General features: G+C 44.2%; 5 protein-coding genes across 11 annotated transcripts; 3 read left to right on the forward strand and 2 right to left on the reverse strand.

Annotated features, from left to right (window-relative positions):
• Positions 1 to 11,527: 11,527 nt before the first annotated feature.
• On the reverse strand, positions 11,528 to 85,929 carry ZNF609 (zinc finger protein 609). Of its 4 annotated transcripts, none has more exons than XM_066592422.1 (10): positions 85,833 to 85,929; positions 70,885 to 71,788; positions 32,126 to 32,351; positions 25,531 to 25,618; positions 22,852 to 25,279; positions 19,345 to 19,720; positions 18,646 to 18,815; positions 15,814 to 16,084; positions 14,977 to 15,055; positions 11,528 to 13,801 (listed from the first exon to the last, which is right to left on the reverse strand). In XM_066592422.1, the coding sequence occupies exons 2-9, from the start codon at positions 71,614 to 71,616 to the stop codon at positions 14,982 to 14,984; spliced, it is 4,365 nt and encodes a 1,454-aa protein (XP_066448519.1). In that variant the 5' UTR covers positions 71,617 to 71,788; positions 85,833 to 85,929; the 3' UTR covers positions 11,528 to 13,801; positions 14,977 to 14,981. The 4 variants fall into 4 exon arrangements, with proteins under 4 accessions (XP_066448519.1, XP_066448521.1, XP_066448518.1 ...); XM_066592424.1 differs by having other exon boundaries at positions 22,852 to 25,204; positions 85,724 to 85,929; XM_066592421.1 differs by having other exon boundaries at positions 85,724 to 85,929.
• Positions 85,930 to 108,155: 22,226 nt separating this feature from the next.
• On the reverse strand, positions 108,156 to 138,101 carry TRIP4 (thyroid hormone receptor interactor 4). Its single transcript, XM_066592430.1, has 13 exons — positions 137,962 to 138,101; positions 136,559 to 136,725; positions 132,323 to 132,468; positions 129,844 to 130,071; positions 128,955 to 129,033; positions 125,535 to 125,649; positions 125,159 to 125,374; positions 124,789 to 124,909; positions 122,362 to 122,534; positions 119,623 to 119,747; positions 116,326 to 116,417; positions 111,624 to 111,726; positions 108,156 to 108,367 (listed from the first exon to the last, which is right to left on the reverse strand). Exons 1-13 carry the CDS (start codon positions 138,039 to 138,041, stop codon positions 108,264 to 108,266), a joined length of 1,749 nt encoding a protein of 582 aa, XP_066448527.1. The 5' UTR covers positions 138,042 to 138,101; the 3' UTR covers positions 108,156 to 108,263.
• Positions 138,102 to 144,535: 6,434 nt separating this feature from the next.
• Positions 144,536 to 157,493, forward strand: PCLAF (PCNA clamp associated factor). The gene is made up of 4 exons (XM_066592425.1): positions 144,536 to 144,679; positions 147,027 to 147,110; positions 148,524 to 148,698; positions 157,289 to 157,493. The coding sequence occupies exons 1-4, from the start codon at positions 144,625 to 144,627 to the stop codon at positions 157,329 to 157,331; spliced, it is 357 nt and encodes a 118-aa protein (XP_066448522.1). The 5' UTR covers positions 144,536 to 144,624; the 3' UTR covers positions 157,332 to 157,493.
• An 18,555-nt stretch (positions 157,494 to 176,048) lies between these two features.
• CSNK1G1 (casein kinase 1 gamma 1) lies at positions 176,049 to 233,991 on the forward strand. 4 transcript variants are annotated; one of them, XM_066592426.1, is made up of 14 exons: positions 176,049 to 176,440; positions 181,621 to 181,697; positions 196,119 to 196,507; positions 198,622 to 198,662; positions 203,355 to 203,433; positions 206,786 to 206,937; positions 208,943 to 209,177; positions 214,739 to 214,824; positions 217,401 to 217,485; positions 219,101 to 219,249; positions 220,561 to 220,668; positions 224,124 to 224,234; positions 226,664 to 226,770; positions 231,957 to 233,991. In XM_066592426.1, the coding sequence occupies exons 3-14, from the start codon at positions 196,327 to 196,329 to the stop codon at positions 232,012 to 232,014; spliced, it is 1,392 nt and encodes a 463-aa protein (XP_066448523.1). In that variant the 5' UTR covers positions 176,049 to 176,440; positions 181,621 to 181,697; positions 196,119 to 196,326; the 3' UTR covers positions 232,015 to 233,991. The 4 variants fall into 4 exon arrangements, with proteins under 4 accessions (XP_066448523.1, XP_066448524.1, XP_066448525.1 ...); XM_066592427.1 differs by having other exon boundaries at positions 203,355 to 203,424; XM_066592428.1 differs by lacking the exon at positions 224,124 to 224,234 and having other exon boundaries at positions 176,050 to 176,440.
• A 9,703-nt stretch (positions 233,992 to 243,694) lies between these two features.
• Positions 243,695 to 259,983, forward strand: STOML1 (stomatin like 1). Its single transcript, XM_066592431.1, has 7 exons — positions 243,695 to 243,897; positions 245,353 to 245,459; positions 248,328 to 248,477; positions 254,646 to 254,849; positions 255,291 to 255,501; positions 257,844 to 257,984; positions 258,086 to 259,983. Exons 1-7 carry the CDS (start codon positions 243,828 to 243,830, stop codon positions 258,283 to 258,285), a joined length of 1,083 nt encoding a protein of 360 aa, XP_066448528.1. The 5' UTR covers positions 243,695 to 243,827; the 3' UTR covers positions 258,286 to 259,983.
• Positions 259,984 to 263,320: the final 3,337 nt, after the last annotated feature.

Raw genomic sequence — 263,320 nt, forward strand, 5'->3', positions numbered from 1 at the left:
TAACAAAAAGGGTTGCAGTGGGAAGGGGTTACAGTGTTAACGAGGACCTGGCAATTTTAGAAGAGTAACCCCCAGATGTTAGCTGTTAAATTTCCATTCTGTTTCACAAGATTACCTTCTACTAAATAACATTTGTCTCATTGGAGTTGTAGTAATAAACTCAATGCTGAAAATGTGATTGTTCTCAATAAGAGAAACAAAATAATTTGGTAGATATGATACCTTCTAATGGCTGACAAAAGAAAAGCCTTTGAGACTACTTAGATCTCTTCATCAGCTGTGACCTAACAAAAAGCTGAAGAAACACATATATAGACAGTTGCAATCAAATTCTTCAACCTCCATTACAAATTAGATTTGCTACAGTTACAACCTTTGGAGCTGTTAGCAAAAAAAAACAAACTAGAACAATTTAAATAGCTCAACACAACTAATATAGCAAATGGTGTATCCAAATTCAACACAAAATGCCACTTTTAGGTCTCCTTTACACGAGTGATGCATCTTCACGCTGGCCGAATGGCCACCGAAAATCGCATGAATGAAGAATAGATTGAAGAATGATTTCTGCAGTCTTGGAATTAATCGACACCCTAAAAAAAGCCTATCAAAAGAGCACATATTTGAACATTAGGTGTTGTCTTAAGTAGTGACTTCGACTAAGGGTATCTGTCACAAATGTTGGGGCACAGCTGTCCCACTGATTACTCCTCCTGTGCTTTTACACAGGAGCGATGATCCCTCACTGAATGGAGGTGGAGCACGCCATTACAACTCTTCCAGCCATCTATGAATGTATTGTATGTCTTTCATGCTTGAAAAAGGCGAAACTTACGCTCCAAGACGCGTTGCAGGGTTCTATGAACAAGTTTGATATGATTGTCTAGTTTGATTTTAATTTTCCAAAATAATAATAAAAACTAAGTTTTTTTGAGAACTGTGTTGGACTTTCTGTGTCACCTCATATGGAGATATAAACCCTTGCAAGCTCAGAGAAAAATCTTTTTTTTTTCTTTACTTTTACACGAGCTGACAGTCACTTGTAAGCCCTCTTTTGAGCGATTACTGAGAGGACCATCCGTGCGTGTAAAAGTACCAGAATTGCTAGGAGTTTATGACTTGAAACATGTAAGTGTTAATATTTATCTTCTACTCTCCACTGTGTTGCTTTTTAAGAAAATGCTATGTTTTATTTATGAAAGTGCTGGACGCCCTGCTTTACCAATATCCTGCTGGTCCCCTGATCCATATGAAGACTGATTGAATTCTATGGTGAAAAGCTGGTTCTATTTGTTTGGGTACTCTCAAGCACAGCTGATGCAACTAATCAAGGACTTCGTTAGTTGCATCAGGTATAGTTGAGACAAAACACATCAAATACCTCGACTGACCAGGGCTTTGTAGACAGTGACATTTAATTACATGTTAGAAAGATGACTAATTCAAGACAGTGGTCCAAAAAGTCAAGAAAAAGATACAAAAAAATAGCAAAGGCATTAAATGTTCCTAGAGATACAGTTGAAAGCATAGTTCACAAAGTCAAAGGAACAATGGCTACTTTACCAACAGTTGGCACCAGATTCCTGAGGAGGCAGATGGCCAAGTACCCTTGAGTGACTGCAAAAGACCTGCAGCAAGATTTGGTGGCAGCAGGCACTGAGGTTTCCATTTGCACAGTAAGGCCTCCCTCACACAGGGCGTTTTATACAGCGTTTAGCGCTGCCTTTTCAGCCCAGCGCTAAACGCTGTACAACACTCCCATTCATTTCAATGGGGCTGCTCACACAGGGCTGAAAACGCAGCGCCTTCCAACGCTGCGCTTTGACAGCGATGCAAGTTCTATTTTGGGGCGTTTTCAGTCCTGCGTCGCCCATTAAAATGAATGGGCAGCGGTTTTAGCACTGCTGAAAACGCGGCAACACTTGGTGCCGCGTTTTTGGCAGCGTTAACCGCTCGCCGATTTTCGGGGTGAGGGCTTGCAATAGAAGCCCTACCCCGAAAATCTGCCCCAGCTAGGTAGAGAGAAAAAAGGAAAGTTAATACTCACCTAGCTGCTGCAGTCCGGGTCGCGGCCGCTGGTCTCTGCCGCTGATCCGGGCTTCCCCTGCAAGCTCTGATTGGCTGAGACATTCAATGAAGGGCTGTGACTGGGCATCGAGCAAGCGCCGACAACCAATCACAGCACTCTATTGCCGGAGGCGGGGTTCTCAAACCTGGCCTCCGGCAATAGACTTGGGAGTGCTGAGGAAGCCCGGATCAGCGCAGAGACCAGCGGCCGCGACCCGGACTGCAGCCGCTAGGTGAGTATTGCTTTTTTTTTTCTTATCAGCATTCTTGGCTGCGTTTTCAGCCGAGCTGAAAACGCAGCCAAAACGCTGGCATAATGTATGCCAGCGCTGCTGAAACGGGGCAGAATCTGCAGTAATGCAGCGTTGAAAAACACTGCGTTTCTGCAAACGCCCTGTGTGAGGGAGGCCTAAGGCATATACTAAACGCTGAAAGTCTTCATGCCCAAACACCAAGATGTACACCTATACTGAACCCAAAAGCACAAGAAAAGTCAGCTCAAATATGTCCAAAACCATATAAATAAGCAACAGAAGTTTGAGGAATCTATTCTGTGGAGCAATTAAACAAAACTGGAACCTTTGGGGCATGTATATTTGGAGGCGGAAGAATGAAGCATACTCTAAAAAAAACCACCTGGCCTACAGTGAAGCATGGTGGCTCGGTGATGCTTTAGGGCTGCATTGCTTCCTCTGGCACTTAAAGGGGTTGTCCCGCGAAACAAAGTTGGGGTATACACTTCTGTATGGCCATATTAATGCACTTTGTAATATACATCGTGCATTAAATATGAGCCATACAGAAGTTATTCACTTACCTGTTCCGTCCTCGTCTCCATGGTGCCGTCTAATTTTCAGCGTCTAATCGCCCGATTAGACGCGCTTGCGCAGTCCGGTCTTCTCCGTGTTGAATGGGGCTGCTCGTGCTGGAGAGCTGCTCCTCGTAGCTCCGCCCCGTCACGTGTGCCGATTCCAGCCAATCAGGAGGCTGGAATCGGCAATGGACCGCACAGAAGACCTGCGGTCCACCGAAGGTGAAGAGCCCAGCGGCCATCTTCGCAAGGTAAGTAAGAAGTCACCGGAGCACGGGGATTCGGGTAAGTACTATCCGGTTTTTCTTTTCAACACATGCATCGGGTTTATCTCGCGCCGAACGGGGGGGCTATTGAAAAAAAAAAAAAACCCGTTTCGGCACGGGACAACCCCTTTAAAACTTGCAGCGTATAACTTTAATAGGTGGAAAGGAGTCTCCTTGTCCTGGTTTGGAAGGATTAGCACAGTAAAAATGAATGCCCTCTCGAGGTTTCTTTACATCCTCCAGACAGTCCCAGTCGCCCTACCGGGCTCTTTTCTGGCACGGGTTAGGAAGGTGATCATGGGCTTCATATGGGGAGGGGCCAAACCTAGGCGCAGGTGGAAAGCCCTAACCAGCCTAAGAGAATCAGGCGGCATGGGGGTCCCGAATATAGCTCTATACTACAGAGCGACGCTGTCCAAACGAATTCTTGATCTCCTTCACGGCAGATCACAGAAGCTATGGGTTGAGACGGAGCAGGACATGACACATTTCCAGGGCAAGGGGATCATATGGCTACCAGGCAAAGGGAAACACAGAGGGATGGGACTATCCCCATTCATAGAAGACATGGTGACAGCTTGGATAGGCCCTGCGACTAAGACGGGCTTGATTCACAGGCCGGGCCCACTGACACCCTTGGTAGGAAACCCTGATGCCCCCTCCTTCCCACGGGGCTCCGCGTTGACCAACATGATCACAAACACAATCCCAAGAGTACGGGACACGATCTCTGATACCGGTATTAAACCGCTACACGAGATCATAGAGGAGCAGCGGCCCCATCCCGGAGCGTGGTTTCAGTACCTGCAATTACGCCACTATGTTGGTTCGTTAGGGGATATACATCAGCTGAGGCGCCCCATCACTCCCTTCGAAAACCTATGCATGACAACACCCACAGACCACCACAAAATCTCAAACCTATATCGTATGCTCTTGGTCGAAGATACACAACACTGTAATGAGGCGTTGGAGCGGGAATGGGGGAGAGAGCTGAACACTATGCCCTCAGAGGAGTCATGGGCAAAGGCCTATACTTTGACTCACAAAATAAATACATCCAGCAAGTCACAGGAATTCAATTATAAAATCTTAACTAGATGGTATCAGACACCAGCAAGATTGGCGAGGATGTTCCCCCAGTATCCGGATACCTGCTGGAGATGCATGACGGGAACTGGAACATTTATACATATTTGGTGGGACTGTCCACTGATCTGTCCCCTCTGGCGGGAGATAAACTCCCTCTACACCGCAGTTAGCAGAAACCAAATACAACTAACCCCCGAGATCGCATTACTGTCAATGTTCCCGGGCCCGCTGGCACAATCAAAAAGCTCCCTGTTAAGATTCTTCGTCCTGGCAATGCGCCAGATAATCCCTAAGAAATGGAAATCACCAACCCCCCCCTCCAGACTAATGTGGCTAGAGGAGTTAGACCACATAAAATATATGGAGGAGCTATGTGCCAGGGACGAGATGAGATTCGACAAGTATCAGACCACCTGGATGTCGTGGAATCAGTTTCGCCTCTCCCGCGATCTCGACCTCTGGCTAGAAAGGGGGTTACCCCCTAATACGAACACAGTCAGCAACCCCTTCTGACCCCATTAGACCTTGAAACCGTAACCCCCACCTCAAGGCGTAAGATGTCGCCCCCCCCCCAACCTTCTCTCCCCCCCTTTATTCTTAATACCTTAACCCTCTTAACTTCACTCTCTACTTCCAAAGTTATCTTCATAGGAAGTCATCACATTAGAATTGTTCAGCTTTTCTTCGTTTGTTTTATTCAATCAGTAACTGAATCCAGAGACTTAAGACCTCAACGTGAGAGTTACAAATTACAAATGTTGATAGCATCACGGTTAATGTTATAATTTAGATAGTCTGTTTTAAGGAACAAGAAAGTAGGCCAGTTAAGGAAAGACAAGCTCTGTTACCGTAAAAATGTTTATTTGATGAAAATGACACTACCATTTTGTAATCCTCATAACTATAAAACAGACAAAATAAAAAACTTTTGAACCATAAAACTTGCAGCGTATAGAGGGAAAGATGGATTCAATCAAGTATCAGGAAATCCTAGGAGAAAACATCATGACTTCTGTAAGGAAGCTAAAACTTTAGCATCATTGGACTTTCCAACAAGACAATGATCCTAAGCATACTCCCAAAGTCCACAAGACCGTGGTTTCACAAGAAATCCAGGAAGATTCTGGAGTGGCTGTCACAGTCACCTGACTCAAACCCCATAGAAAATCTTTGATGAGATTTGAAGAAGGTGGTTGCAGCACACAAACTCAATATTAGTGAACTGGAGGCCATTGGCCATGGAGAATGGGTTAAGATTCCTTAGAAACACTGTTAGAAGCTGGTGTCTGGCAATACATCACATCTGCAGCAGAACATAACAATAGGGTCTCTACTAAGTACTAAAAATGTTTGACATGAAGGGCTTGACCAATCTGCAAACTGCAGTAGCCATTAAACGTGGCATTGTGTGTTGAATGTGGAGAAACAACTTGTTATATTGTGTTGAGATATTTACATTATTCTTTATTTGTCAAATTTACAAACTTTCAAGCTGTTTGCAAAAGAAAACAACTAAATTTGCAATAAAGGCCGAATAACTTTGATTGCAACTCCATGTCTTTTTTCAACCTTACGAACTATGTTAGTATGCTGTTTCTGTAACTCCTGTAGAAGTGAATGGGAGTTATGGAAACCATGTAGCACAACAAACTATATTGTTTCTGTAACTGTCGAGATACAGAAACAGCATAGCTTGCCTTATCTCTCTAGGCCTCATAGCCACACGGGGCAAATTGAAAAATTGAATTGCTTTGCTTGTCACCAACGCGGGCAATCCACTGCTCAATGGAATCCGTGCGTGCCGTGTGCATAAGGCCTTCCACGTCTATGAGAGTTATGTAAACCGTATAGAACAGCTAACTTGGTTATTTTGGTAACCCTATCCACATCAGACAGCAGAGTTGAGACAAGATGGGGGACCCCCATTCTAAGGAAAGGTGTAGGTCCTGGAGTTGGGAGAGGCAGGTATCAGGCATCTATAGCATATCCTTTGATCATATCATAAAAAGTCTGAAGAAAGGAATATCTCTTTAACCCCTTAATGACCGCCATACACCTTTCAATGGTGACCATTAAGGAGCTTTATTCTGATGCAATCGCCTTTTGATGGCACTGAATAATACTGCTATTAAAGGACTGAATAATTTTCACAGTGACAGAAATAAGCAACTGTAACACTACTGCCACCCTGTGGCCATTCAATTCTATGCAGTTGAACCAACAATGCGGATTGTTTGCTTATTACAATAGGTTTATAAGGGTCATGAATCTTGTGGCCTGTGAAAATGTTATGCGTCAATTCATGCATTTATGGCACACTGCAGTGAAGGGAATCCACTATTTTTAGTAGAACTAAGATTAGGTTCATTGCAATACTACCAGCTTCCTTTTTGGCAGCATACAAGGACCTGGTATATGCTAGATCCCATTCACTATAATGGGTGTCCGCCTGGGCCCTGGCATATTATCTGGTATTTTCTCAGCCAAAATAACGCAGCACACGGCAACTGCTACATGTGACTGTGCCCTTAGGGGAACGTCACATTGTGAACATTCCTCTATTTAAATTGTATCACAATGGGGCTTTGTTTTTTACTGCTTTTCTTTGTGTGTGCTGTAATAAAAGTGCTATTTTAGTATCCATGCTGTAATTATCTGGAGGCATTGTACACGTCTTCTGTTAGGTACCTGTTGTATAGAGTGTGTGGCGCCCTCCCAATAATTATTAACGATGGTGCCAGCCTGTCCTTTATTAAACTATTGTCTGTTACAAAGTTACACTGTTAATAGCCCATCTAATCAACCCCAATCATCATCTTCTCCGTTTTCAGGCAATATAAAGGGTTTAGGGGTGCACTTACTTTTCACCTTAATTTTTACCTTATTTTGTAATTTATGCTTTATTTGTACATGTAAAAATTGGCCTTAGCTACTGAAGGCCAAACATGTCCAAAACCACTGGCAGCAAAGGGGTTAAAGGGGTTTCTCCACAGACAATCCCTACTCGTTACCTGGCAATAAGTATTCTAATAGGGAGTAAGCATAAGGGCTTATTCAAATGACCGAATATCGGCCGGGTATTCACGTCCAGCCAATATACAGTGTCCCACTCTGCAGGTGGACGAGGGGGGAGGAGGCTGGAAGAGCCAGAAGCAGTGCACTGAGCTCCCACCCCCTCTCTGCCCCTCACCACTATTTGCAATGAGGGGGCGGGACGGGATGGAGCTAAGTTCCAGGACTTAGCTCCACCCAATCCCGCCCCTCCCCTTGCATATAGTGCCGAAGGGGTGGAGAGGAGGCGGAGAGGGGGGCGGGAGCTCAGAACACTGCTCCTGGCTCTTCCAGCCTCCTCCCCCTGCAAAGTGGGACACCGTATATCGGCTGGGTGTGAATACCAGGCCGATATACAGTCGTCTGAATAAGCCCTAAAGGTGCATTTACAGGGGTAAGAGCAAGCCGCAGCCGACATTCTTGGACACAACTTGCACACGGACACTCCTTCCATGTGCTGTACGACAGACCGCACATCTGCATGTTCTATTCTCGTATGAGACCCACACAAAAATAGAATATGCTGCGATATCTGTGTCACAGTGTTGCTGCAAGAGAAAAATTACACATGTAAATACAACCACTTTAAAATAATGGGTATTTTTGTCCGCATCTTGCAAAGCACAAAACTGGCACAATTTTCTTGCCCGTGCGAATGCACGCTAATACTATTTTGCGGTTGGCCTCTGCAGCTAAAAGTGCTGTCAAATCCTATCATGGCAATGTAGGAAATGATTTTCTATTTAAGGGCCTGTACACTGACATTTTCACGTACATTTTATGTAAGAAATGTACATGAAAACCGTAAAAAATACATGCGCTTATGTTTTTAAATTGTTTATGATCTGAAAAAGCTTTCACTGTAAACTTTTTTCTTAAGGTTTTGCAGCACAACATTTTAAGGCATTTGATCACAAAATACATCTACATTAAACATGTGGAAATATACAGCCGTACATTCCCATGCATTTTTCATTGACAACAATGTAAAAAAAAAATCCAGTGGGACAGAGAAGCATAGTAGGCTTAAAAAAAACAAAACACTGAAATATATGCCTTGCTAAACGTATGTATTGTTTGACTATGACGGATGATCATGTAACCGTGTGGATGGGTGCTTGTTCTTTCTCCAGCTTCAGCCTCATCTTTCCTCGTGTCGATCCTACTTTGCTAGTGATTAGTGAACATATAATATAGGGTATATACATATATATGGGTATAGACATTTTTCTGGGAGAGGCTCAATTCCAAGGGTGACATTCCAATATGTACAGGAGGCATATATCTATACTACTCCCCAAATGAACACCATTCGCAACCTGATTGGTTGTTTGGATTTACTCATTCCCGGTGATTGGTTATTAGGTTTGGCTGATTCCCGGTGATTGGTTATTAGGTTTGGCTGGTTCACGGTGATTGGTTGTTTAGGTTGGCTCGTGTACAAGTGAGGAGTAATAGGCTAATATGCGTACAGGAGTGCTAGCTCCCCTTTCCCACAATCTCCCTGCAGTGAATCAGCATACTTTCCTGCACTGGCAGGATTCTGAAGACTTTCAATTGTGTAACTTTATGACCGACCTACCTCTATGGTTCTTCACCTCACTCCGAGCGGCTTACCCTAACTTTAAACTTTCGTGGATGGAATATTTACAACTAGCCTCTTTCTTAAAGGCCAGTTCTGAGACCAACCAATTTCACTCCTTACTAGAGATGAGCGAGCGTACTCGTTAAGGGAAATTACTCGAGCAAGTATCGCCATTTTCGAGTACATGCCTGCTTGCCCGAAAAGATTTGGTGGCTGGCAGGGGTGAACGGGGGGTGGGGGGGGGGGGGTGAGATCGATCTCTCTCTCTCTCTCTCTCCCCCTCTCCCCCTTGACACTCACTGCTCACCCCCGCCGGCTCCCAAATCTTTTCGGACAAGCAGGCATGTACTCGAAAATGGCAATACTCGCTCGAGTAATTTGCTCTAACGAGTACGCTCGCTCATCTCTACTCCTTACCTTACCAATCCCAATTGAAGATATATTTCTACAAAAAAAATTACAGGTTACTCACTAGGTAGTACAGGTGTCCAGACCTCATCCATCACAACTATCCAACAATATCAGGCTCCTGCTCGCGGTGTGGTTCTTACAGAGGTACTATTGCTTCACATGTGCTGGGAGTGCCAATCCTTCGGCCTTTCCGGGATGTGGATTTTCATATATATAAACAAGTGACACACAGCTTGGTTGGCGTGTCTCCTAACTTCGCTTTACTTTCCAATATTCTAGGCAACTTTGCCCAAGTAACGAGGGTCCTACTACGTCCCTTTTTGACAGAAGCAAACAGTCATTCAACCTTCACTGGTGAAGTCCCCGCCTTCTGTAGTAGAGTTTATTCAAAAACATAACTTCTTAATGCATATGTAGGAGGTGGTAGTAGCGGATACCCCTGATCCATGTAGAAACCGACTCATGGAGGTTATGGATCTCCTATCAGAATACCTGATTTCCTAAACTTACTGGTGTGAACGGATAAAGACAATTGAGTTTCCCTCCCCCTTACCCAGCTCTCCCTTATTCCCTCCTATTCCTCCCCCTCCTTGCTTTCATTCTTTTTTTCTATCTTGTCTTTCCCTTTTCTCTTCAATTCCTCGGTTGTCTATGTGCTATCCTTAAAGGGAGTTTTGTCATTAGAAAAAAGAAAAAAAAAAAAATCAATACTTACCTATTCCTCCCCAGGCAGTCTTCTTACAGCATCTTCACGTCACCAATCTTCTCCTGGCTCCTCCAGTCTCCCAGGTCATATCATCTCCAGCCAAACGGATCCTCTTCTTTCCATTTTGGAGTATGCATTAGCTGCAGTTCACTTCCTGAAGGTCAGTGTACGCCACGAGTGATGTAGCGTTCACTGCCTAGCAAGGAATACAAAAACATCGGCAGCCTGCTTTAACGCGCATGCGCAATATCTCGCTGCTAGTGTTTCATATAGTATGTGTAGTGGCAAGACCCGGCGCATGCACGCTAAAGCAATCTGCTGAGGATTCCGCATTCTGCACTAGTGACATAGCATACATTGCCCTGCAGGAAGCTGAATGTCGGCAATGTATGCTTCGTCACAAGAACAAAAGGATCTGACCGCTTGGAGATAACATGACCTGGGGGACTGGAGAAGCCAGGAGAAGATCGGTGAGGTGAAAATCTGATAAGGAGACTGCCTGGGGAGGAATATCTAAGTATAGATTCTTCTTTTTTTTTTTTTTTTTTTTTAACGACAGAACCCCTTTAATTACATTACTGGTTTGATAGTGATGTTATATATTGGTTAACAGTCTTGATAATGAGGAGTCATATGTTCAAGTACCCTCTTTTATATATTGACTTAAGGCTCATTTACACGCACAGATGATTGCTCAAAATTCGTTCAAAAGATAGGGAGATAGGGAGATTGAGAGTTTTAATGATCGTTTTGCATAAGCGCTAATTACCTTCATTTACATGTAAACGAGCCCCTGGGAGCTGTTTCGAGAGAACAGCAGGTGGTCTGTTCTCTGCATACAGCTCCTTTGTTTCTTTGTTGGGGCTGCAAGCTGAATACAATGTAAGCAGCACTCCCGTGGAGAACACAATATGCGGTCCCTGCTATCAGCTCTCCAGCTGAATGATAGATTTTATGCTCACCTAAAAATCATCGTTCGTCCAAAAAGTAAACAATGGTAGCACTTACACGCAACAATTATCGCTCAAAATACATAATTTGACCGATAGTCGTTGCATGTAAATCAGCCTTTAATCTCTACGTCGTATTGCTATGCAAGTAGCCACACATGCGACCTCAACTGCAACTTGGACTGTATGCATATGCTTTCATTTTGCTGTTGAGATCCTATTGGACTTTAAGGGACCTTTACTCAGCACATTCATCGATGTACTCCTCATGACATTGTTTTATTTGGTTTTTCGTAATCTTTCTAATTGTTTTCATGTTATAGCTTTAAAAACTCAATAAACAGATTAAACATATAAATATGGAAATGCCATTGTTTCAGAGATCGTCATGGTTTATAAAACGGCAATTCATAATTTATATGTGTTTGCTCACTTTACAGTCAACATTAAAAAAAGAAATCCATTTTAAAGTTGACTGCTGCTTATTCAACTTCATGCTTACTACTACCACAAACTTGATTTGTAAAAAAACAAAAAAGGACAAGTTTTATATTCTGTGCTGCAAAACATTCAGACCACCACCAGAAATCTGATAAAACAAAACTTGTGTATATTTTTAAACTGTGGGGGGAAAAAAATTCAACTGTACCACAAAGAGACTTTAAATTGGATTGAAAAACAAAACAAAAAAAAACACTACATAACAAAAATAATTTTACATCTTTATACAGATAGGCGAGGATTGAAAAGGGGAGCGTGAGCTCTCCATCCACCTCAAAATAAATGAAGGTGGGGTAACGTTTATTCCATATACAATAACTTCTGTTTACAACCAAGCAATACAAAAGAACTTTATTGGAAAACTTCCAGAAAGGGTTAAATACATATTTTTTTTAATTATTTTTAACGAAATTCCTTCAGGTCACCTCTTGGGGTAGAAGAGATGCAACTAGCAGAGAGTGAATATCTTATTTTAAAAAAAAAAATAATAATAAAATAAAAAGGTTTCCACATCAGCATACATTGTGCATCTTTATAGGGAATCGTAAATTTAAACCAACTCTGGATGAGAACCCCAAGAAAGAAAAAAAAAATTGGCAAGAACATGTGAAGGTTGTACAGTGGGGAAGAGAAGAAAAAAAAAAAAAACCTAAATCAAAAGACCCAAGCATCAGTGAGACACAGTCGTTGGCAAACGTAAAGTATACTTGAGACCATAAGGGGTACAGTACCAGCAACCTGTTGGAAAATAGCAGCAGTCTTAATGATTCCATAATGATCATGTGACATCTGACACTGCAAGAATTAAATTCTCCTTTGTGAATATTTTCAAACCAACTTTCTTACACCTAAGCACAATGGGGGTGGGGGTGGGGGTGGGTTAAATGCAATAAAAACATTATGACTGTAAAAAATATTGAAGTGGCATGCTCAGTAATGAAGTGTATGACAAGATATTCTCCACATCCAGAGGGCCGTTCTATTGTTAATAGGTTTCTGTTGGTTAGACGTGACAATTCATCTCTATGACGTGTACCTGTATAACTAAGTCCACCACTGGACAAAGTGCATTTTTGTAAACAGGGACACAACCCTTACAGATTTTCCTATTCTCCGATATGAGAACACTACATTCCTGCAGTCACAGGTGTCCATAATGTACGTCGCATGCTTTAACATAAAAATAAGTTGAAAGACAAGGTACTGAAAAGAGTAAAACAGAAACGGAGTTGGACTTGTAATGCTAAACCCTTGAGGGCGCTAAACATTTAGTGGTTAAACAGATTTAAAATGCATATGTGAAATTCCTCTCCAATTTTAACATTAGTGCCTTATAAAAGAACCTTTTCCAGGTCTATATACATTATACACAGCCAGGTTGTGTCCGTGAGAGTCCAGCATTACTATTGCCACATCACTCATTTATAATAAAACCCCCAATATTTTTTTTTTCTAAAAGTGGATTATCAAAGATACGGGCTCTGTGGTCAGAGGAAAAAGGGGGCTGCTTGACGAATCAAAAACATACATGGCAATAAGGTGACGCTGCTTTGCAGAAGATCTGACAGGGCAAATTTACAACAAAATAATGCCATTTGAGTAATAAAAGGTATCCTCTTCTTCGCCATTTGTTCCGCTCAGACACATAGCATAAATCTTGGTCTGGCAATCTCCATGATAAAACAGGTATATCATCAGAAGAGAGACATGAGGAAATATTAAGATTAAAAACGGTGCCCACAGTCACTCCCAGGTAATGTGACGAAACACAATCTCTGCTTCTTGTACACAAATTTGTGTTAACATTTAAGAAGCTACGCCGTCCCTTGGCTCCTGGAACACATGAAATTCAGACGCCTGAGCATGTGTAGTCGATAAAATCCATAAACTGAATAGCCACGACTGATGGAGTGTATCAAAGGACAAAAACAAATTAATCAGCTTTCAACTTCAAAATAACAGTTAACCAGAAGTGCAAGCATAGGATGCACAATCCTGACCCAAAATGTCTTATTACATGAATGAGGTGTTCAATGTTGAGCATGGTATTTCCTTCAAACAGTGAGAAAAGAAATCCCATGTCTTCTGATGGCCCAGTCCACTGGGGATGCACTGAATAAATTACAGTCCCATTCTGCAAAACCGGATCTCCCAAAGACAGGAAGGAGAAAATCAAGCTTGTGGGAGGGGCAAAAGGATCGGGCCTGTGTGTCCTGGATCAGAATGATACTTCAGAAGCCCTTTATGGAAAACTCTGGCTGAAGAAACACCATTCAACTGATGCATTGACTCACTCCAGATGCGTCCTGTGATCCAGTCACATGACTTTGCGTAGACAGGGCCCCCGAACTCTGAAGTTTCCTGTCGAGAATAAATGTTGAGAAAAATAAGAAAGTGAAAACCAAAAACTTAATATGCTCTTAATTTCATGACTACAAACCAGATTGTCTTAAAGGGGTTGTCCCGCGCCGCAACGGGTTTTTTTTTTTTCCAACCCCCCCCCCCCCCCCCCCCCCCCGTTCGGCGCGAGACAACCCCGATGCAGGGGTTAAAAAAGATCACCGGACAGCGCTTACCTGAATCCCCGCGCTCCGGTGACTTCTTACTTACCGGTTGAAGATGGCCGCCGGCATCTTCTCCCTCGGTGGACCGCAGGGCTTCTGTGCGGTCCATTGCCGATTCCAGCCTCCTGATTGGCTGGAATCGGCACGTGACGGGGCGGAGCTACACGGAGCCCCATTGAGAAAAGCAGAAGACCCGGACTGCGCAAGCGCGTCTAATTTGGCCATTAGACGGCGAAAATTAGACGCCAACCATGGAGACGAGGACGCCAGCAACGGAACAGGTAAGTGAATAACTTTTGATAACTTCTGTATGGCTCATAATTAATGCACAATGTACATTACAAAGTGCATTAATATGGCCATACAGAAGTGTATAGACCCACTTGCTGCCGCGGGACAACCCCTTTAAGTACTAGAGATGAGCGAGCATATTTGCTAAGGCTAACTACTCGAGCGAGTAGTGCCTTAGTCGAGTATCTGCCCGCTCGTCTCTAAAGATTCGGATGCCAGCGCGGGTGAGCCATGAGTTGCGGGAGTGAGCAGGGGGGAGGGGAGAGGGAGAGAGAGATCTCCCCTCCGTTGCTCCCCGCTCTCCCCACCGCTCCCCGCCCGCCGCTGGCAGCCGAGTCTTTAGAGACGAGCGGGCAGATACTCGACTAAGGCACTACTCGCTTGAGTAGTTAGTCTTAGCGAGTATACTAGCTCATCTCTATTAAGTATCAATGCAAAATACTGCAATGTTAAAGCTGCCTTAAACCAACATTCCTAGCCATGGCTACCTGTGAGATTACAGATGCAGCCAGCGTGATTTGTAAATTAAATAAAATGTATTTTTAAAAAATGAACACGTCTTCAACTGCAATTATTTTAATCTGTCTTGCATTGCATGTTTGGTGCACAAGTATATATAATGATTGTGAATCTAACAGCAAGTATGACAATTATGGAAATGTAGATTACATGCTAACTTACCGGTTTCACCTCCTCGGGGGTGGGTACAGAGATGGGGCTGAGCCCTGCTGACTTGCTACAATTGCTGTAGAAGACAAACCTAGAAATAAAAATTGTATTTTAAATATCTTTTGCCATATAAAATTCATTCAAGATAAAGCAAAATCAATTAAAAAGAATCTTTCACTATCTTTTTGCAGCCCTCTCCAAGAGCAGGAAAAGATAGTGACAGACATGCTGATGACAACAATAGGTCTGCTGAGTGTATCTGTGCAGTAGTTTGGGAGAAACTTTCTCCCAAAAGCAGCCAGAGACAGAGTACTATGGGAAGTAGTTCTCAATATTAATGAGCTGCAGTTAGCCCCATCCACCCCACCCTCCAGACACCGATTGACTGCTGTCTGCCCATTACTGTGCATAGAGATATGGCTGTCAATCAGTGGCTGGAGGGCGGGATGGGTGGTTGTGGCCAGCCTGCAGCCTATAAGAGGCAAATCTCTTCCAAACTACTGCAGAGATAAATATAGCAGATATATCCCTGCAATCAGTGAGCCTATGACTACTTTATGCTGGTCTAAGTGAGGGCTGCAAAAAGTTGCTAACAGATTCCCTTAGGAGGCAAGGAACAACATAGCTTGAGAGAACCATGCTGAATTCAAAGGCCTAAGGCTATATACTTTATACAAGTAGGAGTATTAAAAGTTGCCAATAAACCCAACAGTCACATCCAAATTCATTTACCATCCATGTAACTTTAGTGCTTACAGCTAAACATACATTAATTTCAGTTTAGTTCATCATAGGGAAAAACAATTCTCTTCTATTGAACACTTTGCCCTGAATGTGCAGACAACGTACCTGTGGTATATGGCAGTTGGTACTGGCCAGGCAGCAAAGAATAACCCAGATGATGATGGTGATGATGTGTGGACATTAAGCGCTGTGAAGGGGAAGTACGTGGCCTTTCAGAATTCCTGTCACCTACTCCTCGGTCTGGCGCTCCCATACTACTACAGCCACCAGCACCTCCTGCAGAGCTTCCAGGCACGCTGCAACCCCCTCGGTCTCGCTCCTGTGGAGATTTGTCTGTGATCTGCACATAGAGGTAATTAATATCACAATGATGCCCCTTTAAAAAAAATCAAGAGTATTAAGGTTGTTTCTTGGTCTACAATGGGAAACCGTTTATCCCTTAACACGTATATTAAAATTACTCTGTCTACCAGACGTAGATGGCTTCATTGTAAAGGCTTCCAATAAAGAGATTCACATCCTTGCAAGACGGCCAATGCCATAAAATATACACTGGGCGACCACCTTATTAGAGATACCTGCCCTTTTACCACTGGAGCTTCCCGGTATGGAAATTACATACATGACCCTGTAGTGGAGTATAATATTAAGCGCTTAGAATGGAAAAACTGAACGATCTGAGAGACCTCCAACAAGGCATAATCATCTGTGCTGTACTAAATGGGGCCAGTATTTCAAAACCTGGCAGCCTTGTAGGTTTTCTCATGCAACACTGGGGAGTTTATACCGAAAATGGTGTGATGAAGAAAAAACATTCAGAGAAAGGAGACCCTGTGGGCGTCAGCAACTTAACAAAAGGGGGTCAGAAGAGGCTCTCAAAACTCATTCTGACAACACTGGTGCCTCAACCAACGTGTCTGAATGCATAACTTATCATCCCTTAGCACAGATGGACTAGAATAGCAGAAAATCAGTTCCAGTGCCATTGCTATCTAAGAGAACCAGAAAAGCAAAACTACAGTGGGCAAAACAGCGCAAAAAAAGGATCACTGAGGAGTGGAAAAATATCACTTTCTCAGATTAATCCAGATTTCTGCTGCACCATGCTGATGGAAGGGTCAGAATTTGGCACAACTAGCATGAACTGATAAACTCCTTCTGTCAGGTGTCAATGGTCCAGACTGGTGGAGGTGGGAGTATTGATGTGGGGAATATTTTCTTGACACTCTTTGGGTCCCTGTGGATGGACACTATGACGAATTAATACAGTTCTGAAGGACATAAAAGGTCAAACGGTCTACTAGATAGGGGTTTCTAATAAAGTAGCCATTCAGTGTATATTGGGTGCAAAATTAGGAAATTAATAGTTCACATATTAAAAACATAGAAGTGACATCTCAAACCTCCAAATACAGTATTTTAAATGCTACTCGTCACTTTATCTCAACATAATAACTCTATCAAATCATGTAAAGTAAACCCGTCACATTAGAACAGCACGTAAACTAAGGTATGCCGCTATTTCTGTAGGTGACGGGGAGTCGGGTTGTAATTTTTATCCCCAACCGTTCTCAGGTTCCCACATTGTCCACTGGTGAAGATGGCGCTGGGCACAAAGATATGACACTTTTCTGAGTCATGTGCGTCTGCTTTCCCATAAACTTGTATTGGAGAGCGTGCGCACAAGACTCAGAGAACAGCCATATCTTCATGCCTAACGCAATCTTCACCAGCGGACACCAGATTCCCTGTCATCTACAGGAACAGCACCATAACTCAGTTTATAGTGCCGTTCCGACACAACAGGTTCTCTTTAAGGAGATGATGCACTCACTTAAGTAGGGAAGTGTATCAGATCCTAGGCTCCTGTGGGATTACATCTTCCGATTGAACAATAAATGGGTTTTATCATGTAACCTTTCTTAAAGTATTCTATTTGGTACAGTTTATGGAACTTTGTACTGTAACCTTATGAGACTGTACCTTGCTTACAGTTCTGCCTTTTTATTTAAGTGTCACCGATACTCTGCATTGAAGATTCTTTATGTTCAATTACAAGACTACATGATTACATGCGATTGGAGCAAAACTAATGCACGAATGAATATTCATGAACTAGACATGTGATCTGCTTATGTGAATGAACCCCAACTAATGGCCAAGTGAAAATTCATGCACTAACCTGCGAGCCGGTCATGTGGCCTTAACAAATGACCATTCATGGACACATGATCTACTCATGTACTTATTGTATTTGAGGTTTTTAACCTGTCTACAATTCACTTTAATTAGGTGGTGGGTTATTTAGTTTCCTTGTTATGACCAAGAGTGTGTGACTTGCTCAAAATGTGTAGGTAGCAAAGTGCACTTCTTTGGCTTTTCAAGTGGATTTTTATTACATTTCACTAAAGATTGGATTGGTTTTCACCTGTGAGCTGGATCAAGTATGGTTTGTGTACTAGAAAAAAAAAAGGTCTGCATTTTTCCAGAAACAGAACCCCTCTAGTCTAGGAGCGGAGTCTGGTATTGCAGCTCAGTCGCACTGATATGAATGGGGCTGAGCTAAAGTATCAAACATAGCGCATAAACAAGCAGAGCCTGTTTTCTAATACTAGAAAACCCCATTAAGAAAAACAAGTCAGCGGATTTCCCTACAGTCACTGTGAAAAGGCATACCCAGCATGTCATCCTGCTCAGGCGATTGCAGAACATAGCAGCATACATAGCACTTTGCAAGCTAAAAAGCAAGATCATTTATTGGCGTGTCTCTCGGTAGACATCGAACAGGTGTTCTAGAAGCTAAAAGCGCCTGCCTGTACTGTTGACATATTACTTTTAATTGCACAAATCAGAATTCCACATTACAAGTGGTTAGATGTCATTTAATTGGTGCTTTCAACAACACTCAACAGATGGACTTTGACCAAGTATACTCACTGTGGGGGACTTGCTCTTGTAATGGCTTGCATGTTGCTGTAATATATCAAGGGCTTTAGACTCAGTGGTGGGTTTGCAGCTTGGACTGGCTCGTGACTTCTCAGACTCGTCACTGCCAGCAACCTTGTTGCCATACGGTGAGAATGAATAACTGGAAGGGAGATAGGAACCTAAACAACAAAATGACAGAAGATGACAATACATCAATATACTTCAGTCAGTAAATAACAGCTTATCACTTTTCCTTTTGATATTAAACTGCCACCAATGGGTATCCACAACTTTGTCTATAAGGTTTATTTGGCACTAATGTGCACCACATTTACCATCCTCAACCTCCGAATTGAGTCTTATCTACACTTTTTAAACGTTGTAACCTACTACTACAATTTAGATCAAATGTATCAAATATTTTAGACTGGAAGTTTGTCAACAGGGCCCTCTACCCTAACGTGATTAGGTGGCATTGTATCTGACTGTAATTATATGTGTATGTGCCTTATAACATATTGTATAGCAGTGCAGAACATGTTGATGCTTTATAAATTAATGTAATTATTATTATTGCCTTCATCTATCCAGATTTATAAGGTTAATTAGACTAGGTTTATATAGATATGTTCCTTACAGACCAAGACTAAACAGAATGATTACAAGTCTGATTCTTTACTAGGTATACATAACAACTGTATTAAATACCTGGGTAATTCTGCATCATGACTGCTGGCATCCCACGGTAGCTTGGATGGCTGGGGTCATAAGCTTGGCTGTAAGTGTAACCATGCATATATGGGATATAGGACTGATGCTGTGTAAGTGGTGATGAAACTGGCACATGAGTACTTGTGCGTGGGTCCTTAGGCAGCCCACGAGGATCTTCAGTTTGTTGGGGTCCCTTAACTTCTACATTAATTGCCTCTTTGCTATCCTCCTTAGAAGAGGCTTCTTTGCTCCGGCTTCGCTCCTCTTTGACTTTCCGATCTCGCTCTTCTTTCCACCTTTCATCATCAGCTTTTAGTGCATCGGTGTACTTTGGATAAACGTAGGACCACATGCGTGACTCTGCTTCTTGTTGCTTTAAGTACATATTGTAAAAAAAAAAATATTTGGGTTAAACAGAGTTTATACCTTAAAGAGGTTTTCCAGCTCTGAAAAATTGATGACCTATTCTCAGAACTGGTTATCAACAGCTGATCAGTAGGGCCATCACCTAGTACCTTGACTGATCAGCTGTCTTCTGGATACAGGTGGGAGCTGTGCCTGCAATACCATGCCCAGTCACTGACAATGTACAGAGCTATATGCTTCCTACTCCATACACTGTAACAACAGACCCCACAATCAATTACTGATGACCTATCCTGAGGACAAGCCATCAATTTTTTTTTAGAGCTGGAAAACTCCTCTAAATGTTTGAATAGCAATTTACATTCTAATTATTCTTTTACATAAAATGTTGAGAAACTTGGACCTATAGCCAAAGTCAAGGCGGACTTATTGAGGATGGTGATACTGGCGACTAGGATGTCTGTCCCTGGGCTGTGGAGATCCACGACCCCTCCCACTAGAATAGTTTGGGCTGAGAAACTGAACCTCCTTATGAGGTATGAAGAGGAGGGGGCTGATTGCGAGCAGGAACGACTGTACTTCCACGATTTCTGGAGCCCTTGGATCGCAATGAGAGACTTAGACCAATTCAAAAAATGGCTGGAAACAGGTCGGTTAGGTTGATAACAACCTTTAGGAGCGGGTAAGCGAGGGTGATATTTTTCCCGTACCCCCCCTTCCCCTACCCCCGATTCACCTCTCCCCTCATCCCCCCCCCTCTCACCCCCCCAGTTATGTTCATGATTTGTTATAATCTTACATTGCATAGTTCCCAATTTCTGATACGAGACACAAGAGATTAAGCTATACAATCTAGTTTATGCCATAAGTATTATGAAACCAAGATATGCTGCTTGTTGTGCTTATACGGACACATGTTGATACCAACGATGTTTTGCAATGTCTATATAATACTTTTCTTTGAAAACCAATAAAAACGATTGAACCAAAAATGTTGAGAAACTTGCAAAAGCATTATGACTCCTGCAATGTTTCTGAGCTACAGTCCGTAGTGTAATCTGATGCTGTATTCAAATTCTGCAGTATTCACAGCTAACATTTCCCAAAATGCCTTGTAAGCTCAGTGTACAGAACTTACCCTGATGATTTGCATTCTGGGAACTGTATAATTTAGACTATGCACTATAGAGTAGATCTTGCAACACGCATGTAATTATTGACACTCTAGAATCTCGATAACACAACAGAAACTGGACAAGACGACTCTGTTCAGAGCCTTCACCGGCGATTCGCTTACATTTAACAGGAAGAACAATTGCTGCATACATTTCTATTTTTCCAAGAAAACAACAAACCCCCCCCGTTGGAACTCCAACGTTGTCAATGGGTCTCCAAATGAGACCATTTGGGTCTCCACTGATCCTGCCACCCTGCATTATAGTGATCGGGAGATACCAGCAGAGTATGCCCACTGGTTTTGTATCTCCTTAAGGCTCCAGTGGAGTGTGACTGTGCATGTATAAACAGGGGGCACAGAGTAATTAATTTAATGTGCGAGTTGAGCCAGTCGTCATATTTATATGGTAGGTTGAGTACTGCTAAACTAATCAACCTTTGATTTGTAGATTAGTGTGTAGATTTGCTTTAATATGGTTGGCCAGTTTTCAATAAATGGCACTCAGTTATCATAAATTATAATTATCAAGTTATTCCATATCAACTTATTATATATTCTGACTAATAATTATCAAGTTATAATTATCAACTTATTATCAAGTTATTCCATACTAAAACTATGTCTGCTTTACTTCTACCTAGTATTCCCAATTTGTATAAGGAGCCGTGGAGCGGGGCCACATTTAAAGATTGTCCATTCCATAACAGAAGTGGCAATCACGTGATATACTCACATGGTCTAAAGTTTCCTCTGTTGTTACATGTGCATACATGTAGAAATGGTCACTGGACCTGATACACACTTGCATTTCTAGATATATGTGCATGCATGAGCAGAGGTGTTTCGAATAACATGGCCACCTTAAAATCACTTCAAAATCGAGCAACAGGTGACCTTTAGCACTGTTCATATGTGGCAATGCTCCACAAAGTCATAGACAAATGAGAAGGATTAGCAAAAATTAAAGCAGGCATTGTATTAGTAAGTGGAATGATTTGTTGTTTCAACCAACTGACTGAAACTTAAAAAGCCGTGAGAGCATATTCAAGATGCATAGAACATGCACCTAAAATATGTGACTGATGGATGTGACATCAGAAACCAATTAAGAAGCCACAGCTCTTACTGAAGCACTGCAGCCTCTTCAAATAGACCCAGCAATCAGCTGATCAGCAGGAATCCCGAGTAGAGGACAATAGAAGACCACCACGATCAACTACTGATGACCTATCCTAGGGAAAAGTCATCACTAGTAAGCAGCCTAGATAATCCCTTTAGCACAAGAGGTCTTAAAGTACAGTGAACATTTAAAGGGGTTGTCTCGCGAAAGCAAGTGGGGGTATACACTTCTGTATGGCCATATTAATGCATTTTTTAATATATATCGCGCATTAAATATGAGCCATACAGAAGTTATTCACTTACCTGCTCCGTTGCTAGCGTCCCCATCGCCATGGTTCCGTCTAATTTCGGTGTCTTCTTGCTTTTTTAGACGCGCTTGCGCAGATGGGTCTTCTCCCTTCGGCTCCGCTCGGCACCATCTGCTTTTTGGCTCCGCCCCCTTGCACGCATCATCGCGTAGCTCCGCCTCATGACGTGTGCCGGTTCCAGCCTCCTGATTGGCTGGAATTGGCACGTGGTGGGGGCGGAGCTACGCGATGACGCATACAAGGGGGCGGAGCCAAAAAGCAGATGGTGCCGAGCGGAGCCGAAGGGAGAAGACCCATCTGCGCAAGCGCGTCTAAAAAAGCAAGAAGACACCCAAATTAGACGGAACCATGGCGATGGGGACGCTAGCAACGGAGCAGGTAAGTGAATAACTTCTGTATGGCTCATATTTAATGCACGATGTATATTACAAAGTGCATTAATATGGCCATACAGAAGTGTATAACCCCACTTGATTTCGCGAGACAACCCCTTTAAGGGATTCACTACTGTAATAATCATTTAGTTCTTACCTGTCTGTACCATAATACAGGGTCCAGTCCACCTTGTCTATTGCACTCTCCCACTGGTTTTGAAGGTTCTCCACTTTCTTTTGCCGTATGACCACTTCCTTCAGATACTTTTGCCTTTAAACCCTCTGTTTGCTGTACTGGAATCTTGGAGTCCTCTGGTTTGGGGATAATCACAGATTTACTTGAGTCTGGTCCAGGAACTAGCTCCTTAGGTTTGCTAGGACCTGACTTCCCCAGGTCAGTTAGACTTGGTGCCTTTGTAAGTGTTGGAGGTACTGAAGACTTGTGCTTCCATTCTTCTTTGAGAGTAGCCTCTCTATCTCTCATGGCCATCTCTGCCTTCTTTTCAATGTTGCGCTGCTGCTGTTGTTGTTGCTGCTGCTGTTCCAGATTTTGTCTTTGTTTCTGGTGCTCCTCATATTGTTGTCTATATGTTGGGTTAGTGCTCAGCAGATGAGCATGATACCCTTGGTCACTATAGCCATAAGGAGGCACATAGGCATACTGATTATAATAGAGAGACTGCATGTACATATTTGGGCGCTGTTGAATAACTGAGGGCTGTTGGCTAGTGCTGCTAAGCTCCGGCTTTTTATCCTCAGGTGGCTCAACTTTCATCTTAACTTCCGTTACCTCCAGATCTTCTTCTTTCTTGACTTTCAGTGGCTGACTTTCTGGCGTAGTCTGACTAGTGGGATTCATGGCACCTGGACTGGAATGTGCATAGTTAGGTGAGTAGTATGTTTCAAAGGTCTGATAGTATGGGGATTCTTTGCTTTGAGGTTGTGGTGGAAAAAGGGACTTTTTGGCACTTTCCTTCACCATTTGCTCTGGATCTTTGGCCTTTGTGCCTTCTAATTTACCTTCTCCATCTTCACCTGCATCTGAAATGTCAGAGTAAGCTGGGCTGTTTGTTTTAGCAGAAGTTCCTTCTGCACCATTTTGAGTCACAACATGTAACGGGGTCATGGGCTGACCAGGACTGGGATTTTCCATTCGGTTTGAACTACTACCTCCTCCTCCTATGGAAGGACTGGGTGCATTGTCTGTGAAGCTATAGATTTTGTCAGCCTCCGCCTTTATGCTGGCCAGCCTACTCTGATGAGCATCAGAGCCATTAATAAGTCCATCACCTTTGTTTGCCGCATCGCTTACTGCTTCCCCAAAGGGACTTTTTCCATCTTCTGGACGTCCTACTTTTATAGAGCTTCCAGGACTTTCATCCTCTCTTTGTTCTTTCTTCTTTTTATCCTTTTTCTTCTTATCCCTTGATGGAGTTAAGGCTGGATTAATACTAGATGGCTCTCCCATGACTGTTGGTTTAGGCTGGATAGGTTTAAGCTGTGGGCTGGTAGGCATAGCTTGGACTACTGTGGTAGTAAGACCAGTTGAGGAACCAGGGCTCCCAGCAGTGAAGGTAGTAGTTTGAATGGTGTACATTTGCTGGGGTACAATTGCAGGTGCAATAGGCCGAGCAGACTTCACACTTTTAGATGAAGCCAACTTGTCAGGCTTACTGCTCCCATTGCCCTTTTTAGCTGCATCCTTTTCAGTCAATCTCTTTTCCTGTGATTCAAAACCATCATTGCTTGTGTCATCGGCTGCCATGGGACCATCATCTGATCCATCATTTGAAAGTGCTCCTGGATCTGTATCTCCTTCGGTACCAATTTTTTTCTTGCATACAACCTTACCTCCAAATTTAGAGCTGAGCGTAGGACTGTGTGGTTCAGTCAAACGAGCTTTAGGAGTTGCGGATCGTGCTGGTGAAAGGGAACCTTTTTGAGTTGGAAAGCTACCATTACAGCTACCTATGTCCAGATGAAGGTGTGGCTCCTCACCGCATTCACTGTCTCCATCTGCCTCTGGTTTACTGTCATCATCTGTGTGTGCATGAGCCTGATGGTACTTCAGGCCATTAATGTGCTTGTATTTCTTGTTGCAATTAGGGTGAGGACAGTCTATTAATATGGGAGAGGAACAATTACGGTCCAATGTAGTTGGTTCCACCTTTATAGTGCTTAATGGCACTGTTAAAGGTAAAGAAACAGACACTGGGGCAGATGAGGAACCCATGGAGTTCGTGCGGGCACGCTTACTTCCCTTAGAGTCTTCAGAGCTGGAGGTCAGTTCCATGTCAGAAGGAGGTTTACTTTTGCGCTTGCTGGCAGAGGATGGGCTAGCTTTTATATCTTCTGCTGGATTGCAGGGGGGCAGACGATGCTCGCTTGAATTCTGGCTTCCACGTCTCCCTTTATTGTTAGCGCCAGCTCGTGTCTTGCTGCTACTGCTGCTACTACTGCTTGCACCTTTATTATCAGGGGCTGGTGTACCATCTGCAATAGGAGCATTACTACTTGGCCGCATGCGTTTACCCCTCCCCCGTCCGTTCCGCATCTCCAAGTCACTTGTGGGAGAGTCGCAGAATCTGGAGGGGAAAGGGGAGAAAATGAAGAGGGTGAGCGTATTAATTTAATGATCCTATACGGATTAAAAAATATATATTATAATTAAGCGGTTTAGGTTACAACTTCAACTAAGGCCACGATACAGCCGCATGGCCAGCTAAAATGAGCAGCACTGTTTCAGAAAAGCAGACTTAAAATCTCACATAATCTCTTCTAACAACCAAAAGAAGATAATTGAAAATAGACAGTAGTTGAAAATGTACAAACTCACCTAGGTGGAGCCCAGTCATGCCGCGTGCAATCTAAAAGGGTGCCTACATATGTCTTGTTTCTCCATGTCACATTGACTACCAACATACCTGTGAAAGGAAGGAGATTAAAAGATAAATTATAGGCAAAAGACAGTTATATTGCTTCAGGTGAGACAAGACAGCAGTGGATGTTTACCACAGTATGGGTACGGATTGTTTCGAGACTAAGTTTTTAAAAGTAACTTTTCACCTGTCCAAAAGTTAAGTGATAAGTATCTGGCTGATGGAGTACAAGCCCATAACCATAGGTACGTTTAGACAGAACGATGATCCTTCTAAAAATCATTCACATGAAAGTGAATGATAATCATTCAGTTTAAATGAGAGCCGACGAATGAAAGAATCGCGCATTTCTCATTCGTCGTTCAATTTCATCTGGCATAAAAATTGTTGGCTTGTTGGCACTTTTAAACACTAATCGATAAGTGAACAAATTCCATCGATGATTTGTCCATCTGAAGAGACTGCTTGAGCGCAAACAAGCTGAGGAGGACATCGCCAGCTCATTCGCTCAGGCAAACGAGAATCGTGAGGTTCTTGATAGGTGTTAAAAGAGTATACATCTGGCAGTCCCATAAAAGATGAATGGAGCAGTAGTGTACATGCGTGATCACCCCTCCATTTGTTCAGGGATAGGGATGAGCGAGTATACTCGCTAAGGCACTACTCGCTCGAGTAATGTGCCTTAGACGAGTATCTCCCTGCTCATCTCTGAAGATTCGGGGGGCGGCGCGGGGCGGGGAGCTGCGGGGGAGAGTGGGGAGGAACGGAGGGGAGATCTCTCTCTCCCGCCCGCTTCCCCCCCGCAACTCACCTGTCAGCTGCGGCTGCTCCCGAATCTTCAGGGACAAGCAGGGAGATACTCGGCTAAGGCACATTACTCGAACGAGTAGTGCTTTAGCAAGTATACTCGCTCATCCCTATTCAGGGACTCTCAGGACCCATATTATCATGATCAGTGGGGAATCCCGATGGTTGAACCCCCCACTACTCAGATACTTATCCTGGGATTGGTGATAAGATTCGTGCAACAATCCCTTTAAGGAACTTGACCAAATTGTAGCTACTGACTCTTTCAGGCTAGTTTTTGTTTTCTTTTTAGTCAAGCTGTTTATCAAGCCAAGTCTGAAATATGTTCTCCACTTATCCACTCTGATTCAAGATCGAATACCATTCATGCAGCAGTATATTCATAATCAGTTTTTGCAGTGTAAGGCTGGGTTCACACGGGGCGGATTTGCGCTGTGGCAAATCCGCCTGTGGCCGCTAATCCCGGGATTAGCCAGCCATGTGGATGAGATTTGCCAAAAATCTCATCCACACGGGACAGCAAATCCGCAGCGGTAAAGCCGGCGATGTGGAGCGGATTCCTGGGACACAGCCTGTCCATTCTTTTTCTTCTTCTTCTGCTGTGGCTGCGCTCTCCTCTATGGGAGAGCCGGCCACAATGGAAAAGCATGAGGCGAAGCCCCTCTAAAACCCGCAGGTTTTGAAGCTGCACTTTCTTGGCGGAAATCTCGCAAGATTTCCACCAAGAATACGACCGGCGTGTCCCCAGTCTTAGGCCTCACTCACATAGAGGTTTGCAGAAATGCAGCGTTTACTGCGGTTTCAGCAGCGTTTTCAGCACAGCTGAAGGATGCTGAAAAAGAAAAAAAAAAAAGAATCAATACCTCACCTAGCTGGCACTGTCCAGGTCTTGCCGCTGTTCTCCAGAGCTCCCGGCACTTGTCATCGCCGAGAGAGGATCTTGAATTCAATGAATGGCTGTGATTGGTGCCTCCAGCACTGGCTCTGATTGGCGGAGCCGGTGCTTCTTTACCGACCAGAGAAATCTCTTGCAAGGATTTCAATCCCAATCACTAGCAATAGATCCTTTTATCGGCTTGACAAGTGCCCGGCAGCCTGCCTGGAGCTCTGGAGAACAGAAGCGGGAACTCCAGCGGTGCCAGCTATGTAAGTAGCCCCCCCTTTTTTTTTTAAAGGTAGTGCAGCTAGCGCTTGCGTTTAGCGATGCCAAAAATCTGATACCGAGTTGTGCCACTTTTTTTGTATAGCGTTTAGCGCTGCTGAAACCGCTGCCCATTCATTTCAATGGGCGTGCAGCGCTAAACGCTATACAAAAAAAGTCTGTGTGAGGGAGGCCTAAGGCTAAGGCCACATGTAGCGGGAAATACACAGCAGATTTTGGTGTAGGTCAGTATCTGATTTAAAATCTGCATGTAACTTGAATTTTGACCCAAATTTGACACCTAATTTGAAGAAGTGAAATTAGTGCTGAAAATCTGCACGATATTTCAAATCCACACAATTTTTTTCTGCAACATGAGGATAAGATTTGCTGAAGTCTCCTCAACATGGCTTGCAATGTAATTCTACAGAAAATCCACAGCAACTACACTACACCTTTTATACCCGTCCGCTCTTGGATCCCCTGGTGCCCGCTGCTGAAGTCTGCGCTGCGCATGAAATCTGACTCTATTCAGAGTCCCATGCACGTGCTCTTCTTATGGACTTGCATGGGTCAACCAGTCTACCTCTTTTTTAGAATTGCCACCAAATCTGACCCCTACACCATCTAATCACATCAGACTAGACCCAACAACTATCCAGACCACAAATGTCCACAGCCCTTTAAGATAAAAAGTGGAAGCTGGGGAACAAACGGGAGAGAAAAACAAATGATAAAAGAATACAAAGGAAAAAAAAAATTAAACCAGCCCCAAATGCAACAAAACAACCAAACCCCAGGAACAGTAAAAATGTCAACCTTTCTAGCTACACACCCCACAGCCGATAAACTCTCACTTCTTGAAAAAGCTCTGTACTTTTGCCTGACATTTATAAAGGGGCCACAGGTCCACCTTCTACCCAATCCACCACAAAGGCAATTCTATAGATACGTTCCACTACCTAGTAGCATTAGAATTCAATGTAATAAAACACAAAAAGGAAACACCAATCCAATCCAACAAAAGAAGAGAAATTATCTATCAAGTCCCTAACTGAGAACAACGATTTGATTATTAGAAATACAGATAAAGGTGGAATCAGTCTACACGACTGTAGTACGTACATCAGCAAAGCCCTCCGTATTCTCTCAGATGCTAATTATTAATCTATAGTGATCCGTCAACCAAAAATTTGAAAACCTAATTGTGGGAACCTATGAAGAAAGTATCATCTCCGAAAATGAAAAACAATTTCCCATTATTGAGAATCCCAATCTGCCAATCTTCTATCACCTTCCAAAAATCCATAGACACATCCTCACCCCCCAGTTAGACCCACTATATCCAGAATTAATTCTATCACTTGCAACCCATAACATTATATTGACGCTCTCGTGTACAAATATGTCCTTGCCCTAGATGCCTTTTTAAAAGATCAGATTAGATTACCTAAAAATTACCCCTGAAAACCTTCATACAAATGGTCGACGCAGAACTTCTCTATAGTCAAACATGCCCCACAGTCAAGGAACAGCAGTAATATCTTCTTTCCTGGATACAGACCCAACTATGCCAAAAACACTAAAAGGGATTTAATCCTAGATAGCATTCACTTTACTCTGAAAAACAATTACTTGGCCTTTGATTCCCAGCTGCAACTACAAACACTGGGCCCAGCGATGGGGACACGAGTCGCACCCAGTTTAGCGGATTTGTACATGGGAGCGTTTGATTCTAAAGTTCATAAAGTCAGACCACTCTTGGCTTCAAAACAGTAATTTCTACAAACTGTATATCGACAAACTAATCTTTATATGGGACAGCTCAACAAAAGAATTTGAAGAATTCACATAATTTCTCAATAAAAAGTGGAATCTGACATTTACAGGAAAAGGTCTGAAACATTCATAGAACACCTGTATTTATCGCTGAACCAAGAAGATGGAACAATACGCACCAAAACATTTTTTAAAAGATAGACAACTACCCTTTAAAATTACAAAAACAATTGGCTCACTAACATTCTGCATAGCTGGTTCCATCGGATGAGATGCAATCGCACTAAAAACAGTGATTTCATCTGCAAAGCAAGATCTTAAGAAGTAGGCTCGTGAAGGGGCTATGCCAAAGCTCTGATAAAACACACAAAAAGCATGCTGAAACCTCCAAACTACAGAGCAAAACCACTGACAATCTAATTTATTACCACCCATAACCACTCTCACTTTAGTCATCGGAAGGATCCTCAAGAAACACTGGCCAATGTTGCTGCATGACGCCCTTGTGGCCAATCAATTAAACAAATGGAAACAAAAACCAATAATCACCTTTAAGAGAGCCAAGACTCTCAAAAACGTACTGGCACCAAGTAGGCTTTAAAAAAAGGCCAAAAAGAGTTATTATGGGTTATTAGGCTAACTCTCAGGCAGCCAGAAACTGTGCAAGTGTTGCAAAAATATCACAGAGAAATTATTTCAGAGCAACGATACAGGTGAAAGTTTTAAAATAAAGAAAAGAAATACTTTTCATCCAGTTATGGGATTTATTTGCTTGAATGCCCCTACAAGCTACAGTACTAGGTCGGACAATACAATCTTTACACAGCAGGATCAATAAACACCAATCACACGTCACCAACAGGTTCCTGACGCGCGGCACTTCCTGACGCGCAGCCATTTCTCTCAACCGTGAGTGCACACATAATATGTGCCAAAATGGACCAGACCTTTTTTTGTTTTTTGGTGTGGATTTTGTGTGTCGTGTGTAAAAGGCACCGCCAAACGTCATGTAAAATTAGTTACACATATTATGTGCTCAAAACCCGTGTGTATAACCACCTGTGTAAAAAAGCCCTTAGGCTGGGTTTACACAAAGTGAGGAATTTCGCTGCGGCAAGTCCGCCTGCGGCCGCCAATCCCGGGATTAGCCAGCTATGTGGACGAGATTTGTCAAAAATCTCGTGCACACTGGACGGCAAAGCCGCCGATGCGGCGCGTATTCCCCGTGCCGAAGCATTGTTTTTCCTTTTTTTCTGTTGCTGCCACGCTGCTCTCTATGGGAGCGCCGGCCGCAATGGAAAAGCCGCTCCAAAACCCGCAGCTGAGTGCCACGGGTTTTGAAGCTGTGCTTTCCCGGCGGGAATCTCGCAGTTTTTCGCTGCGGCACAACCGCAAGATTTCTGGTGGGATTCTGCCCTGTGAGAACCCAGCCTTAGTGTTGCTATAATTGTAATGACCCATAGAAGAGAGAAAACCTAATATTTATACCAAATGATGGATGCTGTAAAAATAAATACCCCCAATAAAAGTAGAAATAGCTTTTTATTTCCCTTGCCCCACAACAAAAAGTTATTAAAGGCTATTCAATACTTTATACGAGAAAAGAAGCAGGAATCTCCTTCTTGTAGGTGGGGGTTACTAGGTGAATGTCCACGGAACCTTTCTGAGGCAGCATGGCAGCCAACGTTGTTGGGAAAGGTTGCGTTCGGCTCCAGTGATTTTATTTTTCAACTAGTTGTTCTGATTTTCGCCTATTTTGTGATGGCCGATTCATACAATCAATGTGCAGCTGTGAAAGTTTTTTTTGCACTTAAAAGCACTCATACAAAAAATACATTGTGAGATGACAGGGAGCCGGGTACTTTACTTTTTGTACTCGCCGGCTTCTTGGTTCCCGCTGAAAATCTGACTCTTTTCAGAGTCCCGTACGATCTCCTATACAAGCCTATGGGAGAGCATGTGCACGGATCTCCGAAGAGAGTCAGATTGTTGTCTGATTTTCACGACTTCAGTGGTGGACACGTTTTACACATACGGTCATGGGAGCTCGGCCTTAAAGGGGTTGTCCCGCGAAAGCAAGTGGGGGTATACACTTCTGTATGGCCATATTAATGCACTTTGTAATATACATCGTGCATTAAATATGAGCCAAACAGAAGTTATTCACTTACCTGCTCCGTTGCTAGCGTCCCCGTCGCCATGGTGCCGTCTAATCTCCCGATTAGACGCGCTTGCGCAGTCCGGTCTTCTCCCTTCTGAATGGGGCCGCTCGTGCCGGAGAGCTGCTCCTCGTAGCTCTGCCCCGTCACGTGTGCCGATTCCAGCCAATCAGGAGGCTGGAATCGGCAATGGACCGCACAGAGCCCATGGTGCACCATGGGAGAAGACCTGCGGTCCACCGTGGGTGAAGATCCCGGCGGCCATCTTCGCAAGGTAAGTAAGAAGTCACCGAAGCGCGGGGATTCGGGTAAGTACTATCCGTTTGTTTTTTTTTAAACCCCTGCATCGGGTTTGTCTCGCGCCGAACGGGGGGGGGGGCTATTGAAAAAAAAACAAAAAACGTTTCGGCGCGGGACAACCCCTTTAACATGACTTCTATCCCAAATATATTTACATGAGACATAAATTGAAAATCTACAATTAAAAAAAAAAAAAAAAAAAGATATTTTCAGGAAAGATTTTTGCAATTTTAATGTGACTATTAGGAGGGTAAAATGTGTCGATTAGTTTTCGACTTATAGCCCATTTTTCTGGGCCTCCAGACAGTGAGACACTGCGTATCAGTGCAAGATAGTCAATGCTTAGAAGAAACATGCTTCGCTTACCATCCTCTGTCTCCTGCCACACGATGCCTTCTAAATTTACACTGGTGCCTGGTTCACAAGGTCCAAGACATTCAGGCTCCGTGGCAAGAGCCACATCACTGGTGTTGACACCCACAGATCTTGTTCGCACCATGATCTGCTCGCAGGGAGACGATATGTCACTGTTGACCATCGGGACAAGTAGATGAAGAGGTAGCCCAGAAGATGCACACACTGTGGATTCCATCTAGAGAGAATAGTTCAAGAAACAATGTCAGTTCAAGCAAAATAGTACAAAACCTACAGCCAAAGTCACTCTTCTCAAAAATGTCATTTTATACATGCATTTTATAACTGCATTTATGAAATAATTTCTAAATCAACTGTCTGATTGGCTGCAGTGCTCAGGTGAACACCACTGTCACTTCACTGCGTACCAAGCATAGCGCTGTACATTTCATAGTGGCTGTGCTTGGTATTGCAGCTCATGTTTCATTCACCTACACTTAGGCCATGTGACCGATGATTGGGACATCACAGGCCTGAAAAGCAGCAGAGCACAGAAGCCTCTTCAATCAGCTAGTCAGCAGGGGTCTTGAGCAGTAGACCCTCACTGATCTGAAAATAGATCATCAAACTGTTAGGGCTCTCTCACACGGGACGACTGTCGCACAATCATTGCACAGTGAATGAAGGTGGAACATCCGAGAATCATTCCGACCGTCCATCCCAATTCATAGTAAACAGGCAGTCATTCATGGATGAACTGCCTCAGACATGGGTGCAAAAAGATGGTGACAGATTCCCTTTAAGCCTTCATTTTGACCCCAAGGTTAAATACTAGTATTGAGAAATGTGTCAACAACTTTCTGGAACATTAAAATACAGAAGTTTCAATATTTTTTGCCATATGTTTAACACATAGGCGGTGGGAGCTTTTCCTGGCATACGTATATGATGGCCATAAGGGGTTCTAACGCAGTGTGCACAGAGCCAAGTGATCCGGTGGAGGACCAGAAATGTATTTTTAGGGCATTTCTGATCTGTATTCCAGAGATGTAGTTAAAAGACAGGGAATTCCTCTTGGCAAAAACAAGTTCATTACCAGGTCACATGGGGGGAAGAAATGACTGGTTGTGGAGCAGACACACAGGACCTACCAGCTAGAACACAATGAGACTAATTACAGCAGGTCTGCTAATTAGCCAGCAGTCACAGTGTTAATTCGCACAGCGCACAGAATAATTACCAGAGCTATTCACTACAATAATAGCCGTTTTGTGGGACAGGAATAAAAAGTTTTCATGAGACAGCAAACGTGATGCCTTGTGTTATTTTCCAGATCGGATCTAATGGTAGATTTATTCTACTTTCTGTACATAATTATGGAGCTGGCCATCTTGCCTGATTCAGAGAGATGCTTTACAGCAGCTACATGGACATCAGAACAGAGTCTTGATGTGACTGATTTACTTCTATGGGAGAGTGTCCATATACATTGGATTATAGTTAAAGGGGTTGTCTCGCGAAAGCAAGTGGGGTTATACACTTCTGTATGGCCATATTAATGCACTTTGTAATATACATCGTGCATTAAATATGAGCCATACAGAAGTTATTCACTTACCTGCTCCGTTGCTAGCGTCCCCGTCTCCATGGCTCCGTCTAATTTCGCTGGCTTCTTGCTTTTTTAGACACGCTTGTGCTGTGCGGACTTCTGGCTGGTGAATGGGGCCGCTCGTGCCGGAGAGCTGCTCACCGCGTCGTCATCGTAGCTCCGCCCCGTCACGTGTGCCGATTCCAGCCAATCAGGAGGCTGGAATCGGCAATGGAACGGCCATCTTAGGGAGAAGATTTTTTAAAGTCCTTATTTCGTCGGATGGGTGAGTAGCAAGCGGTTTAAAAACCGCTTTAAATTGCTATTTTATGCCAGGGGGGGGTGACAGGGGGAATGAGGGAATGTAAAATTTTGAGGTTTGCCGCGAGACAACCCCTTTAATGAAAATCAACTTCAACCAAAATGATAGTCAGACATGACAGCTCTTAGAAAGATCGATCGGCCATCACTTGATTACACTGAACATGGATATACAGTTTGCACAACTGTAACGGCCAATATGGTCTAAATGTATATGGCTAGGTCTGCAAAACAATCAGTCCCTGGGTGTCTAACCATAAGCTCCTTCTATCTAATGCGTATGGCCACCTATAGCTATGCTCTGTGACCAGTGCAAGGAAAGTAGGCGAGCTGTGACCATCATTTATTGTTAACCAATCCCATCTGTGATGTTAATTAGATAACTACTAAAAAAGTCAACTAAAGGCCCATTTACACGCATTTATACATAGATAATCTTTCAAGTGACTGAAAGATTTTGCGATCTATTTGCATAAAGTGTTAATGGGCATTAACACTTTATCATTTTCATTTGCATGTAAAGGGGCCTTCAAGAGCTGTTTGCAGAGCCCAGCGTGTGCTTAATCACACACCTAGCTGTGCACACAGCTGCATTGTTCTACTCGCAGTTGCTGGCAAATTACAATGTTATTTGCTGACTCTGGTGAAGATAACAGCAAGCAGTAAACTGAAAAACACTATCTTTCAGTGTCTGAACGATGGATTTTAAGTTGCTCTTAAAATCATTGTTTAAACGAAAAGTGCATGATGCCCGTGTTTACATGTAACAATTTTTGCTCATTTTCGGTCGTTTAAACAAATTTTGAGCGATAATTGTTACATGTAAATGAGCCTTTATGCATGAAACCACATGGAGCGACTGACCGTATGTGGCCAAACCACACCCACCTGCACTGGTCAATAGCCACACAACTGAAAGTAAATTGTGCTGCAATACCCCAGTGCATGTAGGTTAGGCTTGTCTGCATGCATCCAGTCACACCATATGGTCTAACTCTTACACAACAGCCAAGGTGGCAGTCAGTACAGTTTCCTGTACCATCAAAAGGGACTTGGAAACTGGAGAAAACTCTGACAGGAAGAGGTCTGGCAGATCAAAGGTCACCACAAAAGAAGATAAATTTTTGAGATTCAACAGTTTGCGTGACGGGGCCTCAGCACAAAATATCCAGGTACAGCTTAAGTGCAGCAAAAAAATAAACATTTCATCTGTGAAGAGAAGACTTCTCTCTGCAGGTTTGACAAGTAGAGTATCAGTGAGAAAGCCACTGCTAAGAAGGGAAAATAAATAAAAAGACTGGGCTAAGCAACACCTCCAGTGTACTACTGAAGAGAGGAAGGCGGTCTTATCGACTGATGAACCAAAGTTTAACATCTTTGGTCCATCACACAGGGTTTAGTGTCGAGTAGGTGAAAGAATGGTTCCTGAGTGTGACACCAACTGTCAAACATGGAGGAGGAAGTGTGATGCCTGGGGCTCTTTTGTTGCATCCAGAGTTGGCGACTTGCATAGGGTGACTGGCACAGTGGACGAAAAAAGGCTACCAAAGTATTTTGATATGCCATGCAATACCCACTGGTGTACACCTAGTTAGTCAGCAGTTCATATTACAGTAAGACAATGATACAAAACATACTTCTAGTCTACAACAGAACTACTTAAAGGGGTTGTCTCACGAAAGCAAGTGGGGTTATACACTTCTGTATGGCCATATTAATGCACTTTGTAATATACATCGTGCATTAAATATGAGCCATACAGAAGTTATTCACTTACCTGCTCCGTTGCTGGCGTCCCCGTCTCCATGGCTCCGTCTAATTTCGGGGTCTTCTTGCTTTTTTAGACGCGCTTGCGCAGAAGGGTCTTCTCCTTCTGGTCGGTCCGGGCACGAGCGGCATTCTGGCTCCGCCCCCTTCTACGCGTCATCGCGTAGCTCCGCCCCGTCACGTGTGCCGATTCCAGCCAATCAGGAGGCTGGAATCGGCAATGGAACGCACAGAGCCCATGGTGCACCATGGGAGAAGACCCGCGGTGCACCACGGGAGAAAACGGCAGTGCATCCCTGGGAAAGGACCGGCGGCCATCTTGGGAGAAGAATTTTATAAGTTCATCTTTCATCACATCGGTGAGTAGCAAGCGGTTTAAAAACCGCTTTAAAATGCTATTTTATGCCGGGGGGGTGACAGGGGGAATGCGCTAATTTAAAATTTTGATGTTTTGCCTCGGGACAACCCCTTTAAGAAGAAGGCTTCAAAGAATGCAATGGGCTGCATTAAGTCCAGACTTAAACCCCATTGAGCTTGTCTGGGATAAATTGGACAAAGGGGTGAAAGCAAAGCAGCCTACAAGAGCAGCACATTTGTGGGAACTTCTGCAACAATGGTTGGAAGAAATTTATAAACAGTATCAGAACGCAACTGTAGAATGAAGCCTTGATTGTATCAAGCTACATCAGCTAGAGGGGGCTACTTTGAAGAGTCAAAAATCGACATTTAATTTGGTGAAACACAGTTAATCCATTATTTTTATTCATCTAAACTTGCTATGCTTTCATTACAGAATACATGAGACAGTAAACTGTGTAAACATCAATAAAAGCTGAAAACATTGAAGTATTTACACTTCAACTACTACCAGTAGTGTAAACAATAGGCCATTTTGTAATGACACAATCCCTTTAGGCATCCTGCATATGGGCGTATTTGCATTGCGGAGTCCGGGGTGGGCGTTCGCCTCCAGACTCCACAGCGAATACTGCCCATAGCTCTCAATGGCAAAACGCCATTTCATCTCCACAAGCGGAAATCAATTGCGATTTTCCACTCGCGCAGAATAAATCGCAGCATGCTGAGAATTTGTGCGGGATACGCATGGCCAGCTTCCACTGAAGTCAATGAAAGCCGTCCGTCCCGCGGCACACTCCGCAGTGATCACTGCGAAGTATCATGGGATACATGTCACCCTCCAGCACCGGCGGCTACTGCGCATGCGCAACGGAGTGCTGGCGGGCACATCCGCAGCGCTCGCAGAAGACACCCGACAGGTAAGCTGGGGTCACCAGCCGGGCACCGGAACAAACTCTGCTGCAGGAATACCGCATGCGGGGTCCGTCCCGTCTGTTTGCAGGAGGTGTAAAAGACGTTTTCATATCAGGCATTTATGGCATATTGATGGCAGCACAGTAGGGGTAGCACTTTTTCAATATCTACCGTAGCGCCTTTTTATAAGGAATGATTATCATTCAGTTGATTGGTGAACTGTACAAAACTGATCAATAATTGTTCAGTGTGAACACTGCCAGAGACCGAACATATTTTGACCAAGAATCAGTTGCGTATCAGTTGCTGATTTTAGTAGCTACATCGCTCCTCCTTAACTGCCATGTACACACAAGTGCAATTCGAGGTTTCATTTCCCAATCCTTCGACATGGCTGAAAGCCACACCAGAAGATTGTTACTTTAGTGAAGTGATGGGAAGGGTTTTTGCCATAAAACCGCATGTTGGTGAGCACAATATCACGCTTGCCCAAGTGTGGGCAGCCTTAAATATTCCTTTTTATCTGAAACTGCTGACCGACGCCTCCTCCTCAGATGGTCATGTGATCTAAATTCTGACCAGTGCAGATTTACTTAAGACCCATTTACACGGAGCGATGATCGCTCAAAAACCGCTAAAAAGTGATCGCTTGAGCAATAATCGTTGCGTCTAAACGCACACCCATCGTGCACTTTTTGTGCACTGCTAGCTGATCGTTAAGTTCAGGCCAAACTAAAAATCGTCCTTCAGCCTTATCAGCAGTTCTCCACGTGGAGTGCTGATAGCATTGTTTCCTAACAGAGAACAAAGGAACTGAAAGCTGATAAGAGCCCTCAGGCTATTAACTGTATTCAGCTAAGGCTTCATTTGCACGCTAATAAGCTATTAAGTAGCTGAGTAGCTCCTTAATAGTTTATGCAAAATGATCGCTTAAAGTTATCACTCCAACCCTTGTTTGAGCGATCTTTGAGCGATCATCGCTCCGTGCAAATGGACCTTTAGTTTTCTTTGTTCTCAAACTAGTCAGCTTTGTAGTCTGCATAGTCCCTCTGATGGGTTTTACCTCACATGCTCTGCAGAGGGGGAACACAGACACTCCTGTCATAGTTGCTGATGAGGATCACACAACTCCTGTCATACAGCTATAATAGAGAAGATCACAGCTTATCCTCCTGACTGTATACTTATGCTATATAGCTGATTTAGTTGAATATACAATGTAATGGTAGTGTTGCAGAGATGGTACAGGCTCATATGATGTGCCTGATAAGCATTAAACAGGAGGCTAGGCTGCACGGAAGCGACTACAATATACAGAGACCTCCAGAGTGTAACAGGCAATCAGGTGAGCTGGACAGGGATAGAAAAATGTGTTTTATCCATAGTGGCCCTTTAAGCCAAACCCAGAAGAGATTCCTGAAGAAAAGACACGAAAAAAGTGAAGACTAGGGTTGGAAACATCTTTTCGGTGCAGTTTTTTGAGGCAAAGTCAGAAGTGGATCCAGGAGGAGACAGTAAAAGACCTTCTTTTAGATTTCCCATTCCTCTTGAATCCTCTCCTAGCTTTGGCTCAAAAAACTCAGACGTTCATCTGTCCAATGGCCCTCTCATCGACCATCGTTATGCCTCTTCTAGTTTCTACGTTAGGAGCAGAAATTACTTGCAAAAAAAAAAGTATTGGATGGGTTAAACTCCAACCAGCATAAAAAGTTTGTTCAAAAAGCAGATATCAGGAGTGGTCTGCTGGTCACCATAAATGTAAAATGGATCGAGCTGAAATTACTGCGATCTGCTAACAAAAATATTGGTCAACTCTGGGCTCAACTCTTGAGAAGGTAAAGGGGATTGTCCAAGACTTTTTTTTTTTTTTTTTAAACACGTCCCCCATGCCCAACTCTGACTACCATTTAAATACAATTGTAGCCCAATTTCAACTATTGTGGGAACTGCTTACATGATGAACTATAGCATTACGGTTGCTGCATAACTATATACAACAAACGTGAATAGACTAAACGGAAAATTGCTGAAATTATGCAGTTTTGAAAACAAACTTGGACTGGACATCCTCTCAATATGACAAACTGATTTTCTTGAATCAATAAAACACTTTCAATTTGCCATTAGGAATAGATTTGTGAAGCACCAAAGAGAAGGCCTTCAGTAAAGGATCTTTTACACAGGACGACTCTTGTATGCTTAAGCCCCCGACAGTCGTCCCAAAGATCATCGCTCCTCTGCTTTCAAAGAGTAGTGATAACTGCTCACTAAATGGAGACAGAGCGCGCCGAACCAACTTCTGGCCACCCAACTCCCGAGTTAAGAGAAAGTTGTTTGTAGATGGACTACCTGGATACTGATGTATCTTGTCTCCACGACAGTAATGGGTGGAGACATTGGCTGGGCTGCCGGAAGTAGAGGGAATCCGGATTGGTTGGCGGAGACACACACCTGCACTGGAGGCCGCTGCTGTAAGTGTCCCACTGGCATCTCCCAACTCCCGACCCCGCTGCTGTCACTGTTCGGAGCGTGCTGTCCGGCGCCCTCACCCAGCTCCTAACGCCGCTGTGGTCAGCTGGCCTGGCAGCTCCGCTGTAACGGTAGTTCCTGGTGGCCTCACATCTCCTGCTAGAAGCCACACTGTCACAGTCCCCGGGGGTTGTTATGTGTCCATGCACAGGCCAGCACAGTCTCCCTACTGGCCTCTCCTCTGCAATTGGTATGATGTCCCCTGCCGGGTCACAGCTGCTGCTCTGTTTTGTCAGCCGCGGTCTTCTTCTGCTGCTGGATGTACCCCACCTCTGTCGCCACCTGGTGACAGGTGGACAGAGAACACAGCATGGGGGACGTTGGTACTGAGAGCAGCAGAGATAGCAGGCAGAGTCCGGAGGGGAGAAGATGGAAGTGGAGAACCTGGAGATGATGGCTGGCAGGGCAGCGGAGACAGCCAGCCAATCAGCAGCTGTAGGCGTCCCCTGCATCCTAACACAGCTCACCCATCTCTCCACCCCTTGCTTCCCAGTGGTGACAAGATACAACAGCACCAACTACCTGTTTATACAAACTCATCATAGTCAGGTTTTTATGCCTGCATGAAAATGAATGGCGAACAATGTCACTGGCCGCGTTTACACTGAGCAATCATTATTCAGTTTCGCCCAATCCAACTATTACCTTAACAACAATCACTCTGTGTAAAAAAAAAAGCTCTTAGATCTGAATTAAAAGGAACTGTGGTAGGCTTCTTTAAAGTGGACCTGTCTGCTCTCGTAAAATGTCCGTTTTAGTAAATAATTGTATTCCCCGTAAAACAACTCCAGTAAATCCTTTCTTTATACTTTACATTGTCCTATTCCTCTTAGAATGTATGAATAAATTGACAACTGCGTATTACCACTTGGAGGAGTCCTACAGTTTGACACAGTCCAATCAATGCTATCAAGTGTGGATACATTTTCTCTATTAAAAGGGTTGCAACACCCAGTTGTCAATTTATTCTTAAATGTCTAGGAGGAATAACGGAGGAACAGCACAACACAGAGCGCTAAGAGAAGATGTTCCAGAATGACTGTTTTGTGGGGAATATAATGATTTACTAAGACACGTCAGGACAGGTGACAGGTGGTCTTTAAGAGAACAAGCCCCCCACGGTACACTAGTATTTCCCCATAGATCCTTGGACTGAATGCCTTTAATTTGCAGAGAAGCTGCCTTACATTTGAACGTTTCCTCTGGGTTTTCACGTGGACTTGGGTGTGCAGCCACCTGACAGGCATAAAAGCAGAGCGCTCTTGTAGACGGCGGTAGGCGCTTCAGACGGGGGTCGCACAGCACTCACCTCGTAAGCCTGCTAGTGTCTTTTGACAGGTTTGCTGTGAATGCTTATTTCCATGTGAATGTCAAGTGGCGTACACTTGATGTGAATTCTGCTACTCAGAAGCTGCGCCTGCCCTGCGGCTGGGAAGAGGTTAACCTGATTTAACGCACGTCAGTAGTCTCAAGCAGCAAGGCGTTTAATGAACCAAGAGAGGTAGTAATGGAGGTGGCGATGGGGAAGAGTGAATAGTGGGAGGTGGGAGTGCGAAGAGACGATGGCACAATTATAGAATGCCTTTTATAATCAGGATCAGAAAGAAAAAAAAGCAGCTCGGGAGGATTTGAGCGCCACATTGCCACAATTATTTACATCCACGCACATTATCTGCATACAAATAAACATATATTAATGACAAAAATTAGCATAGTAACACGTGCAGAGGAGCCGCACACACAGACATGTACTCACCTGACTACTCCCCCCTCCTCCACCCCAGTACTACCAACCTCACACAGAAGCAGGAGCTCCCCGGCACAAGGACACGGCAGGGAGAGCCACCAACTCTTTATTTTACCATTACATGAGGCTTGGGAGGAGACGGCGTGTGCCTAGAGTCTGGGGAAGGAAGGGGTGGCTAGTAGCCCCTTATCAACACCTACAATTAGAGAGGTCTTGGGAGCAATACCACTGAGATGAAAATGAGGAATGAGAGAAACAAAGGAGGAAGGGAAAAAAACGAGTGCCGGAGTGAAGCAGAAAAAAACTGCTCTTGTTGATGCACACAACCAAGAACAAAACCTCCTGCAGACAATATACCTGACTTCTGCCATTGTCATCGGCACGGCAACCATTTGTCTTGTGCTCATGGATGAGAAAGGTACAAATTGGCTTTTAAAGGTTTCTACCGGGAGGATCTTTCTCCTCAATCATTCTCCTCATAGGAATGCGTCACTTCCAAGTCTTACCGAATCCTTCAGAAATTAGGAAATAAAAACTATATTTACAAACACTGGAAGTTTCTGCACCCGGCATACACTGGCCATAAGTGGAGGGACTAGTTCACTACTGATACCAGCTAGTCAGGGGGCTGCAATACCAATTCTGGAGACTCCCAGAAAATGTCATCTGTAAGCACATAATGAGGAGGACAGCAGCTGGTTACTTTACACAAGAATGTCATGTTCACACAGAAAACACCAGATGTCACATGTAACACATGGAATTAAGGAATCCCCGTCCCACGTGAGGAGGAGCGCTCAACATGTTTTACCTGCCACTTATTCTATTATAACTGTAGCAATCCCTTTTCCAGCATTTTTCTGTTTCCATGGACTTTACCCTGGCACCACATTCTTATAAAAGCGGTCCATAGAAAATATGTGTTGCCCATAGCAACCAATCACCAGCTTTCATTTCACCTCAGCAGTATAAGTGGCAACCAATCACAGCACAGCTTTCATTTTACCTAAGCAGTAGAAGAAATGAAAGCTGAGCTCTAGTAACCAATCACAGCGCAGCTTTCATTTTACCTCAGCAGTGTAATAAGTGGCAACCAATCACAGTGCAGCTTTCATTTTAGTTCAGCAGTATAAGAACTAAAAGCTGCACTGTGATTGGTTGCTATGGGCTGTCTTTTAGTGTGGTGTTGGGCTACTCCTCCATCTATAATAAATTTGAGTTGCCCATAGCAACCATATGGCTTCCTTGATGCTTTAGAAAACTGAAAACAGAAAATCAGACTGGTTGCTATGGGCAACAATAACCAGGCCTGCAGTGGAGTAGGCCCCATCATTGTAGAAGTGCTCGTCTCATGGTGCGGGGAATATGGATGAAAAGAAAGCGTTGATGATGCTGTTGTGCGCTGTATGACAATCACACACGTGTAAGTCGCACATAGCCGTGTCCTCAGTGACCGCATACAGTGTGTATAGCAACAAGCGTACAGCCGCGGTCACAAGGCAATCCCTGGCAGTTTCTGAGCGCGGGCGCTCACGGCTGGGATCACGCATAGAAGCCGGTTTAACAGGTTCTGTTAACAACAAGGTAAATGCAGGATACTGTCTGTAACTGCAGGACAAGCACTGTGCTCACTATACCCAGGGGGGTACTAATGTTACAGGGGGGCTGACACCTCCAGGGAGCTGCCAAAACTGCCCTTGGTCCAGTGGTGTTGTGGTTTACATTTATAGTTATTTGAATAGGAATATCCCATATTTTACAAGTTAGTGCTGAGACAATGCACACAATCCCTGCCCAATTTACTTTGGGGTTCTTTACACTCAGCGATTGCCAGAATGCTCTCTGTAAACAGCGAGTTTGGTTGATTACCGTCCCGTGTACACGAGGCTGCCGACAGAGCGCCAAGCGAGAAATCGATCACTTGTCGGGGGCGCATGGTTTTAGCAAAACTAAAGAGCAAGCAACCTTTGGGCAGTGTAAACAGGAGCTGCTCAGTCTAGAAGCGACTCCTGCTAATTGTGAATGTAGGCTGGCTGTGGCGATCCCTGCCAATCCGCCACCATTCACTTGAACGGCTGTCATTCCTATGTGAAGCACAGAAGTGATAGTCAGGCAGCCGCCCGGGGGACGGTCGTTGGGTGCTCACGCACCCAGCAGTCGTCCTGTGAAAAGGGACCATTACTTGTGACGGGTACTGTAAAATGTGTGTACTCTACAGACTGCATCCATATACATCCCCGAGTACAGCTTTACAAAACCACAGACAATATTAATGCTCATACAGGTGGGAATGCCCCAACATGGCACTCCGTCCCACCTGAGGAGAAGCACTACCAGTAACGTCAGGCAGCAGCATACCCCCTCTTTGAATAGGATAGTGGATAATTTTCAGCTCAGTGGTGGTCCAATTTTGATTCTGACAACTTCTTGTAGAAACAATGTTTCTATGTGTGATTGTAACGTTGATAGAAGTGATTACAATATCCGAGCAATAGGATAATTTATTGCAGAAAATTGAACACTTGAAGAGAGCTCTAGTACCCTGTTGTACCACCTCTAGCTTGGATACATGATCTGATATGGGTGGCATGGAGGCTCGAGTACCCGGTTGTACTAACTCTATATTAGATACAAGATGTGATACGGGGGGCAAGGAGGCTCTAGTACCCTGTTCTGCCTCTAGCTTCCATACAAAATGTGATATGGGTGGCATGGAGGCTCTAGTACCCTGTTGTACCACCTCTAGCTTGGATACAAGAGGTGATATGGGTGGCATGGAGGCTCTAGTACCCTGTTGTACCACCTCTAGCTTGGATACAAGATGTGATATGGGTGGCATGGAGGCTCTAGTACCCTGTTGTATCCAAGCTAAAGGTGGTACAAGATGTGATATGGGTGGCATAGAGGCTCTAGTACCCTGTTGTACCGCCGCTAGCTTGGATATCAGATGTGATATGGGTAGTATGGAGGCTCTAGTACCCTGCTGTACTGCCTCTAGATTGGATATAATGTAACACAAAAACAGAAAAGGATATTTTGCGCTCATAGGGAGAAAAGATAAAGTTTAACAATTGAATATAATTTATTATATTATCATTACCAGAGCTCTGTTGTTCTGCCTCTAGCTTGCATACAAAATCTGATATGGGCGGGCATAGAGGCTCTAGTACCCTGTTGTACCGCCAGTATTAGTGTATCTTGACACCACCGGAAGCTAGGGGTGTGACAGAAGGAACGCCCTTCTCACACTCCTAGCTCCCGATAAATGCGTAAGGTCCTAGCAGCACACTGTGGATTGATTTGAGCGTGCACGGCATGCCCAAATGAATCCACAGTGTGCTGCTGCCTGGCTGTCATATCTGCCTTGACACCCTTGTGTGTGCGGCTGAGCATTATTTTGCTAGAAAATGCCTTTTGGAAGCCGCCATGAAAGGAACACATGTGGCTGCAGGATGTCCTGAACATATTGCTGAGCCGTCATTGTCCCTCGTACCACTACTAGGGGTGTCCAACTGTCATATGTGATGACCTTCACACCAACAGTGGGGGCAGTGTGCTGCTCCATAGCAAATGCAGGATTGAGGTGTTCACACCCAGGTCTCCAGACATGAACCTGGATTTGCTGATGAAGACAACTCCGTTGCACTCCGTAGCAGTCCAGTTTAGTCGTTCATGGCACGACTGCAAAAACAGAGTGGTGGGTGGGTGTTAAAGGCAGTACGTGTTATGGGCATCGTGAGATCAAATGTCCTTCAGCTTAGCGCCTCAAAATGGTTCTGAAAGACACAGAGGCCTGTGAAGATGGTGCCACCTGTCTCTGGGTGATGGATAACTGAACAGTTGGAGCTGCTTGAACTTGTCAGATGATCCTCTCTCCTGGTAGTCTGTCGAGGGAGTTCTGACCTGGTCGCCTTGTGTGCCCTCACGCATCCACTGTTACCAACACCTCCTAACAGTCTGGTCAGAACGGCCCACGAGGTGGGCAATATGTCGATACAACAATCCAGCTTCTCACATTCCAATAATGCCCCCTCTCAGACTCTGTTAACTGGGCAAAATCTCTTCAATTGCATCTAGTCAACAAGCTCTACTACAGAGCGGGAGCGTGGGAAGAAGGTCACTACACACAAGGAGCCTCTGAGAGCCTTTTTATAGACCAGGGAGGGAACCACTTTAAGGGCCTCAGGTGGCAAGACTGTTCATCTAAATCACACCATAACTAATCATTTGCATATCTGCCTGAGATGTTACCGCATGTTGAGTTGAGTTTTGCAGCAAAACGACAACTCCTAGGTGCCTCATTTTTTTAAAAGCCAGGCTCACACAAGCGTAATTTCATTGCGTATTATGTGAATGGAGACAATGCAAGTACATTGATTTTCATTGATCCATTTAGATTTGTGTAAATTAAGCACATAAAAAAATAAGCACACAGCAGGTTTTATTTTACAGCGTGTTACGAGCGTACAGTTTTATACGGGTCCGTTCAGAACGCAGAGCATACGCAATTACATTGCACATGTATGGCGAATTTCTTTTAACGCAAGTTGCTAGGAAACATCTGAAGAGCAGAAACCAACAAGACAGCGCATGGCAGCGTGTAAACCATGCACACGACAATTCGCAGGGGTAAGCTGTGATTTTTACGCAGCGTTTTACCATACTCTCATGTGAGCCCGGTGTGGAAGTGTACATGCAATATGCCATGTAAGACTGGAATCATTTCATATGCTTATGTTGGCCTAGAAAGAAAAAAAATATTTTAAAAACAAAAACAAGTGTCGAAAAAAAAAAAAAAAAGTGGAAAAAGCAGCCAGTTAAACGAAGCTCACATCCGATAGCGGCTTTATTTAGCAAATTGGCAGAGTAATTTTTTGACGTGTGTTTTTAATTCCCGACATCTCCGCCTGTGCTTCTAACGTCTCCTTGTTGCTCGGTCTCAGAACGGGGTTAGTACGACATTCTGCCAGCTCAGGGCTCAGGCGGCCAACAACAATAAATCGACAGATTAAAAAAGCATTAGGGCTGCATTCCAGGGAGGATCAGCTCAGGACCTGGATGTGCTCCCACAGACTATTGCAAAACTGGGACTGTGAAAGCCGAAGGACGCCTGGAAGTTAGCAGCCGCGGCCACATACTGCTCAAGTGTCCCAACATGTACAGAAGAGCAGTCACCCAACAGGAAACAGTTGGCAGGGGCCCTGCAAGAGCGGCCTTCTGGCTTACATTTGGCAGGTTTGCATCAGGATACATTTTTCTATGTGCTAAATAGTACTGCCTGTTATACTTTAAATTAACCCTTCATACCAGACAGTTTCGGGGTTTTCCTTGTCACCTTTCAAGGATAATATTTTATTTTTCCATCCATAAAGCCATGTGCTTGTTTTTTTTTATGGTACAGTTGAACGCACCATATGGCTGAATGCACACGGGCGGAAATTCTGCAGTGAGATTTCACGCGGAATTTTCGCCGTTTCAAGCTGCCATAGGATTGCATGGTTTTATGCAATCCTACGCAGACAGCCACGATTTTCATTGCGGCTAACAAAATCGCGGCCTGTCCTTTTTCAGTCCGAGCCTCGCTCACGCGTCTGCTCTGCATTGAGCCTGTGCGTCAGCTGGCACATCCGCAGAGCGAAGATACCAGACAGGTAAGCCGCGGATCACTGCAGGGGCACAGTTCGCATCCCATTGCGAGAATCTCGCAGTCGGAACCCGACCGTCTGCATTCACCCTTCAACGTATTAAAAGGCAATGTGACAATTCTGGCATTTTTCATTTTATTCCTGTAAATCATCATCTACCCTTTTACGTAAATGATGCAATACTTATAAACTTTGGCCTTCTACTATGTTGCCATACCAATTATGTTGCTAAATGGTTTACATTTTTGTGGGGAATAACTAGAAAAAGGGTTTATTAACTTAAGCTTTATTTTCTTTCTACTTTTTAAAACTTAAAGGGGTTGTCCCGCGCCGAAACGGGTTTTGTTTTTTTTCAACCCCCCCCCCCCGGTCGGCGCGAGACAACCCCGATGCAGGGAGGTAAAGAAAGCTTACCGGAGCGCTTACCTTAATCCCCGCGCTCCGGTGACTTCAATACTTACCGCTGAAGATGGCCGCCGGGATCCTCTGTCTCCGTGGACCGCAGCTCTTCTGTGCGGTCCATTGCCGATTCCAGCCTCCTGATTGGCTGGAATCGGCACGTGACGGGGCGGAGCTACACGGAGCCTGCATTCTGCACGAGCGGCTCCATAGAAGACTGCAGAAGACCCGGACTGCGCAAGCGCGGCTAATTTGGCCATCGGAGGGCGAAAATTAGTCGGCACCATGGAGACGAGGACGCTAGCAACGGAGCAGGTAAGTAAAAAACTTTTTATAACTTCTGTATGGCTCATAATTAATGCACAATGTATATTACAAAGTGCATTATTATGGCCATACAGAAGTGTATAGACCCACTTGCTGCCGCGGGACAACCCCTTTAATCTTAGGCCGTCTGGGAGCAGCGGCGTCCGGGCTACCTGTTACTTTCACGTTTCTTCTGTACTGTGGATGCTCCGCACAGCGAGCTGTCGGAAATACGCACTACAGTTTTCCTTTTAAACTCCTGCTTTTTCCGATGACGCGGAATGCGCAACCTTTCCGCGATTGCAGAAGGGCCACGGATCGTCCGTCTTCCATTGACTTTAATGGAAGCAGTCAGTGTGGAATCTGCACAAAAATGGAGCATGCTGCAATTTTTCCTCTGCTTGCAGAAACTGCAATTGGTTTCCGCAAGTGTGCAGGAAGAATCGATTTTCCATAGCATGCTATGGGCGCTACTTGCTGCAGATCTACGGTGCGGACACCTGCCGCAGTAGTAAACATCCGTCCTTAAAGGCGTATTCCTGTTATAAAGCAAATTTTCAAAAATTCCAGAGCCCCATGTTTATGCATCTCTGTTTATGGGTATATATCACGCAGCCCGTACCTTCGTATCATGTCCTCCATTTCCGATGTTGTCCCACAGCACTACTTTCCAAGATGGCTGCCGCATCACTGCTGACATGCAGCAGGAAACTACATTTCACACAATTCCCCACTCTGTACATGCTTCCAGTGTATGTCCCCACTATGTGCGGCCCTGCTATTGGTCAGGGATCAGGTTTCAAAAGCTGAAAAGAAAAAAGACGTCCCTGGGTGTTCCTAATGAGCAACCCGGACCTGCTGCGCTGGACTGCCTACTGGTCGTATCCAGGGGCAACCAGTGAATAAACACTTCCGAAGCACCATAAGGTGGGGATGGTTATTACAGCTACAGATACACAATGCAAAGCAGAACCATGTTGCAAAGTTTATTAACATTTAATTAGTATTAATTTGACAGCAACTTTCTATAACCGGAATACCCCTTTAATTTTATTTTAGTTCTCATAGGGGAGTTTTTGATCACTTCTACAATATACTGCAATATCACAGTATTATAGTATATTGTAATTTTAACACCAGCCTAATAAAAGGCTTATCTACTTATAAAACATTAATGACTTATCCTCAGCATAGGTCATCACTGCTTAGCATGCCTTCACCACTTGGGACTCCCAGCGATCAGCTGTCCGGTGGGCCACTACAGTGGCAGAAGCAGACCGTTTCATACACACTGTAGCAGCCGGGTTGGTATTGCACATACTTGTCCCACTGAATTCAATGGGAACCATGCCTGTAATACCAATCCAGGCCAATGCCAAGCATAGAGAGCCGTCAGCTTCCGGCTCCAAACACACTGCCCTCTCCCCCCCCCCCCCCCCCCCCGCTCCCTCCTGCTGACTGCCACTACTCACCGCTCCCCTGCGCCGGCACCCGAACCTGCAGTCTCGAGCGGGGAGATACTCGCTAAAGGCAATGCTCGCTCGAGCAATTGTCTTTAGCGAGTATACTCGCTCATCTTTAATCATGAGTCCAAAACCCTACATCTGCTAGCGCTGTCCACATGAGAAGTGCTGGCCAGCCAGGCAGCATGTAGTATCTTACAGTGTTCTTCACATGGAACGAAAATGCTGCGGAATTTCCACTGTGGCAAATTCCGCAGTTTTCCTGCATTAAAACCTGCTTAAAAATCCCCAGCTAAATCTTAATAGCTGCATCATTCCCCCTCACCTCGGAATACACAAAGCTGTCAGCGCACCGCGACACAGGCCCCTCAGCAGCCTCTGGTGATCCGGTTTAGAAAAGTCGTGAAGCATATGAACAACAGTTGTGCGTTTAAGCGGAGGCCATATTGTTCCTTAATGGTTCACAGAAGGGACTACATACCAATTTGTCTGCAAGTGGCTCAAGTCCGAACTGTAACTTTACACCAGACAACTTTTGATAAACAAGCGACTATTTCATAGGCCCCCTGCGTACGGGCGGAAATTTTGCAGCAGGATTTCCTGCAAAACTTCTGCCTGTGGCCGCTGCAATAGGATTGCATTAGAAAACGCAATTCTATGCAGACGGCTGCGATTTGTCCGTGTGAAATCACATGCAGAAAACAAATCTCGGCATGTTCTATTTCTGTGCGAGACCCGCACAGAAATGTCAGTGGTGAAGGGCCGGCTCCTCTCTGTGCATGCGCCGGCTGGCAGCGGGCACATAGCAGAGAATGTAGACACCGGGAGCAGGTGAGCCGCGCTGGTCCCTGCAGGGGCATGGGTCTGCATTCCACTGCGAGAATTCTAGCAGTAGGATCCGACCCGGCCGTCTGCAGGCGGCCTTACGTGAGTGGAAATAAATGCCTTTTGGTGGCTGTGTTAACAAGGAATGACTATTGTCGGCTTTCGGTCTTTCAAGCAATTATTTGGACAATAGTTCTCCTGTATAAAGGTATTCTTACATGGGACAACTATAGGGTGCAGAAACGCCTGACAGTTGTTCCAGCGATGTGCTTTTACACAGGAGGAGGCATCGCTCAGTGAGTGTAGGTGGAGGCAGCCGGAGAGCCTTCTGACTGCCCACTGCCATCCACAGTAAACAGGCAGTCATTCATAGATGAACACAGAGGCGTAACTTGAAGCTCCTGGTCCCCAATGCAAAATCTGTAACAGGGCCTCCAACTATAATGCTTTATTTATAGTACTGGGTTCCCTATGTGGAGAAGAGAGGCCTTATGGGCCCCCTAAGGCTCCTGGGCCCGAGTGCAACCGCATCCCCTATAGTTACACCAGTGGATGAATCAGGCCGCCTGCAGACAGCTGGGTCGGATCCGGCTGCGAGAATTCTCGCAGCGGGACCCGACCCAAGCGTCTGCAGAGAGCAGCGCGTCACTCACCTGCTCCCGCGGCCCCGGCTCTTTCATGTGCCGGCAGTCGGCGCATGCGCAGAGCAGAGCTGGCGGACGGTGAGTGACGTTTCTGTGCGGGGCTCTGGGAGCCCCACACAGAAATAGAGCGTGCCGCAATTTGTTTGCTGCGGCCAAATCGCGGCTGTCTGTCTAGGATTGCGTTTATTAACGCAATCCTATGGCAGCTTCTAGGGGCGGAAATTCCGCGGGAAATCCCGCAGCAGAATTTCCGCCCGTCTGCAGGCGGCCTAACGGTCTGTTTACACAAGCCCATCTACGTTTTAGGTTTATGCCCGCACAAGCACTAAAAAAAAAAACACATACAATTGAAATTATATCCACACTTCTTTGTTCTACTGTTAGGCCAGGCTCACAGACGCGTATTTCCCAGCGTCCTGGCTGCAAGAAATACACATAAGCATGCAGCCAGTACGCAATGACATTGTGTACCAGAAGCGTGCTGCCCATCACCATGTACTATCTTGGCGTATATGCGCACATAATACGTGCCAAGATACAACATGCTGCAATTTTTCTTGTGTGCAGTAACATGGCCGCCTATGGGAGACTGGTACAGTATGTTACGCAAGCAAAACCCACACGTGTAATACACTGTCACCACACGCTCGACCTTAATGTTATTGTCTGTAAATTTTTCCTGACAGTCAAAATCTAAGCACAAATTTGGAATCTGCACCCAAAACTCTTAAACACAGAAAGTTTGTCCAGAAAAAACTAATATCAATCATTGTTCAGACCCTGCAGGCATTTACACTTTACGGTTATGGTCTAGATTCCCACAATCTGAACGATAATCATTCGGTGTAAAAGCCCTTTTCAAACAACTGAAAGATTTAGCGTTTTATTTGCATAAAGTGTTAATGCCCATTAACATCCTCATTTATAAGTAAAAGGACCTCCAGGAGTTGTTTGCAGAGCCCAGCATGTGTTTAAACACACTCCCAGCTGTGCAAGCAGTTGCCTGCAGATTGCATTGTTCTCCTCGTGGTTAGTGTAAACATGCCATGACGAGAACACCCTGCAGTCTATTGAAACAGGCGTGAAATACATTCAAATGGAATGTATTTGCTAAGACTGTCAGAGGTGCGAACAATGGGTTTTAAGTGAAGCAAAATCCATTGTTCAAATAAAAACGGCACAATGCCCGAGTTTACATGCAACTATTATCGCTCATTTTCGGCCGTTTGGACGAATTTTGAGCGATACCCATTGCGTGTAAAAGGGCCTTAAGAGGATCCTTAACCACTTGTCTTATCAATCCCCTGTGGTTCCCGTGTTGATGCTTCCAGGGTTTCCCCTCTGTGTCTGCTCACCACTGGGACTACTGCTGCAGATAATCACTGTCCCCACTGGTGACCAGAGAAAGATAAGAGAACCGGGAAGAGCTAGAATATATACCACAAGCTCTTCGCAGAAGAAAAAAAGTCATGGGGCTGAACAATCCCTTTAAGAGAAATAAGTAAAGATAGGTGCCTGGCAAAATACTGACAAATTAATGTGCAGTCTATTAATACCATTTAATCTCATCTAAATAGGATCAAAATTAATCGTATAAATATGTATAAACAGCAATATGGGAGCCTATGGCAGATTGGTACAGCGTATTACATGCGTAATATGCTGTCACCATACGCCCGTCTGATGGAGCGAGTATGTAGTAGGGCCCCTATGCTGCCCCTTAGCAATGTTAATTTTGAAATTAGCACCTCAGGAAAATGAGTGACTGATTGGTAAAATACAACTATGCCTCCTTTCAAGAACAGATGGGGTGCCACCAAGCACAGAGTGTTGATCCAGTTCAGATTTTGGAATCAAGGCCCAATGTCCATGGGCGGATTTGAATAGCGGGCACCCGCACGGAAGAGCCACAGTTCAAGCAGCCCATAGGGGAACCATGGGCGTCCACAATTGACATTGCGGACAGGCCCATGGATTCTGCGGGAATGCACACATCCGCAGTACAGAAAAAAAAGACGACCCAGAAAGGTATGCAGAGTCGCCAGCTGTGGGCAAAGTCGAATTCTGCTGTGGGCTCCTGCATACGGAATCTGACCCGCCGGTGGACATGAGGCCTAACAAATATTATTAGATACTAGACAGTGACCCATCAGTGAACAAAACATTTAGGCTTCCTGCACACGGCAAAGCCGGAATCCGCAAGCGCAGTCCGGCTATGGAAGCAGCGATGTCCGCGCTTACCTGCTCTGTTGCAGTCTTTCTGTACTGCGGATGGACCCTGTGGCACGCCGTTGCACATGCGCAGTATAGTTTTAAATTATTTTTTCACGTGGAATCCTGGCGGACGGCTTCCATTGACTTGAAAATGGAGCATGCTACAATTTTTCCTCCACGAGTGGAAATCACGATTGATTTCCGCTCGTGTAGGAAGCAGCGGATCTCCATATGAAGTAACGGGCGGTATTTGCTGCGGATTCGCGGTGCGGACGCCGACCACGGATTACGCAGCAAATATTCGCTCATGTGCAGGAGGCCTTAGTGTATGTTCACACGACAAAATTCCACCTGAAAAAACTGCATCAAAATCAGCCGTTCTTTTTTAGCGGACACCCAGCTTGTCTTCTGCATCCTCCGCTCGGAGCGCCCAGCTGTATAACAGCCTGGCGCTCCGAGTGGGAAACAGCTGGATGCAGAAGACAAGCGGATACACCCCGCTTGTATTCTGCATCCTGCGCTCGGAGCGCCCGGCTGTTATACAGCTGGGAGCTCCAAGCAGAGAACAGCTGGATGCAGTAGACAAGGGAGGCCACCCCGCTTGTCTTCTGCATCCTCCGCCTGGAGCGCAAGGTGATCGCTGAACGTTTGAGCGATCACCTTGCGCTGTAAAGAACACAACAATTATCGCTCAAAAGATTTTTTGGGTGATAATCGTTGTCTCTAAACCAGGCTTAACACTGAATACTGGATGGCCATCACAAGAGATAACCATCCTGCCTCAAAAACAACTCATAAAAACAGTAAACAGTAAAGTGTAATGTGTCCTCAAATGCTGAACAAAGGATTTAGCGGCATCCACAGTAGATCAAAATCTGAAAATATAAAGGAATATTATGCTACATATCAAAAAACTACAATGGGCAAAGCTTAAGGTCCATTTACACGTAAATGTGAAAAAAAATTGCCCAGTATTCATTCACGGTTGTTTATCGGTAATTTTCAGTCAGCAAAAAACCCATGTCTGGATCGCGGACTTCTCATTGCGTGTAAACTCTCCCTGCTCAGCGCGTCACATAGAAGGTGAAGCATTGAGCGAGAAGCCTGTGATGTCTTTCGATCTAAACACTCTGCACAAGCGCTGACTACCTTAGCGGTGACGTGCAGTCGCTTACTCAACTGTTGGCCTGTGTAAAAGGGCATTTACATCAACCCTCCCGAATCAACAGTCACAGAATACAGCTATCTACACAGGGTGATGTCCATAGTAAGCGGGCAGGGGAGGCGAGGGATAAACACGCCACGTGTATCACCAGCACACTAAATAGGTAAGGCTTCCTCAAAGCTTGCCCAAAAAATAGAAAAGAAGAATCGCCCATCTAAATACACCCATTGTAAACATGGGGTTGTTTTTTTAAGGGGGTTTTGTGCATCTCGCACAATAAAAACGCCCATGTGAAAGCACCCTAAAACGTGTCCATAGGAGACCATTAACAAAGGCCACAAGAATGTCCTTTTGGCCCCCACTGACTGGTTTCAATCAGGGATACCTTGTTTTCCAACTAGTAGTGTAGTCTACTATACAGTGGGATATTACGCTAGGGGTATATTTCCGGCGCCTTCCGACATGTACCTCCAAAGTAAGAAAGGCCTTAAAGTTACCTGTCTACAATGTGGGATTTAACTTAACATGCAATTTCCTACTTGTGGAGAATGTAAGAATACATCAGAGACCAGAGATCATGAAGATGTTACTAGTCCCCCTACATTGAGGTCTGTGGTCAGAGCCTCACTAATTCAGTGAGAAAAGTCTCTGTCCAGAAGACCGGAAGGGTTTTCTTTTTTAAAGCGTAATATGGATGCAAACCGAGAAAAGAAGAATGGGATCAGTCAGTGCAACGCGTTTCACTGCTGAACCTGCAGCTTTACCTGGCCATTTCAAGGCGATTACAGAAAACTTAAAAACCGCAGACAAAGTGGTGGTGATGTCACTGGGGTCTTGTGATGTAATCACGTGTCACTTGGGAACCCCATATTCCTGAGTGACATGTTGGCTGAACTCGTTAAGACATACAACACAGCAATGACGCTAATTACAAAATACCAAATGAAGTGGCTGACAGAACAGTAAAAGGTCTAATTCAGCGGGTAATCCCCATCTTCTCTCAGGCTGGTTAATTGTACATGGAGACCACCACTACCCCGTTCAGAGGGGCTGCTGCACATATTGCAGTTCTACTGTAGCTAATCATGATATCCCGCCGATCTTTACTTTAGTATAATCCCTTATCGGAAGCGGTCAGTTCGGAGTATTAGCCCCGCGGCTGGCCAGGATGTGCAGCCATAACCTGGGCACATAAATGCACCTGTATTCTGCTCATGTTAAACCGGTCTAAGATGAATATAGCATATGACCTATATGTCACAAACACAGAACAGCAGACGTGCAGGAGCCGCCGGCACCACAGTGACAGGAAGAAGATTAATCAGAGAGGATCCAGGAAAGTCAGAGATTATATGAGTTCTGCAGAGAACAGATTATAGATTTTTTTTTCCAAAGGAGATGAAAGGAGAAATCTATTTCACAATTACAATCGATCAGGAAGATATATACGTTTCGTGGAGAAGTAATGTTCTAAGTGTTACCCAACAGCCTTTTAACCCCTTAACAACTACATACTGTCTTGAGTCCTGCAGCAGCGTCTTCTAAGGATTACCTAGTATAAAATATTGTTTATTTTCCATACATTATGTGAAAACTAAAAAAAAACACCCATGAGGAACATGAGGAATTAAGGAATTAATGCAAGGTGAACAGCAAAAGCATTTTCTTTAATATATTCAAATTGAAATAACTATTCCAAAAATGACACCGTAATTTCTACATTTCTCAAACACTGCCAAAAAACATATATACAATTTCTCCTGTATAAAACGAGGCCTCATTCAGTCACGGTAATGAGAAAATAAAAGCTATGGCTGTCGCAAATCAGAGGCAAAAACAATAAGAATTAGCTGGTCATTAAGTGTAGAGCCAATGGGCTCCAATGCCCAGAAAGCGAAGTCTAGGTATGCCCTATGGGAAGCCGGGGCAGGCACATACATACAGAAGCACTGTGAACTCCGGGTGATCTTTTGTACCATTTGTTTAAACCCACCCTACATTCCTACATGATGACACATGAACATAACTTTCATTCTACACTTCTGGACCTCAAATGTCATCATAAATCCCGAAAAGGGTCTAGTAGAAACTAAAGGAAACTTCCAGGATGTCCTACATATGGTAACTAACGCCAATGGATAGTTGCAAGGGGAAAAGAAAGTAAATGAACCTTTTGGAATGACTTGGATTTCAGCATTGACTACTAATAAAGCGTAGTCCGATTTACCTAAAGGTTGCCGTACAAATCACATAGAAGTGCCGAAAGTTCCCAACATGGCCGACTTCTTTCCAGAAAATGGCAATCTGTCTTCAGCTGGCTAAAACAAAAACTTTGCTTGTACAATGGCCCTTTTTCTATTGACACAATCTTTAGGCTGCCTGTCCACGGGTGTTTTAGCATTGCGCTCCCCGCAGCGATAATCCGGCCGAGGGGAACACAATGCATGCTTTCCATAGCGTTCCATAGCATTGCTATGGAAAGCACCCCCTCACCCCCCCCCCCCCCACCCACGAGTAGAGAATCAAAGTGATTCTCTGCTTGCAGCCAGCAATTTGCAGCATGCTGCAAATTGCCGCGATTCTCCGCGGTCAGCCTATCTGTCAGATAGGCTGGCCACAGAGATCCGTCTGCCGGCCCTGCTCCCGCGGCGGAGATCCACCGCGCGATACCGCAACGTCCATGAAAAGGCAGCCTAAGGCAACTCTCACACAGGCGTTAATTAAAAAAAAAAAAAAAAGCCGTGTTTTCAATCGTGGTCGACAGCAGTTTTAATGGGTGCTGGGTGATGATGTGCAATGGGTGATGATGTGAGTTGGAAAAAAAAATTGCTGGAACGCACTGTGGAATTTTCACAGCAGAGAGTTTGGCTACATTTTCGCATCCAAAATGGAGAAAAAAATCTGCACTATCAGTGCGGATTTTGACTCGAAATCAGCTACCTTGCTGCAGTCGATTTCAGAAGATATCAGCGCTACTCCTCACCTCTGAAGTGTTTGGGCTGGCAGCACATCCCAGCAGCTGGAGGCCTGTAGTTAGTGAGCGTCGCATTGCTGGTCAGATGATGGCACTTCCGCATGACCTTACCAGCGGCGCTCACTACAGACCGTTAGGTTAAAGGATGTGCTGATAGCGACGAGACTTCGGGGATGAGGAGCAGCACTGTTAGGCTGGGTTCTCACTGGGCGGATTCCCGACAGAAATCCCACGGTTTGGCCGCAGCGAAAAACCATGAGATTTCTGCTGGGAGAACCGCTGCTTCAAAACCCGCAGTGGTTTTGAAGCAGCCCAGCCGTTTGCTCTTCCGCTGCGGCCGGCGCTCCCATAGAGGAGAGAGCGGCCGCAGAGGGGGAAAAAAATTACCATGCTGCGGTCGGCAAATCCACGCCGCAGCGGCGGCTTCTGCCGGCTTAGCCACAGCGGATTTGCTGTCCCGTGTGGACAAGATTTCTGAGAAATCTCGTCCACATGGCTGGCTAATCCCGGGAATAGCGGCCGCATGCGGATTAGCCGCTGCGAAATTCCGCACGGAATTTCCGCGGCAAATCCGCCCCGTGTGAACCCAGCCTTATCTTCTGAAATCAGCTGCAAATATGCAGCTAATGTAGAGTCAGAATTTATACCAGTAGTGTGGATTTGACTTTGTTTTGGATGCAAAAATGCTGCAGAAAATGTGTAAAATGTTGCGCTGCAGAAATTCCACAGCATTTCCGTCCCGTGGGAACGTACCCTAAATGTTTCGTTATAGCTTAGAAACCATTCTCCTGTGAAGGATATGGTCACACGTGGCAGATTTGTTGCAGAGACTTTTGCACTTGTGGATGGGGATAGTTCTGCTCAGGTTTAACATATACAGAGCAGTCCAGTCACAAATGTCTGCCGAGCGTGAGGATATCCTGAAGAGAGATGCCTCGTGGGGTTCATTCACACTTGCACTATGGACTCCGCTTTACTGCTCTGTTATGGGAGCATATAAACAAAATCCCCAAGCCGATCAGAAGACTATAATGGGGTCTGTTTGGTTTCCGTGTTGGACCGCAGCAGTAAAACATATGCTAACCCTGTGTATTACCAACTGACTTACATCAATTAGGTATTATACAGTCACTTGCTACCTTGACTACATAACATTTTCAAGCATGCTGATAGAATGACCAGTTCTAATAAAAACAAAAAAATGAAAAGAAAGATATACTAAACATTAACTTCACATCTGTTAAAAGCCTTAGTTGTTATAGGCAAAAAATAAACGTCCCCCGCTGTTTATTACGCAATATATTATTAAATATGCTAACAAAAAGCTAAATAAAAAGGCAGCTAGATGCCATAATGATATGAAGTGCCAGTATATGAAGAATTCCCTGAAAACACTAGCTGGAACTGACACAATGTATTCCTCTAAGGCATTCCCCCCACCAGCGGTATAACTATGGTGTCTAGGACTATATATATCTATCCCAGCATACACGTTTTACCTGCAGGTCTCCTGAGTTCTGCACTTGCAGTAACATCTGTTTGGATCCTCCGCACCGCACGACACAGCGTCTCCAAGTAGCTTCATCCGGTTTTCTTAAACTGTTACTACCTCAAATAAGTCGCTGGCACACATCCACCTTTCTGCCTACAGGACACCGGTGTTTAAACAAACCCTCTCCTTCATTATGTGCTCCCTAGGAAAGCTTTTTCCAGACAGTTGCTTGACAGCAATGTTACCAATAGCCACAAAAGTCTGAGTAGAGCATTATTATTAATCATCTTTACAAACACTGGGAATATAACGTGTTTAAAGGGACCCGTCAGCAGAATTCTGGAGCATAAGCTGCTACCAAACGCCATCGCTAACATGTAACGTACAACCAGACATATGTCTTATGAAACAGAAGACCGCTCGTCGGCGCAAAACATTTATATTGTGACGCCGCGTACACAAATTAACCTGCCCTGAGTCACGGAGGTGGACTGCTGCAGGCCCAAGTCACAGCGTCATCTCAATCACCCCTCCCTCCCCCGTATGGTCATCTAACCCTGCCCCAAGTCACTGTGAAATCCCACAGAAGATCTAATTAAAATCTCCATTTTTATTTAAAAACATGGATGAAAAGGCATGTGGCGAACGCCAAGGAGAAAAAAAAACAACGCGTTTCTGGAAAACGTTTCTGTGATTGACAGCGCTATGGTGTTAGCTTAGGCTCCGAAATTCAGATGCCAGATTCCCTTTTAAGTGGATTCCCACCAACAGTAAAAGGTTGGGATTAAATTCAGATATTGTCCAGTCACTCTGCAACATAACAACTAAAGCCTTCAGTGAGTAATGGTCAAAGTCTGTACCAACAGAGAATTGCAGAAGCAGCATTTCCCTGATATGCTTTTCTACATTGCTGCCGTGTTAAAGGTGAGGAAATCAGATGCCCTCCATTGACCTGCAAAGCCATCAGCAGAATAGATGATAACTTTTAGCGTCTTGTCACATGGCCGAATTCGCTGCGGAATGCAATTCTCTGGTGGTACACACTTTGAATAGTCCACCTAAAAACCACGTCAAAATCTGACTTTTTGGGGGGGATGCAATCTGCAGTCAATGTCAGCCAAGACTCCTGCTAAACAGCCGTTTGCTGGTCTGATGCACTTGTGCTCTGAGCTGAATGATAGACTTGGAAGGGACCTTCAGGGTCATCTGGTCCAACCCCCTGCTCAGTGCAGGACTCACAATCATCCCAAACAGATATTTGTCCAGCCTTTGTTTGAACACTTCCATTGAAGGAGAACTCACCACCTCCCGTGGCAACCTGTTCCACTCAGTGATCACCCTCACTGTCAGAAAGTTATTTCAAATATCTAATCTGTGTCTCCTCCCTTTCAGTTTCATCCCATTGCTTCTAGTCTTTCCTTGTACAAATGAGAATAGGGCTGATCCCTCTGCACTGTGACAACCCTTCAGATATTTGTAGACCGCTATTAAGCCTCCTCTCAGCCTTCTCTTCTGCAAGCTAAACATTCCCAGATCCTTTAACCCTTCATCATAAGGTAAACCATCAATAGTTCATAACTAGACAACCCCTTTAGCCACATATTTTTATAGAATATATAATACACGGCAAAATCGGAGGGAAAAAAGCAATAAGTGCATGACATAATGCGTAAAAGCTCCTGTGTAAAAAAGCATAAGACTGTAACAATCTGCTAAAGTGAGCTGATGGCCGAGTCAGTTCTGTTTAGAAACCCTTCTTTGCTCCCTGAGGGATCTTTAGCAGAGAAGCGAGCTGTCTTACACCTTTATTAGTCGGACTACATGACAGTGGCTGACATCTGCCAGGAGCTGCCACCTCTCATCTAACATCTGTCCCTCCTGCTCCTTGCAGCTGCTGACAAGTTCTAGGTTCTCTGGCAGTGGAAATCCCCCTTTCACTCGGACTCCTTTTGTACCATATTCCCCCTTCTTGTTCTGTGTGAGAGAAGCAGCAGGAAAAGACCATGACGTTGGACTCCATCCAGAGGTCTGTCAGCTGCTGCCAAGTGTGAAGGCAGTCACTGGCACCTTAGAAGCCATCACCTTCTGGCACAGTTTACCACTTGTGTGAATGTGTATTCATGGCCCTGCCCAAAGTCTATGGACACGTTTGAGGAGAGGGGGGGAATTTTAACTGAAATGCATGTATTTGGGGCTGAAAAAATGTTTTTCAATAGGGTTTAATTAAAAACCCTATTCTGCACTACTTTTCTTCTGCAGCTTCTACACATCAATGTATATAAAATAAAAACACTGCAGTCTAAGGCTGGCTTTACACGGCCGTGACGGGCTCCGCTGCAGAATTCCGCGGCGGAGCCCGTCACGGCGCCCCCCAGAGACTCCAATACTTACCTCCGGATCCGGCGTCCTACATCCCGCATGACGCTTCGACGCGCATGCGCAATAGAGCGCGTGACGCACCGGCCGCGTCATATGGCGCGGCTGGCGGTAGGCGGGGAAGCGGTTTCACGCTATCTTCCGCTGTGCTACAGCGGAAGATAGCGTGACGGATGGCTTCCATTGATCGCAATGGCAGCCGTCCGCGCATGCAGCCGCAGCAAATAGAGCATGCCGCGGGTGAGGACGGGTGATTTTACAGTGCGGAATTCCGCACCGTAAGTATTATACTATTAGGTTCAGTAGAACCTAATAGCTGCGGACAACGCGGCGGAAATCCGTCTGTGGGAAGGAGCCCTAACAGTAGATCTGTCAGTGAGGCTGGGCTGACTGCTTTGTTTTCAGCCCTTATCTCTCCTCTCCTGCACTTTTAATCAGCTAAGGGTACCTTTACATGGGGTGATTCTTGCTCAAATTGCCGCCAGAAACTGTGAATTTTGGTGATAATCGTCCTACATACATGCGGCCACCAATACGGCACTGACAGCTGAGCAACTTCCCGCCCAGAGTCTTACGCTTTTAGAAAAACTAAAATCAAAGTGACAACCAGGCCGTGTAAACAGGAGCCACTCAACGTTCGAGCAACTCCTGTTTACTGTGAATGGAGGGTGGTCAGAATGATCCCGGGAGCTTCAGCATCTACTTGAATGACTATCGCTCCTGTGTAAAGCCGGGCAGTAGCCTGTGGTACAGCTGTCAGGTGGTTATGCACCGAACCCTCGTCCCATGTAAAGGTGTCCTTGGGTCCTAGACATAAGCTTAAGTCCCAGGTGTTGTTCTATGGAACCCAAACAAATTTAGAAAGGGTACAGAAGAGCTGTTTGAAAACACGTGAGCGCTGCAGCTAATGAGGCAGACCACATTCTTGAGCCCCTGGCATCGAGGCTCTCAGGATGTAAGTGCTGATGCCAGGGGAACAGGAAGTGACGCTGCAATGATCGCCTGATTTCCTGTGACCCTATCTGTTACACGATCACAGTGGGCTGCAGCGCTGGGTCCTGGCAACTTTAGAGGGGCAAGTATCTCTCTGTTTATAGTTTTCACACTGGGGGTCCTATTAAAAAGGAGGTACACAGTAATTGGACAACCCATTTAAGTTTGTAGAGCTGAGATAGGCAAGATGGTATCTGAGCACCAAGCAGTGAGAGCACCTAGGGAAAGGAAGGATTATTTAAAAGGGATGTCCAAGCTTAGAAAGACAGCCATGCTTTTCTAAGCATATCAACCCCTTTAGGCCCCCTGTCCACAGCTGTGACGGAATATCGCTAGCAATGTTCCACCGCGGAGGAGCAGGGGGAAAACTGACAGGTCGCTGCCAAGAGCCTATCTGATGAATAGGCTCACCGGGGAGAATCGCGGCAAATCGCAGTATACAATGATTTAAATTGCGCAAGCAGAGAATCGCTATAATTCTGTACTCCTGGACGTCGGGCTGCGCTTTCCATAGTTAGGTCTATGGAAATAGTTTACTGCGTTACACACAGATGGATTATCGGCATGGATAACGCAGTGACATATCGCCCGTGGACAGGAGGCCGTAAGGGAAGCAACCTTTAAGTTTGGAAGAAAAATATTTTAAATTTTAGTTTTGGTGAGGCTTAGCTTGAAGTTACTAAAACACTGTACTTTGTGAACTCAAGATAGAGCGAAGGGAAACTCTGGGATTGGTGATAAGAGGGCGTCTGCATAGGGAGAGGCTTTATACTCCTTGTTTTCGACTACTTGATCCTTAATATCAGGATTATTGCGTATAGCAGTCACTGGATGCTCCATAACCAGAGCATATAATAGGGGAGAGAGAGGCAAGGTTTGCCTGGTCCCATCAGAGATATTAAATGGGGGGGGAAAGGGTCTAATCAGTACTTTCACGGTAGGTTCACAGTAGGACCATAGTACAAATCCATGATTTTGTTTAATTTAGAGGAAACTAGATCAATTTGGGATAAAGTGCCAGCAGAAATGACTAATGGCCCGGTGGAAAACCTTTTTTGGCGTTCATCAAAAAGATACAAGTTGGGCTTTTTAGGGATTTCGCTTTGGAAATTAGCAGTAGAGTTTTTAATTGTATTACCCCAGAATTCTCTGCCTGGTACAAAGCCAACCTACCTGATCATTTCAATTCCAAACTGTAAGGTACAGGGCTAGTACAACGCTATGGAAAGCGTGCACTGCGTTACTCGCGGCCGGATTATTGCTGCGAGTAACGCAATGCACGATCGTCTGTGGACAGGAGCCCTAAGGGCTCGTTGTCTACGGCCATATGCATAAAATGCAATGGGTCCCCTGCAGCGTTTTACACATTACAGCCCATACGCACTGCAGGCAGAGACCGTGTATGGGCTGAGTATGGCACTGTGCAGAACATGCACAGTGTGATTTCTTTTCCCACTTCAGTAGAAGAGGGACTGGCCTCAAATCAGTCGCCGTCATTAAAGTATAAAAATTGTCCTTTTACACGAAACGAGCTGCCAGGCAAATGATGCCCGACAGCGGTGCTCACTGCTGTGCCGTTACACAAGAGCGAGTATCGTTGGCCTCTCTCACAGCGCTGCCAGCAGGGAGAGTAAACAGGGGTCATTCAAAAGTGAATGACTGCTGTTTACACTGAACGGCAAGAGGTTCAGTTTCTGCATGCAGAAACTGAATGACTGAATAATTCTCATTCAGCCGCTACATGCGTTTACACGGGACGACTATTGTTGCGCTGGAATCTGAATACTTGTGAATGATGATCATCCCATGTAAAAGGCCATAACTGCTTTTTTAAAACTTTTGACATACGATATGAAGTTTTGATAGCTGGTGATCAGGCTGCCAATACCTGCACCGATCGCTAGAACAAGCCATCCAAAGTGTTCGTACGAGTGCTGTCACTGCGAACTAGCTGAAGACGGGCTCAATAAAAAGTCTATGGGGTTGTCTTCTGCCTGCAAGCAGTGACAGCCTTCGGACGAGCGCATCAGCTGGTTCATTCGAGCGATCTGTGCAGGTCCCAACAGTCAGATTTAGAGCCAATAAGATCAAGACTTACTTGAGTACCCCCTTACTAATGCCCCATTTACAGAGGACGACTGTCGGCTAAACGACTGCACAAGCAGGTGACGTCTCTGCTAGTTAGCACTTGAACAGAGTGGTAAGACAGGCAGATCATGGGTGAAGTATCACTCACTTCTCGCTCAGCGCTTCACATCCTATATGAAGCGGGGAGCGTTTACACGCAGTGAGAAGGGAGCGAACCAGCAATGATTTTTATGCAGGCTGAAAGTGAGCGACAAACGAAAAGTAAACAAATAGTAAATGATGGCGTTGGATTTAGACATAATGATTAGCGCATTTTCGTATTTTACATTATGTCTGCATAAAAAGACGAACAAAAAGTGAATGATTATCGTTCACTGTCGCTCGTTTGAACGCTAATCGTCCCATCTATAAGGGCCTTAAGCCATCAGTCCAGCTTTACTGAAGGATCTATTGACACTTACATTGAGTCTATATACAGTGCCTTCTGCAGCTTCTACATATCCAATAATGCAAAATTTTCAATTAAACTGTACTGAAAAAACTATTTTTAGCCCAAAATGCATGCATTTAAAGGGATTTTTCTAAACATTAAAAAAAACTATAAACACTTACACAGTTTATTTAGTTACAATAAATACTGATTGAACACTCACCTATCTTTGGTGCTTCCCATCCAGCGCTACAGCCCCAATACCTAGTACACAGAGCCCAGAAGAAGCGGTGGCGGTCATATGCCGTACATTGTGTACATAGCGGCTTGTGGCTTCTGCAGAGTTCTGTATGGGAGCCATAGCGCTGGACGGGGAGCACCCAGGGTAGGCGCGTATTTATTTTAACACGAACATCTGTCAGGCGCAGATCGTCCCGTGTAAAAGGGCCTTAGGCCTCATGTCCACGGGAAAAATCAGGCCTGCCGCGGATTCTCCATGCAGAATCCCGCAGAGGGTCCCTCCTTTCCCGCGGACATGAGGCTAAAAAAAAAAAAAAAAAAAAAAGATACCTGTCCGGACACTGAGGATCTTCTTTCTTAGGCCCGGCGAATGTTCTAGGCACGCCGGCAGCGTGCCGCATGCATGCGCCGGGCACTCCACTTTATTTTTTAACTCCTGCTCTCTAGCACTGGAGAGCAGAAATTCAGGTACGGGTGTTCCGCAAATCCGGATGGCTTCCATAGGCTTCAATAGAAGCCTGCGGGAGCCGTCCCCGCGGGGGACCCGCACTAAAAATGGAGCATACCACAGGTGTTTTCCCAGAGACGCAATCCGCGCCTCAGGGGAAAATGACATCCGCAGGTATTTAATTAATGCTGCGGATATTTAATCTTATTTTACCAGTGGACATGAGGCCTTATTCTGTAAAAGTAGAATTACATTCATGTGGGAAAACATAAAATACTGCACCAGTCAGCGGTAAACTAATAGGGAATTAAGAACGTGTATTGACGAGCAGCTGTAGTCTACGCCACATTTGGAGGACCTGTTGCTGTCACCCCTTTCAGTACATTCCCCCTCTCGCTGTACTGGCGAGAGGTTTTCCTTATTGACATGGAAAGATGCAAAGCTTTGCAGCATGAGTATTATTTCACATGATAACGGTTGGTTGAGGTAACCTCTCATAAACCCTATAACCAGGAGCCTGTAATGCTGGCCATACGCTGATCACTGCCAGCCAAATGCAACAGTCCTAGAAGCATTAATATTGGGCTGACCCTCTTACATGTCACTTCAGACCCCTGGGACACATCAGCGGACATTCATGCTGCACGGCAGATTGTTGCCTTGGCTTAGGCAGGCATAAAAATCCAGCGATGATCGGTCTGTACGCAGGCAATCATTCAGGTATGAAAGACTGCCCATTGAATGGAGGTAGGTGGCCGGAAGAGATCTCCAGCACGGTCTGCCTCTACTAAGGCCGCCTGCACACGAGCGGGTCGGATCCGGCAGCGAGAATTCTCGCCGCGGGACCCGACCCGAGAGCCTGCAGGGACGAGCGCGTACTCACCCGCGCCTGGCGGCCCCAGCTCTTTCATGTGCCGGCTGCCGCGCAGACCGGAGCTTGAGTGCATGCCCCGCACAAAAATAGGACACGCCGCAGTTTGTTTGCCGCGCGAGATTTCGCGCGGCCAAACCGCGGCCGTCTGCATAGGAGTACGTATTGTAATGCACTTCTATGCAGACTTTCAGCGGCGGAAATCCTGCGGGTAATCCCGCCGCGGGATTTCCGCCCGTGTGCAGGCGGCCTAACTGAGCAATCCTCGCCCCTGTGTAAAAGAACAAGAGTAAATCGCTGGAACAACTGTCGGGTGCTTAACGGGTTGCTCAACATGGTTGCTTGCTTCCAGCACCACCCTTATTCGTGGCTTGTGTCTGCTATTGCAGCTCGGCTCCCATTCATTACAACAGAGCCGAGCTGCAATACCACACACAACCTTATGGACAAGGGTGGCGCTGAGTTTGAAAGAAAGCCATGTTTTTCTAACTCTGGCAACCCCTTTAAGTGCCCAGCAATCACCCGTGTAAAAAGGGCCGTAAAAAATCTGTTTCCCAAACAATAATCAGTTAACCCTTATCTTACAGACGGCACATAGAGCGGTTCGCACTGTCCATTACTATCACAATGTGCTGCTTCTAATGAGAATGTGCTACTGTAAAATAAAATACGGATACTGCAGCAAGATCTGAAAAGGTGGTCATAGACATCAGATAGCGGTCAGTCAAATGATTGTTCAGGCGCCAGCTACTCCTCCCGACATCCCGCGCACATTCAGAAGACGCTGGCAGAAACCTCTGGTGGCGGCTTATCTCTTGTGAGAATAAAGAACTGGTTATGTCAAAATCAAACCTGCCTAACCCTTCTTTCTTTCCCCAGATATCTGCTATTGGGGGAAGTCAGGAAGACCCCTTACACGTTAGTTGGCGGCTTCAGCCAACGTTCATGTAATGGGTTTGTAAAGGAGCTATACCACAATCATGTTACCCCCTTATCCACAATGTAGGGGATAACTTGACAATCAGTGGGGGTCTCATTGCTCGGCTGAGACCCCCACCACCACCACCGATCTTAAGAACCGGCGATCCGTTCCCCCCACCCCTCCCCGCCTCTGCATATCACTTTATTTCCTGCAGTGATGTCAGGTTCAATGAAGCACTGGCCGAGCATGCATGGCTGCCACTCGGCTATCTCCAGAAAGTGAGTGGAGTGGCAACACGCTGCGTGAAGTGCAGCAAGCCTGTACTAAGAAGATGAGGGACCCCCATTCTCAGGATTGACGGGGGTCTCAGTGGCGAGACGTGTATCGATCACAAGTTATCCCCTATCCGGTGGATAACCTGTGATCCTGGTACAACCCTGTTACATTTTGCTACATGGCATCACAAGGCAATAGGGTTTCTAGCGGCAGCCATAAGTGACCACATCCCAACCAGCTGTGATGTTTGCGAGGATGGAAACGGCCATCCAATCCAGAGGGGCAAATTTGTTTTTTTTTAGCAGATTGTAAATTGTACATAAAACTGTTCCACTAAATGTAAAATAAAACAATCACTGCAAATGAAAATGGTGAGAAAACATTTAAATGCACAAATACTGCAAGGAATATCACCAGCATAAGGTGGCAATTACAAGTGATTAACTCTTTACCACCTTATTTCCTTTGGACGGGACAGAAGGTCAGTGCGCTCCCTAGGTAAGTGACAGACGTCTCCCTAGATAAGCCAGTGTTATATAGGTCGGCTACACAGTTCAATGAAATTAGAAGACTACATGTATCACTGTGGTGATCAACCGCAGCCAACACAAAGGGAAGCATACCAATGGGGGAAAGGATAAGGAAGGGGTTTCCTGACAAAGCATTACATGCAGATTCTGCAGCACACTGGGCTGGGCATTGCAAGGGGTGAAATCAGGTACAACAGTTCTTGGCATAATCCGCTTGATATGGGTTGGAAGATACATAGTATGATCAACCTACATGTTAATGGGTATAAAACACTATTGCTGACTGTAGGAGCGAAATCTACACAGAAAATCCTCCACAATCAGTCACCTGTGGACATGGCCTAGTTCTACGCCGCGAGGCACGTCCAACAGAATCATCACAGCTAAATGATTTGTGTATTTGCTCAAAATAGAAGAGACTTGGTGTAATGATATTTCGCAGGGGTGTAATACACATACAGAAGTGGTCTTTAATAATAGGGGACCATTCACTTGGGTGTATTTTTTGTCCATATTTTTATGAATATAAGGGCTCATTCACACAGGCAACTAAGTCGTGTGATTTTCACACATTGCTGCAATGCTACAAATCGCATGTTTGTGAAGCCCATGCCTTCCTATGGGTTCCATCACATTTGCGATGTTTTGTAGTAGGCTACATTGGGAGTCAAAAACCTTGCGGGTTTCGCAATATGCACGTGACTCATGAGGTTTTGTAGCCCATGTTTCTCTATGGAGCCTTCCTCCCTGTTGCATGGCACAAAAATGATCCTAGTAAATCCTGAAAGCACTGTCCGGCTCCTTTACATCTTTTTCCTGGCCCCTGGCACTGCTCTGCATCATGTTTTCTGGACGGGGATTGAAAAATCCCCACCTCCTGGAAGAGCTGAAGCGATGAATCAATGAAGGGCTGTGATTGGTTTATCAAGCGCTGGCTTTGATTGGCTAAGCATCACAGTGCTCAGCCAATCAGAGGCAGCGCTTCAAGAAGGTGGGGATTTTTCAATCCCCAGCCAGAAGAGATGCTAAAGACCAGTGCCGGGAACAAGATGCAGCGGATCCGGACAGCGCTTCTAAGGTGATGTATTCTTTTGTTTTTTTACCTGCAGTTAGGGCTTCTTTTCGGGATAGGTCTTATATTTCAAGCCTCCACACCCTGAAAATCCTCACAAGTGGTGCTACAAAATCGCAGTGTTGCCGCAAGAAAATGAAGTGATAGCGCACAGACCGACGATTTGTACTGATCTATTTAGATGAACTTTTTTTTTTTTTTTTTTAATGGAACGATCGTTCCCATAAAAAATGCGGCATGTCCTATTTTTGTTGGTATTTAAGGACGAAAATCACCTTTTAAAGTCTATGAGGTTGTGTAAAAATACAGCAACTGCACAGTTGCATTCATTTTCACTGCAGGGTTTGTTTTTTTAAGCATGTTCCCAGGAGACAGTGAAAAGAAAAGTGACATTAATTGCTTTTTTTCCCTTTTATGTGCATTTGCAAAATGCAATGGAGGCAATACAGACATAAAAAAAAGCGCACATGCATCAAAAACGTGTACAACATACACACGGTGAAAGCGATGCACTCTTTACGGACCAAAACTGCATACACCCATGTGATTGCACCCTGATGTCCATAAATTAGAATTGGCTACATACATTTGTGATATTTCTAAAGAAACAGAAATCACAGAGGTGAGGGGGAAAAAACAAACACATTATTCACAGAAAAAGCCAAAAATACAATACCTGAAGGTCTGCAAAGCAGACACGGTCGCCATAGGCACGATCGCCATAAGGCAGGCACAATCGCCACCGGCACAATCGCCGTAGGGCAGGCGCAATGGCCATATCTAGCTAACTGCATATCTTCAGGGCTTATGGCCATTGCGCCTGCCCTACGGCGATTGTGCCGGTGGCGATTGTGCCTGCCTTATGGCACCGTGTCTGCTTTGCAGACCTTCAGGTATTGTATTTTTGGCTTTTTCTGTGAAATTCTAAAGAAACAGAGATCCTCTCAAGGCTAATTGGATCAAATTGAATAGGAAACCCCAAAAGAACAATGAAATCAGACAATAGTGTAACTATAATATACTATACATTTTTGTGGATTTACACTGAATGATTATAGCTCAAATTTGTTCATTTGAACGAATTTTGAGCAAAAATCGTTACGTGTAAATGGGCCTTAACATTGCCCACGTCCTTATATTTACAATGGAATTACACATTTTTATATTTAAAAGGGGTATTTCCCTTTTTGGCATATATGCCACAGGGGACAACATATATGATAGGGGTGGGGTCTCACAGGTTGGATATCATGTCCATTAGAAGAATGGAGAGAGAGAGACAGCTATACATATGTAAAGCCAACGCTCCATTCATAACCCCTTTTATCAGCAGGGTGGGGCTACACCTATCAGACAATTATGGTATATTTGCAAGATTTGCCATAAATATCTGACATAGAAATATCCAACTCTCATCATCCTAAAGAGAGCCTGGTATCACTGGAATAAACATTGTGGAGTGACTAGGCTTGTGAAATCCATGTTTCTACACCCCAAGTTGCCTCAACAGGTCAAAACCTGATAATATCCTATAGAAAGAACACCTTTAGCTATTACTGAAGCAATGGCCATAACTATATCCTCTGTGCAATACTAAGGAAATCCTGAAAACATGACCTGCTGGATTGGAATTGAGAAAAGGTGCCCGCCCATAGTGCTATTCTCTGCCAGTCTCTGCTGAGTGGCATCAGGTCAAAACAACGCCAAGTCCTGGTGCTGGCTGGTAATCAGCGGAGAACCGTCTGCAGTCACAACAGCCATATGCACTCTGTACGGGGCACCCAAACACTATTTTAAAATGGTAAAGGGTTTTCGCATTAAACATTCCACCAAGGATGGCATTACACAAGCACCATTAACACTCAGGTGCCAATTACCAGGATGCATCTAAATCTGCAGGTTCAGCCCGGCAATTGTCGGGGAAACATGAGCGCTAGCAGCAGCCACTAGTGTAATAGTCCTCAAAGAGGGATTGGAGCCACAAGCTTTTTCCTGGTGACCAAGAAAATGATGTTTGCAGAGAAGAGTCCACTTCCACTTGTCCTGTGCAGCTTTCCAGTGAATGACACATAACCAAATCATCATGTAAAGTAAAGAGAGACTTCTTTGTTCTAGTTGAATCCTGCACACAACATGCATCACATACTTCAGCATATAATATATCACACACTCACCATTTCAGCTTTGACCTTTTTCAATCCTCGGTTATCCAGCTCAGGATCCTCATTTTCAGATTTTATAACATTCAACGCATTCCCACTGTCCGTTGCCATTCCCCCACCCATCTGTTCTACTGCAGTTCCCATAGTGTCTTGAACAGAGTTTCCACGACCCCCAACTCCAGGGGGCGGCTGTAGAACTCCAATGGGCTCTTTGTCCCCACTTGCCCCAGGTACCTCACTCTTGTCCTTTTTGGCCTTTCCGCTTTCTTTTTTAGAACTAGATGAGCTGCGGGCTGCCTTACCAGACTTCTCTCCTCCCTTGGAAGGAGTTGCTGTGGAAGAGGGAACTCCCGAGGTACCCCCATTATCTGCAGAACGTCCCGACACTTCCTTCTTACTTGCTTCTCCAGGTGGGAAAAGTCCAGAGGAGGTCTGACTACTCCTACCTCCATCTTTGCTACTTTTGCTCCTCTTCGATTTGGATTTTGACTCTTTACTTTGACCACTAGGTACAGGTGTCACAAACTTAATGTTATCAGGGAGAGTGGCCACAGCATTGGGGGCTGGCAGGCCCACCTCTTTAGATCCTGACATTTCAAGCTTCTGCTGGTCTTTCTCTAGATCCGCATCCAAGTCAATAATCAGATTGCCCACTCCGATATCCCATTCATCACCACTGTCATAGGTCTCCACAGGGTTTGTGTCCAAACCTTTCCCTCCTGGTGCGCCACTGCTCAAGGACATCTTAAGTGTGCGCACCCTCCTGAGGCCTTAAGTTTTTCCAGGTCGGGGATGCCTTGATAGCCTCTCTCCTCTCCAGCCTGGAACCGGTACACGTTCACTACGTACAGAAACAGATCAACAGGAGTCCGAGGTTACAGAATGACGCTGGATCTTGGAAGAGACGGCATTGTAACTGCAATTCAGAGAAAAGGATAGTTACTAGAAGTCATTAATATCCTTATACTAAGCAGAAGATGCAGAGAGTAAAGAAAAGGCATATAAAGTTGTTAGAGAAAAATATTAAAGTACTTGCACAAAGCACATTTGTATAAACATGAAAGAGCCAATACAAGGACTGATATTTGCTGCGGTATTTGCTGCGGAATCTGCGGCGGGGGATCCGCAGCAAATAACGTCCATAGCATGCTATGGGAAATCAATTCTTCCTGCACACTAGTAGAAACCAAAAGCGGAGGGGAAAAAAATTTTTAAAAAAATCGCAGCATGCTCTATTTTTGTGCGGACTCCACACTGATGGCTTCCATTAAAGTCAATGGAAGCCATTCGATCCGCGGCCCTTCTGCAATCACATTGCGGAAAGGTTGCGGATTCCACATCATCGCTAGGTGATGACGCAGGAAAATCAGGACTTTAACAGTAAATAAATCTGTACTGCGCAAGTCTGACAGCGAGCCCTGCGGACCATCTGCAGCACAGATGAAAATGAAAGTCAGCAGGTAGGGGCGGCGGGCTCTGCCGTGTGCAGGGGGCCTAACTTTAACTTGGATACATAAAAACAAAAAAGTAGTTTTCAAATTGTTGGGGGTCGTTTTCCTTTTGTTATAGGGATATTTTCCCTTTATAAAGTGATGGGATAATGCTATGCCAGCAGGGTACTTGTGGGTTATCGCTCACCACTTCTCAAATTAATTTCACAAATGTTTCACCAATACATATGCTTAAAACAAATATATACATATTTTTTAAACTCTTTATTTCTCCAAAACATAAATATTTATAATATTATTCAGGTGGTATATACTGCGTGGTATATACACTGTCACAGAGGCAGAATTGTCTAATAGCCAATTTGAAAGCCCTTCACAGTTTAGACAAAATAAAATTAAAATCAGTAAACTTTATTTGTTATATTTAAAACCAGAAAACACAAATAGGGCACTACAAGAAAACCTCTACGTATAGAGAGGTGTACGAGTCTCATATAGAAGAGACTACTACCACTTCTTGTCAATATCAGATAGTCCCCAGTTAAAGTACGGGCACTGATAGAGTGGTAGAGAAAAAGGGAAAGAGGGAACGCAGGAACTAATAATAGAAAAAAATCCCTTTCTTAGTTAACCTTCCCCATCCTTCTATTATTCTTCTGAACATGTTAGTGTGTGGTAAGGCTATTTCACTGGGATAGACTGAGTGTCACCGTTAGTACCCCAGTGTCTATTTTACTTCATGCTCCAGAAGAATCTAGTTGGGGGACAGGTATATCATCCCTTTATTCTGGGATTATGGGAGTATATACACTGTGTTTCCCCCGAAAATAAGACACTGTCTTATATTAATTTTTCCCCAAAAGAGGCACAGTGTCTTATAATACTCACCTAGTGGACGGCGTTCGGGGTCTGCCGCGCTGGTTTCTGGCGCTGCTGCAGGCTTCTGTGTACTCCTGAACACCAACAGAGCATTTCTTCCTGAAGGTGGAGCTTAAATACCCCGCCTCCAGCAAGCAATTGCTCGAATTGGTTCATTGAGAGCCAGCGCTCGATTAACCAACCACAGCCATTCATTGAATGACATTATCGAATGGCTGTGATTGGTTAATTGAGCGCCGACTGTGATTCGGTTATTAAGTGCCGCGTCAGCCAGTCAGAGCAATCGCTTTCTGGAGGCGGGGTATTCATACCCTGCTACCAGGAAGAAATACTCTGTCAGCGTTCAGGAGTACACGGAAGCCTGCAGTCCAACGCAAGGGACCCAAAGGCCGTCTACTACGTGAGTATTGCCTTTTTTTTCATGTATTGTAGCTAGGGCTTATTATTGGGGTATGCCTTATTATTGGGGAACACGGTATTAAAAAAGTGGTAACTCACAAGTAACGCCATCACTTTATAATCATTGGGTCTGACCTCTGGAACCCCCAGTGGGCCTGAAGATGAAAAGGCTGCCGCAGCACTACATCACTTATACAGTGAATGACTGAACACTTTCTCGTTTGAACGAGCCAACGATGTATCTTCCTGTATAAAAAGGCTGCCCAAGCCATCTCTGACATTGTTCGCTCGTTCAAACGAGAAATCGGCAGGTTTAAATGGACCCTAAATCATCATTGTGGGCCCTTAATTGTCAGGAACACTGGGGTAGGACCACCACGATCCCCAAGTAATGACATAACCTAGTAAAAGGCCAGCACTGTATGATGTGGGAATACAATGCTCAGCGCAGACGTTATGGTCACATGCATGGAAAAATAAATAAAAACACATTGTCAACGCATTACCATCTGTTGTCACACGCTGAATTACAGCAGCTAGGCTAAACATGTAAGTATAGCTTACCTACCCCAGACTGGCCCCATGGAGACTATTTAGGACCCTTGTAGTCCACCCTCCCACGGGACACTTTTTACAGCAATCAGCGTGGCATCCCGAATGCCGCATTAACCGAGGTACAATGCTGCCATTGCTTCCAACACCGTGGTTTTTGAGCGCTGTCCGCTCTATTCTCACGTGTTCTGGCGGTTTTTAACGCACCTCATCACCCATCACAGTGATAGGGTGCATTAAAAAGCGTTGTCAATTGCTGCAACATGCATTTGAAAATGCAGCCTGAAAACGCGGTAAAATTCTGCGGTTATGCGCACCGTTTTCTGAATGCATGTGTGACAGCAGCCTTATACAACATGATCTACACAGCGATAGATTATACACACATACATGACATGTAGTTATAATACACTATTAGGGCCCCTATTTTCTGTCCATATTTTTAACGACTGAATAAAGGACGGCTCACGCAATTCGGACCCATTGAAGTAAATTGGTGGATTCATAAATGCATTTTTTTTTCATGCAGACCGATGTTGAGCAGAAATTATTTTTTTTTTTAAATGACAAGCAAGCACACATTACCGCAAGTTTACTGTAGTTGTTTTTTTAATGTACAGGTTGGCCGACAAAAAAGTAACCTCTGATCCCGCCACCACACTCTTATAAAAGCAGTCTAAAAGAAAACCTGTCTCTGTTGCCTATAGCAACCAGTCACAGCGCAGCTTTCATTTTACCTCAGCTGTATAGAGACCAATCACAGCGCACCTTTCATTTTACCTCAGCTGTATAGCAACCAATCACAGCGCAGCTTTCATTTTACCTCAGCTGTATAGCAACCAATCACAGCGCAGCTTTCATTTTACCTCAGCTGTATAGCAACCAATCACAGCGCAACTTTCATTTTACCTCAGCTGTATAGCAACCAATCACAGCGCAGCTTTCATTTTACCTCAGCTGTATAGCAACCAATCACAGCGCAGCTTTCATTTTACCTCAGCTGTATAGCAACCAATCACAGCGCAGCTTTCATTTTACCTCAGCTGTATAGCAACCAATCACAGCACAGCCTTCATTTTACCTCAGCTGTATAGCAACCAATCACAGCGCAGCTTTCATTTTACCTCAGCAGTATACTTTGGTCCACCCTGGTAACAACAAACGGTGAAAGAGGAACCAGAAACGGTTTCTGTGATTCTTCACGGTGATGTGGCACAAACCATAAATGAATCCCCTACCTCTCCAGCTTCCTACTCATACAGCACTTAGTACCAGCACTCACAGTGTTAACTCCAGGGATGCTTTACAAGGCAGATGGTTAGTTGCTTTTGTGACCCGGTGGCCCGCTTCCTACTTCCAGAAGGGCGATTAGGGGGTCACACCAATAAAGAGACATGGCAGACAGGGCCTGGCCTACTTGGTCAGACGTGTACTGTGTAACAGCAGCATCTTTGGTACAAGACAAGCAGTGTAATTACAATGTCAGCTCCTCGTGACCTTGGGGAAAGCCTTCTCTGCGTCTGAAGCAATCAGGACATATTCCTTCCTGAAGACATCTTTCTTTATCAGTCATGCAGACAGCGTGCGCCCCTACACACGCTGGTTTTATATTGCTCCTAGTCGGCCAGATTCCTTATTGGCGACTTGTGAAGTTCAAGACGTTGTGCTAGGTGCCTCTGTGAGACCCGCACAGAAATAGAACATGCCGCCATTTGTTTGCCGCGTGTTTTAACGCAGACACATCGCAGCCGTGTGCATAGGATTGTGTTTTGCAATGCAATCCTATGCAGGCGGGCACGGGCGGAAATTCTGCGGGAAATCTCGTGTGCAGGAGGCCTTACAAAGATATGGCAGACACTAGGACAGACCAGAGCTCTTTGTCAGGAGGATCAGCTCAGCACAGAGAGGTGCCATTCATATAAGGGCACATTGGGCTGAAGATACAATTGTTACACCATCAGGATTCTAGAGGTCTAGCCACAATGTTTCCACACATTCACCCCGTTAGTGCTGCAGAAGTATAAACGCCGCCGACCAGAAGATATGTCTAGGGTCCTTTTAGATAAGCCGATCCTCATTTGAAGGAGTGACTGCTGTTGCCGCTAACCCGTTCGCACTCGTGCCGTCAGCTCAGACAGGAAGAGGCATCATTGCCTGATCAAATGACAAGCGTTCAGTATGAGCGAATACTGAAGGTTTACGTCCTGACTGCAAGGTACTTAACGCAAAAGGAAATAAACATACGTCTTGTAGATGGCGTGGGCTCAGAAGCGGAGCCCGTACCATCCCGCAATGAGAAGTGACTGATAGATCGCGGCATGAAAAGGGTTCACAAAAAGAGTGCAGCCCCTCTGTGACATCATTGGCCTTCCGCCAAGTAATCATGGAGGGCCAATGGGTTGCCGCCGAATGCCAGATACTGGTGTCCCAGCTTGCATGTAAAAGGTAATAACACAACTCCCACTTTTTCGTGCACTTTCCCCATTTGTAAAAAAAAAAAAAAAATAAAAAAGAAGACTAAAAAAAATTTAAATCCCACATATTTGGTATCATCGTATCCAATTTATTGTACAGGTCATCTTGGACACACTTTAAACTGTAAAAAAAATGGAGGCAAAAAACCTATTTTGTTCATTTTACCACCCAAAAAGGCCTCCCTCACAGGTGTTTGCAGTAAATGTAGCGTTTTTCAATGCTGCGTTTACTACGATTTCAGCAGCGCTGGCACGCGTTATGCCAGCCTTTTGGCTGTGTTTTCAGCACTGCTAATAACGCAGCCAAGGAAGCTGAAAAAAATAAATAAATAAAATACTCATCTAGCAGGCGCCATCCGCCGTCCCTGCAGGCTTCCAGGCACCTGTCTGTGCCTGCAGAGCATTTCTTGCTGGTAACGGGTTTCAAGACCACGCCTCCAGCAAGAGATTTCTCTGATTGGCTGAGCCGTGAACCATTCATTTATTGAATAGCTGTGATTGGTAAATCGTCACTAGCAAGTGATCCTCTGACAAGTGCCAAAGCCCTAAAAAGCAGCAGCAGGGACCAGACAGCAACAGCATCGGTGAGTATAACTTTTTTTTTTTGTTAGTGCAGCTAGCGATGCATTTAGCGCTGCCCGAAACACAGCACCAAGTTTTGCCACGCTTTCAGCAGCGCTGCTAACACTGGCCATTCATTTCAATTGGCGACGCAGGGCTGAAAATGGCCAAAGATAGGACATGCATCGCTGTTAAAGCGCAGCGTTTTGACGCTTGTGTTGAAGCCCTATTGAAATGAATGGGAGCGTTGTACAGCGTTTAGCGCTGCAATGAAAGGGCGCTAAATGCTGTAAAAAATGTCTGTGTGAGAGAGGCCTGAAAGTGATCAAAAACCCTATGGATCCCAAAATGGTACCAATAAAAACTACAGTTCATCATGCAAAAAACAACCCCCCCCCCCCCCCCCACACACACACACACAGAAATACAACCATGGAAAAGTAAAAAATGCAACAATGTAGAAGAAAATAAAAATGAAAAAAAAAAGGCTTTTTATCGTACAAAAGCGGAAAAATCTAAAATGATTATAATTTTGGTATTGTTGTAATCATACTGACTCGCACAAAAAAAAAAATCATCATGTCATGTACGCTGCATAATTAACAAAACAATGGCAGAATAGCTATTTTTTCTCTTTGTGTCCTCAAAAAATGATAAAGCTTTACAATACATTAAATGAAAACTAGTTTGCCCCGCAAAAAGCAAGCCCTCGTACGGCTGTGTCGTCAAAAAAATAAATAAGTTATGGCCCTGGAAAAGTGGAGATGAAAAACTGCAAAAAAAACAAAAACAAACATGGCGTCCTTTGGGGCAAAATAGGCCATGCCCTTGAGGGGTTAAACCAAATGATAAGCGAATGAGCCAACAATGATTTTTATGCCTGCAGAAACTGAATGCTGAACAAAAAGCGCATGATTCGCGGTCGTTGTTCAGTCGGCTCGCGTTTAGTCCGAGCGATTATTGTTCACGTTTGTTTAAGGCTGGGCTCACACAGGGCGGATTTGCCGCGCGGAATTTCGCCGCGGCAAATCCGCCTGCTAATCTCGGAATTAGCCAGCCATGTGGATGAGATTTCTCAGAAATCTCGTCCACACGGGACGACCAATCCGCTGCGGTAAGTCCGGCTGAAACCGCGGCTGCGGCCGCCGTGGTTTCAGAAGATGCAGCATGTCTAGTTACTTTTCTTTTTTGTTTATTATCGTCGCGGCCACGCTCTCCTCTATGGAGCGCCGGCCGCAACGGAAAAGCGAACGGTTGGGCCACTTCAAAGCCGCGGCGGCGGTTCTCCCAGCGGAAATCTCGCAGTTTTTGCTGCGGCCAAACCGCGGGATTTCCGACGGGCCTACGCCCCGTGTGAACCCAGCCAAAACGATTCTTTGAACATTAATCGTTCTGTTTAAACGCAGCATATGGGCTCTTTCACACGACCGTAATTTTGGCGCATATTATTCATGTGGTGAATGGAGTCAAAGTACGCGGATTTTCATTGATACATTCATATGTACAAAAGCGTGTGAAAAAGAACGCAGCATGCTCTATTTCACCGCCTATCACGCAGCGTGAACCATATACTTTTGTGTGGGTAGCGAATGCGACGAGGCCTATATGCAACACATTGCATATGGGTAACGATACATACGCAACGCACTAGGAGACAGAGCGGGGAATAACATTTTTTAAAAAGGCAAAACGTCACACTGTGCATGGCAGCGGGTGCGAGATACACGGTCATGTGCAGCACACTCGCTGCCATACATGGAGATGTGGCCAGCTCACTGTTAAGAAAATTGTAGATCAATGTATCAGTTAATTGTTCTTTTATTGAATTGTAGACTAGAAAGATATAGCATGATGCTAATATAAGTAGTGAAAGGGTTAAACGAAACCTTTTCTATACCAGTATGGGTAGACAGACAAGATAAGAGTCTCCAGACTGCCTCCCTTGCATTCCTTTTCACTGAATTCATAACAGTTTCATTGTATGTTATAGTCACACCGTAAAAGGTGTAACACATGTCAAACATTTTAGTTTCAGCCTATCATGTATTATTATTAATCTTGGAGGTATGTACTTTTCCTGTGATGTCATTTATAGTATATAAACAACACATACCTTAGAATAAATTAGAAATCATCTGATACAGCACAGGCTGGTGTGATATGTATTTCTCCTGCGTCCAGACTTCTACACAAGATCTGGGAGTGTCTTCATTTTGATAAACACATAAATTCTCCCTACACTCACACACTGCGGGACCCTCACAGCCTTTTACGCATAAGGTTGTGTGAATGAGCCCCAGCTGTCTGCAGACAACGGTGTATCACAATATGTTTTGCCCAGTTCGGTTGCTGTTGAGGTGTGGGCAGCACTAGAGGAGACATCGGACCGGCCTCCGGAGGTTGCTGTGGTGTAGTCATCACAACACTGTATGATCCACTCCTTGTTGTCAGGACGACATATGAACTGATTTTTTTCAACACTTTGGACAGAAAAAGAGTCACTCGGTCTGACCGATCCTACAAAGTGGCAAATTGTACTTTATATAAAACACTACCAATCTCATCACTATCATCATCCTTAGGCCGCTTTCACACAGGCACCAAAATTGCGTGACTTTCTCGTGATGCGACAGCGCTACAAATCGTGTGCATGTGAAGCCCATTTTTTCCTATGGGTTCCTTCACATTAGTGATGTTTTGTAGGCTGCTACATTGCGAGAAAAAAAATTGCAGCATTCTGAATATTGCCGTGATTTGCGCTGTTTCGTAGCCCATGTTCCCTGACTTTGTGTTGTATCGCATGAAAACACAGATTTCTTGCGCTGCGATGCAACTTTTACAGTAGGAAGTCCTACTGTTTGTCCCTAAAATAAGCCCTAGTTGCATACAAAAAAAAAAAATCAATATATTACCTAAACAGGCTCTGCACTTCTCCTCTCTGGCCCACGGGAAGCGTGCGTAACATAATCTGTCCTGCGCAGTCCAAAATCGCTGCCATACGCAGCCCAACGCCGGCTTCCACAGCAGTAAAACGCTGCGTTTTACACAAAGGCTCGTGTGAGCCCGGCCTTAAGGTGTGTTAACATGTAGCCGATTTGTGGCGGATTTTTGGTGCAGCGGATTTCAGCGCTTTAATCTGAAGTCAGTTAAAAGGGTTTCTGCCGCAAGTCCGCAACAAATCAGCTAACGTACCCTTAGGCCTTATTCACACTGGTGAGCCTGTTTATAGTCTGTAAGCCCTCCGATTCTCACAAATGTCTAAAGGCTCATTCACAGGAGCATAATTTCAGCACTTATTGCGCGTGCGGTGTACATGCGCATTATATGCGGTGAATGCAGTCAATAAACATACATTGATTCAGTCACACTTGCGTATTTATATAGCGTATCATATGCGCATTAAAAAAAAAACATGGCATTTCTACCGCGCATTACGCACAATAGAGCCGCATACAAAACACTGTACATACCCAATTACATAGCATATATGCAGCGTTTATACGCAATGTCGTTATGCAACAGAGAGAGAAATGTTTAAAAATGTAAAGAAAGACAGGAGAACTGTGCGCATATCCAAAATCGCTGCCATACGCCGGTCACGCAGCGGTTAGCCGCATCCTTGTGTGAATAAGCCCTTCATGTTAAATGGGCCATTCAGGTTTGTGAAAACTAACCAGAGCAGTGAATGCTGCGATTATTGTGAAAAGGGCATGTGCGAATACGGGTTGGTGCCCAGTGCACTGGACATAAGGACAACACACGAGACATGAATCACGGCGCCGGAATACCCGTGGCATCGCCGTACAAGGTGCATCTGCTTATTGACGGCTTCCAGCGCTGAAGTCAGCAAATAACCTTCAGATTTTCCAGAAGAACCCATGTAGTCTCGCTGAGAGTACAAAGAAAAGGATTTTCCAGACATTATTGCAGTGTGTAACTGGGGGGATAAACACCCACCCTACGATTTATGACCCAACAATGCAAGGGTTAAAAGTGGCCAAGTGCACAGGGGCTGGCGAGCATGTTAGTCATCTCCAGTGTAAACAGTGCAGCCCCACACAAAGATGTAGTGCATGCATCCAGCATTAGCTAATGGCCCCCGCACACAGCCCTACAGAACGCTTACACCCCAGACAGAGAGGACCCTACGTCATAATGTTATTTTATATCACAGAGGATGAAGGCAGGGTCAACAGCGGGCACAATGCAAACACCAGGCGCAGAACAAAAGACTATTCTACCCCCTTCTACCCAGGCCTGGTGCACACAAAGAAGCCTGGCACGGCTCTAAACATGCTGCAGTCGCTCCTGTCCTTGAATCACCCACTTCCAGCACATAAAACACGGCTCCATAAATATAGGCTGGAGCGTGCTGACAAACAGAGAGAGGGCTGTGTGCTGAGGCAGAGCAGAGGGGGAGGCCATGGAGGACGAGGTGGGAAGAAAGGAGAAACCCAGAATGGGGGACACGAAGAAAGGAAGCCAGCGCCGGGTGAGGGGGCTGGGGCAGCTGCAGCCTCTTTGATAGCAGAATTATTGTTGTAACTCAATCTAGTACTGCAGATGCTTAGGATGAAAGAGGAGAGACAATCAGGAGTGGGGGATGGATGGGGGGCCGGCATTCCCACGTTTAATCCCTGATAGTGAGGGACGGCTCCCAAGCTTACAGGTTACATGCCCGAAAACAAGACAACTAGCAGGCATTCGCCCAGTGCCCACACAGCGCAGGCAAGCCCAGACCTGGCGGAAAGGAAATGACTCACACCAAACCAAAACTTTCATTTTTGTGTTTACCAACAAATAAGTCATTGGCGATGGCCGATCGTGCGGTCCAGACGAGTGAAGGCATTACTACGCTTCATCTTACGCCTTCCACCTCCACCCTACAGAAGCCCTACTTACACAGCGTCCTGTATTCACCATCATGGGCCTATAGTACCAATCTACATGCCCACACCATACTACATGCAGCTGCATTGTCACACGCGGTACCAATCTACATGCCCACACCATACTACATGCAGCTGCATTGTCACACGCGGTACCAATCTACATGCCCACACCATACTACATGCAGCTGCATTGTCACACGCGGTACCAATATACATGCCCACACCATACTACATGCAGCTGCATTGTCACACGCGGTACCAATCTACATGCCCACACCATACTACATGCAGCTGCATTGTCACACGCGGTACCCATCTACATGCCCACACCATACTACATGCAGCTGCATTGTCACACGCGGTACCAATATACATGCCCACACCATACTACATGCAGCTGCATTGTCACACGCGATCTCTGTATGTTGTGAGACGCACATATATTACACAGGCATATAACCTATTATTTGCTACAGGCTCATCTACACAAACGCTACTTCACTCCCAGTGATGGTGCAAGATGAAAAGTAGCAGCATGTCCTATTTGGGGCGATTCTGATGAAGAATCCGTTATTACCCTATGGGTGCCTGAAAACAATTGCATCACACTGGCATGCCGTGCGATTAGGATGCGACTGCGAGGGGTTTATTTCTATTTTATTTTTTAAGTAGGTGTGTGAACATCGCACGTCCATCTGAAGGCAAACCAAGCAACACACACCTGAAAACTGCCTGACAAACACGTGTTAGTTACCTCCGAGTCTCTCAGACCTATATCGGATCCACTTGTGTAAATATGGCTGAATGAACATTTAGGGGCCAATATGGGACGGAGCAGGGCATCCACCACAAACCGACACTACCTGCAAATATTATATATTGTTGTGTTGGTACACGCTCTATTTAGGCCGGGCTCACACGAGGGTATGCGTAAGATGCGGTGCAGAGAACGCAGCATTGTACCACTGTGTGACCCGGTGTGTCACTGTGTAGGGCAGCGATTCTGGACTGTGTATGGCAGCGTATCTCATGCACGCTGTCATGCGCGGTTTCTTTCTTTTTTTAAAAAATTTCCTGCTCTGTTGCTTAGTGATGTATAAACCCCACATATAGGCAATGTAATGGCGCATGCACAGCGTTTATTACACACCTATAGGGAACACTAGAGCTCTACCGTGCGTAATACTCTGCAAAATAGAACGAGCTACGTTAAGGTTACGCACGTATTATACACAATGAATGGATCAATGAAAATCAATGCGCTGTCATTGGATCCATTTACCGCGTAATACGTGATTAGATTACGCTGGTGTGAGCCCGCTCTTATTAGTAGACACGTTGGTTACATTTATATGTTTCCTGCACTGTAGATAAAGTGCGATACACAACACTGACCGCCACCGAGTGCTCTGGATGTGCATGTAACGGGCACGGCACCCCTGAACCAGTAATGGTAACAATGTTAGACACATGCAGGTTATGTCGAAAGAGTTATTTACAAACACCCCAAACTGGTCCAGCCTCCCGGCACCATGAAATATCACAGGCGGACGGCCATGGAAGTGGGAAGATAAACTAAGCGAAACACTTACAATAAATAAAAAAAATAGTAACTCCACCGTCAGACCGAGAAAGGTCCCGTCTGCCGGTTATACCGCAATATCCACCATGACACCGAGAGCGAGGAACATCCTCATCATTTCCAATCATTACCACACATTGCTTTTCCCATTAGGTTCTAGAAAATTGAGCCTCCAGTGTTCACACTGTACTCCTCACAGCGGAGATGAGGGACCGGCACGGTTTGGCTAGAGACTCCGTGTACGGCTCATACACGACCGAGATGTCAGCTAGATGATTCACTGCGAAGTGGCTTCACGTTTAGTTCCACCATATCAGAGGATAGTGCGCACTAAGTGCAGCCAGAATGCTTCAGGTTGTAAATCGTTCCATTTACTGACCCGGCAGCCGATGCTTCCCCATCATCATCATCATAGAGGTAGGTGGCTGCGGCAGACTCACACTGTAACATGTAGGCTGTCAACCAGCACTAAACCAACACACATTCTGCTGCCGCTTTTGGTGCGGAGATTACTACAGACTCTCCTCCTGGCAGAGAACTGAATGAAAGTCACAGCGGATACAATACGCTGCAGATCTGAAGGCCCGCACTGGATATATCCCGCTGGGAGGATGTTACGGCCGGCTCGCTAGTTTTGTACCGGACTTAGATGCAGAATTTCAGTGCCGACTCCACAGCCAAAATTCTGTAACTAGTACCAATGTCTGAAATGAAGAGGCGTTGGTCACTTCTGAAGGGATGTCTAGAGGGCAGCGGCAGGATATTCCTGCCGGACGTATTCTGTGTGTACTAGGGACCACAAGGCCAAACAACAACTACTCTTCTGGAAACAGCAGACCTTGTCCGTTTGTACTATTGAGGGCCGCTCACACCGGCGGATGTTGTCTGTATTTCTTACTGATTACACACGGAGAGAACACGGACCTTCAAGTGAACTGCTGCATTCATTATGTAGCACAGATAACACTCTGGCCTGGTGACCCCCTAACACTAATTCAGGGACCATAAAACCTTCACATCTTTATCAGTGGGCTATTTAAGTAGTTATTTCTCTACTCATCCTTTCAAGTGCAAAATAATCCCACCATGTCTGTGCCTTGTCAAAAGTGTGTGTATGTATATATATATATATATATATATACACATACACATACACACACACACACACAAACACCTCTTCTATTTCAATATGCCTGAGGGGTTGGAAAGCTTGCTGTACCATAGTGTATTTTTTGTTAGCCACTAACAGCTCTCACATCCACAGGATTACTTGTTTTCTCCCGCCGGGTACGCTCACACCTCGCTGTATGTAGCCGGTCGTTGCTGCAGTTTTGGGGGCTTTGCGCGCCCGTCCTGTTTTTGGCCATATTCACAGCCCAAAGTCGCTTATGAAGTGTAAGAAAATGCAGCAAACACGGATCCTACACGCATGTGCACTGCGGTTTTTACATGTTACCAGGATATAGTGAAAACAAAAGTGGCATCGGCCAGGCCTCCTCGCACGTACATAAAAACTGGGCGACACGCGGGCATAAAACATACATAAGCAACAAAGCCCCGTGTGACACACGTGTATACATGCAGGGGAGTCACTCGGCTGCTTACAGACCGGACCGGCACCCGCTGTGTGACTGTACCCAGCGCCAACATGCCACCAACCCCCGGGCTCCCCCATACGGGGGCTATTATGTCTGACGCTATTGCTGCCGTATTTGTCCTATAACTACTGCGGCTGCCAGCCGTGCCAGGGCTTCCTGTTGGGCACCAACCAGCACCCTGTACCCCTCACTGATCAGCAGTGCCAGGCTGCCCTTAGTGCAGAGCCCAGACTAGTAGATGCTAATGCTGCTGGCACACACTGATGCCCTCCATGCTGGCAGGGACTGCAGTGTGTGCCAGCCTCCTATACATGGCAGTCTGGGCACCATGGCAACTCCTGCACAATAATCCCATGGAGGGAGGCACAAGCAGCCGCCCGCCGGGACTACACGGACGGGAGGCCGGCAGCCGCACACACATCCCGCATACAGCACGGACTCCTGCCCCAAGGATCGCACTCACCCCGCTCCGGCCTCAAGTGTCCTCCATCTTGTCCTAGCCCGCACACTGCCCCGGGGACGGGTCACACAGGGCCCCGGCTCCCCCCCATCCCGTGTCCCTCCCCCCGCACCGTATCCGGGCAGCCTCTACTCCAGCTCCAGGCTTCACCGTCCGCACAGGCCGCAAGCAGATTCGGACCGAGAGGAGGACTGCGCTTCCGGCGCGGCCGGAGACACGCCCACTGATCCGACCTGAGTGCCCGCCCCTTCCCGCGATACCTTACCCGGCCCGCCCAGGGGAGGGCGCTAACAGTAGACGTCATCTGCAAGGATGGGAGCCTAGTAGTGCGCGCTGCACGGCTGCTAGGAGTGTGCAGCCTCTCCGGCATGGCAGACTGGAAGGTGTGATGTGTGAGGATGTCCCCGCCGGGTAATGGTGTGCGGGCACAACCGGCCTCGTGTCGCTGTGTCAGCGGCTCCCATGCATTGCAGGGCGCTGTCACAGACTACGGTAACCATGGCAGCAGATTTCCCAAACTGAGATAGGAATAGCCCTTTAAGGTGCCACCTATTTCTAGCCTGTGAGGCTTCCAGGACATAAATGAACAGCATTGAGCGGCTTGTCCCTGTAATGGCCAGGATCAGATGAAACTCTGATCCCAGTCCTTTAACTCCCTGGATGCCGTGGTCAGTAGTGACCGCAGCATCTGGGTGGTGAGACAGTTAGTTATTTTTTCTTCTGTCCCCATAAGCTCACTGCAAATCCAATCACAGGATGCCAGTGGGTAGCCATGGCAGCCGGAGGCCTAGGAGAGACCTCCATGTGCCACAGCCGTAGGACTGATAGGTGGTGCTTCAGAGCCGCCTCATGGATTGATATTTTTTAAACTTTTTCACCTTGTTAGGCCAGGCTCCCACGAGCGTGCGGTAAAACGCTGCATGTATAAATAACCGCTGTGTGGGCTGGCATACCGCCACACCATTATCACATAATTATCAATCCTAACATTGTATAAGGGCTAAATAATACCCCAGACTGTGAGCACATAATATCACCAAAATGATGAAAGAAAAAACTGTAGAAAGATAATTACTACTCCCATATAGCCGTATATACCAGCTCTGAAGATTGCATGAGTGATTACAGGTGACGTTGTCACTGATTGGAGCTTTCACTTTCCCTTTTCTTCTCCATCCAGCCCTCATGTCATGATGTCTTCTCTCAATTGCAGCTTGTGTGCAAAACTTGACACACAGACCTCTTTGATTCCTCAATTTTTCAGCCACCTGGCTTTATTTTACAAACCTCTACATAGTGCCACACTCCATAATAATGCGCATCACTGCCTAAATACAATACTAAGGCCTTCATTACCTCCATTTAGAACTAATGCCCTCATGGTCTCCAACTAGCAAAACTGCTGCTTGTGGCCTCCAATTAGTAATAATACCCCTTATGGCCTAAATTAAATACCAATGCTCCTTGTGCCCTCCACTTTACAATAATGCTCATTACACATTAAAATAGAAAACAGCTATTCTCACCTGTAGCACTTTTGGCATATTATATCTGTGCTGCTCTGCTCACCCGCTGGTAGAGTGTGGTCGGGAGGAGAGCGCAGCATGGATTGAAGAGGCCAGGAGCCGGAGGAGTGGCTACAGGTAAGTATAGCTGGTTTTATGTTGGTGTACTTCCCCGGTTTAACTTAAAAAATAAAATAAAAAAAGGTGGCCCCAAGACCTGACCGGCGACAAGGATTTTCCGCAATGAGTTAAATGGCCAGTCTGCGCCTGCTTATGTAGGATTGTTAGACGGTTCAGTTTGCTCCATTAGTAGCTGTTTTAACACTTTCCCACTATAACCCTTTTTTTTTTTCACTTTCATTTTTCTTCCCCCTTTCAAAAAATCATAACTTTTTTATTTTTCAGTGGTACTGTTTAATAAGGCATATAACATATTGGAAAACTTGAAATGATTTCTAAGACAAAATTAATGCACGCAGCTGTTTGTTTTTTGCTGTTTTTGGGGGGGGGGGGGGTTAAGGCATTTATATTTGTTTGTTTTTTTTGTCCTGCAGTTATGCATAAGGAATTAAAACTTCTTTTCTGTTACCATCTTTGGACTCCTATGTTTTTTTTTCTCTAATAATGCATATATGACTCTTTGGGCTAATTCTGACGACCGGATATCGACTGTGTTTTCACGCCCGACCGATATACAGCATCCCTCTCTGCAGGGGGAGGAGGCTGGAAGAGTAGGGAGCAGTGCTCTGAGCTCCCGCCCCCTCTCTGCCTCCTCTCCACCCCTCTGCACTATTTGCAATGGGAGGGGTGGGATGGGGGCGGAGTTAAGTGAATACCCGACCGATATACGGTCGTCTGAATAAGCCCTTTGATTGCTTTTTATTCAGGTTTTTTCAGAGACGGAATGACCAAAAAAGTTGAATTCTGGCATTGCTTGTTTTTTTCCTGACAGTATTCACTATTTGGAATTATAATGCAATATGTCCCTCCCACTTCCATTGCTGGCTATAGACAAGGGGCGGGAGCTTAAGTCTACCCCAGTCCCGCCCCCTCCCACTGCAAACTGCTCGGAGGGGAGGAGAGAGGCAGGGAGCCGGGGAGAGGGTACTGCTCAGATGGAAGCATGTATCAGCCGCCCATGAAAATGCCGGCCGATATACGCTCGTGTAAATAAGCTCTAAGGCACATCTTAATAGCCAATTATTCATGGCAGCCCTGGGGTTGTTCAGAAGGTCCCACGGTGCCATGACACCTGGACTGCAACCCACACTGTACACTTGACACCTAGTATGCACTGTACTTGTACAGTGGATGCTGGGAAGGGGTTAAACATGGGAGAGACTACAATTAGTTTTCTTCAATGGAATTGCTATTTGATGTCCAAATCCACCTGATCAGGAGTGTAGCTATAGTCTGTCAAGGGCTGGAGTAGCACTGTGGGACAAAGATCTTGTGTATTTATTGGAGAAGGTGTGCCAGTTCTTAAATTCAAAATGCCATCACTTTTTGATTAGAAGGGGTCTCGCAGCCAAGAACCTACCCACTTCTCTTAAAAATGACGTTTTTTGCAAAATGACATTCTTGACCGCTCTCTGGGACTAGAACCACTCCCCATTTTAATATCCCCATGCAGGCTCAGCCAGGCACTTGTGGAAGCAACTTCTCTCCCCAACAACAAAATGATATCTGGCATTGGAGAGAGTCAAGAGGCCCCCATACAAATTAGCTGATTGTTCAGACCCACTGAGATTGGTGGGATTAGCTAATGTATATCTAACATGTATGTAAACACCTAGGGGGATCGTTGTGGATTTTCCGCTGCAAGAAGTTTGCAACAAACTGTGGATTTTGCTGCAGATTTTGGTGCCCGTCTATACCAAGACCTGCCATGACACCAAGGCTGGCTTCACATTGGTGTAAGCGCATTTGCACGATGGGTGTTTAATCAGTGCTGTTTTGATGCACAATAAGCACAAAAATATAACATGCAGTGTATTTTTTTTTTCTTGTGTGAACAAAATTTGTGTACAAAATACACTAATGTGAATGAAACCATTGAAATCAATGGGTTCTATTCCCTGCACATTGCATGTGCAAATACATGTGTGTGAATTAGGCCCCCTGTCCGCGTCAGTTTATTCGCGGGCGAATCCCGCCGACCGACGCTTCCCAGAGCATTGCTATGGAAAGCGCCGGCACCTGTCCATGAGCGGAGAATCATTGCGATTCTCCGCTCGCAGCGGGCAATTCGCAGTATGCTGTGAATTGCCCTGATTCTCCACGGTCAGCTTATCTATTAGATAGGGCTGACCGGGGGAGATCCGCCACGGGCTACCGCATCGCCTGTGGACAGCCGGCCTAAGTCTTTAGGCTCCATTTAGGTGCTAATATTCAGGTCTGTATTCTGCATTAGTAAGTGAAAACCAGGAGTGAGTCCAAGATAGGGAACAGGTGCCAATCTTAACATTATACTTTATCTCTAGAGGTGCCACTCCAGCCTTTTTTTTTTTTTTTACAACTACTGACTAGAACACTTGTGTGAATGGGGCCTAAGGCTTTCTAAATATCTGCATGGAGATTTTTGCTTAAACCAGAAACCACACCGCAGTGCCAGGTTTGTTATGGTTCTCATGGAAAGAATATTGCTGCATGGAGTGATGTTCTTGTCTAATCTACAACAGATTTGTCGTGTGTAGTGCCAATCTATTCGCAGATCACAGTAAAGACCTACTTGCATGTCTTAATTCGTAGGACTCTCCTCCCAAATTCCAGGTGTTCTAGCCACACTCATTGCAAACAAGTACACAGAATAAAGCACAATCATGTAATCTCCAAAGGCAATCATTGGTAGTATCTGTTCTAATGAAGAGCTCATTGACTTTAAACATGACACTATTATAGGGTCCCACAAGTCACTTCATAAAATCCCTGATGGGCTACATCTGCCTTGGTTCCTTTAACATGAACAGATTAGTTCAATTATTATTTTATTGACATTTTCAAATAATAACCAACAGCTTTACAATAATGTATATCAAACTGAGGGGATTTTGCATTAAAAGTATAGATGTTGCTCATTACTGGTGATCTATTGGAATTCTGATTTACCCCACCATGCCACTCACAATATCCAAAATCAAAATTAAACAAAATAATAGGAATAGAAAAAAAAACACAACAATATTCAGTAACATGAGAACAGAACAAACCTGGGGGGTGGAAGGCTAGGAAAGAGTGGCAAGGGAGAGGGTAGGGGTGGGGATGGGGGTTACGACCTTGCTCAAGTGATGTGATGAGCTCACTAATAGTCCAGTCGACCCGTTTCAAGCCAAACTTTGAAAGCGTCTGAAGCCCTCATGGCTATCCAGGGGCTCCAAAGCTCGTAGGAGCCGATTCGTTCCTGTTCGTCCCCAGTACTCTCCTCCTCATATCTCATGAGCAGATTCAATTTCTCTGTCCATATGATCATTGATGGGGAGGAGGTGAATCTCCATAAGCCCGGGATCGACATCCTCACTGCTAATATGGTCAAACGTAATAGGTCACCCTAACTTTGGCAATTGACCCTGGGAGCATTAAGAGAAGGGCCATCTCAACTGTTATGGATACTGTTGACCTGGTCATAGCGTTATACAACACTTCCACACTGCTCCACAAACTATTGACGGCTGGACATTCCCACCAGATATGTAACATTGATCCCGGGCCATTCTGGCATCTCCAACACTCCGGGGAAACCTGGACATCCATCTGGTGTAATCTCATCGGTGTCCTATACCAGCGAGAGCAGGTAAATGAAGTACAAAAAATACCAGCGCCCCAGTGTTTGAAAAAGTATCAGACAGATAGTGTGTGTATGTATATATATATATATATATATATATATGTGTGTGTGTGTGTGTATATATATATACATATATATATAAAACGCGTTTCGGCCAAGCAGTTGGCCTTTCTCAAGCATAAACATGTTTATGCTTGAGAAAGGCCAACTGCTCGGCCGAAACGCGTCGCACAATAAAGAATTCCTTATCCAACATTTGGATTCTGCCTGTTTTCCGGGATCCAGGGGTGCTTTTCAATAAGCACCCCGGAGAAGTAAGTGATACATGCTGTATAATAGGGTGTGATATTATCCCTATATATATATATATATATACACACACACACTATCTGTCTGATACTTTTTCAAACACTGGAGCGCTGGTATTTTTTGTACTTCATTTACCTGCTTTGTCTATCCCGTGGTGTTCTTTTTTCCACTTCCGGGACTTACCATGACGCTCTCCACGAGATGTCTTTAACGACCAGTGCAAGAAAATCCAACCCACGTCTTGTGACTTGCTACGTGACCTTGGACCTTGACATACTGGAGCCTGTTCTACAGGCCCGGCGTCACGGATGAGTCCTTGTTTTCATAGTGCCCTATACATATTTTTCGACAGCTCATTATCTATTCCATTGTCTGGAGCGCTACCCATTATTACTTTTCTTATACCAGCGAGAGAGTATTTTAAAGTTTTGTTCCTGAATTCTCCCGAATTTGGTACTTTTATGACAGAGAAGGAAGGCCCTCTGCCAGTCTGTTCTGGAGTACTGTTTCCCCAACTCTCGTTCCCACTGGCCCGAGTAACTAGGGAGAGAGTCCTCTGTCGCTCCGTCGAGCAACATTTTATAAATTACTGAGATCCCATGTTTGATAGGGAACGACATCATACAGAGATGTTCGAATGGCGTCAACTGTCGTCCTCCGTTCCGGCCTGGTATCAGGGACTCCACATACCCCCTCACCTGCAGATAATTTAACCAAGCTCCCGGAGGAGGTCTAGAATCTCTGTAAAACTCCCCCAAAGGCTTCATTCCTTCCTGTGACATCACGTCTTGGACTCGCGGGATCATGGGACCAGGTAGTCCAATGTAGCCATGAATTCCGGGTTAGCAACCAATGGTGTAAGGGGGCCCGGAAGGGACGTCAAGCCTGACCTCGGTGCGAATGTCCCCCATATCCTGAGAACATTCAACAAGAATGGTGAGAGTGACCTAAGGTCACTCAGCCGCCGACGTGGGATCCATGGGGCCCCCTGAGTCATTCTGTAGTCCGGTGAGTGCTCTATTTCGACCCATGACTTCGATGCTCTTCCTTGCATCAAAGTAAGGACGTAATTTGCAAGACACGCTTTGTAATAGAGTGAAAAGTCTGGAAGCCCTAAGACCCCCTTTCCTTTGTCCGTGTGAGCAATCTGAAGCTTAGCCTAGGCCTATTTCCTAACCAAACAAAGTTAATTATCAGGGAACGTATATTGAGAAGAAATTGTCTGTTGAGGTGAACCGGGAGGGTTTGGCATAAATATAGGAACTTCGGCAGGGAGTCCATCTTCACGGCGTTAACCCGACCCATCCAGGATATGTATAGGGGACTCCATTTGTTCAGATTTAACATGAACAGATTATTGGGCCTGAGCGTTGCTCTGAACACTCATTTGTCCGCTAATCGGGCTCTGTAAAGGTACCAGCGAACAGCTGACAAACAAGCAAATGCACGTTCATTGGCTGATTGGTTCGTTAATACAAGTATGAAAATGCTCGCTGCTCAGCTGCACATCTTCCTGTGTAAACGGGGAGATGTGCAGCCAATCAATGACAGCTGTAAGACGACAAACGATTGAGCAGATAATGTGCCTGTATAAATGGAGGTAATATGTGCTGCCCAATATGCCTACTGTCGGTCAGTAGTTGTTAGCTTGGACAGATTGTCAGAGTAAAAATACCAAAGGTCCTATTACTGTGACATAGATGCGTCTAGGAGTAAGCGTAGCATAGCCGTTTAGCGATAGACCACTCAGACGTCCTTTCTAGGGATCTTACTTCCTTTGAATCCTTGTATATATCCTCTTCCTACCCCTCTCATCTAGTATCTCTTCTTTATGGACTTCTCCTGGGTCCGGAGGAATCTATCTCTTTTCTGCCATATGTAAAAACATGGGATAGGGAATTGCGGCGATTGTTTTCCATTGAAGACTGGTCAAGAGCCTTTGCTTTCGTGCATAAGTCTTCCTTATTCTGCAACATTCAGGAAAAATCTTCAAAATACTCTTTTTTTTGGCACCATACTCTTTTGGCTCTCCACTCCATTTGTACGGAGTGTGTCCAGGAAGAAGGCCGTATGGCCCATGTTTGGTGGCCGCGTTCCAAAATATAACCCTTTTTACTGCCCATTAATAGGTTATACAAGTTGTGCCGTTCCTCTTCCTGTTGGACACTAGAAGTAGCTGTGTTGTCCATGATTCCGGGAAAGATCTTACACCTGAAAAAAAAGGTTTGCTACGTATTTTTCCCCCGGTGCTGGAAGTCACCCAGTCCCTATTCAGGCAGAGAGTAGCTGAAAACATTTGAGGAACTGCCTGATATGGAGTAGCTTATAGTGGAAAATTCTGCCACTAATGATAGGTGTTACAATGTTTGGCTTACGTATAAGGAGTCAGTTTCCTTTGTAGATTGGTTACACTCCTGTGTCTAGCATTATTTCTGTTTCCCCTTTCCCCCCCTTTTTTTCTTCTCTTTTCTCCCTTCCACTCCCCTATATTTCTCTTTTCATCTTCCTTTCCTCCTGGGTCTGTTTGTCTGTTAGGTGTATTGGTTTATCCATTGCTGCTCCACGAAATGGCCGCATATATGTTCTATTTTTCACGCTGCCGAGGTATTTACCCGCCATATATTCGCCTGTGTGAACGGCTGCATTGGAAACCAAAGCTTCACATGAGTACCGTACATGCACCTGAGTGTGAAAACGGGCCGTATATGCGCTCGTGGGAATAAAGCCTAAGGCTGTATCGCCAGTGACTACTTTGTGCTTTTTTTTCCTGCACAACAATAATCCTGCCAATCACTCTGCTGTGTAGGGAATTGCAGCACAGTCCTATTACCTTGATTGGAGCTGTATTGCAGTTTCCTACACAGATGATGGACAGGAGCGCTTCTGTACTTTTTGTTCTTGGGCTAAGCAGGGGTCCTAGATGGGTCCCTTGCAATAAAAAGATATTGCTCAAAGTAGACAACTTCTTGATGTTGGTTTTACAAAATCTTTTTTGCAAAAGCTTTACTTAATTGCATTTTTGACAGTGATGTGGGGTGTTCACTGAAGGTTAGTAGTAAACTGTGAAAATCCCTACAAATACTGTGTCTTTTGTAGTGTTTTTTTTCCATATTTGCTTAGGGTAAATGTCTTGTTGGAAGGTAAACCTTTGCACTTTTAATCAGGTTTTCATTAATATTTGTTCTGCTCATCTTTCCATCAACCCTGACCGGTCTTCCTATCCCAGCTGCTGAAAAACACCCCCACAGCATGATGCTGCCACCACCAAGCTTCACTGTAGGGATGGTATTAAGCAGGTGCTTGGTTTCCTCTAAATATAACGCTTAGCATTGAATCCAAAAAAAATAAATCTTGGTTTCATTAGACCAGAGAATCACATTTCTCACAGTCTGAAAGGCCCTTTTGTAAACCTCTGGGTGGATTTTCTTGTGTCTTTTACTTGATTGAGTCTTCTTTTTGGCTACTCTGCTTTAAAACCCAGATTGTTGGACTGCTGCCCTGATGGTTGACTTTCTACAAGTTTTTCCCATCTGCACACAGGATCTTTGGCGCTCAGCCAAAGTGACCATTGGGTCTGGGTCACTTCTCTTACCAAGGCCCTTTTCCTAGAGTTGGCAGACCCACCAAACTTAGTAATCGGGGGAGGAGTCTCAGTTGTTGCATACTTCTTGAACTTAAGAATTATGGAGGCCACTGTGCTCTTGGGTACTCTTAGTGCATCAGAATTTTTTTCGTAGTCTTCTCCAAATTTGTGCCTTCACACAATCCTGTCTCTGAGGTCGCCAGACAGTTCTTTCCTGCTCATGGCTTGGCTTTGGCTCTGACCTGCATTGTGAGCAGTGACACCTTATATAAACAGGGGTGTGTATTTTAAAATAGTGCCCAATCATCTGAATTCACCACAGGTGGACTTTGGTCAAGGTGTAGAAGCATCTCAAAGACGATCAAGAGAAATGGGAAGTCCCCAGAGCTGAATTTCAACCTTCATATCAAAGGGTCTGAATACTTAGGTCAATGCAAAATGTTTGTCGTTTTTTAAAAATTTGCAAAGATTTATAAAATTCTGTTTTCAATTTGTCATTATGGAGTATTGAGTGTAGAATGATGGGGAAAAACTGGATTTTTTTACATTTACAGAAGGCCATACCATAATAAAATGCAAAACAAGGGATAGGGTCTGAAGACTTTCTGGACGCACTGTAAATGAATGATGACAGACTTCCTCCCTCCTAAATAACTCCTTCCAGTAGAAAACATCATTGCCACGTACAAAGATATGTAAATGAAAAACTATGAATAAAGAAAATTAATGAATAAATAAACATAAGATCTGTTCTTATATTAAGGGCTCATTTACACGACCGTGATTTCGGTACGTATTATGTACTTCAAGCACAGCTTTGTGACGCGGTGAATGGAGTCAATGAAAGTACATGGACTTTCATTGATCCATTCACGTTAGCGTATAGACACTGAGTGTAGATACACATGAGAAAAAGATCGCACCATGCTCCACTTCTCGGCATACCATGCTGTGTGAGCCCTATTCTTTTCTATGGGCAGCATATGCAACGCTTTCCATATGCAATACATTGTGTATAGGCGACGATAAATATGCAACCCCGCATAGCGGGGAATAAAAACAGACAGCCACACTGCCACACAAGTGTGAGATATGCGGTCATGCACAGTGCACCTGCTGCCATACGCAGCAGTACACCGCTCTCTGCCAGCTTATCGGCCTTCACATAGACCAGTAAAACAGTGAGTGACCCACGCAGCGTTTTACGCACACGGTCTTGTGAACGAGCCTTAAAACCCAAAGGAAAATGTGAAAAGTTGTAGAATCCAAAATGCCTCACGGGAAGTCAATTTCTTAAGCCAATTACCCCCTCTAGGTGGACATGTAAGAGCTCATGTCCACGACCGCATTTTCACCGCATATTACACAATAAGCAGTGAATAAATGAAGACAACGAAAATCAATGTACTTTCACAGATCCATGTACATGTGCATGTAGACACTGTGTGTCGATACGCACGACAACTAGATTGCAGCATGCTTTATTTTTCTGCATATCACGCAACATGGGCCCTATACATTTGTATAGGCTGCGTATGATATGCTGTCCATACGCAATTCAGAGTGGGGAATTAAAAAAAATTAAAAAAAACATTTAACTTAATTAGGTGATTCTAATTCCAGTCTACTTTAATATTCTGTTTCCATTTCAAATTATTTTTAAGACATGCGGATTGAATCTGTAGCTGATTCTATTACTGGGCAACCACTGGCATATGGTACATCGCCAGCTTTGTGCAGCTCAGGGCATGAACACAGACAACTACAAGATGGGGTTTATTGATCACACGAAGGATAACAAAAGATAACAGAGTGCTAAATATGCAAAAAAAACTCTGTTAGTCTGCCCTGGTTTTAATGAATATCTCATACACAAATTCCCTGTACTTCTCATTATATCACTACTGTGATGTTTGATACTTATGTGTCAATTTACTTGTTTTATTTTTCTGCATCACACAGGCACCATGATAAAGTATTAACATGCATTTTGACTGCTGTAGCAGATTATCACAGCAGACAGATATTACACACTGGCAGTTTTATGGAATTTTTTGCATCATTTTTCCCTTTTCGGGGTTTGCCATAGAAATACTTTTAGGGTAATTTTCTTCAAACTATTTATTTTCAAAAACTACAATTACTGCAAAAACATGTAACTTCATGGGGAATTTGTGTAAATAAACCCTAAATTGTAAGTGCAGAACATTCATTGGCATGTATAAGCCTGAAGGCCCATTTAGACGCAAAGATTATCGCTCAAAATTCATTAAATGTGTGGAAAGTGAGCGATAATCGTTAAGTGTAAATGCGCGCCCATCATGCACTTTTAGTTATTTGTTGATTGTCGTCTTTCAGTCCGCTTAAAATCCATCGTTTGGTAGTTCGCTTATCGTTTGGTTTAAATGAAATTCGTTCAGTTGTTTAGCGATTTGACGGGAGTGGTTCATCGTTTGGTGGGGCGTACATTTTACACAAAGTATCGTTCAATTATCGTTAAATGTAAACGCCACATGACGAGAAAAGAATAACTGAAATTCTCGTCCGACTCATCCATTTTCCAATGACAAAAGTTAAGTTTAAACGGTCGTCTTTAAAAGTTAAACCTTTGCTCACTTTTGATTGCTTAAACGAAATTTGAGCGAATAATCGTTGCTTTTAAATGGGCCTTAATTAAGGCTGTATCCACACAGGCTACAAAATCTAGCTACAAAATCACCGCCACCATGTGAGACCAAGGCTTCCAATGGGTTCTTTCACGAATGATGCTTTGTAGCGAAATTTTGGAGCCCATGTGGATGCAGCCTTAGGCCACTTTCCCTCCTAGAAGCAACATTTCTAGTGGTGGATTCCTCTGCAGTAAAGTATGTAATGGAACATGTCATATAAATCTGTGAGAAGAGCGACCTCTGTATGTCTTTGTATGAAATTGGATGAGGTCATAAATATATATGAATGGATAGATGGGTCCATAGATTTCCATGAGTGTCCTAAAAAATTAAGCACCTAGAAGGAGTTATTGTTTTGCTGAAATCATCAGACAGATATGCAAATGAATAGAGTTGTGGTGTGATTCGATGAACGATCTTGCCACCTGAGGCCTTAAAAGTGTTTCCACCCTTGGCCTATATAAAGGCTCTCAGAGACTACGCGTGTGGTGTGTATTGGACCTCTTTTTCCGCTTGTGTAGAGCTTGTTGACTACTAGAGATGTCTCTATGATGCAATCAAAGAGATTTCATCCAGTTAAACGAGATTGAGAGGGGCGCATTATTGGAATGCGAGACGCTGGATGGTTGTATAGACAAATTGCCTACCACCTGGGCCGTTCTGGCCAGACTGTTGGAAGGTGTTGGGACCAGTGGATACATGAGGAACACATATAAGGAAACCGGCCTCAGGGCGCCATCGACAGAGAGATCATCTGACCGACAAGCATGAGCAGCTTCCACTGTTTCGTTGTCTGCCCTCCAGAGACAGGTGGCACCATTGTTACACCCCTGTGTCTGTTGAAACCATTTCAGGTGCTTGGTTGAAGGACATTTGGTCTCAAGGCACCCATTACATGTACTGACTTTGACACCCACCCATCATTGCCTCCATTTGCAGTGGTGTCGTGGCTTCTATGGAGTGGAAGGCTTGCCTACAGCGATAAATCCAGATTGTCGATGGTCGTGTTTGTGTATGGAGACCTAGGGGTGAGCACCTCAATCCTACCTATGCTGTGGAGCAGCACACTGCCCCCACCGCTGCTGTGTTGGTCTTGGTGGGCATCACCCCTAGTAGTGGTGCGAGGAACAATGACAACTCGGCTACATGTTCAGGACATCCTACAGACACATGTGTTGGCTCTTATGGCAGGGTTTACAAGAGGCATTTTGCAGCAGTATAAATCTTGGCTGCAAACGTCAAGGATGTCATACGAATACCTCGACAACATTGTCACACTTCTGTGGCCTGCCGGGTCACCAGATTTATCGCCAATAGAACCATCTGGGACACCAACTTCGACAATCTATAAGCAAGAACCTCACGATTCTTGCTAGTTGTTCAGTTGTTCCCCCCCGTTTAAACTGAATGATAATTGTTCAGTTTCATTCATTGGAACAATTTTCCGAAATATAATCATTCCGTTTAAACGGGGCATAAGTTTGTAGAAGGGTAAATGTATTCCATTTTTTTCTGTGGATTACAAATCGTTGCCTGCTAATATCGTAATAAGAGACATCAAACTGTATCTTACAAATAGATGTACAAAACTAGCAAAAAAGCAGGTACAGTATCTGCTGCTGATCACTGTACCAAGCATTGATGTGTGCTCCACTAAACATGTTGTCACAGGCAAGTCCCTCTAAGAGGTTTAGTTGTGTCTGCGTCTGTGAGCAGATGTCTCTGGCATATGGTGTCACAGACTGCCAAGACGTGAAGGACGGTCTCAGATAGTCTGCTAGCAATGGCTATTTGTTCCTCAGCTCTATAAAATCTGCCTCTATTGTACTAGTACATTGACATGCTCTGCCTCATGCTGCTGACTAAACTTCCACCTTGTTGATGGATAACTCTATAAGTGACTCCTGATTGAAGTCACAATGTCATATACCAGTTCTAGTAAAAATACAGCAAACAATTCTAATGTAAAACGCTTCTTGCAGTCAAATTGCCTCACTTTACTCAGTGCAGCAAAATGAACCGCGAGACATGAGAGAGGTTACATGCTTGCAAATCCACTTTTGGAAACACAAATAGTACTGCCGCACCAGAAAAAGCATATTTTGCAGTTTTGGATTTGTTCATACATAAATGTTATTAGAAATTACTTTAATTTATTGTGAGATAGCTCCTGAGTATCCTAGAATATTGCTTGAAATATAAGCTGCCATATTTGCCATTCCTTGATAGTTATTGCTTCACTATCTAACGTAACCTTTTCTAATGACTATTATTTGTAGGTGTTGAGCTCAGTGCCTATCCTCATAAACAAAAGGTAAGTCGTATTGGTCACAACTCACTAAGTTATGGTGCTATTTGAGGAGGTAAAAGGGATCCGGGAATATCATTTTTATAATCTCCCACTTCCACTGTGAAGTTCATTAGTGGTCTGAAAATCTGACTCTTTTTAGACTGCCATGCACATGCACCCCTATGGACTTCTATGGGAGAGCACGCACATAGTGGTCTAAAAAAAAGTCTAATTTTCAGATTGCCCTTCACAGTTATAGACTAAAATAATAATTTTTATTAAGATCCTTTTTTAAAAAGACATATATGGGCTATACGGACTCACATAACATAAACACAAAGGGATGTCACACTATCCCTTCCACACAACAACTAATATTTTTGGTCGGAAGGTCCTGATGATAGTAAATAACAAGGACACTTCGTGGTGTGATCAAGATTGACCAATTATGATGAAACCTACGAAAGGTAGTAATAAACTCATAAGATTGTCCCCGGATAATTCATTATAGTCTGGGAGATATATATGAGTTTATTGGTTCCGCTCAATTTCGGGCTCAATTCGGGCTCAACGCGTTTCCCCACAGTTTTTGTGGTTCATCAGGAGCAGAGCCTATATCGGGCTAACTACTTATGTTGTTATACACAGTTTTGTGTTGCGTGATAGATAGACTTTATGCGATTAACAACCTCTGATACTCAATAGATTTCCATACAATGTGGGATCCCTTCGACACTGTATGTTATCTATCAGATAGACCACCATCAGAGCCACAGACGCTGCATCTCCTTATTATTTGCTTTATCATTTGATTTACTTTTTTATCTCTTTCAACCCTGATATATACTTGGATCTAATAGATAGACATTAGAATTTATGGTGCACTTTGCACTTTGAGCAAAAAAACAATCTGACTACTTTGAAATTGGCTAAAAGACAGCTTTATCAAATTGGCTGATCTCTATCTATGCTGCTGCTGATCTTGCATGCAACATAGCTGCTAGCCTTTTGAGCCACATAAATGGTGCACTATGCACCTTTAGAAAGAAAAACAACTTAATTACATCTGAATTGGCCAAAGACAGCTTTATTAAATAGGCTGATCTTTATCTATGTTGCTATTTGTTTCACATGTAACATAGTGGATTATGGTAGTTTGACATCTATTACAGACGTCTCCTCTTTAGGAAACAAATCCGCCTATATAGGCGTCTGTAGTGCTCTCAGTGACTGAAAATAATAAGTCACAATCCGAATTAATTTTTGGATCAACTATAAGCAATATACATAATTGCTACATGCAGCACCTTCTGCCATTTGATAGGTGACTGTTATCATCGTTTTAGCAATTGGTGTTAGTGCTTATAGTCTTTAAGTGTACCATACTAAGAAGGACTAATGCAAGTGTAACTTCTATAGAGGAGGAAAACGTTTTCTTCTCTCCTCCATCTCTAGTGGTCTATCTGATAGATAACATACAGTGTCGAAGGGATCCCACATTGTATGGAAATCTATTGAGTATCAGAGGTTGTTAATCGCATAAAGTCTATCTATCACGCAACACAAAACTGTGTATAACAACATAAGTAGTTAGCCCGATATAGGCTCTGCTCCTGATGAACCACAAAAACTGTGGGGAAACGCGTTGAGCCCGAATTGAGCCCGAAATTGAGCGGAACCAATAAACTCATATATATCTCCCAGACTATAATGAATTATCCGGGGACAATCTTATGAGTTTATTACTACCTTTCGTAGGTTTCATCATAATTGGTCAATCTTGATCACACCACGAAGTGTCCTTGTTATTTACTATCATCAGGACCTTCCGACCAAAAATATTAGTTGTTGTGTGGAAGGGATAGTGTGACATCCCTTTGTGTTTATGTTATGTGAGTCCGTATAGCCCATATATGTCTTTTTAAAAAAGGATCTTAATAAAAATTATTATTTTAGTCTATAACTGTGAAGGGCATAACTGAAATTTCTATAGACTTACCTGCTTCTGTGAAATAATTTTCAGATTGGGTGCAAACTTCCCTGGTAGACAATATTCATGGCTACTGCTCCATCTTCTTCTCCCCCTCTTTAGGATGCTATCTCTAGACCTATTTCAGCTGCAAATATACAACCCCTGCGCTCTGTTCCAACTAGAGATGTTATGGCAGTCTTTGCACAACATATAATATATGAATTCAAACAAAAATGTGCTAAACTAAAATCTGATGTAACGACCTTAACCAAAAAAAGCGGGTTCTTAGAGGGGTTGTCGCGCGGCAGCAAGTGGGGTTATACACTTCTGTATGGCCATATTAATGCACTTTGTAATGTACATCGTGCATTAAATATGAGTCATACAGAAGTTATTCACTTACCTGCTCCGTTGCTAGCGTCCTCGTCGCCATGGATCCGTCTAATTCTGATGTCTTCTTGCTTTTTTAGACGCGCTTGCGCTGTACGGTCTTCTTCCTGGTTACGAGGGCCGCTCGTGCCGGAGAGCTGGTCCTCATAGCTCCGCCCCGTCACATGTGCCGATTCCAGCCAATCAGGAGGCTGGAATCGGCAATGGACCACACAGAGCCCACGGTGCACCATGGGAGAAGACCCGCGGTGCATCGTGGGTGAAGATCCCGGCGGCCATCTTGTTGAAGGAAGAAGAAGGAAGAAGGAAGACGTCGCAGAGCGGGGATTCGGGTAAGTAATAACTTTTTTTTTTTTAACACATCCTTTGGGGTTGTCCTGCGCCGAACGGGGGGGCCTATGGAAAAAAAAACAAAAAACGTTTCGGCGCGAGACAACCCCTTTAAATAAAAAATAGGCAGCTACCATTTCCCTCAGAAAGACAGTAGAACTCCATGCAGTTCTAATCATAGCTCTCCAATCTTATCTGGATCACCTAAAAAAAAACATAGTAGAGGGAACAATCTATGCATCTGAGGACTGCCGGAGTCCGTAGCTACCCCAGCACTTGTATCTGCTTTAATTAGAATTTTCAAATTGATTTTGGGAACTCCATCCTTGAACGTAATAGCAATGGAAAGAGCCCATAGAGCCCTCTGCTCTCCAGGCCCTGAACCTAATAGACCACACAATGTCATTTGCAGGGTTTATTTTTATACTGTTAAGGAACAGATCCTCTCCAAAGTCAGAAATAACCCAGCAGTAATGTTTGAAAGTCGTTAGCTGCAGATTATGGTTGATCTCTCCAGGAAGATATTATCTATAAGAGAAGACTTAAAGGGGTTGTCCCGCGATAGCAAGTGGGGTTATACACTTCTGTATGGCCATATTAATGCACTTTGTAATGTACATCGTGCATTAATTATGAGCCATACAGAAGTTATTCACTTACCTGCTCCGTTGCTAGGGTCCCCGTCGCCATGGTGCCGTCTAATTTCAGCGTCTAATCGCCCGATTAGACGCGCTTGCGCAGTCCGGTCTTCTCCCTGGTGAATGGGGCCGCTCGTGCCGGAGAGCTGGTCCTCGTAGCTCCGCCCCGTCACGTGTGCCGATTCCAGCCAATCAGGAGGCTGGAATCGGCAATGGACCGCAAAGAGCCCACGGTGCACTATGGGAGAAGACCCGCGGTGCATCGTGGGTGAAGATCCCGGCGGCCATCTTGGTAAGGTAAGTAAGAAGTCGCCGCAGCGCAGGGATTTGGGTAAGTACTAAACCTTTTTTTTTTTTAACCCATCCCTTGGGTTTGTCTCGCGCCGAACGGGGGGCCTATTGAATAAAAAAAAAAACCCGTTTCGGCGCGGGACAACCCCTTTAAGGCCCTTATACACACAACAATTATCGCTCACAAATCGCTCAAAAGCCATCTTTTGAGCGATAATCGTTGTGTGTAAATATGCCCATCTTTCACTTTACTGCCGAACAATGCTTTTAGGTTCGACATAAAATCCATTGTTCGGCAGAAGAGCTGATAGCAGGGACTTCATGCTGTTTTCTCCACAGGGAGCGCTGATAACATGGTCCCAGCTGTCAGCTCCCCAGCAGAACAAAGGGAATGTATTCAGAGAACAGCCCCCCCACTGTTCTCTGAATATAGCTCCCAGCAGCTCACACGCATTAATAAGCTACTAATTGTCATTAGTAGCAATTAGTAGTTTATGCAAAATGATCACTTAAAAGCAGTCTTTTGAGCGATTATCTTTGTGTGTAAATGCACCCTTACATCCGCTCACCAGGAGGTCCCTTGCCCTTATCCTGCGCAATCCGAATTATCAGCAATGCTAGCCTGAAGAATCTCATATGTACCACTATAGTTTCATGGACTTTTCTCATGTTCTTGCAGTTTGAGTTCTGTTCATTTCTATTACTGCCGTCACAGGGACACTCTTTTTGCCATGCTCTGGGAGAGATTTTAGCTCCCCTTGCATTGTCGTAATTTCTAGCCCTAAGGCTGCATTCCCACGAACGTATATCGGCTCGGTTTTCACGCCGAGCCGATATACATCGTCCTCATGTGCAGAGTACGATCACTCAGCCAGTTGTGAATAGGAAAGACTTTTCTTAGTCTAATGTGGAATTGCACTGTAACTGATCCATCAAAAGATTGCTCACTTGATCTTATGCTGTACTCTGGGGGATCGCGTGTCTAATTTCCAGAAGGAAGCTCCAATTGTTAAAAGGGCAGGTGTTTAAGCAGGTCATTTACTGTATATGGAATAGTTTTTCAGTTTCCTTTTCGTCCATAATCCAGCTTCACCAGGACTAAAAATCATTATGGGCTTGTTCGCTTCTTGTTGTGTTTCAAACACTCCGCGCTCAGTGTTTCACGTAGGAACGTGAAACAATGAATGAGAAGTGAACAATTCTCAGCGATTATCTGCCTGTGTTAACAGACTGAGCAAGTGCAAATGAGTTAGTGGTGACATTACTGCTCAAATGAGAATCGGTTTGTCTAAAAGAGGCATAAATTAGTCCACTGATAAGGATGTGAAAGTTTTATGGTCTCTAAATTGGTGTTACTTAGAGATGAGCAAGCACAAAAATGCTCGGGTACTCGTTATTTGAGTCAAGCTTTTCATAATATTCGAGAGCTCTATTCGAGTAACGAACCCCATTGATGTCAATGGGGGACTTGAGCATTTTTGCAATGGACCCACAGGTTGCCCAGCTCTTCTTTTCTTTTTTTTCCCTCTCTCTCAGCCAGCCACATACTGCTGTCGATATGCACACGCTGGCATGTCACAGCAGGAAGTGGTAATGCAGGCAGGGGGTCGAACACGGCGTGGTGCTCGCTCGAGTAACGAGCACCATCGAGTATGCTAATACTCAAACGAGCATCAAGCTTGGACGAGCATGCTCGCTCATCTCTAGTGCGTTATCTCTACTCCAGATTTCTCATATACTCCACTGTACCATAAAATGGTTTGAAATGTTTAGGCCTGTGTTGAGTGTGTCAAATTCTTCTATGCCTTTGACATTTGTACTTGTTTTTTTTAATATAGTAGCATTCATATATTCTATGTTATGTCTCCGGAAGAAAAAAAAAATGCTTAGCCACAGGTATTTTGGTCTTTCTTTCTTTCTTTGTGTGGCAGTGAGATCTCATCCTTGCTAAAAGTTTAGGTCCTGATTCTCCATTCAGCCCTCTAATAGGACATTTGCTGCACAGAATTAACTGTACAATATTGGCCGTGGAACATGTGAACGTTCCAGGGATCTCATAGTCCTGTTGTGTGTTGGGGGATTTGTATTTTGTCTGTGGTCAGTACATGTCATGAGGTTGTGTAGCTCCTTACATTGCAGGGATAAGTTCCTTTGTGTGTGTCTTCATCAAATTCCTCAAATTTGGAGGTTGCCTGTAACATAGGAGGGGAGGGTCCGGGCGTATGGTTTTCAGACGGTCATCCTTGCATAGGGTATGGTGGAGTTTCCTTAGTATTATTAGCAGCTAATTGTGTACCACAGCATCTAAAGTAGAAGCTATATGGTAGAGATTAAAATAAAATTTATATATTGTGCTTGCCCACTTGGTGGAGAAAATTCTGCACAAAATGCAGTGCATTTGAAATATGCTGTGGATTTCACCCTTTACAATGCCAAGGTTCAAACACACAGCAATATCCACCTCATTCAGGCGCAGGGATTTGGCCACTGCATATTAACTACAGCTTGTCTGACTGCACCCTTTTATTTGTGTACCTTTTGGTTTAAATCCCAGACAAAATCTTATTTTGCACTACTAACCATTTTTGTTTTTTTATTTGGACTGCTGCAGTGTTTTTTAACCATGATGTGATGGTTTGCAGTAATTTTATTGCTTATGGATACATGTTTCTATACTGTCTCCCTGTACATCCTTCTTTTGAAGCCAAAGTGCACTAGGCTGACGTACCAGACTGCCAAATGAAAGGCAGGGAGCAAATCCTGTTTGCAAAAGGATGAATATCCAGTTATCCAGCCCTGTTATAGTAAAGGAGTTGTTGGTACGTCTGTGCTCTGTAGACAGTGGGGCACGTGGCTCAGAGGTAATTGCCATATTAACCCCTTAATGACAAAGCCAAATTTTGGAAGTCTGACACGTGTCATTTTAACATGGATATGCAAAATATTTATAGAGTTATTCTATGAAAGCCCATTGCTCACTAGCTTACTCAGCGAAACTTAATGGATCAAATGCAATTATGACCAATAAACCACCAAAAGAGTTTATTTGTTATTTAGCAAGGCAACATCGAAGACTTTTAAAAAGTACTACAAAAGCAGTTGCCAAGAGCAACGACTCAGATTCCTGCTCTCAATTCTCAGAGGCTTTTCGAAAACAAAAGCAATAACCTGAGTGGTAGCTAAAAAAAAAAAAATGCCCAATTTTTCCCTTATACTAATTAATTGAGATAAATATCTATTAGTTGGTATATTTTATTTTTTTTTTGGAACAAGCAAGGGAGGAGGAATGTGAACAAAACCCTAGGGTAAATCTGACTTTACACTCTGGTTTGTGTTGTGTCTACTCTCCACAATCCTCTGAAGAACTCACCCAGAATTATGTCAATATAACAATGTTGTGTCATGTCTATTTTAATTCAGTCAATGTTTAGGTAACTATAGATATTATAATGCCTGGCCAACTTGTGTGCAGTCTTGGCATTAGCCAATAAGGGTACACTGCTGTGGAATATAAACTATTTAACTTGTCTCAAAATGTATTGTATGAAATAGATAACCCTTTATATCCAAAAAAAAAGGATTAAAAAAGCGTCTCTCACCACCATTGAGTAGCATAAACTAGATTCACACAGGTGTATATTGGCTGGGTTTTCACGCCCGGCCGATATACGCTGCCCCTCTGATGCATTGGTTTACAATGTATCAGTGCACATGGGCGTATTTCCGCAGTGTAAAAAGCGCCCAGCCGGCCAAGATAGTGCATTTCGGCTGGGCACTTTTACGCTGGCGGTGGCTGCATAGACTCCCATTGGAGCCTATGACAGCTGCCGGAGAATAGAGGGAGCTTAGCAGCATGACTGCTAAACTCCCAACCCCTTCCCTCCTCCTCTCCGCCCCTTGCTGGCTGTTTGCAATGGGAGGGGGCAGAATGAGGAGAAGCTAAGCCCCCCACCCTTCCTTCATTGCTGGCTGCGACAAGGTGCAGAGAGGGGGCGAGAGCTTAGCACACTAGCTCACGCCCTGTTCTACCTCCTCCCCTTGTAGAGAGGGGTAGGGAATGGATGAGAACAGCTCAGCAGAGCTAAACTGTCTCCCCCCACGCAATGGCATTGCAGCCTCGACATATATGCATCGGGCCTGTGCTGTCTGAACTGGCGAACAAGCATTAGATTTGTGTGTCCGTTCACACGTGTTTACATAGCTGGCGGGCAAACGTAAAAACGCATACACCCGTGTGAATCCAGCCTCAAAGTGAAGGAATGGGGAGACCAGGGGAGGTATGTTTTCTACTCACCCAGTACCCAGTTCTTGCCCTATGTCCCAGCAAAATTATCACACGCATAGAGCTTGACTCTTTCCAGGAGGCCGTGTGAGCGCACCTCCTATATGGATTTCGCTGCACACACTTTCCTATTCATCTAAAGACTCAAGCTGCGTGCGCACGCCAGTTCGCAGGCACATAGCACAGGAAAGGGGGACCGGATGAGTATAAAAACATACATCCCTGAACTATCACAATAATACAGTTTATGACGCTCAAAAGTGCTGACAGAGGCCTTTTAAATTTTGTACATAGAGTAAATGCCCAGAATCCTATGTTGTAAAGCAAGAGTATCCTGCCCATGTCACCACTTACAATAAGTTATCTTTGCTTAGTTTACCAAGTGTACAAACTAAAATAAATAGTTATTTATTGCTGCATTTTTGAAAGGTGTTCAAAAAAAATCAATAGTTTGGAGCAAACATTCAGAAATGACATTCTGGAAAACATCACTGAAGTCTTCATCTGCAGGATCCTGCACCATTGTCTGCAGCTTGTCCTGGTCTCTCTTTCCTGGCCATTAATCCTTTCTTTGCACCTTGGTGAATTTTAGAATCCAGTCTCCCTTGAGATAACAAAAAAAAAATTGGATCAATAAACATACAATTATATTTTATATAATTACATAATATACATTACCAGAACATACCAAATAAAACAGCACAAAAAAGGCCACTTCTTATACTGCAAATGTACAATGTGTAACTACTAGTTACCATTTATAACAATATAATTAAGGCCTCATGCCCACAGCCGGGTCAGAATCCAACTGTGAAATCTCGCAGCGGAATCAGACCCGGCGCCCCCAGAGACCCTGTACTCACTTGTCCGGATCCGGGTTTTGTTGAACAGAAGAGTTTTAAGGATTTCTACAGGGTTGCATTGTTATAAATGCAGATTGACTGTAGATTATTGGTGAGCTTTGGCTATCGCAATCTGCGGAATGTTATGTATTTACGGATAGTAGAGAAAAGATACCTAATTTACTGATAATGATTTATTACTGAAGTCTATATTTTGCTGATTAGTGAAAGTAATGATTCGATTGTGTCTGCTTAAATAATCGGTGATAAATAAAGAATTTATAAAAAAAAAAAAAAAAGATTTGCATTAGGTGAATCTGCATTTTATTCTGGATAAAACGGCAGCAGAAGTCTACAGCCAACACTAGATTTCTATTGTGGATTATCTGCATTAGAGTTCAATAGAGCTTGTTCGTGGCTTTTCAGCATGGGATCCATGTGAGATAAGCATGCTGTGAAATTATGACATTTTGGGCACTGCCATAATGCCCCATTACATTTTCTGGGCTGTATGAATGGGCATAAAATTCCCATGCCTTGCCAGCAGTGTTATGTTAAATGCTGCCAACCCGAATTTTTCTTTTTTCTGGACAACTTATTGAAAATCAAGGACAGCCAACATTTTTACAGACACATTGGAAAACCATAATGAATGATAAAAGATTTGCATTAGGTACACAAGAAAGGTTTCTGAGAACCTGGTATCATTGGTCAGTGTTTCAGGACTCTGAGGAGTATAAGTAATGCATGTTTATAGGTCAGATACTGATATGAATTCATTACCAGCATTTACTGTGAGCTGGAAAAATGACAATTATAGTCACAATCTATTCAAGTACCACCAGCCCTTTTCAAAAATTTTTTTTTAAAAAAAGGGGGACACTTTCTACGGACACTGGAAAAAGTGCCTAATTATTACGAACTGTCCAGGAATTTCTGGACAGTTGACAACTCTGGTTATGTCCCACAACTTGGAAATTTAATTGCGGTCATATTTCTGTTCTGCGGTCATCACTTTTTGCTTTCTTCCTGTCCTTTGACCGTTTTAATTTCGCTTTATTGAGTCATTCTCTGTTTAGCTCTGTCTGAACAGCATCTTTTCAGCTGCTGATGGTTGTACATTTAAAAGAACTTCAGTTTGAAATAGACCTCACTGGATTCTTTATAAAGGACTCCTCAAATGAGCTGCAACAGTTAGACAACATTTCATGGTGCGAGTATTGGTTCATGAAGAGACATAGTGAGATTGTCTTACAGTTTAAGGGCTGACTCACACGGGCATATGTCACTCATGTAATACACTGTGCTAAAGACCATTGATTTCTATTTGGCCATTTATACCTGCATTTTTTACCCCCATGGGTGTGAAAATAATGGAGCATGTCCTATTTTGGTGCGTAATATGCACCAATATGGGCTGTGGGCATTCACTGAAAAAAGCCAAAAATGCAATACCTGATAAGCTGCAAAGCAGGCACAGACGCCACAGGCACAAACGCAGTAGCGCCGGCGCAATCGCTGTAAACACTAATAAAATCCAGTAAGCCAGACTATGATATGGAGGAGTTACTTGTTCAATGCAGACTAATGTGCAGTCACCCACTCAACCCAGCCCAGATTGCCCTCCAAAATGGGCGGCACTGATTATGCGTCTTGGTCAAAATGCAGAACTAATACCCGCATTTATTAGTGTGTATCAGTATTTTTTGCATGCAGTTTGCTAGAGATTTTTGGGGAGCCCAAGATGTCAGCCAGTGTGGCCCACTTTGGAGATACAGGGTAACCCACTGCTATATCAGTGAAAGTTGCTATCCTGTATGGTGGGACGCATCCATCTTTGGCTGGCCTCTTTGGTATCGTTCACATGTGCAGATTATGTCTGTTTGCAGTCACTCCTCCCCAATCTGAGCTGGGTTAAGTGGGTGACTGCATAATAGTCTGCACTGAACAAGTAGCTTCTCTATATCATAGTCTGGCTAACTGGATTTTATTGGGGTGTATGGCGATGGCACCTGTGCCTGCTCTGCGGCTATTGTGCCTGCTTTGCAGCATATCGGGTATTGCATTTTTGGCTTTTTTTAGTGAATGCCTTTGTTTTTTCTCTCACCTGATTTTAATATGGGCTATAGCCATCTAACATACGTAGCAAATATGCATGTACACGAGCATCTGCTGTGTACTGTGTGAGTGAGCCCTAACAACTTGCAGTCCACTCATGGAGTTAGAATAGGTAATGTCAATCCACTACTGGCGATCAGGGCCTTACTAGCAAAATTTTAATTAGTAGGTCAAGCAACTGACAGAAATAGCTTAAGAAAGGTAGGCACAGCCCGAGGGTACTCATTAACCCCTTAAGGACCAGAGTGTTTCAATCTTAAAAGGATCACAACCTTTTTGGCGATCTTACACATGTGGTGGTTTTCTGGCCCTATTTTTTATATTCTTGGGCTGCAAAGTTATTTTTGCTGCATCTTTTTTTTTTTAGATATAGGGCTATTTTTTATACTTTATTTCTTTTGTTAGGGATAGTGTGTATTTAAGACTACATAGCATGTTTGTGGTTCAGCCTCAACCACTTGAATAGTTCTTCTTAATTGGACAGTTTTTCAGTCAATACTGAGGATCTCTGTCAATCAGGTTGAAAAAATAAAAAAAACTATTGTGTCCATGATTGCATCATTATTGGTGACTCCTATTAGATGTGAATGCATCGGACTTTACATAGATGCAACATCACGCTGCAGCCAGTGTTTATCATGTTTCCACTTCTGCTGTGAAAAGACCCAGTAAAAGGATACAAGGGTAAGTATTTCATGTTTTAATTTCACCATTTCCACCAAAAATACACAAGGATTTATTTTTTAACAAACAATAGTGAAGAGGGAGGCCCCATCTATAAAGTCAGGTAACGCACCCACAGAGCGCAACAAGCACAATATTATGCCTAATGTAGAGCCTAAAAAGGTTTCCCCAGAACGTATCAAAATATCAATGAAATATTTACATATAGGCACTTACAGATCTTGTGTTGTCCTTTAATTGGGAATTTTAAGAGCAGCTCTTGGGGGTTTTCACATACAAAAACGAATGGAGAAGCAGATTCCTGGCTGAGAGCTGGATACTGTGGAAAGAAGAAGCACTATTGAAAAAGCAAAAACCCCGGGAAATTTACTTAAAGTGCCGGTCTTAATCCAAAGTGCGCTGCAGTGAAATGTCCAGAAGCCAGAGTCAAATATACCCCTGCTATGTATTAGTGGTTCAGTGTGAAAATTGGAATATTTCAGGAATTTTTAACAAGTGATGAAATAAAAAAAATATACACAAACACATCAGCGGCACTAAAACAACTTATTTTTATAATGAAAGCCAGTAATAATGTGTAATTTTCTGTTGATTCATTCCCTTTAACCCTTTTTCTGTCATGGAGATATTTCGTACATTTTGGCATTACAATATTAATGACTTATTAGGATAGGTCATCAATAGTTGATCAGTGGGGGTCCGCCACTTATATATAAATAATATAGGCTAAGCGCAGCTCTGTTCCATTCAAGCACTGGGACTGAGCTGCAATTCCAGGCACAGCTACTATACTATCATGTGCGGTAATGAACTGAAGTGACAGCAGCCCTCTCCTGAGCAATGCTTTCACTACAATCAGCTGACTGAGTGATTCAGAGTAGCAGATCCCCACCTCTAAACTACTGATGACCTATTTTCAGGATAAGTTATCAATATTGTAGTCCTGAAAAAACCTTTAAGGCTGGGTTCACACAGGGCGGTTTTGCCGCGGAAATTCCGCGCAGAATTTCACCGCGGCAAATCTGCCCGCGCCTGCTAATCTCGGGATTAGCCAGCCATGTGGACTGAATTTCTCAGAAATCTCGTCCACACGGGACGGCCAAGCCGCTGCTGTAAGTCAGGCAGGAACCGCGGCTGCCGCAGCCGCGGTTCCAGAATATGCAGCATGTCTATTTATTTTTTCTTTCCGCCGCGGCCACACTCTCCTCTATGGGAGCGCCAACCGCAGCGGAAAAGCGAGCGGCCGGGCCGCTTCAAAGCCCCGCGGCAGTTCTCCCGGCGGAAATCTCACGGTTTTTGCTGCGGCCAAACCGCGGGATTTCCGCTGGGAATACGCCCAGTGTGAACCCAGCCTAAGGGCTCTAGTGTGATCTTGTTCTTATATACTCAGAGCTAGAATGAGCTTACGGCCGGATATGCACTGAGAAATCCAAAACGGGATTCTGTATCCGGATTTTGCAGCAAATCCAGCCCATAGCATACTACGAGAAAATGGGATTTCCTGCCCACAAGCAGAAATCGATTGCGATTTTCTGCTCGCGGGGGAGAAATCGCATCATGCTGCAATTTTGTGTCGGCTTCCATTGACGTCAATGGAAGCAGTCTATCCTGCGGCCATTCTGCTGCATTCACTGCAGAATGGCTGCAGGAGCCACATCATTGCCATAGCGACAGCGCGGTATCCTCTCAACTGCACATGTGACGGGCGATGCTCTGGCTGGCACATTCGCTGCAGAGGAGAAGATGCTGGATAGGTGAGCTGGGGGTCACTGGCCGGGCACCAGGTCGAACTCCGCTGTGGGAATCCTGCATGCGGGGGTCCGCCCCGCCCCATGTGCAGGTAGCCTAAATCTGGGTTTACACGGGATGAATGTCGGGCAAACGATGCCCGACGCTCATCCCTCTGTGTCCTCGCTCTCTTGCTCCTGCACGGGAGCTAGTATCGCTGGCTTGCTCACAGAGCGGCCAGCAGAGGGGCAGGGCGGCTGCAGGAGATTTTTCTCCCCTCACTCTCTCACTCCTCTCCATTGACATAACACAGCGGCTGTTCAGTACTGAATGGCCGTATTTACACTGAACGCTGAGCGATCAGCTCATCGTTTGTGCAGCATAAAAACGATGGAAGATGAGCTGATCGCTCATCGTTCAGTGTACGTAGCGGTCGTTCTGAACTGAACGGCTTCTGTGTTATATCAATGGTGAGGGGTGGGGGAGGGAGAGGAAAGCAATCTCCTGCAGCCTCCCCGCTGAGAGCTAACGATACTAGCTCCCTGCAGCAGCACGAGAGAGAGTACGTGCGGGGACGAGCGTCGGGCACGTCTCGTCTAAAAGGGCCTTAACTGTGGAGAAGCCGGTGGGGAGGAAGATAACAAAAGCTTTCATATTTGATCATCTTGTTGCCTCTGGATTGCTTTAGATGACCCCTGGGGGTAGGTTGACATAGACTTTTGTTCACGCCATCATCCACTTTTTACAATCTGAAAACATATTTGCCCTCCATAGGGGAAGAATCCATTTTACTTTAAAAAAATACTAATGACAAGATAAGCAGATGCTCATCTAATCTCCCTTTTGTTCCCAATTAGGATAGTTATTGACTCCACAGCCCAGACATTTATCAGCATTTGGATTGCAGCATCAAACAAAGATTACACCTTTTACACTGTCCTTATGCAGTCAATACTCCTTACTCAGTGTAAAATACTGTGATGCCTCACTAGGCATATACATTACATCTATATACATGATATATCTATTATCAATGACATTGCCACCCATAGACCATGCCCATAAATAGTTGTTTTAGATTAAATTCCACAAAAATGTAATTTGCAATTTCTTCATGTATGAACTGAACTCATCTCAATGGACTTTCCTTTTCACAAAGAACATATTAAAACGATCTTTCATGCAAACCTTTATATACAAAGCAGAATTTTTATGTCACTTTTCCTAATGTCTACGGTTTGATGCAATTTGTGTGAAGGTGGCTGTGCATATAGAAACATACAAAAATGAAGGACGACACCTGTGAATAATGTGCTGAGCCAAACTGACAATGTAGCAGCTACTTTTTTGTACTTTTAGAAAATCTAGTGTGCAAGACTGAACTGGATGGAAAAAAGGTCTATTTTTTCAGTCTATTAACCGCCAATGTTGATCCAGAGGAAGAAAAAAACAAACAAAAAAAAAAAAAAACCCCAACCCCATTAAGTAGATTCCAATTTCCCTAATTTTAGTGGAAAAAAATTCCTTCCCATGTCCAATTTGAAAATCAGAATAATCTCTGGATCAACAACCCTTCTGAAGTAATCAGTGGCTATATATAACATGTAATATTTTAACACTCAAGAAAGGCCTCCAGGCTCCTCTTAAACTTAAAGAGTTTGCCATTATCACGTCCTCCGGCAGAGAATCACACAGTCTCACTGCTCTTACAGTAAAGAACCCTCCCCCCCCCGTTGGTGTAGAAATATTTTTTTCCTCTAGACATAGAGGGCGCCCCCTTGCTACAGTCACAATCCTGGGTATAAACAGATCATGGGAGAGATCTTTGTATTGTCCCATGATATATTTATACATAATTATTAGGTCACCCCTCAGCCATATTTTTCTCAACAAAATAACCCCTATTTTAATAATTTCTCTAGATATTGAAACCCGCCCATTCCATTTTTTAAAGGAGTATTCTGGTTCTGAGATGAATTTTCAAAAATTCCAGATACAAAAAATGTGTTTGCAACAGGTTTATGCACAGCTGGTTATCGGTATAAATCAACCAGCTATTACCTTCCTATCCTGTCCTCAGTTTCCGATGTTTACCCACGTCACTATTTACCTAGATGGCCGCCACATCACAATATGCAGCTTGAAACTACATTTTGCACAATTCCTCAATCTGTACTTCCTTCCTGTGTGCCTTCCCACTAACCTCCGCCATTGCTGAGGAATCCAGTTCTAAGAGCTGAAGAGGAGGGAAAAAAAAGCCATCTCGGTCTTTCCTTCTCAGTTATGTCCCATTTAGATGGGACAAGCTGTCAGGTAAACGATGCCTGACAATCGTCCCAGTGATGCTCACTGTGCTGTTACACAGGAGTGAGTATCTCTAGCATTGATCACAGTGCTGCTGGCATGGAGGTGGAGTGCACTGTGGTGCGTCACCCCCGCCTCTATTCACTGTTAGCAGGCAGTTGTTCAGAAGTAAACGACTGCCATTTACACTGAATGGCTAGTAGTTCAGTTTCTGCCTGCATTTACATGGGACGACTATTGTTCAAATTTCCGTGGGAGAGCGGGAATTTGAACAATTCTGAACGATAATTAAATGGCCCTTAAGCCTGACCTGTAGGGCTGGAATGCTTACAGGTCACATCCATGGCAACTTGTGAATAAACACTTGTGAAGTGCCAGGAGAAGGTAATGGTCTTTAGAACTACAGATACAGTTTGCAATGTAGTTCTGCTTTTAGATTGTTATAAATAAACTTTATGTAACCAGAATACCCCTTTAATTTAGTTGCCTGTCTTTAACCCCACTCAATCTCTGATATGTCCTTCTTGATAACCGATGCCGAAAACTATACACCGTATTCCATGTGTGACTTGGCCAGTGATTTGTAAAGAGGAAAGACAATGTTCTCGTCATGTGCCCCCATATCTCCAGTAATGTACCCCATGAACATATTTCCCTTAACAGCAGCTGCCTGACTATTAATTAAAATCTCCAAGTGCTTTTCCATGTCAGTGTTTCCTATTTATCGTGTAATGGTCACATGTATTTTTCCTGTTCATGTGCATGGCCAGGAAAAAACCAAACAAAACCCCCCAAAACACATGTGCAGTCTTCTTCACCTATAAACGAGACTGCAGCAGGACAGAAAATATGGAAAAAACATAGCATAAGAGAGGAAGCGGCTCACCTGTTCATTAAACTGATCCTGTGGCAGGCAGTCAACTACTTCCACACAGCCCAGCAGACATTGAGTTGGGTAATCCTTTGGAAAGAGTACCTCTACGAATACAGAAACATTTACCTGTATTAAGGCCCACTTACACAATGTGATGATCGCTCAAAAATAACTCAAAACAACGCGATAGGCCGGAGAACAATGCAGCTGCTTAGAATATGCAAACAACTGCATTGTTCTTGATGTTTTCAGCTGGTGTCCCACTGAGAACTGCCAATGGGATTACAAAAAATAAATAATCGCACGATTTTATCGCCCATGTGAAACCACCCTAAGGACGGGTTCTCCCCCCCCCCCCCCCCCCATTTTCAGTTTTCCCTCCCGACTTGGGGCTAAAAAAAAAAAGAAAAAAAGGATAATTATTTTATGTATCTATTAATGTAGAAGCAGGACTTGTTTTTTGCAGGATGAGTTGTAGATTTCAATGGTATCATTTAACGTAGCATATAATGAACTGAAAAGCTAAGTGAAATGGAAGAAAAAAAAAAAAAAAAAAAAATCTGCCATCTCCGGGTAAGGGGTGTTGGGGTATGTCTTGTCTCTACAGTGTACAAACTGTAGCACAAATGATACAACTTTATTCTATGGGTCAGGTATGATCACTACAATACCAAAATTGTTCAGGTTTTTTTTGCGGTAATACTTTTAAAATACTAAAAATCTTTGGGTGAGTAATAAAAAAACAAACAAAAAAAACCTCAATTCTGGCAGTTTTTTTCTGAGAACATTCACCGTTTAAGGTAAATAATGCATTACTTTAATAGATTGGACTTTTGTGGACACAACAATAGCAAATACCTTTTAAGGATTTTTTTATTCAGTTTTTTTAAATTATAACTATAGCAAAAGGTTAAAATAAAATAAAAAAAAACAAACAAATAAAAACAACCAAACAAAGCTTCATTATTAAAAGTAAAACGTTACATTTTTAAAACTGATTTTTTACATTTTTAGTCCCCATAGAGGGCAAGAACTTGCAATGGTTTGATTGCTACTGCAGTATGATGTAATACCATAGTATTACAGAAGTCCCAGGCTGCCATGGCAACCAAATGGCACCCTGCAATCTCATCACAGGGGGGCATTTAGGACCGCCAAACATCAAATCAGGGCATTAAAATGCCACTGTTTGAAATGACGATGGCATTTAAAAGATTAACTGCTCTGACCAGCCATGGGGCTCATCGGAGCTGTTGCAGGAGGGCGTCCGTTGTAAGAAACAGCTGGCATCTGCATTGTATGGGGCGGGATTGACCTCCGAATCCCCTCCATACAAACCCTGAATCTCCATGATTTCAATGTACATCCTAGAGCGTTAAGGGGTTAATATGCAGACATTCCAGTTGCAGCCAATTTATTAACCTACCGTATATACCGGCGTATAAGACGACTTTTGAACCCCGAAAAATCGGGTCTGAAGTCGGGGGTCGTCTTATGCGCCGGTAATACAAAAAAAAAAAAAAAGTGTAAAAAAAAAAAAAAAATTCATTACTCACCTCCCCCGGCGTTCTGTCGCGCTCCGGCAGGATGTCGCTCGCTCCTCGTCCCCGGCGCAGCATTGCTTTCTGAATGCGGGGCTTGAAATCCCCGCTTCCAGAAAACTAGTACACACGCCGGCAGCCATGACAGCATTGAATGGCTGTGATTGGCTGAAGGCGCACGTGTTAGCAATCACACCCATTCAATGATGTCATTGAATAGTGTGATTGGCTGAAGCCACGTGTGTTTTAGCCAATCACAGCCATTCAATGATGTCATTGAATAGTGTGATTGGCTGAAGCCACGTGTGTTTTAGCCAATCACAGCCATTCAATGATGTCATTGAATAGTGTGATTGGCTGAAGCCACATGTGGTTTAGCCAATCACAGCCATTCAATGATGTCATGGCTGCCGGCGTGTGTATTAGCTTTCTGGAAGCGGGGATTTCAAGCCCCGCATTCAGAAAGCAATGCTGCGCCGGGGACGAGGAGCGAGCGACATCCTGCCGGAGCGCGACAGGACGCCGGGGGAGGCGAGTAATGATTTTTTTTTTTTTCTCCACTGTATACCGGCGTATAAGGTGAAAGTTGGGGGGTCGTCTTATACGCCCTGTCGCCTTATACGCCGGTATATACGGTAAGTGTTTTTGTTCTTGTTTATTCCTTCACACATTAAAATATAAAACAAATACATTTTGCACATTTTACACCCCTTCCATGCAGTGTAGCCTCCTGTCAGATACTTATCAGACACAATCCTGATTTTAAGATTTTCCTCTGCTTTTTTCCCCCCCACTCTATGCCAAGCTATCAATTCCATCAATCCCTTAATGCATCATCAGAACATCACATGACAAGCTAGAGCCAGTACAATCTCTGCGTGCCAGCAGGACAGTGTAATTATCATAAGCTACTGACCAGAAATATACAGTCATGAAATAGAAACAAGCAGTAAAAGGTTACTATAACAAAAACTGTAGCATTAGAAGGTATGTAGTTAAAATACTCAAAGAATGTAAAAAAATAAATAAAAAAAATTGCCTCTATTACAGCAAGAAAAGTACTATAAAACTGGTGTCACACAGTCTTTTTCTTTGCAAGAACGTCATGTGGAATATTTTTGTCGAAAAAAAAAAGCCAAGTTCCCCTTTGCTGTATGTAGGTCAATAGTAAAACATGAACACGACTTCTGCTATGTTTTTATGGGTTCATGGCATTTTCTCAAAATCACAAGATTTTTTCCCCATAACTTTTTATATAAGGAAAAATAAAACATAAAAAACAACCGTCAGAAGAGGATGTGTGACCAGACAAAAAGATTTAAAAAAATAAATTAATTAAAAAAAAAAATTAAAAAAAAAGATAGGGAATTTTAGACATTTCTTTCTTTTCTGACTATTGAGGTTTCACATGCAAAAAATAAATCCAGACTCCGTATTCAGACAGGCCTGGCCAAATTTTCGTCAGGTGTCTGTGTGCCACCAACAATTCTAGGGAATCAGTGTGGAGAACTTCCCACCAGATAATCCCAGGGATACTACGGGGCCGAGTGCAAGGCGTGAGCCATAGATCTTACAATAGAGGTTAAGTACAGTTTTTGAAACTTGTAGGGAGTCCCGACAATCAAGAGGAATAAATACTACACCCCATATCTGTTTTGTAACCAACCCCATCACAGTTTCAGAAAATTCATCCTGTCCTTAATAAATTTAAGCCCCATTCAGTAATGTTACTACTGCTTTTCATTCAGATTTTCAAAAGTCTGCCTACTTTTCTGAAGTAGCACTCTGTAAGATGCCTCAAGCTCCGAGATCTCCTGCGGGGAAGGCTTTTTAGCAGCAGCTGCTATCCATAGACGGCCTCTATGAGCACTGTACCATGATCTGCCTTCCACCCTAAAAAAGACAGTAGTGAGAAGCATAATGAGCGAACGAATATGGAACTGCAGTCATGTATCAAAATCAAGAAGCTGGAGTCACACTGAGACAAAATCACATTGTTACACTCCTTGTCAGCAGGGGAAGTTGTAGAAACAGTGCGGATCCAGCCAAAGCTAAAGCTCAATCATGCTGACAAATTTGTTATGAACACAATGCTCATTATACAGGAATACTCCAGAGTTAGATCCGGCAATTCAGGAGAAACATGCTATGTATTAAAACAAAAATGTTTTTGGGTTGCAAGATGAAAAACAAACAAACAAACAAACAAACAAACAAACTAAAACACAAGATGCAGAGTAAACTGTTAAAGTAGAAAGTGTTGATTGAAACAATTCTTTCAATTAACTAACTTCTAGCTGGTGAAACCAGTGTCCTGTACGGAAACATTAATTAGAGAATGTTGCAATGGTTAATATATTATAGCCTGTAATACCCAGATACCTTGTAAAAGGTATTTTTAATCCTTCCAAAGCTGTATGGTAATGAACTCCAAATGGTCCATTAGGCAAGCCCAAATATTCTGTTGTCCACAGTGCTTTCCAATTCCCTGCCATCAAAGTGCTAAAAACCACTTGTCTGTGAGTGAGTTACATGCTCCGCCCCTGATCACATGAGGGTGATGTCAGAGATCCTAAAGCATAAAACATGCAGAGCCTGACAGCAGCTGTGTGCTGTCAGGACCTGTGATCAGTTACCGGCTCTTAGTTCAGTCCCCTGATCACATGATGGTGATGTCATCCCAGATCCTAAACCAGCAGAAGCCGATAAACAATGTATGTAGCAGAGCCGCACATGCTATGTGACGCATACACATGTAAGCAATGACGGTGACGTCATCAGAAGTCCTCAACCAGCAGGTCCTAAAACAGCAGTCGTGTGCTTACAACTCCATGCCTTTCACTGTATTATATCAGTAAGTGGCCCATTGCGCCACCAGAAACACTGGTACTATAATTTCCTAATAATTACTAGTACTCAGTTATTGACGGATGACGAAATCTCGTATGTCATCCATAGACCTAAATAAATCTCAGAGGGGCACATGCACAGATAGTCAAATCTGTTCAAATGGGGCTAGACTAACACTTCTGTTGTTAGTGGGTGTGTGCTAGTATATGTGCAAAATTCGTTGGTACTGTGAATGACATGGGAAGGATCAAAAGTCACTTTTACCTCCGGACACTGACCCCACGATATAGGATCCATGTCCCTTCCTCCACCCCCCCTCCTAATCTCAACTACTCTCACTTCCTCTTCATCCTTAAGTAGGTTGGCCCTGGTCAGGCCATCTTTGAATTAGTGATTTCTTGGATGAAGAAGTTCATGTATAAATTAAGAGTTCTTATCATTCAGACTAACATATAAGGAATTGTCATTTACCTAATTTGGTATACTCTTTGATTATATTGCAATCACACTATGTTGTACCTGATATATACTTCCTTGTCAAAATTTTTTAATTTAGTAAAAATTGTTACAAAAAAAAAAAAAAAAAAAAGGTCATTTTTACAAGGTATCCGGGCATTATAGGGTTTACTAAAATAACCATTGCCACATTCTGTAACATAGTGCCGCCTACATGACACCCATTTCGCCAGCCCCAAGTTGGTGATAGGTTACTTTACATTTCACTGAAAGTAGGAGTTCCCCAATTTCTAAGCAATTTATCATTTTGTGTAATTTTTTCATTTTCATAATATGGATTAGGTAGGAGTCTCCTAAAATTAGTCTCACACTAGCATCTAAAGAAGCATTACATATAGTGTCACTATTGTCCAAGAGAAATAAAAATCGGAAGATTTAAATAAAAAATCTTTTGAACATAAAGTTTTGGTTTTTTTTACAGCAGCTTCATTGACGTGGAAAACCTTAGTCAGAAAACAGTCGGACATGCGCAGCACAATTTTTTTTTGTTAAATCCTTGCTTTTTCTGCGTTGTCGCTAGGCGATGATGCGGAATCTGGAAGGTCATTCAGGAAAGGGCGTGGGTTGGATGGTTTCCATTGACTTCAATGGAATTCTTCAGCGAGCGGAAAATTGCAATTGATTATCGCTTGTGTAGAGGAAAAGCGTTTTGTTGTAGCATGCTATGGGCGGTAGCCCTGCTCCCGATTCTGCAATGTAAATCCCCCCATGTGCAGACACTGAAAAAAAGAGTGCCCATTTCTAATATGTCTGTATCAGCTTTTTTGTAAGCTACAGCTTCCCAGAAACAAATCTTTTTGGAAATAATGTTCTTTTAAAAAAAAAAAAAAAAAAAATTAAATACACACACTGAGATCTTGCGCCATAACTCGTTGTAAAGTGCTCAACTTCTTGCAAGCGATGGACACAAGCTTCTGAATTTTGCAATCCTGGCGCCTTCCCCACACAATAGGTTTTCACAGGCAAGACTGTCGTTATTGTGAGACCTTGTGGCTTTCACTAAGTAAGTGCTGCCTGCACTTTAACCTAGCGGTTACCAAACCAAGTTCAATACAGGATGTATTAGTAAGAGGCATATAGGCATCATTAACGCTCATATTTTAGCAATAAAGTGGCCAACTCTGTAAGACAAATTCATTACCTTTTAATGCCAGCAACAAGAAGTGAAGCCCACGGCTGATGCATGCTCAGGCACATGCCCTGATCACTAATCTCCTGCAACTCTCTGTCCTGTATTCGAAGTCTGCTACGCTCATCTGCATCTTCTGTACCACTTCTTTTCTTATTTGAGGTAGCATTCACCTGATCAACCCACTGAAGAAAAAAAAAAACAAACATACATACAAAACCACAACAAAAAAACAGAACTTTGAGGAGACTAAACTCATTGAGGAATACAATTACAATGTTATATCTGAATATTTGTATAACACTTAACATTAATTACCATGGGACATACTTAGAAATGTCATTACGTCAGTTTTCTGGCATAATTGCAGTGAAAAAAGAAAAAACAAACAAACAAAAACCAAAAAGTTCAGACATGTTTTGGAAAAAAAAAGGGCATTTTTTTAAATACACAGTATAAAAAGTGGCAATGAGCTATGCCAGGGTGTCAAGGGGAATATAGTGCTGGCTAAAATATACTGTAATTCTCTTGGCAAAATGCTTTAGACCACTCTTACAATGGTGTCTTTTACCGCGATACAACGCTCCCATTGATTTCAATGTGGTCTCTCAGGCCAGCACTCGAATGTGGAGTTTTTTTAATGCCTCGATTTTCGAGTGCCATCTGCTGCATTTTCATGCACCCATGCGTTTGATGCACCCATTCACAATGATGGGGTGCATTAAAAAGCGCTATCAAACGCAGTAACCTATGTCCGAAAACGCAGATAAAGATTGCGGTAAAACGCTGCATTTGAAATGCTGTGTTTCCCCAATGTGGTGTGAGAGGGGCCTTATAGTACAACAATCTTAGTGTCCCAGTCTTTCTAAATTGGGAAAGCATACCAAATCTAGACATTCTGCAAATTACTGTGCAAGTAAATGTGCCAAAGAAAAGTTGTGCTGAATTAATTCTCTCCGATACGAATTTGGTGGTAAACGGAGCTAGCAGTCTTAGAAGTTATTCCAAGCTATAGCTTGTGCTAGGGTGTTGTGGAAATACACGTCTTAGATGTTACCCAGATTGCTTAACAATTGCTTTTTCAGAACTCACAAGAATGGGTTCATTCTTTTTCTATTCGCACCCAAGATTCGACATCCCTTACAATTCTCAAGTAGTTTTTAGATACATTAATCAAATCTGCCTTGACTAATAGGACCATATTTTTGCTCACGAATAATATGCTAGATTTCCATATTCCATTTTAACCCCTTAAGCCCACTGCCCTTTTTTCCCTTCATCTTCAGATTTTCTTCCCCACTTTCAAAGATCATACCTCTTATTTAGCAGTAGACGTAGCTGTCTAAGGCAAGGGTGTAACTATAGGGGATGCGGTTGCACCCGGGCCCAGGAGCCTTAGCTGGCCTATAAGCCCTCTTCTCCATATAGGAGCCCAGTACTGTGAATAAAGCATTATAGTTGGGGGCCCTGTTACAGGTTTTGCATTGGGACCCAGAAGCTCCAAGTTACGCCTCTGGTCTGAGGGCTTGTTTTCAGAAGGACAAGTTGTATTTTTCAACAGTAATATTTAATGTACCGTATACTGCATTGAAAAACCTTTTTAAAATTGCTAAGTGAAGTGAAGTGAAAAACGCAAATCCACCATCTTTGGGCAGGTTGTGTTTTTATGGTGTACATTATGCGGCAAAAATTACATAACTTTATTCTGTGGGTCAAAGAGAAGATACCAGATCTGTTATTTTTATATTTACATTATACAATGATTTGACAGGCATGGCTTGATAGGCAAATCAGCAATGGGGGCCTTTAGAAGGCCCAAAATCAACCATGTGCCTGGCACAGATGCCCTTTCCTCCTGTGCATGAATTTCAATGCGTTTAAAAGATCCAGTATTTTGTTCTACTGTTCACTTTAAGTATATAAAAAAAATAAATAATAAAAACATGGTGATTAAAGATGAGCGAGCATACTCGCTAAGGACAATTACTCGAGCGAGCATTGCCCTTAGCGAGTACCTGCCCGCTTGGAAGAAAAGATTCGGCTGCCGGCAGCAGGTGGGGAGGAGTGGGGAGGAACAGAGTGGAGATCTCTCTCCCCCCTGCTCACTGCTGCAACTCACCTGTCACCCGCGCCGGCAGCTGAACCTTTTCTTCCGAGCGGGGAGATACTCACTAAGGACAGTGCTCGATCGAGTAATTGTTCTTAGCGAGTATGCTCGCTCATCTCTAGTGGTGATGCATGAAATGGCAGTAACATTCAGCAGGATAAGCTTAGGTGGAGCAGAAAAGCAATTTTTTCTATTGTTGCACTGAATTCTGTAGTCATGGATTAAATCATTGGTACAAATAGTGAAGAAGAAAAAAATACATTGCATATATATGTACTATTAAACAGTATTTCTAAAAGCATGGTTTGCTCCTGTACACTAAAACAGCTTACCACTGGTGGGGGAATCTCCAAAGCTGGATTCAAAAGCAGGGAATCGCGCATTTTCTCTCCTGAACGTCCTATTGGCTTTGCTATCGTGCCAGAGTTAACTGCATGCACAACTTCATCAAACCTTTCAAGACCATGAAAAAATGTTTAACTTGTTAAATGCCTTTACAGAAAACATGCTGGAGAGAAAAAAACAAAACAAACAAAAACCAAAAAAAACAACACATTTTAACAACTTCATAAATAGGCATGAACAGTGCTTTAAGTGCCGTTATATGAGTGAACCATTTGGATGGTCAATTCAGATTTCTATAACTTGGAATCTCTTCATTACGTTCATTGCTGAATGGGATTTTATGTCACTTTTTCTTACCTTTTGTGATACTCATCCATTTCTCCTCCTTCTTCTATAACTTTGCGTCCTGCAAAATCTATAGTCACCTTGCGGGAAAGTCGAGAAGCATGACGTAGGTCTTGCAATTCCTGTTCCTTCTTGCGAAGAGTCTCCCGTTCTGCCTGGGACAACCACTGGTTGGAATCAGTGGAGAAGTAATCCGACTCATCATCGATCACATGGGTGCGTTTTACACTATAAAGAAAGGTACATAACGAGAACAAAAGAGAAAGTTTTTGATAAAAATGTGAGAAATGGATGATGTAGGTTGCACAGCAGCAGTCCAAATAATACAGCAATAAAGTTCTATATTTCTTGGCAAAAAGGTAATCCTACAATTTAACTTAAGTAATACCTTGTCTTATCATATTCCAGGAGCTTGTCACGATGCTGAACGGCCCTATCTAAACCATCCTTAACACGCATTTCTTGATGTGGTAAAAGATCCGTTTTCGGACTGGTTTCAGCACCTGTAATTAAATCATACGTATAGAAATTTAAAAAACAAAAAGGAGCAATAAAAAGCATACATTGCCTCGGATTATATAAACTCAATTTGGCTTTAAACGGGTTTTGTAATTAAAAAACAAAAAGAGATATAATATATAAATATAATTCTATACTCTTAACCAGTCCCCCCATGTTACCTCACCACAAGTCTTTGATTCTTGTTATGAAGTATGCATTCCTCGCATTCTCCTTTCTGCAGGTCAGTAAGCGTCAGCATGCATGAGCAGTCTCTGCAGTAGCTTAGAACTCCCTGCTAGACTGCGATTTAGTGACGTAGCGTACATTGCCGGGCAGAAAGGAGACTGCCTGCGAGTGCAATGTCACAGGAGCAGAAGAATCAGCCAGCTGGAGGCAGGTTGACCCTCCAGGACTGCAGGAGGCAGGAGAAGATCAGGCGAGTAGACTGACGAGGAAGGAATAGGAGAGTATAGTTTTTTCTTTTTTTTTTTTTAAACTGACAAAACCCTTTTTAAGGACTGCAGGATTTATCGAGTGGGACAATGTCCTCAAAAGTAAAACTACAGACAATGTATGGGAAATTTTTAAAACAATTTTAAAATACTCGCTGTGAGCAGTTCACACTTTACAGGAATAAAAGGGTTAGGAACAGCAGAAAACCAGTGGCTCAATAAAGATATAAAGGGGGCAACAAACATTGCAACAAAAGCATTTAACCTACTAAACAAGAAGGCAGCAAAAAAGCATTACAAGCCATTAAAAAAAAAGAAAATATTATGTAAAAAGCAAATAAAAAGCAGCAAAGATGGAGACAGATTCATTGCTAAAGAGAGTAAAGCTAACCCTAAACTAGTATTCAACTATATAATAGCAAAACAATTAAAATGGAAAGTGCTGGCCCTTTAAAAAGGGATGAGGGAAAATTTGTAAAGGTGGATAAGGAGAAAACAAATCTGCTAAATTACTTTTTTGACCAGTATATTCACTCAGACAAATAAAAAGTCTGGTGAAATGCAGAGTGATAAAGTAAGCTCTACACTAAGGGCCCCTTTACACGGGCATATGTGCAATTGGGCATGCCACAGCGCAACATATTTGCGCTTCGAACTAGATTTTCTTGCATGCATATTGGGGTATTTTACTGCACTTTTTGCGCTTGCAGGGCATTGTTTTCCAACGAATTGTGCAGCGTACTGCACATCTTCTTGCGCAGTGCGTGCGCATTTGCACCCCCCCATAGACTTCTATGAGGACCTTCGGTGTCAAAATGTCCACAAAAGTAGAAAAGTAAAGCATGCTGCAGGCAAAAGCATAAAAAAAAATAAAAAAGGAGAATGAACCTGTTGATATCAATGTGCTCTATTCTCTGCGTATTGTGCACGAAAATATGCCGATGTGAACGAGCCCTAAATGTCACCAGTCTATCCCAGAAAGAAGTGCAGGGCCGCCTTATAAAGATTAAACTAAACAAATCGCCAGGTCCTGATGGCATACACCCCGGGTTCTAATGGAATTAAGTAACGTGATTGATAAACGGTTTCTCGTATTTAAAGGACTCTATAGTGATGTTCCACTGGATTGGCGCATCACCAGTGTGGTGCAGATATTAAAAAAGGGGTCAAGAAGCAAACCTGAACCTTACTTCTATTGTGGGTAAAATGTTTGAAGGGTTTCTAAGAGAGGCAATCTTGGAGTACCTCAAGGAAAATAGCTGTATAACTCCATATCAGCATAGGTTTATGAGAGATCGCTCCTGTCAAACCAACCTGATCAGCTTCTACAAGTAGGTAAGTTCTAGACTGCATCGGCGAGCGCCAACGAATCTTATATATCTGGACTTTTCCAAAGCATTTGGTACTGTGCCGCATAAAAGGTTGGCATATAAAAGGAGACCGCTTGGTCTGGGCGAGAATGTGTGTAAGTGGGCAAGTAACTGTCTCACTGATAGAAAGCAGAGGGCGATTATAAATGGTACATGCTCTGATTGGGTCATCGTTACTAGTCGGGTACAACAGGGGTCGGTTTTGGGCCCTATTCTTTTTAATATATTTATTAACAACGTTATGGAGGGATTGAACAATAAAATATTAATATGTGCAGATGATACAAAACTATGCAAAGTAATTAACACAAGAGAGGACAGTATACTGTTGCAAGTGGATCTGGATAAATTGAGGACTTGGGCATAAAAGTGGCAAATGAAGTTTAACACCGATAAATGTAAAGTTATGCAGGTGGTCAGAGAAGATGTATGTCACCATTACATGCTAAATGGGAAACCATTAGGAAACACCAACATGAAAAAGAACTTGGGGATTTTAGTTAACCGTAGGCTTAGCTGGAGCAACCAGCGTCAGACAGCTGCTGCCAAGGCAAATAGGATCATGGAGTGCATCAAAAGAGTTATTGGGGCACATGATAAGAACATTGTTCATCCTCTTTACCAGTCACTGGTTAGACCACACATGGAATATTGTGGACAGTTGTGGGCACCGGTACTCATGAAAGACATGTCAGAGCTTGTATCATATCGGTTATCAAAATTGGGGTTATTTATATTTTAGAAAAAAAAATGTCTGAGGGGCGACTTAACTATATATAGATATATCAGGGGACAATACAGCAATCCATTCGCACCCATGATTATGACTGTAACAAGGGGGCATCCTCTGCGTCTAGAGTAAAGAAGGTTTCTACACTAACATAGAAGGGGGTTCTTTACTGTAAGAGCTGCGAGACAGTGGAACACTCTGCCTGAGGACATGGTGATGGCAACTCACTAAAAGCGTTCAAGAGGGGCCTGGATCCCTTTCGTGAGTGTAATATTACATGTTATGGTCACTGATTACTTCAGAAGGGTTGTTGATCCAGGGATTTATGGGATTTTTAAAGAGAATAAAGGGATTTTCAAAGAGAATTTGTCAGTACCTGCTCTTTCTGAGGACAGTAAAAGATAGTGACAGGCACACCAATTGCAGTGATACATCTGTCTCAGATATCTGAAACAGACCGTCCGAAATATCTGTTGTATCAAATCGTAGCTGTTAATATTCATGAGCTACAGGCTAGCCCTGCCCACCCTCCAGCCACTGACAGCTGTCTCTGTATGCATATTACTAGGCAGACAGTTGTCAATCAGTGGCCGTGCGGTGGGCAGTGCTAGCCTGCAGCTCACAAATATGGAGGACTACTTCCTCCACTTTGCAGATACACAAGATAGACATATCACAGCAATCAGTGTGCTTGTCACTACTTTATGCTGTCCTCAGAGGTGGCGAGATTCCCTTCAACAGTGATATAAGCTTACCACCCAGGAGCTTCTTTCGTAACTTCTGACTTTTGTTGGAGTCTCGAAGTAAAATATCTTGCTCTTCCTTCGTACAGACCTAAAAAGAGTTCAGAACAAAATAGTTTATGTTAACTTTGAGCATTATGTGAAGTGTGTTTTTAGTTAATGAAATAAAGACAAGACTTATTTTGAAAGGCAACCAAACTTCAATAAAAGTTTACTTCACTAAAATGTATCTACACACAACTCTTAGAGAACTCCTTGTAGAATCATTTTATTCTTTAACTTATAACCTAATGGCATTGTTTACCCATTCCTAACATTAAAACATGGACATGCTAATGTAACAATCAATATAAAACTACCCATTTGGTTGGTAAAGGGGTTGAATGTGAATCGTGCTTTCAAGCCATAATGAAATAACCCACTTTATATTTTAACCCCTTTGTGTACCTAAAATGTGAAACTAGATACTTGTACCTTAGGGCAACAGTGCCTAGATATGCAGTCTATACTTCTGGCCAACTACCGCTTCATCCTTTTCTTTAAAATCACATTCTATAGTGTGAAATTTTTCTTTGACTATCATGTAAAATCCATGCAAAGAAAAAACAACTTGCAAAAAAGAAACCCAAACCATTCGTTCCATTCCATAAAAAGCATCACCAAGGGTTCAGATTGATACTAACTGAATAAAAGCCACAAAGGTGGTGTGGTCGTGCTATTACTGCCACAATCAGCAAGTGATAAAGTATCCTAGTCTCTATTTATTGTGGTGGGAAACCACCTCAAATTGAAATGAAAGAAACCAAATGCTATAAAATAAGATTACACCTGAAAATTATTATAGTTACACATTTCTATTTCAGTAAAAAAAAAAAAAAATAGAATAAAAAAGGCGTCTTACCAGGTTGCCACAAAATAAACATGGTCCGGATCCTTCTTGCTCACACACGATGCGGCCACAAGTTATGCAGTTGCTAATAAGCTTATGCTTTTGAGCCAGACAGTCACAGGGATGGCGTCCTGGGAACAGTACAGCTAAGCGATCCTGCCCTTCTTTAGTGTAAAGGTTAACAAACTTCTGCTTTTTCTTTGATGATGATAAAGCAGCCATTTCCTGAGCCTGGGCATGCTGGTAGAGAAGACCACGTGTTACAGTATGTAGGATGCTACACCAGAAAGCACCTGAATGATAGACTAAACTGGTTTGACATATATGGGATTTTCTATCAGGTTAGGGGCTCTTTCGCACGGGCGTATATCGGCCCCGTTTTCACAGCAGGCCAGCATACACCACCCATCTGAGGCATTGGTTTCCAATTTCTCAGTTCAGATGGGCGTTTTTCTGCTGCCTAAAAGTGCCTGACTGGCCAATATAGCACATATGGTGCGCCTTCCAGTTGTGCACTTTTACGCTGGCCAGAAAAGATAGTTCTGGAACTAGCTTTCCCGGCCAACATACGGATGCTGCCATAGACTATTGTGGGAGCCTATGACAGCTTCCAGAGAAGGGAGGTGAAAGGGAGTTTAGCAGAGTGTCTGCTAAACTCCCACCACCTTCCCTCCTCCTCTCCGCCCCATGCCAGCTGTTTGCAGGGGTGGGACGGGGCAGTAGCTAGTTGCTAAGCTCTTGCCCCCTCCAATTGCTGGCAGCTGACACGGGGCGGAAGCATAGCACACTAGCTCTCGTCCTCTCCCATTGCTGAGAGCTGGCAAGGGGGCAGAAAGAGGCAGTTTAGCAGAACTAAACTGTCTGCCCCTGCCTGACGGCCTTCCAAGTGTGGCATATAATCACCGCACTCGGCCACCTGAACGGGCGTTTTAACGCCCGTTCACGTTATTTTTGGCCACACTGACACAGCCAGCCAGAAGATCGAATACACTTGTGTGAAAAAGCCCTGAATATTAGCCATCCCCTGAAAATAAGCCCTAGCTACACTACATGTTAAAAAAAAATAAAACAAACAATACTCACCTAGCAGCCGGCATTCGGATCCCTTGCACTGGGCTGTGGCAGGCTTCCGTGTCCTACTGAACACCGACAGAGTAATTGGTTAATTGAGCAATGCATTAGCCAATGAAAGCCAAAGCTCGATTAACCAATCAGAGACATTCAATGAATGGCTGTGATTGGTTAATCGAGCATCAGCTTTCATTGGTTGATGCATTGCTCAATTAACCAATCACAGCATTAGCTTGCTGGAGGTGGGGTGCTCAAGCCCTGCTACCCGGAAGAACTGCTGTCGGCATGCAGGACACGGAATCCTGCAGCCCAGCGTGAGGAACATGAACGCAGGCTGCTAAGCAAGTATTTTAAGCCCCCCCCCCCCCCGAAAATAAGACACTGTACCTCTTTTAAGGCAAAAATTAATATAACGCAGTGTCTTATTTTCAGGGAAAACACAGTACCTAAAAATGTGCTATAAAGTAAGTCAGAGCAACTAGGCTAGTAGCTCATGCAGGTGGGTGCAAGTCTGCCAACCAACAACCTTATATGAACCTTTGCCGGGACCTCCTAGTACAAGTGCTGAGCTGCAGGAAAATCTAATCATCAGTTCAAAATCCGGAGGGGTCTGGATAGTACTGGTGAACAATCCAGTTTAGAAAGGGAAGTGCCTTCGTTTGGTTTCTTCTATTTTACTATAACTATTTGAATAGTATAATTTAGATCAAGTCAACATGGGAAGGACAATTGCTGCAGATTTTAACTCCTGATTTGCGCAGGTACAATCCACAGAGAACATTTTACAAATCTCACCCACATGTTGTAGACTTTTTCTGCACAGAAGTATGCATTTTAAAATCTGACATATATCAATTTACATTTGCACATCCATTGTAAATATAAGGTGCAAGTTTAAAGGTCCTGCAGTCTAGCAGGAACAGGTCAGGTGCTCAGTTGTCAGAGACAGCTAAGGACCCAGAGGAGAAAACATAAAAGAGTTTATAATCGCTTCTGCCTTCTCTTTTCTAGCCTACATAGCACCATGTAGTGAACAGAGAAGCGGCAGTGCCGTTACCTTTATTAGATCCAGTTTTAGGTTTCAATAAACAGTTTAAAAAAAAAAAAAAGGGAAAAAAAACTGTTTTGATAAATTTGTCCCACTGCTGCTTACAGAGTGGTACACTTAGATGCTCCCTGTCCTATTTTGATGCCTTAACACTATGCTATGCTCATGCCATGCCTAAAAGGGTAAACTGTGATACAATGTAAGAAAAGAAAAAAAAAATTGCAAATTCTTTACACTTTATGACACAGATACAGTGTGAGGGAAGAAATTTAGTGTTTCTATCAGCGATTTACCATACTTATTACAGGTAAAAAAATTAAAATGTATTAAAAACTACATTTGTTATTGTTTGGTTTCTACTTTTGCACTGACCTTAGCCAGGTCCATTGGGGTCTTCACCTCTTCAGCAACTGTTTCAGTTACAGCAGACGTTGGGAGAGGCTCCAGCTTATTCCTTCCTTTACGTCTGCCTCTTTTAGGCTGGTCTGTAAGGGATAACCCATGCATGCCTGCTATATCTACACATGAAAAAAACATTGTCATGCTTGGTATGATCACATTCATTATTTTATGTAGGAATGCTTAACATGCCATGAAACTAGTAAACAGTCATGGAACTGCAGTGTAGTGAACGAGCAGTGGTGTGCATGGGCGACCATCTGTTGCCATACACTCTGGAACTGAGCCATTGGTAGGATGTCCCCTTACAATAGGTAAAACCTGTTGTGACACAACCCCCTTAAAAGGGACCAGGAGTGCACTAGAGGCCGTTTTACACGGGCCGACAGTCGTTTAGAGGACTGCATGAGCAATGATGTCACTGCTAAGGTAGTCAGCACAAGCTGAAAGTCCTGCCAGCGGCTCATAGAATCTTAGATAGCTGGCTGACTTCTTGTCCGCTTCTCGCTCAGTGCTTCCTATGTGAAGTGCTAAGCGTGGAGCGGTCACACAGGATGAGAAGCCAGCGATCCAGCGAGTGGCAACAAGCTGGCTGAAAAGTCAGCCTAAAACAACCGCGAATGACAAGTGAGCAATATTTTTGCTTCACACTGAACGATTATCGCTCATTTTAACGGATTATGAGTGATGACTGTTGTGTGTAAGGCTGGGTTTACACGGGACAGATTTGCTGTGAAAATCTCATGGCTTGGCCGCGCCGAAAAGCCGGGAGATTTCCGCAGCTTCAAAACCGCGGCATTTCATCATGGGTTTTGGAGCGGTTCGGCCGTTGGCATTCCGTTGAGGCTTTCTCCTCCCATAGAGAGGAGTGAGGCCGCAACGGGACAAAAAAAAAAAAAAGAATTGACCTGCTGTGGCTGTCAATTCCGCGCCGCATCGCCGTTTCCACCCAGCTTTGCCGTGACGAATTAGCCGCCCCGTGTGGATGAGGTTTTTGCAAAATCTCGGCCACATGACTGGCTAATCCCAGGATTAGGACCCGGGGCGGATTTGTCACACAGAAATTCCGCACGGAATTTTCGCGGCAAATCCATCCAATGTGAACCCAGCCTAAATGGACCTTTAGTCAGCCATCTATACATGAGATACCGGTTGACTGAACACATGTCCAGCTGACAGCTCTATCTCCCAATCTCCACCCACCCATACCCACCAAAATCTCACAAGATCTGTGCGTTGCCAGACACACAAATATGAACTCTATTCTTTTTAATTGGGTCTTACACATGAGCGATGTTTTCCTCCATGGCACCATGATGCAGGAAACAAATCGCGGTATGTTCTATCTTCTTGTGTGCTCTCACATTGCAGCGCCTCTTGTTTTCAATGGGTCCGGGAGCAGCATAGCACCAGGCGCTAGCTGCACTCGAAGTAATGTCTGCCATTGAAAACAATGGGAGAATCTCCGTGATCCTCCACCGTGGCTACCAGCCGTGCTAGAGGAGCCCTTCTTCCCCGAAGTGATGCGAGGTTCTTTTCATATCAAAACGCCTCGCATCCTCGGGGAATTTACATGGTGTGAGAGAGCAATATGGGTCCGTGATTCACTGGACTTCGTCTTAGCCAAGCGTGTATGTGTAGTGAGAGAAGAAAGCCACTGCCAGATATTTCTGGTAGCAGCTTTTCTCCTGAGCAGATAAGGACTGGCCTAAAGGCCCTTTTACATGGGCTGACAGTCTTCTTGACGACTGCACGAGCGCTGACGTCACCGCTAAGGTCGTCAGCGCTAGTGCAGAGCGTTTACACTGAGACTTCACTGCTAAGGTCATCATCACTTGTGCAGAGTATTTAAACAGCAAGACTTGTTTCTTGCTCAGCGCTTCACCTCCTGAGGAAAGCACTGATCAGGGAGCATTTACATGGAACGACAGGCCAGCGAGCTAACAAGGTTTTGTAAGCTGGCTAAAAAAAATCAGCTTAAAACAAACACCAACTACAAGTGAGCGATTTGTTTCATGTTTACACTAACCGATTATCACTTAAAGTCGTCCGTTTGAACGAATTTTGAGCGATAATAGTTCCTGTAAATGGACGGTTACTACCTGATCTTCATCTCACCCAACATCTGCCTAAGAGGTAGTCGGGAGGCCCCCTATACACATTAGTTAAGCTGGTTTCTATCTTATAGGGAACTTGCCATTTTAAGACCGTGGAACCTTTTTTTTTTGCACAAAAGCTTTACAGCTTTCCAGTTTCCTGCCGCTCACAGCACTTTGTAAAAACATGGGTATGGCTTAGTGGGAGGGACTGTGACTGCCCTGGTTGAATAGATGTTACTATAATTTACACCAGAAAATGGTATAAAACTATACCAGAAATCTACTTCTACACATAGTGGACATTGATACATTTTTTGGTGCATTTACAATTCGAGATGCACCAAATATATTAAAAAGTGCGCCTCTTAATACATTTCTTGTTTCTTACTCCAGGGAGGTTTATATTAAGAATGGGACTCAAGAGCCCTTTTACAGAGAGTGATTATTGTTTAAAAGAAAAAAAATAATTGGATCGTGCAAATTTGAAAAATAATTGTTCAGTGTAAACACAGCCAACAATTGAAGCCTCATTCGTCGTTCATGCATTTCTCATTTGTCCATTTTATACAGGCATAAAAAAAGATTGTTGGCTCGCTTACCCATCGTTGGGTGTAAACTGATTGTTTATTGATTCACGTTCATTGATACAGTGAATGTAAACAAATGAACAATTGATCTGCCTGTATTAATAGGCTGCACAAGCAAGCTGTCATTGTTTGCTCATGCCAACGATAAAATCACTCCATGTAAGGCCCAATGTCCACGGACAGGTTTGATTTGTGGAATCCGCACAGGAGATCCACAAATCAAGCCACTCAGAGATGGCATGGGCGTCCGCAAAAGGATTACAACATGCAGATTTGATTTGCGGACCTTTTGGTCTGGAAAACAATTCAACACATGCTCCATTTTGTGCGGATCCTGCACGGACGGCTGACACTGCGGATGTGCCACGAATCCGCAGGAAGGCAGGAGATATAAAAAGAAAATTGTACTGCGCAAGTTGGAGAGCTGTGAGGACCATGCGCAGTACAGCGGACCCAGAAGTAGAGGGATCCGCACGGACTGCCGGGGAAAAGCAGGTAAGCAGAACTCACTGGCCATGGGCAGTGCGGGATTCCCTGTGCGGAATCCGTGCGTGCCGTGGACATGAGGCCTAAAAGTAAACTTTATAAATGCCCCCTCTATGTACACAGCGCATACAAAAAAGCAGCTGTTCAAAGCAGAATGTTTAATCCGCACTGAAAACGCTTCAGGCTGCATGCTGAACTAGCTACACTGGCATTACACAAAAGGTTTTTTTTCTTCTTTGCCAGGACTTGTTCTCCTGGGGATAAATGCAAACACTGTGCTCCATGCGAAGGAGAGATGCGCACAAGCACGTAGAAAATACGCAACAACATGTGTACTTGCTGAGTGCCACCAATCTTGGTGTGTATGTGCGCATAATATGCGCCTAGATAATGCATGGCGGAATTTATTTAAGGCATGTAATATGTATATGAAAAAGGTGCATGCACATGGGCGAATTCCGCATTCGGGAGCCTGCAGCAAAATCTGACTCTGTGCCCAGCTGGCATCCACGCGTACCTATATATATAGTTTTATTTTTCCCTCTGTACTGCGGATGGTCCGCACAGCTCGACGTCGGACATGCGCAGTACAGATTTTTAAATCTAAACTCCTGCTTTTCCCGTGGAATCCGCAGCCCTTCCGCAATGTCAATGAAAGCCGCCTGTGCCGTAACCACAGTTAAATGGAGAATGCAATTTTTCATCCACGAGTAGACACTGCAATTGGTGCATAAAGAATCATTTTACTATAGCATGCCATGGAGGGTTACTGCTGTGGAATCCAGAGGCAGACACCCGATCCGGATTCCGCAGCGAACACATGCCCATGTACATATGGCTTAAGTGGCCCAATAGAAATCAATGGGCTATTGGCATTGTGTGTCTTACAAACCAGTTACAAGCAAAATACCAGAAGGTGGTTACAACTGGAGGGCTGTGGTTAAGAAAACATAACTGTATAATGACTGCAGTTTGTACATAACACAAGTGTTGCATAGAAGAAAGCTACAGAGGACAGTTCTGCAGCAGTCACTGACCCTCTTTTCTGGAGCTCGGTGCCAAGGAGGAGCTGTGCGAATTCCTTATTCTCTGCCAGCGAATTTTCAGGTCACTGATAAAGACTGGTTTCTGCTCATCAAAGCCCGGGATAAGGTCATTTATGTAATCTTCAATTTCTTCCTCTGTTTCGATGGAGAGAATATACCTGTGACAGCGATATCCAAAAGGTACAAGTCAGCTACAATTCATTTACTTCTGAGACATGTCAGGTTCTTATCCGGGAGAACTAAAATTGGATCATTTGCTTTAATTTGTCATCTGTTGTAAAAGTGTCTTAACAAATCATGCTGCCAAAAAGGTTACAAAAATTGGGTATAAGACGCGATCTGGGAACATGTGTGACTATGCAGACAATTTATGCCAAACTTCTCTGTCTATCGTAAAACCAGCAAATCTATGCGCTGCCAGGTTAATTAGGAGTCCTACCGGTATTAACAAACCATTTATTTTAATGCACATACCATTCATTGCTTGTATAGCCTGTGATTGTCTGCTTTCATCATTTGTTTTATGTTGATAAATGCTGGCAGTGTGCGTACGCCCGATGTCCACAGGCGGGTTTGATGCGCGGAAGATCCGCAAATCAACCTGCCTATAGGGAAACAGGGGTGTCCACAAACGAAATAAAGCATGCGGATTTGTTTTGCAGACCTTTTGATCCGGAAGACAAATTGCAGTATGCTCCATTTCAGTGCGGATTAAAGTCAATGGAAGCCATCCGATCCGCAGCCTGTCCGCAATTCAACTGCAGACGGGCCACGGATTTTGCAGGAAAGCACGCATCTGCCGCCCCGGAAATAGAAGACCCAGACAGGTAACGCAGTGTCCTCGGCCGCAGGCAGGGTCGAATTTCGCTGCAGGCTCGCTAAGTGCCTTCTGCGAGTACCTGCCCACTCGTCGCTAAAAGATTCAGGTGCCGGCGGGGAGCGGCGGTGGAAAGAGCAGAGAGGAACGGGTGGGGGGAGAGATCGATCGATCAATCTCGATCTCTCTCACTCTCCCGCAATTCACCGCCGGCACCCGAATCTTTTGAGACGAGGTTACTATGGGAGGTGGAGTTCTCCTTCAATGGAAGTGTTCAGACATAGGCTGGACATCTGTCTGGGATGATTTAGTGCACTGTGCAGGGGGCTGGAGGTCCCTAACTCTATGCCTCATTAGATAACACAGGCTGCTGCACTCAGAAAACTTTTCCATATGGACAAGGATCGGAGGTTCTCCCTGCAGTCAGTGACAAGGCAGATGTTAGCAGTGACCATAAGTACATTATATAGCATGGACACGTCCTGAGGTTTCCGGGTACAAAGACAAACTACAAGATTGCTCCGCGCACTGCACTATGCAGCGGACGTGGCGCAGTGACACTAGCCGCATCACTCACTGGACGAAGTCTTCGCTGACACTTAATCCGAAGCGGCGGTCCAGCTCCCCCAAACACCAGCTCAGCAGATCCGCGGACATGGCAGCGGACACCCGTATGAATCGTCCGGGAACTTAGTGACAGCAGCCGGTAGAGGAATGCCGGAGGTGTCATGTGACAGGAAGTGCCTGTGGCCCCTCCCACCCACGTGTCCTCTTGTCTGGGGATCGCTGTGCAGGTTATGGAGGCCGGTAGATGGCGGCGGATGAGGCTCCAGTAGTTGTGGCTGAGGCTTCTGGTTCATTTTGTGTTTTGCTGACTTTTTCCATCTTTGCTCCTCTGAAATAGTCAGATCTTTAACCCTTTAATGACCTAACATTTTTTTAACTTTTCATTTTGGCTTCTCTGTACGCACATATCAAGTGCCGCAGCCACGACTACGTGATGTACGTTATGGGGTCACTAATTAATAAACATTATTTACTACAAATAAAAGGATTCACTTAAAGAGAACATTTTACTACGACTATTAACATCTTATAGGGAAATAAATAATCCATTGTCGCCACAAAAGGACGATTTTATTACATAGAATCCAATAAGAGGAAGCGCTCTACACTTCTGTATTATTCCGCCAGCCCCTGGATTGCGTTAGGGAAGCCCTTGGGCACGTGGCGTCCTGGTACTCCCTGTAAGCAGCGGTCTGTGGCCACCTCCACTCTCACAATGCAGAGGTACTGCCAGATGCCGAAACATGTATGCATCGCACTTACAATGGCACACAATTTACAGGGTATGAAGTGCCACTCTTTAGTAAATATGCCCCAGTGTGTCTTTGCAGCTTTTTTCCACTTGCCTTGCATTTTTTTTATTTTGTGCAAAAACGCCAGAAAATAAAAGGCTGAACCCAGCTGCAAAGTGTGCTGCGAATGCAAAAAATGGCACTAAAAAAATGCTCGGTGTCACATTTCGCTATTGACTCCCAGCTAACACCTGGCTGCAGAGATTTTTGCCTCCACAATGCCACAAAAAAGTGAAGAACAAAAGCCTCCTAGGATGGTTTGGCACAGTTGTGGCAGTTTTTATAGTGTTTTTTGAGGCTAAGACCGGTTTCACACATAGTAGCCCCACAGTGCACCCCCACACAACATAGTGTCCCCGCAGTGCACCCCCACATGACATAGTGCTCCCACAGTGCCCACACACACTGCCCCCCCATGGTGCACACACAGTTCCCTCACACAGTGCTCCCACATATTGCCCACACATAGTGCTCCCACAGTGCCCCCGCATAACATAGTGCCCCCACATAACTGATGTTGCTAGGGGCAGCATCAGTGCCCCCACAATTATTGCCACAGCAGTAATAGTGCCCCCACAATAGCAGCCCCAGCAGCAACAGTGCCCCCCACAATAGTAGCCCCAGCAGCATCAGCGCCCCCTTCATATTAGCCACAGCAGCATCAGTGCCCTCTCCATTGTAGCCACAGCAGCAAAAGTGCCCCTGCACTTATAGCTGCAGCAGTAATAGTGCCCCCACAATAGTAGCCCCAGCAGCATCAGTGCCCCCACAATAGTAGCAGCAACAGCATCAGTGCCCCAACAATAGTAACCCCAACAGTGATAGTGACCCCCAATGGTTGCCCTAGTAGTAATAGCGACCCCCTAATAATTGCCCCAGCAGTAATAGTGACCGCCAATAATTGTCCGAACAGTAATAGTGACCCCCAATAATTGCCCCAGAACTAATGGTGACCCCCTCCCCCCCTCGGCGCGACAAGTTTCAGTGACAGCCAGACACAACCCACCCCCGTGGCAACAAGTTCGCTCTAACCCCACCCCCGCAGCGACGAGTTCTTAGCTTCCCTCCCCCCCTCCTTTTTGTGTATATGGAGAGAACTGTCAATATGCCGCAGATGCGGAGAGGTTGGTGTGATCCGCCTCTGACTGAGAACTCAGTTCCAAGTCGAATCTTAAAGTACATTTATGCTGAACTGCTGCAGCGTTGCAGAATAAAACATCTAGGGGGACAATTGGCTCACCTGTGCTGGCTTCATGCTGCCTGTAGTTGTGGCCACATAAATGCGCTAACATGATTCCTTTAAAAATGTAGCAAATTTATCAAAATCATGCAACATTTTATGATATATTGCATTTTAGACTTGAGAAGGCAGAAAAAGCTGCCTTATGCTGCTTGCACACAGCGCAAGCTTTGTGTGTTGCGAGACGCACAAATCTCGCCCGAATATGAACCACATTCGTTTGAGTGGAGTCATATACATGAGCGACATGCTCTATCTGTGCACGTTCCTCTGAACGCATCGCGCACTGTTTTCATTGGGGCAGGAAAACACATAGCACAGCGTGCGATGTACACACAAGTGCGATGCGAGTTTTCCAATTACCGATCCATCGACGCGGCTGAAAGCAGCCTCACTGGCATTTTTGACAGAGGCGTTTCACGTGACACACCCTTTCGGTGGAATTTAATGACTATTTAAGCCTACTAAGCACGAGTTTCACAGCCTGATATCACACTCAGCAGTGTGTAGGAAGCCTTAGGTCTGGGCTCACATGACCATATACTACGTAGTAACTCTCATTGCCTTATGCAGTTCCTCTCAAATTAAGGTAAAGTCCCCTGGTGCAAGCACTGAGTCATGACGTTCTCTTGGCAGACTGTTTTTGCGGAGTGGTTTGCCATTGCCTTCCCCAGTCATCTTTTACCGCCCAGCAAGCTGGGTACTCATTTTACCGACCTCGGAAGGATGGAAGGCTGAGTCAACCTTGAGCTGGCTACCTGAATCACCATTAAACACGCAACCTTCAGGTCGTGAGCAAGAGCTTAGGACTGCATTTCAGTTGCCTTAACACTGTGCTACACGAGGCTCCCACCTCTCACAGCGTGTTGGAAATGCGTAATACGCAAGCGCAAAGAAAATAATTTTCTATTTTGCTGTGTATATATGCGTTATAGAGCCCATTGTTCTCTATTACACGTGCCAATTACATTATGTATGGGCGGTGGGTATGAACCTCATTGCTAAGCGACGGCACAGGAAATATAAACAACAAAAAAACAGGTGTAGTGTGCATGAGAGCATGCGTGAGTATGTAGTCATGAGCAGTACAATTACGCCATCATACGTGGTCGTACGCAGGGTCACGGCCAGCTCCACAGCTGTAAAGCTGTGTGAGCCCAGCCTGAAAGGCAGCTTCACACTAGTGTATGCAAAAATATGCTCACCACAGTGCACAGTATTTGCACACGAATGAGGTTTGAAGAGGTCAATAAACCTTCCGATGGAATTTAATGGCTATTTAAATGGAAATACTATTGATGGCCAATCATCAAGATAGGTCATCAATAGCCGATCGGCTGGCACCCGTGCCTGCAGTTACAAGTGCCGACCAGTACACAAAGGTTGGCACAGAGGCTTCCACTCCGACCTCTGTGTATTTGCGGTGCTGACATATGTGCCTGCTCAGCTGATCGTGGGGATCCCGAGCGACGGACCCAAGCCGATCAACTATTGATGACCTATCCTGATGATAAGTCAGTAGAATTTCCCTGGAAAATCCCTTTAATTCTACTAAGGTCCAGCTGTCTTCTTTTTCCTGTGTTTTGCGCAGTGTCACACCCTTCCCCTTGCGTATTTGCGCACCTCCCATAGACTTCTATGGCACTTTTGCTGTGCAAAACGCAGGAAAATAGAGCAAGACCTATTTGTTTGCGCACGCAAAACGTGCTTATGAGAACTAAGCCATTTAATTCAATGGATTCTAATCTCGGTGTTTAGCGCATGAAGACTTTGCATGTGTAGATATCTGCACAAACAGCAGGACAGAACCTGAAACTGGCTTTAAAGAAAAATCCCCAATGATAAATTTCCCCCATTGACTCCAAACTAATTATGCAGTTAGTGATTTGTGATATGACAGCTGTAATGTATGCAGGAACTATGGCTCCCACTCCGTGTCTAGTAGGGACCAGTACTCAGGGTTGGGAGGACATGCAGTATACGATGGGGTGCTGATAAGTCTTTGGCTTTACCCAGAAAGAAACGAGATAGGAAGATGAAACTTTACATTTATTCCACCTACTCCCCACTGATGTCAGCACACTTCTTACATCGGTATTCCAAGTTCTGTAAGCCTTGCAAAAGGAAGGATTTCCGTTGTGCCTCAAAGCGGTCATCCGTAGCAGCCATGGCATCAGAAATGGTGTGAAATTTTGGTACCCTTGAGGTGTTTCTTCAGGTTTGGAAACAGATGATAGTCGGAGGGAGCTGAATCTGGTGAATAAGGTGTGTGGTCAACCAGCTGGAAGCCTAGCTCCACCAGTATTGCCGTGGTCGCTTGGGCAGTGTGAGCGGAGGCATTGTCTTGCAGGAACAAGATTCCTTTGGACAGCTTGCCGCGCCTTTTGGCCTTCAGAGCTGCCTTCAATTGATCCAAAAGTTTAATGTTATACCTTGCATTGATGGTGGAACCATTTTAAAGGTAGTCCACTAGCAGCACGGCCTCCTTATCCCAGAACACAGACGCCATCACCTTAGTGGCTGAACTTCTTTGGGCGAGGAGAACCACTGTGCCTCCACTCTTTTGACTGCTCCTTGGTTTCAGGGTCATACAAATAAATCCAGGTCTCATCCATAGTGACCAGTCGATCCAGGAAGTTCTTATCAGTCCGGAAACGCTGACTAATGGACCGGGAAGTTTTCACTCGCATGCTTTTCTGATCACTTTGCAGATAGCTTCTTCATGTTCTAATGTTCATGGATAATGACACAAATACGTTCACGAGAAATCCCCATGATGACCGCTGTTCCTTTATCTGAAATTCGCTGATTCTCCAGTATGAGGTTGTGCACAGCATCGACGATCTCCAGAACAACAACCTCTCTCGGTCGTCCAGGACGTTTCTCATCATTGGTGCTGAAGTGGCCCGTTTTAAATTTGGCAACCTAGTTCCTAACTGTAGAATATGAAGGGCATTAACCCCCAATGTCTGTGACATATCACCATGAATGTCCTTTGCGAACTTTCCTTGCAGAAACAAGAATTTTATCACTCCTCTGCTCTCATTTGCTGTGAATATCGCCTTAGACTCCGCCATCTTGTTTTCCCACGTGCCTAGATCACTGTTGCCATAAGCTACAAACAGAAAATTTTAAAAACATATATTAGACACATAAGGCTTTCATGTGATGTAACATTCGTTACCATAGAAACAGAAAAAGAACACAAAGCTAAAGACTTATCAGCACCCCCTCGTATCCTATCCCCTGCGCATAGAGTGTATACTATCCCCTGCGCCAGAGGCGTAACCTGAAGCTCCTGGGCCCCAATGCAAAACCTGTAACAGGACCTCCAACTATAATGCTTTATTCATAGTAATAGGCTCCCTACATGGAAAAGAGAGGCCTTATGGGCCCCCTAAGGCTCCTGGGCCTGGATGCAACCGCATCCCCTGCACCCCATATAGTTACGCCAGTGCCCTGCGCATAGAGTATATGCTATCCCCTGCGCATAGAGTATATGCTATCCCCTGCTATCCCATAGAGTTTATGCTATCCCCTGCGCATACGGTATATACTATCCCCTGCGCATACGGTATATACTATCCCCTGCGCATAGAGTATATACTATCCCCTGCGCAGAGTATATACTATCCCCTGCGCATAGAGTATATACTATCCCCTGCGCAGAGTATATGCTATCCCCTGTGCATAGAGTATATACTATCCCCTGCGCATAGAGTATATGCTATCCCCTGCGCATACGGTATATACTATCCCCTGCGCATACGGTATATACTATCCCCTGCGCATAGAGTATATACTATCCCCTGCGCAGAGTATATACTATCCCCTGCGCATAGAGTATATACTATCCCCTGCGCAGAGTATATGCTATCCCCTGTGCATAGAGTATATACTATCCCCTGCGCATAGAGTATATACTATCCCCTGCGCATAGAGTATATACTATCCCCTGCGCATAGAGTTTATACTATCCCCTGCACATACGGTATATACTATCCCCTGCACTTAGAGTATATACTATCCCCTATGCATAGAGTATATACTATCCCCTATGCATAGAGTTTATGCTATCCCCTGCACATACGGTATATACTATCCCCTGCGCATAGAGTATATACTATCCCCTGCACATACGGTATATACTATCCCCTACGCATAGAGTATATGCTATCCCCTGCGCATACCGTATATGCTATCCCCTGTGCATATACTATCTTCTGGACATGCAGTATATACTATCCCCTGTGCATATACTATCTTCTGGACATCCAGTTTATACTATTCACTCGATATGCAGTATATATACTATCTCCTGCACGTATAGTATATACTATCCCCTGGGTGTCAGCCCGTGTCACAGACAGTCGCACAATTGAGCGGGAAACTCCAGCTCCGCACGCGCTCTCAGGCTGCCACAGACGACTTCGGGCGGGAAGGAAGCTTGACAGAGTGACAGACGGCTTCTTCTCTGTTTTCATTGGCGGGTTATCAAAGAGTGGGCGGAGCATAACGAAATGCGTGCAATAGGAATACAGTGGGCGGGCCTGAATTTCGAGCGCTAAAGTTTGAGCTTTAAATAGCGCTACAACAGAGCGTCCTCCCCGTAGTACGGTCAGTCACACAGCGCGGTAGTACCATGGTGCGGACAAAGGCGGACAGCGCGGGCCCTTCCACCGGCAGCTACAGGAAAGGTGAGAGCTCTGGCCACGGAGTGACCTGTGTGTAGTCGCGGTATTACGGGGTAAGATTGGTCACCGGTTGTAACAGCGTCGCCTGACCTAATCGCTGCCGTCTTACTCTAGCTATCGGTAAAATGCTCTTGTTACCGGGCAGCTGTGATAACGGCGGGCTATGTATGTGACACGGACTGGGGTAAGAGGTCTGTTTTGGCGCCAAGGGGAGGAGCCCGCCAAAACTGTCAGCTTTATAGGGCGCCCCCAGTGGTGTGTGGTGGACCCGGCATAGGACGCTACAGGAGACGTGTCTGCAGTCCAGTAAAGTCCATTATTAATGCCGTGTGTGTGTGTGTGTGTGTCTCATGCCCATAGTGTATGTCAGGCTGCCCTCACATCGGGGGGCTGTTCTTAGCCCATTCAGGGAGCAGCGGGGGGGGGGGGGGGGGGGGAGATCGAGATCCCCTGGCAGAACAGATCTGTCTGATGGCACCCAGCAGTGCAGGACAGACCCGCTGACTAAAATGCGGTCCGTTCGGTTTCTGTGCAGCGGCTTTACCAGAAAAGAAAGCTCTGCTGCAGCACTGCTCAGGTATCATGTGGCACAGCATCCAGCGCAGGGGTGCCCTCTGCCTCGGGCTGCGCTAGCAGCGGTGGTGGGGCTCAGATCAGGGCTTCCGTCTCTACTGTTTTTGGAGGGAAACTGAATAGCACCGATTCCATTGTATTTCCTGGTTGATCTCAAGGGGGTTTCAAAAAAGAAAACAAAGGCTTCTGCCTGCTTCATTCTGTTAACTTTTTTCTTTTAAAAGGGGAAGAAAAAATGCAATTTGTACTATTTTATATTTCTTTTCTCCAGAAAACAGAAACCTAACAGAATGGGAGCAAACTGAGGCTGTCCAGTGTGTTTTATTTTACTTTTTTTTTTCCTCTGCAAGTGGAAACCACAATTGGTTTCTGCCCTTGTACATGAAAAATCACTTTTCCATAGTGTGCTATGGGCGGTATTTGCTGCAGAATCCATAAGCCGTCGCCCGCCCCAGAGCCCGTGGAGCTCCAATGACGCACTTTCGATAGGATAATTATGGAAAGCGCAGCCCGACGTTCACGAGCGAAGAATCCTAGTGATTGTCCGATCGTGTGATTAAAATTGCGACATGTCGTGATTTGCCGCGGTGAGCCTATCATTTAGGTAGGCTCATCGCGGAGACCTTTTAGTGCTCTGCCCTCCTCCATAGTGGAATATCGCTAGCGATATATCGCCGTGGCCTAATATGGAGTAGTCCTGCCTGCTGTGGTCTCTGAGATCACATCTTGGCTGACGGGTTTGTTGTACATGAATTTACTAGTATTTAGAGGTAATGTCACCAGGCTCATGCTGCCCAAGCCGCCTTTTGTCCCCATATGTCTTCGTTCCAAAATGCAGCATGATATTATAATACATGCTTTGAAGTTTGACTTGGGAAATGAGCTACACCTCACACCGGTGGGCCCCGCCGGCCTCTCCCACGTCAGTCTGACAACTCTTCCCTTTTCTGTATAGGAAGAGAGCTGTCTTTCAACGTGCTGTGGGTGGGCATAGGCTGGCATTGTCCACCTCTCTGACTTAGATCTCCATTTTTAGGTTAAACTTCAAAGTATGCTATGTATTTGTTTTTCTAAATGTGTAAAATTGAACAAGACCTGTGCAACCCCAGCTATTAGAAGGTGGCATTTCTGCAAGTCATTGTCAGACTTATTAAACAAGGCTTGTGACATTGACTGGGGTTGTCAAGAGTCACAGGCAAAATAACCATGCAGACAGCTGTTTTGGGGGTGATGGTGCCTCATCAGTGTGTGGCAGGCTTTTGGCTAGTGAGAGGCCTATAGATGTGGGTCAGGAAGGGTATCCTTTCTCCCTCAGAGAACCCTCCCTGACGTTGTCTTTAGGCATCTAACTAGCAAAGATGGAAACCTGAACACTGATGAGGGGCAATTGGCCCCTGGCTTTGGCTCACAATTCCCAGTCATTGTCACACAGCTTGTTAATAAAGTCTGGCATTGACTTGCAGGAATGCTGCCCTCCACTAGGTGGCACTACAGAGGTAGTGTTCCATCTTGCCAAAAGGAGCATGGATGGCCTTATAAGTTTTTCTACCCAATGAGAAACCATATCCTTTCTGATTCTTTTTTTTTTTTCTTTTAATTTTTCTGGAATGTTGCAGCCTTGTGTCATAAAACCCACAGATGTCCTAGTCGTACGTGTCCTGGCTTAATGTTGCCTGCGGTCTGGGCATCATCATGGACCCGGTGACAGATTACCATTAACTTTCCTCTTATGGAGAGCTTTCAACTCTGTATTAATGTTGGTAACTTTTCTTTTAAGCTGTTGCTGCTAGAGCGCCACGGAAATCCTTTGGTTCCACAGCTGGTTCTTCAAATCAGGCCACATCTCCTTCTGGGAAGAAATGTAAGTAGTGCGTCTATACACATGCTCTATGCTTAACCTTGTAGTAAGGACTTGTCAATAAACGTGTGGCACTCATCTGTGAGCTGTACCTGTCTGCTGTGCGCACGTGGGTCAGCTGCACTGATGGAAGAAAGATACCTGAGCAGACTTATTTATTTTTTTAAAATGTGTGAATACTAGAAAATGATCTGATTTTCCTGTTCTGTAAAGAAATGAGAAAATATAAAAACGGGTATCTTGTGACTTCACTACTGGAATATCCGCAGTTGGGTCATCAATACTTGATTGACTATGTTCTTCCACTTGGGTCACCCAGCTTATATTGGGAGAGAGCTGTAAGAGGATGGCTGTTTGCATTACAGTGGTCTGTTTGGTAACTTCAGGCACCGAAAGGGAGCCACGCCTGCAACTACCACCTCAGACTATTGCAATGTGGACAGAGCTCTCAGCCTCCAGCTCTGTCACAGGCAGATGGCCAGAGATCAGCTGATTGATGGACCCCAGCCCTCATGCTGGTGGTTTTTGGACTGTTTACAACTGAAACATGTTAAAGGGAACCTGTCAGCAGTTTATATGCTACTAAACCAACAAGTGGGGCTGACTGCTGCATTACAGAAATCCTGTAAATGCCTCCCCCTCTTGAAAGCATACCTGCATAAAATCTCATGTACTGCATGCAAATGTCCGCAGCCTCGTCATCTGGAATTGTTGGCATAAACCTTGCCCAACTGGGCTGCTGGGTTCACATCTACTGGAGTGCTTTGATCTCTCATGCATGCACTGAAAGTTTGCAGACCTCTGCATGCACAGATCATGTATCCCTTTTTGTGGGCAGATTTGTAGCGCCCATCTGTTTGCACAGGCCCGCATGAGAGAGATCAAAGCCTCCCAGTAAGGCCACTCTCACATGGATGAGTTTTCTGCGATTACCGTGGCGTTTGAACGCTGCCGTAATCGTGGTATAACGCGCTAATTGTTTTTCATGGAGCTTCACAGACATGTTCCTCAACACGGCGATTTTCAAGCGCTGTGTGTTCGTTATTGCTTTTAGCAAACCTCCTCAATGATGGGATGTGCTAAAGCCGCTGTGGGAGGCAGGGACGCTTCCTCTGAAAACAAAAGTAAAATTACAGCCAAGGGCCATTTGAGAGTGGCTTAAATTATGCTAATTCCACAGATGACGTAAGTGGGGGTATAAGCTAACAAATCCAGCCAGAAAAGGTCTGGACTGCAGAACTTGAATGCCGTGCAGGAGATTTTAAGTTATTTAATGCAGGTATGATTTAAAAGGGGGCCTTACTTATGATTGTTCTGTTCCTGTAGTTTGTTTAGTATTGTTTAAACTGCTGGCAGATTCCCTCTGATTTACCCTAATATATATGTTCATTCACTTTCTTTCTGTAATATCTGAAGCTGAAGGCAAATATGCAGGTGGGAATCCTGTTTGCATTAGACCCACACCCAAATGGCAGAAGGGTATCGGCGACTTCTTTGGCTCTCCCTCTACAAGCCCCACTGAAAAGGAGAATCGTATACCGTCTGATGATGAGGAAGCTGGCGGCAGTGGAGTTGGGAAAGCACCGAGAAAGTAAGTTGTTAGATCTGACACCCCACACTTAGTTTTATTTTTTTTTTTTTTTATTTCTTAAATGTCTTGATGTAGGGCAGTGGGCCACAGCAGCATTTTGCCTGTCAGACACACAATGTAGAGAATGGTAGGAAACTGATAAAGGGCAAATTGCTCATGCTCGTTCATGCAGTAGTAGTTCATAGCATTCTAGAGTGGTCTTTGAGAAATCTTGCAAACCCTAAACATGTTTATCTTTTTATTATGCTCTAACTTTCCTCTTCCCCTTGCTGTGAGTACCCCAGGGCTCAGTTCTTGGCCCCCTCCTTTTCTCTATCTACACAGCCCCTATTGGACAAACCGTCAGGAGACTTGGCCTCCAATACCACCTCTACGCTGACAACACCCAGCTATACACCTCTTCCCGTGACATCTCTGAACCTTTCCTCCAAAACATCACCGACTGTTTGTCTGCTGTCTAACACTATGTCCTCTACCTAAAATTAAATCTCTGAAACTGACTTACTGGTATTTCCACCCTCCACTAACTTACCTCATCCTGACATCTCCATCTCAGTGTGTGGCACCACCAAAACTCCCAGACAGCATGCCTGCTGTCTTGGAGTCATATTCGACTCTGATCTATCATTTACCCCCTGCATCCAATCTCTGGCCCAAACATGTCAGCTGCACCTCAAGAACATCACAAGAATCCGCTCTTTTCTCACCCTGGACACGTTAAAAAAAACACTTACTGTTGCCCTTATCCACTCTCGGCTCGATTATTGCAACTCGTTGCTGATCGGCCTTCCCTTCACCATACTCTACTCTCCAATCCATCCTAAATGCGGCAGCCAGGGTCATCTTCCTGTCCAGCCTCTGCCCTGTGCCAGTCATTGTACTGGCTGCCTGTTAATTACAGAACTCCATTTAAGCTTGCTCCCTTCATCCACAAAGCCCTCCACAGTGCTGCGTGACTCTATATTGCCTCCCTCATCTCAATCAATCACCCAGTCAGGACTCTCAGCTCTGCTAAAAAAACTAGGCTGCATGCCCCTCTAATTTGAACTTCTCATTCCCACCTCCAAGACTTCTCCAGAGCAGCACCTGTCCTCTGGAATGCACTACCAAAGGCTACCCAGGCAATTCAGGACTCCCAAAACTTCAGGCATGCTCTAAAAACATACCTCTTCAGGGAGGCATACTGCATTCCCTAAACAAACCCCTCTGTACTCTGCCTGATAACATGCTCTCTGCCCTAGTGACTGCAATCCCTTCTAGCCATCATAAACCGCTCCTGCAGTCATAACTATTTTGCTGTCACACGGCCAAATGTCTGACCATTGTCTGTGTATATCACCCCTCACTGTCCACCTCGCCATACTGTGCACATCTCCAGCCCCTTTACCTTCTGTATCACCCCATTACTTGTATGTATTATTTTTTTTTTTTTCTTTCTGTATTCCCCCGTCTATGTAAGCGCTGCGGATGTTGGCGCTATACAAATAAAGATTATTATTTATATAATAGGTTTAGGCTGCTCTAACACTGCTTGCTTTTTACAGAGTTTAGCGCAGTGTTTGAAACACTGTTAAGTGCTGTGAACCACTTCCATTGATTTCAATGAATCCTCACAGGCTAGTGTTGTAATACTGCATTTCTAAAGGCCCATTTACACCAGCCGATCGCTTAAAAAAAAAAAATCGCTAATCGGCGATCGTTTTAGTGATCGGTGCGTGTAAATGTGCACCCATCATCCGCTTTTCAGCCACTGTTAGCTGATCATTAAATTCAAGCTAACCTAAAAATTGCCCCCCTCCCCGTGGAGAACAAAGGCAAAGGATCTGAGCCCAGACAATAGCCCTCGGGCTATTAACTGCTTTCAGCAAAGGCTCCATTTGCACACCTAATTTGTACTTAAGTAGCGGAGTAGCTACTTAGTGCTTTATGCAAAATGATCGCTCAAACTGTTTGAGCGATCTGCTGGTGTAAATGGGCCTTAACTTTGCAATTTTTCGAGCGCTGTCTGCTTTATTTTTTGGAATGTGTTTTTTTTTTTTTTTTTTTTTTTTTTTTTAATGCACAATGAAAAGGGTGCATGTAAAAAGTGTCAAATCCTGTAGAATGCATTTGACATTGTGGTAAAACACCGTTTTGTGTGAGCGGCCATAGTCTTTCTACAATTCTGCATTGTCGCAGTAAATTTCTCTGGTGGTTTTATAGTCTCTTGTCTGATTCCTAGTAATACTCTAAGGGCTTATTCAGACGACCGTATATTCGCGCCGGCCGATATACGGCGTCTCTCTCTGCAGGGGGAGGAGGCTGGAAGAGCCGGGAGCAGTGCTCTGAGCTCCTGTCCCCTCTCTGCCTTCTCTCCACCCGCTCTCTGCCCCCTGTGCTATTTTCAATGAGAGGCAGGGCTAAGTGTTGTGAATTAGCACCGCCCCATCCCGCCTCTCCTCATTGCAAGCAGTACAGAGGGGGCGGGAGCTCAGAGCACTGCTCCTAGCCCTTTCAGCCTCCTCCCCCTGCGGAGAGGGACGCCGTATATCGGCAGCATGAATACGTGGACGATATACGGTCGGTCGTCTGAATAAGCCCTAAGGCAGTGATGGTGAACCTTTTAGGCCTAATGTCCACTAAAAAAAAAATACAATCCGTGCAGATTTCTGCAAGATTCCCTGCAAATTTTCTTTAAACTGTTTTTTTTTTTCTTTTCATGCGGATATCCGCGCCTATTGATAGCAATGTGGCCGACCTGCGTGTAATACGCACTGAAATGGAGCATGCTGCGTTTTTCTGTGCGTGAAACGCAAATCAATTAAAATGCCATTTGCAGGTGCAAAATTCAATTTAATTGACTGCAGATGGCCAATGATATTTCTATGGGCAAAATTTCACCCGCGGAATCTGCATGCAAAATCCGCAATTCAATTTTGCTAGTGGACATGAGGCCTTAAAGACCGAGTGCCCAAACTTTAATCCCAAACACACTTAGCGCAAAGTGCCAACACATCAGGGGGCAGGGCTGATCACGACGTATGATTTTTACCTCCATCATTATAAAAAGTACAAGGTTGATTCAAAAATAGACAGGGTGCAGATTTTGACTGCTTTTTGGATGCGGAAATTTCCGCTGAGGCGATTCCGCATCATATCCACAATGTGTAAACGTACCCCAGCAGTAATTGGTCAATCCCCCCCCCCCAGTGGCCTCAGTAGTAGTAGCGGCCCCAACAGCAATGCTATTACTACAGAGGTCGATATATAGGGGACACGATTACTAATAGTATCCCCTATATCAGCCCTAGTACTAATAACGCGCATGCACACACGAGACTCATATACTTACCTCTTCTCCTCGTCAAAGCACCATTGCTCCTCTGCTCGGCACTGCTGCTGACGCTGATCCCAGTGTGTGCATCCAGACACCTCCTCCCCTCTACTCTTGCAGAACCAGAGAGGAGGAGGATCCTGGGTGCACACTGTCAGTGTGCGCCTGGGATCAGTGCCCTGAGTGAATACTGGCAGGGGAGCCGCGGCACCCCGGCTGGTATTCAGTGCCATGGGGAGCGGAAGCTGGCACGTGTGCCGCAGGTTCGCCATTACTGCTCTAAGGCTATGTTAATTTCTGTGGATTTCCAGGTGAATTCTGCCCGTCAACATCTACTATTTTCTGATGTGGTTTTTGGTGCAGATTTTTCCCTGTTAATGAGCAAAATACACATTTGAAATTCTGACACTGAGAAAAAATTATCAATATATGAAACCAATTATTTTCAATTGTTTCCATCTCATTAGTGACTTTTATTCCCTCCCTTTTCCACTGATGTGATGTTGTGAGAACAAAAAAAAAAATCGCTGCTCTTTTTTTCTGATGTGCTTCCCCCCCCCCCCCCCCCTCCCTCCCCTTCCCATCGCTGGCACTAAAGACTCGTAGGAACAAAGACTATTTTATTGTGGCAAGACTGCCATCGCCCCTGTGGAACTACCCTTAGAAACTGAGTTTAAACCAAATCTGTAGACTTATTGCAGAAACTTTCTTTTTAAGAGCAGGGGGGATTCCCCATCCAAATACTGCAGCACTTCTGCAGTGTGTGACGATGATCTAAGAGTCCAGAGTACAAATGCGAGCACTAACACATATAATGGCACCCTAAAGCAGCTTTCACATAGTGGAGCCTGACTGTTTACTTTTTGTAGAGAAATCTGTCAGTTTCTGATGAATTTTGGGCAATTTGTGTGTGACTAGACCTTAAGGGTGGCTTAACACAAAACTATCTGAATAATCATTCAATTGAGAATGTAAGCAATAGTTGTTGAATGTAAACGTGGCCATCAACTGAGTGAGCAATTTGTTTACTAAAAGTATCAAGCTTATGTTCTAGTAGTCACTGGTTGATTCTCTGGTGTAAACCAGTAAGAAGCTAGGATGCTAGCTGTGACGCCTCACTGGTCTGATGGCCTTCAATAGGACAGTCTGCTGTTCCTGTGCAGCTCAGACTACAGGGCTCATTCACTACAGGGCGTATTGTCACTGAGTAATATGCTGTCAATGGACTTTCACTTTTACGTGGACGCTGCGTATGTGCAAGTGGTACATGGACATTCGCAGTGCACTTGCAGCCCATACGTGGTCTCTGACGGCAGCATGTGTGGCTGCTAACTTGTAAAATGGGTCTTCTGTACAGACCTGCAATTACCTGCTTGACGCTGCAAAGCCTCCTGCTACTACAAAGGTACTTTCTCTGCTAAAATGGCACTTAAAAATTGTGGCTGCAGCCACAGCAATACTTCTGATTTGACACAGGTCTGGCAATGCACCAACTGATTTGTTTCAGCCATCTCAAACTAACATGATTGGTATTGGCTGCCACCTACAGGACATTGTTGGTGCACAAGATACCTCGAACACAGTTCTTAGGATCGGCAGCATGTGTGGGGGGTCACAATTACCCCGGCTCTGCCGTGGCACTCTTCATTATTATACTCTATTGATTGTCACAATGCCCTATTAGCTTCATAGATCTCCCATGTTAACCCAATGTGTCCTTAACCCCTTCCCGCTCCATGACGTACCGTTACGTCATGGAGCGGCGGGGTATGTATGAAGAGAGGTTGCGTGGCAACCTCTCTTCATACAGTGCAGGCGTCAGCTGTTTATAACAGCTGACACCCGTGGGCAATAGTCGCGATCGGCCGCGCAGCCAATCGCGGCTATTAACCATTTGAATGCCGCTGTCATTTCTTTAAATCCCCCGAACATTGTTCGGGGGGCCTAATGAAAGGCCCCAGGGCTGCCATACCAGACTGCCTATCAAGCCATCCCCGTGGGGTGGCTTGATAGACTGCCTGTCAAAAAGCAGTATGACGTAATGCTATAGCATTACGTCATACTGCAGGAGCGATCAAAGCATCGCATGTTAAAGACTTCAAAGTAATATTTAAAAAAAATCAATAAAGTTTGTTGTTTTTTTTTTTATTGAAGAAAAAAAAAGTTGTAAAAGTTTAAATCTCCCCCCTCCCCCCCCCCCCCTTGCCATATCAATTATTAAAAAATCTAAATCATGCAATAATGTTTTTGTATTGCTGCGTAGCACATTATTTTTCGCACACGATGAACGTCGTCCGAAAAATAAAATAAAGCCAGAAGTGCTCTTTTTTAGTTGGCCTGTCTCCCAGAAAAAAACGCAATAAAAAGCGATCAAAATCGCTTGTATTCCAAATTGGTACTATCAGAAACTACAGAACATCCTGCAAAAAATGAGCCCTCGCTCTACTATGTCAACAGAAAAATAAAAAGGTTATTGCGTGCACAAGATAACCGCAGAAAATTGAAAAAAATTAAGTCTTTGAAAAGTAGTATAGTAAAAAAAAAAAACTATGCAAGTTTGGTATCGTAGTAATCATACCGACACATAGAATAAAGTTATGTCGCTTTTGTTGCCGTTTGTGCACCGTAGAAACAAGATGCACTAAAAGATGGCAAAATGTCTTTTTTTTTTTTTAAAAAATTTTATTTTACTCCTCAGAATTTTTTTAAAGTTTTTCAGTACATTATATGGTACTTTAAATAGCACCATTGAAAAATACAACTCGTCCCGCCAAAAGCAAGCCCTTCTACAGCAATGTAGATGGATAAATAAAGGAGTTAAGATTTTTTTTGAAGGGGGAGGGAAAAATGGAAAAAAAAAGGCCGTGTCATTAAGGGGTTAAAATCACTCAGCCCCAGAGAAGCTGAAGAAGTTTGCCCTAGAGCCTGGACCAAAAACAAGTGAGATCCTCTGATGTGTTTCAGCTATTTTGGAATGCTGCACTTCCCTTAGGAAGATGGGGAAGATAAAAAAATTGCTGTGGGACTGTTGGGCCAAGACCTACAAAATGTTTGTGAATGGGTGCTCGCCTCAGAGGATGGCATCTCCACCCTTGCCAATAGAACAGGACCTCCATAGACATACAATGTTTAACAGTCTTTCTAGCCTAGAAAGATTATAGGGCTTGTGCCATCTTACAATGGGTCTTCATGCTCAACAGAGCATCTCTCTAATTTTCTTTAACTGGGAAGCGATCTTCTCGGCGGCACAAATCTGCTTGGAGCTCCCTTTTTAGATGCACTCATATATTTCTGCTATAGTGTCCTGACTGCTTAGTTCTGCCAGACATAAAGGGCTCTGCTAAACGCTTGTGTTGGGACCTGCTCTGTAGAGGCCTGCGTAAGTCATCCTTTCTTGTTAAAATGTAATTAGTACCAATGATTATGTTCCATACCAACTTCAGATATTTGTCGCAGCTCATAGTGATATGGAGGACAGATTGCTGCTTTCGAATACCTTTTTTAGGTTTATTTGAAGGTGTACAGAGTGGACAGAGGAAGCCTTTATACTTGACCCTACTTTAATAGACAGATTTATCGATCACTTTGAGAGACAGTATTTGCAAATTAAACTGGGAAATCGGTTGAGTAAACTATTGGCCCAAATGGTCCGACAGGCTTCTTCAGCCCCACCTGTTGCGGGTACATGCCTCATGGAATTTAGTAACCTGATTCTAGTCAGATGCTAGAACAGTTTTCCACCTATCAAATCTTACATAGTTCCGTAACTGATTATACGCCTACAGCTTAAGATAAGCTGACTATCACAACTCGATTGCCTTTCCATATTTTTATGGAAGTCTTCGTAAACTATATGGAACAATTAACACCCCATTTGGTATGTTTCATTTACGCGAGACTGTTTGCTAATCGAATGCATGACCAGTCGCAATGTGATCCTACCCAGATCAATGTTTGTTATAGATGGTTTTTGGGCATTTCTCTGGACTCAATGGCAAAAATCGTACATTATGCCACTACTGATTTAATTGTGGGCTCTCAGGGATTTTGTGGATTGAAAGAGAGTGATCTTATCAGTAAGGGGAACATGAATATATATATTTTCCACCCTTGCCCGTCCTTTCCTTTTTCACAAGGCATGTCTTGGGGGGAGGGGAGAGTCTGAATTTCACTGCTCATACGAGAGGTCCAGTTGCCCCTTTGGGTTTGTGGAAGAGCCCCCTCAAGGCAGTCTGGGCTGCTGAGAATTGAAGAAAAAATATTCCAGGGCCTGCGAGAAAGGAAGGGGTTCCAATACACAAGTGAGAAAACTAGTAGTAAAAGAAAGATCTGCAGTGTTAAAGCCTTTTTAAAGTGTCCATTTGTGGATGAAGATGCTGAATAATGAGGCTCTCAGGAGATTTGTATCTTGTCACAAAGACCTCATTGCCTTTTGAGGATGTGGGCTGTGCATCTACCACCCTGGCGTTGCAGCTCCTGTACAACTGGATCACTCTGGCTAGATGAGCTTGGAAATTGCTTTGTACTTCTAGAGGTCACTTCAGTATCCCTTTTTATAGCCGCCTTTATAGTTCGGACTTGATGGCAGTCCTTCTGTGACAAACAAGATTCTGTAAAAGCACAAATATCACAATCTGGATGTATGGAGATCTCATTTCCTCTACTTGAAGGTTTAGGAAATGAGGAAGTTAGACAATCTCCTGTATCACCAGGGGAAAAAACATGGGACATGTAGCTAGCAACCTCACCATTGCTTGCTGCATCAAGCTTGCAACTGCCTCCTGCCACCAGGTCAGGTAACTTCTTGAAAGGTCTAAAGACTCGCACCACCAGAGCTACAGCCGTTTCCTGGGTCGAGGAGGCTTCAGCTCTTACTGAGCACATCTGTCGTGCAGCTGGGATCTCCATTAACCTCCAATGGGACAAGTTTTTCCCACTTATCTAGTTAGTGTGTATGGATGGATGGCTGAGTATGAGATATATGTATGAGAGGGTTTTTTTTTGCCTTGTCATGCATATTTCCTGTCCCTAGGAGGTGGACAGTCCCTTGTCTACCACTGAGAAGGTGGAGGGAAAATCCAATTGCTGGTTCAGTCAGGGAACGAAAAAACCAAAAACAAGCTTTGGTACTTTGGTTGCTTTTAGAAAAACCTGAGGTTGATCAGCAAGTAAAGTTCTTCCTCACTGCCATTAAAATGGTGTCATAACGGATATTGTGTATTATGTTGATACAGATAAAGGGCTTGTGTAATTTTTTTCATTTCCTCTTAATTGCAGGTCTCGCCCTTTGCCTGAAGATGATGGCTCAGATGAAGACTGAAGCTCGAGATTTAACACTTGATGTAAATTTGTAAATTGCCGTTATGTACAGATGTGTTGTCATTGTAAGGACAGCTGTGTCAGTTCATTATTCATGTTAGTCTCTTAGTGACTTGTTAATAAACTTGAATTTTTAACTTTCAAAAGATTTTGACCAAGCATACCTTACAAGTGTGTGGTTTTTATTTATTTTTCCCGCCTCCTCCCACCCCTTCACCACTTTAACCCTTTAGTGACCACCCCATAGTCTTACATCCTGCCTAAGTGGGCTTTAGTCCCCAGGACAATAAAAACACTCTGGGGATTAAAGCCATGTGGGCTATGGATGTGGCTGCTCCATGCTGTCTGTTACCGGAGGTAGCCAACAACCTGGTGCTGTCATTGGAGCGACTGCAGGTTAACTAAACACATGAAAGTAAAAGTGGGGAGAAAAAAAGGTTAGTTTTGCTCACCTCATGCATCAGATCCATGAGGGGAGCTGAAACTACTCACCTGCCTCCTCTGATGCCATCTGGTCCAAAAAGAACCTGGTGCTGTTTTTGCACCTGCGTGCCAAAGGAAAACTTGCGAGGCATGCACAAGTGAAATAATTTCAGCTTCGCTCACGGATCAGATCCGTTAGGGGAGATGAAAACGCTCACCCAATGTCCTCTGATACTGCTGGGAACCTCCACTGAGCTCCACATGCGCTGACTAAAATAGCAGCACATGCACAGTAGAAGCATTTGCCAAAGTGACGCAGAAAAAGAGAACCGAGCAGGTGCTTCAGCCATATCTGGTGAAGCATAAGACCAGGGCCTGCTATAAAAAGGTATCGATCTTGGGAATCAGAGGATATGTGGGATGGGAGCTTCCATCTCCTACACTTTTTTTTTAACAATGCTAATCTGTTTGAGATGTTAGAAAGTTTAAAATTCCACTGTAGTTCCCAAAATGTTCTAACTTAACCCCCATTATTTCTTCAACCTTCCACCACACCCTATGCGCCCGGGATAAAGGATTATGTGTATTAGACCCCCTATCTGAGAATCCGAGGTTACAAGAGCTAGAAAAGCTAGAGGGCCCTTAAGGGTGTAAAGATAGGGGGATTAAACAATTGTTCCAGGTAGTCGTGGAGGCTACTATGAAGTTCTCTGAGTAATTGAGAGACGAATATGGTCTGTCATACACAATTCAGCTGGGAGCTGCGGTACCCCAGCTGGTAATCCCTTCAGTGGTGAGCGGCCCACATTATGCTCACCACTGAAGAGATGCTGCGGGCCACATTAAATGAGGCAGCGGCCTGGATTTGGCCCGCAAGGCCTTATGTTTGATACTTGTGGTCTAGGTGTTCTTCCTCAGGAGAACGATAGTGTTTCTGACCCACGTCACAGGCCTCCCACTAGCAAAATACAATTTTGTGTCACCATCTTCTGACAGACATAACTTTAGTTTTCATAGTGTCCATCATGACAGCACACATGGAGGTTGCTCCGCCTGCGATCCTTGGGACAGGAAGGAGTTCTTTAAAAGCCACCTCCCACCGCTTGACTCCAGTGTCTTCCTGTCCCAAACAGACACAGGAGAAGTTCTCCGTGCTGAGGATGGAGACAAGGAGCTGCGAGCGCTACTCACCGGGGCGCGGAGTATCTGGCCAGGGGAGGCAGCTTCCTCGCTCCGTCTGGAGGAATCAGCAGTTTCAGTGGGGAAGGAGCGGCAGGTGCGGGGTGACTGCTCTGAGCTTCCCCTCCCCAGCGTCTAGTGGCGGCCGGCTTCTGGGTATGAGGCAGTACCGCGTTGTGCGCGATGACGTCGGACGGGATGACGGCAGACGCAGCGCGGGCGCTTAAAGGCGCCAAATTCAAAAGAAAGATCCCTTCCATGTCCCAGGCATCTCTCTCCTTCCTGGCTGAGCAAGTATGGATAGCGCTGAAGGGGATAAGATTGTGCCAACCATATGTAGTCCACTTGGACAAAAATGAGGGACCTTTTTCTTGTGAGTAAAGAAAGTTCCTTTTTTCACACCTGGTATTAGTAATGGCTTCTCCTTATAGGAAGAAGCATTAAAAACTAAACAGGAAAAAAAGAGGATCAAAAGGTGTGCGTTATGTGCCAAAAAAGTGGACGATAACGCCAAGAGACCCATATGCTCGGACTGTGCTACGAAAATAGTTAACGACGAGCAACACAACCTATTACTGGGTATCCGTGAAATGGCGCGGGAAGAAGTATAGGCACTAAAAGAGCAAACATTGGACGCCCAGCCGGGACCATCCCGGAAAAGGGCCCGCACGGAAACTTATATGGTCTCTTCACCAGAACATTCCGAGGGAGAGTTCTCAGACAACTCCTCGGAATTGTTAACCCCCACAGAAGGGGATAAAAAGGTCTTTTTTTCAAATACGGACCTGGAGAAGCTAATCGCTGCAGTCCGTAACACCATGGAGCTCACTGATACACCGCAGGTAAAATCAGTCCAAGATGAAATGTTTGGGGGCCTCAGAACTCGCTACAAGAAATGCTTCCCAGTTAACGAAAACCTGCGAAACATGATCTTGGATGAATGGTGAAAAACCCACACGAGGGTCCAGCATCCAAAAAGAGTTCAGAGAGAGACTCTCTTTTGCTGCAGAGGATGCCGCTCTGTGGCGAGTAATTCCCAAGGTGGACGTTTCAGTCGCAAAGCTGACAAAAATGACGGCGCTCCCCTTTGAGGACTGTTCCCCGTTAAAAGATCCCATGGAGTGCAAAATGGAGGGGTTTCTGAAAGGCGTATGGGAATCAGTCTCTACGGTCATAGAGACTAACATAGCAGCCACATCGGTGGCAAGATCCCTACACCTGTGGCTGGATCAGTTGGATTCCTACTTACAATTAAAAACCCCTAGGGAAGAGCTTCTCAAATGTCTACCCCTAATTAAAAAAAAGCGACAGCTTTTTTAGCGGACGCATCAGGGGAATCGGTGAGGTTCGCTGCAAGAGGCGCAGGCCTAGGGAATGCGGCTAGACGGGTCTTATGGCTCAGATCATGGACAGGAGACCAAACGTCCAAGTCCAGATTATGCACGATCCCTCTGGCGGGCGAATACCTTTTCGGACCAACACTGGACAAAATTTTGGAGAAAGCAGATAAAAAACTAGGCTTCCCAACAGACTATCTACCTAAGAAAACCATCCCCTTTCGGAGAGAGTATTTTCCAAGAGGAAAAAGCAAAGGGAAGACGGGTAGGTGGTCCTACCCGAAAGGAGGTAGAGGGAGAACTTCGGTGGTTCCCTCTAGATTTGACCTAAGATAAAAGCGTTAAAGTGGGGGGTAGACTTCTCCAGTACTCAGAAAACTGGCTGGAGATCTCAAAAAGCACCTGGGTTCTGGAGATAGTCTCTACAGGCTATAAAATCAGGCTGAACTCGAATCCCCCTGATAATTTCTGCATAACACCATTGCAGCCCTCCAACCTCCAAGCAAGATTGGAGGAGGGTGTACTTAATTTGATTAAAATCGGAGCAGTTATCCCGGTCCCTACGGCGGAACAAGGCCAGAGTTGTTATTCCCGTTTATTTTTGGTCCCAAAGCCGAACGGCAAGTTTAGAGTTATTTTGAATCTCAAAAAATTGAACGCTTATGTGAATAATTATACGTTTAAAATGGAAACCATACGCTCGACGGTCCCATTAATAGGTCGGAATAACGTTATGAGTACTATAGACCTAAAAGATGCGTATTTCCACATCCCCATCCATGCGACATCTCAAAAATTTTTAAGATTTTCAGTTTATATGGATAATACTATACGGCATTTTCAATTTCTCTGCTTACCGTTTGGTATCTCCTCAGCCCCCAGGGTGTTTACTAAAATCATGATAGAACCAGTTAGGTTCCTGCGGGAACGCAATATTAAAATCATCCCCTATCTAGACGACCTATTGATAGCAAGCGATGCTAAAACCATGAGGGTCCAGTTAGAGGAGACATTACATCTACTCAAAAAACTAGGTTGGATCATCAATTATGAAAAATCTAGCCTAGTTCCAGAAACCAAAAAGATTTTTTTGGGGATCCTCCTGGATTCAAATAAAAATCGGTCCTTTTTACCCGAATCAAAAGTTTCCCACATTTTGAAAGAGGTACGGAATTTCCAGAAGAAAAAAGAGGTGTCAGTAAGGGAAACAATGTACATCTTGGGCCTAATGACATGTCTTCCGGCAGTTCCCTGGTCTCAGTTTCACTCCAGGTCTTTACAACAAAATTTGTTGGCGACCTGGGATCGCTCCCAGGAGTCCTTGGAGGAGAAATTTAAACTACCACCATGGGTAAAAAAAAACCTTAGACTGGTGGCTGACCCCATCAAATCTTAGGAAAGGAGTCCAGTGGACACTCTCTCCATGCGTCACTATAAATACGGACGCCAGCAGTACAGGATGGGGAGCCCAAGTGGCAGGTGAAGCCTTACAGGGATCCTGGTCTATGTTCACCAGTACCCACTCATCCAATTACAGGGAGCTAAGGGCGGTCTGGGAGGCCCTGATTAGATCTGAGGATGTATTGAAAAACAAACACGTAAAAATACTGTCAGATAATATGACTACAGTTTCCTTTCTCCGTCACCAGGGAGGCACCCGGTATCCTCGCCTGCAGTATATGGCGAGCAAAATCCTATCGTGGGCAGAGGTCAACACAGCATCCCTCTCGGTGGTCCATTTAAAGGGGACTCAGAATCAGGTGGCGGACTTCCTGAGCAGGGAAAGACTGGATCCGGGAAACTGGTCCCTCAACCCGGAAGTATTCCAGCAACTTACAGACCAGTGGGGGCTACCACAAGTAGACCTGTTTGCCTCAAGAAAAAAATGCAAAATGCCGGGACTTCTTCTCCCTAGATCCAGCAGACCAACCACTAGCACTGGACGCACTATCCCAGGAATGGGAAATGCCCCTGGCTTATGCGTTTCCTCCCTTACCGTTGGTAGCCAGATGCCTACAAAAGATCGCACGCAGTCACACTACAATCATATTCATCGCCCCAGCGTGGCCAAAACGACCTTGGTATCCAATGCTAAATTGGTTGGCAATACAATCTCCAATAGCGCTACCCCTCAGAGAGGATCTCCTATCCCAGGGCCCAGTGTTTTTCCAGAGAATCCACTGGTTAAAACTGACGGCCTGGCTGCTGAGAGGCAGAGATTAAAAAAACAGGGGCTTTCAGACAAGGTGATTAATACTTTGTTCAAGAGTCGGAAATCAACTACTTCAAAAATTTATTACAGAATTTGGGAAGTATTTTGTACATGGTATAAACCAGAGAGCCCTAATCTAGATTGCCCGGATATTGTTAAAAGTCTAGATTGTCTGCAAGCAGGGCTAGACAAAGGTCTTAGTCCCGAACGCTGCAGGTTCAGACAGCAGCTCTTAGTGCTCTGTTTGATTTTAAACTCTCGGAAAACAAATGGATAAGAAGGTTCCTGAAGGGGGCTGACAGATCAAAACCTTTCGTGAGGGGACCATCCCCCTCATGGGACCTCAATTTAGTCTTGGAGGGCCTCTGTGACCCGCCATTTGAGCCCATTAACCAAATCACGGTTAAAAATCTATCCATAAAAGTCGCTTTCCTGATCGCCATTACATCGGCCAGGAGGATTGGCGAATTGCAAGCCTTATCCAGTAGAGAACCCTACTTAAGGATCTTAGATGATCGGGTAATATTTAAACACACCCTCGACTTTTTACCAAAAGTCGTGTCTCCTTTAAATCAGGAAATAACACTGCCATCCTTTTGCCAAAATTTTAGTAACGCGAAAGAAGAGCGTCTTCATAGTTTGGATGTCCGTAGAGTAGAAAAAACCTACCTAGAAGTTACTCAAACTTTCCGTGAGTCAGAAAAGTTCTTCTTACAATACCAAGGGGCAAATAGGGGCAGACGAGCTTCTAAGGACACTATAACTAGATGGATCAGATTAGCAATCCAGGAGACCTACAAAACCAGAGGTTTGGTAGCTCCGGAGGGGACGAGGGCCCACTCCACCAGGGCACTCGCCACCTCCTGGGCAGAACGCAGGGGAGCCTCAATAGATCAGATATGCAAGGCAGCAACATGGTCTAGTATAAATACGTTCGCAAGACATTATAGACTAGATCTCCACTCAAACACGGAGTTGGCCTTTGGACGGAAAGTACTCCAGGCAGTTGTCCCCCCCCTAAAGAAAGGTCTTATGATTTGGTATACCTCCATGTGTGCTGTTATGATGGACGCTATGAAAAGACAAGAATTATTCTTACCGTTAATTCCTTTTCCATGAGTCCATCATGACAGCAAATGCTTTCCCACCATTGATTGGTGTATATAATGTCTGTACATACGATTAATGTCTTTCAGTGCTAATAATAAAACTGTTGGACCTCGTATCCGTTGTGATAATTTGGAAGTCACTGGAGTCAAGTGGTGGGAGCGGGCTTTTAAAGAACTCCTTCTTCCTGTCCCAAGGATCGCAGGCGGAGCAACCTCCATGTGTGCTGTCATGATGGACTCATGAAAAAGGAATTAACGGTAAGAATAATTCTTGTCTTTTTCAAAGGCAATTTTTTTAGTAGGATGTTCTATAGTTTTCTTTTGAGTGCCTTTTTTTTTTTTTCTTCTCTCCTCCTCCTCCTTGGAGACTGGGTTGACTGACAACTCTAACTTCCCCTCTGCCACAGTTCACTGTGTGGGGTAGAAAATGTATTAATTTGATAGATCAAGCTTTTATGGATGCAGCAATGACATATGTGTTAAAGTTTTTCAGTATGGCGTAAGGCCGCTCACACATTGTCCGTAAAATACTGCGTTCCAAACATGGCGCTTTAGTGTTTGTGAATGGCGGTTTCAAAAGCGGTTAACACACCCCATCGTTACACTGGGTAATGAGGTGCGTTAAACACTAAAACGCATGCAATAGAGCAAACTGTGTTTGAACGCTTGTCTGCAAAGCTCCATTGCAATTAATGGAGGTCGTTTACAGTGTTTTGAAACGCTGTGGTAATAAGTTGCGTGTGAGCAGCCTAAGGGTTTTGTCTCAATTTCCTTTTTTTTTTTGAACATATGCTTTTAAAACAAAGTCAAATGAATATTTATATATTATATCCCCTGCACCTCATCTCTCATATTCAGTTTGTAAACTATCCACAGCCACTTAAAGGATATTAAACTATAACGTCCAGAAAAACTCCTTTTGCTCATAGTTTAGACATACTTGTACCTACCAGAAGGTGAAAACCTATTCTATGCCTCCTGTTTCTCTTTGCAGTTTCCAGTGCTTGGAACAAGATCATAGAGCCAGCCGTGTCTCCAGTATTACCTCTAAGCATCAGCCACAAAATGTAGGCTGTTACAGAAAGTCTAGGGTGAGGCAGTGATCATAATACAGTTAGAGCAGTCTAGAACTCGTGCTTACATCCCCTCAATATTCATTTAAGTAAAACATTTTTCCTTTGATTATCCTCCCCTGACTTTTTTTAAATTAGTTAAATTTAATAAAACTTTTAAATGGATTTTCACTTTAATGGCATCCGCATTGTTTGGAGTGAAATCCACCCTTTATCTCCCTCCAACTACATCCTGAAGCTCAGTTGCACTCAACTCAATCCTAGTGCCTGGCCACATGATGAATGAATGACTTTTCGTGTCTTGTCAGCAGGAAGGTTCCAGAGAGGTGCTGGGAGTTCCTCGCATGACAATACAAGATACGTCCCATGGCTTGGAGGCAGTAGGGGCTGTATCTGCCTTCCTGAGGATTGACTAGGGGCAGTTATCCCCAGCTGCATTCCGCCTCACTGCGGTCTAGGTGGTTATAGGTGAGAGGTGTGCTGCATTTTCTCCCACTCTGCTGCTGCTGGTCTGTTGGGCACTCTGATTTGACGGTGGGGGTGAAGGAGGATGTAAATCTAAACGAATCCTCCAGATGATAACGAGGATTACGAAAATTCCTCTTTAACCCTGAAGAAGTAAGTGAACTTATCAAGGCTATCCTTCAGGCCTCTTTCACATGGGTGACAGTACTAGCTCAGCAGTGTTCTGTGTGATATCGTGATTTTGTGTCACTACGAAGTTGTGCGACTTTGTTACGCTTTTTTGCCAGGATTTTCAGGAAGAGATGTGGGTAGGGCTGGGCTTGAAATATAAGCCCTAGTTGCATAAAAATAAAAACAATTGCATCACCTAACAGCTCTCCTCTGCCGCATCTCTCCTCCACATGCCCTCGACACTTGTCTTCAGGTAAGGCTTCCTGGTCAGGAGTTTGAAAACCACGCCTCCAGGAAGCACTGTCTGATTGGCTGAGCCATGGCACTCGCGAACCAATCAGAGGCAGTGCTTCCTGGAGGCGTGGTTTTTCAAAGTCCGCAATGGGCTTCACATGCGACAGCGCTACAAATCGCACGTAGAGTGAGAAAATTGTGCAATTTTGTCGCCTGTGTGAAACCGGCCTAATATGGAGGAACCAAAAGCAACGAGAACCATGCAGGATGACAGTTTGGGGGCGGCTGGGTGAGAGACAAACACGGTTCTGGTCCAAGGTAACAGACTAATTAGGAACGAATCTAGTAGACCCAATGCGGGCTCCTTTTTCTCCAGGTAGACTAAAAGGCACACTTCTCCGAATAGGATTCCGCAGACTGGGAGGCTGTGCCTAGGATAGACTTCCCTGTGGCAAAAGTTGCTAAGCGTACATTTTTATCTTTCGAGGGCGCCACACAGTTAACCCCTTAGTGACCACCCATATGTGCTTTCACGTCCTAGGTGTCTGGGCTTTATTCTACAGGCTCATAAAAACATGCTGAGGGCTCAGTAACACCGGCGCCGATGCGCCCGTGTGACTGACAGAAGACGGCCATACCTGAAGACGGACGTCTGTGCAGCGCTGATGAAAGAACACATGACCGGCAATGAAGCTGGTCACATGCTCTTTCCTCCGGCACTGCAGAGAGACGTCCGTCTTCAGATATGGCCGTCTACTACCTGCAGTAACACCGGCGCCGATGCGCCCGTGTGACAGCCCTGACCCTGTAGACTAAAGCTCTGCGGTCATTGAGTTTGACAGATCCCAGCCCTTGACTACTAGAGGTAGCTGAGAGCCTGGAGCTGTCATCGTGGGCCTTGTGTGCAGTGCCTGGTCTTGCTGTTCTCATAGATAATGGCGATAGTATAAAAGTTAAAGAAAATAAAATGTTAAAGTTTCATCTCCCTTCCCAGATTGGCTACTGAAACTACTAACATAAGTACTTCGTGAGGTCACCCAAAGATTTAGTCCTGCAAGGACCATTCCCAGGTTACGCGCTGGCAAAATGACAAAAGTCAGGGATTGCCCGGCAACTTTAAAATCTCTCTGCTCCCAGCTAACAAAGGTAGCCGAGAGATGTCGCTGGTGGCTGCAGTGTCTGGTCACGATATCCAATGGATAATGATAATCACGTAAAAGTAAAAATAAATAAAAATCTCGTCCACACGGGGCAACCAATCCGTCGTGGCAAAGCTGGGTAGAACCGGCGATGCTGCGTGGAATTGACAGCCGCAGCATGTGAATTCCCCCCCCGTTGTGGCCTCACTCCTCTATATGGGAAGAGAAAACCGCAACGGAATGCTGGCAGCCGAACTGCTCCAAACCCCGTGGCGAAATGCCACTGGTTTTAAAGCTGCGGCCCTATCTGCGCAAATCTTGCGGATTTCGGTGCGGCCAAGCCGCGGGATTTCCGTACCGTGGGATCCCAGGCTTTAAGTGACACATGTCAGATTTTCAAAATTTGGCCTGGCGCAAATAGGCACTAAGCGGTTAAAAGATCCTATGGACCAGAAAGCAGAGAGCCTCCTTAAGAAAATGTGGGGGGCGGCATTAAGCCTGCTTAGACCTGGCGTAGCCAAAACACTCAACGTCAGGATGTCCGTGTGCTGCCTGATCCAAGATGCGCCTGAGACTCTGGTGCAAGTTTTTACACATCCGTGTGCATGTAGCAGATATTAAATGGCAGTATTTTCTCTGCGTTTAAAAGCTTTGAAAAATACATGTAAAAACTCATGTTTTTGGTGAAAAATGCACGTGTTTCGCATCACTGAGAATTAAAGAGGATCCACCTTTGACTACTCAAGTCTGCTCACATCTTTCGTCTGCCCGTGCAGTGGGCTCTTGTTGTATAGTGGAATGGTATATTCTGGACTTAGTAATAGAAGGCAGTTATTTGAGGGTGCGTTCCCATGTAACAGGTACTGGCTTGGGGCTGCGATTCGACCCTACTGTGAGAAGAATTTTATATGTATATATAATCAGAATATTGTGTAATTTCCTATACTATAACTACACAGCTAAAACACCAAACGCATGCGCTTGTAATAACAAGCTAAGGGCTCATTCACACGCATGTACATTTTTGTTCATGAATGCGCATCGTAAATCCATTGAAATTAATGGATTGTATTTAAGGATGAGCGAGTATACTCGCTAAGGCACTACTCGTCCGAGTAATGTGCCTTAGACAAGTATCTCCCTGCTCGTCCTTAAAGATTCGGGGGGGAGAGCGGAGAGGAACGGAGGGGAGATCTCTCTCTCCCGCCCGCTCTCCCCTGCTCCCCGCCGCGACTCACCTGTCAGCAGCGGCGCTCCCCGAATCTTCAGGGACGAGCAGGGAGATACTCGGCTAAAGCACATTACTCGAGCGAGTAGTGCCTAAGCGAGTATACTCGCTCATCCTTAATTGTATTCATTCCGTGCGCATAAAATACTGGTGTTATATGAAGCGTATTTACGCCTGTGTGAATGAGGCTTAAGGCTGTTGTTACATCACCATTAATGTTCCTGTAATAGCTCTAATTACCAAGGTCGGCCCGGATATTAGCGCTATTATACGAGAGTTAGTGGTACTTGTGTAATAGTAGCCTCAAGATGAGTTTCTATAGCATCCTGTCTCTTAAGGCCCAATTTCCACGGGCGGATTTGAACGATCCACAAATTCAAGCCACCCATAGGGATGCATGGGCGTCCGCAGCTTAATTAAAGCATGCGGATTGGTTTTGCAAACCTTCTGGTCCAGAAAACATTGCAGCATACTCCATTTTGCTGTGAATGCCACACAGACAGCTTCCATTGAAGTCAATAGAAGCTGTCTGATCTGCGGCCCCTCTGCAATTCAATTGCGGACTGGCCGTGGATACCGCTGGAAAGCAGGAGTTCAAAAAAAAAGAAAAAAAAAAGTACTACACGTGGCACCCTGGCCTGCACACATCCGCAGTACAGAAGAAAGAAGACCTGGACGGGTCCGCAGAAGGCTCGCACAGGTAAAAAAAAAAGTGTCCATGGCCACGGGCAGGGTCAGATCCCGCTGTAGGCAGAATCTGACCCGCCCGTGGACATGAGTCCTAAGGCTACCTACACATGGGCGAGTGTGCATTTTCACGGCCATGCAAGGTGTTTTTATGGCAGAAAGGCCTCCCATCACTTCTGTGAAGCAGTGATCCTCCGCTGCAGCTTTCTGCCCTGTCAGAGGATTGGCAAGTGTTTCCTATTGTTTTCAATGAGACACCTTGCATCACAATCATCTGCACATTGCACGCCATGTGATGTGTTTTCTTGCCCCATTCAAAACCATGGGTAATACATTCCCGAGGAACACAACAATGTAGGACATGCATCACTCATGTATATAACCCCATTCACAAGAATTGGGATCATGTTCAGCAGGATTTGTGCATCTCGCAAAGCACAAATCTTGTGCACGTTTCTCAGCCGTGTGAAACCGGCCTACGGTTACATTCACACAGGTGAGAATCTCGCATGAGCTTTGTGAGTTGTGAGAGACGGGAATGATCTGACATCACGGATATACACAGTGTGACTTTTTTTCTTTCCAATTCTGTTTCTGTATCAAAACGCTGCTCCATCGCAATACATACATAGGTACGTAGCCCATTTAAGGGCTGCGCATCATACGCGGGGAAATAGAGCATGCTGTGATTTATTCCCCAAGCGTATTGGGTACGCAGTGCCCACACACAGGTGTAAATAGAAGAATGAAAGTCCATTGACTTTCATTGCCTCCATTCACGACGTGTTTCGCTTGGGAAATCTGCGTGCGTAATACGTGGTGACAATACACTCGTGTGAATAAGCCTTATGGTGCTCCCTTGGAACACCTCACCCATTTTTTCCAGTGGGACCCTAAGGCCTCATGTCCATGGGCACGCGCGGTTTCTTCCCATGCTCGCAGCCATGAAGCCAAAAAACATTTTCTTACCTGTCCGGAGCCCGCGCGGGTCTCCTCTGTTCACAGCCGGATCTTCTTTCTGCCGGGCATGCGCTGTACTTTTTTTTTTTTTTTAACTCCTGCTTTCCTGTGGATCTGAGGCACATCCACAGTGTCAGCTGCAGATGTGCCGTGGATAGGATGGCTTTCATTGACTTCAATGTGGGATCTGCAGAAAAATGGAGCATGCTGCGAATTTTTTCCTGCGTGTGCTTTTAATTATTTTGCGGATGCTAATGCATCCCTATGTGCTGCTTGATTTGCGGGTGGGGGCCCTGCAAATTAAATTCCCCCGCGGCCATTGGGCCTAAAAGACATCGCTTGGCATTCATCTCCTTGCAACTTGCAACACGAATAAACCACTGTCAGTAAACATTCTGAAATAATATAGTGACCATGAACCCTTTGCAATCCAATATTGGATTTAGGGTTTCCTAGGGGCTTTCTCTTTCTGCCATTATACAATGGCGCGATCTGCTGGCTAGAGACAGTACTGCGGTATGGGATATGCTGGAGAGGCCCCCAACAACAGAGCGGCCAGTAATATGCAGTAAGCATACCCTGCCGGATGTCTTTCGACATTGGAACTGTACAGCCTCCAATCAGAATGTCTTTAGACATCAGACAGTGGATTGGAAAGGGTTAACATGTAACATTGTTTTACTTGAGAAAGGCGTCCAGGCCCCTTTAAGCTTATGCTTACATGTCACTAACAAAAGGGAAGAAGATCTCAACTGCAGGCTGTGGAGGTGGTAAGGCAAGCCTCCGACTCACCCATTTTCTCCTTCATATGTGACTCATATCTTTTAAGTGATACATTTACCGTATTCAGATGTGACATCAGGCTTTTCATCACCATTATGATAAAAGAAGCTACATTCTAGTATCCATGTTTTTGATAAATAGTGGCTTAGATGAATAGAACATGTAGGACACTTCGAAACTCTCAAACATTCCTATAAAAGAAAATATGCAACAAATTCTGCATTGAATTAATTATCCCATATTTATAAAATATAGAGTATTTCTTTTTTTTATAAACTGTAGTTGGTTCATTTTTACTGACTCCCCCAAAATGGGACTCTGCCTTCATAGATCTTATAAGCTATATTCCTATGCTGAATTAAATTTCCTGCTATTTCCAGCCATGCACATTGCTGATTTGGGCCGCTTTCACATGACGGAGAAAATCGCGCGAGATTTGTACATTGCGAGACTTTGGGTGTGCCCTCGCATCAGATCGCCCATTGCTTTTAATGGGGCCGGCAGCAGCATCGCACCACATGCCAGAGGCACGCGATGCAAGGTTTCCCCATTGAAAACAATGGGAGAAGCTCCGTGATCCTCCGCTGTAGCTGCCATAGGATCACTACTTCCCCGTAATGATGCGAGGCTGTTTTGAGATAAAAACGCCTCGTATCCGCGGGAATATTGTATGTCATTGATTTTGTGCGTAAATACGCTGCAAATATGCAAGTTTCCTGCGTATTTACACATGTCCATTGATTTCAATGGGCTTTTTTGGTGCGTAATATGCTGCGCAGCTGTAATGAACCCATTGAAAATAATAAGCTCTATTCACTGCGTATTACGCTGGTAATTCGCTGCATATTAACATTCGTGTCAAAGAGCCCTTACTGACCGGAAATGTGATGTTTATGTCTTGCTGTCTAGGGTTACAGGGTTAGAGACGTTTTACTTAGCTCGATCTGAGCCAGAGGATGAAAGCCTATTGGGGCTCACTTAAATGTCTTCACACAAGCCAATTAATGCCCCATTTAGACATAACAATTATCGACCAAAATTAGTTCAAACAAACGAGTTTGAGGGATAATTGTTTAATGTGAATGTGAAAAAAATCGCTCCCTTGTCATTCCCAGGTTGTTAAGCTGACTTTTCAGTCTGCTTAAAAAACCTCATTGGCTCGCTGACTTCTCGTCCCGTGTAAATGCTCCCTGCTACGCATTACGTGTGATGCTTTTGACACCCACCTACTGTCACCTCCATTTACAATGGTGTTATGAACGACAAAACTAGACTGCTACGGAGGGGAACCGGGTTGTCTTAAAGGGGTTGTCCCGCGCCGAAACAGGTTTTTTTTTTTTTCAACCCCCCCCCCCGTTCGGCGCGAGACAACCCCGATGCAGGGACGTAAAAAAAAACCCGCTCAGCGCTTACCTTAATCCCCGCGCTCCGGTGACTTCTATACTTACCGGCTGAAGATGGCCGCCGGGATCCTCTTCCTCCGTGGACCGCAGCTCTTCTGTGCGGTCCATTGCCGATTCCAGCCTCCTGATTGGCTGGAATCGGCACGTGACGGGGCGGAGCTACACGGAGCCCCATTGAAGAAAGCAGAAGACCCGGACTGCGCAAGCGCGTCTAATTTGGCCATTCGACCATTTTAGACGGCGAAAATTAGGCGGGCTCCATGGAGACGAGGACGCCAGCAGCGGAGCAGGTAAGTGAAAAACTTTTTATAACTTCTGTATGGCTCATAATTAATGCACAATGTACATTACAAAGTGCATTATTATGGCCATACAGAAGTGTATAGACCCACTTGCTGCCGCGGGACAACCCCTTTAAGTGACAAGTCCAGGCTTAGTTTAAGCACTGACTATGGCCGTGTTTGTGTCTGTAGATCTTGGTGCGAGCGCCTCAATCATGCCTTTGCTGTAGAGTGGCACACTGCCCCCTGCTGGTGTGATGGTCTGGGGGGCCATCGCATATGACAATCAGTCACCCCTAGTAGTGGTGCGAGGGACGACAGCCTAGCGATATGTTCAGGACGTCCTGCAGCCACATGTGTTCCTCTCATGGCGGCTTCCAAGAGGCATTTACCAGCAGGACAATGCTCGGCCGCACACACAAGGGGGCCACAGGGATGCCTCCACAACATTGCTACACTTTCATAGCTGCCCGGTCACCAGATTTATCACCAATAGGACATGTATGGGAACATCTGGGATGCCAACTTCGACAGCCTACAAGTTTGCACAATCTAGAGGCTCAGAGTATATGTGAAGTCATGTGCTGGAGGATACCATACAGAACCTGTATGCCTCGATGTCCGTCCGTATCACATCTTGTATCCAAGCTAGAGGTGGTGCAACAGGGTACTAGAGCCTCCATGCCGCCCATATCACATCTTGTATCCAAGCTAGAGGTGGTACAACAGGGTACTAGAGCCTCCATGCCCGCCCGTATCACATCTTGTATCCAAGCTAGAGGTGGTACAACAGGGTACTAGAGCCTCCAAGCCGCCCGTATCATATCTTGTATCCAAGTTAGAGGTGGTACAACAGGGTACTAGAGCCTTGATGCCCATCCGTATCACATCCTGTATCTAAGCTAGAGGTGGTGCAACAGGGTACTAGAGCCTCCATGCCCGCCCGTATCACATCTTGTATCGAAGCTAGAGGCAGTACAACAGGGTACTAGAGCCTCCATGCCACCCGTATTGCATCTTGTATCCAAGCTAGAGGTAATACAACAGGGTACTAGAGTCTCCATGCCTGCCCGTATCACATCTTGCATCCAAGCTAGAGGTGGTACAACAGGGTACTAGAGCCTCCATGCCTGCCCGTATCACATCTTGTATCCTAACTAGAGGTGGTACAACAGGGTACTAGAGCCTCCATGCCGCCCGTATCACATCTTGTATCCAAGCTAGAGGTGGTACAACAGGGTACTAGAGCCTCCATGCCGCCCGTATCACATCTTGTATCCAAGCTAGAGGTGGTACAACAGGGTACTAGAGCCTCCATGCCGCCCGTATCACATCTTGTATTCAAGCTAGAGGCGGTACAATAGGGTAGAAGAGCCTCCATGCCGGCCCATTTCGCATCTTGTATCCAAACTAGAGGTGGTACAACAGGGTACTAAACCCTCCATGCCGGCACGTATCACATCTTGGATCCAAGCTATAGGTGATACAACAGGGTACCAGAGTCTCCATGCCTGCCCGTATTACATCTTGTATCCAAGCTAGAGGTGGTACAACAGGGTACTAGAGCCTCCATGCCCACTCGTATCACATCTTGTATCCAAGCTAGAGGCGGTACAACAGGGTACTAGAGCCTCCATGCCCGCCCGTATCGCATCTTGTATCCAGGCTAAAGGCGGTGCAACAGGGTACTAGAGCCTCCATGCCTGCCCGTATCACATCTTGCATCCAAGCTAGAGGCGGTACAACAGGGTACTAGAGCCTCCATGCCGCCCGTATCACATCTTGTATCCAAGCTAGAGGTGGTACAACAGGGTACTAAAACCTCCATACCGCCCGTATCACATCTTGTATCCAAGTTATAAGCAGTACAACAGGGTACTAGAGTCTCCATGCCGCTCGTATCACAACTTGTATCCAAGCTAGAGGAGGTACAATAGGGTACAAGAGCCTCCATATCGCATCTTGTATCCAAGCTAGAGGTGGTACAACAGGGTACTAAACCCTCCATGCCTGCACGTATCACATCTTGTATCCAAGCTAGAAGCAGTACAACAGGATACTAGAGCCTCTATGCCCGCCCGTATCAAATCTTGTATCCAAGCTAGAGGCGGTTCCTTTTCAGTTTGTTATACATCATCATTATTTTTATATATTTATATACGTCTCTACAAATGATTTTTTGTTTGATTTTCATATTTTCTTTTACGCTATATGTTTTTTATATTTTTTAGTATGTATATATATATATATATATATATATATATATATATACTGTAATTTTAATATGATATGTATTTTAATTCTCGCTGAATTTGTTTTTTTTCTCTCCTATCCCCCAATTTATGTTTAACTATTAGGCCGGTCTCAAACAAACGGATTTTAATTGCGGATTCCACAATTGCCGTCTGCTTGTATGATACGCAGTCAATAAAATGCATTGACTTTCAACCGTTTTCTCACACTACGGGCACATTCAGACGGCCGTATATCGGCTGGGTTTTCACGCCCAGCCGATATACGGTGTCCTTCTCTGTCCTACTCTCCTCTCATTGCTGATAGAGACGCTGTATATCGGCTGGGCGTGAAAACCCAGCCGATATACGGTCGCCTGAAGCCACCCTTGCGGGTAGGCATTGCGGATTTGGTGAGCTGAAGTAAAATCACACATGCTCTATTTTACTGCAGATTATGCATGTATGAGCTCCATTGATCTTTATGGATGTGTTTGATCCGCAGTGCATACAGAATTACATTACAGTGCATACACTGTGCAATTACATTGTGCATGAGCGCATATTCATACGCACGTTGCTAGGACACCAGATAACAAATGGTATAAAGAAAGCAGGAATTTATGGGTAGAGAAATGTCAACAGTGGCATTTAAAGAGTTAACAGCTCTGATGAGCGGCACGGCTTTTCGGAGCTGTTGCAGGTGGGTGCAGGCTGGAAGAAACAGCCAGCACCCGACATTGAATGAAGCGAGATCCACCCCCGATCCCCTCCATGCAAGCATTTGTTCAGACATACGAACAAAATGAACTTGCAAGCAGCTTCCTGGAACGGAACGTATTGGTAAGTGGGGGATTATCTGTATATATACACATTTATAAGACCTTTATTAAAGCCATAACTGCTTCTATGATATTGGCTCACAACCAGGCAAGCGCACAATGCAGCTGGCTCGCACAGTGGTAAGGTGTGTGGGTCTGCGATGGAGCAACCTAAACCATTTCCGGGCCATGGTGGCTACCCAGTTGCCATCTTCTTCCGGTAAACACACGGCCATTCACCTGCAAACTTGATTTATCCACCACAATGCGCACCAGAATAGGGCATGTTGTGTTTTTAATTTGTGAGCGTGCAAAAGTGAAAATTAAATAAAACAATGGGTTCTATTCCCAGCGCAAACACGTCCGTGGGAGGCCACCCTAAAAAAGTACGCCCAGACTTCATATTTCTTGCTTCTAAGCACTATTACTTGGTTTATGGTGCTCCTAGGTGCTGACAGGTTCCCTATAACTCTTAATTATCAGATGCTTAATAAATGAGGTCTTGTGAGTCACAAGCAGCCTTTACTGAGCTTCAGCATTTTCTTTCTCGGATTAGTTTATACGCTGTAATTGTCTGTCATGAACACTAGGTGGCGCTAGACGTCTAAAACGACCATTTGTTTCCACATAGCAACTACAGAAGCGGTCGCTAAGGAGACCGGGGTGGTCCAGCACATTGTCGGGCATCTCTAGTGTCAGCAGCCCACTCAGCCACTCAATCCAAGGAGAACGTCTTATATACCGGCGGATAGCAGATCCGTTATGAGCTGCAGCTATAGACGGCCGCCGATCAGTTGTCGCCCCGTATGTACACAAGCCTATCTAATACGGAAGTGATCTCCCTGCAGCAGACGTAATACAGTCGACCCAGAACACACAGCGCCCTCCAGCGGCTTCCTCCGGAGTGGCCCGTGTGACGTCACGCCGCCTTGCCCTGCGCGCCCCGCCTCCGTCCCTTGTTGTGCGGAGGGAGGGCGGAGCCGCCGGCGGAGCTTCCGGTTCGGCCCCGTTGTGTGTGAGGAAAGAAACCGGGACAGCAGGGCGGAGCGACGAGCCGGAAACACCGGAGTTTGGGCTTGCGGGTTTTTTTTTATTTTGGTGGCCGTGTAGTCGGGGCTTCCGGCAGGTGGATGCTTCATCGCCCCGCCGGCTGCCGGCATGTTGTAGTGCGGCGGCCGCCACCGCCCTGTGTGCTGACAGACCCAGGAAGTGCGGCGGACGCTCCACACGTCCCCGGAGGGCCGGGCCACCGCTGCGGCCGCCGGGAGCCTCTATGAGACGCGCACAGCAGCGGGCGGAGGAGCCTGCAGCCGTCTGGACGTAGGTGGGAGCGGAGCCATTGTCCCCCGCCGCTCCTCACAGCGCCGCACACAGGTGAATGCCGATCCTCACCCTCCCAGCTGTTGCCTGCTCCTCCCTGCCTGCTGATGGGCTCCTTCCCTGCTGGGACCTCAGGGATCAGCACCCCTTACATCAGCTTCTCATCACTAACTGCCCCCCACCATCTATAGAGACCCCCGCATAGAGCTCCTGGAGCTGTCAGCCGCCGCAGTGGGGGGCAATTACCGGGGGTGTCACGTTGTCCACTGGGGACCAGCGCTCCACAGTACTCCTATGCCTTAGCAGCCTGGGCCAAAGAGTGGGGGTCTGCATGTAGTGGGGGCGGAGGTAGTGGTCTCACCCAACCGAGAAACTGGGGTGTCCCTGTGGAGGTTGCGGTCTCCCTATAGTGGGGGCGGAGGTGGTGGCCTCACTGGGCCGGGGAACTGGAGTCTCCCTATGATGGGGACGGAGGTGGCTGTCTCACCAGACCGAGGAGCTGGGGTCTTCCTGTAGTGGGGGCGGAGGTGGTGGTCTCATTGGGCCTAGCAACTGAGATCTTCCTATAGTGGGGGCGGAGGTAGCGGTCTCGCCGGACCAAGGAACTGGGGTCTCCCTGTAGTGGAGGTGGCGGTCTCGCCGGACCGAGGAACTGGGGGTCTCCCTGTAGTGGGGGCAGAGGTGGCGGTCTAACTGGGCCGTGGAGCTGTGGTCTCCCTGTAGTGGGGGTGGCGGTTTCACGGGGCTGAGGAGCGGGGGTCTCCCTGTAGTGGAGCTGGCGGTCTCATGGGGCTGAGGAGCGGGGGTCTCTGTAGTGGAGGTGGTGGTCTCGCCGGGCCGCGGAGCCGGGGTCTCACTGTAGTGGAGGGGTCTCCCTGTAGTGGTGGCGGTCCCACCAGCCTGAGGACCTGGGGTCTCCCTGTAGTCGGGGTGGAGGAGGCGGTCCCACCAGCCCGAGGAGCTGGGGTCTCCCTGTAGTGGTGGCGGTCCCACCAGCCCGAGGAGCTGGGGTCTCCCTGTAGTGGTGGCGGTCCCACCAGCCCGAGGAGCTGGGGTCTCCCTGTAGTGGTGGCGGTCCCACCAGCCCGAGGAGCTGGGGTCTCCCTGTAGTGGTGGCGGTCCCACCAGCCCGAGGAGCTGGGGTCTCCCTGTAGTGGTGGCGGTCCCACCAGCCCGAGGAGCTGGGGTCTCCCTGTAGTGGTGGCGGTCCCACCAGCCCGAGGAGCTGGGGTCTCCCTGTAGTGGTGGCGGTCCCACCAGCCCGAGGAGCTGGGGTCTCCCTGTAGTCGGGGTGGCGGTCCCACCAGCCCGAGGAGCTGGGGTCTCCCTGTAGTCGGGGTGGAGGTCCCACCAGCCCGAGGAGCTGGGGTCTCCCTGTAGTCGGGGTGGAGGTCCCACCAGCCCGAGGAGCTGGGGTCTCCCTGTAGTCGGGGTGGAGGAGGCGGTCCCACCAGCCCGAGGAGCTGGGGTCTCCCTGTAGTCGGGGTGGAGGAGGCGGTCCCACCAGCCCGAGGAGCTGGGGGTCTCCCTGTAGTGGTGACGGTCCCACCAGCCCGAGGAGCTGGGGTATCCCTGTAGTGGGGGCAAAGGTGGTGGTCTCACTGGGCTGAGGAGCTGGGGACTATCTGTAGTGGGGGTGGAGGAGGCGGCCTCTCCCGGGCTGAGTGATGGCATAGCCTAGCAATGTGCCATTTGAATGGGGATTTCCTATTAAAAGGGTTTTGTCCCCCCCCCCCCCCCCTTTTTAAAAAAAATACCTTTATGCTTTTTTTTTTGCATGGCCAGCATTTAAAAACCAATCCAGAACCCCCCTATAGCAAATGTAAGGCCTTTGGGTGGGATAAGCGGAGATAAATTAGTGATGGGTTGTGGTTGGACTGAGACTAGATTAGCCGTAAAGCGCTATTCCTGTATTTTAACTGACCTGTCCCCTGGATAGGTCATCAGTAGTTGATGGGCGGGGGTCCGCCACTTTGTAGTGGGCCGGACATAATCATCAATGACCAGAGGAATCGGGGACAGTCCCAGCTTCACTCCTATCGAAATCAATAGGAGTGTTGTGCTGTTTCCTGCTCTTCCCATGCACAGGACGTCGCATCCTGTCCTGAGTATGAAGTACAGGGGCAGCACGGTGTAACTTCAGTGGGAGTGACGCTGCTGCTGCCCCGTGCTTCCTCTGACCATTGATGATGACCGTCCCCCTACACTCCGATCAGCTGATTAACAGGGGTCCTGAGCGGACCCCCATCCAGAGAATAGGTCTTCAGTTAGAATAGACAAGGATATCCCTTTAAGGGTGCGTCCGCATGTTGTGGGAATGCTGTGGATTTGCTCCAGTGGATCCGCAGGTTAGACATACAGCTGTGTATTCTCACATGTGGAGGAGATTTGCTTTATTACCATTCACTTTGATAGTAAAGTGTCCCGCTGCGGTATCCACACAATGTGTGAGCGCCCCCCAATGATTCTGTGCGGACACAGCTGAGGGTGCTACCATAGACTACAATCTGCCCGCTTGCGTTGTGTGCCATGCCTCTGCAGGCTATATAGTGCATGTATGTTCTTGTGTGCTCAGACTGGGCACCATATACTCTCACTGAGGTCACTGGGCCGTACTCCTGGCCTCTTGTTTCACAGTCAGATCTCTTATGTGGGATATTTTATTTTTTGAAGTATTTTTGCTCATATTAACCCTCTCGATGTAGGAAATGACTTGTCTGGATTAGCTCCAAGGCTAGTTGGGATGAGAACTTAAGCTGCCTTGAGCAGCAGCATGCTTACACAGTGATCTTGAAGGAACATAATATGCGCTCACTCTTTGGACTAGATAGAAAGAAATAGTTTAAAGCGCCACTCCGGTGACTTATCGTTTATTTCACTCATTATGTAACTACCCCCCTTCCATGTGTGTATATATAAGTGAGCTAGTCTTACCTTAATTGCGGAATTTGTTGCATATTTCCTTTTATTAGGAATTTAGGAAAGTTTTGACATGTTCTATTCATCTAAATGAGAAAACTAGGATGTGGCAGTGGAGAATCAGTTATTGCCTCTCCTCTCCATTGGACTAAGTATCCTTTTGCTGCTTCCACAAGGCTTTTAGTTGAGATGAATCTGTGCTGCACTTCTTGCACATGCTCAGTAGTGAAGCTCCTCCTCTACAGACCAGAGGAAGAAGGCGCTGGGCAGCAGGCATGGCGGCACACATCTCAGAACTGCCAGAGAAAACGGAAAGTAAAAACATACCTGAACTTTGCATAAATCAATAGTCCAGTGTATATTCCCTTTGTACTCTTTGTTTAGTTTGCTTTTCTCTCTGAGCTCATGGTTGGAGGTTAGCTGCTCTGATGGCTGCTATACACTATACATAGAATACAAGAGGAAACCGTTTCCTAAACTCTGAAATACAGGACAACTGCAACAGGCTCATGGAGGACATATATAAATATTAATACATAGTACAGGTATAGATAAACCTTCGTGTTTGCCAGCAGTTTCTGGGTATGACTCAGCACTTTGCTCCCTATTTTTTCCTTATCTCAATACAGTAAATTTATCACTTAAAAACATGAGTCATATATAAAGGAGTCGGAGTCTGGGGAAAACTCAGGAGTTGGAGGTTTGGTTTACAGATTCCACAGCCCTGACGAACAGAGCCTGTCCTAATTTAAACGGCTGTAACTCTGGCTCTATCCAGGCTACAGACAAGCTCTTGGTGTCATTTTAAAAGTTAGATTCTTGGCCCTTACAGAACTAGAGTTACATCCATTTGAAGTGGGGCTGGGAATACTGAATTTACAGCTGACTTTCAGTCAGAGCGGAGACCAGCAGCTTCAGAGAGACTCCTATACATTTCCCTGTTTCAGGGGAGGGGTGACATGAATTTTTGTTCGTTGTACCCCCCCCCCCCCCCACACCCTTATCAAAGAGCAAATTTTCTCTCTGATTGTCACATATGGGTTTTTTTCCCCAGAAAAGAACTGAAATGTTAAAGATTTGCTCATCGAATCTACACCACTTAATCCTGCAGATGTTGCATTCATTGCTCACCTTGGCATCTAAAATTTTAAGAAACGTTTTCCCCATACACAAGGCATTAAATATTGGGGTAAAAAAACCCACATATAATTGGTATTGCTACATCCATGCCTGTATAATAGTACATTTATCCAGCATGATAAATTCCGTGTGTAGTAGTAAAAAAAAAATCAAAAATGGCTGTTTTCTGATCAACTCTCTTCTCAAAAACTGGCATAAAAATAATTGGAATGTTCTGTATTCTTCTGAACAGTACCAATAAAAACTACAAGTTGTCCCCCTAAAAAACAGACCTCTTAAAGCTGTCAACTGAAAAACAGTGTTTGGAATTAAAAAAAAACAAAAAAAACCCTTTATGAATTTAGTCTTATTATAATGGTAATGACTTGTGTAAATTACACAGTGATGGTTAAATAGCATTTATTGCCCCCCAGCAGAGAAAAAATTAAGCTATTCAATACATATGTACCTAAAGTAGGCGCCTATAAAACCTAGAACCTATCCCACAAAATACAAGCTGTCCTACAGCTACATTGACACAAAAATGAACAAGTTCTGACCGCTGGAATACAAGAGGGGGTACGATCTATTGGCTTTTAAGGCTGAAATTAGTTATGGCACTAAGGGGTTAAAAATGCAGGTAGAGCGCCTGAGTACCGTATGAAATACATTTACATGTGACAGAAATTCCAATCTTTACTTAATACATTGCCATGTTCATGAGGATTTTTCCAGTCTTAAAGTAACTGTTGGGAGTTGGAGATATTCTGCTTCCGGCAGATGCTATTTGTGTAACTTTCCAATGTACTGGATCTCTGCTTACGGCCATTCAGTAGAAACCTTCATTTAAAGGGCTTGTCCACCACTGATCAGGGTAGCTAATAATTGATAGTCAGGGGTCTGCTGCTTGAGACCCCATTCAGTTAGCCGTTGCCCTGGCTGCTGACGGCGTGTACACAGCTAGAGGCATATAGCTCTGAGCTGGTAATACGGGCACGGCTCTCATTCCACTTAATCTATCTACTTCCTGCTCCAGTCAGTGGCTGGGACAACTACTTGGCCAGGTTTTCAAGCAGCGGACTCCAGCCAATCAACTATTGATGAACTGTCCTGAGGACAAGTCATCAATTATTTAGTTGTGAACAATGCCTTTTAAGGCTTTATTCATTGATTGCCATTGTTCTGCTTTGTCATAGGTACAGAACAAAAATAATCACGGAAGTGGTGCATCCAGCGCAGGAGTGACACTCGATGGACCCCATTGACTATAAGGGTATGTTCCCACTGGACTGACTTGCTGTGTATAGGCCCATTTAGACAGGACGAATGTCAGGCAAACCATGCCCGGCACTTGTCTCCTCATGCACTAGCTCCCGTGCTGTTGCATGGGAGCTAGTATCATTGGCTCACAGCGGGGAGGCTACAGGAGACTTCTCTCCTCGTGCTCCCCCGCCTCTCTCCATTGACATAACATGGTGGCTGTTCAATACACTGAACAATCAGCTCATCGTCCATCGTTGATGCAGCATACACGATGGACGATGAGATGAATGATTATCGTCCAGTATTGAACGGCCACTATGTTAAGTCACTGGAAAGGAGCCGGGGAGCATGAGGAGAGATCTCCTCCAGCCGCCCCGCTGTGACCCAGCAATACTCGCTCCTGTGCAGCAGCACCAGAGCTAGTATGTGCGGGGACAAGTGTCGGGCATTGTTTACCCGACATTCGTCCTGTCTAAATGGGCCTTCATGTGTACAGCAAATCTGCAGCAGCAGAAATGGCGACCTATGCGGGATTTGTCGCAGATTTCACACTTTGCGTTGCAAAGTCTGAAAATGTGTAGCAAGCAGTTGACATCCTGTAGGTTTTGTTCAGCAGAATATGAATCACATGTGTTGGGGTATGTTTATACGGGGCAGAAATCCTGCGGAATGTCCTCGGCATATTCCGCAGCATTTCTGCATTCAAAAGGAGTCAAAATCTGCACCATAGGTGCGGATTTTGACTGGAAATCGGCTAAATACAAATAGCTGATTTTAGCATATACAGCACTCGCCTCTGAAGTATTCGGCTGTCAGCGCAGCCTTTCACCCAGTACCTGGTGGCTTATACTGAGTGCAGCACCGCTTGTCAGTTCTGTATCACCTGACCAGCACCTGCCGCTGCACTCGGTACAGGTCGTGGGGTGAAGCAAGTGCTGCTAGCAGACTACACAGCTGTAACTTCTGAAATCAGCTGCTGGCCATTCCTTAGTATTCCCACCCTGTGTAAATGCACCCTTTAACCCCTTGAGTGGCGGGTTTCCTACCACCCTGTCGTGCCCACCAGGGCAGGTTTTTTAAAATGGTCAAATCATTGAATTTCAACTAATTTTGCAGTTGCGTCTCAAGAGCCATAACTTTTTCATTTTTCCATTGACATGGCCATATAAGGGCTTGTTTTTTGCGGGACAAGTTGTGATTTTTTAAACAGGGGGGAGGAAAAAAAGAAATGGGGGAAAAAAGAAAAAAAGGGGCCATGTCATTAAGGGGTTAAATAATGTATTAACTTCCTTCTCTGGGTCATTATGATGCATGGATACCACATGTGTGATTGTATTTTTGATTTTTACAAAGTAAAGGGAGTAAAGGGAGACAAGTGTTTTTATAAAAAAAAAAATTTATAATTTTTTTTTTAATTTTTTTTAATTTTTTGTCCCTTTAGGGGACTTCCACAGGGACCCATCAGGACCCCTGATCACATTCCAGGGGTCCGATGGTGACAGCCCTTTACATGCTGCAGTGACAGCCCTTTACATGCTGCAGTCACATAGACTGCAGCATGTAAAGGGTTAACACAGCAGAGATCGGAGGTTTTCTCTGATCTCTGCTGTAAGAGCTAGTACCTAGCTGTCCTCTGACAGCTAACAACCAGCTCTCCCTGCCACAGAGACCATTGGCTTGCTTCTGACAAGCCGATGGTCTCTATGGCAACCTGTAAACAAAGCAGGAGGTTGCCGGCATATCGGCAATATCTTCTGCTGGTTTTTCAAAGCCCTTGCATTGCTCTGTGTGGGTCTGTGCAGGCAGAGCACACTGTCACAGCTTGTGGCATTGTGCTCTGCAGCTCCCATAGTGATACATAGCCCGGAAATCTTCCGGGCTATGTCACTATGAGCAGTGGAGCTCGTCCCGGAAAATTTCCGGGCGTGCCACTCAAGGGGTTAAATGTTACCCACATGACTGTAAATGTGGATTGTGTGGGTGTAAATTCCGTATGGAAAATATTAAGTATTTGCACCCCTTGGGAACATACCCCGGCAGTCTATCTACCCAGCATTTTACTGGACAAAATAGAGAAGCATGCTGTGCTACTTTGACCAGCATTTTGGACCGAGTCTTTGAAGGAGGCTCTACATGAACCGTCCAACACAGATGTAAAGAGCCTTGTACTGCTGAATTAAAACTCGCTGCAACCTGGTTCCCCAGATGACTCTGCTAAACTGTATTAAGACCTAAGCTCCGTTGGAGTTGTGTGTTGCTGCTGTAGTTGGGCCTAAGGCCGTGGTCCTCAGCCAGTGGCTCACCGTGGGAATCCTGTGTTGTTATGACTGTCTGCTGGCGACTGACATTGCAGACGTATCCTAACCACCAATTAGCATGACCTAATAGTGTCAAATATACTGAAATACTTATCAGCAAATGCATGTGTTCTTTATTTTCTTTCTCACTCCACATTTAGGCTAAATGGTGACTTTGGCTGCAAGACACATCACATGGCCCAAGATTGCACTATGCTACACCTTACTGTAGGTGAATAAGGTTAGGGTGGCCGCTGCAAGTTGTTGTGATCCAGGAGTTCATCAGACTGCATTAGCATTCACTTGGCTTCGAATACAGTGTAGCAGGACAGTAGTCCAATCGTTGGCCGTATGTCATGTGTTGCAGCCAAAGCTGCCGTGTATCCCTAGCCTAACACTTATTTCCTCCATTTTTGAGTTGAATGTGGCTCTGAACATCATGCCAAGTTGAATTTGGCGCACAAAGTACAAAACATTGGTGACTTCTGGCAAAGTCTTGTGCGTTCACTATATTATGGACCCATACAATGCAGCTTTCTAGGGAAGTGTCCTCAGACCGTAGGCTGACTTCACATGGCTGGACTACTACAGATTTAGAATGTCTGACAGCCATAATACTTGGACTTTCTTATTGTTGTGAGGGCCAATGCCAAGTTCACACACTTTCTTCAAGCACTGGTAATTTAGTTAAATGGGTTTCCTACTAATATGTTGTTGCATAAACAAGTAATGTGCCATACCTTCATGGTTGGTTGGTGAAAGCCATGCTGTGTGGGGAGCAGCTGAGGAGTTGCAGCGCTTGTTAGGTTTGACCGTAATGCTTCTATGTGTCTAGAGCTTAAGGCCAATTTCAGCCCTTGATCATGACTTTTACATGCGTCTGAAATTGTCTGCTGATTTAACTTCCTTGTATCTTTTCGGAGATTGCAGGTGTTTCCCTGATCCAGAGCGCTCAGTGTATCACATTATACAGTGAGCCCCCTATGTGTCATATAGTGGAGGCTGCAGGCAAACCCGCATGTTATATTTATATGTATGCAGGGGATGTGGAACGCTACATCAGAGAAACGGAGCCCCGAAGCTAATGAAAGTATACTAATCAGCACAGGATTATGAAGCTATTTACATAAAGAAACTTGTAATAGTGGCGGAAGAGGGAGGGAATTCCATTTAAGGCCCTTTTTACACTGAATGGCTGTTTAATTCCCCCCTCCCTGCACTTTTGGTGCAGATTATGCTTGGTAAAAATCTAGTATTTCTGAAGTTGTACTAAGGCTGGTTTCACACAGCCAAGACTCTTGCGTGAGATTTGTGTGTTGTGTCATGCACAAATCTTGCATGAATATCAGCCCAATTCTTTTGAATGGGGTTATACACAGGAGCAGTTTTTTGGCAAGCGCGATATCGGGCCATGAATCACACTCATCCCTGTGAAGTTAGCCTAAAGCTGGGTTCACACGGCACGGCTCCTAATCCCAGGATTAGCCAGCCATGTTCTCGTCCACGCGGGGTGGCCAATCCATTGCGGCAAAGCTATGGGGAGAGAAAGCCGCAATGGAATGCCGGCAGCCGAACCGCTCCATTTTGAAGAAGCGCTTATCCTGTGGAAGTCTCGTGGTTTTCCGGTGCGACCAAACCACGAGATGTCCGTCCCGTGGGAACCCAGCGTAAGGCTACATGTACACGGGCAAGAATATCCCGCTAGTTTTTGCATCGCAAGATGCACAAAAGTCGCAGGAATATAAACTCCATTTTTTTTTTAGTGGACTTGGTCACAAAGGCCTTTTCTTTATCACAGTGGAGCTGCGAAGAAAAAAATGGCAGCATGCTCTAATGTTTAGCATTCCCTCGAAGTGCCTTGCCCATTGTCTTTAATGGGTCTTTAAAAGACATCGCATGGCACTCACCTGCCGCGTGATCTGCATGTGAGTGCGATGTGAGGTTTCCCATAGAAATCAATGGAGATCAGCATGAAAAGCGCACTGGAAGCTCGATATCGGGCTGAGTCTCATGGTTTGATTTTTGAACCGTAAAAAATTTAGGCATAGGTTTTCATTAAAAAAAACTAAATAAAGCATGCACCAATTGACATTGATTGGACATATGGATAAGGCCACTCTCCACATGACTCGTACTGTAAATGCTGCGGCCCCTCAGAAGATCCGCTTTAAAGCCTGTGGCCAAGCTGGAGCATTTAGGTGTGGATTTGGCTGCAGGTTTTCCATTGCAGAATGCCTGTAGTGACGGCGCTGTGTAAGGGCGGCCACATGCCTGAGCTGGTAAGGCCTTGGAATTGTAGGCTACCTTGTATAGTGAGGTGTGAGGGATTATTTGAAACCTGCTTGTGGTTTTGCTGTGCAGTTCTTAATAATTTTGTGTATTTTGCCTGAAAAAAAACCATGGGAACAGCTGAAGAGCTCATTCCCAAAACAAGTCCGGTCCAAATGTGCTGGAAACGAGTTGCATCCACAGATGCTGTGCTTGTAGTCTATCAGATGGGAGAAAGGATCACTTAGATGTAGAGGAAGACTGCGGTATCTTGCTGAAAAACCAGTTGAGTCCACATTCCGATGAAGAAGAAAGTCCTGCGTTCTCCATAGTGATTCTATATGACACTTGGTGTACAGCACTGACAACGGGTTTGGCTGCTTTCACGCTAGCATTTGGGTCAGTTCAGGGTTTTTATCGGTCTGCTCCGTTTTTGCAGGTGAGAAACTGAAATAAAACGGGTGTTTTTTGTTTTTCTTTCCGTTGACTTCAGTGGGGTTCCAAGAGAACAGAAGGCAAACAGAAAGGCTTCTATTTGCTTCTATTCCGTCAGATTTTCTTCTTTTTGGACGGAAAAATAACTCCGCAGACTGCGCCAGGTTTCAGTTTTTTTAGTCGGATTGACGGATTAAAAGCATACTAAAGCCTTTCCGTTTGAAATTGGGGGGAGGGGGGTGAGAGGAGTCCATCTTTTTTTTAATTTTAGTTTTCCTCCTCCAAATTCAGAGCAGAAACCCTGATCTGAGCCATAACTCAGGTGTGACAGCAGCCTTTCTTGCTTTTGAATAAAGGCCCATTTTGAAACAACGATTATCACTCAAAATTTGCTCAAAAGCAGTCTTTTGAGCAATAATCACTGGGTGTAAAGGTGCCCGTCTTTCACTTTTTTTCTGACTTTTTTTAGTCAGAAAAGCATGAAATCCAATGTTTGTCAAAACAGCTGATAAGACAGACCGCACGCTGTGTTCTGCCTGGGGAGCGCTGATAATTGTCTCAGCTGTCAGCCCCGTGGCATAACAAAGGAAATTTATTCAGAGATGAATACAGCTCCCAGTGGCTCACACACTACTAATAGGCATTAGTACCAAGTAGTAGTTTATTCAGAATGATCACTCACAAGCCATCTTTTGAGCGATCCTCTTTGTGTCTAAATACACCTTAACCTATTTATCCTCACATAAAGTGGATGATCTACCTGTAAAGTTCAGTCCATGGACCTGCCTTGTAGAAACTAATCATGCCCAATAATACACAGTGTAAAGTCGGGGTTTTGTATTTGCAGTCTACAAAGACCTACATAATATGTAGAATAACTACAAGTGCACAAGGAGATCTGATGGGTTTTTTGTCTTTGGAGAATTTAGCAAAATGGGCTGAACTAGTTTTGAGGATGAGCGCCTCAGTTATGTTAAAACGTGGTCCTCGATGGTTTTTTTTTTTTTGTTTTTTTGTTTTTTTTTAAATGTATTTATCAGCTGCACTCCATTAACATGTGGGTATAGCCATAGTTTTTCTTACCTTGGAGTTCAGGGTTTTTCTGCCGCAGTATTTGGAGGAGAGAAACTGATGTGAAACTGAAATGGACGGATCATTTTTTTCCCCACATTGATTTCAATAGGTTTTAAAAAAAAAACTCATTTCTTTCATTATGCTTCAGTTCAGTTTTCCTTCAGCTTTTCTTTTTCTCGACTGGAACACAAATGTAGTCTGCGGCGTTATTTATACCAGTGAACAACTGAAGCCGCCTAAAGCAAACTACAAGGGGAGCAATGATCGGTGTATGTCAGGTTTTGTAGGAGAGAAACTGATGTAAGAGATGGAAACCATGAACTGAGTTGTAAGGGACCTTTCACACAGGACAGGATATTCTGTAACCGTGCCGCAGATTATGTCCTCCTGCGGAATATCCAGTCCCAGAAGCCACACTGTTAGGATTTTGGTGAGGAATTGCAAATGACAGAATCCTGCCAGTAATTCTGCATAAAGATCTGCAGGTAGCAGTGTGGCTTGTGGTGCAGAATACAGGGACGGCATATTACATAAGCCTGTAGTGGAATATTCCGTCCTGTGTGAAAGGTCCCTAAGGGTTCATTCACATCAGCTAGAAAACAGGATGAAATGGCGCTGCAGGTGCCAGACTGCTCACTGGAAATCAAGTGGACCCCTATTATAACCAATGGGGGGCCGATTGGCGCCATCATAAGGCAGTCGTTCAGCCGGGGGGATGCTTGTTTCCTACTCATCAAACTAAGCAGAAAAACTGAATCCTCTAGCGCTGATGTGAACGAGCCCTAATGCTGCGTCCAGACTGAACAATTATCGTTCATACGAGCAAAGCTGACTTTTAATTTATTTTAAACGCAGCCAATGACAAACGCGAGGCTCTCGTTTGTCATTCAGTTTCAACCGGCACAAAAATCGGCGGCGGCTCGTTCGCATGTCAGCCAGTTTAATCACTGATCGTCACATAGAAACGTGAAGCGCTGAACGACAAGGGAGCAAGATCTACATGACTCCACGAGAAGCGTGCAGCTCGAGCGTGGGTGAGGATAGGACCAGCTCGTTTGATCAGGCAAGCGAGAATCCTCCTGTGTAAAGTTGGCATATGGCAGATGAAGCACTGAAGGGTTGTGGGTACATCCCTCCAAGCTGTAGGGGGGAGAATAGTGTTAATGTGAGACCTCAGCAGTCTTGTAGGAGTTAAGGCTTTAGTTTTGTTTCAGACCGGGAGAAGGTGACTCACAAAGGAGACCTTTATTTCCTTCTGTCTGTGCCCACACCCATGTATTTAATGTAAAACAAACCCATTTTGTCTAAGGCCGGCCATGTTTAGATCTGTGGCAGAGGTTCCATTCAGAGCTTGTAGCACAAGATGCCGTACAAAATACTGCGGCATGCTGCGCTGTCTTGTCTGGGGAAATTGCCAGAGGAGCTGAGCAGATTGAACTTGTTTTGAGAAACAGTTGGTATAACTAGTTTATCTATATCCGTTTGTTCTTCTGGTATTAAGGCCCATTTACACGTAACTATTATCACTCAGGATTTGGTCAAATGAACAAATCTTAAGTGATAATTGTTCAGTGTAAATGCAAAAATCAGTCACCATTCGTTCGCGTTTATTACTGACTTACAGTCCGCAAAAAAACTGTTTCAGGCTTCTCGTTGTGTGTAAACGCTCAACGCTTCATAGCCGGCAAAGCACTCAGCGAGAAGCCTGCGATGTCTTTTAATCTAAACACTCTGCACGAGCACCAACTACCAGTCGTTTAAACTGTCGCCCCCGTGTAAAAGGGCCATCAGTCTAGTGGGCGGTCCTACTCGGACACCTAAACTGAGCGTGCTCACAGCTGTCAGCTGCGTGGTTCCTTTAAAAGAGAATGTGCTGGTATACGGATTTTTAGGGCATTTTCTATGCTCCGCTTTTCTTTAAGAAATGTCAATCCTGTAGCTTGGCTCTGAACTGGTTAGTCTACGGCCGTTCTATACAGTCATGTAATATTAATGAGGGCTGGGCAGGGACTAGCGAGTTAAAAATGGTGGTATTGATTGTGTGGTGTGCACGCTAGGCCTGTTCTCTGCTTTGTGGGGGTGTTGTGTTCCAGGCGGAGGGCTCACGCTGCGCTTTCTGCTCTCCTCACAATGTTCCTCCTCTTCTGAATTCATGTGGGTAAAGATAATTGCTTGCCACCCACTCCCAGAAGTTTTCCCTACCTTCCTCTGTGCTCGGAGTATTGGAGGTAATGTCACTGTCTTCCAGATGTATAGATGCGGTCCCAGGTAGCCGTGGTAGAGATCACCCCAGACTAACAGGTAATGCTGCAGAGGTGGCGTCCTGCTATGGGCATTGTTATACAAGGCATTAGTGTAACCTCGCCAGCTCAGATAAATAGGGCACTAATGCTAAAATATAAGTGTACGCTTTAGTATAGCTTTGATTCATTATATTTAAGTGCTTTCTCAATTAACCAGTTAAAGACCAGCCCATTTTCCTCTTTTAATGACTAGTCAGCCTTTTATTGTGGTTTTGAAAGCTATAAAGTATTAGGGTGAATGCACACAGGTGGAAATTCCGTGGCAGAATTTCTGCTCGTGCACGCCACCATAGGATTGCATTGGTTTATGCAATCCTATGCAGACAGCCACAATTTAACCGCGTAAAAACTCACGCGGTAAACCGTGGCATGTCCTATTTCTGTGCAAGCCTCTCAGCGGCCCGCAACAGAAACATCACCGCTGATGCGCCATCTCTGCGTATGGGCGGCTGTGCGCCAGCCGGAACATCACAGAGCAGAGAGAAGACGCCAGAGGAGGTGAGCCACGCACTGGTCGCATCCCGCTGCGAGAATTCTCGCTGCAGGATCCGACCCGGCCGTCTGCTTTCACCTCTACGTGAGGTTTTATTTTATTTTTATTTATTTTGTGATGGTTGGGTGAAATGTAAAGAAACAAACAAGGCTGTCTTCAGACTACCATATGTGAGTTTCACCCTAGGAATTTGGACACAACTCTCTTAGGTTAGCACATGGACACTTGTCCATCACCTCCGGTATACAGGGACCACACATTGCATGTGCTGTTCTGGCCCTTCAAAGGGAACAGGAATTGGACATGCGGCGGTTTGTTCTTCACAAGGACCATTTTGGTGACTTTTATAAGGGTGACCATATTTTTGTCCTCTGCTTGCATGTGTCTGCATCAAGTAAGCCATTTCTGCCCACTGATCTGTTCCAGTGAAGCGTGTCTACTTGGTGATGTCCAGTCTCCTTAATGCAGTACTTAAGTGATCTGTCCTTCTGGGGTGTTTAATAATAAATGGACTGATGGCTGCATGAGCTCATAAGTACCAGACAGCGCTGCATGAGAGGGTCTTCTCGCCATAATCTCTTCAAATTATTATTTTTTTTAACCAAAGCTTTGTTAACTATAACTACAAACTGATATATATTTTTTAACTTCATATTTGAAGTTCAGTTAATGGCGCCTATAAGGTAAGTTCTCATGGGACGGTATTGTTGCAGATTTGCATAGGGAACCTTTGCAGCGGGTTACAGTACCAAGCAAGTGGAAGAGATTTTACAAATGAGCTGCAGACTGTTGACATGTACCCAATTTAAAATATGCAGAATTACAATTTGTTGTAGATTTTTCGCCACTTCACCATTTTGAATATAGCAGTTGTGAAACTTCTGGTGAAATACAGCAAAATCTGCATGTCACATATATACATTTGCTGCGACTTGCGTCGGAGCCTATGCTGTGCCATTTCTCCATTTATCTTCCACAGAAAATAGTACTGTTCTTGGGTGAGAAGAATAACCAGACACTTGGTTTGTTCACATGGGTGTGTTGTCATCGCATAATACACACATGTATATCCTGTGCGTGGAAAAAAAATCTAAACGCACTGCGCATGATCTGTTATCAGATGATTCGCGGTCATGCGCAGTGACAATTGCAACCCATACACAGTCTTCGCCGGCAGAGCACATGGGCTGTAATGCATATGACTCTGCTGGAGACTTGCAGCATTGTACACATACGCCCATGTGAACGAACCGGTTCCCCACAAGCACACTGAGCACTCTTCAGTCTGAATGATCTGTCAGTGTACAGATTCTTTTTACAGCTGCAGCCCGTAGATGTCTATGGGGAAGAGGAGGGAGCTGCTGCAGACAGAGGAAGGAACACTGCTGCTGAATAGTTGATTAAGTTTTCTGTCCGGCCCAGTGCTGGACTCGCACTTATAATGCTGCAGAACTGAGCAGTGTATCCGCCATACAGACTGTGTGCTGTAGAGTGATGGGGGAGCAGGATCTCCCCTCTGTGTTGTGTATGGGAGAGGACATAAGCGCTAGTCGTGACCCCCCTAGAGAAACTAAGTTAGGCCGGGCTCACACGACTATATAGGAATTGCGTATTATGTAGGCTGATATGCTGTAGCTTACAGGCAATCTTCTATATATTTGTCAATGTCTGTCGGAGCATCACGCACAAACTGTACAACCGATTGACATGACATTTTGCACACAGTATAATCTCGATCCGGAGAAGGCTATAGGATAAAAAAAATTCAGAAGTTTTGTCTTGGCAACCTTTTTATTTGCATTTTTTTGCCTTTGCTTGAATTTTAATGTAGCAACCCAAATTTGCTTTACCAATGGATTCTACGTACTCTATTTAGTATTCTTGGTGATTTCCAACAAGTAATTCCCGCTAGAAGAGTCAGACTGAGCGTTGAAAGTTTGTGTTTCAGCCCTGCTTTTTTCCCCCAGTCTAACTCCGGTGGACACAACTAGCGAGTTTAAAAGCAGTGTGTTTCCTGGAATTGATAGTAACTTCAAGGATTACCATTGCTTATGTGCAATTCTAGCACCCAAAAACGAAACAGTCAACGCCCTCAACCTGCAGATTCAAAAGGAGCTACCGGGAGAAGAAAGGGTGTACAAGTCGGTGGATACAGTTGTGGACTAACTAAGCTGTTCAATGCCCCACAGAATTTCTTCATTCCTTGGAACCACCTGGAATGCCACTACACAATTTGGATGCCCTAAGACTTTGTAATGGGACAAGGCTGCGTGTTAAAAGCCTGCTGCCTTATGTTATAGAAGCCACCATTTTGACCGGATGCGCAAAAGGGGAGGATGTATTCATTCCCAGAATGCCAATGATTCCGTCAGATATGCCATTCGATTTCAATTGTCTTCAGTTCCTGGTTCCTTTGGCATTTTGAATGTCTGTCAACGAGGCCAAAGCTTGAAGGTGGTGGGAATTAACCTGGAGGAGTTTCGCTCTTTCCACGGTCAGTTGTAAGCGGCATTTTCAAGAGTTGGGAATGGAAAAAATCTTTGTTTCCGCTCCTGATGAAAAATCCAGAAACATTGTGTATCAAAAGGCCTCGCAGTAAAAGTTATATCATAAAAAGGTTAAATGCAAGGATCATGGAATTTGTCTTTCATGTTAATACAGTACTCTAGCAACCAATCATACTGCTGAGGTAAAATGAGAGCTGCGCTATGATTGGTTGATACTGGCAACAAGCATTAGAGGGGAGTCTGGGTTTTCTAGTTCTGCCAGTATTCGTCGCCTGATGCTGAAGAACACTCATGCAAAATTTCACTCAAATCTGCCGAGAATTGTGAATTTGTATACGACACAAACAGATTTTGCACTTTATATAGAAGATATAACAGCCAGAAGTACTGTTAATCAAGTACATAGAATGCTGTCACCTGTAACGACAGCTGCGTGATAACCACAGTGCTGGGGGCTTGTTTTGGTTGTGAAGTAATATTAAATTCCCATGTGGGGGCAAAACCGTTAGAGTAAATAAGGCGAAGCCCTGAAGGACCGTATTCTGCTCTGCGCTCTATAGTCTGCGTTGGCGTTGAGAAGGAAGCCTCCTTGTAGAGAGGGTTCATCTGGTACACAATGACTGCGGGTAGCTGCAGGGTTCAGACGTTCATCCAGGAAACATCTGAGAAACCACCACCCAGGTTATACGTGCTGTGATGTGTGGCGTCGGCCAGCAGCGGGCAGGGGGTAAGATGCCACACTTATATATAGCAGCATGAGGGGGAGCGGTCACTGAACGGCATCCGTATATGAAAGTGAAAGCTGCAGCGTTCTGGCGGACCTGGTAACTTCTATGGTTTGAGATTTTTTTTCCCAGATTTTAAGATTTCAGTCCAAAGAAAGATCAAGCGCAACAAAATGCCTGGATTTCAACCTGTGTTAATATTTACACATCTCCGTATGCGCTTAGAGGTGTAGTGTTACAACCGTCTTAGGGCGCCCACCCACTGGCGGTTTTTTTTCCCTGCGAAATTCGCAGCATTTTTTTCTCTGCAGGGGTCTATGGGACTTGTAATGTTAAAATCGCGATCGCGCAAAATGGGTGGGTGCCCTTACTCAGGGGTTTGTACTTTTCTTGAAGACTTTTGAGAGATCTATGTCTCAACAACCGAGTCTCGGGTCTTGTTAGGGCACCTTACTTCCAGTCTATGCCGAACCCTCCCCTTTTAATCCTGAATGGTGGTGCTTATCTTTTCCTTCGTCTGTATGTGCCAAGCACATGGGTGGTGGGCTCCCTCCTGTGGGCAGTGGCATGGCAGATATAATATGCTTGTTCTGTTAGTGCTGTCAATCAGGGCAAAGAGGCTTTGAGCAGGGTTAGCTGGTGAGGTTCGGAGCCCTCCCCGGACTGGGACTGCACCACTGGTGCTCTGGCTTGGTTTCCTACTCCCAATCATTGTTTTACAGGTTTGTTAAGTTGTACATTGATTTGAAGGTATGCTGCCATCCAATAGGTTGCAGAGTTATTGTTCCATCTTCCTTATTTGTTACATAATTTGCATATTCACTGCAGTCAACACGTTATGAAGAGACAGAGGTTTCGGAGTCCACATGCCTACAAGTGCCCATCCGAGTCCTGGGAGTCATATGTTAGGCATAAATCTGCTGATAGTCTTTCTTTAAATTGGTACTTAGAGCGGGAAGCTACCTTACATAAAGGCCCAATTTGACACAACGATTATCGCTCAAAATATTCTCAAAAGCAATCTTTTGAGCGATAATAATTGTGTGCCTTTACACGGCAAGATAATCGTTCAAAATTCGCTCAAACGACTGAGTGACCGTTTTGAGCATTCACTTTGCATAAGCTCTTAATTATCTACTTACGAGCTTATTAGTGTGTAAATGAAGGCTCCGCTGTATACAAAAGACAGCGAAGCACTGTTTTCTGTATACAGCTGCTATGTTCTCGGAGCGCTCAGCAGGTATACAGCTGAGCGCTCTGAGCGGAATATGCAGAAGGCAGCTGGAGCGCTGTCTTCTGTATTCAGCTCCTTTCTTCTCTGCGCTTTCAGCTGGTGTCCTGCTGAGAACTGCCAGCGGGATACCAGCTGAGAGAATCTTATCAGTGCTGCCGGCTGAGATATTGGGCTGCGCCGCTAAGTCATCGCTCATTTCTAGAAAACGAAGTGAGTGATGAACGAACAGTGCACAATGGCTGTGCGTTTAGACGCAACGGAAAGACAGCTTTTGAGCAATAATCGTTGTCTAAATGGGTCTTAAGATAGGTACAGGGCAGGTGATGTGATACTTGTGCATATTACTAACGTAATGAGGATTCTCTGTTGTCCTTATTTATCGTGATGCCTTGCCACGGAAGTTGTCGTCCTATGCGGTGCCTCTGCTACATCTTGTAAATGGCCACTGATGGAGGACAGATGATGCAACCACACACACACACACACACCCTCCTTCTATCAGTACCTCCTACTCTGCACCAGTTTCCTTCCTGGATGTAAGTCTGGATGGGCAGATGGCAGGGGTTGTATTAAGTGCCACTTCATCGGTGACTATTTACCCTAATCTACATCTGGTCGGTGTATATCCAGTTACAGATGGAGGACTGCCTCATTCAGCTTTATGTGCAGTAGTAGAAGAATCAGTAGTATAAAGGCTTGCTTGACCATTGTACAAATTGAGCACTTCTACCTCATGTGACCCTCCGTAAATTATAAGCTCTTGTGAGCATGGCCGTTTTGAACTTTTAATTAATTTGCTACTCCTTCTGAATTTCTTTTATATATTGTCTACATTGTAAAGTGCAGCACAATATGTTGCTGTATTAGGATTTATGGCATTTAATCGTGCGCTTGCCCCCCTAAGCTGCTATCTATGATTTTCCCATTAAGTTGTTTGACACTTGTAAAACACTGCTCAACGAGAACTGTCTGTTTTTCAGATCCCGCCATGGAGAGCTGTCCAAGTGTGCAGCTCTCTCCATTGATATCTATGAATGTTACAGAAAGTCCTCTGTGCATTTCTTAACTTAACTTTTGTTTTCCTTTCCCCCAAAGGATACTATGGGACGCCTCCATCATGAAGTTGCTGTGTGGATGTGAGATGGTACCTTGGCAGTTTTGGCGGTGATGTAATCAGCTCATTTGGCTCTTGAGGATACTCTCCTGGGTCATTTTTGGCCCCTCATTGTTTTTTTTTCCTCTGGATTGGGAGTCTCCTAGCATTTGCTGGGATTTAGCGGAATAGCTCTTATGGTATATTAACATGGACCATAGCAACAGGGAGAAGGATGACCGACCACGAGCAACTAAAGCCTTGCCAGTACGGACTGGACATAGCTCCCGGCCGTCCAGCTCGACCACCTCCTCAGGGGTTCTTATGGTGGGACCCAACTTTAGGGTGGGAAAGAAGATTGGCTGTGGAAACTTTGGGGAGTTACGGTTAGGTAAGAATCTGTTTCTTTCTTTATGGTAGGATTAGCTATTTCTGTCTGAAAGATTTAACCCTTTGAAGAGAAGAAAAACACTATTTAACCCCAATGCAGGACAATTATCCATGTCTTCGATCCAGCTCCTGTCCCGGAAAGCTAGGAGCCATCACAAAGATTCTGCTGCGGATTTGCTACAGAATTACCACAGACTTAACGTTTCACTAATTGTGGAAAAAACCTCGTTATAAAGAGCGTGCTGTGTGTTTTCCAATGCAAGTTTTGGCCTGAAATCTGCAGTTTGTGTGTTTTGTTTTTTTTTTGTTTTTTTCTTTTTAGTTTTTTTTTTGTTTTTTTCTTTTTCCTCCTCTTAGGCTTCTCTCATACAGGCATTGTTGAAGCGTCCGACGCTGGCTTCTAGCAATCCTCACTGAGCGCTAAACGCCCAAAAATAGAACAGACTCTGCTCGAAACTCAATGGGAGCCTCTGACAGCGCTTAGCGTGGCACTAGAAGCGCAGTGCGAAACACTGAAAAAACCCATCTGTGTGAGGGAGGCCCTAGAATCACACTTAGTTTTTAATCTGTTTCAGCTTTCCATCCCTGTTCAGTTCCCCCCCCCCCCCCTTTTTTTTTGGACATGAAAGTCAATAGGGCTTTCCAATGTTAAGAACGCTTCGCACAAAAATCATAATGCGTTTTTAACATTAGAAATTCCTGTTGACTTTCGCATTAAAAAAATGCAGCAAAATCATGTGGGGAAAACAAAAAAAAACACTGGCGAGAAATTCTGGTGACTTTTCTCTTGCTTTGAGAGGGTGAAAACGCATGATTATGAATTTCAATGGTTTCATTCTCATTTGCGATAATTTCACTCCTGCGATGTTCTATCTTTCAGCGATTATTACCCATTGTATTTAACAGGGCCATCGGCAGCAGTGCCAGCAGCATTAAAAGCAATGGGAGAAGATCGCTATCTCCTGCCACTGCTGTGACAGCCACAGCCGGAGATTCCTTCATCCCTGTGGGGAGTCCCCTCATCACTGAGCACCCTGCTGCTGCTGTTAGTGTTAAGTGATGAGAGCACTCCCCATGGGGATGAAGGAATCCCCTGCTGTCACTGCAGCGGCAGAGTACTGCGATGTTCTTACTAGGTTTTCAATAAGGCCAGCACTGCTGCCACCGGCCCCATTGAAATCGAGGTGAAACCCCTGCATGAAGGTATCCCCATCGGCAGCTGTCACAGCTGCAGCAGGGGATCGCAATCTTGTCCCACTGCTTTCAATGGGTCTGGCGCTGCTGCTGCCCCATTAAAAGCAGTGGGATGTAGGGAACCCCCGCAGAAATGCGAGGCTGTTTTCACATGAAAACTCCTCGCATCCAGGGGTTTTTAGAAGTTTTGCGAGGGCGATATCAGGCCATGAATCGTGGCCTGATATCGCTCTCGCCAGTGTGCAGGCGCCCTTAGCTATATAACCAATACAATCGTAACATTACCTACGCAGACGGCATTTACCAAAATCCTGAAGAGAGAGAAATCTTACATATTTTGGGAAAGATATACAAACAATTAAAATTGGGCAGAATATATTACTAATAAGCGATCCATACCTAAAAGGTGTAACACAGATGTTGCGGTACGGACAAATCTTAATGTAATACCATGCTTATCTACAGTCTTAATGTAATGATACACTCCCATAGTAACTAGCCTGTTACACCTTTCCACGTATACGTCACTTATTAGTGAGATATACTCATTGATTTGAACTGTGTTTGAGAGATACAGTTTGTTTAAAAAAAATATACAATGGGAGAGGGCTGCCATCCCAAGCGGGGCCACCGCACTACGGACTACGCTCTGCCTGTTTTGGCTGTCCACAGGAGCATGCCATCAGCTGATCGGCAGGGGTCCTGAGTGGTGGTCCTTTTTTTTTTATCTCTTATTAGTAACCTATCCTGAGGATAGGTGACCAGTAGTTTTTGCTCCTGGAAAACCCCTTCAGACTATCCTGATTACTTGTACAAATGAGTCTACAAGAGTCGGAGGAGTGGAAGTAGTATAATTGGTGGTGACTGACCATCACCCAGACGTTCTGTTAATTTCTAATTCTTTCTATATTTCTCTTTCAGGCAAGAATCTGTACACCAATGAATATGTGGCAATTAAACTGGTGAGTATATAGCCGTCCTGTTTTGTGCTCTTGTCAGGACTACTTTTGTCTGCAGTTTCCTAAACTAAACTTCCGTTTCCTTCCTTTTCCTGCTGTTAATCACATGTATAAACTATGGCCGGCTTCCTGGTTCATCATGTCGGAGTTCACAGGTCACTTGGTTGTTGTAACGTAGGCAGCACCATTATCACGTCTGCCTGTTTATTCCAGGCACGCTATCGGTTGTTGTAAATATATCCAGATTTTATTATGTATCTTTTTCTATCTACATCAAAAAAGTGTATGTCAGTCCAGCCTTTATAGGGAACTGTATCTTCTGCAGTGAACCGGCCCCAGAAGACCCCTTCTTTGAGAAGGCTAACCCCGCTTATTCAGACTAATTTCCCATGACAGGTCTTCATTTGCTGCCGACTTCCGAACCTCACCATGAAAACCACTTTTCACAGCAATTTTGGGTGTTTGTCTCAGAGGTTTCGCTGTACAGTAATATGTGGAAACCCTTTACTTCTGTTACCATGCAGCATCCCTGCACATAGAGCTAGTACGAGCATATTACATCTCTGTAGTCAGGGGGGAAACCCAATCTTAAGAAAATAGAAGAAAAACCTACTTACCTTTTAGGCTGCCTTCACACTTGTGATAAAATCACGCGATGCGAGAGTGTGGAAACGGAGAATGATGAAACCAATACTTTCCTTTCCCATTTGCCATGTTTTTACTCATGCAATGTGGCATGAAAAAAAGAATCGCTGCATGTCCTATATTTCTGCGTTTTTTTGTTTTTCTAGCCCACGTTTCCCTATAAAGCCGCCTTTTTAGTGCAACGCATGAACTTGCGATTTTCGTGCTATGCATTTTTAACATTAGAAACTCCTATTTATTTTTGTGTGGAAAACAATCACGTACGGCAGTGATGTGCGATTATTTTTTTTTTTTTTGTTTTTTTATTTATTTTATTTTATTTTTTCACAAGAAAAAGCATCGCTAACTCTCTAAAATCACCAGAACACCATTGTGATTCTACTGCAATCAGCACAATCGCCAGCATAAAGGAGCCCTTTGGGTAATTTGTCATGCTGCACGGCTGACTTGTTAGAAAGGTCTGCTACTGTCCTGTTCATTTGAATGGGGCTTGTATAAAACCATGTGCTTGCTGCAGAAAAGACATCATCCAGGTGAATGGAAAAGCTTCTCGGTTGCAAGATTTCTGCATCGTTTGCAGTGTGTGAACTCTCCCTAAAAAGGTTTAGAACCTTTAGAAATGTTTCCGCCTGCAGTGGAATCCGACCCTGCCTGCGGCCGAGGACACTGCTTACCCATCTGGGTCTTCCGTTTTCTTCACTGCGGATGTGTTTGGAAGGGCTAGCTGGCACGCCACCACAAATGCGCAGTGGAATTTTATTTTTTAAACTCCTGCTTTCCCACGGAATCTGCAGCCTTCATTCATTTGCAGGATGAGCTGCGGATCGAGTGGATTACATTGACTTCATGTGGGAACTGCACTGAAATAAAACATGCTGCGATCTGTTTTCCGTCCCAAAAGGTCTGCAAAACAGATCCGCATGCTTTAACTCATGTGCAGATCATATCCGTCCATTGACATTGGGCCTTAATGTAGGATATCATGAAGACATGACCTCTTGGAGCCCTTGAGAACTGGAGCTGTGCACCCCTGGTCTAAGGTCACAATTGTTAGACCAATTTTGGTGGAAACGGAGCCAAAAAAAAGCCACAAATAATGCCACACTCCATTTTGGGGCAAAAACTTTAAAGAACTTATAATTGCAAATAAAAGTCAGAGTGCTGAGCAAAGTGGTAGGATGGCTTACTGGGAGCGGCTGTGGGCTAAAACTTTTAGACAGATATTAATATTAAAATCAAGAAATAGTGAAAATTTTGGTGCAGATCTACAACTGTCACAGCATGCATAGATTCATTTTCCTGACTTCTTTAAAATTGATACTTTTTTTTAACATATTTAAATTAAAAAAAAAAAACTTCCATTTTACAAAGCAATTTACCAGTGTATGTAGGTATACATGGCTGGCTGGGTTAGTGGTGGGCGTATAATTCTGATCCGTTACAGACAGATTCTTCTCCCACTCTCATTCTTGGTTTTTGTCATAGAAACTATTCAAAAACCTCAGTGGCCTGGCCAGGGCCAACTTGCAGAAGGGGACCAGAGAGGTAGGGGGGGGGGGGGGCGGGTTCTCTCATGGAGCAGCAACCCAAGGGGGATGGGGTCCCCAAGGTTAGCTTTCAGGCTTTGTATTTATAGTGCAGTTGAAGTGCCAGCCTCCACTGTAGGGAGGGTGTAATCTATCCATGGGGTCCAAATATTTAAAAACTCTGCTACTTTTTATGAAGAGGCTCGCTTTTTTTTTTTTTTTTTAAATGTTGGTGTAATTCACTTCTTAGGCAGGTACTAGTAAATACAGTCCTCCAATCTTGTGCAGGTTCTTCATGCCTCTGTGCTTCTGGACCTCCCAGGGTCTGCTTCATAGTTTTTCAATAAAAAGCCATGCAGGACTGTAGTCGTCCTGATATCGGTGGTGGTAGTATTTGTGTATGTACAGGGCGATTCAAAAAGCATGGTGCAACAGTAAACTATGTAGTCATACATTAAGGCCTGTTTAACTCAGGCTACAAAATCGCACGATTGTGTAGTGATGTGATATCGCTACAAAACGCATGTATGTGAAGCTGATGGTTTCCAATGGGTTCTTTCAGGCTACAAAACATCGCTCATGTGAAAGAACCCATGGGGAACCCTGGGCTTCACATACATGCGGTTTGTAACGATGTTGCATCGCTACAAAATCGTGCAATTTTGTAGCCCATGTGGAACAGGCATAACTGATGTAGAACAGCCAGAATGACATGAAAAGATTGAAGAACTCTTCAAATTATTGGATGGTGACCCCAGGTGACCTAAAACACATCTCCACTGCAGTGGAATTGATAACGGAGGATACAGACTTGATATCTGCCGTGTCCCCAACAGCGCCCATATCGACTATCTGTAAGATGCTTAAAAACTTAGTTGTATCTTTTCATGTCAATTTGTGTATGAATTAATCAGCTTTTTTTGCCAAATTCTTCTTAAATTGCCCTGTATGTGTGCAGATAAAAACTGGCTACTATTGTGCCCATAACCCTGTGTTCTTTCAGGAGCATGCTATGCCCATATAGCAAGTATTTTGCCCTTTCTTTGAGTAATTTTGTCTTAGATCATTAATTCTAAACTGAACAATAGTAATGTGAAACGCTTGTAAGAACCCTTGGGATAGAGGAAACTCCACCCCTGTCTGTAATGCCAGCTAGTGACTCGCTACTAAGGAGAAAAAGGAAGTTAACTTTGTGCTTTATTTACCTGACCTTGATTCTCAACTCCATTTACTGGTTAAAAAAAAGTGTTGAGGAGAGAAGCCTTTGGGAATATGTTAAATTTCTCCTTAAGGCTACTTACACACGGGCGAGCACAATCGTAGGCTGAGAAACTTTGCCTGAGATCGCACCCGGCAACGTGGGTCATGGCGGCGAGGCGTTTTTCAGGCAAAAACTCCTCCCATTTTGTATGTTCAGTTTTATTGAAAATGTTGTATTACAAGTATATAGCATTTTTATGGTCCCCATTTTAAGCTCCCTCACAGGCAGCACTTAATGGGGTGAAATACTTGACAACCCTGGGAGCATTGACTAGGCCCAGGGATAGCATGGCACCCATTGGCACAGGATCCGATGGTAAGTCAGGGAAGGGACCCCCCCCAATCCATACCCGCACATTTGGGATTTACTTCAGAAAGGATAAACTGTTTTTAAAGGATTTTTTTCTTCTTCATTGCACAGGGGTGTAGCCCGTAGTTGTATCCTATTCTACAGCATCTATGGTCTCCTTTTAAACAAACATTGACCCTGGATCATGTGACCTTTCCACTATCTCTGTATTGAGTAATCTGGGTCATGTGATATGTAGCATTCACAAACTAAGAGTGCATAGTGGGACATATGCACTCCATGACAGTATAGCATACAGATCTGGAGTGCGCTGCTCATATCAGTCAAGCCTAATGCACACGCGGGTGTTTGCACGGTGGGATCTGGATCCTGCAGCACATACAGCTCATAGGACACGCATTGTGAAATGCATTTCCATGCCCTCGAATGGAAATCAATTGCGAGATTCTGCTCGCGGGGTGGAAATCGCAGCATGTCCTATTCTAGTGCGAGCCTCGCAGAGACCCGCACTATCCACGCCATCGTTGGCCCGATGGCTCTGAACTGCGCATGTGCAGCTGTGCGCCAGCCGGCGCATCCACAGAGCAGAGAGAAGACTGGGGGGGGGGGGGGGGGCACTGCAGGGGCACAGGGTCGCATCCCGTTGCAAGGCTCTCGCAGTTGGAATCTGACCCGGCCGTCTGCATTCAGCTAGCAACAAAGGTGGGCCTGGTGGGCTTAGGCTTTAACATCTGTGGCAGTAATTCTGTTCCATTATAGAGACAGAAAATACTGAATATTAGCGGGGGTACAGATTTGTCACATGGACATGAACAGCACTTAGCAGGCCCATTGATTATAATCAGGACCATTTGGCTTCATGTTGGTTATGGGTTGGGTGCACACACTGATACAGAATCACCTGTTATATAAGCAGAATCGCCTTTCATTTTCCTCTGTTTTTTTTCCCTTCAGGAACCAATTAAATCTCGTGCTCCTCAGCTTCATCTGGAATATCGGTTTTACAAGCAACTAGGGAGTACAGGTAAATTATGTAAGCAAATTTTAGGTTCCAAATAGTTATTAACATAGTTAAAAAAAACTTTGCTAGTATCCTGAAGGTCTACGGGCTCTCACACAAGCATTTTCCGCAGGCGCATCTCTTGTGTGGGGAGCACACAGCCGTACGCTTTGCGTTGTGTACTGCTGTGTGCCAGCAAATCCCCATACACACTCTTGGCAAGTAATACGTGCAAGATAGTGTGTTGCGGTTTTTTAGGTTTTTTACACGCATTTTGCACGCTGTGAGGCACTATTATAAAGTAATGTACAGTTGTTTACCGCGTATTACGCACGCAAAACTTGCAAAAAATGCTGAGGGCGCCCTAAGGCGTTTGTTCTGTAAAAGTATACTCCCATCTGAGACACCTAGTGGCAAATGCAGTAGATAAACAAAAAATGTTTTTTTTTAGGCTGTATCCACACGGGCGACTTTATCATGCGATTTTTCTCGCTATGCGACAGTGCTACAAATCGCATGTATGTCGATCCCATGCTTTCCTATGGGTTCTTCCACACGAGCAATGATTTGCAATTTTTTTGTAACCCATGTTTCCCTATGGAGCTTTCCTTTCTGTTGCGTGATTTTCATGCGATGCAACTTTTACAGTAGGAAATTCTACTGTAAAAGCCCTAGCTGCAGGAAAGAAGAATGATGTACATATATACATACATCACCTTAGAAGCGCTGAAAGCCCAGCCGCATCTTCTTCCCAGTCCCTGGCACTGGTCTTCATGCTTTCTGGCCGGGGATTGAAAAATCCCTGCCTCTTGGAAGCACTGCGTCTGCTTGTGACGGTTAGCTAATCAGAGCCAGCACTTGATGAATGGCTGTGATTGGTTCATCGAACACTGACTCTGATTGGCTAAGCATCACAACACTCAGCCAATCAGGCGCAGCACTTCCAGGAGGCGGGGATTTACTGATATTGCTGCTGTTTTTTTCGCGTCGCTATCGTGTCGCCCATGTGGATGCGGCCTTAGGCTGGTTTCACAAAGGCTACAAAATCGCACGACTTTGTAGCGATGCGACATCGCTACAAAATGTATGTATGTGAAGCCCATGCTCTCCTATGGGTTCATTTTACATGAGCGATCCTTTGTAGCCTGCTCCGTTGCTAGACTACAAATCGTGGCATGCTCTATACAGCTGCGATTTGCTACGTTTTGTTATCTTATGGAGCCTCCTTGTTTCTTTGCATCGCATAAACTTGCCATTTTTAACATTAGAAAGTCCTATTAACGTTTTTGCTATAAAATCGCCCAATTTTATTCTGGGTAGCAGCGACGCGATGCTACACTTTTGCCAAGAGAGAGGCATCACTGGTGCTACAAAATTGTGTGTATATAGTGATATTGCAGCAATTTTTGTAGAGGCGATATTGCTGTCGCCCATGTGGAAGAGGCAATAGATGCAGGTCCCACCTCTTTACAACAGTGTGCCCCTATCCCACCTCCCCTCATTCCTCCGGCTGCCCCCATGTAGAGTTTGAGAGGTGATCTGGTTTTACGGAAACTGTTAAGGTCTTATTCACAGTCTACAAAATCGCACGACTTTGTAGCGCTGCAAAAACACATGTATGTGAAGCCCATGGTTTCGTGTGAATAGGGCCTAATTACCATGTGCTACAATGTTACAGTAACTTTGATGGAAGTGAATGGGACTTACTAATCCATGTAGGACAGCGAGTGAAAGTGCATCCCATAAGTTAAGGGAACGGAGTGGCACGCTTTGCTATGATTTTTACATAACTGTCACTTCTGTGAGAGTTGTATAAATGGCTTGGCACAGGATACACGGCTGTTTCGGTAAAAGCCAGCTTCTTCTCAGAGCCCGGATATGGTAACCAGCCAAACGAGATGAATTGGGACAGGGATGGGGCCAATAGGAAATAACTTTAAAGTCTCGGGGAAAAAAACTTTTTTTTAGGGAAATGCAGACCTTTCTGTAGTATCTCTCTAAGGCCTCATGTCCACGGGGCTGAACAGTTTACCTGTGCAGAATCCTACAGTGGAATCCACCCGGCCCGTAAACACGAGGCCAGAAAATAGTTGATTACTTTTTTAATTATACTCACCTGTCCGGACGCTGCGGGGCTCTCCTCCGTGTTGGCCAGATCTTCATTCCTCTGCACGGCGGTTGCACTCGCGACAATGGTGGTGTGCTGTCGTTTTTTGTTTTTTTTTCAACTCCTGCTTTCACACAGTGACAGCTGCATCTGTGCCGCGGATCCGGACAATTTCCATTGGCTTCAATAGAAGTTGCGGGAGCCAACTGTGCGGGAAAGCCGCACAAAAATGAAGCATGCTGCAGTTGTTTTCCCGCAGCATTGGGGAAAACAACATCCACAGGTATTACCTGCGGGTGTCCAATGACTATGGGCGTGGGGAGTCCCGCAGGGATTTAATCTATTTTTCCTGTGGATATTGGTCTTTAGGCCACTATGCATTTGAATCTAAGGTCCAAAGTCTTTACTAGTGTACTGTTTACATGGGGTCGAAGCGGAAGCTGCAGAAGTCTCTGCTCCAACTTCTGTGTAGCGGCCTGTGTTTGTAACTGCAAGCGTGGCTCTGTTTGAAATCCACACGAGCCGTCTCTGCAGTTACTAGACTCTAGGATCTGATAGGTTGGCTTGCATGTTAGACCTGGACGCATTCATCAGCCATCTGGTTGCCATAGCAACCCAATGACAATACACGATTGCATCGCACAGTGACAATGGGAGTCCCCTCCCTCTGACAACTGCTTACATACCACAGCTGCTATTGAGGGGTTAAGTCGGTGGGACTAAAGGATTCGTAACATTATTCAACCAACGGCGCTGTGGGAGGTCCTGTTTTTTGCAGGATGAGTTGTAGTTTCCTTTGGTTACCGTGTGATAAAAATGTTCATTCTATTCTGTGGGTCACTGCAATTACAGCAATACCAAATTTATAGTTGGTTTTACTACTTTTTCCTTTTTTTTGTCAGCGTCTTATTCCATCAGTTGGTCTGTGTGAAGACTTGCTTCTGTGTTGTTTTTGTTGTGGCGCAAGCTGTAGTTTTTATTAGTACCATTTTTTTAAAAATTCGATTTAAATTAATGATTTTAAATAAGTGAATTGTAGGTTGTCCAGGACCTTCACAAGACCATCAGTGTGTTCTGCTTTTGATCTGGATCGTGTGGCTTGCAGATTAGACATGCTCAGTGTGACACATTACCTGTTTAAATAATAAAAGCGATCCTGCTTTGAGTAGGATTACAGGTTTTTTCCTCCTACAGCAGGTAGTTGGGTGCATAGAAGAGGTTGATGTACTTGTAATTGTTTTGTTTTCTTCCCATGACTTGCATATGCTTGTTTTGCAGCTGATGGACTTCCCCAGGTTTTCTACTTTGGCCCGTGTGGAAAGTACAATGCCATGGTACTGGAGCTTCTAGGTCCAAGCTTAGAAGACTTGTTTGACCTGTGTGACAGGACATTTACCTTGAAGACTGTGCTCATGATAGCAATTCAGCTGGTAAGCAGGTCTTTGCTACTATCACTGCTCAACACACTTCTGACAACCCATGGTCCCATCTTCTAATGGAATGCGAAGGAGAAGTTGAACTAAAATTGGTTTAACTCCCCAGGCTTTCCATTTTAGACTTATTAGGGGCCAATCTCCCCTACTGGCTAGAGGATGGTCAGAGAGGAGGACAGAAGCCAAATGGATACCTGATGAAACGTGTAGATACAGTACCTAACTTTTTTGTTTATCTTAAAGGGACATTAAACTTGGTAATGAATAATAAGCAAACTATTTAACTATTTGTCAGCTTTTCCTCTGAAATTTTGAGTGTTGCAAACTATTTTGCAAAAATTAGTCAGCGTAAGGCTTGATGTCCAGGAGGCACGCATGGTTTCCAAGTTAACGCAGATCCATGGCACGTCCACAGTGCCGACTGCGGTGTGCCACGGATCGTACGGCTTCTGTTGACTTAATGGACACTGGGCCAATGATTTTTTTAAAAACTTTTTTGGTCCTTTCTATTTACAAATGGAAAAGAGGCATTTACTGCTGGGGTAAGCTGCCTCCCAGCCAGAGTCAAAGCAAAATGTTTCATTTCCCAGGGCTTCAAATTGCATTGTACTAGAATTTTTTTTACTGGAGGACTTCTCTTCTCCTAAAATTTATGCCTATCTTAGTAAATATTTGTATTAATGAAATAAATTTGGATCATGTTTGCTAAATAGTGAGTTATGCACTTCCCACTGTGTTTCCTCCTAGAATTTAATTGGTAAACTGATAAGTGGATGTTATCAGTTGTAGTCCTACACAGTCTGGTGCTGCCCGGTAATCTCTGGTTGGCTAGGGACATGCAAGGGGATTGTTAAAGGGAACCTGTCATGTCCTTTGTGCTAACCTCAATGAGGACAGCATAAAGTAATGTCAGACAGGCTGAGTTCACGGGTCTGTCCCTTAAGGGATAAAGCGCAGTGGTTTTTAAGAACTTCATTCTTGCAGAGAGCTGCAGGAACAAGTTGTGAGTCCAGTTTATTTAGGAGGCCTTGCTAGCCTCGCCCATCTGCCCTGATTAGCTTCTTGGCTATCACACTGCATGCTAAAAAACAAACAGCCAATCATAGAGAATGGGCGGGGCTAGCAGCACCTCATGAATAATAGACTCCTTTCTTGCTGGCAGCTGCAGGAACAAGCTATAAGTTCTTAAAAAGCACTACACATTACCCCACTGAAATCAGGATGTCTGTTACTACTTTGTTGATTTCTGTGAGGTCAGTGTTAAGTACATGGCAGGTTCCCTTTTTAATACTTGTCAATTATGGCATAAATATTCAACAGAAATAACAGCAGAGCTGCACAACATAGTTATGAGAAAAGATGTATACCCCCATGAAGACATATCTGGAGCAATTATTTACTAATGTGGACATGTTGGGAGATGTGACTGGTTTTCTTTAAATTTAAGTATTATGTATTTTAAGACTGATTGTGCTTGAGATGACATGGAAATTATAGAGATCAGAATTGCATGCACTGTTCTGTTAAAAAAAAAAAAATTCTCCCTTTTTTTTGTTTTAACATTTATTCATTTTCAGAGCTGCACAAAGCATTAGTTTTACAATGATGATGTGCTAAATAGTAACTATTTACAACCAATAGGGGAAGTGGGGGTCGGACGGCCTCCACTGACTTCAATAGAGGCCGTCCATGTTGAGTTTGCAGCAAAATAAAGCATGCTGCAATTGTTTTCCTCCGCTCACGGAATACGCAATTCGATTCTGCGAGTGTGAAGCAGAAAGCGATTATACATATCTTTTCAATGCATGGGATTTACTGCGGACGTCGACCGCAGATTCCGCAATGGAAGTCTGTGTGAGACCGGCCTTACTCTGTGACGGACAGGCCCCCTCTTGGATTGGCTCACCTGGCTTTGTTTTTTATTGCTTGTGAAAGGTGACAAATTTTTAATTTCAATTTTGTCAATGCTTTTAGTAATTGCATTTTGTTTTAAATTCCTCAGATCTCAAGGATGGAATATGTTCATTCTAAGAACCTCATTTACAGAGATGTTAAGCCTGAAAACTTCTTAATTGGTCGCCAAGGGAATAAGAAAGAACATGTTATACACATCATTGACTTTGGACTGGCTAAGGAATACATAGACCCAGAAACCAAAAAGCACATACCTTATCGGGAACACAAGAGCTTAACTGGAACAGCCAGATACATGTCCATAAACACCCACTTAGGAAAAGGTGTGCATGTGTTTTTATCACTATCTTTTATGCTGCTTTCCAATAGGTGGCGCTGTGGAGGTATTATTCCATCTCCCGTATTTGTTTTTTTTATGCATTTATGAAAACCTCTTAAGAAAACATTTCACACAAGGCAGATTTGTTGCAAAAACTTCTGTCTGCCTCATTCATCTGAATGAGGCTTGCAGAAATCCTGCACGTTCTACAGAAGAAATCCCATTCAGATCTGTGGAATTTTCAGTTGCTGAAATTCCTGCAATATATCTGCTGGGCTTTATAGCCAACCTGTGTCATACAGTCTGGTTTCTAAGGATACCAGCCTTACTGCGAAACCCTTTATACGGAGCCAACCCCCTCAGAATGCCACCCATAAGATGAACATCTGATCGCCACAGTCCCTCCTTCCAGCATTCACCTGTAGTGCTGAACTACTTTTGCTCAGTAATATGCTCCATCTAAAGATATATATATTTTTTTCCAAATGGCATCTTATCCCCTAGCCACAGGACACAGCTCAGAGCATTCAGTAATGGATGCTGCAGCACTTGCGCATGTGTATGGCAGCCCCTTTTGTTTCAGTGTGACATAACAGCTTTGTTGCTCCCGTTGAAATGAATGAAGTGGTGGTATGCAGGTGTGACCTCTGCTGCATCTATTACTGAATGCTTTGAATCTTTCTTGCAGGTCCCAGTGGTCAGACCCTACCAATTAGCAAGTTATTCCCTGTTCTGTATACAGGGATAATCTGTTCTGTAAAAACGTCTTCTTCTTAAGCCTTTTTTAAATTGACAGGTTCACTAAAAGTAAAGTGGATCTGTCATGAGACTATGCTTCCAGGTCTGCTCTCTTATTGCACAAAATGGCTCATAAAGTATTAGAAGAAATCAAAAAATACACATTATTGAATCTGGTTTTATCATGCCCTAGTCTCTCCTTTCATACATGGCACATTAAAGGCGTTGTCTGAGTTTAGGCAAACCCCGGTCACCTGTTATAAAATTACAAATCGGCAGTAATTCACTATCCTTGGCAGCTTCAGTTTGTTTGTAGACGGGCTCAGCCTGCCAAGTGATGTCACAGGTAGACCAGAGCCGGCGGGTGAATGGGGAGAGGTGAGGAACTGCTCGTATGTTATTTTAATGCATTTTGGATCTGTTGACAGGAGTTCCCATAACTCAGACAACCCCTTTAATCACTGTGAGGAGGTCAGGAGGAGCATTCTCCTCATGAATACGCTTGACTCAACTGTGTCCAGCCTATTCTTGAATTACTTCCATTAGCCAAACGGCACAATATTTTATGTGCTTTTTTTTTTTTTTTTTTTTTCGCAAATGGCATAGTGGACTTGCCCCCATAATGCACTGCCCTTACATAGGACTGCATAGTCTGATAAGCTACTTTTTAGTTAGGGATCTTTTTTTTTTCCTCTTTAAATTGGTGCAATGAAGTAAAACATGAGCTATGTATTGTTCTACTGCTTGAGTAGAGAGCTAGGCTGGAGATCAATTGCTGGGTTTGATAATGGTCCCTACACACAAGGACATCCACTGTCCTCATACAGTATTCATCACTGGACATTAACTCGACAAGTGCTTTGTTACCGGCATTCTCTGTTGCACAATTGAGCTGAAAGCTTCCTTTCGACATTACTTTATTTAGTTTTACGATTGGACAGAATGTTGCGAGTCGTTTTGGGACAGCTGCTGCATTTGCTTCACAGCTTAATGAGGAAATGATTTTTCTGTATAGCACACAAGCTTATACTACTTGATGGCCAAAAACTGATCAAGCCGTTTCTGGGGAGTAACGATTACGATGAAGCTAATTATGTGTTTTTGGAGTAGTAGGTTGGACTGCAGTAGTCCCCAGTGTCTTTCAGCCTCTCTAACCACCTAGTGTTATGTAATGTGGTATTATGGTTTTTGTAAATCTTGTTAGTTTTCCAGTATACCTTCAGTTCCTCACTGCTTTCAAGGTTTCTGCTTGCAGCCATTCAGTGGGAACCATCATGGTTTTACAGTGGCTAAAAATTTATTGGCGGATTTGTTACGGTATGTACAGTAGCAAATCAAGAACCTGCATGGTCCTCCTGACCAAGGCATATTACTGCCCACTGTAAGTGATAGACACATAATACGCCTATGAATGTCATGGCTATCTGATGGATTGTCATACTGTGCCTGTCGGTGACCAGGAGGTAATATAACCAATGACTTTCCATTCCCATTATAATGTATAATCTGTCAAAGAAAAAAACTACCAAGAAAATTACCGATGGCTGTTCGCCCCTTCTGTTCGAGAAAAGTAGAGTATTTCTCTTTTGTAAAGAATGTGCCAAACCTCATTCTGTATCTAAAGGCCCCCATACACCTTCAATTACAGTTCTGTTGAAATCTGTTGGCTTGGACAAGACCCGTAATTTGTATTGGGGGCCTTCTAACATCATTTGTCTGGAAAATTAAGTATTGGGTATGTTGAAATGTTAACCCCTGTAGAGATAAGCCGCTACCTGCACTCTGTGGCTTTCTCCTTTTGTCCTTGCATGAAAAAAACTGAATGCTCGGTCAAAATGAGTGTGCGGACATGGGAAAAGGGCTATCGTCTGCGCATTTAGCCGCCGACTAATGAAGGTGTAGGGGTACCTTCAGTTTCCGGATCTCTTGTGACTATAACACAGCTGGTAGGATTATTGGGTTAACTGCAGTTCTGTCTTTAGGGTTCTGAGTAGTTGGCCACAAGCCTGTGATGGTTTCTCTGCAGTGTTTGAAGTCCAATGACAGCTGTTTAATAAGTATGTGTTTTGCCATTGATTACAGTATGAGGTTGTGATTGGCTGTTGGCTATGGAGATTGCATTGTTAAACCTCTTATTATTCTCTGTTGCTTGCTGTTTGACAGTCTGTAGAGGAACATTGCATAATGGCACTATTTCTATGGCAACTACAGTGTAAAATGTTGTTATATCAGTGCTATTACAATGCTGTGCTTTATTCTCACCTCCGCTCCCTCACCACTTCAATGGAAATCTTTTCATTTACATAAATGAATACAGAAAGTTTTTTTCTTTTGGATGTATGGATTTAAAATCTGAGATGGTAACAAACCAGTCTTGATTTAGCATGCTAAATTTACTTTTTAGTAACTTTTTACCCCAGTTTGTGACTGAGTTTTATAGTTATTGGTCCTGTTTATTTAAACAAGAACTGCATTAGGCCAGTCTTGCACAGGCGTTTTTAATGCACCCCATCATTGCAATGGGTGATGCAGTTCGTTAACTGCAATGCACTAAAATACAACATACAAGGTTCGTTTAGCAAGGCGTTTCAAACACTAAACGCCCGGTGTGAAAGCTGCCTAAGTGTTATGTTGAATAGCTTATGAATACAGGTCAGTAACGCAACTTTTTTGGTTTAGTGTTACATGAATAGCCTAATGTAGTAAAGATTATATTAGGACAGTGTGTATATATGTATATTTTTTAAGTATACAAATACAAAGGTTACAAATGTTGAGTTGAAGAAATCCCATTAACTTTGACAGAAGCTAAGAAGCGTAACCCTAGCAGCCAAAAACAAATAAGCTTAGTTTAAAAAAGGGTAGAGAAAAGTTGACGTTTCAAAATTGTTTTGTGTGAACCGTTGCACTAACACACAAACTATAAAACTATTTCAAGAAACTGGAACAGTTAAGACAGCACCTTGAGCCAACAGACCATGAAAAATAAGTCAGAAGCTAGTACTTAAAGCTGCAAGGCTCCAAGTGCAATCCATTTTATACTGCTTCTAAAGTTGAAAATAAATTGGGTCTCAAACCTTAGAAACGGGATAGTTGGCTGTTCAGGCAAATTTTTTTTGTTTTGTTTCACTTCAAGCATTTAAGAAAGCACTCAATTCTAAAGTTTCAGAAAACTCGCTTGATTGGGGTTTGCCAAGAAGCATGTTGAGTGGACTGTTACTCTGTTGTTCAGCGAGTTTGTTGGGTATTTCAAACCAACAGTAAAACGTGGTAAAAATGGGATGTTGCAGGGTTGTTTTTCACATAACTGTCCTAGTCCGTTAATGTACATAATAGTCTGACAGACTTATTATTTGGAAGGATGTTAGAATACACATGTGCTATTTACTAACTAACACCCTCCCCCCCCCCCCCCTTCGGGAATTCGCTCATGCACAGTGGAGAGGTGCCCTCTGACAGCAGTCAGGATGGGCCGCATCTCCACTGCATATGCGCAGAACTCTGACTTCAGCCAGGACGGATGGGCCGCCTACACCAAGCACTGCTTGTGACGTGTTTGCTGTGGGCGGCCCGTCCGTTCACCTTGGAAGTGGCTGACGGACGAAGCAGAGCACGAAGAGGTCATTTTGACCGCTCCTGCTCTGCTTCTAAAAGCCACCGAAGAAGATGCCCGATGGAGGGGACATGCCTGGCGATCGATCCTGGCCAGGCAAGGTGAGGAAAAATTTATTTATTTTTCGGGTCAGAACCCCTTTAAGTTTTATATCGGATTAAAATGTTAAAGGGAACCTAGCATGTACTTTATGCTGTCCTCACATTTTAGCAATATGTGACTTATGGGGATATGCGCAGTGGTTTTTAAGAACTTGAAGTATATTTCTGTATGCTTCTGCAGCTCCCAGTACGAGTCCAGTGTGTTAGAGGTGCTGCTCGCCCTGGCCCATCCGCCCTAACTGACAGTCTTCTAGCTATTGCACTGCATACTCGCCACTAGTTACTCACACAGAACGTTTAGAGGGCAGATCACTGTTGAATATCACTCACTGCTCACTTGGTGCTTCACATTCTATGTGCAATACTGAGTGTGGAGCGTTTACACACAGTGAGAAGTGAGCGAACCAGCAATTGACTTTATGCTGTTTGAAAGTAAGCGACAAACGGAAAAATCTACAAATGGTGCCCAGTGGTTTCGCATTTAGACTTCATTGCACGTTTTCGTTCATTTGAACACATTTTGTGTGATGATTGTCATCCCGTGTAAATGGACCTTAAGTCAGTTTCCAGATTTGAACTCAATAGAACACTTGAAAATATCTGGCAAAACTTGGCCTGCACTACCAGCTAAGTCTTATGTTTAATTAATTGATTCAGTACCATTCAGTTATTGTAGATTATAATTAAAATTGCAGACTAATGTTCTTGTTAAAATATATAATTATGTGGTTTCATATCTGCGGCAGGGATTTGGTCTTCCCTGCTCTGCTTGGGGAGCAGGATAAGGGGGGGGGGATCCTTTGGCTTAACGGATCCGTCTTATGACTTGACCGAACAATGCCCAACAGACCCCATTGACTGTAATGGGGTTCGTTCGGTTTCCAGTATTTTGCGCAGCATCGGCTTTTTTTTATTGCTTTTTGTTCTATTAATTGTAGCCCTCATGTTAGTATATTATGTATGAGATGTTTATGTTTACAGACACTTTACAATATTTTGTTTTTTAACCCATGTATCTCAGAAGCTTTGTGTTCAGAACCAGCTACAATATTAATGTATAGATATACATTATATATACACTAATATGTATATAATTTTCTTTTATTTACTAAGAGCAAAGTCGAAGAGATGACCTAGAGGCATTAGGACATATGTTTATGTACTTCTTACGAGGTAGCCTTCCATGGCAAGGCCTAAAGGTAAGGATTTTTTTTTTCCTGCTTTTAGGAACTGTTAGTGTATCTAACTTTTCAGAATATGCTGCTTTGTGTACTTGAGGAATAGCCCTATTTCTGCCCATTATGTGACCTGTATCCTGTATGTTCCCCTATTTCAGTGTGTAAATCTGATTCCCAGTCCTCTCAGTAATGGTGGCTGCTGTGCTGTATTCTATAGACTGAACACAGAGAACTGCAGATCCTGCTTTCTAAATGTCTTAACACGCACTAGATCATTTAGTACGGAGTACAGCAAGAGAACAGATGGGATTTCTGTAGCTGAAACACAATAAATAGTGACTTACTATTAGCTTGCATGCAGTATCAGTGTGAGTCCTTCCTCTCTGCTTGCTATACAATGGGTACCATGACTTATTCCCCTCCCCTATATGCTAACATCTGTCAATCAATTGAGCAGGCAGGCAGTAGACGGCAAGCTAGTAAGAAGGAAGACAGCACTTTAGAGTGACTTTTCTTGTAGAGAATATAATTAGGTAAATGGCCAACAGCTTACACCAGCCCTGCTAAGTGTTAGGTATTTGCTTTGTGCACAGATGCACAACGGCAAAAGAACAGTTCACAAGGTTGATATAATAGTTATGCTGCCTCCAATTTTTCTCTTTTGATGTCTACATGCAAATGAGTTGGTGATAGGGTTAAGGCCCATTTAGACCCAACGATTCTCTCTCAAAAATTGCTCAAAGCTGTCTTAAGCGAGAATCGTTGGGTCTAACTGCACAGACGTTGTGCAGTTTTCGGTAATCAGTGCCGCGCACTGAGTTCTCAGCGTGATACCGCTGATACTACTGTTTCAGCTGGTATCCTACTCAGAACACAGCGGTAATATGAAGAGGACAGCGCCCCAGCTATATTCTGCACACCCAGCACGGAGCTCACAGCTGTATATCAGCTGTGCGGTCTGTGAACACATCAGGAGTATAGGATGCCAGCACCCCCACAGTGATTTCTGGGGAAGGGCTTTAATTATAAGCCCTTCCCTGAAAATCACCTATAGCAGGTGAAAAAAAAAATATATGTATACTCACCTGTCCACCACTGCTGGGGCTCAGCCGCGTGTAGTCTCGTCTTCTCCCTACACCGCTCTGAAGTTCTTTCATCAGGTGGGGATTTAAAATCCCCGCCTGCTGAAAGACCTGTATCTGATTGGCTGAGCACTCAGCCACTCACAGGCAGGGCCCAGCCATTCAATGAATGACAGCAGAGCACTGCCTGTGATTGGTCATAGCGCTCAGCCAATCGCAGGCAGCGCTTGGCCATTCACTGAATTCAGCGAAAGGACTTCAGAGCAGTGCAGGTGAAGACGTGGCAGCAGCGAGGTGAGTATATATCTTTTCCCTATTTTTTTTTTTTTTTACACCAGCTAGAGATGATTTTTCAGGGAAGGGCTTATATTTAAAGCCCTTCCTCGAAAAATCACTGCGGGGGTGCCTGTGTTCGGTATACCCTGCTCGGAGCGCTTAGCTGTATACAAGCTTTGCGCTCTGAAAAGACAACAGCTGTATGCTGAGATAGCGGTCCTGCTTGTCTTCTGCATACAGCGTGACCCTTCATTTACACACTTATGCAACGTGAACGCTCAAAACTGTCACTCAAACTGCCGTTTGAGCGAATCTTGAGTGAACATCTTGCTGTGTAAATGCACACAACGATAATTGCTCAAGATGTCTTTTCAGCAGTAATCGTTGTCTAAACGACGCATTTTTTATTTTTTTTTTTTTTGCTTTCTCCAGGTGGATTTCTAGAGAACCTATATTTTACATAATGGTTTGCGATCCATGTAATCTAATGGTGTGGATTTGCCCTATGGGCGTTTCCACTCTTTTGTGATAGCAAATCTCTTTATAGTAACAGTTTCCCTTTAATAAAGTGTGTTCATGTGTCTGGTCCTTTCCAAACTTTTTACTGTAGTTTTGTAGTTTTTGTGGCCTTATATTTGAGCTCTACTTTCTATTATTGACTTTTATCTATGGTGAATGACTTGAAAACTTAGAAGCAACACTCCGTTTTCTCCAGTCCCGAATTACCTCTGTTACTCAACAGGTGCTATAGCATGATAAAGTTATGGAAGTAGCAGGTTCTACATGCTTAAATGTCAGCTAATGGCAACATTCCAGTTTCTATTCACGTAGTCAGACAGCTGGAATTGTAACCTGTGTTCTTAGAAATGTCCTAGCAGAACAGCCTAAAATAAAGAGGCACTTCAGTCTTCTGGCTTGTAGGTCACAAAATTTAAACATTTTGGCTCTGGTTTAGCTTTTTACATAATTATAGTACTGCATAATATATTTATATCTCAAATAGTTTTCATTTAGATGGCCCACTTACAGCGCTCGCATGTTTGCTCGTGAGGTCAACCATGTAATGGGACACAGTTATGCAGCTTGCTATGCTATTGTTCGTTTGTTTATGGCACATCAATTAACACAACCAAATTTAATCAGACTTCCAACCAAATTGCTTATCTGAATAAAAACCTTTTTAAATAGGATAATGTAACGGACTGCATGTATGACTGACTTATCATTCCAAACTTGCAGGCAGATACGCTTAAGGAGCGCTATCAGAAGATTGGGGACACAAAACGTAACACTCCCGTAGAAGTCCTCTGTGAGAATTTCCCAGGTGAGAACATTTGATTCCATTCTGTATACTGTCTGCCAGCTGAATAGCAACTAATCTGGAACATGAAGAGCGGCCAAAGGCTATGACTGAGCATATCGGGGCATATGTTTAGCTCAGAAAGTTGCTTGTGGCTTTTAAAGGGACACCTTTGTGGAAAAATGTTTTTCATTCATTATGTAACCCTTTCCCAGTATATTTAAATCAGCTAGTATTGCCTTGGTTAGTTGCTTTATATCTGAAATTCCTGGCCTCCTCCTCCTCAGGCAGTCATGTGGTCTCAATTCTGACCAGCTCAGATTTACTTGGGTTTATACATTCTCAAACTGATCAGTTTCCCAGTCAGTGTAACTCCCAGTCTATTAAATGGAGTGTACCACTCGTGCTCTTCAGAGGGGGATACAGACACTACTATCAGTTACTGCTGATCACACAACTCCTGTCATACAACTACAATAGAGGAGATCATAGCTCATACTCATGACTGTATACTTATGGTCTGTAGCTTAATTAGGTAAATACAGAATGTTATGGCAGTGTTTTCCCTGCAGCAGAGAGTACGAACTCTAGCTGCTCATGTAATGCTGGGCTGATGTATCATAGGATTGATGGCACAAAGCAGTGAAAGTGGAAGATAAAATCTCAGCATAAAGATGGTGTCTGATAAGTATTAGACAGGAGGTAGCACTGGAAGTAATTGCAATCTAAAGAGGAGATCACCACAGTGTGACAGGTAAGGGGTGCAGGAATGGGAAAAAAAACTTTGCAGGAAGAAATCTACATAGCAAATAGAATTTCTTGTCCTCTTCTGCACTGACTTTTTTCACATTTTTAGATGCCCCTCTAAATTTTGCATTTATATCTGGAAATGCTTCCTGGACATGAGATAAATATCTATATGTTTCCCTGAAAATAAGACGGTGTCTTATATTAACTTTTGCGCAAAGATTTAACTGTTACATGTATAGCTGCCAGGACACTATTTATATTGACTTTTTTAATTAACTAAGCAGGGCTTAATTTTGGAGTAGGGCTTATATTTCAAGCACCCTCAAATCTTGAAAAATCATTTTGCAATCTCAAAAATCCTGGAAAACCATGCTTGGTCTTATTTTCGGGGAAACAGGGTTATATATATTATATTATCACTACAAGAGTGTTGTGCAAAAAAAGATTGGGAGCCCAGTGTGGCGTCTAAGTGATAGATGTGAGTAAAACAATGTGAGCAGAGCTTATAAGGGCTTCTGGACAGTGAGGCGAACCTTTTATCACACAGAATTAGGCCGGTTTCACATCTGCTTTGGAACATCTGGTCGAAGGGTCCGTTACAGATCTGGCACAAAATACCGGAAGAAAAAGTGCTGCATGCACAGGCTGAGCAGAACGTGAACGGATTCCATTATAGTCAATGGTGTCCGTTCTGCGCTGTTCGGTTCCATCATAAGACTAAGCTGTTTGGCTGCGGGGATTCCCTGCAGATGTGAAACCACCCTAAATGTTATCAGACTGATCCTTTTGATTTTTTTTTCTTTCTTTGTTGTGGCATTACTACTGATGACCATGTTCGGTTCTATTTTGTTAACCACACATTTTGATGATTTTGTTTTTGTTTTTTCAGAGGAGATGGCAACTTATTTAAGATATGTAAGAAGGTTGGATTTCTTTGAAAAGCCAGATTATGATTATTTGCGGACGCTATTCTCCGAACTGTTCGAACGGAAAGGATACACATTTGACTATGTTTACGACTGGGTTGGCAGGCCAATTGTAAGTGGTTTTCGTCCTTTCAAGCTATCACAATTATCAGTATTCTACCTTAAAACATTAAAGAAAACTAGCACAAAGATATTTATATTGTCATATACATTAACAGAAGAGTATACTTACATGCCGAGTGTTTACCTTTTGTATAAAATACGGAATGTTTTACTTAAAGCATTGAGGAAGAAATCTAGAATTTTTCCTTAAAGCAGTTTTCCCACAGGGTAGGCGATAAGTGTGATTGGTGCAGATTCAAGAGCTGGGATTCATGCAGTTCCCAAGAATGGGGGTGTTCGCATCCCCTTAACCACCTCATTGCACCATCATGCAGTGAGACGGAGCTTGAATGGGGATGGAGTATCTATTCCATTATGGGAGATGGCTGCAGATAGTGCAAGATTCTCATTGGGAGCTCAGTGTAGTTCAGTCATTGTATCTTTGGTGTGATAGAAAGCAACTCTATAGCATTCTTTTGGGCTTGTAGGAGTAGATGGGCATTGTTGAAACAATAGGTTTGCATACAGCAGCAAATATGAATAAACATTGCTGCAGCGTAAGGCATGGGAATGATATGCTAGCATTAGTCAGGAAAGACAGATGCCAATTAATGAAGTAGTAAACTGTAAGATGAAAATGGCTACCCTTTCTATTAGGTTTACCTTCAGTAGAAGACTGCACTGCCACATGAGATAATCTTACAATGTAGGGATGTATGGATTTGTACCTCTTGTACATAGTATTACAAACCAATTCTTGGGAAGAATACCTTGGTAACATTGTATCTAATGGAGCATGCCACATTTTTCCATCTCTGATTCTGTATGAATCTGACCAAAAAATATAAACCAACTTTTAATGTAGAATTAAGTAAATTTGTAAAGTACATCAATGACTCAATTTTTATTACTAAAGGTACCTTTACATGGGCTGATAGTCACCCGAATAATCACTCAAATGAGCTATTTTGGACAGCTGTCAGCCCGTGTACATTCAGCCAGTGACAGGGCAAGAAGTCGCTCAGTTGTTGCTAGTCATTGTGTTTCAGTTCACTGCAACGGAACGACTCCTGACTTCTTGCTCAGTGTAAACGGGAGTCGCTCACTATGTGAGCAGCTGTTTACAGTGATTTGAGACAGGCGGGCTGGAACGATCCCCACTCCACCTCCATTCAATTGGAACAACTGTTGTCCCAATAGGCGCTAGTATGGCTGTTGGGGGCTTATGTGCTGGACAGTCGTGCCATGTTAAAGTGCCTTAAGTCTACTCCACTATTTTCTGCTAAGGCAACATAATAACTATCAGTTTCACCTTCTCCAGCCTACTCCTGTGGGATCCGTCCATGTAGATTCTGGAACCTCTGCGATAACAAGGGACAGCCATGCCCATCGGGAGCGACCATCACAGACCCAACCCCTGAGAAACCAGGTGAGGTGTTTTTTTGTTTTTTTTTGCCCTAGTGTATTTTTTTACCTGTAGTATTAGCTTGCAGCTAGGAACACTTTCTGTTGCTTTGCCTCACATTAATCCTTTAATTAAAAGTAATAATTTCCTAATTGGAAATTGCATTATTTCAGCAATAGTTTTTCCTTAGATATTTTCTTTGTATTAAATACTAGAATCATTCTGTCTTTTTTTTTTAATTTGGTGCATTTTTCTTTCCTATATTTCCTAAACTCCAATAGCATCAGTCTAATAGTCATATGATGATATACAGTACATTAGGTTCACTAACAGCTGTGAAAATACTGTCCATTAACATACTGATAAAGGGGTGCCGACTGCCAAGGTGCAAACAATTTTTTTTTAAACATGGGTGCAACTGTTAACAAAATGCAGCCTTAAATTACATTCACATGGGTGAACGCAATATCGAGCCGAGAAACTCTGTTCCATGTCTCGCTTGCCAACGTTTGTATTTCACGACTATGCCAAGTGTTTTTGACTCAAACTCCTCGTATCCCTTCACTAAAATTTTGATCCTCAGGCGCGACAAAGAAACGCAAGTGTTTTTTTCTTTGATTTCAATGGTAAACATCACATCGCACTTGCATGTAAGTGCCAAGCGATGTCTTTTTAAGGTCCCATTGAAAACAAGGTCCCCCCCCAAAAAAAGGCAGCAAAATGTTTAAAATTTTACAAATAAACAATTTTTTAAACCTCATGGCAATGCTGGGAGGAAAAAAAATCGCTCATGGGAATAAGCTTATTCAAAATATGGATTTCATACTCACAGGTTTCATGCGCTCATGTGAATAAGCCCTTAATCACTTGTTCATTTTCCTGGTGATTCAGTGCTTCTGATCCTCCTGGTTGTTTATGAACGGCCACCACCTGACTTCTGCAGCCAGCCAATCTGCTGCTCTCGTGGCATCACAGCTTAAATGCTGGGAACCATTAGGCTGGGTTCACACAGGGCTGATTTGCCGCGGTTTTGCCGCAGAAGAACTGCTTCTGCGGCAAAACCGCTTCAAAGGTTAATTTGGGCTTGTGGATTTTCGTGCGGAATAATCCGCATGTGTTTTTTTTCCGCAGCGCTTTTTTTAAACTTTTTGTCGCGTATTTGGTGCAGTTTTGGCTGCGTCCATAGAGGTCTATGGATAAAAAAGCGCTGCAGAAAAGACCAAAGAATGAACATGCTGCATATTTTAAAACCGCAACGCAGTTGCATTTCCGCACTGCGGCTGTGCGGAAAAAATCCGCACTGAGAACAGCTTTTTGGCAAATCTCATTTGTGCTGCATTGCACTGCAAACGCAGCGGTTTTGCCGCAGTGCGGATATGCAACGGCAATCCGCGGCAAAACCGCAGCAAATCTGCCCTGTGTGAACCCAGCCTTATGGCGGGAGAACGGCATGCGGCCTTTGAGGGCTCCGGTTGCAGCAGTTAGGTGATAGTCATTTGTAAACAAAACGCAGGAGGACCACGGGAGCTGCAGCGCTGCACCACTAGGGGAACGGGTGAGTGTGCCTGCTCGTATTTACTGTTGCACCCATGTTTAAAACATGTTCACATCCAGAGAAACTCTTCATAACTCTTCATGGGTTCATTTTTGTAGATACTTTCAGTCTGTTTTTTTCTTTTTTTTTTTTTTCTATTATGAGTCAGTTTGTGTCAATAGATAACCATTAATTATTGCTGCGGTTCTTATTTTGCTCCCAATTCTTTTCCGATTTCACCTTCAGCATCTCGATATTAAGCTTTGTTCACACCAGTGTCATGGCTTGTTCTTATTTATATTGGTGGTGAGACTGAGCGACTTTTCTGTCGTACACTGACTTTAAAATCCCTGACTCAAGTTTGAACAGAGCCTAAATGTTTGGAGATTAGGCAAAAGCAAACTTTACTTGCTACATCTTTTATTGTGAGCATTAAAACAAACACCTAAGCAGTGTCTCTTATTCACTCTTGAAAAACTTGTAGGAGTTATCTTGGTAAAGTTGCTTTGAATAAGCAGAATAGCATTTCAGTTTTTCTGCCATGTGGTGGTGTGAAATTATAAACCTTAAATAGTGCAATAGTGCCACCTAGTGACCAAATTATTAAACGGGTCAACCTCAGCAAAACAAGCATGTTTGTTTAATAGAAAATGGACGTCGGAGGGACTATATGGTCCGTCTAGCCTGCCCTTATTTCCTTTGTGATTTTTCCAACCACGTCTACTGAAGATTTGTTCCAGGTATCTACTACTCTTTTAGTAGTAGATGCCTGGAAGAAACCTAAAACTTTAACCTAAAAAAATATTTCCCGACGTTGCTACTGATCTTTCCCACAACTAATCTCCTATTGTGCCCCCCTTGTTCTAGTGTTTAGCTTCCTGATAAAGCACTTTCCTCCTGAACCTTTATTACACCTTGAACATTAAAAAGGTTTGTCATGTCCCCAATTTCCCTTTTTTCCATGATACAAACGCAAGTCCTGATAAGTTTTGCTAAATTGCAGAAAATTTATAAGCTGCAGATTGCTTAAAAATCACGCATGCTCCCCTTCAGACTCCCTGTCGGCACCACCCACAAGTCCTTGTTCTTATTAGGTGGCCTTGTTGATGTCTGCATAGACCGCTATTGGCGATTGGTCCTGTGGTGGCTGCGACGCACCATCTATGTGGCATACAGGATGTTTAAAATGGTTTTCATCAAGTGCTAGTTTATTATCAAATGTTACTTTTTTATGCTCCTCCATTCTTTCTCGCTCCTGTGTGAAGACACCGGGGCAACAATTCCCCCGTGTAAAAGGAACCTTAAGACTTCGCAATATTCAAACACTTTTTAGCTCTCATTTTGATTTTAATATTTTGGTGTATTTAAAATCTGTGTTCATGCTTCACGTTGAAAACCGTCCTAAAATAACTTTCATATATACCTCAGTAATTACTGTAATACAGCAGATTCTTTGTAAAACAAACACTTGGTTCTAGAAACAAATATAAGTAAATGGTGCTTTTATTACTAATTCTACACTTGCATTGCTATTACACTGATGCTTTGGAGTTCTGTTAAATGCATCTCACTATTTCTTTTACCTTTTTAAATGTATATTTTGCTTGGACTACATTGTCAGCCCTCTCTTGCAAGAGAAATAGCAAGCTGCATATATTTATACAAAGGAGTACAGCAATTATCTTCATAGCAGCTGTGGGCAACACCTATCCTTGCATTTTTATTTTTTTTATTTTTTTATACTTGAGACTTCTTGCATTTTTCAGTACAGAGAGGGTTGAGTATTTTGCTCTGCTTGCAGCACGCGACCATAGCTTGGCTTTCTACTCACCTTCACTAACACAGTGATCTGTTTCCATTGCTTTGGCCTGGCTGATCTCCTTCTTCCCAAATGCCCCTCTCCTCCACACCTCGCAATCGCATGCTTCCTAATGCCTCTGCGCAGACGGGCGCTCCAGACCGCCGAGGAGCTTGGGAGTTACAGGCCAGCCGACAGGCTCACCCCGCTTACCTGGCACCTCACCTGGCATCAGACCGGCATGGGGGATCTGTGCAGGTATTATAGCATGTTGGGCTAATTATTTATAGGCATGTGAAGAATGATTGACGAGAAAATGTTTAGCGAGGAAATAATTTGTATGAATGCAGTCATTATTTTGAACCTTTTTTTTTCTGAATTTTTAGATTTTTATTTTATTTTGTCTGTCTTGTATGGTCCTTTTTGGAATTTTTAAGTGTGCCTGTTTCATGTGACTTTTTCAAATACGTGTGTGTGTTGAAAAATACTATTTCTAATCATTTCTATGACTGCATTTTTCGCAATATGTCGCTAAACTAGTGGATGTAGACTACCTGTGATGTCTCCCATAAAATATTCAGAGATTTTTTTTTCCTTCCTCTTGTATGAAAGACATTCTTGAGAAGCACTGAGTAGTGCAGCTGTGATGCAGTACAACACCTACTGTTAAGGCCCATTTACACCAGCCGATCGCTGAAAAATCAGCAATCAGCGATCGTTTTAGCGATAATCAGTGCGTCTAAATGTGTGCCCATCGTGCGCTTTTCGGGCACTGCTAGTTGATGATTAAATTCAAGCCAACCTAAAAATCGTCCTTCAGCCTTATCAGCAGTTCGGATAGCATTGTTTCCACATGGAGAACAAAGGATCTAAGTGCAGATAATGGCCTTGAGCCATTCAGCAAAGGCTTCATTTGCACACCTGTACCTAAGTAGCTCAGTAGCCACTTAATAGTTTATGCAAAATGATCGCTCAAAACTGTCACTCAAACTGTCGTTTGAGCGATCTTTGAGTGATCATCGGCCCGTGTAAACCAGCCTTTAGCTGCAGCAGCTCTGTATGTGTCAGACTTCTATGGCAACATGTCTTCTGACCTGTTAGCTCTTAGTCTGTCTTTCCAACCAAGAGAGATTTTGGCAGTTTTGCGTTTAAGATGGAAGGGTAGGAGGGAAAAAGCTTGATAAGTGGAGAAAGAAACATTCTCTTCTGCTTAGCATTTATCTGATGTAGTTTAGCCAATGTGCATGGTAAGAATAGTTTAATTTGATATGGGAAAATTAGACTGTTCTATAGTTACAAGCCAGCACAGTCATCAACACACTTAAATTGTTACAAGCTTTTCCAACAACCTGTATATAATAGCCATTGTGAAAACTAGCTAAACTTAATTTAAGTGATTTCTCCCCCAGCACAAAAAAATAATTTAAGGTAAAGTGATGGCCACTAGGGATCTCCATTCCTCCTAATTTGCTGTCCACTGCCTGTTGTCAAGTGTGTTAGTGGTTGGCATTCTGCATCTCCAGTAAGTGGAGGGGAATGAGTAATCCCACTTATTGAAGTCTAAGAGCATAATACATCCTACTGGAGCTGTTCACATATACATGTATGCTCAGTAAGGCCTCCTGCACACAGGTGTTCGGCAGAGTGACACGATTTAATTCACAGGGCTTTGCCGGGATTTTACTTTCACTTTCGGCCTTGCTGACAGCAGAGTTTAGCATACCTCATCATTGACAATGTGCTATAAATGTCCAAAAGAGAACAGTCCACTTGAAAATTGCGGCGCTGGAAAGCTATGCAATCGAGCAGCTGTCTAAGAGGCTCCATTGAAAACAATGGGAGCCTTACACTGCAATTAGCCACGCTAATTGCGGAAAAGAGCGGCTGCGTGAGGGAGGCCTCATGCTGTCCAGTTTGACATGATATATGTCTGTTACATGTAGCAGAATTTACTTTTTTTTTTTTTTTGTGCACCATGTATAGAACACAGCAAAACTGAAAATCGCGGATGCAGTCTGCAGAGGGGGAAGCTGGGTAGAAGTCCTAATTAAAAATATAGTATTCCTCATGTAAGCATACAGCGGCTTATTCTAAAAAGTTAGGTATGCATTAAGGCTTGCTTACTGTTATCACGTTGACAAACACTTGCACTATTTCTAAGGGATCTTCCACATGGGACGGAATTGTATGCAGGATGCAGAGCAGATAAACATTTAGTTGGATTTCCGCAATGCATTCTGTGGAATGTCTTGCAGAATTACATCTGCTATATGTTGGATATCTGCAACAATTATGCAGGACTTCCTTAATACTGCAGCAGAAAGTTGTTTTTGCTGCGGAATGTAATCTTGCCGTTTCGGTGAAAAAGGGTGCGGAATTCAGGCCCCATAATAACATTGTGACGCAGGAATGTCCATGAGGACTAATTCTATCCTGTGTGATGGGACCCTTTTTAAGATTTAAAGGGGTATTCACCCATGAGTGGATTAGACTGAATACTCAAGTGCATTTGAATTGGCACAGTTCTGGATATTCCATGACTGGTGCCTCATCTGCCCCATGTTGCTGTAGTTTTCCTTAAACTGAGGGTCCTAATGTGTCTCGAAGAATGTGTACTTTGTGCCGGTTTAAAAATTTGTGTATTACTATGTCTATTTATTTATGTTTTATTTTATTTTCTTCCAAAGGTGATGAGTTCAACAAATGGGCAGCTGAATGCTGATGACCAAACAGGTGGTCACTCCAATGCACCAATCACAGCGCAGGCCGAGGTGGAGGTTGTGGAGGAAGCTAAGTATGTGCCTGTGCTCTGTTCCTACCTAAAATCGCACCCCAGCACGTGTACCCATTTAATCCTTTCCCATGTGCCTCATCTACCTTCATGTCTTATATTTTGTGCATTTTTGTCAATGCCGCAACAATGCAAGTCACCACCTAAATTGCAGCCACTTCTGCATGCAGTCAGTGTCCGGAGGATATATAACATAACCAGTGTCCCTGCCAGGCACTACATTTGGTCACCTTTTCTGCTTTAAGATCATTTAGTATTGTGAATCAGACTACTGATTTCTGGATTGTTGGCTTCTTGTAGGTCAGATATAGATTAACCACTAAGTAAATGACCATTAATAAAAGTATAGATTCCCTCCATCATCCTGCTTAACATTCCATACCCACATCTCTGCTATTGTTTACATTCATATTTTTAAAATGCATAAATTATAACATATAGCAGATGATTTTAATTTAAGGGGGAAGTTAACAAGTGTTAACCTATACATTTCCCTAGATTTTAAAATCTAAACTTTTTTTTTTTCCGCTTTTTTTTTTTTTTTTAAATTCCCCTTTGCATCTGCCAGCAGTGACGTACTAGGAGTAAATTTATGGTTTTGGCCAATGAAGCTTGTGCCAAGAGACAATATGCTGGGAGTGTTCCATGAAACCCCTGAAGTCTGTTACAGATTTACAGATCATACTTAGATATGATTTTGTCATTGTCGTGTACTTTACCTTGGGAATTGATGTAAGCATTAATTTCCAGATTTGTTTGTATTTTTTTCCTTTTTCTATGTGGAATGGTCAGATTTACCTATTAGTCACATCCACCTTTGACCTTTTTAATGTAATATCCCCATTTTATTGACCTGCAAGGCATGTTGTCTGCATGGCTGCATTCCCCCATCCTCTCCCTAGTGTATCTTGGGTGTATTAATATTTCTCTCTTTCTCTCTCTGTCTTTTAACACACTGTAGCTGCGTGAAAATGCTCAACTTGTGGTGAGTCTCTCTCTGAGGAGCGCACACCATGGAGAGGACCCCCTACTAAGAGTTAGCCTATGGGATTAGCTGCTCTACCTCTTTAATTCCCTTCACAATAGACTACATAACTCTTGAAAGGGTTTTTTTTTTCTATTGATGGGTAGGAGAGTTCTTAGGAGTCTTGTAGCCATTAGGGTTATATGATCCGCTGACAGACTGCAATATCTGCACACCTACATATACCATGTATTAGAAAAACAGAGCTCTCAAGCACCCATACATTGTCAGTAGATATTGAAGGAACACTTGTTTGGCTGACAGCCATTTCCCCTGACTCATCCAGACACACTTGATTGCTCAGTTCTGCCAAGTAGTCATGTGTTTACATGGAAAGGTTGGAGAAAGCCGCAACGAGATATCTGAGAGTGGCTTATCTTCAGGTGTGACAGAAGGATTGGGTCTTAATATTCAATGTGCCTGATCCTCCTTTCACCTAACATCTGTCAGAAAGTTGGGAGGCCCCCATACGACCGTCTAACAGTCTGAAATCGGCGGGTTGGCCAACTAAGTTCTAATCTACATGGGGTCTTCAGTGTTAAAACACTATTGATTAGGTCATCAGCTGTAGGCTATTGAGCTAAATATTGAGGTTTCTGTGGTTCTCTTAATACTTTGACTCTTAACAGCAAATCTTCTATTTACTGTCTGATAACCTTGTTGGACATCTGCCCCAGTATATAAACTGTCAGTGATGTAGAAATCAAATTGCAGCATGTCCCATCTTGTGCCTGCTCCTGCATCTCACCGCCCATTGTTTTTTTTCAATGGGGCTGGCAGCGGCATCGCACAAAGTGTGCAGTCTGCCAATAAAAACAATGAGAGAAATTCCATAAACCTCCCTCCGATATCGCCCTCGCCTGTATGAAGTTAGCCTTATACATAAATCTGTGATGACAGTCAAGCAAGGAATTAGACTGGGTTCACATTGTGTGTTTTTTCTTTTGTGTTTTTTTTTCTGCTAAGTCCAGTTTCTCTGTTTTGTGGTTATCTGAATCCTTGAACATGACATTCAGAAGGAACCTTGGAAGGAAACTGCTGTATAGTAGACTACACTTTTCTATCCTTCAAAAATGCTGAAGTAATGGGAATCCTGTTGGACAGACACCATAGTGGACTCCTTTTGACACTTCAGTCTATGCTTCCGTCTGAATACTGGTTTCAGGGATACAGGCGAAACCCTTACATGAAAAACGTGTTATGAACCCAGCCTTGCCTGTAAAAGCATGCAGTGGATCATGGGTGTACAGAAACCACTTGTGCCCGTACTAGGGGTTAAACTACTAGGTCTTCAAAAAAATCTTAAGTAATTGCCATGACAGTCCAGTGTTAACCAAATAAAACTAAAAAGCTGTATATGCCTTTATGAAATCTGTATTATAGAGCTATTCTAACTGATTAAAACAAGGGTACTATTGCTCCTCTGCTGTGATAGAAATACAACATCTATGTTGTAATTTTATGTCTTTTACTTCAGAGGACTTTCCTCTCTAGGTCAGAAGGAAGTGGTATCAGGAGGTCATCATCTTACTGCTATAGGCTTGGCAGTGATGACAAATGATGAAAAAGTTGCTTAGAGCTGTAGATAATACAGCAACTGGCAGACCTGTCCAAAGGGATGAAATAATGGTAGTTCTTTAAGGGAAGGTCCTCTTTTACAAGAATTTTTTTATATAATCTCATGTTTCCCCTATAGTAATACCTACCCTGATTTTTGGGGGCGGCTTGAAATATAAGCCCTCCCCTTGAAAATAAGCCCTAGCTAGGCTACATGTTAAAAAATACTCCCCTACTGCTGGCGTTCCAGTCCTCGTGCTGGCCTCCATCTCTGCTGCGGGCTACCGCATCCTCCAAGCCAACAGAGCAGTTCTTCCTGGAAGTGGGGCTTGAATATCCCACCTCCAGGAAGCTAATGCTCTCATTGGTTTATCCAGCGTCGAGTCAGCCAATGAAAGCCAGAACTGGATTAACCAATCACTGCCATTCAATTATGTCATTCAATGGCTGTAAATAGTTAATCGAGCACAGTCTCATTGGCTGACGCAGCGCTGGATTAACCAATCAGAGCATTAGCTTCCTGGAGGCCGGGTATTCAAGTCCTGCTTCCAGGAAGAACTGCTCTGTCGGCTAGAAGGAGGATGCGACAGCCTGCAGCAGTGACAGAGACCAGCGCGTGGACCGGAACGCCGGCGGTAGGGGAGTATAAGACACCCCCTGAAAATAAGACACTGCCTCTTTTGAAGCAAAAATTAATATAAGACAATGTTTTATTTTTGAATGTATAGCTCCTTAGCAAACCCTTGTCTCTATGGTAGCACAATACAAAGAAATTCTGTGTATTCTGATCCTTCAGTCCTTTTGCTATTCATCTGACCCTTATGTGGTGCACTTGTTCTCCTGAAGCTAGTTTACTACCATGCACAGATTCAGTAGATTCTGTGATCCAGGGGTGCGCAGCCTTTTTCTTGTTCAAGTGTTACATTGACACACTTAACTTCTTCCAAGAGGATATTCATATCTGAGACATTTATGGTATGTCATAAGTACTTGCTATAATAAATCAAAGTAAGTTCCACTTCCAGGACTTCCACCTATTTGGGGTCACCTTCCTCCCCAATCAGCACTCCAGAGAGGAGGAGACGGGGCACGCGGCTCACTCCATTGTAGATGATGGATATCGAGGAGATGGCCTGTAAACCACAATGGAAAGAGCAGCATGCATATACAATGCCTCTAATTCCTATATTACGAGAGCAAAGTCTATTGATGCATTTGGCACTCAGAAGTCATGGCATTTGGCAACACAATTCACCCTTAGTACTTCTCCATTCCTGTTGCCCTGCTATGTGCCACCTCTCTCCACCCTGACATGGAAACTCCAATGTACACAGCCACGTATAGATTTGTGCTTGGATGATTGGGGCCCAACAGAATGGCATTATGGGCCTACCACGTGTTGTACAGCCCTACTGTAATGCTTTTGATTTCCAGGCTCTGGGGAAAGCTTCAACAGAATCCTTGCCTTTTTAGCATATGTAACAAAGAAGCCGTTGGATTGAAATATTGTAATTGTTGTGTGTTTGCTCTCTTTTCACCTTTTGACATAATGTTTGTATCATGATCCTCAGCTCTGGGGACTTCTGAGATCAAACTATATCAATATTTTTTCTTGTCTGCAGTGTTTTAAACTGCATGCATGTAAGTGTTTATGATGATATTTTATAGAAATACTACAGGCATCACTTTGTTTCCTCTTTCCCAAAGTACTGAAAACTCTTGATAGAAATTCAAACCTGATGTAAAATCAGAGGATGAAATCAGAATTGTTTGATCTCATACAACCACTTTCCTTTGTTAGATTGTACAGTGTGTTTAAAATCAAAAAGCATTTAGTGCTTGTAATCTATTAATCCGTTCACAAATACCCTTGTTTTTCTCAGCAAGAACTAAATTGATATTCATGTTTATGTAAAGCCAGTCATAAACCCAATAAATATAACTGTCCAGTGTGTATCTGCAAAACTGCTATTACTGATGACACCACCATAAAACTTGCATGCTTGATCAAGTGTGCTTGTGTATTTCAAAGGGAAGAATGAGCCTGTACAGTGACAACTACCTCATCTCTCCTGTGTCCGCTCTATGACCCGGCGTTTAAACAGGGGCTAAGGCACATCTAGGGTTTAAAACTATATTTTCAGCATTAGGGACGCCAACTTGCTCCTCTCATTATTTCCGTAGCCACTTGGGTCCTATCCTTTCACCCAAATTCCCACTTTGTCTGGCTAAGTTGTTGTCCACTCCTTATCACCTTGTATATTGTCTGCATGCAGCACACCAGTGTATTTCTTGCTCCTTGTCATTTCTTCAAATGTCTGTAACCACCCACATGGTGCATTCAGCCTCCACTTAACTTTTGGTTTAAAGTTCTAGTCAGATCAAGGGACAAGCACCTTTGCAGTGATGCTACTGATGAAAAATGCCAATGATTCTCCTACAAAGCTGTCTTGCCCTTATGCAGAAAGCCTTTCTGTACATTTTGATGTCTTTGTACACAGCCTGTTATTTGAACCCCCTCAGTGAAGTTAAGCAGTAGTGAAAGTGCAAACAGTTTTAACACCAAATGGTGATCTTAATTTCACTGACCCATCTTTTATTTTTGCAGGTGCTGCTGTTTTTTTAAAAGAAAAAGGAAGAACCACTCTCAGAGACACCACAAGTGAACTCCATGATCCACTGGGGAGGAAACGATCAGTTTAGCATCTACGGTGTCGCTGTGTCAATGACTTTAGGGCACTGGGAGGGTGAGGATGTAGGGTTCTATATGGTGTACATCTTCAGGGGAATATTGGGCACCAGAAATGGAATGTTCCTGTGTCGAGGTGCAATAACGCCGATCCCTCAGAGCTAACAGCCCTAAGACGAGGCCACGCCTACGGCTCAGAACAGGGATTGCTGGGGGACCACTCTTCCAATCCATTTGTATTACCTACATAGGTTACTGCACTCTCTCATGCTTGAATGCAACAAAATCCTTACCACCAACAACCTATATTCCCCTCAATAGCCATGGTTTGGGGGTTGCACCTCACAGCTCCCTATATTTCCCTCATCCCAGTACTTTGGACTGGAGGGATTAGAAACTTGACTACATTTTATTTAGAAAAAAAAGGTCCCAACCCTTGCTTCCTAATTTTTTTTTCTTTGTTCCCCTTCTACTTTTTTTTTGATGATCTTAGAAATAAAGTATAGACAATTTAAAGCATTCCACAGTAGATGGGCCGCTTCCTGCATGGGTAAATGCCTCACGGAGTCTGTGTTGCACTACTGGCTTTAAACTAAATATACCTTTTTTTTTTTTTTGTTTTTGTTTTTGTTTTGTTTTTTTTTAAATATATATATAAGATGTGTACATTCTCTTGCTCTGCTGCACGTTCACCTCAGAGCGAGGCTTGGGCTCAGGTTTTAGAATGATGAAGCCTTGTCTCCCTGCTTAGCTTTATGTAAACAGCAGACCACAACTGATTAAACTGAGGATAAGTATTTAGTGTTGCTGCTTCAGGGGAAAAAAAAAATTCAGATCGGAACTTGATAAATGGACTAAATACTATGGGAATACCTCTCTATGCTTGAATTCTTACTGTAGATCTTCTTGCAATGTTATACTTTTAATAGTAACCATCAGAATCCTTCAGTTTATTTTAGCATGGTATTTTAGACTATAACTTTCCTACAAAAGAATACATTTGTGTTTTTTGATTTCAATTACTGTGGTGGGTAACCAATGTTCCCCCGTGTTATAGCATACACTGAGTTTGGCTGCAAAAACTGTGAATTCATCTTTTTTTTTTTCTTTGTACAACTGTTGAATCTTTATCTTTATCACAGCTGGTTCTAGTTTTTTTTTTTTTCTTATTTATGGGCAAGGTGTTATTTGTCAGTCCAGATATTTTGTAAAATTTTCTTTGGCGAAATAATGATGTCTAGAGCTTTGTATTAATGCAACAAGAAAGCTAACTTCAAAATGGCCATACACGATATTGCAGTAAGCCAACAATGCTAAGTCAGACATGCCACAATGACTGGATTCATCCCAAAGTCAGCCATTGATTTCTGCATCCCATTTCTGTCGTCACACCCTCTGCATAGAACCAGGATTGAATCCTACTCTTTTTAAGTTTGAAGATTGTGAATTATTGCTAATCCAGCGTTCTCTAGTTTCTACTACAGTTTCTTTCTGATAATTTGCAAGCCTTTGTTTGCCAGAAGTGATTATTTCTGATGCACTGATGAGACTGGGATACCTGGCGGTGTATAAAAACTAAGGTTTCCCCTCTGCTCCAGTGCCTTTTATTTGATTTTTGATCAGTCTACATTTCAAACTTCCAAACACTGAAAGCGATTGCTACAAGGAAATGCCTTGTATAGATGTTTTAATTTTATTTTTGGAGGTAAAAAAAAAAAAGGACTTAAGTTATTCCTCCTTCTGTTTTCATATACTTTTCCACATGGATGGATCAATCCCTTCCCCTCAGGAAACTTCACTTTATATCCCTTCATTGTTCAAGGATCACTTTTTTGTATTTTTAAAGGTATATTTAATTTAGAGTATTGCATTGCACTGTAGCTAAAGGGGGATTTTTTTAAGCTGTTTTGTGTTTATTTTAAGAACTTTAATAAATGTTTGTCTGTTAACTGTTTCCGGCTGATATGTGAGATTTCTGAATCGGGAAGGGCATGGGTTGGGCAATGTGGTTTGTTTCCTTTTGGCATTGCTGTAATTGGACTGACTTGAAGGGGTTGCGTGAACTTTTAATGTTATCCCCTATCTGTAGGATAGGGAATAATGCTTTGTTTATTGGGGTTCTGACTGCTGAGAACCCTATTTAGCCTAATAATGGGGTTTCTAAAGGCCCTACACGAGCAATAGTCGAGTGTGCTGCCAGCTATGAAATAAATGGACACCCAGCCAGTGTTTGGGATCACTAATTAATTTAAAATGACCATGGCATTTATATGGCTTGACAGAGGTAGGGGGCTCCATCTGTCCCCCAGATGTGCCCCCAAACAAGATCAAGGAGTGCTATTTTGTTGTTGTAGCATCCTGAGGCCTTGTCGAGGTTCGTAAACTATGTGAATTCCAGGAATTAAAGGGGAAGCCTGTAGTGTAAATGTGGCCTTTAATGCATCAATGCTATTCACTAAGGGAATAATATCCACATTTTGGGCACATGGGGGGAGGATTAATATATTTTATCTATTGACAGTTGGATGCAGTGTGTCCTTCAGTTAATAACAATATTGCTGCAGACCACACAATGATGTAAACTTTTTTTTAAATTTACTTTAACTTTCATATATAGTCTAATTCTGTCCCTCTGAATGCATTTTGGGCCAAAATAACCTAGTTTTTTCCCCCCTTTCGTTTATTCATTGTGGCATTCCAAAAGGCATTTCTTTTGTCGTTATTTTAACATCAACATGGCTGTATGAGCACTTATTTTCTGTGGGGGAAAGTTTGTTTTTTTTTCCCTTCTATTTTTTTAGGGTTTTTGGTTTTAGCCACACACCATGTGGTGTAAAGTTGAGAATCAACCTTGAATATTGTATTGCTGTTTTTTTTTTATTTTTTAAAACCACACTTGCAAAATAAAAGATGTATTATGAGGGTTATTTTGTGGAGCAAGTTTTTCATTCATACCATTTCAAGGCTCCTACTCCCACAATATAGAGTCCTTTCCCACAATATAAATTTGTGTGGGGAGGAATACTTTTTTTCTTTTAAACCAAGATTGTAAAAAAAATAGAAGACTGGTTTGAACTTGACCAATACATTTCATTTGTTGCGACCTTATATACACTGCTGTACTTCTGTTTTGCTCGTATATTATGCATATTAAATTTTGCCCTCACTAAGTCTAAAAGGCACATATCAATGGTCTAGGGCTGTTTGTTGCATTCTTGGCTGCCACGGAGAAAAAAAAAATCTGTAACACAAATTGTTTACAAAAAAAAGTTATATATGCGCATACTGTCAAGGAGGTAAATATATTGGTATGGATATACATCATAGGAGACGGTGCATATTAAAATATTACCATTACTTAGTATCTCTAATTGCAATACTGTGACAAGGCATCCAACAATAAAGAAAAATAGAGACACGGAGGTGGAAAAAAAATGCAAAGTTGATGCCTTTTTTTGTGTTTTTGGAATACACAAAAAAAAATGTCAAGTACTCGGAGGTAACTACACTGTCAAAAAAATCAAGCAGCCTAGGAGTTGTTGGAATCCAATTAAACTTTGTCTAATTCTAATGTTGATATAAGTATGGAATTACCATATCAAAGCAAAAAGGTAATTTATTGCAGAAAATAATGCTAGAAGAGCGGCGCTGGTACCCCATTGGGCTGCCTCTAGCTGGGATGCAAGATGTGATACGGTTGGGTATGGAGGCATACAGGTAGCATATGGTATCCTGCACCATATCGGTCCTGGTTTTGCTGTAACTGAGCCACTTGATTGTACAACCTTGTAGGCTGTCAAATTTGGTAGCCTAGCTGCTCCCATACATGTTCTATTGCTGATAACTCAGGCGGCCACGGAAGTGTGGTGGTGTTGTGGAGGCATTCCTGTGACACCCTTGCTGTGTTACTGAGTATTTTCCTGCTGAACAATGCCTCTTGGGTGCTGCCATGAGGGGAACACATGTGGCTGCAGGATGTCCTGAACATATGCCTGAATAGTTATTGCCCCTTGTACCACTACTAGGGGTGGCTATCTGTCATATGCGATGACCCTCTTAATATCACACCAGCAATGGGGACAGTGTGCTGCTCCACAGCAAAGGTGGGATTAAGGTGTTCATCCCTAGGTCTCCAGATTTGAACACTGCTGTCTAGATTTGTCGCTGAAGCTAACCTGGTTTTATTCTGTAACAGTCCCGTTTTGTCCTTCTCGACAGTACTGCAAATGAAGGCCACGGTGGATGGGTCTCAAAGGCAGTACACTTAATGGGTGTCGTGAGAACAAATTTCTTTCAGCCAAGTGCCTGGAAATGGGTCCCACAGCTACAGGCCTGTAACAATAGTGGCACCTGTCTCTGGATAATATAGTAACACAACAGGCTAAATGAAAACAATGTCCATCTAGTTCAGCCTGTTTCAACCCCCCCTGCTATGTTGCTCCAGAGGAAGGGGAAAAAAATTCCTTCCAGACTCCATAATGGATGGCAGGCAATGAAACTGTTGGAGCTGCTCGTTTTTCTCAGGCTACTCTCTACTGGAGGTGTGTCAAGGGCAACCTGAGCCCAATCGTCTGACAATACTTCCTAACACTTTGGCCAGAACAGCCCAGTTTGCGAGCAATTCCTTGATACGACCATCCAGCTTCTCTCATTCCAGTGTTCTGCCTCCTATCAAACTCTTAACTGGGTGAAATTTCAATTGCGTTGTAGAGGCGTCTAGTGGTCAACAAGGTCTAAACAAGTGTGAAAAGAGGTCACTACACACAAGTAGCCTCTGAGAGCCTTTTTTGTAGGCCGAGGGTGGTAAGACCATTTATCTAATGACTTGTATATCTGCCTGACATGTAACTGTATGCTGAGTTTTGCAGCAAAATGACAATGCCTTCTGCTTGCTTGTTTATTTTTTTTTCTTGACCTGTGTCCAAAGGGATACATTTTTTTTAATTACGCTTCATCACACTACTGAGGTTGGTAAATGGGCTAGAAAGACTCATACTCCATTGTGTTGAAATCAGAGGCAAGAGGGGGACTTCCAGTTGTAAGTAGTAATGTTGCAAGTGCCCATTAACATGTATGGGATTAAATTTCATCTGTTCCATAAGACTACTGGTTAAAGACAAATTGTGTGTCTGATAATTGGGAAAGGAGGAACAATATGGAATCCGATAAGTGATATAAAGGTTGCAGTACCACCGCATCCTTTCTATACTAGTGTATTTTTATTTTATTTGCCTTTGTGCGATGAAGAATTGAGGATCATATTTCCAAGTCTATCTGGTGGCAAGTGCAAGCAACATTGTACATTGTGGCTTTATATGGTTAATGAAGTGGAAACAGTTGCCTAATACCAGGCCTATCCACCTGTAGAGACATTGATGTCAAGATCTTTCCCTGTCGCCATCAGCTCCCCTTTTCATATTTGGTTTGATATTCAATGGATACACCTTTCACGTAAACATCTTGGATGGAGCAAGATGTAGGAGAAAGTTTTAGTGTTGCTATGCAAGGGCAAGTATTCAAGGTGAGTTGGGGGTGAAATTAAGTATGAATTAAAAACCATAGATATGAATAATTACTATGGAAGGTTTCAGGCAGTACCAATGTGATATGAAACGTTTTCCACGAGATATCAGCCCTCCTTTCCTTTTAGTAAAGATTTATCAGTGGTTTTACAAGTGTTTATTTGTCAGTGTCATGAAAACAATCAGTACTTCCAACGAACAAGGGGGAAGGTACCTGCAACATAAACCGTCACAAATGTTTGCTGTAGCATGCATACATGTTTAATATGTGAATAAAAATGCACAACTGTTTATACTAACCGCATTAACAATGCAAGGGTCTTCCTGCATATTTAAATCAAAACCTAGGAAACATCCCATGATTCACCTGGACATGGCAGATGGTCTCTGACACGACACCCCTTTGGGCAAAAGTCTACAAATAGATTCAGGGAAAGTAGGATGCCTGGTTATATACTCCAGTTAAAACTGCTGGCATAGACGAATGAACGGACTGCACCACCAAAGTGAATGCAGCCACTTCTCTGCAAATGCAACAAGGAAAAGAAAACGGCATTTTCAACAAGCAAATTAAATGTGATGGTGCATGTAATCCTGGTGGGGTGGAGTTGTCTCAGCCATGGCTTATGTGCACCTTCACATTTAGTTTGACGTTCTTTCTAAGCTTACAAAGGTTTAGTTTAAGAATGACATTCAAGGGATAGCAGTGCAATGTACGTAACAAAATGTCTTTGGGTAAACCGCTTCTGAACTGCGTCACATAAATATACTGTGTCTCTAGGTGTATGGAGCCGCCTGGGAAGCGATTGGCTGTTTTTCACTACTGATGGCTCAGATGACAGCAGTTAGCTATTTAGATGGGGGACTGTTTTGACCATGGCATCGAAACTGATTGGATGAGGGGACTGCAATGGTTACCTGCCTGCTCTGTGCATTCAGCTGCTTTCACTACTTGTTCTTTGCAACTGGAAGACTGATTCATAGAGGGCAGTAGCCATCTTTTATAGACCTCTATACGTGGCTTCAGCTGGCGAGAAGAGCCAACGAACGGAAGACAGCTGCATGGACACAGCACTTGCCTGTATGCTGCAGCCCCTTCCTTCTAGTGATCAGCAGTGGGGCTCCCACTGATCAAAATGTTTAACACCTTGTGCTGACATCTCAAAGGTTTGTGAAAACTGCAGCTACTCTTTAGGGTCCCTTCACACTTGCGATTGCGATATTGCTGTTTTTTTTTAAATTCCTTTTGTGCACTGCTTTTTTTAACATTAGAAAGTCCTATTGACATTTGCGTTAAAAATATTGCAAGAAACCGCCCTTTTCTCACTGTGGACACGCTAAAAACGCTTATTGTTGCCCTCATCCACTCTCTGCTCAATTATTGCAATTCGTTGCTGATCGGCCTCCCCTGCACAAGACTCTACCCTCTCTAATCCATCCCGAATGCGGCAGCCAGGCTCATCTTCCTGTCCAGCCGCTACTCGGACACCTCTGCCCTGTGCCGGTCACTGCACTGGCTGCCTGTTAAATACAGAATTCAAATAAAACTCACTGCTTTCATCCACAAAGCCCTCCACAGCGCAGCGCCATCCTATATTGCCTCCCTCATCTCAAGCCATCACCCAGCCAGGGCTCTCTGCTAACGAAACTAGACTTGTTTCCCGCCACCAAGACTTCTCCAGAGCGGCACCGGTCCTCTGGAACGCACTACCAAAGGATACCCGGGCAATCCAGGACTCAGAACTTCAGGCATGCTCCAAAAATGCACCTCTTCAGGGAGGCATACCGCATTCCCTAAACAAACCCCTCTGTACTCCGCCTGATAACATGCTCCCTGACATACTGACTGCAATCCTTGCCAGCCACCATCAACTGCCCCTGCAGTCATACAGTTTCTGCCGTCACACGGCTAAATGTCTGACCATTGTCTATGTGTATAGAATCCCTCACACTCCACCTCACCATACTGTGCACATCTCCAGCCCTTTACCTTCTGTATCACCCCATTACTTGCAGTATGTAAGCTCGTTGGAGCAGGACCCTCACCCCTATTGTTTCCATCAACTGATTACTATGTAACCGTGGTTCTGTAATTTTTGTACTTTTGTTTTTCTGTATTCCCCCTGTCTATGTAAGCGCTGCGGAATATGTTGGCGTTATACAAATAAAGATGATTATTATTTTAAAAAACACAGCAATATTGTGATTGTAAGTGTGAAGGCACCCTTAAAGGGGTTGTCCCGTGCCGAAACGGGTTTTCTTTTTCCAACCCCCCCCCCCCCCCCGCCCCGTTCGGCGCGAGACAACCCCGATGCAGGGACTTAAAAAAAAAACCCCGCACAGCGCCTACCTGAATCCCAACGCTCCAGTGACTTCTTACTTACCGGTTGAAGATGGCCGCCGGATTCTTCTCCCTCGGTGGACCGCAGGGCTTCTGTGCGGTCCATTGCCGATTCCAGCCTCCTGATTGGCTGGAATCGGCACGTGACGGGGCGGAGCTACAAGGAGCCGGCATCCTGCACGAGCGGCCCCATTGAGAAAAGAAGAAGACCCGGACTGCGCAAGCGCGGCTAATTTGGCCATTAGACACTGAAAATTAGTCGGCTCCATGGAAACGAGGACACTAGCAACGGAGCAGGTAAGTGAAAAACTTCTTATAACTTCTGTATGGCTCATAATTAATGCACAATGTACATTACAAAGTGCATTAATATGGCCATACAGAAGTGTATAGACCCACTTGCTGCCGCGGGACAACCCCTTTAAAGTTGCACCCCAACTGACAACCTCCCTTTTCCATGTGTGTGGGTAGTGCTCAGCTTCCCTCTGTGTATGCAACAGAAGGACCATTTGCACATAGAGATATTTTTCCAAAGATTGAAAGCTCAGCGATCATTTTGCATAGAAGTACTAATAGGCACTAATTGTTATTAGTACTTAGCTTCATTTGCATGCAAATGAGCTTCTGGGAGCTGTTACAGAACTCAGCAGGGGGTCTGAGCTCTGCAATAAGCTATTTTGTTCACCAGCAGGCTCCCCTTGAAGAATTCAGCACCATGGACAGCAGACACAGCTTGCAGTCCTGCTAATTAGCTGTTGTGCCAGGGAGAGTGAGAACTGAGAACTGCTGTAACAATGTTATCAGCTGTTCTGCTGAAGAACAGTTTTCAAGCAGAACTAAAAACTGTTGTTCTGAAGAAAACTGAAAGATGGGCACATTTAGACACAAAGATTATCGCTCAAAAGATGGCTTTTGAGCGATAATCGGTGTGTCTAAATGGGGTTTAAGGCCTCCCTCACACATACCGCTTTTTACAACATTTAGCGCTGCACTTTCAGTGGTCTCATTGTTTTCAATGGAGCCTCTCCCAAAGCTGCTCGAACTTTGATTTTTGAGTGGAGGCTGTCCTATGAACGTTTAGTGCTCCTTTTCAACACTGTGGTTTTCTTAATTGCTGGCACCAGCCACAGTATTGCTGCTGCCAAACCGCAAGTAAAACGCAGCAAAGCACCACGCTTTAAATCGCTGCACTTTCCCCAACGCACAGGTGAGGGAGGCCTTACAGTGAAATGTGTACCTATTGTATATAAATACATTTCTTATGAATACTCTGTAAATTTGCTGTAGTATGATTCCTTAGTATACCTGTAATATACACACGAGATTTGTGGCAGAAACTTTGCTCCTGTCCCATTCACCTGCCACCAGTGTGCACATGCTGCAGAAATTATGCAGATCCACATGTCAACCATAAGCCCCGTGGGCTGAATCCGGCCCGTCGCCTCATTTTATGTGGGCTGCTGGCCATGCATTAAACCTTTATGCAGGCAGCGCCTGCTGCGATACACTGGGATTGGAGGAGAAGCCAATGCTTCAACCTCTGGGTAGCAGCTGGCACAGCTCTCATTAAAATCAATGGAACCCCTGCCTGCAATTACATGCGCAATTCCCACTGATTTCAGTGAGAGCCTCGCCTGCACTTAGGAGCAGAGGTCAGAGCAGCGGCTTCCACTCCGAACCTGGTATATCCCCTTCAGGCCTTGTTCACACGGGCGACACGGCATCGCTGCAATATCGCGGCACTGGCCTTTGTAGTACCACATGCGAGGATTTTCGGGGGTAAGTGGGGCTTGAAATATAAGCCCTACCCTGAAAATAAACCGTAACTGAAAAAAATTATTATTTTTAAAGTATATGTAACCTAGAAGCGCTGTCCGTGGCTCCGCTGCAGCCCCCCCGCACCCCCAATGGCACTGGTTGTCATTTTCTCTTCTGGACGGGGATTGAAAAATCCCCTCCTGGAAGCCCTGGCTGTGATTGGCTGATATTTGGCCAATCACAGCCACCACTCAACGAATAGCTGTGATTGGCTAAGCATCAGCCAATCACAGCCAGTGCTTCAAGGAGGTGATGAAGAGCAGCAGTGTCTGGACGCGGGGAGAAGCTGCGGCCGGGCTGACAGCGCTTCTTAGGTGATGTATATTGTTTTTGTTTTTTGTTTTTTTCCTGCAGCCAGGGTTTAGATGATATCTTTGACAGTAGGATTTCCTACTGTCAAAGTTGCATCGCACAAGATGAAAATTGCGTCTTCGTGCGATGCAATGCAACAGAGAGGAAGGCTCCATAGGGAAACATAGGCTACAAAACCTCACGAATCGCACGCATATCGCCAAACCTGCGAGGGTTTTGTGTTGGGTTGTTGCATGCTACAAAACATCAGATGTATGTGAAGCCCATGATTTCCTATTGGTTCCTTTACACATGCGATTTGTAGCAATGCAACAACATCGCCCGTGTAAAAGGCGTTAAAAAAATTCTCACCCCCATCTGCTGCTGCAGTCCCGTGCCGCAGTTCAGAGTCCATGGCCCCTGTCATCTGCGCTGAGGTGAGAGGTCATCCGTTACAGACTCTGCTTCTTGGGAGAGTGGAATGTCTGTAAGGATGCTGCCTGGCCGGAGGCCGTGGTGGTGGGTAGGGGTTCTGCTTTAGCCTCTAGCTGGGCAGCAGCCCTGTGACTACTATGGGCTAATATAAGGGACACTGTTACCACTATGCAGGTCATTTATTACTTCTGGGGCTATGGGGGTCATTATTACGTCTGTGTATTTTGGGCGCTCTGGCACATTTTTATGTGCACCCAGACACGGCGTATTTGTGCGTGCAAGAAAGAACGCAACCAGGGTCATTGAAATGGTGCCCAAATATGCAGAGAATACGCAGGTTTTCTGCATCTGCCTATTCACTTCAATGGCCTGTTGCAGTAATACGCACCAAGATCAGTTATGCTGCTGCTCTTATGTGTGAAAAAAATATGCTCCTGTGAACAAACCCAGTGAGATAATAATCGCGTAATAATTTTTTTTATTGCCAAGGCAGTAGTTATTGCCTGTGTGAAACCACCCTAAGGCTCCCTGCACACAGACGGAAATTCTGTGGCGGGATTTTCCGCAGAATTTCCGCCTGTTGCCTTTGCCATAGGATTGTATTAAAAAACGCGATCCTAGGCAGACGGCCGCAATTTGTCCGTGTGAAATCACACGCGGAAAACAAATCGCGGCATGTTCTATTTCGGTGCTCGCACAGAAATGTCACTCCCGGGCCGCCGGCTCCTCTCTGCGCATGCGCCGCCTGGCAAGTAGCCGGAACATCAGAGAGCCATGGGAGCAGGTGAGCCGCGCTGGTCTCTGCAGGGACGCAGGTCGTGTCCTGCTGCGAGAATTCTCGCAACAGGATCCGACCCGGCCGTCCGCGGGCAGCCTGAGGTTGATGTGACCTTTAGTGAAAATAAGTTGGCACGCTTGCAGTAGGATGGATGGAATGGATTCTTCAGTGATGGAAATCCCTGCTGCCAATGAACACCCTGCAACTACAAATGCAGCTGCTACAAATAGAGCTGGCATGTAGATAGACAGTGGTGACCACCACAAACCACACCCCAATATAGCAAGGGCAAATGTCATCACCAATGTACAGCAGCTCTATGCCGACTAAAGCCCGAGCTGCATATTAACTGCTTTGCAGGAACAGCCTCTATATATGTGCATTGTGTCCCTCCCCTTCCGCGCCGGTCACGGGTCTTTGCAGGACGCTAGTGATTGGATGCTGGCCCTGTCACTCACGTGGTACACAGTAACCAGGAAGAGATGTGAAGGTGATGCGGCGCCGTGCGTGGCCGCTGTGTGTACACGGGGACGTGGAGGGGTCTTCTGGCAGCAATGCTTTGTAGGGTAGAGCACAGCGCGGCCCGCTAGTACCGCAGTTTCATCATGTGGGGGCAGTATAAGTACTCCGCCGTACCGGTGACACTGGAGGCAGCTGCACAGTCTGCACAAGCAGGTAATGTCTCCTGCCGACCCCGGACTATTACGGGAGGTTACCTGTGGGCATACCCGTGCTGACAGGGGAGCGGGCCACGCCTTCAGTCAAGCAGTCTTTAACCCTTAAAGGGGTTCTGTCAGGGAAACAACCCCCTTAAGGATTGGCCTATTTTGGCATTGAGGATGCAGGGATTTTGGGGGTATTTTCATCTCCACTTTGTTTTAAAAACCATAACTTTTTTTATTTTTCGCTTAACGCGGCCATATAAGGGTGTTTGTTTTTTGCGTGGCGAACGGTAGTTTTTATTGGTGTTATTTTTGGGTACACGACGATATTGTAAAACTTTTAATTTTTTCATGATCGCAGGGAGAGAACAAACATCAATCCTGCCATTGTGTTTTTATTAATTTTTTTTTCACAGTGTTAATCATGTAGCATCAATGACCCAATACAATTTTTCTGTCAATCGGTACAATTGCAACAATGCTAAAATTCTAAATTTTTTATTTTTTTTGTAGGTTTTTCCACTTTTCTGCAATAAAACCTTTTTTGGAGGATTTTTTTTTCTAAATCGCTGCATTCAAAGTCCTATAACTTTTTTTTATTTTTCCGTGGACGGAGGCCTGTGAGGGCATATATATAATATATATTTTTTTTACACCATTTATGTCCTTGCGGGGCACTTGCACCATAGCACCTATGATAAAGCATTGCAGGACTTCTGTCCTGCAATGCCTTATCACTTGTTATAGCCATCATAGGCACTGGCAAAGCAGAACGGCTGTATGTGGCTTCCTGTTGCCATGGCAACCCCTCGGCCCGCCACGATTACATCGCGGGGGTCCGATGACGTCATGGACGGAGCACACTCCCTCTGCGAGCCATTTACATGCTGTGATCTACATAGTTCATGCATGTAATGGGTTAACAACGGGGGTCTTCTGATCTCGCGCTATCCAGTGTACGTCCTGTTGCGTAAAGTACCCTGCAGCTAGGGCATACAGTTATGCCCTGTGGCATTAAGGGGTTAATGGTTTCCCAAGAGTGTTATTACATGTCCTCCTGAAGGTCATTATCAGTCACCTTCACCACCATTTTTATCGATCCTATATCTAAACTGAAGTAAAAGTGCTTTTACATCTAACGAATCACCAAGTGACCAACGTCCGAGATCGCTGCTGCAGCCTGTTCATACAGGCAGATACACTGTTGGCTCATTCACTTGCTATATCATCCAGCCATTCATGTTCACTGTATAAATGAATGGGAACAACGGAATGATCGATAGTTAAACCGAGCGATCCAACGATGATTTTATTTGCAAGCATGAACAATAAGTAAACGAATTATCGTTCATTCATTTTCATTCATTATTATGTTAGAATATAGCTATTCATTTTGGCTCATTTAAATGATTTTTTTGAATAATAATCATAATATAGGTGGTTATTGGAACTTGTTTTTACTTCACAGGTGCGTCTAACTCGTGGTTGATGTGGTGCTGTCACATGTGGATTACCTGCCTTTCATTCATATTTCTTCTCCTCACCTTACCCGTATCCATCTGGTGTTTCCTGAAGGTAAAACAGTCGTCTGCCAGGAGGATCTGACCCGCAGCGGAATACATTTATTATCTTATGTGTGCTGGCCATTCTGCACCGAGCATATAGATGACTGGCATCTTGTATCCGGTCTCTTCCTTGGGCGCTATTTACATGGGCAACTTCACGCCTTATTTCTGTGCATTGCCAGATTTTCCATAGTGAATTCCCCCATGTTACCATGCCCTGCCACGGTTGTAGAGGCAGACTCCACAGTCTGCAGTGACCCAATAAAAACCAATGGGCTATTAGTACCACATATTACACGCGTTATACGTGCGACACATACGCCCATGTGAGCGAGCATTTAGGCCTCATGTCCACAGCATAAATCAATTTACAAAATCTGCGCATGTGATCCGCTCCCATAGGGAATCATTGGGGACCTACAGATAATTAAATACCCGCAGATGTCATTTTCCCCCGGCGTGCAGATCGCACGCGTGGGAAAACAACCGCAGCATGCTCCATTTTTATGCGGTTTTCCCACACGGACAGCTCCCATGGCTTCCATTAAAGCCAATGGAAACCGCCTGGATCCGTGGCACGTCCGCAGCTGTCACTGCATCCGTGCTACAGACCGCGGGAAAGCAGGAGCACATCCGCCGTGCAGAAGAAAGAGGATCCGGCCACGACGGAGGAGAGCTCCGCAGCGTCCGGACAGGTGAGTATAATGTATTTTTTTGGCCTCATGTCTGCGGGCCGGGTGGAATCGCTGCGGGATTCTGCATGGGGAAACCGTGTGGCCCGTGGACATGAGGCCTTAGGCTTCAGCTACAGTCCACACAGTTGCATCGAACTCTTATGAACCGCAGCTGTCACTCAATTGGAAAGTCACTCTACAAAAAGTCTTCGTGTCCCTTAATAAACTCTCTTACAAATACATCAGAGTGGTCACTGAACACAAGCAGAGATCTTCAAAGTAATGAGACAGTTTTATAGAAAGCTGCATTACTACAGTGGCACCATTTGAACATGCATATTACTTTGTAACATATGAAAATATCGAAGTCCATGGGGGGTCTTGTGGCCCACCGTATATAGTGTTCCTCCATAGACACTCCTGGTACATGGCACAGTTTTTCCAACATTTGCGATAGTTTAAGGGAGCCTATACTCATGCGAGTTTTGATGACGTTTGCAAAGCCAAAATCGGGCATGAATTCAAAATCGATGGCGAATCTGGCCTTTTGATTTCTCACTATATGTGGTTAACACCTGGCTTTACCAGCAGGAACTACATCAAAAATTTAGGCTGAAAAAAAAGACATCTCCATCTTTTTCAGCCTATTATTTCCCAATGTTGATCCAGAGGAAGGGGAAAAAAACCTAATGAGAGAGAAGCCAATTTTCCTCATTTTAGGGGGAAAGAAATTCCTTTCTGTCTCTGACAATCAGAATAATCTCTGGATCAACAACCCTTCTGCAGTAATAAGTGATTATAATGTAATATTATTACATTATAAAGACATCCAGACCCCTCTTGAACTCTTTTATCGAGTTTGCCATCACCACTTTCTCTGGCAGAGAGTTCCATAGTCTCACTGCTCTTACAGTAAAGAACCCCCTTCTATGTCAGTGTAGAAACCTTCTTTCCTCTAGACGCAGAGGGCGATCCCTTGTTACAGTCACAGTCCTGGGTATAAATAGATGATGGGAGAGATCTATTTATAGATATTCACCGGGGCCCCTTTCCAACGCAGTGTCTCCGTGAAGTTGGGCTCACAGCATGACTTTTTTTCAGACAGCTCTGTGCGCTCTCTCGCTCCTATTTCTGTCTATGGTAGAGCTCATGCACAGAACAGGCTGAAAAGAGTCCCTCCCGCTTTGTGAGGACACTGTGCTGGAAACGGGGCCCCCCCCCGGTGAGCATCAAACACCACTCCTCGTAAGGCCTTCTAACAGATATGGCATAATTGATAATCCCCTCTTTATGAGCTAAAATAGTAACCCAGTTAGTTCTTGGTGAACCCTACTCCTGTAAATGGACTGACCACATGAGAGTAGTCGGCGTTAGGGAGTGAATGTGCTCTTCTTATTTCTGTGTTCTGGGCCCTTGTTTTTGGTACTTTATTATTATTTCTACCGTGCTAGCTTTTGAAAATCTACATGTCAATCTCTAGTTGGGAGGTACTTTATTCTCTATGATGTGAAGCCAACTAACATCAAGATGCCTCTTGTCAACTAACATGACATTATACAAATATGTAATTACTCTGCAGAGTTCATAATTTCATGCTGTGGAGATGTCTAATAATGCTGTACTTAGCTAAAATAATGAAAAAACCCTCAAATGTATGGGACCCTAAGGTTCACCCACTTAGGACATATTGTGCGCAACGAATCCGCAGCACAAACTGACCTGCTGCAAATTTACAATCTGTACCACATGTTACTTTACACTGCAGATTCCTGTAAAATGTCATCCACTTTGCTGCCGCTGTAGTACCCTGCAGGTTGTCTGCGCAGAAGTCTGAGTTGGAGAATAAGTGGAGTGTATGCTGCATGTTACTAGACCTTTTTAAAGGTGCCAATAAACATTAGCTGTAAGTTGGCCTTACCCACCAATTTTGGTATCACAGGCTCATTATGTAATGTGTAAGAGGGGTATGTAGAAAAGAAAGAAGGATTGGGCATGATGGATTCTAACATGCCTACCTACTTGCTCCCCTGCCAGAAAGAGGTCAGGTACTTATTCCTCTTTTCCCATTAAAAACACATATTGAGGCAGGGAGATTCGGGTGAATGAGTGTTTGGCCAGCAGCTACCTAGGTTGTATGGCCATATTAATAGCCACGGGGGCATGACCTCTTAGAATATGATTTTAGTATAATGTTATTTCAACAGATGGTTCCGGATTACGAGAGGGTAGTAGTGTTCCGCCTCGGTCGGGTACGTCCACCCAAAGGTCCTGGACTTGTCCTGCTGCTCCCTCTTATTGACCAGTTTCAGAGAATAGACATGAGAACAAGAGCGTTCAGCATACAGCCGTGTAAGGTGAGTAATAAAACTGGATAACCAAAATGTAGAGAATATCTTGTATACTCATGGATGTATGCCTTAGTAGTTTTACTCTCTGTAGGCCGTATATAAACTGCAAAAAGACAAATTATATCAGCTTCTGAAAATGTTATTATAAATACAGTAAAATTACATTAATTCATCCCCAACAAGTTCCTTATTGGATATTCTGGCAAGTATAGGAAGTTGTACAAAACTGAATTATAGGGATAGAGAACCAGAGTAGCAGTACATTCTGTCTGAATATTATAACTGTTTCAGTTAACCATTTGTATTTGTACAAAACCTTTATTATCTGGTTTTGTGAAATTCCACATTTTATATATACACACACAGCTATAAAGAATGACAGCTAGTCTTACCCTGTTTAGTTATTCCTTTCTATCTGAAAAGTGCCCTGCATCTGTGTCATAATGACCCCCCTGGAAATTTCTTACTTTTCTGTTGTCTAAGAAGGTCACTACTACAACTTCCTGTATGATGAAATTACATGGAGTGTGCCACGCATACTGTTCTTAGGGAAACACACTCTTATCACATTACTGATAATTAGAGGCTCCTGTCACACAGTTATAATGAAGGAGATGATAGTTCATCCTCCTGACTGTATACTTATGGTCTTTAGGTTTTTTTTCTTTCAAGGTATTTTTATTGCTTTTACATTAACATACACAATACTTGTAAATTGTTACACATAACAATGAGCTAATACCGTTTGGTTGCCCAGATAACAGAGAACTTCAAATTTTCTTGAATGGAATACAACAACAAATCTCTTTAAACTGAACATTCTTCACGGTCTTGTTATTTCTATAGTAGATGTTAACATCCTGAGGGGGGGTGGGTTTACACGACAAGAGGGGAAGGAAGGGATTAGAGGAAAGGTGGTGGGAAAGGGGGGGGGGGGGGGGGAACGGTAATATCCAGGCTATCCTTTTTACTTTTCCTTGTCACGTCTGATCTACAGTCTTACTCATATTTGCCCGTAAGCAACCAGTTTTGAAACCCAGGGGTGTTTCGTATATCTATCCATAGTGCCCATGTTTGGTAAAACTTATCATAACCTAGCTGGTCCTCCGTTAATCTGATCCTCTCCATTCGTTCAATCTCATCCATCACCCCTACCCATGCACTTCTGGGAATTTCCAGACTCTGTTTCCAGAACCTAGGAATTACCTGCCTTGTGGCTATAATGAAGAATTTTAGCAATCCTTTCCTGAGTTGGTGTGCATTTTCGTGAGTGATGGACAGGAGTGCCATTTCCGGTGTCAGAGTTATTGTTTCTCTTCCCGTCTTTTCGAATAAATGTTTCATATCTTGCCATATGGTTGCGACCATGGGGCAATCCCACCAAATGTGGAGCATTGAACCCACCTCACCTCCACAACGCCAGCATGTATTCGGGGTTGCGGGGAAGAAGGAGTGTAGTCTCTCCGGTGTCAAGTACCATCTTGATACAATCTTGAAATTTAACTCTTGGAGCCTGCTGGAAACCGACATTTTATGAGTAAGCTGAAACGCTTTGCTCCATAGTTCCTTCGAGAAAGACCGGCCCAATGCCTCCTCCCACGCACCTATCCACCTAGGTTGGTGACTTCCTAGTTGTTCCTCTATTAGATGGTTGTAGAGTATTGAGACGGTATGTCTGGGAGCCTCCCTAGCGCAACATAGCTCCTCAAAGGGGGTATATGTCATTTCCCATCCTTGAGTAGGTTTTATCTTCCCCAGGTAGCTACGCACTTGTAGGTATTGCATCCATGAGCCCGGCGCCTGCCTGCGGTCCCCTCCCAGGGACCCCATGTCCCGTATGTCTCCCAATTCCACCACCTCCCCCACCCTGGCCTCCACTCCTGGGGGTATAAACTCCAGGTTGCGCAGCGGCAAAGTTGCCTTAAGATGTGGGTTTCCCGTCAGTGGGGTAAGAGGTCCCGGGACCGTGGTCTTACAACCCCCTTTCCAGGCGCCCAGTAATGTGCTCATCATGAATGATGCCTCCTCCTTTTCCCAATTAACTTTCCCCGGGATCCAGAACGCCCCTCTAGTCTCAAAGGTGTTATTACGGTTTTCTATTTGAACCCAAGATTTGTTCTCTCTATGATGAAATAAATCTAATATGAAGGATCCTATAGCTGCCTTGTGGTATAGGCGAAAGTCGGGAAGTCCCACTCCGCCCTTCTCTTTAGGCTTAGTTAAACTTTTATGACTAAGTCTTTTGGATCCTCTTTTCCATATGAACTTTAGTATTTGGCTACGTAATCTGTCGAAGAAGGTGTTTGGGAGGTTACATGGGGCCGTCTGGAAGATATATAGTATTCTTGGTAAAACATCCATTTTAATTGCGTTCATTCTCCCGAACCAAGATAATGTGGCCCCGGACCATCTCTCTAAGTCTCTATCGAATGTTGATAATATTGGTTTGTAATTGAGTTCAAATATCCGGGATAGATCTGTCGGGATCTGTACTCCCAAGTATTTGAAAGAGTCGCCTTTCCAAAGAAATGGGAAGGCCTTGGCGAGGTCCTCCGCTTCTCTTCCTGGGATCGAAATGTTAAGAATCACCGACTTTTGTGCGTTGATTTTATAGTTGCTGAGTTCGCCAAAGGCTGTGAATTCTTTCATGATATTGGGGAGACCCACCCGAGGCTCTGTAACGTAAACCAACAAATCATCCGCATAGAGAGCGCATTTGTGTTCCTCCTCTCCCACCCGTATCCCTTTTATTGAGGGGTTGTTTCTAATGGCGTTAGCCAAGGTCTCCATCACCATGATATACAGGGTAGGAGATAAGGGGCATCCTTGGCGCGTACCATTTTTGATCTCGAACGGGGTGGACAAGGTACCGTTAACCCTGACCTGTGCCGAGGGGTTTCTGTATAATGCCATAATCCAAGCTAGAGCCCTGGGCCCTATGCCAACTCTCTGCAGCGTTGCTTCTAAAAATCTCCAATTTATCCTGTCGAATGCTTTTTTCTGCATCGACAGAGAGCAAACAGAGTGGTGATTTTTTCCTCCTCGCCCAATCAATCAAGGTCAGGGTTCTGGTTGTACTATCCCTAGCCTCCCTGCCCGGAACAAAGCCGACCTGATCACCGTGCATGAGTCGGGGTATCGATGCATTCAGTCGGTTTGCAATCATTTTTGAGAAGATTTTTTAAGTCACAGTTAATAAGCGAAATCGGCCGGTAATTGCCGCACGCCATAGGATCCTTCCCTGGTTTGGGGATCAATACGATGTGCGCCTGGAGAGCCTGGGGTGGGAGGGGGCAAACCCCGGATATTGTATTAAAGGCTCGAAGAAGCAAGTCAGAAAGCAGACTTCCACAAGCCTTATAGAACCCCGGAGAAAATCCATCCGGCCCCGGGCTCTTTCCCTTTTTGATTCCTTGAATTACCTGTGTGAGCTCCTCTGCCTCGAAGTCCCCCTCCAGGGTCAAAGACTCCTCTGGGGAGAGACGTCTCGGGACGTGGAGGTCGAGGTACTCCTCCATCTTCTGTCTATGTTGGGTTTCGGGTATAGTCCGCCTTTCTGGAATATTGTACAATTTGGAATAAAATAATCGGAATTCTTCTAGTATTTCTTTCGGGGAGTGTACCCGTCCCCCCTCGGCTGAGTTGATAGAGTGTATATGTGGGTGAGATGTCCTGGGGTGCAACGCTCTAGCCAACCATCTGCCGCTTTTATCGCCATATTCATAATATCCGGCCTTAAGTTTATCTTTCTTACCCATGGTATTTTGGTCAAGGATATCTAGTCTTTAGGTTTTTTTTTAAGTTGATGCAGAGGTCAATAATATTTACACTGTCCGCCCAGCATGCAGAAATGATAAAGCCTATAGCTAATGCTATGCTGATGCATCATGGAACTGATGTGAAACTAACATCAAGATGGGGCCTGATAAGCATCAGACAGGAGGCTACACTGTATGGAAGAGATTGTAATATACAGACATGTGACAGGTAGTCAGGTGAGGGGTGCAGGGTTAGAAAAATGTGTTTTCAGGGGAGTACTTTAATGAATGTAGGATTTAGGGAATCTCACTATATATACACTCCTTGTTAAGAAAAATCAAGCACCTAGAAGGAGTTGTTGGAATGAAACTTTGTGTGCTTGTGACATTCATAGAAGTGTTTACTATATCAGAGGATAATTTTTTTGCGGAAAATTGACCCATTTAAGGGAGACTCTCTAGTACCCTGTTGTACCGCCTCTAGCATGGATACAGGATGTGATATGGACAGACATGTAGGCATACAGGTTCTGTATGGTATCTTGCAGTATATCGGTCCACATTTGCTTTAACTGAGCGTCTAGATTGTGGAAACTTAGAAGCTGTTGAAGTTGGCATCACCGATACACGTTCTATTGGCAATAAATCTGGCGACCGCGAAGAGAGAGGGGGGACCCCATCCTATCCCACCTCTGTCGCCCATTTGTCACGGATCAACTAATCCGAGCGCACTCGCCGCTACTAATTGTCACGGCAGAGCCTCCATCAATCACTGCAGGATTGCAAGCATGGAGTCATTAGGATACAGGTGGATTTGTACCCAGCTTTCCCAGGCTCCTGCACGAATGCAGAACGAAATTTCAAATCAAACCCTGAACCGGTCTAACGCTTTCAGCTTCCAGCAATACCCACACACACTTGGGACCACCACCAGCTTTTAGGTGGTGAAACCCACAAAGTAAGCTGAAACCCGCTATGAATTCTGAACACTATTTCGGCATTATGGTTCGCTTTGAAACGGACAAGGCTAATAATTGTGGCATCTTTTTCTGTATATTTTTGTATACTTATAAATATTTGCAGATTTATTCTAAAAAAGACTAGCAGTGCTAAATATTTATAAGTATACAAAAATATACAGAAAAAGATGTTGCAATGGAGGTAAGGTTTAGAGGCATACACAACAGACAGTGTTTAAAAATAAAGCCCCCCCTCCACCTCTGAAAAACCATAATTCCCCATTTTGCCAATATCTCCGCAAGAGCTTCTCTGAGAATATATGCATGGCGTATTTCCGGTCATGAATTTATCTATTCAGCGATATCAAGCTAATTATTTGCATATCTGCCTGAGATGTAACTGCATACCAAGTTTTGCAGCAGAACGACAACAACTTCTAGGTGCTTTATTTATTTTGACAAAGCCTGTATTACCGAACCACTTTAGATTGGCTTAGTTTTCACAGTTAACTGAATCTAATAAATATTTTAAGATAGCCTATGTGTAATAACACTGCAAACAAGATCACAGCTTCCATTCCCCCATTAATATATGTTGCAGATTGTGATCAAATGTGCAATTTCAGGTTTTCACTGCAATTAGGCGTCTTCTTCTTTTTTTATTTTTTTTTTCTAGCAGTATTGCTTAAAGTTGCTTTATACAAATGGTCATATACTGGGAGGGAAGGAAGTGAAGAAAAAAATGGGTTTTTGCTCATGCACAAGTGTATAAAAACAGGCACAAAGAGCGAACAATGCAATTCAAGGACTTTAAAGGGGTTGTCCCGAGGCAGCAAGTGGGTCTATACACTTCTGTATGGCCATAATAATGCACTTTGTAATATACATTGTGCATTAATTATGAGCCATACAGAAGTTATAAAAAGTTTTTTACTTACCTGCTCCGTTGTTAGCGTCCTCGTCTCCATGGAGCCGACTAATTTTTGGCCTCCGATGGCCAAATTAGCCGCGCTTGCGCAGTCCGGGTCTTCTGTGTTCTTCTATGGAGCCGCTCGTGACAGAGAGCGGCTCCGTGTAGCTCCGCCCCGTCACGTGCCGATTCCAGCCAATCAGGAGGCTGGAATCGGCAGTGGACCGCACAGAAGAGCTGCGGTCCACGAAGCAAGAGGTTCCCGGCGGCCATCTTCACAGGTAAGTATAGAAGTCACCGGAGCGCGGGGATCAAGGTAAGCGCTCCGGTAAGCTGTCTGTACGTCCCTGCATCGGGGTTGTCTCGCGCCGAACGGGGGGGGGGTTGAAAAAAAAAAAAACCCGTTTCGGCGCGGGACAACCCCTTTAAGAATTTCATGTCATACACAAGCATCTGTTTTAGCAAATCCCATATACGTTACGTAAATGTAGAAGTTAATGACTTTATCTGCTGTCATTAAATCATGCACTAATCCTTCTATTTTCAGATCAAGTCCCGAGATGATGCCGTGGTATCTGTAGGAGCTGATGTGCAGTTTAGAGTATGCAATCCTGTGCTGTCTGTTCTGTCTGTCCAGGACCTTAATATTGTTATCAAGAACACAGCAGAGAACCTGTTGGCGCAGAGCCTGGGGCGCAAGTATCTCAGAGAGATCTATGGTGACCGAATGCGACTAGGAGAACATTTTAAGGTTGGTAGGAAGCAAAACTAAAAGAAACATGAAACGACAATCTGACAAATCCAGTACTCCTATATACTGAATATGTACAGCTAAGAGGAATTGGAACTTCCTGAAGGTCAATAACTGGCTAATTCCAGGCTAAAAGTATATATGTAAAGTGATATAATTGTGTGTGTAAATAAATTATATATATATATTTAATCTCTAGCATGTGGTTCCAAATTTAGAAACTGTTCTGTATTTGAAGTCTTAAATCTGAGTCTATATTGCACTTGCCTGCACTTCTGTTTGTAAATGGTAGTGACAACAATTTTTGGTTCCAAGCATCACTACAAGTGCACAGGTTACATGTAGGTACAAGCCATGCTGCTACAACCCTCCCCAAAATTTGGCCTACAACAAAATGCATAAAAGATTTGCCCTTACTACATCTGGTCTTGTACTTTACAGGAGGATATTACTGAGCAGGTGAAACCATGGGGGGTTTGTGTGGAGCGTGTGAACCTCCTTGTGGAAGCTGTCCTACAACCTCTTGAAGACCACGTGAATGTTCCCCTCATACCTCAAGTTGTGAACCCAAATGGTGGACTAGAGCAACTGATCATGCAGTTTGTCTCGGTGGCCAAGCAAGTTTCAACAACAGATGCAAAACCATCTCCAGGTTTGGCAGTTCTCAAATATTTCTATATTATACGCCAATTAGCCATAATATTAAAAGCACAAACAGGTGACGTGAATAACTTTGATCATCTTGTGTCAATGCCACTTGTTCAGAGGTGGGAAACATCAGGCAGCAAGTGATCAGTCAGTTCTTGAAGATGATTGGTAGCAGTAGGAAGAATGGGCAAGTGTAAGGATCTTGAGTAATTTTAACCTATTGGGCCGAGGGCCTAATTGTGATGGCTGGAGGGCAGGGTTTGAGCACCTCCAAAACTACAGGTCGTTTGGGATGTTCCTAGTATGTAATGATTAGTAGCTACCAAACATGGTCCAAGAAAGGAAACTGGAAATGGTTATATGGGTGCCCAAGAGTAATTGATGCAGGTGGCAAGCGCTAGACCCCCAGGTCTGATGCCACAGATCAGCTAAAAATGTTAATGTTGACTATGATAGAGAAGCGTTAGGAGGCGTTGTACCTCGCAACTTGCTGCCTATGAGGATGTGTACACATGGATCAGTCAAGAGTCTCCATCCACTACCGTTAGCGCCTACATTGGGCACCTGAGCATCATATTGGACCATTGAGCAGTGGAATAAGGTGAGCTGGTCTGATGGATGACGTTATCTTTTAGATCATGACGACAGCTGGGTTTGTGTGCATCACTTACCAGGATGCGCTATAGAAAGAAGACAATCCGGTGGAAGCAGTGTGAAGATCTGGGGAACCTTTGAACTTTGCATATATGCGGCTATTACTTTGATGCCACATCCTGACGTGGAAGATTTGTGGTACAGATTTTGCACCACAAACCCACAGTAATTTTGAAAGTATAATACAAGCGGATGGGGTTTTCAAAATCACATATACTGCCAAAATTTAGCATAGAAATCAGAGTATGTAAATCGTGCTGTTGTGGAAATACTGCAGATTTTTACTGCAGATTTCAGCCTTTGCGAATTGCGATGCATAGGGTAAACTTCACAACAAAAATCTACATGTAACACATACATATTTTACCCCAGATATGCAGCAGAATCCACAGTGGAGATTATCTGTCATGTCTGGACCCGGCCTGCACTCCACGGCTGCAGTATTCCCTAATGGCAGTGGTGCTCTTTCAGCAGGATAATGTGCCTTACTACACTGCAAAAATGTGTTCAGGAATGGACGAGGAACATAACCCAGAGGCTAAGGTGTTGACGTGGCCTCTGAATTCCCCAGATCTCAATCTGATCAGTCTTCTGGGGGATGTGCTGGCACATCTATCGAAGCTCCAGTTTGCAACTTAAAAGATATGAGGGATGTGCTGCTAATGCGTTGGTGCCAGATATCACAGGACCAGTTCAGAGGTCTTGTGGAGTCCGTGCCTCAACAAGTCACAGCTGTTCTAGAGGCACAAGAGAGACCTGCACAATATTAGGCAAGTGATTGCAAAGTTATGGCTGATCAATGTAGTGTGTTCTTAAACAGGTTCATATCTTGGAATTTGGTTGGAATCTGCTTTTTTCTGATGGGAACATATATTGAAGTCTAAAACTAGGACAGTTATTTATGTAGTTTGAGGCAGCTGCCCCCAAAGTTAGCCATATTTTGTAATCTAATTCAATTTTTACCTTTTCAGATCTGTGATTTTTCAGGCCACCTCTCCATTAACTACAATAAGACTGCTAGAGATAGCCAAACACTTGAACTCGTCTAGAGGTTGTTGGTCCAATTGAAGTGAATGAAACGGAGGTGTGCATCAACACCACTGTCCTAACTTTGGGATGCATCGGGGGTAAAGATTTTAGGATTAGTGGGGCTCTCATTGATCATCATGTTATCTCCATTCTTTTGGATAGATAACTTGCTGATAGGGTAATACTGCTTTAATGGGTTTAAAAAAACAACAAAAAAAACGAATTTTGGAAAATTCATATAATCTTATGGATAAAGGAAAAGAAAAATTATAAATATAATTTAAAAAGAAAATCATCTGACTGCGGATACCTGTAATGGCACAGTAGTGAATTGAACAGATTTCTTAATATGATTAAACAGTTTAACGGGTTTTCCTAAGAGAATACTATTGGTGGGCCATCAGTGTTTCATCCTCCAGATTAGCTATTAATAGTCGATCGGCTGGGGCCCACCGCTTGGGATCCTGGCCAATCAGGTAATCTGGTCTCGCTAGCAGCGATGCTCCGACCCCTGTGTAGTGGCCGGTACCTGTAATTACAGGCGCAGCTCCTCTTGAGTCCAATGAAAGCTGCAGTTACAAGTAGCCTGTTCCTTGATCAACTATTGATGACCTATCCTGAGGAAATCCAGTGGATTAATTCTTTGTTTTGTTGGTGTTACAGATCTTTCATTACAAGAGATGTTGTCTCGCTTGGAGGGAACTTTGTCAGAATCTTTGGTCTCTGAAATTAGGTCTTCGTATCAGCTGTATGTGATCCAAAAAGATGGGGAGAGATCGTCATGTTTTCTTGATTTAACATCAGGTAGATGCATTGAGATGTTGCCACCAGGAGGTTCTAATACCTGTTCATATTATGTCTTCTTATTTTCATATTCCTTTTCTCTACTATCTCCCTTCTTGCAGGGTCTGGACATTGTGGAATGGGAGTCCTCCCTTCTCCCCCTGATGTTACCCTAGAGATTACAGAAGCCGATCTCCTGTTGCTCATTCGAGGAGACTTAAATCCGATGACTGCTTACTTAACAGGTCGCTTACATGTCACAGGGAATCTACAGACTGCTTGGCAAGTAGAGAAGGTCCTACAGAAGATAATGAGTTCCTGATACTATTCCAAACTTTTTAGAGACTCCAATGTGAATTTTTCCATGTGGATTTTGACTCTACAACCTGCATCAGAAATCCACAGCATAAAAAAAAGGGCTGCGGATTTAGAGTCGGCAGCATTTTTCAAGCATGTTGCAAATTCGTTGTGGAAATTTTCTGATCCACCTGTAGGAGATCTTTGAAATCTCTTCCACGTGGCTTTGTACTGTAAATTCCGTAGAATTCTGCAGCATTTACACTGTGTGAAGGCAACTTTAGGGGTCTCTTACACGGGCGTACGTGTCCTGCGTATCACAAGCGCATGTTTCACGCCCTTAAAATATGCAGTACACAGAAAATGTACATGCATATTTGCTACATATGTTGAATCTCCATATTGATGCGTATTATGCACCAAAATAGGACATGCTGTATTTTATTTATTTATTTTTTTATGCATGTGAAAAAAAATAAAAAACACAAACGCAGACATGAATGGCCCAATACAAATCAATAGACTTTTAGCACAGCATATTGCGTGCATGAAAATTACACGCCTAATACACAGGTGACATGCGCTCATGTGAGTGAGTGCAGGGCCACTCTCATACATGCGCTTTTTACAGCAGTCCAACACTCCCATTGACTTCAATAGGGCCTCACAGACCTGCACTCAAACGCCGTGTTTTTCGAGTGCCATCTACTCTATTTTGCCGCATTTTTGCGCTTTTTAAATGCACCTCATTACAATGATGGGGTACGTTAAAAAGCGCTGTTGAATGCAGCAACCTGCGTTCGAAAATGCCAATTAAAATCACGGCAAAATGTCGCTATCAAAATCGTGTCATTTTGCCAGCATGGTGTGTGAGTGGCCTCATACACACCACTTTCTTCGGTGTTTAACACAGCATTTTAAATGCAGCGCTAAATGCTATAAAACGCCTCCATTGATTTCATTGGGGATTCTCAGACGAGCTTTTAAACACAGCATTTTCCAAGCGCTGTCTGTCCTATTTAGGGGTGTTTCAGCATTTTTAAATGTGATGCATTGCTCTCTATTCATTACAGTGGGCGTTTTCAGTGCTGTCAAAAACGCATGTAAACGCAAAGTTTTTATAAGTGCCTGTTTGAGAATGGCCTAAGGTTATTTCATGTTTCTGTTGCCATATAATGTCAGGCGTTAAACTATTAGGTTAAGTTTTGCTATTTATTATTTTTCTTTGATTAACGATGTACATATACTTGCTGTATTTAGAGAGATAATAGATGTAATAGGTAAAAACAAATTAGCAATATTTATCATACGTTCTATCCTGTTTGGTTTCATAATGCAAAACAAATGCTAAAAATAAATGATCAAGTCTTTCACAGTCGCGTTTGGCATCCTTTTAGGCTTTGGGTTTTCCCCTCCAGTTCAGACTTCTGAGTAATCCAATCTCTTGCTGGGAGGCAGCTTTCTGCAGTAGACATGTCCGTGCCATCTGCAAAAAAAACCTTAAACTACATTAGCAATGGAATTCTTCGACATTTCTGAATTTTCTAACTTTATGAGTTAAAGGTAGTTGTGGTCTTTTTTTTTTAATTCGTTTTTTTTATTAACATGTGCATTGCAAAATACAGATTACAGATAAATAATAAGAACATTGTTAGATATATGGTATACATATGTAATTTGTTATGAATAAGTCAATGCTACCTCGTTGCTGTATTTCTTGAGTTATATGAACAATTTCAACAGTAAACTTTTTAACTTTTTAAACAACTTTGCTCTGTCTTGTTCTTGTTTCGATAAAGGTAGAATGCAGGACTGTAGGCGCTTCTTATTAAGGGGGAGGAGTGTAAGAAAGGGAAAAGAAAAAGAAGGGGGAGAGGGGGGGGTAGGGAGGGTTGTGGTTTGTTAAGGGGTGGCAGGGGATGGTTTGTGCAGTGGGGGTTCAGGGTTCACTCCATTGACAGGGTAGAGTGGTCGTTCAACCAGTTCCCCCATATTTTGTGAAATTTGGCTGGGCAGCCTCGGTTTTGGTAAATTATTTTTTCGTAGGAGATGACGGTGTTCACCAGCTGGATCCAGTGTGGGACCGAAGGGACCTCTATGGCCATCCATCTCATGGCTATTACTTTTCGTGCCAGGAATAATGCTTTTTCAAGAAAGATGCGGGTGTGGTGTGGCCACATCTCCTCTTCCAGCAGGCCGAATAATGCTACTTTGGGGTCTAGGTCAACAGCTAATGGAGACGGTAATAGTGAATTTATAAGGTCGGTTATTTTTGACTAATAGTCGTTGACTGGTGGGCATTCCCAAATTAGATGCCAGAAGTTCGCCTCTGGTTGGCAGCATCTGTGACAGGAGCTTGAGGATGTATTGCCCATTTGGTGTAGACGACCTGGGGTGAGATAGGCTTGGTGGATTATGTATAGCTGAATTAATTTATTGTTTATAGCCGGGGAAACTGACAGGTGGGATTCAGAGATGTCCTGCCATTCCTCAGGTGTAAGAGATGGGATGGCTTGTTTCCATTTGTCGTATACTGGAGGTGGGTTGGGGTCTATTTTAGCCGAGAGAAGGTGCGTGTATAGGGCAGAGATTAGTCCTTTAGGTCCTTGGGACTTGAGAATACCGATTGTGGGGAATTTGGATATGCGGGTTGAAGTGGGCGGGAATTGGGAATTTAATGCGTGTCTTAGCTGGAAATACCTGAATAGCTGAAGCTGCAGAGACTGTAGCCTGTCGCGTAATTGTGTGAATGTAGGGAGTGTTTCTTCTGTATATATGTCACTCAGTGTGTATACTCCCTGAGCCATCCAATATTGTGGGTCTGGGACTGAGTGTAGTGCAGTAAGACCCCGGGTTATCCCAAAGAGGGAGCTCGGGTATTGTGTTTTTGTATTGCTGTAACGTCTTTACTTCCCTCCATACGCCAAGAGCTAATTTATGGAGCGGGACTGTGTCGGCGGGGTTGGTGCACTCTGGAAATTCTAGAAAATTTAGAAGATTATTGCCTTTTACTTGTTTTGCAAGCTGCTTATCTGCTATAGGCAGTTCCTTGTCCAGTACCCAAGCTCGTATGTTTCTCAGTTGTCCTGCCAGATAGTAGAGTCGAAGGTCCGGGAGGGCCATTCCTGCTTGTTCTTTGGGCCTTTGTAATGTGGTCAGGCCTAGCTTGGAGCGGGAGGAGTTCCATATAAATGTAATAATAAGAGAATTTAAGGATTGGAAATAGCGCTTGGGGACTCGTACCGGCATGTGTTGCAGTGTGTATAAACATTTGGGCTGGATAGTCATTTTAATGAGATTTATGCGTCCGGCTACAGAGAGCGGTAGCTTGGCCCATCTCTTCAGTTTGTGTTTGACATTGTCTAGAAGTGGGGTTATGTTTTCTGCTATGGCGTTGTTATGGTCGTATGACATGAATATCCCTAGGTATTTAAATGATGAGACTGGTTTTAATCCGTACCTGGTGACACAGGGGTCATTTTTTGGGTTGAGGTCGGTGTAGAGGAGTGTTGATTTGGACCAATTGACATATAGTCCCGAAAAATAGGAGAATCTGTCTATGTGAACCATAGCTTGGGAGAAGGAGTGTATTGGGTCCGATAGAAAGAGTATTGTGTCATCCGCATACATTCCCACTTTACTTTCGAGGTCTGCCCATTTAATGCCCTTCACTTCGGGGGTGTTTCTCAGGCGGATCGCTATAGCTTCAATGGCTATAGCGAACAGGGCCGGGGACAGGGGACATCCCTGTCGGGTGCCTCTTGCCAGTTGAAATTCAGTCGACGGGATGCCATTTACGATTACGTTTGCGCTCGGGGATTTATATATGATTTTAATCCATTGTTGAAATATAGGTCCAAATCCAAACCGGACCAGACAGGCCTCTAAAAAGACCCACTCCAGCGAGTCAAAAGCCTTTGCCATGTCTAATGAGACCAGAGCCCAGGGCATGTTGTATTGCTTTCCTAGTTGGATAGCCGTTTGGACTCTGCAGATATTTATCGTCGTGGACTTCCCTGGCATGAATCCCGTCTGGTCCGGGTGAATAATGGAGAGGATTACCCGATTCAGCCTGGTAGCCAGGATTTTAGTTAAGATCTTATAGTCTGTGTTTACCAATGAAATTGGGCGATAGGAACTACAGTCTACAGGGTCCTTCCCGGGTTTCAGTATCGCCACTATGGAGGCTTTATAGAATGAGGGCGGGAGTGATTTATCTGTTTGGGCCTGGTTTAGTGTTTCCAATAATAGCGGGGCTAATTGTTCGCTATATTTGCGGTACGTCTCTATCGGGAGGCCGTCAGGGCCGGGTGACTTGTTGAGGGCCATGTCCTGAATTGTCTGTTGAATCTCTTCTAATGTGATTGGGGCTTCCAGGAGCTCAACCTGTTCCGCAGAGAGGGTTGGGAAGTTTAAGTCCTCTAGGTAACTTAGGATGTCTGTCAGGGTGTTCTGGGAGGGGGAGCTATATAGGTTAGTATAGAATTCCTTAAAACAATTTGTAATGGATACGGCATCAGTCAGCTCCGCTCCGTGTTGGTTCCTAATTCTAAGGACCGTGTTAGTGTTGTTTTCGCGTCTAATGAGGTTAGCAAGTAAGTGGCTGGACTGGTTTCCCAATTCAAAATAATGTTGTTTGGTAAAAAATAATTTACGCTTAGTTTTGGCATGTATCTGGTGTTTGTGGAGGCGGAGCAGACCAAGCCAGGCCATTTGGTTGGCGTCTGTAGGGTTAGTTATATATGTTTTTTCGGCCTCCATTGTCTGATCCTCCAGCTCTTTGTCGGTTTGGGATGTCGACTTTTTAATATGTGAAATAGCTGACTTAAGAAACCCTCTAATGTAAGCTTTGAGAGTGTCCCATTTCAGGGCAGGGTGAGTATTGTCGTTGTGGGCATCTAAAAATAGGGATATATGAAAGGGTGTTTGATCATCTGATCCAATCAGCTTCAGCCAAAATGGGTGGAGTCTCCAGGTAGGGACTATGTTTTGTTGGGGAAATTTCAATGTTAGTAATATAGGGCTGTGGTCGGATATGCCTCTTGGGCAGTGAGTAATGT

This window comes from Eleutherodactylus coqui, chromosome 2 (genome assembly GCF_035609145.1).
Source record: "Eleutherodactylus coqui strain aEleCoq1 chromosome 2, aEleCoq1.hap1, whole genome shotgun sequence".
NCBI lineage: Eukaryota > Metazoa > Chordata > Amphibia > Anura > Eleutherodactylidae > Eleutherodactylus > Eleutherodactylus coqui.

Bases quoted from the DNA above. Each gene is read 5' to 3' on its own strand.
- ZNF609 (XM_066592422.1), bottom strand. From the start codon at position 71,616: ATGTCCTTGAGCAGTGGCGCACCAGGAGGGAAAGGTTTGGACACAAAC. The intron at 25,619-32,125 runs GTAAGCGAAGCA...TTCCTTTCACAG, and splicing joins GTGGCAGGAGACAGAGGATG to GTATGTTGGTAGTCAATGTG. The intron at 18,816-19,344 runs GTATTTAATACA...TTTGTTGTTTAG, and splicing joins CATGATGCAGAATTACCCAG to GTTCCTATCTCCCTTCCAGT.
- TRIP4 (XM_066592430.1), bottom strand. From the start codon at position 138,041: ATGTCCGCGGATCTGCTGAGCTGGTGTTTGGGGGAGCTGGACCGCCGC. The intron at 132,469-136,558 runs GTCAGTGACTGC...TTTCATGTGTAG, and splicing joins ACCGAGCTCCAGAAAAGAGG to ATATAGCAGGCATGCATGGG. The intron at 122,535-124,788 runs GTAAGCTGTTTT...TTTTTTCTTCAG, and splicing joins TGGAGATTCCCCCACCAGTG to TGGGTTGATCAGGTGAATGC.
- STOML1 (XM_066592431.1), top strand. From the start codon at position 243,828: ATGTGGGGGCAGTATAAGTACTCCGCCGTACCGGTGACACTGGAGGCA. The intron at 248,478-254,645 runs GTGAGTAATAAA...TTCTATTTTCAG, and splicing joins TCAGCATACAGCCGTGTAAG to ATCAAGTCCCGAGATGATGC. The intron at 254,850-255,290 runs GTTGGTAGGAAG...TGTACTTTACAG, and splicing joins GACTAGGAGAACATTTTAAG to GAGGATATTACTGAGCAGGT.
- PCLAF (XM_066592425.1), top strand. From the start codon at position 144,625: ATGGTGCGGACAAAGGCGGACAGCGCGGGCCCTTCCACCGGCAGCTAC. The intron at 144,680-147,026 runs GTGAGAGCTCTG...TTTTCTTTTAAG, and splicing joins CACCGGCAGCTACAGGAAAG to CTGTTGCTGCTAGAGCGCCA. The intron at 148,699-157,288 runs GTAAGTTGTTAG...TCTTAATTGCAG, and splicing joins GTTGGGAAAGCACCGAGAAA to GTCTCGCCCTTTGCCTGAAG.
- CSNK1G1 (XM_066592426.1), top strand. From the start codon at position 196,327: ATGGACCATAGCAACAGGGAGAAGGATGACCGACCACGAGCAACTAAA. The intron at 206,938-208,942 runs GTAAGCAGGTCT...TAAATTCCTCAG, and splicing joins TCATGATAGCAATTCAGCTG to ATCTCAAGGATGGAATATGT. The intron at 220,669-224,123 runs GTGAGGTGTTTT...GCCTCTGCGCAG, and splicing joins CCCAACCCCTGAGAAACCAG to ACGGGCGCTCCAGACCGCCG.